Source organism: Lycorma delicatula, chromosome 2, assembly GCF_047948215.1.
Source record: "Lycorma delicatula isolate Av1 chromosome 2, ASM4794821v1, whole genome shotgun sequence".
NCBI lineage: Eukaryota > Metazoa > Arthropoda > Insecta > Hemiptera > Fulgoridae > Lycorma > Lycorma delicatula.
In genome coordinates this window covers 110,624,119-110,912,476 of record NC_134456.1, presented here as the reverse complement: position 1 = coordinate 110,912,476, position 288,358 = coordinate 110,624,119, and the positions used below count along the sequence as shown (strand labels likewise).

The 288,358-nt window shown below is 30.5% G+C and overlaps 4 protein-coding genes across 9 annotated transcripts; 1 reads left to right on the top strand and 3 right to left on the bottom strand.

Moving 5' to 3' along the window:
* Positions 1-62,138: 62,138 nt before the first annotated feature.
* On the bottom strand, positions 62,139-133,193 carry mal (molybdenum cofactor sulfurase). Of its 4 annotated transcripts, XM_075356054.1 has the most exons (15): positions 132,673-133,188; positions 118,884-119,040; positions 113,065-113,195; positions 109,969-110,278; positions 102,567-102,824; positions 101,145-101,421; positions 97,936-98,052; positions 93,835-93,990; positions 86,329-86,495; positions 80,515-80,789; positions 75,834-76,058; positions 73,692-73,843; positions 69,659-69,769; positions 64,944-65,639; positions 62,139-63,165 (listed from the first exon to the last, which is right to left on the bottom strand). In XM_075356054.1, exons 1-14 carry the CDS (start codon positions 132,749-132,751, stop codon positions 65,418-65,420), a joined length of 2,637 nt encoding a protein of 878 aa, XP_075212169.1. In that variant the 5' UTR covers positions 132,752-133,188; the 3' UTR covers positions 62,139-63,165; positions 64,944-65,417. The 4 variants fall into 4 exon arrangements, with proteins under 4 accessions (XP_075212169.1, XP_075212171.1, XP_075212173.1 ...); XM_075356056.1 differs by lacking the exons at positions 118,884-119,040; positions 132,673-133,188 and adding an exon at positions 116,135-116,188; XM_075356058.1 differs by lacking the exons at positions 62,139-63,165; positions 64,944-65,639; positions 69,659-69,769; positions 73,692-73,843 and adding an exon at positions 74,332-74,597 and having other exon boundaries at positions 132,673-133,192.
* A 1,322-nt stretch (positions 133,194-134,515) lies between these two features.
* Positions 134,516-176,973, top strand: shv (DnaJ heat shock protein family member shriveled). The gene is made up of 5 exons (XM_075356053.1): positions 134,516-134,684; positions 144,411-144,795; positions 152,678-152,820; positions 161,405-161,817; positions 166,396-176,973. Exons 1-5 carry the CDS (start codon positions 134,614-134,616, stop codon positions 166,458-166,460), a joined length of 1,077 nt encoding a protein of 358 aa, XP_075212168.1. The 5' UTR covers positions 134,516-134,613; the 3' UTR covers positions 166,461-176,973.
* Positions 176,974-194,414: 17,441 nt separating this feature from the next.
* Positions 194,415-249,515, bottom strand: Tfb1 (transcription factor B1). 2 transcript variants are annotated; one of them, XM_075356052.1, is made up of 14 exons: positions 249,402-249,498; positions 246,971-247,123; positions 241,801-241,961; positions 238,777-238,978; positions 235,662-235,818; positions 231,786-232,029; positions 228,597-228,744; positions 223,259-223,487; positions 217,635-217,736; positions 213,491-213,637; positions 211,406-211,499; positions 210,419-210,594; positions 201,930-202,256; positions 194,415-197,585 (listed from the first exon to the last, which is right to left on the bottom strand). In XM_075356052.1, the coding sequence occupies exons 3-13, from the start codon at positions 241,952-241,954 to the stop codon at positions 202,131-202,133; spliced, it is 1,779 nt and encodes a 592-aa protein (XP_075212167.1). In that variant the 5' UTR covers positions 241,955-241,961; positions 246,971-247,123; positions 249,402-249,498; the 3' UTR covers positions 194,415-197,585; positions 201,930-202,130. The 2 variants fall into 2 exon arrangements, with proteins under 2 accessions (XP_075212167.1, XP_075212166.1); XM_075356051.1 differs by lacking the exon at positions 246,971-247,123 and having other exon boundaries at positions 249,402-249,515.
* Positions 249,516-260,193: 10,678 nt separating this feature from the next.
* On the bottom strand, positions 260,194-288,148 carry DCTN6-p27 (dynactin subunit 6). 2 transcript variants are annotated; one of them, XM_075356049.1, is made up of 6 exons: positions 287,767-288,148; positions 282,751-282,844; positions 281,096-281,266; positions 272,182-272,306; positions 270,441-270,583; positions 260,194-266,450 (listed from the first exon to the last, which is right to left on the bottom strand). In XM_075356049.1, the coding sequence occupies exons 2-6, from the start codon at positions 282,765-282,767 to the stop codon at positions 266,349-266,351; spliced, it is 558 nt and encodes a 185-aa protein (XP_075212164.1). In that variant the 5' UTR covers positions 282,768-282,844; positions 287,767-288,148; the 3' UTR covers positions 260,194-266,348. The 2 variants fall into 2 exon arrangements, with proteins under 2 accessions (XP_075212164.1, XP_075212165.1); XM_075356050.1 differs by lacking the exon at positions 287,767-288,148 and adding an exon at positions 287,342-287,549.
* Between the last annotated feature and the right edge of the window lie 210 nt (positions 288,149-288,358).

Genomic DNA, 288,358 nt, shown 5'->3' with positions numbered 1-288,358 from the left:
ACATCATCTTACCATTTTCAGTTTGTCACTCAGCGGCTACGATTAAATATTTCAGTTTTTACGTTTTATTTTACTTTTAAAGCTCATAGTTTTGTTTCCCTTGAATAACTAATTTACAATCAATTTGAATAGTAAAAATAATAAAAATGGGTATACAGCGGAAATGCATCCTCAAAGTCATCAGTCAACATCCGATGTTCCTGGAGACATTTCTTACAATATTGTTAATGCAGTTAGGTTATTTTTAGCCCGAGCTAAATGTTCTATAATCAATTTCAGTACGATCAACTCGTTCTGCGGTAGCTCCGATGCTAAATAGACTTTTCTTATCACTGATCACTTTCCTCACCCTTGTTTCCTTCTTCCTTTATAAATGTAACATGAGACGCATCCCGATAGCTTGAATAACTTTTATATGATCTGTTGGAAGGGCTACCAGTGAATCTATTGATTTTTTTTTCGCCTAATTGCTCCATTATAAATATAATACTTGAATTATCTGTCTATCTGGTAAAATCGTGTCTGCTGATCCCTAAAATACAAAAAATATTTAGGTAGCTTCGTTCTGTAAATAGAGATTCTATAAATAAAAACAAGAATACAGAAAGGAAAACACCTAAAGATATAAAATAAATCAATGTTCACTTTTTATTTATTTTTTAGGAATTGAATTTTAATGGTTTTAAAATTTCTAAACTGTAGAATTAGAAAAATCCTAATATACTACTTAAAAATTACACATTTTACATATGCACTGGATGCCGTAACCTCACGATTTTAAACAACTAGATACAAGAAACAAATGATTCACAAGAATCGCAAGAATCGCATAATAATTCCCATGAAAATCAAGCATCCATTACGGTTTCCTTAGGAAATAAGAGATGAAGTGGTTTTCTTTGCATAATACATAATCGTGTATAATAATGCAAATGATATTCAACCATACAAGGGACACATCCTTCCCGTTTACCGAAGAGACTAAGCGAATAATTTGGCCGATTGTCTTTCATCTAACGTTCGGTTTTTTCTTAAAAATTATAATCTCATATTTTACTGCTGACCGATATTGCACACGTTTTAACTTTTAAAATAAAACGTTTTAATACGTTAAAAATAACTTATTTTTTGTTCCCGATAACCGTTTTAACTTATTTATTAATTTTGAAAGTTAGTTTCAAATTCTACCATCTTACTACTTAATAAGTATATTGTTTAAATTAAAGGATTGAAAATTTGTTTTAGGGTGAATGTTTACGATTGTATACTTGTTGGATAGGATAAGGGAGTGCGATTGCAGAGTTTCATGTAGAGGTTACTTTTTTTTATTTTAAATGTAATAAAGAAGAAGAGTGTTGCGAAGACGGCAGAAAATGCATTGATAATGTACAAGGGAAATTTGGCCTACATTCGCTCCCGGAGGGTGAGTCGATGGGTGGGCCTATCCACCTCCCATTGACGTCATAGCTATGAGGACACACGTGGATACAGTGATGCGATCTGAGGGAAAATCTGAAAATTTATTCAAAATGTACAAGGGAAAGTTTCGTTTACAAGGAAACAGTTCCATTCATATACATCCTAAAAAAGCTTGAATTAAAAATGTTCGTCCTCTTTAAATTTTTTATACTGGTATATACTTTTGAAACATCAAAAAAATTACTACGTACTTTCTATATGGAGTTACTTTTTAGTTTATTATTCACACATGCATCTTTCCATTTTACACATTCACTTTTGAAGCAATTATAAATCGGTAAAATATAACAAAAATTGTCAGTAAATTTATTTTTGTAAAATACAATAATAATATATTACAACCTTAATAACTGAAGGCGATGTAATATGGTTCACAAATCATTCCCCATGACAAGATCATTTTATAAAATAACAAGTATTCTAATGCCAGGCCTACTTGGGAAATAGGAATAAATTGGTTTCTGTTGACTTTTTCACTGACCCAAATATATATCGGCATGTAAAGTCCACCAAAATGCAGGTGAACTGATCCTACAAGTGAACTTTTATTTCGTTCACCACAGTAACGGGATATATATATATATATCCCGTTACAGGATATATATAGAATATCATTACTTTAAGAGAGAACAATTCTGACTGTGAGCTTTACAAGTGGTGATAGCCATAAGAACGGCTGGAAGAGGTATTATAAAGCAAAAAAAAAAAAACAATTTAATGTATCCTTTACTTTTTTAAAGTATTGTTTCAGTCAAGCGGAGAATAATAATAATAAATATCCAAAATTAATCAGTACTCTTCTTATGAAAAGTACTTCATAAATCGATAAAAATTTCGTAGTAATATTTATGCTTTATTAATCAGTTAGTATTTTAATAATTAATATTGGATTTCACTAGTTTTACTTATTATTTTCTTCTGGAAAAGCTGACCCTCAGTGACTGCGCTGTAACTCATTTTTTTTGCATTTTAAATTTTAGTAACTGAAAATAGACAAGCGAGCTGGAATTTTAACCTAAAACCTTCCGAATAAATGAAAGAAAAAGATCCTAACAATTTTTTATGGAGAAAGACATAGAATAAAATATTATATTTACCATTTCATTATCTTTATCGTTACAGACAGCATCAAAAAAACATGAAATTACAATAAAATCTATAAATAAAAAAGTCGTTATTTTAATCGATTTTATCGTTGGTATTCTTCAATCACATTTACTAATTATCTCTAATGTAAAATTAAAGTATACCAAAAACTAATAAGAAAATTAAATGACCAAATACGAGTATATAACTCGGTGAATAATGTTAACGTAAAATCGATTAGGCCCATTGAAAGGTTTGAATGAACAGCTTACAATTAAGATGCTTACTTACATGCCACATAATTCCATAGATGAAATAGGTGTTTATTGCAGATACATTCTGTAACAAACATAAGAGTCTGTGAGCAAGATGGCCATCGCTGCCTGAAGAAGAGCTTAAAGTTGTCCTCTAAGAGTGGTTATCTCTCCCGTTTTGTTTTTCCTTCGTGGGTAGATCACCATCTCTCATCACCCACCACCCCATTTTCCTTATTCTTAACTCTTTTTTCTCAATCTGGGTCCTATAGTTGCAGAAAAGATCCCGCTAAACACATATCGTAGAAATTTACGAAAGATTATCCGGAAATGATTACAAAAGGTTGCATCGAAAAGTCTCAATCATAAAAAATCTAACGTGGCCACCACATGACTTCCTTGTACGCCTATTAAATTACATACACAGGTTTTTTTTAAATTAAAAGTACATAAAATTTTATTTCATTAATAACTTCTGATATTTTTTCTTTTTTTTATTGTTATTATTGAATTATTATTTATTGTAATTTTTTTTTACAATGAGAGGTTAATAATTATTAATAAATCAATATGTTTAAAAAAAATAAAACTAAAAAAAGGAGATGAAGTCGAATTCGAACCGATGTGCCTTTCCCTTGTAAGATCCAAATATTTCATTAATTAAAATTTATTTGGCTATAAGTCTGGAACCAATGAAAATAAGTACCACTTATGATATATCGTTGAAAATCTCTCAATGAGGGCTTATTACTGCAGTTAAGAAAAACTCCAAAATCTAATTTTTTTGGAGTTTGGGCTTTTTTGGATACTTTTGGTCCAGTCGATTGCAATCAAAAGGGAAGGTGCACAACTAGATGTTACAATAGTCCTAAATCCAAGATTTCAACATTCTACAGCTTATCGTTTTTCAGTTGTGCGAAATACATACGTACAGACGTCACGCCGAAACTAGTCAAAATGGATTCAGGGATGGTCGAAATGGATTTTTCCGTTGAAATCTGAAAACCAAAATTTTTCGCGATCACAATACTTCCTTTACTTCGTACAAGGAAGTAAACATAATCTAATCTAATCCTTCAAAAAATATTCCATTTTTTTCTTGAGATTGATAAAAACACAAAATATTTACCTGTACATAAAAACCCTTGAATATAAATTATTCCATATAGAAGCAATCAAAGAACGTTATGGAAGAATTTTATTAAAATTAGTTCAATTTTATTCATATTATCATGAAACAAAAAACATGGAGTCAAATACGTAACTGTCAAAAATATTCTCATCTTTCAATGATTTAATTAATTTAATTATCAATAAATAGAAAAAGGTATTTTTAAATTAAGGATATTTTAATAAAATTAAAAAGTTGGCCGGTTTGTCAAAACAGTGATAAATTTCAATCAGGGTTATTTGAAAATAAAGACTAGAGTAAGGATATAATAATAATAAATTAATAATAATAATAAAGTAATTATAGTAATAATAAATAATTTAATAAATGTCCTGGATCTATCGTTAATTAAAAATAATGAAAATATCAAACACAAAATTTACAAAAAAAAAATCCAACAAAAACAGACATCACAGTTTTAAATATTCAGATATTATACACACAAAATAAGTGGTTTCATAAAGAGATCTTATTAACAGAAGGTTTAAACTAATATTGGAAATAGTAAATATCATATAATATCATTTACCAGATATCTCAAGCAAATGGTTACAGTATAAAAATTAAAAACAAATAAATAAGGAGCCATATACTTAAATAGTAAAAAACAAAATAACAATAAACACTGCATTTTTATTTAATACCATAAATAAAATAAAATAACAAAACATTTTTGTTATTTTAATATAAAAGACTCCCTCTATGATTCATGAGACCTTGCTGTTGGTGAGGGGGATTGAGTTCTCAGTGGTACAGAATAGCTGGACCAAAGGTGCAACAATATCGGAGAGGTATCTGTTGAGAGCCAGACTAAGGAATGATTCCTGAAAGAGGGCAGCAGCTCTTTCAGTAGTTGTTAAAGGCATAGGTCAGGATGACTTAAATGGCCATATCAACATCACTCAATCCCCTGAATACTGAGCAGCTGAAAGCAATGGAAAACTACAGCTGCTTTTTTTCAAAGAAAATGTAGCTCATTGCATATTCATATAACAATGATGGAGGCTTCTTCCTTGATAAAATATTCCAGAGGTAAACTAGTCCCCCGTTCAGAGCTCCGGGTGGGGACTACTAAGGAAGGAATAACCAGAAAATTATAAAATAACATTCTACAAGTTGGAGCGTGGAATGTTAGAAGTCTAAAAAAAGGTTGGTAGGTTAGAAAATTTAAAAAGGGAAATGGATAGGATAAATTTAGATGTCGTAGGAATTAGCAAGGTTCAGTGGGAAGAGGAAAACGACTTTTGGTCCGATGATTTTAGAATATTAACTCAGCTTCAAATAATGAGCAGGCAGGAATAGGTTTCGTAATGAACAAGAAGATAGGGAAGAGAGTACAGTATTTCAAAGTGCATAGCGATAGAATCATTGTAATAAGTATAAAATCAAAACCTAAACCGACAACGATTGTTTATATGTCTACAAGTGCCCATGATGATGATAAGGTAGAGTGTGTATACGAAAAAATTGATGAAGCAACACATAAAAGGAGATGAAAATTTAATTATAGTTGGAGATTGGAATGCAAGCATTGGAAAAGGCAAGGAAGGAAATACAGAGGATGAATACAGGCTAGACAAAAGTAATGAAAGAGGGAACCAAATTATAGAGTTTTGCATGAAGTATAATTTAGTAATTGCCAACATCCAGTTTCAAAATCATAATAGAAGAATATACACTTGGAAAAAGCCAGGAATACTGCAAGGTATCAGATAGATTACATCATGGTTAAGCAAACATTTAGAAATCAACTCGTCTACTGCAAAACTTACCCTGGAGCAGACATTGATAATGACCATAATTTAGTGATAATGAAATGTAGATTGGAGTTTAAAAACCTGAAGAAAAGGTATCGCATGAATCAGTGGAATTTAGAGAAGCTTGAGGAAGAGGAGGTAAAGAAGATTTTTGAGGAGTACATTGCAAGAGGTCTGAGTAAAAAAGGTAAGGTAGAAAATGTAGAAGAAGAATGGAAGAATGTTAAAAAGGAAATTCTTAAATCAGCAGAAGCGAACTTAGGCAGAACAAAGAGAACTGGTAGAAAACCTTGGATTTCAGACCATATATTGCAGCTGATGGATGAACGTAGAAAATATAAGAATGCTAGTAATAAAGAAAGTAAAAGGAACTATCGACAATTAAGAAATACTATAAACAGGAAGTGCAAACTAGCGAAAGAAGAGTGGATTAAAGAAAAGTGTTTAGAAGTGGAAAGAGAAATGAACATTGGTAAAATAGATGGAGCATACAGGAAAGTTTAGGAACATTTTGGGGTACGTAAATTAAAATCTAATAATGTGTTAAACAAAGATGGTACACCGATTTATAATATAAAAGGCAAAGTCGATAGGTGGGTGGAATATATTGAAGAGTTATATGGAGGAAATGAATTAGAAAATGGTGTTATAGAAGAAGAAGAGGAAGTCAAAGAGGAGGAAAGGGGAGAAACAATACAGAGATCTGAATTTAAGAGAGCATTAAAAGATTTGAGTGGGAGAAAGGCTCCTGGAATAGACGAAATACCTGTAGAATTACTGCGCAGTGCAGGTCAGGAAGCGATTGATAGATTATACAAACCGGTGTGTAATATTTATTAAAAAAGGGGAAGTTCCGTCAGACTTCAAAAAGAGTGTTATAGTCATGATACCAAAGAAAGCAGGAGCAGATAAATGTGAAGAATATAGAACAATTAGCTTAACTAGCCATGCATCAAAAATCTTAACTAGAATTCTGTACAGAAGATTTGAGGGAGAATGGAAGAAGTGTTAGGAGAAGACAATTTGGTTTCAGAACCAAGTATAGGGACAAGGGAAGCAATTTTAGGCCTCAGATTAATAGTAGAAGGAAGATTAAAGAAAAACAAACCAACATACTCGGCATTTATAGACCTAGAAAAGACATTCGATAACGTAGACTGGAATAAAATGTTCAGCATTTAAAAAAAATTGGGGTTCAAATACAGAAATAGAAAAACGATTGCTAACATTTACAAGAACCAAACAGCAACAGTAATAATTGAAGAACATAAGAAAGAAGCCGTAATAAGAAAGGGAGTCCGACAAGGAAGTTCCATATCCCGGTTACTTTTTAATCATTACATAGAACTAGCAATTAATGACGTTAAAGAACAATTTAGATCCGCAGTAACAGCGCATGGTGAAAAGATAAAGATGCTACGATTTGCTGATGATATAGTAATTCTAGCTGAGAGTAAAAAGGATTTAGACGAAACAATGAACGGCATGGATGAAGTTCTACGCAAGAACTACCGCACGAAAATAAACAAGAATAAAACCAAAATAATGAAATGTAGTAAAAATAACGAAGATCGACCACTGAATGTGAATGTAGGAAGAGAAAAGATTATAGAGGTAGAAGGATTTTGTTATTTGGGAAGTAAAATAACTAAAGATTGACGAAGTAGGAGCGATATAAAATGCCGAATAGCACAGGCGAAATGAATCAGAAATATAATTTGTTTACATCAAAAATTAATTTAAATGTCAGGAAAAGATTTTTGAAAGTATATGTTTGGAGCGTCGCTTTATATGGAAGTGAAACTTGGACGATCGGAGTACCTGAGAAGAAAAGATTAGAAGCTTCTGAAATGTGGTGCTATAGGACAATGTTAAAAATCAGATGGGTTGATAAAGCGACAAATGAAGAGGCATTACGGCAAATCGATGAAGAAAGAAGCATTTGGAAAAATATAGTTAAAAGAAGAGACAGACTTATAGCCCACATATTAAGGCAATAGTCGTTTTAATATTGGAGGGACAGGTAGATGGAAAAATTGTGCAGGCAGGCAACGTTTGAAATATGTAAAACAAATTGTTAGGGAAGTAGGATGTAGGGGGTATACCGAAATGAAACGACTAGCACTAGATAGCGATTCTTGGAGAGCTGCATCGAATCAGTCAAATGACTGAAGACAAAAAAAAATATAAAAGAAGTTGATAAATAGTGATTTTCTTAAAATAATAATAATAATAATAACATCCACCTCTAATAATATCAGACCAGACAATAGAACAGTTTTCGAGTAACTCATTAGAATATTCGGCATAGAAAAAACAGCAATATTACCATTTTTAATAAATTTCCAACTCATTTAAAAGATATATCATCACTTTATTATATATATATATATAATGTTCATTGATGTCTTCTAAATTTTATTTATTTTGTAATAGTTTTATGAATTTAGTATCTTCACGTATTAATTTACTACTATTTAATTTTCACGTATCTATATTTAAAATTATTAATATGGACTTAAAACAATTTTATTTTCTATTTTATAATTAATTATATATATATTTTATGATACATACATCTCAGACGAAGATTTTACTATAGTTTCGTTTGATCCATTCACATAAATTCTTAGATGAATCCATTTCTTTATCCTTGGAATAACAAATCTACTCCATAATAGCAACTTATTATGTAGCGACTAGGAAAAAATATTAATTTATTTTCTTACAAAATAAAAAATAATCTAATTCTCAAAATAAAGAAAAAAGTAAACAACGTGAACTAAACCGTACATTATACTCTTATAATATCAATACAACAAAATCACATTCGTGGAAAAGAATAGGAACACAAGAATCAACAAAAAATATACAAATAAAGTTAATGAACATGTTAAAGATAATAAATCCGAAAAAATTCTACACCAAAAAAATAAATAATATTTAAAATAAATTATCTTTTAAGTAATTTAAATATACTGAGTAATATAATACAAGATAGTAATAATAAGGAGTTTTTCCTCAATCACCATTACTGATTAGGAGGAAAGGGGTGAAAAGTGGACTAAATGAACCTTTCAAAAACACCAAATTCACAATCTTTATTATACAATCTTCATTCACAAATCAGTCATTACACAGATTTTTTTTACTGTGCAAATTTTTTTATAAAATTTCGAAATTTATCAAAAATATTTACTAAAAACAATACTTGAAGTAATATTTAATCTAAGTTTATGAATTTCTCTTAAAACTACTATTTAAGAGGATTAAGCGGGATAAACACCTTATCTTTCACGTAACGCCAGAGAAAGAAATCACATGGCGTGAGGTCTGGTGATCTTGGTGGCCACAGCATAATGTGTTGATCTTCTTCAGACGTACGTCCTATCCAGCGCCGAGGTAATGTTGTGTTAAGGTACTGTCGAACCTCGTTGTGAAAATGGGCAGGACAACCATCTTGCTGGAAAATGAAGTCGTTGAGTAGCTGAGGCATAAGCCATAATTGTAACATATCCAGGTATATCATGCCGGTTACTGTCGTTTTCATAAAAAAGAACGGCTCATACAGTGCCTCACGAGAGATCGCACAAAGAACGTTTACTTTCGGAAAATCCCGAATGTTTTCCACATAAGCGTGTGGGTTTTCAGTTCCCCAAATTCGCACGTTATGACGGTTTATTTTGCCGTTAATATGGAAAGTAGCCTCATCGCTGAAAATTATCTTGTTTAGAAAACCTTCATCTAACAACATCTTTTCCTGTAACTGTAAACAAAAATCGAGCCTATGTGTTTTATCTATATTTATATTGTTATATTTATATTTTTTTTAATTTTATTTTCTTAAGACTATTTTCAAATGTTTTTCAATGTATATCCATATCAACATTAGTATTATAATTTCTATAATCGCAATTTTCTATAATCGAAAATAGCGAGAACATTTTCTTAAAACAACCGTGATTCCAAAATGCATAGTGCATTAAATAATCAGGATCACAAGACAATTAGTTTAATTTCACATTTAACGAAGATTCTTCACTAAATCCTGATCGGAGGACTGAATAAAAAACAATGGGGCAAATATTTAGAGAAGAACAAGTGAAGTCATTAAAGAAGAGAAAAGGCAAAGAGATACAATTTGGTTGATAATGATTACTAGTAAAAGATATATAAAAGGAAGAAAGTGTACGCTGTACAGATTTTGAAAAATCTGTACTTACTTTACGGATTTGAATACTTCCTTTTATACAGATTTGAATACTAAATCGTGGGTACCGGTGTTCTTTGGTGGTTGGGTTTCAATTAACCACACAACTCAGGTATGGTCGACCTGAGACTGTACAGGACTACACTTCATTACATTCATATCTATCATCCTCATTCATCCTCTGAAGTAATACCTTACGGTGGTTCCGGAGCTAAACAGTAAAGAGATTTTGAGATTTTGATAAATCATTTGACCATAACATGAAAGAAACTAACAGCAATATTAATAAGTAAAAATAAATAAGAAGTAAATTCTATGAAAATAAAGCATCCATAAATCAAGCTATTTGATCTATAAAGAGGAGCATGGTAAAAGTTTTATCTATTCCCAACCTTGTTCAATTTGCACGTTGAAGATATAAACAGAAATGCTCCAGAAGAAGATAAAGGAATCAGCAGTAGGAGTAAAGAAAATAAATTTGCATCTCGAGAAATATTATTTTCTGAGTGTAATTTTGTACGACAAGGAAGTGATCATTAAAATAAAAAACAAAAAAAATAGGAAAAAGAAAGGCATTTGAAGGGAGAGTATGAAGCAGATTGAAGAAGATTACGTGGAAAGAGGAGAGAAAAATTAATGATTAATGAGGAGAGAAACCGAAAATAATAGTTTAATTAGAACAATTCAGAATATGAAAGCTAACTGACTAAGAAATATTATAAGAGACAAAGGGTTGATTATAACATAAATAAAAAATCATTAGAAGGTGCCAAAAAAAGAGGATGAAAAAGTGTAAAAATTATAGATGATCTAAAATTAAATCGGAATTATCAGAGACCTGCCTCTCAAATGATCATGGTGATATTAGCGCCTTACCTGCAAAAAAATCCAAATATTCAATGTTCTCGTTTTGTTTTGTTGACGTAGTTAATCTGATGATCGCTTTCTTTCATTCATAAATTTAATGAAACTAATAATTGCGTAATGATATAAATGTTTTGAAAATACTTTTTCTTTGATGATAAACATTTATTTATTTATAAGAATTTTATACCTGTGTTTGATATACAGATTTCATTCAAAGTTTAGAGCAAAAATTCAAAAAAATTGTTTAGATCCTCTGCATTTTCTCTTGTTTTTATAAATACCAAGATAGCTCTTTCATACCGACATCGCTCATATGAAAAAAGGAGCCCATAGCCCATCTTAAATTTGTGTAGCCCGTTCATATTTTAAATTAAAATATGGAAAATAAAGTTGAAATTAAATATTTTTAAATAGTAATAAAATCGTCTTTATAAAATCGGTAAAAAACCCCTAATCTTTTTAATTTTTCAAATGACGGGTAACAAAGTTCTTGGTAGTTGTTTTTAATTTGGTAACGAAATTTGAAGAATTGAAAATTTAGTCTTTCTCCTTTTCCCGGTAGTAAGTTTTTTGGAAAGTGTTTTATTTATTTTTTGAGTTATCGATTATTTAATATGTTTATTTTAAATTTATTTTTATTTACTAACCTTTCTGTTTAGTTTCGTCGATTTTTTTTGATTTTTTTATAGTAATATTAGGAAGTATTGTATCTATCATTAGCCTGAGTCATTCATGTAAACGTAAAGAGAGAGAAAGAGAGTAAGAGAGCTCTTTGTAATGATGAATGCGGGGATATTTTATTTCCCTCAACGCATTGTTGGCAGCATCAACGATGGAGGTCAATGGTCGTGCTTCTCAATGAAACTAGGTCATACCTTGCCCCATTGATCAACAATGACAACAGAACAGTTCATATCAAAGAGACAGAAACAGAATGAGAAAGAAAGGAATAAACAGAGAGGAGTCGTATAAATAAATGGGTAAAATTATTTATTAATAATCGGTGAAATTAATGTACGAAATGTTTCTCTCATGAAATACAGTACTATAGCCTCATATAATTGCATTATGAATTTAGAATGAAACATGTTAATTTCTAACTACTTTCTTTTTGTCATACATTTATCTAACATGATAAATGACTGTAAAGCGTTATTTTGTACTTAACTTTTTAATTTTCCCGTTTAAATTTTATGAAGCATTTTCTGCCAGTTATTCATTACGTCACTCTGTTCTTCGGTAAAGTTAGGTAATATCAATGCGCTCGTTAGCAATAAGGTTATTTTCTTAAGATTTTGATAACAACCCGGTATCATTCATAACTGATTATATCGAGCATTACGAATATTAGAATTGTTAAATAAATATTTTAAATATACGCACACTGAAATTCATTTTCAAAATAAAATCGCTACGTTTCGTTGGTAAGAAAACAAATAGATATTTATGTTAACGTTAACTGGAAGAACCTAATATTCGTTCTAATTAACAAATTTCTTTTGGATAAAATATTACCTTTTTATAGAGAATTTTTTGGAATAAAGTAATATTAACCGAAGCCTATCTTCTCTTTAGGTTATAATTCACGCGACACTACCGGGGTGAAAACCTAAGTCAACATTTAAAAAAAACAGGAAAATATGTCAATAAATAATAAAATATATGTTTATTATATTTTATTTTAAAGCAGATATTTATTACATTTTATTTTAAATAATTTTTTTTTTTTTTAATTTTTAGAGGATAATTTTATAATTTATTGTTGAAAATGTTTACCACAAACCACTATATAAATTTTACTCTTTTAATCGAGATTGTACAAATTTGAAAGATATGATACTTAAATTTTAAAGATATGATACTTATGTTAGTTACATTATGTAACTCCCATAATTCTTCCAGTTTCAGTTTTTATGTATGTCTTAAGTTCTTATATGGTGTGAGAATTACTACTGTATACGTGTTTTGAAAAAGCCACCAAAGAAAAGATCAGAAAATCTGAGAACTCATGATAGTTCTGAAACTAGACTTGTAAAACAATTGATAATTACAATACGGTTTCACACCATCTTTTTATATGTAACATTACTTTCTTTTAGGTTTAAGAAGGCAATGAATATATTTACAACATTGTTTTAAACATGTTTATTATATTGTTTCCAACTTTCCCTAGTAAACTTGGCATGAGATGATTATTGTTCTTAAGGATGGCTATACAATTTTCAGGAATGATTTGTGACTCATGTCAGATGCCCAATCCAGTTGCATCAGTTGGTCATACATTGTACTTTTTAAATCGGTTAGTTTTTTCTAAAAAATAGCAAATCAAACAGCAACTTTTTTTCTCTTGTGTTTGTGGATAATTTTTTTCTTATTAAAAACGTTTGTGGATTTACATGAATATTCAAGTGTTTCATTAACTCTGATTTTATAAAGTGGGAATTTTGATTCCTGCAGTTGGTTTTAATGTCACCATCTTAGACCATTTTTTACTGAAAAATAAGTATTATCTTTTACCTAATATTTTTAAAGCCATTGAGCAAGCATTATATGCATGATTTATTCGACACAATAGTATCAGGAAACGTATTCTGATATAATTTATATGTCTGCTTACAACATTTTAAAATTATAACTTGTCACTCTGAAAAAAACTCATACTAACTTTTTGCAAAACAAATATTTCACAAAATAACTATGACTGACTGTATAAGGTAAGGAACCAATCCCATTTTAAGAAAAAATCTAGTGTTACCTAAGATGTATCAATAATTTCTCTACATATCCCTGGTAATACATTTTCTCATTCTAGGTTATGTGACTTTTTACCACTTGTTACATACAAATCAGTGCTAATATAAGTTTTCTTATGGAATTTAAGTAGTCTCCTTTACTATAAATAAATTAATGAATGACAATGGTGATAACTCATTCATAGTATAGCTATTGGCAATCTTTAGTAAATTTGGGTCAGGTATGGAAACAGCCGTAAAAAAAAAATCAATTTAGATCAAGAAAATATTACAAAGATTAAGGTAAATACAAAAAAATTTGTTAATAATGTTGATATCTGCCTCTGTATAAGCAAATGATGCATTATCTGGATTAGCTTTCTTTTCAGGTTGGGGTTAATTAACCCATATTTCTTACAATGATTAAGCTGGAAATTGTACTGTTAAAAAGCTATTTAGTTTCTATTTACTTATTTAATAAAAAATAATAGAAATTTTCCACAGTACTCTACTAAGAGAAAAACATTATGAAAATTTTTGAACAGGTAAATTCATTGCTGTGCTGTGGATACTTACTTATGATCATAAGTCAACTGCAATTTTACTTGTGATTCTATCCCAAAGGTTTTGGGATAGAATCAAAATTCATTCAAGTAGAAATCAATTTGTTCAACAGAACAAAATCCATTCATATATAGACTTGAATATGTTTATTGTCTTAGAACGGTCTCTTTTTCTTTCTAACACTACCTCTGTTAATTTATCAGGAAGTATTTACACAACCTAAAAATATGAATTTTCCTAACTTTTTACTGTTTTAACCTATTGTCTTGAAATGTAATTTTTCTAAGCAAGCCATTGTTGTAGTAGGAATATTTTGGAAACTTTATTACAGTACAGTAGGATATTGTATATTTTTCATCCCTAAATGTATAAACATTATTACATTTTCTGACCACATACAATTTTATATATAAAAAGTCAAAAATTGTTTTATTAAGTAAGGCATTATCAGAAAGTAACTAATTTTCAAATATTATCACAAAAAATGTGGTTAACATGTAATGAATTTCTGTTTTATGATACATAAAAATAGTGTAATCTTAGATTTGAAAAAAAAAATTGTGTTAAATTTATTTTATTTTGTTTTTGTTGATACTTTAAATTGAACTTGTGTAAACTTTTATAATTTTTTACTCACTTGGCAGTTTTAGCGAAGGCATTTTTTATTTATTTTTTTCTTACATAAAGAATATAAGAGTAAAATGTATTAGTAAAGGAAATTCCAGCTCTATTCTAATGCCACTTAAGTTCAGCAGTGCCATTGCTAGATAAGTAGTTTGATTTTATAGAAATAAAGTGAATTGCTTCTATAATTTTTATTGTAATAAATCTGCAAAGTAAAGAAGCACCTCAAAGTGGACCAAAAAATTTTTTTAATTTATTATTACAAAGTTTTGAGTTTCTTGTTTAATGTAATTTCAGTATAACATTATTAATGCAAATGTTGAAAGGTAAATGAATTCAGTGACTTTTGATAACAATTTAATATTCTGGAGGAAGAATACTTAAATGTTTAAAATCAGTTGGATGGAATGAGCAAGTGAAATTTCACTGTTTGAAAGTAAGTAAGAAGAAAGGTGAATTAATGGAGGTGGATAGGGATAAGGGTCTTAACTGATGTAACTTTGGAAGGTACAGTTTTGAAGAAAGTAGAAAATTTTTCTTACTTGCTGCTGATATTACAACAGATGAAAGAATGGGTCATGTGATCACAGTAGGTTGAGGAAGCAAAACAGATTTTTATAAAGCAAAAAGCATTTATTATGGAATACATCAATTCCATAGAAGATAAATAAAGTAATCTACTGTATGAATTACCTAAAGTTATTTATGAGGCAAAGAATGGGAAATGTTTTTAAGGGAGCGGAATAGAGTTCCAGCAGATGAGCTGAAGCTTTTGAAAGTAATTCAATTTCCCTTCAGGCATGCCTGAACACATTTCAAAATGTTTTAAAAATACACTCTGAAATTCAGTTGATTGAATTTATAGTTTTATTATTTTTCAGTTCAATTTAGATTAGTAAGAAGTTGGTCATTGATGAAGGAAATAGAAAAAAAACAATTCAAATGGTTTGGTCATGAAGCAGAATTAATGAAAGTAGAATAGCTAATGCAAAAAAAGATAAAAATAGTGTGAGGGGAAACTCCATGTAGAGTAGGATTTTAATTTCATAACTAGGGTAGAAAGAAATGTAAATCATGAAATGAAGTTGATTGAGAATAAGAAGAAATGAAAGAAAATAATTGACCATATTACCATATTATGTTGTGGTGTTAGATAACCCTAACACCACAACATAATATGGTAATAAGGCATAAGGTATTAAAGAAACAAAAATGTTTTAAAAACAGATATTACAATATTTTAGGGTATACATGAGATAAGGCTCAAACTAGTGGCAAATACCAATTTTGTAGAACAAGAGATAGAATACCTTTGCATGATAGCCTTAAAGCAATATCTAGTGATACAATCAACAGACAAAACGTTTCTATGTGTATAACCTCAGAAACTTCTAAAATCTATTCCTGCTTACAGTAATTTGGTATTCTTGATTTATATGTGACAAAGCCACTTTTACGTAATATCTGAAACAGTGACTGTTTAAATATCATAAAAACTACTGTGGGTACAAAATCTACTAAATGCTTTTGGATTCAACTATAAAGAGTCAGTTTCAAAAACAATGATACCTTTGGAAATCCAAATCCCTCTACCAAAGAAGTATATAAAAACAATTAACAGAAAATAAAAAATAATTTTTTGAAGTGAACATTTTAAGTAATTTTTCTTTCTTCCATTGACTGAGATAAGCAATGAATTACATAATATTAATGATAAAAATCACAAGTAATTGTATTGCAGGACAACTGCATGTTGTAACCAATATGATTTTTAGGCCTCAGTTTTCAAAAATGAAGAAACATATGTTATTATACTTTTAGTACATATTGTATATATTTTTAGTATCTTATTGTGTTCTTAAATTTCACTATGTTAAATAAAATAATTACAGATCTGAAGTTTTATCAGTACACTGCTTAGAGTATCACTTCATGCATGTTATCAATTCATATGAAAACGAAACAAATTAGCAAACTTTATCAAATTTCTCACAGTTTAACCATTTTTATGTTATTCACTAACTGATTTTAATGGTATATGTAGGATGGAGAAACATTTACCCTACTGAAAAGACAAATTAAAGCCTAATTTAAAACATTTTCAGCATGTTCTATGTCCCTCTTTATTAAAAATAGAATTATAATTTAACCAAAATAAAAAACAAATTAATAATAATAAAAATTGTAAAGTAAATAAAGTTTATAACTACACTCATAGGTAATACTTTTTTCTTCCTTCTACGAAGTAAATGAAGTATTGTGATCGCAAAAAATTTCAGACTTCAACGGAAATATCCATTTTGATCATCCCTGAATCCATTTTGACTAGTTTCAGCATGACATCTGTACATTCATTTGTACATATTACCTTGCTAACTCAAAAACGATTAGCTGTAGGATGTTGAAATTTTGGATTTAGGACTGTTGTAACATCTAGTTGTGCACCACCCTCTTTTGATTACAATCGACTGGACCAAAAGTGTCCAAAAAATAATGTAAAAAAAAATTACAATAAATAATAATTCAATAATAACAATAAAAAAAAATGAAAAAATATCAAAAGTTATTAATGAAATAGAATTTTATGTACTTTTCATTTTAAAAAAGTGTGCATATAATTTAATAGGCATACAAAGAATTTATGTGGTGTCCACATCATATTTTTTTAAACTTCACAAAATTAATAAATGAATACCCTAGAGAACGCATATGATTTATTATATATCACCCCAAAATCCAATTAATTTATTCACAACTGAAAGAATAACATTTTTTAACAACTTTTTAAGAAAAAAATTCTAAATTCCTGACAACAGTTTTAATCTTTTTTTGTATAAAAGTTATATTTTTTCCAATCTTAGAAAGTACTTTTAACTAGAAATGAAAAATAAAACATGAAAAAATAATTTTTTCTAATTTATGATGTATAAAATATGAGTTATTCAAACATATTTATTTAAAATTAAATTAAACAAATCTTGTTTTAAAAAATGTATATAAAATATATATCATTTAATATGTAATTTTTTTATTATTTATTCTATGCTCATAAAATAATGATTTTTTCCTATACTAATTTTACTTAAGACTTCTTACAAGGTGTAATGTATATATTGCATTGTTTGTTGAAGAAATGAGTACATTAGTTTGTTGCCTTACACTCTATTTTTCATCTCTCTCATAGCTATAATGCATGTAAAATATTTGAGGTAAACAGAACATAAATCAGAATTTCTTTCTTTAAAAATATAATTATTAACTGCACTGTCAATCCCTCCAATGAATACATTAAGGTCATTTATTGTGCTGAATATCACCTGCACTAAGTGACCATGACATTTGATGTTGAACAGATTTTTTGACTCACTGAAGAGGACTACAAGAACCAACTTTACTGCTCACTGAACCTATCAAATCTAGAATGGTGTGTTTAATCCTAAGAATATTTTTGCTGCTTTCAGGAGTTATCTCTTGTGAGATCACTAAGAAGTAGTTTAACTGTGGTTAAACTATTCAGATGCTGATTTAATTGTTGTCACCTAATTAATTGCATTGGAATTTTTTTATACTATTTACTTTTATAAATTAATATTACATAACAATTTCTCTCTTTTTTTATTCATTTTATAATTTGAGATGCTGCTCTACTCAAAATTTTCAAAAAATATTCTTTGATGTTTTTTATCAAATGTTATTGCAGTTTCTTTTTTTACTAATGAATACATTTTTTTTCTATTTCTCACCTAAAAAATGTTATGTATTAAGTTACTGATTTAAATAAAATATGTATCTGTTCATTTAGAAAAAAACTTCAAAACAAGTTTTTAAAAAATATTTTGTATTTGATCAAACAATTCTGTGATCAATAAAACTTCTGTATCCTTTGAAAACTGTTTACACATGAATATAAATAATCTGTAGTCTGGTTGAAGATGCAATAGATTTGAAAAAATATTTAAAAATAAATAAATAACAAATAAATCAAATAGACAGCTTTAAAGTAATTTTAAATCATTTATAGTTCTCTTACAGCAATTTTCTAAATACCTGACAAAAACTGTTTGAAATTTCATTTTGAATTTTTATCAAGAATTCTCCACAACATAAAAGAAAACCAGAAATTACCAGGGCAATACTTAATAATTGAATTAGTTTTTATAATAAAAAAAATAAACTTGAATATTCAGAAAACCAAAAAAAAAGTTATATAGTGCAGTAACCAAATAAAAATCGGAACATTTTGAAATAATTTAACATAAATGAACTGCTATCCCAATCTTTGGTAATATTACAAGTACTTATAAAATTTAATTCATTTTTTAAGTTTTTATATAAAAAGTTGGGAAAATACAACTACAGCTAAATTGTACACCATTTCTACGTGAATTTAATTAATATGTATAAAGCAAGAATGCAATTACATAATTTTAGTTCACTTAAAAGTTAAGAACTTGATTTATATATATATATGAAAATATTTTTTTGAAAATCAAAATGCCCGCTAACTTCACATGAGCGTAATTCTCATAGTATGTCGTACACTTGGCTATAGAGCGCAGTACAAGTAATACTGTGCTGCGCTCTGCAGATAAGTATACGATTTAAAGGATAACGGGTACGTATAACTAACACCAGAATGCACACAGAGGTACAGTGTAAAACGCAAAATACAGAATTTATATTTTATTTATTTATATTATCACTAGAATGTATAAACGAAAATACCACACTATAATGTTTTATTATTAAAAATACTCTTTAGTATTAATTAAACTAATATCAAGGGTATTTAATAATAACTTTACCTTTCAATTTATTTTATTTTAATTAATTTTTATTTTTTAAATCAAACATTTTAATAAAAATTTAGACAAACTGATAGATAGTAAACGGATGTTACTATTTTCCGATTTAAAATTAATTCACAAACATAATAAAACCGGTTTTGTCATACAACAAAAAAGGAAGGCATATTAATAGCTAAATCACCAACGCGATTCTTTTCATTCTAGAAACGAAAGATGGCAGTTTTTAATGCAATGATTTATATAGCAAATCGGATACCGCTTGATATGGAGGCTCATTGCAAAGAAATGAATTTTATTAAAAGGTACAGCTGACTTCAATAGTTTTACTAGAAAAAACTACTTTACTTCAGAAAAAATAGAGGCATGATTTGAAAAAAAAATTGCTCGAACAAAAATTGTTTATTTCTCTCTGTTTTGCTACACAGTAATTTTTTTTTAAATCGCAACCTTACCTTTAGTGTAAATACGTTTCAGAAATCAAAACTAAAACGCTAAAAATAAAAATAAAGTGGTTGAATGAGTGAGCATTTATAAATTTAGTGTAACACACTAAAAGAAAGACTGAAACTGTAGTAAAGGAGTATTTCGCTTATTTTAAATGAAGATGATCAGAGAAATGGGATGTAGCCCAACAACGCCTAGAAATCGGTTACAAAATTAATTTATTAGAAACGATAACTTTAAAAAATTTATATGAAGAGGAATTAGATAGTTTGAAAAGTTACTTTATCAGTAGTGAGGCAGAAACTTCATTTTTGGACGAAAGGAGTTCGCTATTTAATAGCTTTTTTAAATCTAAATTTATTAAAGCCTTTTTGTAGAAATTTTAAATTATTAAACATTAAATGGTTATTCCTTCTTTTAAATTTATTTTGGGGCAGAGATATCTCTTTGACTGGTTTAAATAATAAGTTTATGCTATGTGTATCTTTTTTTAAATATATTGTATCTATTCATAAATAACAGTCGTGCATTAAATCGTGGTGAGCTGCCTGAATTAGAGATTTCAGTAGTTTAGATGTTTGTAATAGATAACTAACTATTTTCGCTTGGAAATTTCTAAAAGAATTGTTTTTTTTTATTTTTTTACTCTTATTGCAAAAACAAGGCTAAATTTTTTTCACTGTTACGTAAGTATTGTTTGTCAATCAATATTTTTTTGTTTTTTTTCTTATTTCACGGAGTTTGTTAGAACTTCGTTAGTAAGAGGCGACGAAGTCAACCAGCTACGTTTATAGTTCTAAACATGACATAACCTAATAGTGAAATGGAAATGGGGAAAAAAATAAGCGTGAAAACATTATATTTCAGTTCAGTTAGATTAGTAATAAAGAATACTTTCAAAAAATACCTCGAATTTTGTTAGACAACTTTTCTTTCCATTTGATGAACCGCGGGATTAGAATATGTCATTTTATTCATTTTTTTACGGTGACTTTACGAATCGCGCTGCTAGATAGCAGTACTTGATAGTAGTAGGTAGCATACAAAAACTTGATAATGTACTTGAAATAATAAAATTTAAAATAAAATATACTACAGCTTGTTTTAATAATAAATGTCGTTATGTAAATGAAAGTACTGAAGATAAAACAGTTTTTTTAATTCCCATCACTTCTTTAAAAAAAAATAATAAAAGTATTAGTTCACAAGAGATTATAGCTGCTAATAAAATACAAAAAACACGAATAGTAATCGTTGCAAATGTGGCAATGATATCATTTATACCTAAAATTAAAAACATCTCTGCACTTATTAATAGAAGAATATTTAACAGAAATATAAAATGAAAACAAAAATTTTTAAAAACTTCTGTACGAGCTATTTTTCTGATTTTGAATGAGGAAAAAATCGGTTGCTTTTTTCCTGAGAAAAAACCGATTTTTTTTTTTATCTTGCTTAGGATAGATTTTAGCAAAACATAAAAAGGGACAAAAATTACAGCGCGTAAGACTTGGGTCTCCGGGTTAATACTTTACTTACCTAAGCGTTTCCTTTAGCAGGTGAAACAGTTTTTACACAAACCGTTTTATTCTAAAGAAAAATCTGATGTGGACACCACATAATTTCCTTGTACGCCTATTAATTACATATACACATTTTTGCTGCACTTCATTTAAACTTATTTCATTTGAAAATTAAATACGATCCTCCAATTCTTTAATAAAGTGGACAGTTACACAATTGCCGAAATATTAGTTTTTATTCACATCAAATATTTATACAATTATTAATTCAACAATCTTATAGAAATATTAGGATAGACTAAAGGTCCCTTTATTACTCGTATTACTAGATCAGTATTATTCGTATCTTCGTGAGTTACTGATTAACAAAATTCCCAGATTTCTGGTGTGTCGTATAAACAAAAGTTAATAATAATTAAATTATTCCGTTTATGAACTCCTGTGCACTGGTTACAAATGTTAATTTCGATCTTAGGGTATAAAATAATCAGTTTTTATTATTGGATTATTTGGTGAATAATCAAAAATGAAAAAGAAACAATAATACAGGAAAAAGAAAGATAACATGAAGAAATATATCTCAAAAAACGACAAGAAGATGAATGTGAAGAGGAAGAAAATGTTAAGAACAAGGGAAGAATAAAAAATTAAGAAAAGATGATAAATATAAAGAGGAAGAAAATTTGAAAACCAAAGAAAGAATAAAAAGACTATAAGAGAAGATGATAAATATAAAGAGAAAGAAAATTTGAAAACTAGAGAACGTGTTGTACACAAATTAAGATCAGAAGAATTACATCAAACCAAAGAGCGATCAAATGATTACAAGAAACAAATAAACGAAACTATGATCAACTCCGACTTGGGGAGAATATTGTCCGACAATATCAGAGGAGTAATGAACTAAACGATTAGAATTTTAGAATTTTTTATAAGAAGTATAAGAAGATTTTATAAGAAGTGTGTGTTGTGTTAAAAATATATAAATAGCTAATATTTAATAATATCTAATCTATTTATAGTTTGGTAATCTACATATATTTTTACGTTGGTTGAACTATATTGATTTGTACTTAATAAAATAGTCTTAGAATGTATTGATGTTTGGAATGTTTAGTCTATGTGATGTTATCTGGCTTCAACTAGTGCAAACGTTTGTCATATTTTATTCTATAACTTACTTTATATTTCGGTATATTATATATATCAGACTAAACAATTTGTAGTTAATTGATGAAAAAGAATAAAATATTATTATAAATGAGTATAGTAATATTATAATAAGCTTTATTTATTTATTTAAATGACAATAAATATTATAAGCAAACCAAAGAACGTTATTTTATCAATTATATCCATTTTACGAAATTGTAATCTCCCTGATAAATAGAAAATATTACAGATCGAATGATTCATAAGGTTCTACCAGTAAGACCTTAGAAGAAATTCATATGAAATCTTACATATCAAAACCTCATTAGTTTCCTCCCAGTATTTGTTAGGTTTTGTAAATTTACTATTTAGAAACAGAAATCGTTTCTTTCATAATTAACATTTTCTCATATATTTGACTTCGTGGAAGAACATTCAGCAGTGAGTGAAGTGTTCATAGATTTAACAAAAGATTAATACGCCTATTTAATCGAAAGAATACTCTCCTATTATTTTCTAAATCTGAATGAAGGTTTTAACAAGTTTTGGCACGTTTATTTTAAATACAAATCTTAGAAAAACTTAATGCACATTTTCTGCATTTTTCTAATACCAAACGTAGAGGAATATGCTTCAAGTTAAATTTCAAGATGTTTTACATATATGTGTGTACACAAGGAAGTATTTTTGGTTCAATATTGTTATTCTATTTAGCAGACTTTTCTCAAAATTCTCTCACAATATTGCCTACGTTGATATGAAATAGCTATTCTCACTACTAATAAAAAGTTGACAACACAGATGCTGTAGTGAAAACCCACTGTTGTAGGACTTTCCCGTCACCCGGCTAAAGCCGTGTTCCGGGAAAATCCTACAACTGTGGGTTTTTTCTGATGCACAGCTTACACACACATAACTTGATTTAAAATATTTATCATTTTATTTAAATATAATACTTTTTAAAGTAATTAATACAATCATTAATTCAATGATTTGTTACCGATTATTCAATGATTTTGTTACCTACTAAAGCGCACAGCGTATTTAATTATCGTGGGTGTGGCGGTACTAGCGGCGACGGTCAGCACTAACTAAACTAATGTAATTTCACAACTTGCATAGAAAAAATTTCGCTTGTACCGTCGGAGACTAGTGTAGCCACGAGGCTTAACGTACCAGGTACCGAGTCAACCGGACGATCGAGTTCGCGAGACCCAACCAGACCAAGTTACTTTTTTAACTTTAAATTTTATTCATTTATTTAATTCTACCGCCCACCTATGACGTCACAACATAACAGTAGTTTAGAGCATTTTTTGGGATGGGGTGCGATTTTGAAAAAAAAAACAGTTTTTTCAAATATTATTAGTATTTTTTAATTGTTAACAAATGCCTAAGAAAAATATGACCTTAATTAGGCGAAATCTCGAGATAATGAGGGCAGCCTTGGTCCTCAGCCTCACCCACTTGACTTTTTAAGTTGAAAATGTAATGGCATCAATGCCCTATATGTAGAAGTAATCTCATCAAATTAGTTTGATCAAAATTGTTCCAGTAGTTCTGGAGATATAAGGTGATTTAGAAGCCAACACCAAACGAACACATACACATATGAACATTAACATCCGCAAAATTTCTATCCGGTTTTTTGAGTTCCTTAGGAGTCAAAATGTCAAGATCCGGTGAAAACCGCATATGACCAAACTGGACTGATTGTAATAATACTTTCCCTTCTAGAGCTATAGCGAATTCTAGACAGTAAAGTAAAATCCACTAACTGCAACGGGTATAGTAAGACTTTCATATAAAAAAATCCTTCAATAGTGGTTTGACAAGTGGAAAATAAACATCAACGAGGAAAAGTTCATATATTTCACGTTTGAGCTACTTATGTTTATGTGATAGGAAAATTTGAAGTATTTATGGCTAGATCTTGGCCGTCATCTAACTTTGAGAAAAATTACGCTATTAATAAAATACAGAAATATGTTTCAGAAAAATCTAATGGGGGACTCAAATATAAATTTAAACAATAATTCTCCATTAAAAAGAAAAGTAATTAAGTTATTACATATCTTAGTTCTTACGGAATCCAATCGTGAAAAACATCAGCATTCAATTCATCATCATACTCGATCGCTTCCAATCAAAACAATTTAGGATCATTTCTGATATCCCATTATACATCAAGATCTTAAATTAATTCCAGTAAAAAATAGATAGTCAAATTCAATGATCGAACACTTTTTTATCGCTTAATCTTTTAGGTAAAGTTATTAAGGTAAACTTTTCTTGATTTAATATACCGACTTGGATAAATTTACTGTAACTTTGTATATATGGATTTATTTTAAATTTTTTTAAACGGTTAAGTTTTAAATTAATCATAATCACATGTTTATTCATTCTATCATTCATCAAATACATTATCATATTCTTCGTCTTTATCTGATCTTGTGTTTTCATCATAGTGTGTATACATCTTTTACTGGTAAAATTTATGATAATTTTTTCTTGTTTTTTTTTTCAGTGCGAAGAAAGAAAGTCACTCGAAAATAAAAAAAAATAATAAAAAATGATGACTGTTGTTTTAACAGTTAAGTTAGCAATTAAACGGTTGTTCAGTAAATTTAACGACTTTTAAACGTTAGAATACTGTCTTCTAGAGCTCAGTAAATACAACATTAGACCTGCTTTCATTATAATTTCAACTAAAATTATCCACGTCTCCTACCGCTCTACGAGTTATATTTTATAAGGAAGAAAGAACTCTGGTATGAAGTCTTAACAGATTTATGCGTGGATCTTTTTTCTTTGTTCCTGTAAAAGTGCTTGTAGGCTTAAACAAAAAGAAATATATTGGCGCTGTAAGACGCACGTAAAACCTACCAGTCAATGTTTTCAATGGTTTTAAGTATTGGTTGGTGAACGCATTACGAGGTGCGACAAAAAAGTAATGAGACTGATGTGAAAAAAAATGTTGCTTACCGTTTTAGTCATGTTTAGTGTTGTCTCCTTCAAAGTAGTTCTCCTCTGATTGCACACACTTATTCCAGCGCTTCTGCCATTGATGGTAACATTTCTGGAACTCATCTTCTGTAATATCCTCCAAGACCCTCGTCACAGCTTTTTGGACATCTTGTGTTGTTTGAAAATGGTGTCCCTTGACCGCCATTTTGACTCTTGGAAATAGAAAAAAGTCGCACGGAGCGATATCTGGTGAATAAGGTGGCTGTGGTAGTACTGAAATTCGTTTTGAGGTTAAAAATTGCTGTACTGACAGAGCACTATGGGATGGCGCATTATCGTGATGCAGAATCCAATTATCAGCAATGTTGGCACGGACACGAAGGACTCGTTCACGAAGTCTTTCTAAAATTTCTTTGTAGAAATATTGGTTAACTGTTTGTCCAGGAGGCACCCACTCTTTATGAACAATTCCCTTGGAATCGAAGAAGCACACAAGCATGCATTTCACTTTTGTCTTTGACATGCGAGCTTTTTTTGATTTGGGTGATCCCTTTGAGCACCATTGCGAACATTGGCGTTTTGTCTCTGGATCGTATTGAAAAAACCAATCTTCATCACCAGTGATAACACGGCTCAACAAATCTGGATTGATTTCCGTTTGCTCTAACAGTTCGGCTGCCACATTTTTCCGTGTTTCTCGCTGTTGTTGTGTGAAATTTTTGGGGACCATTTTTGCACAAATCTTTCTCATACCAAGATCTTCAGTTAACATTAGACGAACCGTTTCTCGATTGATGTTGAGTTCTTCTGCAATCATTTTCACGGATAATCTTCGATCAGATCGTACGATTTCACGCACCCTGGTCAAGTTGACATCTGTCCGTGAGGTTGATGGTCGTCCACTGCGGTCTTCATCTTCAACATTCACTAAAAATTTTATGCCACCGAAAAACTTGAGCTCTTGACATAACCTCCTCTCCAAAAGCCTTCTGAAGCTTACCATACGTTGTCGTCGCGTTTTCACCCATTTTAACGCAAAAAGAAATGGCATACCGTTGCGCCATTTTGCGGCTTCATTTCTGTGACGAGAGACACAAACACGTGTTCACTTATTACAGCACAACTCACGACTGAGCAGTTGCATCAATGTGCCGCTTGGACTAGAAGTAGCTTATAGACCAAGGTCAAAGATGGTGTGCCTACGCAAGCTGCAGGGTTGCCACATCTTGCAAAGAAAAATCAGTCATTGTCGCACCTCGTATGTTACGCAAACACTTTTTTTCGGTAAACTACATCTTTTTGTTCAGTATTGTTAGACCATCAATATTTCCCGACCATCACTGAGGATGGTGGCAAAGATAATTGAAAATATTTTGAATTAAGCTTTTAAAAAAGTTTTATAAAATCCGATTCAGTGCTTAGAAAAATAAATTTTTTAATTCAAAATTAATATTATCGCCGATCTCAATAAACAGGAATATACCAAAATTGTTTTTTTTTTTAGATTTTACGTAATTTTTACTTTTTCCAGCCTTTTTCTACTGATCATTTTTTCAGCCCTTCTACTGATCATTCTAGCAGTGTTTATATCGATCCTTTTCCTTTGATAACATATCCCCGTGCCAATTACTAACGGTATATTGTTATGATCTAGCTTCTATGCTTGTTCACTATCCTCATTATCTCTTCATTTTTCACTTTATTGTTTATTTAATCTTCTCCAGTCTGCTTCATGTCCGCATTGCAATTGCCTTCAATCTCTCTTTTTCCGTTTTTCCTGTTGTTCGTGTTTCATACAAAATAGTACACTCCAAACTTAATACTTCACAAAACGTTTAAAGTCTATCTCCTTACTACACAATAACTGTTTCATTCTACTAAATGCTTCCTCTGTCATTATTGTTTTTTCTTTCTTTTTTATTTTTTTCCATCTTCTATTAACACCCTAATTTCTACTCTCACTCTTTTTTCTTTGTATAGGCATTTATTTACTTACTACCTCCTTTCTTCATTATTTTGTTTTCTGATGTAGCAACTTCTGATTTTGAAATTATCTGTCGAATATCCCGTGGTTAATCCGATATAAAAAACACTATGTCATTTGCAAACGTTATACAATTTATTTTATTTGTCTCCTAAACTGATCCCTAAATCCTCTTTTATAACATTTTCAATCATATTTCAACATGCATTTTAAACAAAGTTTGCGAATAGGCAACATTCTTGCTTTATTCTTCTTCCTGAGTTAAATCAATCAATCTGATCGTCGTTCATTTTCAAACTAGTTAGCAGTTTTGAATTTACAAATCATTTATATATTATTTATATTTCCAAATTTTTCGTATCCATCATTTTATCTCGATTGACGCGATCAAATACTTTTTCTTTATATATAAAGATAAGCTTACACCTTTAATTTTATCCGTATACTTCTCGCTAGTAATTCCTATTTCCCTAATCGCATCTCTTGTGCCTACACTAATTTTATCACAATGATGTTATAAAAAAAAAGAATAAATACAATAAAACGAATATTAAAAATAATATATTCTCGTTAGATATGAAATGCTTTTATCAACTTTAGTACTGGATACATTAAAGAAAATTTGAAAATATTATTTAATACACCGGTCACTATTTTATTGTAACCAGGTTAATTTTATTACTTTTTATCACTTGTAAAAGGTTCGACCGGATTTAAATAGTCGCGGATTTAAAAGCATACTGTTTATTGGAATCACCACTTCGGGTCTATCAATTTGCTGCCGAAAAAACTGAGAAGGGTTAGTTGTAGAAGAATGCTTTAAAGGAAATATATAGCCTTTAGATACGACAAAAGACTAGTACGAAGACTGGAAAGCGATAGGTGCACGTGTAATTTTAGCGGCCAAACTCACTGAGGAAGGCGTTTGAGAAATATCGCTTCTACATTGAAGCAACACAAGAAGAATCTGTGAAGGCAGTAGATATTTTTGAAAACATTTGATCGGTAAGAACAGATAAAGAAATACGGCAAGCTTTACAAACTTTTTGACATTATGTCAGACAGAAAACTAAAAGTTTTTTATAAAATTTAATGTAAAGGTTTTTATAAACATTATGAATACGAGATGTTATTAACGATATAATAAAAGACAGTAGTAGATGGTCGACTACAGATGAATTTTAAACAATTATTTTAGGTATGGTACATTATCTTTTTTACATATTCGATATTTATCGAACCAACGAAGGTACATTACTTTAATTTTTTAACGTTTTTGTTTATTAATTAGTGAAAAAATAGTAATTGTAATACTGTTCAACAAAATGTACTCTTTTATGTTTTCCCTCCGAAAGGTATTACTTCAGAGGATGATATGTATGAATGTAAATGAAGTGTAGTCTTGTACAGTCTCAGGTCAACCATTCCTGGGATGTGTAGTTAACTGACACCCAACCACCAAAGAATATCGATATCCACGATCTAGTATTCAAATCCGTATAAAAGTAACTGCCTTTACTAGGATTTGAACCTTAGAACTCTCGACGTATTTTTACGTTTTTATTTAATTCCCTCCGTTATGCTATAGTTGAGTAGTGAAGTGCTAAAATTACGACGCCAAAAGAAGATATTCGGAAATAAATCCGAATATCTTCTTACATGTCACATGATGACATGTACGAGTACATGCATACATTTTTGTTTATCTAGTTTATATTTACTTGTGATAAATATTTCGTATTTATACAACAGCAAAACAGATCTTCCTACTTCTAAAAATACACTTATGATACAAAATTAAAAGAAATACGGTCCTCGGTTATTATCATAAAGTCCCAAGGTGAATTTTTATATCGTAAATCAGAGATTTTATACCTCAACTTATTTCATAATAAATTTTTTCAGTAAATGGTAAACTTTTGAAGAATATTAATTTTAATTTTTTTTCGGATTTTTCCTATTCACTTTTATAAGTTTACGAAATTATTCAAATGCATTAGATAAAACTTGATTGTTGACAATTTATTCATATTGCCAAGAAAAAACGTTTGTTTTGTTTAAAATTGTAACGTTTTTCTGCCAATACTACAATCTTTTGTTTTGAATTAAGTAGATTTTTTAAACTTGTATTTTTTTCCTACCGACTATATTTTCATCAATTTTCTCAGAATCTAATTCTCAACAAATTTGTTAGTATTTTGTATACATTTATTGACAATTTAATAAAGTAAATTTATATAAAACAAAAAAAAAATTCTTCCACTCCATTTTTTCCAGTTTTGTAACAATTTTCTCAGAAATTACAAGTAATACTGTTCTGAAACCTGTTATTCAATTTTTTAGAATAGAAAACCGTAAAATCTTTTCCTTAAATTGGTTTTAAAGTATTCAGTATACCTTGATTTTAATTTTGGAACGCAAATCAGAGCGAAATATTATATCCGTAACTCGAAAAATTATTTCCGGTCATACGTTGAAAGAACATTTTGCTTATATTAATGTTCCAAATCAATCGCTAAGCTATATGTGTGTTTATATATATAAATTCGCTTTTCAAATACTTTTATTATATAACCAAATAGATTCAAAAATTTACGATTTCAAAGTTTGATTTTTCGGATTGAAGAAAATGACCTCTTTCGTCAGCTAGTTTTCTTTTTTTAGTCATGTTGTCAGTGTCATTGTTGTGATTGAGACAAATCGTTTGACAACCATGTCGTAAAAATCCGTTCTGCCCTTCTGAAATAACAAGGGCACAAACATAAACAAGCAGTCATTCCATCCAAACATATTCCCTGTCCTCTAGAGGAGGGAAAAGTAATAAAAAAAAACCTATTAATATATTTTCAAATAAAATAATTTTGCACATTTTTATTATGTATTTAGGTTTTGAGTTCCAATATACACATATTTTTTACTCAGAAAGAAATAAGTACAGCTACGGTAGTGTGATGATTGCATAATGTCACAGCGTGACATGTGTGTGTGTGTGTGTGTGTCAGAGGCAGCACAGATTATTAGCAGTATTAGTATAACTGGATAGGAGAAGCCCTTCCTTGGTTTTACCTAAGAACGGAGGGCCTCACTGCCCCCGGCCATCGACTCTTGTCATACGGCACTTGTCACGCTTCTCCTTTCTTTGGCTACATCTCACCACTATGTAATAATTATTTATATATTTAAAGATATAGTACAGAAAAAAAACCAATAACAAAAAAATTCCCAAATTGATGAGAATTTGTATTAATTTTGAAAAACCTTTACATTTGATGAAAATGAAACTCCCTATAAAAATATGTTATTTTTTCGTGCTAATATGGTAAAGAAGAGAAAAACAAGCGATTTTTATTTATTTTTTATTCTTTTAGATATCTAGAAATATACCTTCTTGAAGGAAAAAATTTCGTCCACTTTTAAATTTAATTTTAATTCTAAAATGATCTTTAATTTGTTTCTGTTTTTTTACTGTATATGAACAAATAATATGACCTGCCTGCGGTATGTAGAAAATTTATATTCCAAATAAATACATTGCTAAACAGTCTTGATAATAAGGGTTATTTTTTTTAAGTGTTAAAATTACACCCAATAAGACGCCATTTAAATAATGTGCTCTTTATGGAGAAAAAATTCAACTTTTTGAGTTAGAACAACTTTTGCAGATAATTTTAAATCTAATAATATGGAGATTATTACATTTCATGTTTAAAAAGGACGCAATCTTTAGAATGAGTGTGTATATCTCACGTACGGTAATTTTATTTTGTCTATTTACAGGTTGGCAAGATTGTATTATTAAGGTTACCTTTCTTTTTTCTGTTTAGCATCCAGTAATCATCTTTCAGATAATACTTCAGAGGATGATATGCATGAGTGTAAATGAAGTGTAGTCTTGTACAGTCTCAGTTCGACCATTCCTGAGATGTGTGGTTAATTGAAACCCAACGCCACAAAAGAGAACACCGGTAGCCACGATCTAGTATTCAAATCCGTGTAAAAATAACTGACTTTATTAGGATTTGAACGCTGAAACTCTCGACTTTCAAATCAGCTGATTTGGGAAGACGCGTTCACCACTAGACCAACTCGGTGGGTCTAAGTATTATTAAGGTTAGTAAAATTCATCTTACCCTTCATTAGTGTCATTTCAGTGCTTTGTGTCATGTCAGTTGTATCATTTCCAAAATATGAGCGCATATTTATTGTAAATAATTACGATTATTTTCCGTACGAACTTTCAAAAGTATGAAAAAGAAATTTGAATTAAAATTCCCCATCAACAGTTTCCAATAAGTCAACAATATCACATTTGATATATTAATTTTGTGATTGTGATTGTACAAACTCAACTAACCGCCGATGTTTCAGGGCTATAAAAAAAAATTAGAATTTTAACTGTATCATATTAGGATTGATCGTTAATTTAAAGAAGTACATAATGCTTCTTTAGCGATTGCAATACAGAAAAAGACCGTGTTTTGCAGCCAATATTGCAAACAATTACAATTCCTTTCCCTCCTTCGTCTATGAAGACGAAATCGAGGTGCTGGTTGGTATTTATTTTAGAAAGGAGGTTTGATTTCTCTCGGATGCCTATGTGAATAGTAAATAATAGATTATGCAGCGGTGATAATCCTCTCATGAACAGTCACTACTAGTTAGTCAATGGGGGAAAAAAGGTCGATTTTTGAAGAAAATTAATAGAGTTTAGGGAAGTAGATGGGATTGTAGATTAGGGTAAGTATAACTTGTTTATATGCGACTGGACAAAATTTTCGCTAACTGGACAAAATGGCGCCCGTTCAAAGGTAGTGAAAATCGGTTTTTCAATTTTTTAGGCCAAAGAAAACTTCCTAGGCGAAAACGTTCTGAATAAACTTTGTGGGCATTTGTAGTATCTATAAATTAAGCCCTTAAATGTTGAATTTCATTAATTAGTTACTGCAAAAAACCGCTAAAAATTGCCGTTTTTTGCAAAGTAAATATTTTTATTGTTTTAAAACTTATCTCTTGGAATTCCAAATTCAATGAGTGGTTATACAAGAAAATTGGTTTATTCGTTGCTGAAATATTGTTTATAAGAAGACTCTTCAGGCAGCTGTAATTACTTTGGCATTTAGGAACTTTTCGTGTCCATTTCAAGTACAATTTATTCTTCAAGACTTGTACTTTCAAATAGCTGAAAGTTTTAAACCAAAATTTAATGTAAAACTTGTTTAAACTTTTTCGAAAAAATGAGGGTGCTCGCGCGGTAGCCGTGGAGGGGGAAGCGGTTTGTGGCATCGCGCGCGAATAAAGCTAAATTCGAAACATCATATCGGCGGAGTCCGAAAAAATCTCTCTATCTCCACGAATTTTAGACGGATCGAGGCCATTTTTTTTTTAATTTTTAAAAATTTCCTTAAATTTAATGTACTTTTTTTTGAAGCAAAATTTATTATGAACGTATATAAAATTTATTTACGTATATAAATTTATGAACATATATAACAGTAATATTAATTCGACCTGATATTACATAAACAGAACAGTGTTCATAAATAGTATTCTGCCTGTGTTTACTCAGACGGATTTTACACAGACCAAATTATAACTGTAGTTTGCACTCATATTCATGAGTTACAACATATTACAATGATTATTATTTATATTTATCAATTTTTTTCATGTACAAAAACGAAGTGTGTGTGGTAAGTATATAAAAGCCAATATCTGAAACAATATGTAAAAACTGATAGCGCAAGAGTTATTATTCTTTCGAGCTGCTCCAGTTAAAAAAAAAAAAAAATGGCATACTTATAATTGTGCCAAAAGTCTTCTTTCTACCAAAATAGATTAGTAATTCTTTTTTTATTATTATTATTAATTTAAAAAAATATATATTTTTACAGATTAAATTGCCCCAAACAATATTAATTATGAATACGTCGCAAGAAAAAACAAAAATAGTCACATCTTACCTTGAAATTCGAAGGAGTGTTTCCCAATCATCATTGAAATTAAAAAGATTTTACAATAGTAGGAATTTACCCTCTGGTGCAACCAACCGCGCACTGGTGCAAACGTTTGTAAGTACTGGTATATTGACAATACCAGAAGATCAGGCAGACCTAAATCTTCAAGGAATAGTTAAAAAATTGAGCCTGTAATGGAGGAAGTAGTGAAGTAGTGAATTAACTTCAACTCGAAAACTTATTTGGGCGTCAGCCGGTCATCGTTTCCCAGAATTTTGACCTAGATCAAAATAAGTTAGTTTGACAAAATAAATTAGTAAAAACATTAAATCCAAGTACGCCTACAATACAGCCGTGCGTTAATCAACACAAATGATTGTGATGTTTCTTTTTTAGAGAATTTATGGATGGGTAATAGATTCTATTTTCACTTTAATGACTTCGTCAACGAATAAAAAAAAATTGGATTTTTGGAGTTCTGTCAATCTATAAACTATACACGAACACTATTTTTATTCAAAAAAGTTATTTTTAAAGTTGTAGTCGTACAACTTTAGGTTCATCGGAACCTTTTTTGTCCAAAAAAAAGTTGTTAATGAATGGTGAATGAAAGGTTACTGAATTTGAATCGATATCGATAGATGATTGAAATTTTTCATCCTGAATCTTTCAAGGGAAGTCGGGGAGGGCTTGTTTTAAACAGGATGAAGCCATAAATGGGCCATACCAATAGAAACAGAATGGAACTTCAAAGATCAACTTTCACCAATTGAATAATAATGAAACTTTGATGACCTGACCGATTTGACAGCTCCTGACTTTTTTCTTTGTGGATACCTACAAAAAACAATTTATATTAATGAGCCGCAAACTTTAGCAAAATTAAAGACAACATTCGACCAGAAATAACGACAGTACGAACAGCAACATCTCAGTCAATTATGGGAAATGTGTTACAGAACGAAAAAAAGCACAAATTTCCGAACGCTCTGGCAGTTAGCATTTGAAAGAAATAATTTTTTAAGACTAACCAAAAAATAATGATTGAACTTAATCTAATTTAGGATTAAGATTTCTTTTACTAACGTTAGAAAAGATTGTATCTTTAAAAAAAAAAAAATGAAAAGAAACGTTTGACTTACTCTTTATTAATAACCAAAATAATGCAATATTCACATCGAATTAAAAAAAAAAAACAAATAAAAGTAATACAAACATATTTAAACTGAAGAAAAATTTCGTCTGAGAAAAACGAAAATTCGCATTCAATATTTTTTCAGCTTCCACCATAACTGGGTTTTAAAGTGATTCATTTTTTATTAAAAAATGTAATACAATTTTGTTCTCCATAGAGCAAGAATTGCTTAACGTCATTCATCATATTGCTTCAGATTTGGAAGGAAAATATTACGTAATAGTGTATTCTTTATGTCAAGCCTTTAACCGGTCATGGCATTACAGCCTTCTTTACAAGAATATTATCTTGCTCCACCAGGTTTTTTGTACTTTATCGTAAAATAAACCAGGTATTCTGTTCTACATTTGCTACTGACGTAGAAGTTCCGACGGTTCGCTTTTATCACTCTTTTTGCTACAGAAGCGACACTGACAGCCAACTGGCGGCTACATCATTTACAGATTTTTAATTCTCTATTTTTACCGTATTAATTCTTTAGCCCAACTCAAACGAACTTTCCACATTTTAAACCTAAAAAATCAAGTAAACATTTTAAAATCAGCAAAAAATCTAATTATAACTCGTATTTTAAAATGTAACAGTAGGATATAAACAACATTAGACAAACGCTTAACCTGATCCACACATAAACAACTTAAAAATTGAACAAAATCTCTCAAAACTAGACACATTTTAACAATTCTGACTCTTTGAGTGCCATCCAATTCTAGTATTTTAACTTCAGTACAACTTAGTAGTTGTGAAGTGAAGCAGGCCTACGTTCTGCCGGTACAATTTGTTACGTTGTCTTGTGTTGTGATATGTTATACATTCCACATCTCATCAGTGTTTTTAAAGTGAAGTTGTTTAAATTATTTGATATTATTTTAACATAATATCTAGTGTAGTCTTAACATGGCTAAAAGGTAAAGACCTTACAGCTTTAACAGTGAATGGGAGAACCAATACTGTTTTATTGAATATAGGGGAAAATCTATGTGTTTATTGTGTAATGCTAGCGTGTCTGTTTCTAAAAAAAGTAAGGTAGAGCGACATTTTTTGACTAATCACAAACAGTTTAATAACGGATTTCCTGTGAATTCTGAACTGAGAAAACACAAACGGAAAGACCTTAGATCTAAATTACAGTTGCAACAATCCGCGTTTATGAAACCTGTTCAGGACACCAGTAATTTAACAGAAGCTTCTTACAAAATCTGTTACGTACTAGCTAAAAGGAAAAAACCCTTTAGCGATGGGAAAGTAGAAAAAGAAGCAATGATCAGTCCCGCTGAATCTCGGCTCGGTCACAAAGATAAATCTGCACTTATGTCTTCCTTTAAAAGTCTACAATTGTCCCACCAAACTATTGCTAGGCGGGTTGAACATATTTCTAATAATTTTAAATGCCAAATACATCAGGATTTGCAACCATATGAATATTTTTCAATCCAGTTCGATGAAAGTACTGACATGTCTGATATTGCCGAGTTGTGTGTATTTATTAGAATGGTTTTCTATGATTTCACAGTAAAGAAAGAGTTTGTCAAACTTTGCCACTTCGTGGACAAAGTAGGGGAGTAAACATATTTAATGCGTTCCTTAAACTTGTCAAAGACAGTAACTTTCCACTTCCAAAGCTTGTTGCTATAACAATAGATTGTTGCTATAACAATAGCCTTCTATGACCGGTAGAAATAATGAATTTTTATCTCTTTGTGCTAAAAATTAATCATTTCCAAAATGTATTTCTTATCATTGCATTATCCACCAGAAGTTTTATGCGCAAAGGTTTTAACGTTTGATCATGTCATGAAAGTTGTAACTAGTGTGGTGAACTATATCACATCGTCTTCTACACGTCATCGATTTTTTCGAAATATTTTGAGTATATCAGTTACTCAGTACGGCGACGTAATTCTTCATGCAGATATAAGGTGACTTAGTGGGGATAAAACACTGGAACGATTCTGCTGTCCGCTAGATGAAATAAGAGACTTTTTGAAATCATCTCCCGGACCATATTATCACGAACTTGATGATATATCATGCCTATTAGATTTACATTTTTTGGCAGATATCACCTCAGAATTAAAGGAGTTAAATCTCGAATTACAAGGGAAATAATATTTTACCTATGATAAGTGTTATAAACGCGTTTGTTTATAAAGAAAGTAAAGTTAAGGATTACACATTTAAACAGAAATTCCCTTTCACACTTTCCAAATCAATTCTAGAGACAGTAAATGACGGCGAGTCTGATCTTTCTTATGCCAAGCATCTTGAAATTCTTGTATTTGAATTTGAAAATAGATTTAGCCAGTTTCCAGTACTTGAACCAGTGATATTGTTTGTCAGTAATCCATTCGCTTTCGTTGACGTTAGTGAACTTGGAAACAGGGTGTGTGAAATATTCGGAAAGTATAAAATTGAAGAATTAGAAACGGAAATTTTAAATTTTCAAGAAGACCTTTCTTTAAAATCCTCATATGCAACGTGTAGCAATATATAGACTCTGGTGGACAGAGAAAAATTCCCCCATTCTTCTTAGTGTTGCACTGAAAATGTATTCATGCTTTGGTTTAATGTATTTTTGTGAAGTTGCATTTTCATCAACAAACATCATCAAAAACAAGTGCCGATCCTGCCTGATAGACTCCCGCCTTGATGACGCGTTAAGAGCAGCTTGTTCCAGCTACACACCAGATTTTCCTGAACTTGCAGAGAGCATGCAGTGTCAAATTTCACATTTATTATGCGGTGAGTAAATATAATTGATTTTTGTTTCAAATGTTTTCGACATTATTATAATTTATAATTATTGATATTGTAAGTAGCAGCAGTAGTGTGAAGATAGTTGGAATGAATCCTGGCGCCCGCGCAACCTTTGTAATCATTCAGATGCGCCCCTAGTTTTAAAAAAGGTTGGACAGCGCTGCTCTAGAGATTAAAGAGATGTACAACAAAAATATTTTTAACAGTACTAATTAAACTTACAATAAATTTATTCATTTAAGTCGACTTAAAATAATTATCATTGTCTCATCTAAGACCGTTAAGTTATAATTCATCCTTATTTATTATAACAATGAACAACATTATTAATTCATGTAATAAATTATTTGAGGGAATAAGTTAATATTCCCTCAAATAATGTCTGGTCTCCTTTATAATGCCATATTCCTGCCACTCATATCATTTAATTGTTTCTCTTATCGTGCACGTAATTTTTAAGAAAGTTTTCGTATTTTTTTGGCATGTTATCTATTTCTAGAAAAAAAATACTAATATGAAATGACACATATCAGAAATGCAGATTAAACTTCTTTTACTTTCTTGGCATCATAGCTCTACATTTATGCTGCAAGAAAGAAAGAATGTAATCTTTCAAAAACTGGGGTATAGGATTTTGCATTTCTCAACGTTTCATGACCCAGGAAACCCGAAAAGTAGAGGATAATGTTCGTACCTACGTGTGAGGCGTGTTTAAGGCTTCATTACTTTTGAATCGATAAAGGGATTTTGATGAAATTCGGCAGAGACTCGTGGACATGAGACAATTTGTTGGTAAAGGTTTTGGGTCAATACTTCCAGAGGAACAGTTTTTGGGGATAACGTTTCTTAAAATTTTGTAATCATAACCCCAGTTTATATTATGCTTAGCACATGCTTATCTTACAATTTTTTATTTAATTTTTCTCCAAAATTCCCCCTTCCTCAAAAAATTGAAAAAGCTATTTTTTTATTTATTTCGTTTATTTTTTTAACCGAATTTTTTTATGTCTTCCTAGGCATAATAGTAAAAAAAATTCTTTGGGGCAATATTGTAAGTGAGGGATCCGATAAAATTTAAAAATATCGATTTTTTAAATTTAAAAAAATATATTTTTATTTTCATTTACCATTATTTTTCCACTACATAATAATAAGTAACCAATGGTTTGGAAAGCATTACAAGTTTGTTGCCAGCTTTTTTTTAATACCTCAATCAATTTAACCATTAATAATAAGGGATAATAAAAAAAATATCAATAACGAATGATATCCAAAAACAGTTGTTATCTGTGTCTCATGATATTTTTAAACGAATGGAAAAGATGTGCTAAACGCATCGTTTACAACAGAAAGGGTTGTAATTAATTTGTCACTTTACACCAAAATTCCTAATTTTTCTTAGGATTGCAATGTAATTAAACCATCAGATAGAAGTAGCACTGATTAGAATAGCTTTCTCTGAAAATAATTAAGTTCATTGTATAGTCGATCTCTATGATGGACAAAGTGAAGGTATCACTTCTAGGACTGAATAACACTTGCATTCCAGTGAGCTCGGCATAATGATATATATTCAGCTCAGTTAAGAAAGCAACAGGAAACCACTTCATTCCTCAATCTCCTTAATTAGCCAGTTTTTATTTTTCATGAGAATGGATACCATTTTTTGGAATGGCATTTTCTCGGTATCAGATCGTGTACAAATATTACTGTTATGGCACCATGTAGTTATAAATTGTTGGTTGCGACAAACTGCATTCGTAAATTATATTAAAATTAGGGAGACTACACCTACTACCAATTACTATATCTTTTCTAATTAGAAAAATGGATGTTAGAATATCTTGACTTTCATTAATAATAAATGTGTAGAGTAACCAATAAGGTAGTTTTAAATTTGTAAAGTGTTCTTTACGCGTTTCGCAGTCAGATGACATCCAGATCAACATGTCTTGGATTTGATTCTTAGCAAGGATCTAGAATTTTTTCATTATTAAATCGTCAGTTTTTTCTTCCTCGTAAAAGTACGAGGTCTAACAACAAGAATCTCTCGTGGACAAGCAAATTTCGAGTTTTTATATGACCGTCAGTAAGACCTTTTGGATAACGAACAGATGCAATATAACGACTAACTTTTGATTGGTGATATTTACTTCGCAAGGAAATGAATCCACAAGGAAAACCCGATATTAAAGCCATATTAAAACTATGTGCACGAAAAACTCACCTGCACCAATAGGAAAGGATTTCAAAAATCACTAATAATTTTTAGTTACCTGAACCAAAGCAGACCCGCCTCAGATATCTGTCTTGCCACCGGTGGGGTATCAACGATTAATATCATTTACCAATGAAAAAAATCTGATGTGGACACCACACGACTTCCTTGTACGCCTAATTAATTACACATACATATTTTTAAAAGTGCATAAAATTTTATTTCACTAAATCTTCTGATTATTTTTTATTATTATAATTGAATTATTATTTATTGTAAAAGTTTTTTTACAATCACAGGTTAATAATATTAATAAATCAATATATTTATATTAAAAAAAAAAAGGAAATGAAGTCGAATTCGAACCGATGTGCTTGTAAGATCCTTGTAAGACCCTTGTAAGAAATTTTATTTTGCTATAACTCTGAACCAATGAAAATAAGTACCACTTACGATATATTGTTGAAAAGCTCTCAGCGAGGGCTTACTACTGCATTAACAAAAAGTCCAAACTATTTTTCACTTTTTTGAACATTTTTGGGCAACTCGATTGCAATCAAAGGGGAGATGCACAACTAGATGTTGTGCAGTCCTAAATCAAAAATTTCAACATCCTACGGCTAATCGTTTTTTTAGTTATGCAAGATACATACATACATACGTACGTACGTACGTACAGACGTCACGCCGAAACTAATCAAAATGGATTCAGGGATGGTCAAAATGGATATTTCCGTTGAAATCTGAAAACCGAAATTTTTGGCGATCACAATACTTCCTTTACTTTGTACAAGAAAGTAAAAAGGAATAAAGTAGAGCTTTTATAGTTTATTCCTGTAATTAAATTATTTTTTTACTTTTTACAAATTTATAATTAATGTACCGGTTAATTCAATCTCCAGATGCAAAAAATGGACTTTTTCAGGAAATCGATTGTTAAATAGGTTTCCATTTGAATAATGGAATATATTTTTCATTCCCTTGAAATACCATTGTGTACAGATTTTACAGCAAAAATATGACAAATTACTTTTATTACTGAGATTTAGCCTCAGGTATTTATGTTGCATGTAAAAAACAACCGCTATTTGTTCGTATCGACTTTTTTGTAACTAACTTTTACGCGCACACGCACATATGTACTTGTGTGTTTTCAAGCATTAGTAAGCATGAGTGAATAAATAAGTAAGTAAGTGAAGGTGGCGGCCGCTGATTCGTTTGGCCGTCTGTAAGTGTGTAAGGGATGAAAGGGGGTAAGCTGTTTAGCACAGCCGCGAAACCATAATAATGACTTGCTACCTCCTCTTTCGACTCTTATCCCGTTCGCGCAGTTCAAATCCGTCTCCGATAAAGTTACCGCTTTCTACGACCGTCTTCCGTAAGATCCGTTTGTACCAGTCGGTCATGGACTTCACAGCTGATACCGGTTCGCTCTTCGGTTCTCCTTCAGCTGATTGACGTCAACTGCCGTGCAATACTTCAATGTTAGATAACGATTGCTACAACCCGAAGCAGCTCATCTATGTTAGAAGTAGTACTGCGAAACATCGACCGTCATCGCAGGTAGGTTGCTTTAATGTCAGTATTTATTTATTATCTATCAGTTTAATTTTATTTATGTATTTTTTCTCACAAATCATTCAAAGGTTGAAGAAATGTTCGATTCCTCAAAATTAAATGCAAAAGCCTTCTTATCGGGTTTTATTATCTACGCCCTTTTCTTATACGATCAAATTCAATGACCCCGGTTGAGTTTTACACGATTTAGTAATTCCTCTTTTTACAAACAAATAAGTTTTAAAACAATCTGTGTGACTCCAACTGTCCATTTTTCGTGTCTATAAACACTACTCAGTCACTTATTGAGAGCAATATGTACTTAGTAAATTATTTATTGATAATAGAAGTACATTAATTTGTGGTTTAAATTATCCGTCTCAATCTTTCTTATAGATGGGATTTATGAAAAGTACCAGAGGTAAAAAAAAAAAAAAAAAAAAAACATTAGAAACACACAAGGAAGAGGACAATCGAGATGTCTTTTTTCTGAAATCAATGATGTTGTTGATTATACAGAACTGAATGAAGTTGTGTCATCTGTAAGAATGAATTCAATCGGCGATATTGCAAATTGTATAATGGCTTGGTGAAAAAGGCGGTGTTAGCGACTTCACTCTTTACTTTAAGCTGGATATTGAATGTTTGTTATTCTTAAGAATGGCTATGCAGATTTAAGAAGTGAATGGTAAATCATACCAACAAGTCGCTTGCAACTTTACATGATAATTAACATACACTTAATTAAAATATTTTTTGAGAATGTCTTTCTAATTTCTAAATTTGTTTTAAAGACTTATTAGAAGAAAGTTTTTGCATTAACTAACTCTAATTGTGGTAGTTTACTTTTAATATAAACTTCATTTCAACCGTAGATGTATGTCTGATTAAAAAAGCAACTCTGTTTTTTAAACCGTAATTTAGCGAATGTCTGGAAAAAAGAAATTTTTCTGTAGCGTATATTTAATTCGTACAATTAAATTTAGCATGAATCTATACTGTTAAATGTATGCTACAGAAAAATCTGCTTTTAAGAAAAGTAATTTACTATTCCAATGTCGAATAAAAATGCTGAGGAGAGATCTCCGAAAGAGATATCAGCAGATAGAGACCACTATCTGCGTTAAGAAATAAAGGTTCTTCCAAATGAAGGTTTTTATTACTTTTTACTTAAGAATCTGCACTTGCAGTTCACAATCTGACAATCTTTCATTATTAATTGAAACTTATTATTTATTACATTTGTTCCACGCATTATATGATTTTAGTATTTGGCTCTATCTGTGCGTTCTTACCGCAGCTAAAGATATCAAAATTTTTTTAATTTACAATTCGTCTTGATAGTATAAGTGGCACTGAATATATGACAATAAGAAAAGAAAATGGTGGAATTTGGAAGGCATTTTTTGAAACTTACTTACACAAGTGGGGTGTCAAACAAAAAAAGTTGATAACAGGATTTTAGAATATATTGTTGGATTCTGTAACAAGTACGCGTTAACAATTTAAAATATTTAATAATATTATGCGTAAAAATTAAAAATATTTTAATGTTATTTATTTTTAATGTAATAAAAAAATTAGCCCTAGTTTTAAATAAGGTAAAAATGAAGTCGTGTAATATATGCTAAAACAAAAACATTGTATTTGATCTGAAGTCATTTCCAAAATCGGCATAATAAATTTTAAAATTAACAAAAACCCCGCCAAGGTTAAATAAATTTTTCATTCTGATCGATATGTAATATGTAATAATATATTACATAGATCACATCACTACGAAGTGTGAAGAGTGAACTGGTTTCTTCTTCTTGGAACAAATATACTGCTTAATATGTCCGTGTTAAACCCACCACCAGAATGCGAGTTATTTTACTTTTACAAATGAACTACAAAGACTTGACAGTCCAGTGAACATGGATACTCCCAGTTCTTGGAGGACAGATGAAATTATCTTTTCTAGAAAGAATCTTTTTAAAGGATAACTTTTAAAAATTTCAGAAAGCACATTATTATTTAATCCGTCGAAAATATAAGGTTAAATGTACTCTGATTTAAAGCAAAAGCAATTAAAACTGAAATAAATATTATTTTGTAATAATTTAATAAGAATTGCTCTCACGTGCTAAAAAAAAAGAAATTTTTTGAAAGTAATAGTTTCTCACTTCACGCAAAAGAGGAAAACTCTTCTTAGCATGGTATTATTCTGCTATACTATAGATTTAAATATTTATTACAATTCATTTCGGTTAATAAATAAACAAGGTATATTGGAAAAAAAATATTCCTTCACAAGATGTAGGGAGCGCTGGTCGTGTGGTGGTGAGGTTGTCAGCCTAAGAACTCGGATGCCGAATTCCTACTGGTCGAAGGCGTGGCTTCTGCCGACGTCATGCGCATTGTTATAGAATGTGATCAGGTCTGATGGAGAGAATTTAACTGAAGCATCTATGCTAAAGAAGTTTCATGCTATGCAATAGTAAACATTTTTTAAATTGCTGATGAAAAATATTACAAAAAGATGTTTAGCTGCCGTTTATTTGAACTTTATCTGTTCATTCTTATTAAAAGCAAAGACAAAATTTAAGAACAAGAAACGATATTACTAATGTCCACTCAGGTGAAACGAACAAACACACCGTGTGAGGTAGGAAATATTATTTTGTAATAGGCACTGCTCCATTAGGAAATGCATTTACTGATCTACGTAAAAATTGAAATAAGCAAAATATTTACATTTAGGAATGTAAAATATAGAAAACATTTCAAAATAAGATAAGCCTAGAAAACATTTTTGTTTTCTAGTTTACCAAACACCTTTTGAAAATTTTTACTGTTATAATATCATACAGCAATTTTATGAACTACAATTTCGAGGAAAACATTATAGTTTTAAATGTACAATTAATTTAACATGAAAAGTCTTTAAGCTGTTTCAGATTTATATTGATTAATGTAAATAAAACACTGAATTACTATTGTCAACTGTAAGTGATTATCTCTGTTAAGTGTAAAAAAAAGGTAAAAAAAGTATAAAAAATGTTATTATCTTTTTGTTATTTTTTAAGATTATTAATTAATACAATGAAAATAAAAAACTGAAAACATTAATACAAGGCCAATTAATTTGAATGGCATCACACTATTTGAGTATTTCTTCAATTTTTTTGTACTGATTCCTTTTCTATTAAAATTACAATTTTTTAACATTATTTGTAATTTGATTCATACTTACCGTATATATATACTTTTTATTTTTTTTAAATTAAGTTCTATACAGATTTTTAGTTAAGATTATTATAATTTTATTGGCTTTTAAACAATTATTTTTCTTATTTCAAACATTATACATACTATATATATATATATATATATATATATATATATATATAGTAATTTAAAGAATGTTTTTTATTTAAATTCACTGAAAAGAAAAGAGGCTTTAGGCCATCAAAATAAAACATTGGGCATTTGTAATTACAAATAGTGAAAAGAGCTTTAACATTTTTTTTGAACCATTAAGTTTGCTTCTAACCACCGAGAGGTCATCACCTCTCTACGTTTTCTATATTTAGTCATCATCAATGTAATTTTAACAGGTTTTTGTTTTTTACTTTTTTAGTATATTTATATGTGATATTTAAGATACAGAGAATAAGCTAAGATCTTATGTTATTTATAGACAAAACACTTTTAAAACTTTTAAAATAAACTATATATATATATATATATATATATGATTTTTTTTATGTACAAAAATAAAAATTTATTTATTTTTAATAAATTTATTAATCAATTAATTTATATCGATCAGTAAACATAGGTTAATTATATTGTTAACCAAGAATAGATAAATATGCAAAATTTCTAATCAATTGTATATTGACTAGATATTGAGGGAAGATGGAAGAAAAAATGGAAGAAGATGGAAGATAGAAATTGAGGAAAGATGGATGTGAAAAACTGATTGTAAGATTTGACTCTGAAGTATAAACGTATAAATTAAAAAAAGAATGATTTTATTAAGATTAAAAAATATTGTCGGCTATAAATGCAGATTTGGCTTTGAGGGCAATTTTTTTTTTTAACTCTTCCAGACAAATTATACTTAGTCAAAGTTTGTCCTGTAACTGAAGTCCACGCAAATGCCGTATGAAATTAAGCTATATTTAAAATAAAAATTGGGAAAATCTTTCCACAACTATAACTGGAAAACAAACCTTTTTAGACAATGTTTATAAGGATTTTTTTTTTCTTTACTTTGATCTGTAAAATTCATTTCTGAAGTACATGAGTTTTCTTGTGAGACATTCTGAGCAGTGAATAAACTGCTAGAAAAACTTAGGTTTATTTTTTATTTTTTTGAAAGAATGGCTGTAACTTATAAAATTTGTTTCTCCCAATAATTTTTGCTGCCTGAAAAAATTCCATTTACATTAAATATTTACAAATTTTTACTGGACTAATCTGGGGTTGAAGAGATTTTTTGTTTGAGCCCATTGACTCTAGAACGGATGAATTGATTTTATGAAGTAGGCATTAAACGATTTATATTGATTGATCAAATGACTAATGATATATTACTAATTGAAGGAAAAAAATGGCGAACGGTTGATGTGATTTTTTTCAAACCAAAAACTACAATTATCTGAAAATCAAATGGATTACTGTCTTAATAATATAAATAAATCTAAGGCTTTAAAAAAAGTCACTTTATAAGTGTAAATCATAACATCCGTATGCGTTTTTGTTTGTACTATTCACTGATATTTTCCTAAAATTACATAACAGCGTTAAAGGTAACACTCAAATAATTGCAGTTCTAACCGGCAAGGTTCGGTTTTAAGTTGCTTAACCGATATAAACTGACTCTCCGTATTTCTTCGGAACTAGTTCCTCCTTATTAATTATAAGACAACTTTAAAAAATACAACAAAAAAATAACAAATTAGTACTAATTTTTTTTTCTTTAATTTTTGTACTTTGAAATCGTTTACTAAAATTTATCTACAAATTGTAAATCAAAAACTGTCCTCGCAAGTTAGAGAAAGTAAACACCTTTGTGAAATTTCAAAAAGGTTTCTGCAAACGTTTTTGTAAGGAGTCAAAACGCATTAGCTTCCACTGAAGCAATCCTTTTCTCAATCGATTAATCGATTTTAGAAAAACATAGCTTGTATAAAATTCTATTTGCTTTAATTTTCATCACTAAAATGTTTTATTAAAAATCATCCCGAGCACATAAATTAAAAAAAAAAATTTACTTTAATTTTCAATAATTTTAATTTTTTTCTAAAACAAACCCGTTAGCGAGTATATGTCAACAATTTATTTTTCGTCAATAGCAGACAACCCACCAGTGGCGGCTCGTATCTGACATTAGTAGGGGTGCTGCTCCAGAAGAGTTGAAAAAAAAACGGTTTTAAAAAAATGGTTAAAGTTTTCTGTAAAATAAAAGAATCGAAAAAAGAATGAATCAAATAGAATAGTTGGAAGCAGGATAATAATGTAATTCTACGCTTTATCACATTCAAGAATATGGTACACGGTTTTTAAACACATTGTGCTTAAAAACCGTATTCGGTTTAACCGAATAAATAATAAAATATCAATACAGATAATATTTTTTAGTATTATTAGATAATAACTTAATAAAATGTCCGCTTAAAAACGCTATAGTCCAATGGTGCTTAATTTAAATTTCTATGTACAAAGAAACAAATACATAATTACTTTTTACTGATTACCTTCTCGCCCTTCCAACGTGTTTTTGAACAGATTTGGCAATCAAAGAGCCCTTGCTTTCCGCCATCACTTCACTTCTGAAAAATCACTACTGAAAAAACAAACTAAACCACTTTCATATTCCTTCCACCGACTAAAGTAGAAAAGGGAACGAACAAGGAACGTTCCATACATACGCGGAGTAAAAAAAAACTACCTTCCACCAGCACGCCTGGGTCGGCACTGCGGGAGCGACAGTGCTCTCTCCCTTTGCAGCCTCGCGTGCAGCTTCATTTGTGCGCATGCGCACAACAGCCTAACTCCACGCCATTGGAACTGTGAAGCGCACAGTTCCATACAACGATTTTTGTATATTTTTCATAAAGTGGAGGATGGCTATTGACATTAAGCTTAAGGATTACATATTGCACAAGTATAAAGAAATAATTAAAGAAAAAGGACTCAGTATATTAAATGTTATTGATAATATCAAGTGGAAATAGGGGGTGCTGCAGTTCCAAAGTGGCTATACGCGAACCGCCACTGCAACCCATTGATAAATATTTCAATCTATAAAGTAGTAGACATCATATTCAGTCGTGTTAAGTTGCTTAGATCTTGTTCTTTCTTCAAGTTTCGTTAAAAGAAACTCTCTATTGAGAGTCTATCATGTGTAACAACATTAAAACAGACACAAATCCCGGTAAGGCTTGCCATTTTTCACGTTGTAGAAAATTTATGTTCTATCAACTTTATCAAAAGAAACATTATTTTTTCTTTTGTTGATTATAAATATATTTTTTCTTTGTAATAAAATTACGTAATTCCATGAATGCAGCCTTATTACGGGAAATGAAATTATTACGGGAATATGAAAGTAGATAATCTGAAATAATTGATTTTGTTGAAATAAAAGCAACGGAAATACTGAAGCAAAATCGTTTTTTCTTTACTCTCACATGAAACGCACAAAAAAATAAAATACCTCTTATGAAATATTAATCGTAACTTCATAAAGTTACGATTTACGATTATAAATAATTCATAGAATATATATATATTTATGTATATATACAATAATATCCACGTCGCGGCTTCGCCCGCGCTACATGATTACTTGCGCTTCATGCCGTGGTTAGGGAATGTTTAGTCGGTCAGGGCTCTTCCCCTGGACCCCCTTGTTCATTAAACTCTTGATTGTGAGAATAATGATAAATAAAAATTAAAACCTATTCAATATATAAAATTATCAGTGTATTGTAATTTCTTTAGAGCAACAGTTTGGCCAATACAAGACCCATTAATTGGTTTTTAAAATTCCCATACATAAGCAGAATTACAAACATAAATTACCAATGGTATCAAATCTCATACAGATCGATTCAATAGCGGTAGCATAAAACGGCAAAAATGTAAAAACAATTTGTTTTTTTACCCCTTAAAATAATAAAATTCAAATAACCCGAAAATGGTTTTTAAATATTTATCTGAAGAATATTTGCAAGCCCAGATTTAGTGAATATCTCGTTTAGTATAATCGAAAATAGGGAAAGATTTTCAATTATTTTTCAAAATTTGTTTACCTTTCTTTCACCTTTCAAGTCGAATTTCAAAAAAATCTAAAAGTTGGTTTTCAGATATTCATATGAAGATTGCATACATTAAAAATCAAGTTGATATCATAATTTGTTACTGAGAAAAAAAATTGTAAATTTCATTTGTTACTCCATTTTAACCCTTTAAAATTCGAAATTTCAAAAAATCCTTTCTTAGTGTGCTCTTACACTGTAAGAAGAACATGTATACAAATTTTCAACAATTTATCTTGGTAGTTTTGCTGGGCGTTGATTATCAATCACTCACGACATGTACTTTTATATACGTGTATATACAAAAAGTACTATTCTCGAAAAAAGCATCACCTAAGGTGGATTAACGAGAATATTCAGCACACTTTCTACTATGTCTTCTAAGAAGATTGTGGTACAAAAAAAACTTCTGCCAAATAGCTGTCATCTGAAAATTATTTCTCTTAGTGACTTGAAGCAGAATACACTTTTTCCCTATAGAAAGAGGCACATTAATTTCTCGCTTTACACTGTCTGTCTCAGTCTTTCTTATATTTGTGATGGATGTAAAACCACCCATCACTAAAGTTATAAGTAACCGATCTGAATTACTTTTAAAGAAAGTAAAGAAGTTTTACAGCCAGTCTCTGTGGTGGAAAAAGTTGTTTAAATGGTAGGACTGAATATCACTAACATTTTTGTGAACTTGGTATGTATGTTTATATACTGTACTGTTTACGTATTGCATGCAATGTGTTTTGTTAAGTGAAGAAAGCAATGGGAAATCACTTCACTCTTCATTTTCCTTTCAAAACCTGGCAGAGAATGCTTATTATTCTTCAAAATAGTTGTTTTCTTTAGGAAGAGTTTGTTATTCATGTCAAGTCATGTTCAACCATTACACTGTTATGACACTTTACATACAAACTCTACAACTTGAGTAAAATTTATCTGATTTGATAAATGAAATACTAAAATAAAAATTATTCTTTTTTTCTAAATTTAATTTGCGGGAACCTTATGGCTACTTCTTACAGAATCCTAAAACCATCCTTAAACTCCAGTAAAAAACATTAATAAAGTAATCATTTAGATTAGTTCAGCGGTTCTTAAGTATTTAACGAATTTCTTTACAGACATAAATGCAACTAATACTTTGCTAGTTTTGTATTACTGATACAATTATTCAAATAATTTTTGTACATTTATTAAGAATAATGACGTTTCGGTACGCAAAACAAAAATTAATTTTTATGCTTCAGTATTGATAGAAAGATAATTAGGATAAAACTGGCATCTATGAAAAATTCCATACGAGATTAAATTAATTCTCCACTACCGTCCGTATATTTTTCCGACCCAACATTTGCTTTGTAAGCTGAACATAAAATTTTTAAATACTGTAGGCATCGATAGTCAACATCAGATAGGCCTAGAACTAGTTGCACTTTAGAAGACAACTTACTGCAGAGAGATTACAAAGAAGCCTCAAACATTAACCAGAAAAATCGGAAAACTCAACTTTGGACTGGAAACAGCCAGAACAAGTTTACGAACGGTTCCAAAGGAATTCAATTTTCAGTGTTATCGGCAGAGATGATTTCATGCTTTGTGAAGAAGATGATTTTAACATAAGAATGGGCTTTGTAAGAACTTTATTATTTATTGTGAAATAAGGCCTCATTTCTCTGGTCCAGTGATACGAGCTAGAGAATTCTGATGAAGCTTCAAATTGAGTGGCCGAGTAAACCGCTATAATTGTGTTTATTGGTTTGATGAAATCCTCGTTTATTTACGGAGAGGGAACATAATAAAAGAACATATTTGATACGGGATCACAAAATAAAGGGGGCCTTATTTCTTTACTAGAAGTGTAGCAAACGATTCATATATTAAGATATTATTCCCAAACTATTTAACAACTCTGCGTTGACAACGGCCGTCCGTATGTTTGAGAGCAAGATGGGGCATCTCCACACTTTAAATTAAGAAATTATTTAATATGTATAATTCTTCCTCCATTTACAAAATTTTATGTAATTCGTTTCGAAAATTCCGTTTAAACTATCCTTAAGAGGTTAAAACTGAAAAAAAGAATTTCGTATTTTCAGTTTATATTCTTAAAGTGCTTGAAAATTTAAATCGACAGTGGTCACTCTTCAGGTACTTAATCTATGTACACTTTTACATAAATTACAAGGATAGGCTTCACTTATTACCAAACATCTCATACCCCAAAAAATTTGTAATTTTGTACAATTATTCCTAAAATCGTAATAGCCAATTTAATCTATCAGCAATCTATTAGAAAATTAATAAAAAGATATAAAAGCTTAAAAATTCAATTTGTACCGTGCGACGAACAGATATTTTAGAACATACGTATAAAAACGGTATATAAGATTGTATATATATATATATATATATACAGAGTCCGGCATATAACTCTGACGATTTTGTAGTAATTGTTATGTTGGCACCACTGTCAATGAGAAGGCGGGAATGTTGTACACCGACAGGTTTATTCATGCTATCCACCGGGTTGGTCTAGTGGTTAACGCGTCTTCCCAAATCAGCTGATTTGGAAGTCGAGAGTTACAGCGTTCAAGTCCTAGTAAAGCCAGTTATTTTTACACGGATTTGAATACTAGATCGTGGATACCGGCGTTCTTTGGTGGTTGGGTTTCAATTAACCACACATCTCAGGAATGGTCGAACTGAGAATGTACAAGACTACACTTCATTTACATTCATACATATCATCCTCATTCATCCTCTGAAGAATTATCTAAACGGTAGTTACCGGAGGCTAAACAGGAAAAAGAAAGAAAAGGTTTATTCATGCTATTTCAGTAGCCAGTATGTCGTGGTCGGGTGAACAACGAGCGTTTGTGATTGAAGCCTATTTTAAAAATAATGACTCGGTTATTGTAACTCAGCGTTTATTTCGCAGACATTTCAATTTAAATCGACACGCGTCTGCTCCTAGTAGTAATACGATATTGTTGTAGGTGAAGAATTTTAGGAACACATAGTCTGCTTTAAAAATGAAGCCGACAGGACGAAAACGGACTGTGAGAACGCCTGAAAACATTAACGCTGTAAGGTTAGCTGTTACGCAGTCTCCACGACGTTCAGCAGCGATACATGCTGCTGCGCTAGCCATTTCTGATCGAAGTGTACGACGAATTCTTCATGCCGACCTGAAATTCCATCCGTATAAGATTATGTTAGTGCAGCAACTTAATGCAAATGATTGGGCGTCTCGCAAAGCAGCTTGCGAGATCATCCTCGAAAATGTCCACCAGGATGCCATTATTCTTTTAAGTGACGAGGCACATTTTCATCTGTCAGGATTTGTAAATAAACAAAATTACCGTTATTGGGCTTCGCATAATTCACGGCAAATTCTTGAAAAACCACTTCACAGTCAATGTGTTACAGTGTGGTGTGCGGTTTCAAAGTTCGGCATAATTGGCCCATATTTTTTGGAGGAGTTAAATCGCAGAGTAACAGTAACATCTCATCGATACGTAAACATATTGAATGAATTTCTGCGACTGAAACTGAATGACTTTCAAGGACATGAAATTTGGTTTCAACAGGATGGTGCCACCGCCCATACGACGAGAATCGCAATGTTTGTTCTGCGAGAAACGTTTCCTGGATGTTTGATTTCCCGATTTGGCGACATTCCTTGGCCAGCGCGTTCACCTGATCTGGCTGTTTGTGATTTTTTTCTGTGGGGGTATCTCAAACATAAAGTCTTCAGTAGGCGACCACAGTCAATTGCAGAACTCAAGGAGGCCATTCAACGAGAAATTGAAGCAGTTCCACAAATGATGATTGAGCGAGCAGTGTCAAATTTTAGAATGAGGTTAAGTGAGTGTGTGAGGAGTAATGGAAAACATTTGGACGACATAATATTCAAATAAAAAAAAAAATCTATGTAAGTAATTCACTATAAATTGCAAAAATTGATCTTAATTTGATATATTAAATGTTTTAATATTATGAAACACAGTTTAATTATTATCCCTCAAAAATCATCAGGTTTATATGCCGGACCCTGTATGTATGTATATATGTATATATATATATATAAAACCTTATTTTGTCCACACTATATTCAATGAAAATTACTTTCACTGTTACAGAAAAGTTTAACCATTAGTTTTTTTTTGGTGATAAATTTTAATTTTAGTAGACTTACAATTTATCTTCTTTGAAATCTCAAACAGATAAAATGTTTTACAATGATGTAATTTTGCTTTAAATAGTAATTTTAGATTACGGTTTATTATTTATGATAGATTTCCAAATATAAAAGAGTGTTATGTTTACAGATATGAAGCGGTCAGGAAATACGGATCAGAAGAAGGCTCACTAAGAGAGGTTTATCACAGAAGCTGCTGGACACTGCACAAGATTAGATAATATAAGACTCTTGTGCGTGTGACAGCGGCTATTGTGGCGCCTCAAATTCAACGAATAGAAGATTTTACTACCTCAACCAGCCTATCTCTCTTTTGGTTTTTATCCATCAGCAAAAGAAGGAGTTTGTAATAACTATTATTTTAGTTTCAATTTTTGCATGCTAATATATGTAAAAAAAAATGATATTTGTGATGAAATTGATTTTGTAAATTATTATCCCGTTTCTACTCCTTTGCAATTAGACCGAACTTCAATACCTTTATTTCTTTTTCCTGTTTGGTGGAAAACTAGTGTATAAAAGTTCATGTTTTATTACTTAATTTCAACAGGGTTAGCAAACAAGGAATATAGTAAGTTGTATCCAAGCCCATAGAAGTATTAAAATTAATACTAATAAATGGTATAAGGGGTTAACTTGCAATATATTCAATAACTAAGCTTTGTATTTTTTTCTGTAATTCTTCTTTAATATTTTTTATGGTAAGTAATATTTTAAAACAAAATTAAATACCATAAAATTTGAATAAAATTATAATTCTTATATAAAATAGTAGTCTACAATTTAAAACTCAATATTACCCATAAATATGAAACTTTACAATATGTGAAATTTTTTTTAAAAAATGTAAATTTTAGATAATTAAATGTAAAAACAAAAATTAGTTTTTTTATGATTTAAACTTTTTTTATGTATCCTTTTTTATATATTTTGATCTAATTATGTAAATTACTATGACCAGTTAAAATAAATCCATTCTGCAAATCTTATTAAAAGTTTTGCCACTCGGCATTATCCCAAAATAAATTTAAAAAAACAAATACAATTCAAGACAATAAAAAAGTTAATAGTGGGCGATAAATGGAGCTTTTGCTAACATTTTGAATGAAACTCAAAAACAGAATAAAAATGAAATTTAATCTTATCAACTCAAAGAAAAAAATTTAATTATAGATGCAGTATATAAACAACATGCACTGCACAAAATTACATCATTTATCCATCCATGTACAAAAGTAATAACATTGTTGATTAAATTGCATTTCAAGTACAAATTATCAATTTTGATAAATAAAAAAATAAAATTCCATGCAACAGGTTCACTCAGACCATGAGTGGATGATCATTCGTGCTTGATTTTGCAGGAATAATACAGCAAAAAGTATCTCATAAGAATGCAATTCTGTCAATAACTCAAGTAAATATATGAAAAATGGTGTAAAATACAACTCTGTTTAAGATTTAGCACTCACTCAATCTAGATAAAATTTGAAACCTAAAACCCCTTAAATTTCAATCAAATTACTGGTAAAAGAATCATTCAGATTGGCTCTGAAGTTTTAAATGAGTTAGTACATACTTCACCATATACATATAAAAAAGCGTACCTTTTTATACAAGTTTAACCTAACTTTCTCTAACAAATAAATAATTACAGTCTAAAAAATTTCATAAGTTTCAAAATGGCAGCCACATCAATGTTTAATCTTTTACATTTCAGTTACCATAAGTTTTATCAAAATACATCTTAGCTAAAATGTTAAGCTTTTCACTTAAGATAAATTACGCCATATTTAGAAAATCAATTGACAACAGTTAAGTTTTTATCGGAAATTGATAAAATAATTTACAGCCATATTTCATCTCCACCAACAATAAAAAATTACTAGATAGTAATAATTAGAGGGTCGAGTTGGAGGTTTCATAGTGTTGGCACGTGTTGCTTACCACTATGCGATTTTTTAAGTTTTGGATTGTTTTTTGTGATGTTAATTTGATTTGTTGGAATAGTTTTGTTGATTGGATAATTATAGATATGTGTATCAAATTTGGTGAGTTTTGGACAACAGATTACTGAGTTTTTGCAATTTTTAGTTTTTTACTATAGTATTTAATAGAGAGTTGGATGGATTTAACCTAAATAATATAGGTAAATTATTCTAAGTTTGTAGGCTGGTTTGAACAGGAAGGTGACCATCGTCAAATAACGTAAATAAGGACTTGGAATATTTTTCATTGCTGCTTGGTAAGCGGAATTATTTTAATGCCTGATGAGCTATTATAAGGGGGATTTTCCTTTTTCATATATCTCCTAAACTCTTTCATTCCCAACCGGTTCCTTCCAGATCTATATCACTCCGAACCTTCTCAACTTTTGACCCCCTCACCACTCCCCTCAAAACCATCCCTAGATTTGGGTTCATACATTTTACCTACCCCCAGACCTCCACAAATATAGTGTGTGGGGTATCAAACAACAGAGTTTTGGGTGGAGAAGCTCAATCTGTTGTTCGAATTTTGAATAGAGGTGACTGACTAGCACAATGAACAAAGCAACCTTAGCCAGCAGCAGACACTACAGTTCTCACACAGCTCTCAGGAATTGGACACAAGCGAGTCGACAGATGGAGGGGTCATCTAGCAAGATGAGAAAAAACATCGGAAGAAGAACCGATCTGCTAGATCAGTTTTGGTGGAAGTCAGATTGAGAACAGAAGATGTACTAGAAAGTACCCTGTAAGGGGAACTGATAAAGTATGTTAGAGAACTAATCAGTGCAAGTGGTACCCTGTCTAAGCATGCTGAAAAAAGCCATATGGCGAGAGAACTGAAGGTGTTAATGGATGATATGGCTAAAGTTGTGACTGCCTTTTAAGCATTTGTTGAGACGAACCCATTTGAAAATAGAGCAAATTGGAAAGAGGTTGCATGCCAAACCATGACTGATTTGAAAGGAAATGAACTGCTGCGCCAGCTGGAAGAGGGAGTCAAGAATGAAGAAGATATTCATACTCTAGTAGCAGGCAAGTGGAAGAAAGAATGGTTTATCCGAACAGTTGAATTGGGGGATTCTATCTTTGAAGAGCGTGAGAAGGATGTTGCTTTCGTTTTGAACCTGAGCAAGACTAGTAGAAAATTCTTGGAATCGATTTTTAGAACTGTTCCGAGGGTTAAACATCTGACAGATGCAGGCCAGTTGTGGACGGGCCAGCTGTTAACGTGCAGAGAGACTGCAACTGTTCTTCAGGGAGTAGACCTGGAGGACTATGAAAGAAGAATAATCATATTGGTGATAGACCCCACAACTGGAGAAGAGAACATTATCCGTTAAGAAAGAACAAAGCAGAAATCTTTCTCCAGGCCAAAATGGATATTGTCTTTGGTGTGGAGGAAGGAATAACCAGGAAGATCTTGTAATACACTGGCAGCTGAACCAACCAAACTACTGGCATTTATGTGGAGAAAGTAGTGACTAAAAAAGCCAAAACCCTTGTGGTCAGAGCGGCAGAACACGGAAAGAATACCTTTGCAAAGCTACTGAAGAAGGTAAAGGGTGGTGTGCAAGAGGGAGATCCAGAGATCGTCTCAGTCAGGAAGGGGCCAGGAGAGGATTTATGGATCAGAGTTAATGACAAGGTCGAGGGCCCTGAGAAAATGATGAAAAAGTTATAGGAGGCAGTGCAAGGAGTCTGAGTTGCCCTGAGGTGTAATGTGAGGAAACAGAGAAACCTTATTAAAGATATCAATGCCCTCACAACAAAATAAGAGGTATTCAAGGCCGTAACAGAAAATGTGGATGTAGAGGAGGAGGTGGACCAGACTCTTAGGCTGAGATCTGCACACTCTGGTACACAGGTGGCCTTGCTACAAATTAATAGGGAGAAGTTGGTCCCTATTAATTTGGAGTAGCTGGAGTAGTAATACTACTCCAACGCCTGCATGTTGGAGTAGTATCATGTAGATTCCCACTTGATATGGAATTAGAGAGATGTTTCCAATGCTGGGACCTTGGTCTCTCTCAAGGCCTTGAAATTCCAGGTTCCCGACAGGACTATGAGCTGCTTCAATTGTGGAAAAAAGGGGCATTTTAAGGCAGGCTGTAGGGAGTCTGCGACTTGCTGTGTGGTGCAAAGGGTCATCGATATGGAAGTCCATAATGCAGATGTTAAAAATGATCAACTAAACACGAACAGGTCTAGGCAGACCCATGACCTGTTATGGGCAATCGCCAAGGAAGCTGATGCAAATGTGATGATGGTCTCGGAGCCCAATCAACAAGTAGCTGAAAATAATATATGACTGACAGATCTTGGTAGGACTGTCCAATTGCACTGGTTGATGGAAGGCGCTCTGTCACCAGTTGGGGAGGCGGTAGGGGATATGTCTGGGCAAAGGTGCAGAATGGTATCTTTTTAACTGCTTATTTCCCCTAATATAGCACTAATGAAGTTTTCAGAAATCCTGGAAGGGCTGGCATTAGAAGTTAGAAACAAGAGAAGCCCAATTATAATCAGCAAGGCCTTTAATGCTAAGAGCCACAAGTTGGGTGCGGAGGTGGCCAATGAGCAGGGCAGGCAGTGGATGAAATGATAGCCTCTCTAGGGATGGTATGCGTCAATGAGTTTGGCGTGTATATGTTCCACAGGGAGGTCATGGGGTCCATATTGGACTCGACATTCGTTAGCGAGTTCTATGATGGTGCGGCCCAGTAGTGCCTTCTAGAGAATGAGACGCTCAGCAATCACAGCTGTATAGAAGTGATCATTGAGCACTCTTGAAGGACACATATGGAGGCAAAACGATGTGGAAGAGTATATGTAGACCAAGGGGGGGCGGTGGCTGCCAAATATCGAGGCTCAAGGAGACATTTCTGACTAGGGTCTCAGATCAGAATAAGATGGACCTGAATTTGATACATGGGGCTATAATAGATATAATTCAGAGGTCTTACAGAACAGAGATAACAGAACAAGAAGTAGGAAGGTGTACTGGCGGAATACCGAAATTGAGGAGCTGAAGAAAGTATGTATAGGATGCAGAAGGAGATTGATACGCACCAGGAGACAAGGCACATAAGTGGAGAGTGAGAGAGTGGTATCTAGCTTGAGACAAGCTAGAAAATCTGTTAGGCAGACCATTGACAGATCTAAAAGAGAAAAGTGGTTAGATTGTTAACGCCTGAGCGTTATCATCGCCCGGAATTGGTTAGATTTATGTGATAAGCTAAACGAAAACCCCTTTAGAAATGCATATAAGATAGTCATAGGTAGGTTTGGGAGGGCTTTGTCCAGACTGCCCATGGCTCAACTGGTGGAGGTTCTACAAGAATCTGTTTCCAAAGGATGAAAATTGGAGGCAACATCAAACGATCGCGGAAGAGATCCCTTGTTTTACGGCGTAGGAGCTGGAAAGTCGTGTGTAAACTCAGGCCACAAAAGCCCGGGATCTGATGGGGTCACAGCCAAGATCATGCGAGTTATAGCAGATCACTTCCCACTGTCATTGTTGGAACCGTTCAATCAAGCCATATATCATGAGAAATTCCTGGGATGTGGAAGGAGCCAGACTGATCATGATTAGGAAGGTGGGAGGGGATTTTCGGCCGATTTCTCCAATTCATTGGGGAAGTTGTTTGAGGCTCTCCTGGACAGGAGGCTGGAGGCAGAACTGGATCGGAGAAGTGAGCTGTCCTGGAGACAGTATGGATTCAGGAAGGGTTGGTTCACTGTGGGCGATTGGAAAAGTTATGGAGATAATGAATACTGCAGTAGAGGTTACGAGATTCACTAGACGGATACCGATCGTGATTTTGGTCGACGTCTGAATTGCATTTAATTCTATAATGTGAGATACAATTTTGGACAGTCTGATTGACAAGGAAGTGCCTCCTGGTCAGAATGAAGTGGTACCTGGTCAAAATGATTCAGGAATACCTGACAGGTAGGGAGATGAGGATTATGGCAGAAGATGGAGAAGAAGTGATTGTGACCATGAAAAGGGGGATGCCCCAGGGATCAATACTGGGCCCCCTGCTGTGGAACGTGGCTTGTGATGGCCTCTTAGAGATTAAGATTCCTTCCAGAGTTGACCTAGTCGCTTATGTGGACAACCTCACCGTTGTGGTGACAGGGAGAAATGTTCACAAAATAAGAATCCTTGCCAATGATTTAGTTGCATCACTGGCAACAAAGATGCTATGAGACGTCCACTGGTCGTTGGACTCATAGATTGATCCCGGACATCAAGATGTGAATTGATAGTTAGTATGAAGAGAGATTTCTCGACGGTCCAACGGCTTTTGAGTCATGGACTGTTCAACAAATACCTCTGGACTAGAGGGAGAGGATCAATCCCAAGATGTCAATAATGTGATCTTCCGGATGATGTGGAGCACACATTTCTAACTTGCCCATGTTGGGAGGCTATAAGGCTGTTCAGGGAAGACATCACCCCAGAAAACATAATTAGATGTATGCCCTCTTCCAGGGAAGGCTGGAACCAGTGTTCTGAGTGGTTTTGAAAAGTCCTTTCTCAGAAGATGATTGAGGAAGAGAATCAATAGAGTAATGTTCTGCCAGAGAATGAAGCTGGAAGGCCAGCTGTCAGGGGTGGATGGCGGGGGTCCTACTGGATCGCCGCTGCTGGTTGCCCCTGGGGGATGCTGGAAGCTGTGGCACGAAGGCAACACAAGTGAGTTTGAGATGGTAATACATGATCTAACAGATGATGTGAGCAAGCATTTCTGGTTGCCCACGTTGGGAGGCTACAAGGCTGGTTGGGGAGGACATCACCCTAGAAGATGTGTGCTCTCTTTAAGGATGACTGGGATTGGTGTTCCAGGTGGTTTCAAGAAGTCCTTCCACAGAAGATGATCGAGGAAGAGAACCGATAGGGTAGTGTTCTGCCAGAGAGTAGGGATGGAAGGCCAGCCCTCAGGGGTGGGTAGCAGGGGTCCAACCAGGTTGTCGCTGCTGGGTACCCTCAGGGGGGATGTCTGAAGCTGTGGCTCAAAGGCTACATAGCAACATGATAGCGACAAATACCTGACTAGGTGGTTTCCGTCATCACATCATCATGGGGGAGGGTTTTAGTGGATCACCGCCTTCTGCGGGAAACCCCACACATCTAACAGTACAGGCTGCTGGGCATCTGGATGCAGATTTTCCCTCTGATGCAAAACAAAAAAAAATATAGCAATAATTAAATATTAATTATTAATGATAATAGTTAATTACTAATAAATTTAATTAGTAGCTGCTAACTATTTAATAAATAATAAAATAAATTAAATTAAATTTAGCAGTAACAGTATTACATTACACTTTGTATTGAGTACAGTATTAACAGTGGAAGTAATATTAACAGTAATCAGTTATTTTCATTCAATTAATCTGTTTTATTTTTATTTTCATTATCATATAGTTCTCTATTTTTGAAAATCAATTATTAAAATTGTTTTGATACAGTATTTCTTTACTTGTGCTTTACTTTTTATATACTGAAATGGCAGATATGTCTTATGACAACTGGCGTTGCAATCAAACTGAAGCAGAACATTTTACCAATCAACATTCACAAAATGAAGAGTTTTTTGTAACTTTGCATAAAAGATTAAATTGAACTGAAAACCTTTTTCCTAAGGCTCACAATCAAAGAAAACTGCAACGTACAAGAATGCTAGATTTAGAAGAAAAGTTTTTTAGAACAGAGGACAGTACAAGAAAGGCTGTGTTACATGAACAAATTGATCATAAGACTACTTAATCTTAATCAACTTTAGTTACAATGAAATGTTCAACTAATAAAATATATTTTGATAAAATTAACAATTACTGAAAACAAAAAGATTAAAAAATTGATGTGACATCATTTTAAAATTTGTGAATGAGTTGCACCCTAATTTTTTATTTATTAGAGAAAGTAACTTAAACATGTGAATCAAATATTATAATGCTACCTCAATCCAATAACAAGTTATAATTTGTGAGATACGATATCTATTTTTTTAAATGCACTAAATGACAGACAGAAAGTGAAAGGAAATCACCACTTTTTCAAAGAACATTTTTTGTTCATTTTATTACATAGAATGTGAAAATGAACAGCTAGATAAAACTTTCTTCCTAAACCCTATATATATATATATATATAGATATTACTTTTTACATTTTGAAATAATTATATGAATGTATTTTTCACATCAGAGGAGACTGCTGTAATATTTTCTCATAATTTTAATAAATTTTTAATTTATGCACAGTGTACTTACATACAGCACTGTGAAAATTCATATAAACAAGGTATAAAGTATATTTTCAATTTTCATTAACAATTTTTTATAAAAAAAACATTAGTAAAAAAAGTGACCACTTTATTGACAACTTGATTTACTCTGTTCAGTAAAAAAAATAAATCTTCTGAGAACAGTTTAGCTGATTAATCTATCTTCTAAATTTAATTTCCAAGAATCGAATATTATACAAATTATGGCTGTAAAATATTTTCACTAAGACTCCTCATGAAAAAATAACAGAACCTAGCAGTTCCTGAATTGTTAGTAAACACAGGAAAACATACATATATAAAAACAAGCATATGGTGGACATTTTGATTCATAAATGCTTCACACCAACCCTTAAGCGTGGACTACAATCACCTGCTGTTTTAGTCCCAGCAGATTTGAATCTGTTCATCCTTCCTTACCAACTCTTGCATCTTCTAATGTCTATATATATATATATATATATAATTAAAATATTTCTTATACTTTTTTCAAACACTTAACATGCACAAATATAAAAATTAATCAGTTACAGCCTGAAAAAAATGGAATTTACAAATAGACAGATGTGTTTGATTTGAGTGCTTATTTATCTACAATCCCATTATCTCCTATTTTTTTCTCAATTATAAAAAAAAATCATTTTATAATTTTTGGTGAATCTGTATATTTTACAATCTTTGTTTTCATATGTTAGTCATAAAGAAAAATTGTTTTGAAAAGTTACAATATTTAAAAAATGTGATTTAATTCAATGGTTAAGTTACTCCCAGAAACAAAACTAGGTAATATTGAACCACTTTTTTACTTAAAGTTACATAAAATGTTTCTATTTGATAAAAAATTAATAATAATAATGAATCATTTCTTAGAAAAATTACAAAAAGATCATATACATAATTATCAAAATGTAATGCCAATATGAAAATTTTGCTTTGTTTTCTACCTGCAATTTTAGCCTGATTTTACACCAAATTTTCCAGAAAAAATCGGAGACTTACTCATTTTACAGTAATTGAAATAGTCTGTTTTGCTTGGTGGGAATAAATTCAATAATTAATAACTTTAAAAAAATCTTTATTTGTGTAAATCTGTTCTCATAACATAATTTTTAAATACATGCTTATCTTAAGTTTAATATTTTTATTTATTTATTTACTTTTAATTTAACATTTTGTAATATAACTGCATTTTATTTTTTTATTACAGCAGTAATATATTTATCAGTATATCCACAAAAATTTTAAATACAATGGTGAACAATTTAAATTCTACTGAAAACAAACAGCAATGAAGAATAATTACAATACCTGTTATAAATGTTAATAAAATTTACAATTTACTTTTGTAACAAAATGTTTTACTTAAAATGGTTTGAAAATTATTTACATCCATTTTACATCTGATTTTTTATAAAGATAAAAGTGCATGTAAAAGCCAATATTTTGCAAATTAGAACTTTTAAACAATAAAATTCATTGACACTTTACAAAAAGGTTTGTGAATACGTACTTTTTATTTTTTACTTTTTTTGAAAACTGATGCCCAAATACAAATTGAACTAGTAATTTTGAAAAACCAAACTACGAAAAGGTCCTAAGACCCATAAGAACAGTATAAAAATTCTGAGTAACAGGATTTAAGAAAAGTAGAAAAAAATTACAAAACAGTACATCTTTAACTTAGAAATATTTTAAAAAATTAGTAAACTCCACAAACAGAAGGGAAGTAATTTAGTTTTTTTAAAAATCAGACTTTATAAAATGAACACCATAGCAAAAATATTTTGATATTAGGAAAAAAATAACTTCTGATGTATTATAAATTTGGTCCCGTTTGTTCTGAAAAGTAATCACTACATGGAGAAATTACTTTTCACACCTGGCAATTATAAGGAACTTAATGGCAAATAATTTTCTTTATATTTAAATATTTATCTTCAATTTTTTTAATAAATATACTTTGTAGACTGAGGTAATGTTTTTGAACACATACATTTTCTTCTGTTTTTTTTCTTCATTTTTATCATAGCATCTAAAATGAGACAAACTTCAAAAGTGACCCAGAATCCTGTAACAAACACAGAAATAGATTTAAAGCCATTTATTTACCCAATAAAAGTGAACTTATAGATAATACAATAACCACACCAGTTGTGGTTGCCACAAATCCATGCATAGAGAATTGCATCCCTTCTTTTTTTGGATTCAACTAATCTCAAAATATCAGGAAATTTTAATAATAACTATGTATACCTAATAAAATGTGTTCCCTTTCTACAGCATTCAATGGTATAATTTTTTTGTTTTTACAAAGTAAAAAAAAAAAAATAGCTTCTACTTTTAAGGCTACAAATTTTATTTATTATATTTTTTATCTAAGCCAGGGTGCAATTATCATCAGTGCAAAACAGCTGATCAGAAACAATGCTAACCACTCCAGTCAACCAATTTAACAATTGTAACAGTTTACTAATAGTTACAAATACTTAATTTTACCCAATATTTTCCTTTAAAGCTGTAAAGAGTCAATTAAATACATACATATTTAGAGAACAATACTGTACTTAACAAAGAGATAACAGTTTCATAAAGATATTGTACACAATTTAGAAAACAATAATACACATATCACTTTTTACATACCAAAACATAAGGAATAAAAATAAATTATGATGAATATATATTATATATATATTACTATTATATAGCCTTCAGTAAGAAATATAATTTGTTTACATCAAAAATTAATTTAAATGTCAGGAAAAGATTTTTGAAAGTGTATGTTTGGAGTGTCGCTTTATATGGAAGTGAAACTTGGATAATCGGAGTATCTGAGAAGAAAAGATTAGAAGCTTTTGAAATGTGGTGCTATAGGAGAATGTTAAAAATCAGATGGGTGGATAAAGTGACAAATGAAGAGGTATTGCGGCAAATAGATGAAGAAAGAAGCATTTGGAAAAATATAGTTAAAAGAAGAGACAGACTTATAGGCCACATACTAAGGCATCCTGGAATAGTCGCTTTAATATTGGAAGGACAGGTAGAAGGAAAAAATTGTGTAGGCAGGCCACGTTTGGAATATGTAAAACAAATTGTTAGGGATGTAGGATGTAGAGGGTATACTGAAATGAAACGACTAGCACTAGATAGGGAATCTTGGAGAGCTGCATCAAACCAGTCAAATGACTGAAGACAAAAAAAAAACAAACTATTATATAAATATTTTATTCTTACTGTAATTAATCTTTTTAAGATTCATATTATTCCTCTGTTCTGTTAAATTATATTTTTAATTTTATTAATATAAACCACCTAGTATGTAATATTGGGTGAGTTTAATACATACATATCTTACCCTAATTTTACCATGAAAGTACTTTTGCAGAATCCCATATCCTCAGTCATATTGAAATATTTAATTAAACTGAATATTAAAAATTTCAGTTAAAATTATTATTAATAACTGAATTATTTCAATCATGACTGAGGATGAGGGATCCTGCAAACTTTCATGAAAAGTTATGTCTTATCTCAATATTCTGTACTAGATGGTTTATGGTTTATTTAATTAAATACATATATCTCAAGGGTTTTTATATTAAGGTTTACTATTCTGATATACATATATACATCAGAATAGTAAAGAATCGCTCAATAAATATACCTTAGTAGTATTTTCATAGACTTCTGCTTCTTTAGAACACATTTAATTAAAATTATGGTAAATGTTTGCTATCTTCTTATACCACCTTTTCATTGAAATATGATTAATTTTAAAATGAATTAGAAGGATTTAATAAATAATACATCAATTAATATCTACTAAATGATAAATTCAATACTAACACAAATCTTTTTACTCCCAATGGTCAGCTGAATTAATCCATCTGTTGTGGCCATTAATATACAATTGTCAACACTGTCAATTATCAATTGTACTACTGCATTTTAAATGATTACAACATATTACGTGTGTTTTATTTACGTAAAACCAAAATATAGATGGTGACATGGTGCATCATTACTGTCAGAGATGGTGTAGCAATTACAGTGTATGTAAGGTTTAAAAACCTGTAAAAGTGTACATGTGATAAAGTGTGCTGATCAAAACCAGGTGTTCCTATTATAATTTCTAATCAATCCTTATGAATAAAATAAGGAAACATAGAGTACAGAAAAATAATACTGTAAAAAATTAAATCACAGACTTAAGCTTAAATTGTGTTAAGTAATCACAATCCACATGTAGATTGTTGAATTACAATCACCCATCACCGAATAGATATGAATAAATGTAAATTTTCCGACTAAAGTTTGATTTCAGGAACTGTAAACCTTCACTCTGTCACCAATAATTATTTCACAGTCACTGTACCCACTGACATTATTAAAATTACAATTATCAAAAATCTGTTGAAGATAGACACCAAACTGCAGTTTACCACGATGACACGCAGCTAACGTGGTAAGAGGTTCTTTGGTATGTTCACCAGTAAACTGATCGATACAAATCATTTGACACCTATTGCACGGTCCAGTTACCTAATAAAACAAAAAAATACAATAAACTGATACATTTCCTTTATTATATGTAGGCAAATAATATAAAATTACAAGGATACTACATCTCAACTATAATTTACACTAACAGGTCCTGATTACTCCATATCCTTTTAACCTGATAATTCCATACCACCTGGAATGTTTTAAGAATTAGAATCTTTGAAAATAAAGAATGTGAAGAAAGAATGAAATGTCAATGGCCAAAGTCATGTATAATACTCCAATTCCAATTATTACAAATCTACTACACAAACTGAATAAAAATATAAAACTTGTTTAAAAAAAAAGCAACACAATTAACTGGACGTTGTGAAATATACAATGGACCTTAGCAATCAAAACCTAAAAACTTTCCAGCTCGAAATAAAATCTACTAAGAGTAGATCAACATAAACAATACACAGCTTCCCATATAAGTTATCAACACAAAAATTCAGCAAAAAATACTTTTAGGTAATTTTGAACTTCTTTTTACTCCATCAATCTTTCTTACACTTTTAATATTAAATGCTGACATATCTTCTCTGAAGTGAATACAAAAATAATTGAAGTACAGTCAATGAGAAGAATTCAATAAGAGCTCTTAAAGAGACTGGACATCATTCAATGAATGAGACAAACTGCAACTGTAGCAGGGAATTCATGGACCGTAAGGAATTCATAAATTTCTTTACTTTAGTGCTCCTTGAAGAGAGCTCTCTCATCTTGCCGTTCTCTAAAAGAGAGTTAAAGATTCAGTATCTTTATCAGACAAACGTTAATGGGTTTTAATTTACAGATGTTTAATGTGAATGCTTTTTTTGATTTCAAAAGCATTTATTTTTAAATTAATAGAAATCTCAGTATAATAATATAAAACTTGAAATATTTATTTCAGTGAAAACGTGGTATAAATTAACCCATTCAGTAATTTTGGTGAGAGAACCCATGTCATTCAGTTCTTCCTGAATTTCATCAATCTATTCAATAAAAGTGAAATAAGACTTTCTTGTCTCAGCGCTATCTTTACTGCAAATCATTCCGTTTCTTGTAGTGAAGTTCTCATTTCATTCTCAATTTAACATACTTGCCTAAACGAGTTTTAATAAATCTGAATCTAGCCTCTGGTTTTTAGTACTTTACCTAATGAGTCACAAGAAACATTATCATATCCTTTTTAAAACCAATGAAAAAAAATAGTCTTGCCAGGACTTTTCTATTAACTGCTTCTACTATCTTCAAAAATATACATTCTAAAACTCATCCATTACCTTGACTATAGATCTGCACATTTAATGCAGTAAAAACAGTCAAATTAAGAAAGGATATACATTTTATTAAGAAATAAATATTCTCTTACATAATAACTAATAATTCCAAATTTAATAACAAACTTTAAAAAAAGAACATTCCTTCATATCGCCAAGAAAATAAGGTAATTTTTATATAAATCAGAAACACATTATGCTCAACATTTTGTAATAATCAGCTGAAATATTATGTTGCAACATGTTAATTTTCAACATACTAAACATACATACTAAACTTCAGTAATTTTGTTGAGAGAAACCATTTCATTCAGTTCTTTCTGAATTTCATCAATCTATTCAATAAAAGTGAAATTACACTTTCTTGTCCCAGGGCTATCTTTACTGCATGTTTACGCCGTTTAGCGTAAAGTCGTTTTATTCCAATGAATTCAAGGTTATGGTGTTAGCTCATTTCTATCACGCATTATTTCATTGCTATTTAATCTTAATGTATATATTAGGCTTAGTGTTTTTTTTATTCTCAACCAATTTCAATACTGTCATAGTTTCTAGAAGTCTATTTCTCTTTGTCGGCTCTGATGTCATTTCTTCAACTTGCGTATTCAGAATTATTTTTTTTATGTGTTCAGTCTTGAATTCCAACACGTTCTCTCTAATCGTTCTTATACTAACACTAAGACACTACTCTTGTTGCCAACACACACTCTCTCCTGTTCACTGCCTAGCTGTGGCTTTCCCCTCCTTTCACTCACGCCATCTTTTCGGCAGAGTTGACCAGACATTAACAATGTAAAGACGTCTTTACGTTTCGCTCTCAAGATTTGTGCTAATCTCATCATCACCTCCATACTCGCATGCACAATGCGGCATTCCTGTGTGAAAAATATTTTCTAGTTCTACTCGTCAGTTTTTCGTGATTTCACAGTTTTATATGTTCGTCCAGCCTCATTTCTTCGTTAAGTTATTCTTCAAATTCACTATATTACGTTTCTCCTGAAAGTGCTTCAATTACTACAAACTGCCATTTCTATCGACTTCAAATCTTCTCAAATCGCAGATTACAGTTTCCTCGATCCAGAATCTCCAACCTCGTTGCTACATATCTACTACGTATTAGTCTAACTCTACACCACATCTCACCCCTGCGTTCCTGATACACCACGGCGGACTACGCTCAGGAATTTACTCTATGTATTCGTTTTACCTTCATTCACGAGTTCGTCTCTTACAAATATTTGTGTGCTACAGGCAAGTTCAGTTTTTCATTATTTATTACGTTTAAACAGTTATTTTATCAGTAAAAATTTGTGGAACATTCAGTTCATCGTACCTTACGCATTTTCACTTTCAAGTGTAGTTCACAAAACCATTTACTCACTTAAGTACAGTCACGACAGGTTACTTACATAAGGTTGAGTCTTTGTTCAGCTGCAACCTATTTCACGTGCTTTATTAATTTCAATTCTGTAGTTATGATAATTAACTCTACAATTTAATCTTGTATCTTGTTAATCGCCGAGATTAATCCATTTCTATTCATGAACTGTGTTCATAATCCTGCTCTAAAATTAACCCAAAACAATTTGTTCCTGATGTGCAATTATGTTTTAGGACTTTGTAATTTATATTTTTCAAGAAAGCTTACTAGCAAAGGAACTCTATTTATATGTTCATTAATTTCAATTGGATTATTGTAATTAACTCCTTTTGTACTATAATAATATTGTGTCCTTTTTCTGCGTTAAACTAGAATTGCATTTTTATATTATTTAATGCTAAGTTTGTTGGTCATAAATCAGGAAAGGCCAGTGCCAATTAAGATTTACTGTAATTTATTTTTCTAAGTTAATGACATTTGTTCATTCCTAATTTTCAATATTACTGCATTTATAAGCAATGCAATAGTTTTTCAGACATACTATGTCTATTGATGTTATATTTTTCTAAATTTATAATTAAAATTAAGGTGTTTCATGTTCTCTTGTTTGCAGGCTTTGTTAAAAATGTATATTGTAAAAATGTGCATTTAAAAGAGTATATTCATGTATTTTTTCATTTAATATTATTGCTATGCTGATTTCATTTGATATTCTTATGTATCATCAAATTATGTTATTTTCATAATTTTCTTTTTAGTTTTAAGGTTATTATTTTTAACATAAGTTCATTTATTCTTTCTCATTAAAGTCCAATTTCTTTTGGCAAATACGAGCTGTGTTTTTAGTTAACTTTTACCAACACTGCATATCATTCTGTATCTTCCACCTAAGTTCTCAATTCATTCTAAATTTAATGTACTTGCTTAATTTTTAATAAATTTGCTCAAGTTTCTTAATGGAAACCCTCACTTTTTATTAAACACCTAATACAATTGCATCACACTAACACACTTGTTAGTTTCATAGAATCTCATATAATACGGAGAAGCCACTTGAAAATTCAAATATGTGAAGTGCAGAAAAACTCTAATCATCTACATATCCATACTATACATGAAATATTAAATAACTAAGCTCCCAGATCACATGAAAGTACAACTTTTACATCTGGAGGTAAAATATAGTAGGAAATATCTGTATACAGAAATAATCAGGACAATAGCAAGAAGTGGTGCATTAATTTAGCATACATAATTAAAAAATAACTAAAATTAAAAGCTATTTATATATAATAAATACAAATTATTGGAAAAAAATATTATTAAAAATGTAAATATTTCACATCTCTGTAATCTAGTCAGAAAATTACCTTAAAATATTTACTGCCTATTTGAACTTTAGTCCAATTTTGTTCTGCAAATGGTTTTAGTGACTGTCCATCAATAACAAAATTGCTACGAAATCTGAACAGCAAATTACCCTGAAAAAAGAAAAAACCCACACTCACTTGTAATTTCATGAAATAACAATTTCCCATTCTTTTCTTGACATATAAAAATTATTTTTTCAAATTTAAAAATTTTTTAAATTAAAAAAATATATATATACATATATCTTTTTGCAAATTCAAATAATTCATCAACATATTGACCTCTGTGCTAACTAAATTCAAAGAACAACAACTTAACCAACAAACACAATAACAAAAAATCCAGAAAACTAATACCAATAGTTGACTTTTATCAGATCCTGCCAAAAATGTAATAGATAAATTTACAAATTTTGCATTTGTCAGTGTGTTATATGTTTTCATAATTTTTAAGATTTTTTTTTCTCTTTTTGTTATTTGTTAATGTAATTATAGAACAATGTTATACATATATTATTATATATATTATATATACAAGGTCTGTTTAGAAAATAACCAAACTCTATTTTTTTAATCTTTATTATTAATTTTAGATTACTGGTCCTTGTGCCCTTCAGAGTACTCTCCCCCACTATTCACACACTTTTCCAGAGGCATTTCCACTTCACGAAGCAGTCCTGAATAGCTTCATTTTAATGGCCTTTAAATTTTGTGACAAAATTGCTTTAATGTCATCAATACTCTAAAAATGGCCTCCTTTATCACAGATTTTAATTTCAGAAATAAAAAAAATTACAAGGGGCCACATCTGGCAAGTAGGGAGGCTGAGGGAGGAAAGTCATCTGACCTTTGGCATAAAACTTATGAGTTGACTAAACTGAGTGTGCGGGCACATTGTCGCAAACCATGAGTTGTCTTGTCACAACTCTGGTTACTTTTTGCAGATTTTTTCAAGTAATCGTTGTAAAATGCCGTTATAGTACACACCGTTCATTGCTTCACATTGAGGCAAGAATTTTAAATGCACAATTCCATTAAAATCGTAAAAAACAGAGAGCATCACTTTGACATCAAATCAAGACTGACATGCTTTCTTGGGGCATGGAGATCCATTGTGATGATTGAAATTTTGTCTCAACGCTGTAGCCATAAACCCAGCTTTCGACTGCCGGTATGATCTATTGCATGAATGTGTTTCATTGTCATTGACTTGTTTAAGAAGTTGCCAACAAATGTCCAGTCAATGTTCTTTCTGCTGTTTCATCATCAAATGAGGAACAAACTTTGCTGCAACTTCATACAGGTTCAATTTTTCAGTCAAAATGTCATGGCATGATCCAACTGAGATGCTACGTGTTCTATGACAGTCAATCGGTGATTTGGATGCACCAGATCATTGATTTTCTGAATGCGGCTGTCACCAGTTGAAGTCAAAAGCCTTACTGGTTGAGGGTCATTTTCAATTGACTGACAACCACTTTTAAATCATGAAAACTATTCGTAACATTGCGTACAACCCAGAGGATCTCTCTAGCTTGTTTCAAAAGTTGAAACGTTTCTGTGAAAGTTTTCCCCAGTTTCACACAAAATTTTATGTTCTATTGTTGCTCCTGAAAATCACACATTACAAAAATCGCTACTAATACATAAACACATTGCACCTATATAACAATAACATGAAAACTAAATGAGATATCTCAACATTCCAAAAACATGAAGTTATAGAGGAAGTTATAAGGAGCACAATGCTGCAAACCACACATCACTAAATACCAAAACAGACCTTGCAATTCATGATACAGAGATATGCAATTCATGTGTTTGACTACATTTATTGAGTGACTTCATTAGCTATGTTATAAGTAAGAAAACCATTCCTGTATTGTCGTATCTTGTATCTTGTAATCGGTGAACATCATGAATAAGTTTTTATGGGTTCATCATACTGTCAATTAGAAATTGTATTACATTTAAAATTAAAATTGTTATAATATATAGATATAATTAAAAACGACAAATAATTTAAATAACTAATTCAAATTATTTTATATTTAGCAATTAATAAATAACCATATTTATAAAAATTATAAACATCGAAAATTGTACAACCTTCTATGGATGTCATGTATCTACTACAAATAACAGCAGGTCCCATTACTGTCGCAAAATGTATAAAATATGAACACGTATATTAAGGAAAGATTCAAAGCAAATAGATAATAAATATTTTTTTTATATTAAAAAAAAATATATATATATATAATAAATGTGTATCTAATGTGTTGCAATCAATTACTATGAAAAAAGCTGCACATAAACACATCTTAAGAAGCTTGGTTTGTTATGGATGGTTTTGGTTGATAGTTTTACTTAAATTACATATAAACTTATAACTGAAACTAGCTTCTCCACATCTAGTTTCTTCTCATGGAACATCTGTAAAACTACTGGTTTCTATTGAAGAACTTACAACGTTCTGCTATTATTTATGGTAATGGTGAGGTACTGCTATTTCTACACACATTTCACTTGATTTCAAGTGTGTCCTGGGTTGTGTGTGTGTGTTCATGTGTGTGTGTGTGTGTGTGTGTGTGTGTGTGTGTGTGTGTGTGTGTGTGTGTGTGTGTGTGTGTGTGTGTGTGTGTGTGTGTGTGTGTGTGTGTGTGTGTGTGTGTGTGTGTGTGTCCATACATGTATGTAAGTGTGTATGCTTAGTATAAAATTATAGTACTTATATTATTTACAATATCATTTTGAACATGTGAATCTGTTTTTGGTTCTTTAATTAGAATATAACTATTTTTGATTATGTATATACTTATATATGACAAATAAAATACAAATATAATACTTATATAATATACAAAATTTTTTCAAAATAATAATAATAATTAGACAAAGGATTTTTGATCAATTATATATTATTTTTAAAAATATCTCACAATGTCTGTTTATTTTATTGGCTTTAAAAATGTTTCATTAATTTTAATTACGTAACAACCAAAAAATTGTTGTTCATTATAGAATATATCTATTGCTATGTATGATTTGGAGCTGGGAATATGCTATTTTTTCTGTAGCTTTAATGCTCTTGTAATATTTAATTAATATTATGTAATATATGTAATGTCTTGGTTTCCAATTATTTTTTTTCAGCCATTTGCTTGAGCTACAAATGGTAAATATTATATTCTTCATTCTATCTCTCTATGTTCAATGGTATTTACTGATAAGACAGAATGTCAATAAATTGGAGATTATAAAATTCTTATTCTTTGTTAAAACAAGAATGTATTTGCTTAAAATTATTATTGATTCAATTACTTCACTATACAAAGGTTTACTTCATTTAAATGCAAAATGAATTAATTCACAATGAATTACTTATTCAGAGTTTATTGGAAGTCTGCTCTCTATTGAAAATTAATCAATTTAAAACTTACAGAAAAATTATTTCCTAAATAATTTTTTAACTTTCTGCATCTATTTATTTATTATAATTTAATAACTTTTTTTTAAGTAACTTATTTCTTTTAACATTTTTATTTTTGATATTGATTATTTAAACATTTATACTGGTTAACATTTACATATGTTTTTTACCTATTAATCCTGTCGATCACAAAGCACAGATGTGCCTACGTGTTGCTGTAAAGGTAATGCACAAGTGCATTGCCTAGTAACTATTTTTTAAAGTAATTATTTAGTTACTTGATAGAGTTTGAATTTTGCATTTTTAAAAAGTTTCTGCCAACATTATGAAGAATTATACTTTCAAAACTTAACTGTTAAATAGACAGCATAAGATCACAATTAACAAGGTAAACAAACTCTTTAAATGTTTCTTTTAATCACTTTCTAAAGTCCCTCTAAATTGTCATCACTCAAACTAACTTTTTGTAGTCACAATCTAATATTAATAGCTTAAAAGCACATAAGGAAAATTTTCACACTGTAACTACACAACTAAATACATATATTAATTCCAATAAAATTAAATTAGACAATGAATACAAAAAGGTGTAATGAATACCTTATCACAGTCAGCATCAGGAGGTAGCCGATCAGCCAACCAATTAATAGTGGCCATATTTATTAAAAGGAACTGTGCTTGATTTGATAGTGACAGTTTAGGTGATGGGAATAACAGTGCTTCATTAATGTTCTCGGACAATGATGTGACATCTTAAAAAAATATATATATACATATATTAGTTTATAAAAATGTATATTTTTAACATTAAACATGTAATAAACTTTGTAAATGTTAAAACGATTAACATATACCATGTAGTTAAGATTAATACAGTTTTGTATGTGTATATGACTATTAAACTATTTATTGTTAACTATTAAACTATTTATTGTTAATAAATAAAATATTTAAGTTGTGCAGAATGCTGCAGAGACTGTGTTCATTCCTTAGACTTTGTTCAGTTCATAAACTTTAACTATCAAATTAAAAAACAAAAATAGCTTTGTATTTTCTTAAATTATCATTATTATAAATGCAGCAATAATTTTTCATGATGTTTACAAATTAAATATTATATTAATAATAATAATAAAACAGTTATAGGCTAACTGTGTATAAGATGAAATCTCCAAACTACCTAAATTGCAAGCTGAGTATGCAAACTAACTAACTATTCCCAATGACTGTACCTGATAGAAATGGCTCTAGTTTTTGGTCCTCCAGTAAGGTAGAACTAGTATTTGGTTTAGCTCCTCACTCACTGTAAGTATCTTGCTCCAAATACACAAAGAGAGGTCTTGGTCACATCACAGAATGAAGTTGCAGTTGGTGCACTAAGTACGAGAGGTGGATAGAAAAATAAGTTACATCCTTGCCACGTTCTTGAACTGAAAGAGATATATTAATGTCTTGTGGTGGCAGCACTGGTCGCGTTGTTGCCTTTACGCTCCCCCAGCAGGAATTCTGTACAACATTCAATACATGTATAATGTCATCAATATGGCGTGTCCTCTAGAGGTTTCATCCAGCATAGAAGTGCGTTCAGTAGTCAGATTTTTGTGAGCAAAACATTACAATTGTTGTGAAATTCATCTCAAAATTGTTCAGGTATACGGTGAGAATGCAATGTCACGCCCCATGATCACAAAATTGTGCCAAATGTTCAGAAACGGAAGAACAAATGTGAGTGATGAACTGCATGCTGGGCGTCCTTCAACTGCAAACATGATGGTCAACACGGAATGTGTGAATTAAATGATTTTGAGTAACCAGCGCATTAAAATTTGAGAGATTGCATGTGAACTTAACATCAGTTATGATAGTGTGTTTGTGATTATTCACGATCAGCTTGGTTACCGTAAGATGTGTGAACGATGGGTGGTCTCAGAAGTTAAAAAAAAATAAAAATCTAATACATATAAAAAATGAATACTGAAGTAATAAATATTTTACAATGTCAACAAGCATCATAATAATCTATTCTTGGATACCTATCTCTTTCATTTTGATTCTCTAATTTCCATCCAACAATTAACATATAGAAACAAAATCTCGTGAAAAGGTGAAACTTGAGAGGTTTATTGAAAATTATGTTAACAGTAAGAAATAAATCAAGTAAGAGGCACAAACTGAAATAAATAAAACCACTGCAATAAATGTTTTGTTATTTTAGGGATACGAAAATAATAGAGATAAAATTTTTAAGATTATTTACAGTTAAAACTTATAAACAAATAGTGCTACTATAAAAAATCACACATCCTCTATCGATAAAAATGAAAATCTTGAAACAACAAATGCTTCTATTAAATGGCTGATATCTCAAAAACAATTTATTCAATTTTAATACACAAAATATCAAAATAAACAGTATATTTTTCTAAACTTCAATTGAACAAGTCTAGCAAAAAAATGTTTAATGATACTGCAAACATGATATGCTATCTCTTTAAGCTGAACTGCTCATCTACCGATAAAATTACTTGAATAAATTTATACTTTAACTATCCTCACAGTTCAACAAATACATTGGTAAAAGAATCATAAAATCAGCCTAGCACTTTTCACATTTTAAGTGAACATAATTAAAAACAATACACTTATATACATACAAAACAAAACACACATCTGATTTATACCTGGTTTGTTAATTTTACTTTAATATTTTGGGAGCTTTAGCATAATTTAATAACAGCTTACCTTTCCGACGACTTTTGAGAGTTACTCTGCCATCATCAGAACTCTGTTTAACAAGCCTAACACCAGGTCTTCCTAACACATCAGCCAACCATGATGCTACCTCTTCACCACAATCAATAGCTAATACCCTATCACCACATACTTTACTCTGACACAGGTCAACATCACTAGTAGTCGAATTAGTAGTAAGAGTGAGATGTATTGGTACATAACAATCTTCCATACCTAAAAATAAAAATTAAAAGCAATTACATTGTTTTTTTTTATTATTATTACAATATTTTTATCAAGTATTGATAACTGCTATTAGAATCATTCTAAGATTTTTTCAAAATAAATACATTTTTTTACATGAAGAATTAGTATTTTTTTTTATTAGAGGAAATACCATATTTACCCTTTTAATTAGAAGAATTGGGGCTGGACCCATGACTATAATGTTGGAAAGATTTTTTTTTTTTAATTAATTATCTATCTTTCACTGTTTTTTTTTTTAATATCAGCTCCTGAATCAAACTTTAGAAAGGATGTCAACTGAAACTTATGAAACTGCCCATTCTACAGATAAAAGAAAATGCCTTTAATTAAGTTAATTTATAATGCTAATTTTAAACTCTTGCCAGGTTCTTCTACTTACTGAACTTGGAGTACTCTTTTCTATTTACTTTTTACAATATAAAAGTCAAACCTCATTAACATAAAATTCTTCTCTACTTTTAAACTTTTAAAAGACTAATTTCTTTTACTTTAATAGTGACATTCTACTTGGAGTTACTTTCTAGTTCTTCTGTACACACTTAAATAAAGTGCATCTTAATAATCTTATTTGCTAACATTTAAAGTGTCAATTTTGAGTAGATAACATCCTTTTTGGACAATATTTTCTTGGACTCAATTGGAGTGTAAAAATCCTGTTAATTCTTTATTTTGTCAACAATCATTTACACATTTTTACATACACCTAATTTGCTATAAGTGCATTTCACCAATTTACCTTTATTTAAATGTTTTAATTATTTCTGTTTCTGTTCATAGTATAACAACTTTATTCATTAATAATTTAATTTATCCTTTTGTAATGATTAACTGCCTTTTCCTTTTAATTAATCAAAATTGTTCCGTTCAAATAACAAATGATGTTTCTTTTTCTTCATAATGAATTACTGTGTCTTTAACACCTAGAAACCAACATCATGCAATCTAATTTCCACACAAATCATTTTTTTTAAATAATTAGTAATGTTGCAAAACTTTCGTTACTTTTCAAAAGGCAATTTTCAGTAAAAAAAAAGTATGTGTACATACATACGCGCGTGTGCGCACATACACACACACACACCCACACTTTATTACTTTATACACATTTTATATATATACTAATAAAAAAAATAATACTATATTTCTAGCTTTCAATTAACAACTATTTTACAGCCTAAATAATTGTTCAAATCCATGACATTACTGCTGGAATTTTGTTTTCATTGGATGGATAGATTACAGTAGCATACCTAAAAAATAAGGTGACAACCGAGACCTCTTCTATTTATTTATTATTAAGAAATTCGATTTATTTTTGTATACAATTATAAATGTGAAGTCACCTTTGTGTTATGTGTTATGTAATACAAAGATATTTCAGTTAGGAAAAAAATAAATGTGCAGAGCATTTAAATTTAATCTGATTTCAAGATAGTTTTTTATGCATTATATCATGGCAACTCATTAATAAAATATATTATCAAATTAACACATTATCTGGACTTGATTAGTACAGTACTATGATCAATACCAATCTACCATGTAACCATCTTAACTTCAAATGCAAAAATATATGGAAAATACCACTTGTCATTAAAGCAATTATTTTTTTAAGATTGCTAATAATATTTCTACCTTCACTGTGAATATACTCGGTTTTCTCAGATAGTAAACAGTACCAGTACCCCTTTATGGTACATATCTTTGGTCTGTAAGTGAGTATCCCATATCCCCTTATAGGATACATCATATTCAGACAGTAGAATACCAAAGAGTTGTTAATTTTTTTATACAGAACTAACACCTATTTCTTTGTACAGAATGAATAAATACAATATATTTATACAAACTATACATAACATAATTTTAATACAATTTATTCACTACTGTTCACTGTAATACAGTAAGTAATTGGTCCTAATAATGTATAATGGTAAACTATACACTACCAAATGGTTTTGACAATACTTCTAATATCTTGGTGAGTAGCATTATAAAATTGAAGGGAGTGAAATGAGGTAAAATGCCAGAGGGTAAAGCTACATTCATAATAAATCAATCCCTGGAGATCACTGAAGTAAAGAATGTTTGCTTTTAAGAACAAACAATAAAAAATTGAGTTATTTAAAGATCCATTAGGAATCAGTAAGTATTCATCAACTAAGAGTCAAGAAAGAAACAGTGCACATTTCAATTAAAAAAAAAATTTAATTATCTTAAGAAAAATAAATGAGATGCAAGTTACCATTTGACTCTACAAATAATCCACAAAAATAGATAAAAATTTGGGACATAGATACAAAATACTAGTATTTATATTTCAAAAATGTATACAGTGTACAAAAAATAATATCAGGGTTTTTAGTCTTTAACTTATAGAAGATAATCACAAACAAAATGAGTAACTCTTACAGTTTTTCCCTAAAAGTAAGCAATATCAGCATGTATCATCATCACATGGCACATATCCAATCAAAACGACAGTCTGTCCCATACTTTTACCAGCAAGTCTGAAGTAATGGAAATGACAATTGCTTCAATCCTGTGCCTAAAATTGGTAGATCACTAGGTAGCTGAGGCATATACACAAGATACTTTATAAAAAAAATCATATGGGTCAGATTCGGTGATAATGGAGGCCACCATAAACAAACTCTGTCACTAGATACATGCCAACCAATCCAGTGGTTAGGGAAAACATCACTCCACCAATCCGGTACAGAATTATGCCAGTGAGGAGGCGCACCATCTCATTGCCAAAATATTCTCTGGTGCATCTTGCAGTTTAGGAAAGAATATGCAGTATAAATTTTAAATAAATAAATGTTGTTTAAATTTCAAATAAGCAACTTCTGTTACACTTGGTTCAGAAAAAAAAAAACCTATAAACTTGCCATCAGGATATTGCACTGAAAAAATTTAATTTTGGAGAGTCCCTTTCCCATTGTAAGAGTTCATGGGGATTTTCTGACCCCCAAATACAGACATTATACATGTTAACTTTCCAATATGATGAAATGGTCTCTCATCACTAAAATCAAAAAAGTTGTCATCTTCATGCTGTAAAATTTCAATAGCAAAGTAAGCAAGCGTCGGTATGTTGGTAGTGTAGTCGGTATGCTTCAAATCCTTTTAACAACTGGTATGGATACATACATAAGCATTTCCTTAAAACATTCCACACTGTCATCACTGGCATTGCTAGTTCACAGCTGGCCTTCTGAACAGATTTTTTAGGACGATGCAGGATGAACTCCCTAACACATTCAACATTTTCTTAAAATATACTGGGTCATCTCATATTCTTCCATTAACTCAGACATCCAATTGTTTCCAGCTGATTATGCAGTCAACGAATGTTATTGTCATTTGAAGATCAGAAGAATCAACAAACCTAGATTCACCTCCCTTCCTTTCTTCAACTTACAATTATTAGCCTAGATAGCACATGCAGCATGCATAGTTCAATTACACACTGATTACATTTTAAAGTGGTCAACAACCAATACAGAATGCCATTTATGTTTCATATAAATGTTCATACATACTCCAAATTCAACTTTATTTTTAAAATTAAATTTCTGAGAAAAATGTTCTACTGCAATAGAATAGGACTCAGTTGAAATTTATCATTTACATTGATCATGTTGCCATTATCATGTGAAGAGCATACATTTTTTTTTTTTACAAAAATAAGAAATAAAGCGATTACCAGGTTCATGTTATTATTTTCTTATTTATTTTTTAGACTAGAATGAGGGGAATTCAAAAGTATCTTTATTTTTACATGAATAAAAGAGTACGAGTGAAGCATAACTTAAATGGATTCGCTTACATGATCTGATGAGTTACAAATAATTCCTGAAGATTGCATGATTATTCCCAAGAACAACAACATCCCACACCAAACTTACTATGAAAAATGCAGGAAGAAGTGCATTCTTACTATATCTTCACTAAGCCAAGTACACTGCTGTAAATCAGCATGCCAAGCACACCAAAATGCAATCATTACTCAGCCATACAATGTGACACCTTTATTTGTTCACTCCAAGGAATAGCAGCATAATGAGCATTATTATTACCAGAGAACACATTAGCGACCTCTTATATCTAAAATTGCTTTTAAAAACATTATAACCATAATAAATGCTAGGACAGATATGAAAAGCAATAACTAGTTGAGAAACTAAGCATTATTTAAAATAAAAAAAATAAAATATATATAATGTATATAATATTTAAATAGTATTACAATCATTATTTTATTATCAAAACTATAATAAAATACAGACTCCCATACTCAGTGAACAAAATATTTTTGAAACACAAGCAAGTAAACACCACAATCAGAAACATGCGTGCACAAACATAGACACAAATAATATTAAAATATTTTTAAAATACTAGGTCAAGAAGTTACCAGGTGCAGAAAGTATAAGATATTCAGAATTTTCAGTTAAATGTGGATTAATTAAACACAGCCGTGGTTCAGTTTTCTGAGTTAAAGCAACACCCACTGAAGTAATCACCATCCACTGTCTGTCATATTTAAATCCTCGACAATCAATTGGCCAACCATGATCTCCAACGGCCATAGCAGCACACGACTTCACAGGATATATAAAAATTTTCTCAAGCTCACAAACATTATCTTCAACATCATTCCTTTCTATTTCACAAATACTTTTTGTGGATCTGAAAAATTTTTAAATTTAGTTTTAACAAAACAAAATTATGTCAATTATAAAATCATAAAAATTTGTCATTTTAATCCTAAAGCATATTTCAGTATAATTCATTGAATAATACAGCATAAAACGAATATTATTCTTTAAACATAAGATCAATTATGAAAACTTCAAACTGTAACAACTTCGATTATTTGACTTTTTTGAAAGTTGAATCTCAACTTTCATCTTAGGGCTGAAATGATGCCACTGAAAAAACTGACTTCTGGTGTACTCTAAAGAGATTAGATAAAAACCATAAACAATTTTCTAAACTTCAATTTTGTTTGAATGTAGTAAAAAAAAAAATCAGGTGATTAAAACTATATATTCAATTACAATCCAATACTGACACACTGATAATTTAAACGGATTTGAGAATTATTATACTTTTTAAAGATAATTATGCAGCTTTTCAATTTTAATTCAATTTAATTAGGTAAAAAATTCAGAAATCCAATGGTCATAACTTTAAAAAAAATTACCGTAAACAAGGGGAAAAACACTGTTATGATAGGTAGTGATACCAGACAGTAGTAGTCATCACAATCACATTACAAAAGAAAATCTTAGAAGTTATATCTTACAAATCATGACTGAAAAAATTGAGCTTTATACAAAATTAAACTTTCTTCATTTTTTGCATTATTTTAAGAATCTCAGTTTATTTGAAGAAAACCTGTAGGTATTACAACATATTAGACAAAAAAGTACCTGGTTTTTGTCCATTTTCTCAGTAATTACAATGTTCCATAACTTTATTAAGAAATTATCTATTGTTTAAAAACCATTTTTAATGTTTTATTTTAAAGATTTTTAATCTTAAAAATACTGCTTCTGCCATCAATAGCACCTTATTCTCAATTAACAAAATGATAGTAAAAAGCTTGTGAAGGAAAGAATCTCCTCCATCTTTTATATTTATATTAACAGACTGCACTCTTTTCTAATAGATAGTCAAAATTCCTACTAGTTTTATAAAACTGCAACTTTACTTCATAAACCTTTTTCCATTCTTTTAACTAAAATTAAATACACGTTCTAACAGTGTTGTTCAAATAAATGGTTCAGTAAAATATAAGCTTATAATTACTAAAAATCAAAGCAGTAATTTTTTTTAAAAATGGCAGTAATACAGAAATCAATCAACAAAAAAACTATCTTTTAGTACTTAAAATGACAAGTATTCCATTCTTAATTGTACTTAAACACTAATATTTATATTATCTTTTATAAAAAAAAAAAAGTTATGGAATATTAAAATTGCATTAAGAAAACAACAGTCAATAAACTTGGTAATTTGCAGTCATTATATACGATTGCTATAGGTATTCTTCAAATAAATATTGAAAGTTATAATAGTAACACATATAAGAACAACTCCTATTATGATATAAAAATTTTCCATCAATGATTCATAAAAATAATTTTTAAAGTCAAGCTTTTTCTTTCATGATAGATACTACTGTGTAGTTTTTAGATACAATGATTGATCATAACCTACCTTGGAATGCACTGTTAGTCTGGATCTAAATTGTTCTTTAACATCATTAACTGCTAGTTCTATGTAAAGATTAACAGCGATAGAGAACAACATTTTTGGAATCCCTTTTTTATTACAGCTTCTTTCTTATGTTCTTTAATTATTACTGTTGCTGTTTGGTTCCTGTACATGTTAGCAATTGTTCTTCTATCTCTGTATTTGAACCCCAATTTTTTTAAAATGCTGAAAATTTTATTCCAGTCTACGTTATCGAATACCTTTTCTAGGTCTATAAATGCCAAGTATGTTGGTTTGTTTTTCTTTAATCTTCCTTCTACTATTAATCTGAGACCTAAAATTGCTTCCCTTGTCCCTATACTTTTCCTGAAACCAAATTGGTCTTCTAACACTTCTTCCACTCACCTCTCAATTCTTCTACATAGAATTCTAGTTAAGATTTTTGATGCATGACTAGTTAAACTAATTGTTCTGTATTCTTCACATTTATCTGCCTCTGCTTTCTTTGATATCATTAAAACACTTTTTTTGAAGTCTGACGGAACTTCCCCTTTTCATAAATATTACACACCAGTTTGTATAATCTATCGCTTCTTCACCTGCATTGCGCAGTAATTTTGCAGGTATCCTGTCTATCCCAGGAGCCTTTCTCCCATTCAAATTCTTTAATGCTATATTAAATTCAGACTTCCTATTCTTCAACTTCCTATTTTTCGTATTATAAGTCTGTGTACCATCTTTATTTAACACATTATTAGATTTTAACTTATGTACCACAAAGTTTTCCTTAACTTTCCTGTATACTCTGTCTATTTTATCAATGATCATTTCTCTTTCTACTTCTGAACACTTTTCTTTAATCCACTTTTCTATCACTAATTTGCACTTCCTGTTTAGAGTATTTCTTAACTGTTGATAGTTCCTTTTACCTTCTTCATCATTAGCTTTCTTATACTTTCTGCATTCATACATCAGCTGAAATATATCACCTGATATCCAAGGTTTTCTACCAATTCTCTTTGTTCCACCAAAGTTTGCTTCTGTTGATTTAAGAGTTTCCGTTTTAACAATCTCCCATTCTTCTTCTATATTTTCTTCCTTATCTTTTTTACTCAGACCTCTTGTGATATCCTCGTCAAAAATCTTTTTACCTCCTTTTCCTCAAGCTTCTCTAAATTCCACAGATTCATCTAATACCTTTTCTTTAGGCTTTCAAACCCCAATCTACATTTCATTATCACTAAATTATGGTTGCTATAAATGTCTACTCCAAGATATACTTTGCAGTTAACGAGTTGATTTCTAAATGTTTGCTTAACCATGATATAATCTACCTGATACCTTGCAGTATCGCCTGGCTTTTTCCATGTAAATATTCTTCTATTATGATTTTTAAACTGGGTGTTCGAAATTACTAAATTATACTTTGAGCAAAACAATAGAGTCCCCTCTTTCATTCCTTTTGCTCAGCTCATATTCACCCATAATATTTCCTTCCTTGCCTTTTCCAGTCTCCATTCCAATCTCCAACTACTATAAATTTTCATCCTCTTTTATGTGTTTAATTGCTTAGTCAATTTCTTCATACACACACTCTACCTCATCATCATCATGGGCACTTGTAGGTATATAGACATTAACAAACATTGTCAGCTTAGGATTTGATTTTATCTTTATTACAATGATTCTATCGCTAAGCTTTTTGAAATACTCTACTCTCTTTCTCTCTTCTTGTTCATTACAAAACTTTACTCCTGCCTGCCGTTTATCTAAGTTAATTATTCTAAAATCACATGAACAAAGGTTGTTTTTCTCTTCCCACTGAACCTTGCTAATTCCTACTAGATCTACATTTAACCTACCCATTTCCCTCTTTAAATTTTCTAACCTACCTACCTATTTTAGACTTCTAACAAACCACACTCCAACTCATAGAATGTTTTTTTAATTTTCTGGTGAACCGTTTCTTAGTAGTCCCTACCCGGAGATCCAAACACGGAAGCTAGTTTACCTCTGGAATATTTTACCACAGAAATCGTCTCCCATCTTTGTTACATGAAAATGCAGAGAGGTAGATTTACTTGGAAAAAAAAACAGCTGTAGTTTTCCATTGTTTTCTTTCAGCTCCGCAGTACTCATAATATTGAATATTGTTGATATGGCCATTTAAGTCCTCCTGATCTCTGCCCTTAACAATTATTAATTTAGTTTCGCAAAGGTAGTATGCTGAAATTGGTAATAGTATATGAAATGCTCTAGTTTTCCATGCTGAAAATTCATCATCCACCCCTGCCCAAAATCCAAAGAGTGATTTATTACCAAATTGTCTTTTGATTTCACCACTTGCCGTAAAGTCTATGAAGATTTCTTCTACAGCAGTTGAGAGCTCTTCAGGAGTATTTTGAAATGGATCCCTAACCCAATCATAATTTGCTACCCAGTTGTCATCAGCAGGAAAATACTTTTTAAAATTCTTTACCAGCATGGCTAAATGATTTTCAATGGTTACAAAAACAACTTTCACATATTGTTTTTTAATATATTTTTTAACACAAGTTTTTAACACACTGTAACATATTCATCCACATTTGCAAATATTTCTAGATTTTTTGCTCCACAATTCCAATTTTCTAAAAAAAACAAATATTAATTTTATCACTCAAGTGCCTAAATCAAAATGGTAGTATTAAGCAACAGTAGAATGCATCAACCTAAATGCAGTTGAAAGACTGATACTTCTATTTAAGGAAAAAGAAAGACGGAACTTTTACATAGCTTTAAAGAGACAAATGATAAATTTGCAGAGATTAGATTACATTCACTCAGAATGAGGATCATCACTGTATGAGGTGATAACAGCTGACAATAACACCACTAAATCTTCATGCTGTTAAAGAGATAGGTCAGATAAAGATTACACTTCAAAATTTGCAAACCGACAGAGAAATCAAAGCATGGTCAACTTGACCATTTGTAGACAAGAGCCAAGTCAAAACGTTGGTTTGTTAATGGGGATTTCTTCCCTGAGCCTGAAGGATTCATTTAGCCAGTTTAATAATATTCATATACATCAAGGATGAAAATTTATTTTATAAATGCCTTACATGTATCTAAAATACAGGAGATATTCATACCATACATAACAGCCGACTATAAAGTCTTATGACAAATATAGTACATAGCAAAACATGACAAAATGACTAATCCATTAATAATCCATTTCCATAATACAGAGTATGTTAAATTTTCAGAAAACAACAATTATGTTCCACATTGGAACTGAACCACCCTCACAATAAAACTATACCTACTAACTGCCCAGATATTACTTCAATAGATAAGAAGTAAAATATTACATATTTTACAAGTATAGCATTCAAACCGAAATAATACTGAAGCCACCTGGAATGAGAAGAATGCAAAATATTGGAAATTGGCTGAGGGCCAGGAAGAGGTGGCTCAGAGGGGCATATCAGCTAACCGAAAGAGAAAGTCGGTGTGTCTCAATGACGCTGAGGAGACTCCAAAAGGAAAGCCCCAGAAGGGGGTGAGTTAGGGTGGGCAGAGACTGCTGCCATGACACCCAGATGTGACTGTGTTTTGCTTAACAGCGAGGATCAGTTTAAAATAAAGGAATCTGGCTGAAGAAATAAACGAAATACAGAAATAACAGCAAACATTAAGAGACTCCAAAATAATTTCAGCAAGTGGAATCATCTAAAAAAAAAACCAAAGTCTTCATTAAAATCAAATACACACATGCACCTCCAGAAATCAATCATTCAAAATACCTGCCCAATAGCACAAATTTTTAAAAAGAAATTGATAATATAAAGACAATGATTTGTGTAAGTGGTAAATGATTATAACCTTTCTAAAACACTTAAGGAAAGACAATGAAAATAATAATACCAAAAATAATGATAATGGTGAAAAAAAAAATCATCTAAAAGATAAAGGTACCTTAATATTTACATAAACAATAGCAAGGAAAATAATGACTTACATTAACTCAGGTTCAGAAACAGTTTCATTATTACTCCTGCTGACATCTTTGACTGATCCCTCTTTAACTTTATGCAATACTTCTGGTCTAATAAATGAACCACTTTCTTCAGCAGGTTTGAATTTTGACATTAATTTTTTTGAAGTTTGTGACCATGAATCAGGAACCTAATACAATAATAAAAATCAAGCATTAGAGGTAAAAAATTATAATCATATTAAATTAGTATCTAGTCAATAAGTGCACATCACTTTAAAATAACACAATGGTAAGTATTTGGCATAAATATAGAGCTTTGTTAAGAGTTATACTTACAAATACAGCAATGAAAAATATTGAGTTTTATAAAAAATCAAATTTCTTTTGTGAATTCTTGAGAGTTTCAGTTTATTTCAAGAAAAGTTGTAGGAATTATAATAAGATATTCACAAAAGATATATTCTGCCTCTTTTTCTGTAGTGCAATTCAATATTCCATAAGTTCATTTAAAATTATATAAAGAATTAATATTTTGGTAATTAAGAAGAGAATTCTATCTTGTCATTTAATGCTGTCCCCCCCAAAAAAAATTCAATTACAATACAAACTCTCAGCAAGTGACGAAAAATTTCTTCAAATTATGAGCTGAACTAATGCTACTTAGAATTGAAAATATTTTCATAATTTCATTAACAGGGTGGAAAAAGGATTGTGAAGGAAAGAATTTATATAATATATTACTACTGCTGACAATCTCATCAGTATTCTAGACGGTCCTTTACAGAACTCCATAATGAAACAGCTGTAGTCTTTTCTAGCATACAGCTGAGATTTCCACTACTTTTAATTTTTTTTTCCTAATGTGTATACTGCAATCGTTTAACCAGTGAACAATAAGCAGCAATCTCTCACACAGCCCAGTGTGATGAGTATGAAACATATGACATGTAAATGAGGTGTAATCTTGTACAGACTCGGCCGACCATTCCTGTGACATGTGGTTAAGACTTCATTTATGCTGTAAAATTCCACTTGCAAAATCTACTAATTAAAATTTAGCCTAAATTAATTAATCAAGCTTTTCTAATTTCTTTATTTTTTTTTTTTTTTTTGTCTTCAGTCACTTGACTGGTTTGATGCAGCTCTCCAAGATTCCCTATCTAGTGCTAGTCGTTTCATTTCAGTATACCCTCTACATCCTACATCCCTAACAATTTGTTTTACATATTCCAAACGTGGCCTGCCTACACAATTTTTCCCTTCTACCTGTCCTTCCAAAATTAAAGCGACTATTCCAGGATGCCTTAGTATGTGGCCTATAAGTCTGTCTCTTCTTTTAACTATATTTTTCCAAATGCTTCTTTCTTCATCTATTTGCCGCAATACCTCCTCATTTGTCACTTTATCCACCCACCTGATTTTTAACATTCTCCTATAGCACCACATTTCAAAAGCTTCTAACCTTTTCTTCTCAGATACTCCGATTGTCCAAGTTTCACTTCCATATAAAGCGACACTCCAAACATACACTTTCAAAAATCTTTTCCTGACATTTAAATTAATTTTTGATGTAAACAACTTATATTTCTTACTGAAGGCTCGTTTAGCTTGTGCTATTCGGCATTTTATATCGCTCCTGCTTCGTCCATCTTTAGTAATTCTACTTCCCAAATAACAAAATTCTTCTACCTCCATAATCTTTTCTCCTCCTATTTTCACATTCAGTGGTCCATCTTTGTTATTTCTACTACATTTCATTACTTTTGTTTTGTTCTTGTTTATTTTCATGCGATAGTTCTTGCGTAGGACTTCATCTATGCCGTTCATTGTTTCTTCTAAATCCTTTTTATTCTCGGCTAGAATTACTATATCATCAGCAAATCGTAGCATCTTTATCTTTTCACCTTGTACTGTTACTCCGAATCTAAATTGTTCTTTAACATCATTAACTGCTAGTTCCATGTAAAGATTAAAAAGTAACGGAGATAGAGAACATCCTTGTCGGACTCCCTTTCTTATTATGGCTTCTTTCTTATGTTCTTCAATTGCTACTGTTGCTGTTTGGTTCCTGTACATGTTAGCAATTGTTCTTCTATCTCTGTATTTGAACCCTAATTTTTTTAAAATGCTGAACATTTTATTCCAGTCTACGTTATCGAATGCCTTTTCTAGGTCTATAAACGCCAAGTATGTTGGTTTGTTTTTCTGTAATCTTCCTTCTACTATTAATCTGAGGCCTAAAATTGCTTCCCGTGTCCCTATACTTTTCCTGAAACCAAATTGGTCTTCTCCTAACACTTCCTCCACTCTCCTCTCAATTCTTCTGTATAGAATTCTAGTTAAGATTTTTGATGCATGACTAGTTAAACTAATTGTTCTGTATTCTTCACATTTATCTGCCCCTGATTTCTTTGGTATCATTACTATAACACTTTTTTTGAAGTCTGACGGAAATTCCCCTTTTTCATAAATATTACACACCAGTTTGTATAATCTATCAATCGCCTCCTCCCCTGCACTGCGCAGTAATTCTACAGGTATTCCGTCTATTCCAGGAGCCTTCCTGCCATTTAAATCTTTTAATGCTCTCTTAAATTCAGATCTCAGTATTGTTTCTCCCATTTCATCCTCCTCAACTTCCTCTTCTTCCTCTATAAAACCATTTTCTAATTCATTTCCTCCGTATAACTCTTCAATATATTCCACCCATCTATCGACTTTACCTTTCGTATTATATATAGGTGTACCCTCTTTGTTTAACACATTATTAGATTTTAATTTATGTACCCCAAAATTTTCCTTAACTTTCCTGTATGCTCCGTCTATTTTACCAATGTTCATTTCTCTTTCCACTTCTGAACACTTTTCTTTAATCCACTCTTCTTTCGCCAGTTTGCACTTCCTGTTTATAGCATTTCTTAATTGCCGATAGTTCCTTTTACTTTCTTCATCACTAGCATTCTTATATTTTCTACGTTCATCCATCAGCTGCAATATATCGTCTGAAACCCAAGGTTTTCTACCAGTTCTCTTTATTCCGCCTAAGTTCGCTTCTGCTGATTTAAGAATTTCTTTTTTAACATTCTCCCATTCTTCTTCTACATTTTCTATCTTATCTTTTTTACTCAGACCTCTAGCGATGTCCTCCTCAAAAATCTTCTTTACCTCCTCTTCCTCAAGCTTCTCTAAATTCCACCGATTCATCTGACACCTTTTCTTCAGGTTTTTAAACCCCAATCTACATTTCATTATCACCAAATTATGGTCGCTATCAATGTCTGCTCCAGGGTAAGTTTTGCAGTCCAAGAGTTGATTTCTAAATCTTTGCTTAACCATGATATAATCTATCTGATACCTTCCAGTATCGCCTGGCTTTTTCCAAGTGTATATTCTTCTATTATGATTTTTAAATTGGGTGTTGGCAATTACTAAATTATACTTCGTGCAAAACTCTATAAGTCGGTCCCCTCTTTCATTCCTTTTGCCCAGCCCGTATTCACCCACTATATTTCCTTCCTTGCCTTTTCCAATGCTTGCATTCCAATCTCCAACTATTATTAAGTTTTCATCTCCTTTTACGTGTTTAATTGCTTCATCAATCTCTTCGTATACACATTCTACCTCATCATCATCATGGGCGCTTGTAGGCATATAGACGTTAACAATCGTTGTCGGTTTAGGTTTTGAATTTATCCTTATTACAATGACTCTATCGCTATGCGTCTTGAAATACTCTACTCTCCTCCCTATTTTCTTGTTCATCACGAAACCTACTCCTGCCTGCCCATTATTTGACGCTGAGTTAATTACTCTAAAGTCACCCGACCAAAAGTCGCCTTCCTCTTCCCACCGAACCTCACTAATTCCTACTATATCCACGTTTACCCTATCCATTTCCCTTTTTAAATTCTCTAGCCTACCAACCTTTTTTAAGCTTCTAACATTCCACGCTCCGACTCGTAGAATGTTATTTTTTAATTTTCTGGTGACCCCTTCCTTAGTAGTCCCCACCCGGAGATCCGAACGGGGGACTATTTTACCTCCGGAATATTTTACCAAGGAAGGCGCCTCCATTATTGTATATGTGAAAATGCAGAGCCACATTTTCTTGGAAAAAAAAGCAGCTGTAGTTTTCCATTGCTTTCAGCTGCGCAGTACTCAGAGGACTGAGTGATGTTGATACGGCCGTTTAAGTCGTCCTGACTCACGCCCCTAACAACTACTGAAAGAGCTGCTGCCCTCTTTCAGGAATCATTCCTTAGTCTGGCTCTCAAACAGATACCTCTCCGATATGGTTGCACCTTCGGTCCAGCTACTCTGTATCCCTGAGCACTCAAGCCCCCTCACCAACGGCAAGGTCTCATGATTCATAGAGGAGGAATTTCTTTATATCTTTAAACTATTAATGTTTTTTTTTTTTTTTTTTACTTATGATAATTGGGTGCTGAGTCAAAGGTTTTGCTTTAATCGCTATCAAAGAGGTAACAAATTTTAGACCCAATATCATGATTGTGCAAATCAGATCCAGTCTACCATAAAAATATTATTAAATAGAACTGAATTAATTTCTAATATAGAACAAAATTCAGTTGTTCCTTAAAAACACTTTTCTACACATACCCTCTTGGTAATCTAATTGATGGTATTCATTCAACCACATCTGCATTGAAAAAACTTTTCCCACATTACTATATGATTCCAAAGGAAAGCATCATAATGTAATAAGGATCCAAAATACGTGTGGTAACCCAAAATTAAAGCATCTAATGACAGAAACCTTCTTAACTGATAAAACAAAAGGAGTTTTTGTATTAAATTTATTACATAAAGAAATAAGAAGTTCCAGTTCAAATCTGAATCAACATGGTTGCTAAAGAAGCTGGTTTTATGACATTTTTTAAATAGGAATAAAAATTATCTTACTAAGTACTTTTATACTTTTTTTTTTTAATTTAATGTTTAAAGAACAGTTTTTATTGACATTAACAAATAGATTTTTGAATGAAAAAACCAATATTCTAAATCACTCAGGGACAGCTTACGTTGAAGGCAGAAGAAGACAAAAAGATGTATCAACAGATTAGATGCTTAAGAAATTATTCTCAATAAGAAATAACAATTTATAAAAAACAAAGGCAAAAATGGTCCTAAAATTGGCTGAAGAACACCTACTCAAAGCGCTTAATAGCATAAGTGAATACAACAGTACAATACCAATCAGAAAAACCATACTTCAAAAAGTTAAAACGTATCACTTATATTCAAAACAGACCTTATTATACCACAGAATTCCACCTTCTTGGATGCAAGGATTGACTGATTCAATCAAACACTTCATTTTACTACATAATTTATGAAAAGCATATCAGTAAATAGATTAGTAGCATTCATTGTTGATTTCTTCTTGTGATTCTTCTTGTGATTTCTTCTTTGTGATCTTTTGATTTCTTCTTGTGAAATTTCATTTCAGGGAAATGAAATTTTGTTTTCTAAACTCATCAATCTTTACTTATTGTACAATTCTCTTTAAAACTGACAGTGGCAGCAACAAAGCAATGAACCTGTAACTGCTACTAGATTTCTAGACCTCTTTTTAATAAAAGAATCATTTTTTCCATGTTAAAAATGCAGGGAAAACTCTGGAAAAAGTAACAATTACATTATTTTTTTTATTATAAACTTAAAAAATATCTTTAAGAATGATACATGAACAAAATCAATCACGCTGAAGTTTATTCTTTAAGGAAGAAACAGCATTCAGTACATCAACATCAGAGTAGAGATCAAATTCAGCAAGTACATATCTCTCATGATTAGCAACAAAAGGGAAAGTCAAACACAACATGAAACATCAATAACCACACCCGTTAATGAATTCATAAAAAAAAAGAATAAAATTACACACCCAGCTAGGGACTTAATGTATAAACCTTTCTTGACTATAAGATAAGAATTATAATGAGGGGTTTTCACTTCCCTTTTTAATAATCTTCCAATATTTTTAATACTGTTGCTAGATAATCTTATTTCCTTTGTACAATCAGTACTTTCTAGATTTTGAATCAATTACAAATTTTGGTTTTTATTTCCTTAACATTTTACCTTATATTTGCATATCATAAAAAACCATTTTCAAAAAATATTTGGATCTCTCTTATTCATTTTGTAACTTCATTTTTCTTTGAACAACGGTAGCTAAACTTCCCAATCTGAATACAGCTCTGAACATATATTCAGAAGCTATGAAAAGTTTTGAAATACTCATGACAGAAACTATTTACAAAATTCAGATTAAACACCTCTATCACCATTTCAAATCTCTTCAGGAACTTATTTCACTCAGTAAAAATATTCATTCAGCTTAGTGTCAGGTGGGAAATATAGAAAACTCAAAAACAAATTCTGATCCTGATTTAATGTACAGTAACAGCTTCAAAATCTCTTGTGACAGAATTAGGAACAGAATGTATGAGTCAGTTCTCTTTTTGAAAATATAGAAATTCCTCGACCTCTCCTGTCATACTAACAAACTCTGAAACCACATCATATTCATCCAAACAAATATGAATATAGAATGTATAATATTGATATCAACATGTCAGTAAAGCCTGTGGCAGACTAAAGATTCCAACCCATTCATACAACTCTTGTCAAAGGTAGGTACTTTTGACAAGTAATGAGTGTAGATGCAATTCATCCAATTTAGATTTTAAAAAAACTCCTAATATTATAATGAAATATGCAAAGAAAATCAGGAAACAAATTGTAATTGGTCTTCCCAAAAAAATGAAGGTAAATGATTGGAGATTTTAAAACTTTGTCAGAAAGATTGAGTTAGATGATGTTTCAACTTGTATGAGTAAAAGTTACCCATTTGTGAGAAATGGTAATGAAAAATTTTGTTTGTGAGAAATGTTCACTGCTTGCAATATAATCAAAACCATCTTCAACTGGGCAATGATAACACGAAAGCATTTTTTCCTTAAGAAAAAAACATCCTCAAAAGCCTCTTGGTAAAACTAACAGACTATCATTTGCATAGCAACCAGTTAAGTTCAAGAGAGTATGAGGAAGACAACACTATTGCAAGTATCTCTAGAAGCAAGACCAAGAAATGACAAATTAAAAATTAGTAAATGGTAAAAATGAATTTACTTCATGAATCATTACAAGCATTACAAACATGTCATCTTCAATCAAACACCAATTCTGATTATCCACTAAATCCAATCCACAATCCACTCTTCTACCATCTGTAGTGTAAACTAGTGGAAAAGATTCATTATCAATTAAAAAACCACTTTCTAGTTTTATTACAGTTGATGCCATGACCAGTGTGGCATGTTCTACAAACATGTATAATTTCAATATATTAATATTTGGATTAAGTGCAACCATCACCATTACATTCACATTTTTCATTGATTAATTATCAAAAATTTAGGTTGTGAAATTTTTTATGTAACAATACTACATTAATGTTAAAACAAAAAATAAAGAAAGTTATAATAAAGTTTGAAATTTTACCTTATACAAAACTGGTTTTAATACAAAGCAATCTTCCATTAAAGCAATAAATTTATCTGCATCAGATAATCGTGAATATGGACCAAAAGAAATTCTGATTGAACCAGTTGGCTGTCCATCAACTAGATCAACATTATCACCACAGACATGACCCTCCTAAAAAAATCACACTAAATTAAACCTACTTTTTTCTTCTCTAATTACACACCATAGTTTTCAAAATTAAGATCTAAAAATCACCCAACAACAACAGATAATCAAACATTAACTAGTTTTAATTAAAAACTACATTATAATTATTTTATAAATAATTAATAAAGAATAATAAATTTATATATTTTTAAAATATAAGTAATATATAATAAAAAAAAATATATAATTAATATTAATAGCAAGGACTATTCCAAAAATGACTTCAGACTGACTGTCAAAAGTAAACTGGTTTCCACATTGCAGTGGAAATTTATACTATTATTCTGTAACATACAGAATAATAAATAATATAATATAATAATAATATACTATTATTCTGTACAACTTATACTATTTATTCTGTAACATATGCCAATCATTCTTGCAGCACATATAAACCAGACGTCAAATGAACATGGAACCTGTCATTATCATTTCCAAAAACCTTGAAGTATATGGCATGAGCTGATTCATATAAAATGAAACACACTTTGCCATAAATTCTATTGACAATCATGTTCTATTTATAAATTAATAAATATTTTATTCTGATTGGTATGTATTATTAAATTACATACATCTTTCGTTCAAATCCACAAAAAAGAAGCCCTTCCCCAGAATTTGCATCGATGGATCAGGCGAAACCATGGTAAAACCTTATTCAGAGCAACTTCACAATTACATAAAAAATAAATACAAAAATACATAACATTACTGAACAAGACAAAAGTATATTAACCCCTCAATAGCTTTAAAACCGTTCCAGATAGAACAGTGTAACTTTCAGGAGAAGATATTGGTCAACTACTTTTCCTTTTGACGAGAAATAGAACTTCAACCTCTTCTTGGGGGTGGCCCAGGAGTTGTAACTCAAAATATTTTAAATGGTAACACCCTTTGTATGACAAATTTTAAAAGTCTTTAAGACAAGAAAAATGGTATAAATAAAACATTGGTGCAATGTCTGTACCCAAAATAGCGACAGATTTTGAAAAAATTACATTAATAATTTATGGAACTGTTATCGCAAATAAATAAATTTATAAGAATCTGATTAAATGGATATTATAGAATAAATTTATTTAAAAAAAAATTTATTAAGCATAATTTTTGCTTATTTACTTACAATTTATTTTAATAAATATTTTAAATGTCCTCCTTCTGTTTGACAGTGTGCCAGTAAGTTGTAAAAGGATTATACTGCAATATTCAATGATTCCCTAGTGATATTTTGTGCTGATTCTCAAATCCTATTTTGTAAATCATCAATACCTTGGGGCCTAGTATGATAAACAATACTTTTCAAGTGGCCCCATGGAAAATAATCCAATGGTGACAAGTAGAGGTGATCTTGCTGACCATTCTATTTAACCCCTTCAGTCCATCCATCTTCCAGGAAAAAAGCATTTAAAATTTCACGTAACTGAAGACTGAAATGAGATGGGCACCATCTTGTTGAAACTTCTTAAGAAGTTTCAACTGAAACTTCTTAAGAAGAATCGGAAGCTGAGGATAACAACATTTTGAATGTTTTTGGAATACTATTAGACACAAAGCAAAGCCTCATATTTCACTGTGTTTAAATTTCCATCAATAAATATAGGCCCTATCAATCGTCCACAAATCTAGTGTCCAAAAATTTACTTTGACTGGATACTGTGTGTACCTCACGATACCACTGCGGATTAATATCAGTCCAGTATCAACAATTATGGCGATTTACATTGCCATTTAAAAAAACTGTGACCTCATCACTAAAAACTGATGTTTAATATATTAGGATATGCACAAATATTGTTCATTATAATTTTGCAGAACTCAAGTCTTCCATCATAGTCATCTTCATTAAGTTCTTGCACCAGACAGATTTTGAAGGATTTGATACTTTCACTTTTCAATGTTCAAATCACTGAACTTTGGCAAATGTTACCTTCTCGTGCTGCTATTAGAGTTGAGAAAAGAGGATTCTCAATAAATTCTTGCATAATCTCTAACAATTTATTATTTGTAGCAGATTTAGGCCTCCTGATTTTCCTCTATTCTTAATGCACCCTGTTTCTTCAAGTCATTTGATGGTTTTTGGCACTGTACTTTTTGAAATAGGATTACAATTATTAAATGTTGCATTGAACAATTCACAAACTTCATTATACGACCTAACTCTATCAACAAAGCCCCTCATCATTAAAAGTGTGACTCTCCTGTTCACTAAGTGATATGTGACCAGAATGAATGATATGGTGAATGTTACCAGATAGCAAGAAAAAACTAACTTAGTAATAAATAATTACAAAAAAGTAAAAAGGTAAATAACTAATGTGGCTTAAAGATGCAGTAAAGGCAGGCAAAATTAATTAGCCAACCAATCAATATAAATTCTTATGAGAAACTGACAGTGTAGTAATAAAACACTCTAAATGGAATAGTACACAACAATGAAATAGGCTTTATTTTTGCAACAATGGTAAGAAACCATCAATGATTAGCTGATCAGCATGATTAAGTGACAACAGTTTTATTTATTTACTCATTAAATTAGAACAAAAACAACAATTTTTTGTGTTAAAAAATAAAAATTGTTTAGTTTTTTAAATTTAAATTCATCTTTTAAACTAAATTTTAATTAGATTAGATTAAATTGTAATTTAATTCAGCTTAATTTCTTTTTATTTATTTAATTAATTCTGTTACTCAAACTTTTCAAATTTAATCATTTTCAAAATCCAAACTTATCCCACCGCCATTTTGGGTACAGCAATCATACCAATGTTTTATTTACACTGTTTTTCTTGTCTTTAAGAAACCTTTAAAGTGATGTACCAAACAAAGGGTGTTACCATATAAAATATTTGAGTTTCAATCCCTGGGCCATCTCCAGGAAGGGGTTGAAATTTTATTTCTCATCAAAAGGAAAAGTAGTTGACCAATAACTTATCCTGAAAGTTACAGTATTCTATTTGGAATGGTTTTAAAGTTGGGGGGTGGGGTTCCATTCTTTTGACTTACTCTGTTTAGTTAAAAGCGATTATCATGTAATAATGTGAAGTATAATCCTTAATCAATCACATCTTTTACACATATATATGTAAGTGATTAAGGTTTGTGTTACTAGTTAAAAATATTAAATGTATGAAATAATAGTAAATATGTGAAACGAACAATAAATAAAATGAGTACAAAATAAAGTAGATGTTAATGGATATTATTAGAGTAAATATAACTTCAACATATTAGAAAAAGATGCAACTAATTCAGAAGGATTTTATTTATTTTTTTTATTTTACTTAGCTTATTAATAAACTAATTATAATTAATTAAATACAAACTAATTATAATTATTAATAAACTACTCATTAACAGAATAATATTGATTCTGTAAAAAAAATTCTTTTAATTTAATTTTAAATATGAGATCTTTAAATGGATTAGCAATTTATTAAATATGGTCAAAAAAGCAACCAACCATAAAAACAAAGCATAAATATGTCCCATTTGTGTTTGCCAAAATGTTGCTTAAGCAAAAATATTAATAGGTTAAGAAAGATTAATAGGATTCATGATTTATAATAGTGGATACCTCAAATCATGATCTAACCATAATGTTTTTATGTCTTAATTCTGACTTTTTAAGCAGCTGCAAAATATATATCTCAACAGGAACTATTAACAGACAACAACTTGCAACACAAAAAATACCAAAGAAACACTCACTCTTATTGAACAGGATCTCAAGTGAAAAATAATTACAAAAAATAAGGATTCTTAAGAAGAAAGTAAAAGTTGCCCACTATTTGAAGATTTTTACAAGAATTTTCTTGTTAGCAAATAGGTTCTAAGAAAAAGGTTTATCATCAATATTTATAAAATATAAAAATATCAGTATTTAATACATTACACAAGTTCAACGACCTGAAAATTGTGCATCAGTTGATCATCAGTAAGTTTCAGGTGACGTTGACATGCACCTGGGTTACAAAAGCATCCTGTTCTTATGTGAATCTTATATAGATTTGTCAAGGCTTGTACCTAATAACACAATACCACATCAATCAATACAAATAATAAACTAAGTTTAATTAACTAAATATTATAACTTATATTAATTCAATTAATATTTTAATTAAATACAGAATTAATGGTTTTTTTTTACTCAAAAATATAAATAGCTTACACAGTAGATCAAAAAATATAATGAAAAAATGTCTTACATGATATAAGAATAATTTTTACATTTTAAACAAGCTATTTTTTTCCTCTATTTTAGAATAAGAAAATAGGACCTTTCTACTTTCCAAAATCATGTTTACAAAACTAATTTCACAATTTTATTAAGTTTTTAAATTTCACCATTTTTAAATTTTACATTACAATTTACATAATGATGTGATAACCTTAAAAATTCAAACTTACATGTCTCCATTCTGTATTGCGTATTTGACTCATAGCATCTTTTGATGTAAGCTTTCCACCAATTCTTACACAAAGATAAAGAGTAAATTTTATGGTTTAACATTTTTATTTTTCATCTTAGTCTTTCTAAAGCCTATTACAATGTTTTATGAGATTTTACAGGGAATTCCTAGACTTTTTCAATAGCACATCAGTTAGTGCTACTAACAGAATGAATATCATCCTGTAACCTAGATGAAACATGTGAAATCGCCTTAGCAAAAATTTCAATGCAACATTTTGCTTAATTATCATACTATGCTTTTTTATATCAAAAAGTATTACTTGTACCTGGAAATTTTTATTTAAAATGAGTGATTTTCACAAAAAAACAATCTAATTGAGCAGTATCCTAAATCGAGCAGTAATCCTTTGAAAGCATTCCAGAAATGTTTTAAAGGATGGTAGAATTGTTAGAGCAGTGCATTCAAACTGGAGATAACGTTTAAAGTAACAAGGCTGAGTAAGCAGAAAAGTTTCTGTTTAAAAGGTTTGGTAATTATACGAAAAACCTCATATATAGTTATACTTAATTTGTAAAAACAAATTTTATTTTACTATTCCTAATGTAGCAAGCAATATATTACTGTAATATATTTAAAATATTTTTATCTTAAAAATCTTTACTCAACCTGTCATGTCTTCATCCAGAGTAGTCCATAAAGAATTATCAGTTAGAGTGGGATTCAAACCTTGGTTAGTACTACTCTGGTCCATAAGCCAACATCATGGTGATTATAAACATATAATTTTTTTTTTTTTTAATTTTAATTTAAATACCATTACTCTCAATACAGATATAAAAATGAAATGAACAACAAATGAATATTAAATGTATCAGAATAAATCTGCATGTAGAGGAACTGACTTTTAGCCTAAAATGTATGCTTTACCTTTAATACTTCAAATATGTTTATTTGAAGTATATTAAGTATACAGTATATTAATCATATACTATCAGCAGTATATGATTAATATACTGCTGATGAAGTGATGTATATTGCTGAAGTGAATCAAAAAAAGAAAAATTCAGCATATAAAGGTATACTTTTGAATTATTTATCAAATTATTTTGCTGTTAGTGTGCATTTTAATAAATTATACATATTTTTTTAACACAGATATTTTAATTAACTATAAATGTGAATACACATATGTGTTGTTATCAATTTTGTTATGATGTTTATTTTGTTTTTCCTCATATGAACAGGTTTAATCTACAATCAAAAATTCTAGTAAAAAGACAGATACATTTTTCAAAATATTAGAATTTGAGGTACTTTGGAAACAGAGGTGGATCAAAGTGTGTTTACATGATGGAAGAATCATGTAAAGCAAATATTGCTAAAATAGCGGGTTTTTGTTGGTATATATTAGGTTGAAAAAGAATCAAGACTTTGAAGACCAAAATTGAGAACACATTTATTGTTATTGAAGAATAATATTATGAGACCACATATGCACTATGTTTTTCTAAGATCTCTGCCATTTTTCTCGCAACCTGATAATCCCTTTGCTATAAAACTTCTGTGATTTCTGGTAAAAAATTGTGACACATGGCTTTCACAGGCCTCTTGAAACTGACTTAACATCACTCAGGGAGTTTTGCAAAGCTCGAAACAAATAACAGTCTGCTAGTGTCAGGTCTGGGCTACATGGTTGTTGCATTAAAACCTCCCAGTCACATTCTCTTAAATTCTGATGGGTCGTTAAAGATGTATCTGGTTTGGCGTTGTCAGCATGGTATACAACACCCTTTCAGTTCACCAGTTCAGGCCATTTATTTTGAACTGCTAGGTGCAATCACACTAATTTTTGACAGTACAGGTCTGAGTTTATCGTTCTGCCTGTAGCAGCAGCTCATGATGCACAATGCCCTTCCAATCACACCAAACACACAGCATTATCTTCCTGAGTGCAGTGTGGGCTTTGCCAAAGACTGTGAAGCTTCTCTTTAGTTTGACTAAGATCTTTTTTGCACATTGTTGTCATAGATATGTATTGCACCAGACTCAGATATATTGGTCAAGAAAAACCGTATCAAGGTACCTCTGTGGGTAACATGATTTCAGAACTGGATGTTGGGTGTTCAGTGGTTACTGAGCTCATCTCCAGGACTGGTAGTGGTGCACAATAACAACAATAAGAGTAGTGCCTATTTTTCAGTAACTTTGTTACATCATTTCACATTGTAAATGCTTCATGACAATACAGCCATCACTGAACAGGAAAGGTGCATTCAGATTGAATAAAAAAGACACCACTCCAAAAAGCAGATTTATGCAAAAAATAAAATCGAGGCAGTTACCATCAGGTTACTGATGAAGTTAAGGAAGTAACTCTGATAAGATACCTTAACAATAACACAGTTATTGTTGCCTTACTAATGGGCAGTGTTTCACCACTTGGACGAGCAACACAGAACAGTACCCTGAAACTATTGTGCACGCATACACATACACACACACACACACACACACACACACACACACACACAATCACTCCAGATTTTAACTTCAGGTAACCAAGACCAGATCTTCAAAGGTAGCTGTTTCATTCTGAGAAAATACGTCTTCAGCTTATTTGTCAGTTGCAGACTAAGTAAAAGATTTAAAATAACATTAAATATACAAAAACATAACACAAGTAGCATAGTTGTATAGTTGTACCTCTGCATATCCAACAAATTCACCACCTGATCTGATAATATTAAAATTAACAATGTTCCCCTGAGTAGAAGGATCAGTAAAATCTGTATCACAATACAGCATAACAGCTGGCTTATTGTTCGCATGATGCAAACTCAATAGTTTATTATGTAAATAACGCGCCACAGTAAAACAGTGCAATGATAAACTTTGCATATCTGTACTGAGTTGCTGTAATGCTTTCAGACCATGTAACAATGATATGATAGAAAGAAAGTCTAACGTACCATCCTCAAACCTGAAACAGAATAAAAGTTCCCATGTAGCAAAATAGTATGCCATTAAAATGTTATTTAATTTTTTTATAAATTTTGTACTTAGAAACAATCACTTTTTCTTAACCCTTTAATGGCCCTTTTTTGCAGAAAATCATATTATTAAGTCCTTTTTTTACCAAATCTTTATTTTCCACATTTTTTTTATCAATACAATGAAATATGACAAAAAACTAATTTAAGGATCTATTTATGTACTTTTTTATCATGCAATGCAAAAATAATATTTAAAAGTTCAATTATATCACTATCATTTACATGTGATGTACAGGACTTTTGTAATAATAAATATCACTTCCAATACCCAATTGTCATATCAATATTATTTTAAAACACTAGTAAGTAATTCAAATAATAACACGAAGATAGTTTACTCACATAAAAAATTACTAGTCAGATTACAGTAAAAAACTCTGATATTTCTTATTTATGTAGTCACATCTACAGACACAATCAGATGAAAATAATGAAAATTACACAAAGATAAAAGTAAAATTATGAAGTTGCAAGTTATAGCAGCACGCACGCACGCGCGCGCACACTCCCGCGCGCACACACACACACACACACACACACACACACACACACACACACACACACATCACCCCTGAGGGAGATCCTTGCTAGTCTTAGCTATAAATCTGCACACACTTAATGTAACATTCTACAGTACACTTAAAATTAAAAAAAGTTGCATAATAAAAAAACTAATGTAATGTAATGAGTTACATATATAATGCTTAGATAATTTTTATCAGAAACTAAACCATTATTTACTTATGATTTCTTTTATGTTATAAACAGAAGAATCACCAGTCCTTTAAAACTAAAACATAGAGCACTTCTAAATGCTTCTGTATTTATTTAAGGTAAATATGAATGAGCAACTTTCTATTCAAAGACAAAAGATTTTAATACCTGAAAAAAAAATTGTCAGATGATGGCAAATATGGAAAAATAACATATTTTTCTCTGATAACAGTCCACAAAATTCTGATAAGTAGCCCATTTTTTGAAAATTTTCTGCAAAAGTCAGAATGACAACACAGTGATCGAGAAAAAACAATTATTATACCTCTTTTAATATTAAAGTAATCTATCTACACACCTTTCATGTATTGAAGGCCGTTTAACATGATAGGGTTGTGAACTCAAGGCAATGAGAACCGTTCCGCCACCATAATAAGATTTTATGAGAAGACTGCTTGCCCTTTTGTTATTAACAAGCAAAGCTCCAAGCCCAGTTGGGAAGCCAAACAACTTATAAAATGACAAACAAACAAAATCTGGTTTATAAGTCGAGAGATCCAACTGACTAGTAGATACAAGAGCTGCAGCATCAAGCATACAATACCATTTTTCATTGCTGAAATCAAAACAAATTTCCTTTATTATACATTTTTTTTAATATAAAAAGTACAAATAAACATTTTACTGTAATAATTAACTAACTTTATGTAATACACATCATGTCTATAATGCTCCACTAGATAACAAAAGTAACAGCTGTAGTATTTACTAGTATGATCAAGGGGATCATAGTGAAATATTGATCAGGAGCATCACAAAATACATTTTTAGCCTTTAAAAAAAATACTCATGAAAAAAGAACTCATTTTCGAAAGAAAGTGAAACATGAATCTGAAGGACATCAGTATGGGTTTAAGGGGAAAATCCACAATCAATTTTATCTTTCCATGTAACAGATGACTGGAAAGAGTTCAGAATATGGGAAGGAGTGAATTATAAACTTTATGGATATTAAAAACACCTATGATAGGCTCTACCAAAAGGAACATACAATTAGTACTAAAATGAAAGTAAATGCCTCAGAAATTAAAATTAATGTACAGAAATTGTGAAATCACAGTAAGGATGTTTATGGAAGAAACTGGAGCAATACAAGGTTGTCTACTCATGCTTTCATTATTTAATACCAATATGGATAAAATCCATAATGTGTTGAAGTAGAAGAAGAGGAGATATAGTTCACTTACTGTTTACTGTTTAGGTATAAAAAACTTGAAAATAGAGAATACAAATAAGGACAGAGAATATTAAAACATTATTAATAACACAAAGTGATTGAAATGAAAGAGGTACTAGCAAAGGAAAAGTACTAGAAATTGATAAATTTTCTAAGTGCACAGAGTTAAAATAACTGAAGATGGAAAGATCGGTCAGGAAATCAGTTGTAGAGTGCAAATCCCAGGAGGATTTCACCAAAATATTAGAGAAGTACCAATGAAATGTAAAAATAGCCAACAATCATAAGTTATTAAAACCCTATTCTAATAAGTTTTGAGTCTTAGGCAACTACAAGAAGAAGAGATGAAAGTAGAAGCATCTAATTAACATTTAATTCCTAAAAAAAAACATTTAAGAAGCATGGTAGGAAAGACGAGAAGTGAAAATACAACAATATTATAATAAAAGAAGACCAAAAATGTAGAGCACCACAGGAAATAAATCAATCCCTACAGATTAGGTTGATAAATGCATTTACAGAGAATCCCAAGTAAAAAAATCAAGAAACCAAGTAAAAGAATTGAAATTAAACATTAAGTGTTTAATTTCAATTCTATTGGCAGAAGACAGCTTTCATAATCCCACGATGTAAGCACAGGAAGAATAAAATAAAAATAGTGATTGGAACTCTGAAGTAAACTCTATACATTATTTTAACTAAATTCAATATTTGACTAGAGGTAGGGATCTCACACAGGTTCTAACTTGTTGTATAATGATATAGAGATATCACAAAAGGTTCTGACTTGTCATACTCCATCATTAACAGTGATGCACTGCAATGCATACCAGCATCATAAGCACGCAGGTTGGGCGCTAGCTGCGATGCATTCTTGCTTCCTTTTGCTCAAAATATTTTTCACTTATATCTAGAAAACGGATGAATTATTCGAAAAAAAACAATCAAAAGAGGAAAAAAGTATTTCTTTTTTATTGTTTTATGGAATACCACCATTAAAATCTCAAATAACGTATGTCATGCTAGCCATGATGCATTCCTGCTTCCTTTTGCTGAGCATATTTTTCTCCTATACTCAAGAACGATAAAATTCTTGAAAACATCATGAGGCAAAAAGTGTTTCTTTTTTTATTGTTTTATGAATACAATCATCAAAATCTGAAAAGAGCATAATTTTTAAATTGTCCTCTAGTGTATACCCCCCCTTCTACAGGATGGGCGGGAAGTCCCTTTACGGTAGTTATGAATTATTAGGATAGATGCACCTTACCCTTCTATGGATCTAAAACGTCTGCGTGGGTTCCCCCATGTTTATAGCACAGCTGTATGCGCCTCCACGTCCGGTTGTTCATCTGTAACAGTATATCAAGGATGATCATTTCAGATGTTCACCGAACAGCATCTTGGAATTGCTTGTTGTTGATGTATCTGTGTTTTCGGATCACTTCTTTTACAAAACCACACAATGCATTATCTGATGTGATGAGATCAGGGCTTCTTACTGGCCAAGGCAAGTGACCCATGTCCACCAATCTTCTTCTGAACCATATCCGATCCAGCAATTCAGAAAAAATCAATGTGTCTGTGAACATTTAAAGTAAAATGTGCTCCTTTTGCTGAGCATATTTTTCTCTTATACTCAAGATGGATAAAATTTTAGAAAAAAATCAGAAGAGGCAAAAAGTGTTTTATTTTATCTTGCTGAAATATAAGCAATTCCTTTTGCCTTTAATTCTGGAAGCAACCATTCATTGATCAATCTCAGATAACTGTGTTAATTAACTACACTATTGCAAAATAAGGTCCAAGATGTTCAGCGTAATCCCAACCCAAATCATAACATGAGGCAGATGGTGTTTGATTCCTCAAAAAAGAGAGGATAATCTTTCACCCAGAAAATAAACCATTTCAGTTACGAAAGCTTCAATAAATCACACATTCATCTGAGAATATACATTTTTTTACCATTTTGCTCTCAGAAAGCATTCAAACAATAACTGACATGCATAAACACATTGATCAAGGTCATTGTCACTCATCTCATTTACTGTGGCTAGACGAAAACATTTAATTTTCAAGTCTTTCCACATTTGATCTCACATTGTCGATATTGCAATGCCTAACTCTGCAGAAAATTTGTGTGTTGATTTCATCAGCGACTGTTGAATAAATGCATTAAGAACAATTCCTGTTGCAAAAGACTTCTTCTACTATGTCAGTAACATTTCATGTAATGGTGAGATGATTTCCCAAAATGCACAAAGAATTCATTCATAATGTTCTCCAATGTTTCACCAGTATGTGGATATCCGTTCATGGACGCACACACAAGCTAAAAAATGCTTTTTGACAGCGAACACACTCATACCTGCCACTGTTCCACCCTTGACTATAACTAAGGTCATCCCACCACGAACTAAAATAACCAGTTTTTTAAATAACCTATCCCTTAAAAAACTGGTTATTTCAAAATGCATTTGGTAGAGAAAAGGTAGTACACACCAAAATGGAGAGTACACTATTCCACAGGTCACAGAATAGTTTCAGCAGAAATGAAGCACCATGTGTTAATTATCAAAGCCTTCTTCAAAAATGGCAATTTCATGGTTACAACCCACCATACCTTTGGCTCACATTTTAGCATTTTCTTCTGGATCTGTGACCACGTGAAACAATCATCAGATCTGAAACAAACTTACATCAGCATGCTGATGAATTAAGAAAAAAACTTTCTGCAAAGAATCATTCAGTCAGAACATGTTGAAGAAAACCTTGAAACAATCAGGGCAACATTTACCTCTCTTGGAATCTCAAAAACAACCATTCAATCACACAAGTATTACATCAGGATCTATGCCTTAATTAAAACAAAATGGTGGATAGAAGGGTTTAAGTCAAGTGTTTAGAGTGAAAAGACCTTATCTCCAATACTGTCATTTTACAGGAGACTGAAGTAACCATAATAACACTAACAGTTACTTCTACTAACAATTTAATTGTAACTTAAGAAATTGTTAGTTTTCAGACTCCTGTTAAGCCACAGTTTTGGAGATACAGTCTTCTCACTCCTAACCCACCGGATTGGTCAAGTGGCATCTTCCCAAATCAGCTGATTTGAAAGTCAAGAGTTCCAACATTCAAGCCCTAGTAAAGGCAGTTAATTACTTTTAGTTGTTTGGTGGTTGGATTTCAATTAACCACACATCTCAGGAATGGTCAAACTGAGACTATACAAAACTACACTTCATTTACACTCATTCATCCTCTGAAGTAATACCTGAATGGTAATTCCCAGAGACAAAACAGGAAAAAGAAAAAGCCTTCTCACTCCAAAATCCTCAAAGTGTTCTGAACTGTACTATTAGGGAGAATTTTCACGAACAATTTCTTTTAATGTTTAATCATGAAAATTTAATGGAAGTTATACTCATGACAGATTAAATATTTTGAATTATTAGATACCATCAACAAATATTTCATGATGACTGATAAGAAAATAGTAAAACAATTCATGAAGTGTTGCTACAAAAAAGAGAATGACAGTTTGAAATGGTAATTCATTTCAAGGCATCACAGGCCTATACTTCTTCCAAGACCATGACCTTGTTGTAGTTACAATTATATAGTATAATATCGAAATGCTGCATGCTATTCTAGAACTACTTCATTTACTATCATATTAGCAGGATGAAGTTAATACTCATATATACCACAAACAATAATGGTTGTGTTCAATGGAAAAATCTAAATGAAAACATTTCCTTAGATTTCCAGTTATGTTTATTTATATTAAAATTTAAACGGCATCAACTTTTATGGCCACTAGTTATTAATAGAAATAAAAAATATGCAGTAAAGCTGCATTTAGAATCTTTTAATTTCAGTGACTTAACCAAGAGGTTATAGGTTGGCCACAGGTATTTACTTTTCTTTACTTCCTGCAATTTTCAAAATACTACACCTCAGACTGTTGTATAAAAATCTGGTTAATGTGTTGTTTAACAATCAATCATCTAAGCGTTGAACAAAAATCGCATTACAAAAATATTGCAGTCTACTGTCTTAGCCAGGACCAACAACTAGTCTGATTTTCTTATTTTTATAAACATTTACATCCAATAAACTTATTTTTTTATTATGTTGGATTTATTTTTATATATTTATGACATTTTTATACAAGCTCTGTAGTTCACTAAATGTTATTTCATGTTTCTCAAGTAATTTGTTTATTACAAATTACAAAAGTGTCTTCTACATTCTTAAACAAAATTTTATTTAGGAGGTATTTATAATATTAAAAACAATTATTTCCAGTAAATCTTACAAAACATTTCCAGCATTGAACTACTTAGTGGGTTAATTTTACAATAATTTAATAAAATACTTAGCAATAAGTAACTTTTAAAGCTTTTGAGATAAAAATAAAAAAATTAATTTGAATACGAAAACAACAGTAAGTTATAGCATAAAATTAACAGTAAGTTTTTAATAAATAAAAATAATAAAATGAACACTACAAAAAAAAATATAAAATGCGTACGAGGGATATTCAATAATTAATGACATCAAACTGATGTAAAAAAACAGTTCATTCAATGACAATGAAACTTTTTGAGGGTCAAGTTGGCAACCTTGGGAGCATATTTTATTAGCTGTTTGATCATAATTAATCTAAATATAACCTCTTTTGTTGATTTCAGAATGTCATTTCCACTTGAAATTTGTACGCCAAAAAAGCAACGTTCAGTGAAAATATTTCTGCTTGAAACTTGTAGCCAGAAGAACAATGTTCAGAAATAAGATTTTTGCTATCAGAAAGTGTGAAATCGGCAGAAATTTATTCAAGAATGTTGAAACAGTATGTTGAAATGTGTTTAAACTGCAGTAACGTGTATAAGTGTGTGGAATAGTTTAATTTGGGCAGAACAAGTGTAACTGATCTCCATCACTTTGGAAGATCAAATGAAGTTTCAATTACTGCGATGCAAAATCGCATAAATGATCTTATTCACAAAGACAGGCGAGTCAAAATTTCCCAAATTGCTAGTTTGTGTAATATTAGTGTTGGAACCACACATTCAATCATTCATGATGTGCTGAATTATTGCAAAACGTGTTCAAGATGGGTTCCAAGACAGATGACTCAAGCCCATAAAGACACCTGGATTTGCATTTGTTCTGAGCTCAAAGAATCAAACCCAAATCCAAACATTGAAGTCTTGAGTAGAAACTGGATTTGCCCACTAAAAAAAATTCAAAACTCAGGCGTCAGCTGGTAAAGAAGTTGATGGTCTTTTGGAACTTCCACGGCCCAATTTTTAGTGACTATTTAGAACACCGTCCTGTGAAAATGTGTATTATTCTAACATGCTCCAACAGAAAGCGAGACCCGCGATAAGGTGAAAACATCAGGCAGCTCTCTAAAAAGGTGTGATTCTCTTGCATGACAACATGTGCACCCACATCGCTCAGAGAATGGGAGAAACACTTGACATGTTGGGTTGGGAAGTATTGCCATATTCTCCTTACAGTCCAGACCTCACCCCATCCTATTTTGATTAGATCAACCAGCTCATTTTTATGCAGCAAAAAGTTCAACAACAACAAAGTGATCAAAAAAGCTGTACATGAATGGTTTAAACAGCAAGGTAAAAACTTCTACACTGCAGGAATCAGAAAGCTTACAGAATGATGCGACAAGTGTCTAAATGTTACTAAAGACTATGTTGAAAAGTAGTGTAAAAGTTTCATTGTCACTAAATTAACCATTCATTTCTCTCTACATCAATTTCTCATTAATTATTAAACATCTCTTGCATTACAACTGCAGAATAAATATTACTGGTTTCATTCATTATCCTCATTAAATAAAAGATTTCTACTTCATCACTCAACCTACGAGGGCTGTAAATATAATAATGAGACCAGTTTTTTTGGCAGCCAAAGTGGTAACACTGTAAAGTTACTGGTAAACATATAGTTATATGAACAGCTGGTTTATATTAGGTATTGATATTTTCAGTCTATTGTTGCCATATAAGACATAAACAAACTTTTCATGAAAAGAGTTTCTGAGTGCGATAGACACAAGCACGCGCTTGTGTGTCCATGATTAATATACACATTCATTTCATGCAGAAATGTGCATGAAACTACTTACCTAGACTACTTTTGTAAATTGTTTTTATATTTAGAAATTAACTTCAGTATTCAATACTTGAATGATATGTAACAAATAAGGTTCTACGAATTAAATTTTTTTAACTTTAATCCCTGAAGACTGAACCTCAGGGATCAACTTGTCAGATCTTAGTATCTGACAAGTTTAAATCAATAATTAATGTTTTGATTCTTAATAATATTTGATCTGATATAATTCAGTGTACAAATATTTTATCTACACAAGACCACTGATAAAATCTTTTACCATGACAAATTATTGAATCATATGCAAAAATAACAATAATTAAATAACAATCAAGTTAGTTTTTTAGAAATAAAATGATATATAACAAATAATTACCTAGTTGCTCTGCCTTTATGCTTTTTGTTTAAAACTCCTTGATGGCATTTTTCAATCCACGTCAATGGATATTTTAAGCCTGAAAAATTACACTGTGCAGGGAAAACAAACAATGAATTCACTGCCGAAAAGTGCTTATTATTACTGTTATCAATCTCACTGATGTCACCATGACTTATTCCATTCATCAGTTCAAATGCTTCATCATGAGGTATACACCACAGTTGTGCGCCCCTCTGCGATACAACCTCTCGCATTCCTAACACACTAGTGTGGTTATCTTGGATGTACGCAAATGACCCGATATGACCTGAAATAAATTCATTTCTTAGAGATCAAATATTCACAAGAAAATACAGCTTGATTTATAATTTTGCCAAGTGTATATCAACTATTATTCCACTACATACACCAACATAAACAATTTGTGTTTATAAATTCAAATATATATATATAAGAACAACTCCCTCTGGTAACAAAAACAATCTTTCTGACAATTCAGAAAGATGCTTTCACTAAACTAAAATTTCATAAAATTTAAAACTATAGTTTGAAAGGTTATTTGAATTCCTAGGAAGGGACTTCTCCCTGATGTAAAATAATTTTTAGCCATTATTTTCTATTATTTAAAAACGTTTTGCATTACTTGTATTATTTTTCAACCAATTATTTTGCAGTCAATCAACACATTTTTAGCAATACAATTTAAAACAACATTTACCTGAATAAATTATTTTAAATAACTCAACACCCATCTGGATTAAGAGTAATAGTCCTGCCAAATTAAAATGTTCCATAACACCAATAGATGTTCTTTTTGGTATAGACAAAAGGAATTGTTAATCATAAGATAATTATGAGGGGGAATTTAGTAGGAGGGGAGTCCAGAAAATAACTTATGTTTTGGCATAAAAAAAAAGCAGCTGTTAGAAAAAAAGTTTACGACATAAAATTTGAAACTACATTTATCCTTAAATTACTTTTCTATGTAATTCCAGAATAACTTGGGACACTTGTCATATTTGTAGATGAGCTTTTGTATCTCTTCATCAAATAATTCTGCCACCTGGTTTTTCAACCATTCAGTGACATTTTCCTGGAGCCTCTCTCATCATCAAATTACCTAGATGCCAGCAGAGTTTTTCACTTTTTCACGTGAAGGAACAAATGATAATCACTTAGGAATTAGATCTGGGCTGTATGCAAGATGTCAAAAATTTCCAATCAAACTTCCCCAAAGTATTTTAATACAATGAGCCATATGCAGTCATGCATTGTAATGGATGAAGAAAATCCTAGAAGTCAATATGCCGCATCGCTTGTTTTGGATTGCTTTCTACAGCATTTTTAAGATCTGTATTTATTGTAGCGCCACCTTCCATGAATTCAACAAAAATTACTCCTTTTCTGTCTCAGAAAACTGCAGCCATCACTTTTCTTGCTGACAGTGTTTTTCATTATTTTCAGTTTTTCAGGAATCTTTATGATCAACTCCACAGACTGTTCTTTTTTTGATTCAAGATTGAAAACCAAATTTTGTCACCTATCTTGATATCTAATCAAGAAATGTCTCACCTTCCATGTCATAGGCCTAAAGAAAAGTCAAAGCAAATGCAATATGCTGCAATTTGTGTTGTTCTGAAAAACATTTTGAAACTCATGAAGTGCAAAACCTATGGTAAATCAACTTTTTCTTCATAACTTCATGCAAAAGGCTACATGAAAACTTTGACAAAGTTTTTTGCCAAAAGAAATCTAATAACCAATCTCACTTCACAACTGGTCGGGATTTTCTATAGTGGCATACACTTTAAACATTTGTAAACATCAACAAGGCACACACAGTCCTTCACATAGCTCAGCTTGATGCATACTGAATCAGGCTAGGAATGACCACAAATGGTATCCCCATTCATTTGTAAACAATAGCAAAATGAAAATCGAAAGTTCCAACGTTTAAATCCCACTAAAGGCAGTTACTTTTAAACGGATTTGAATACTAGATCGTGGATACTGGTGTTCTTTGGTGGTTGGGTTTCAATTAACCACAGATCTCAGAAATGGTCGACCTTTTCCTATACAAGACTACACTTCACTTACACTCACATTGCCTTATCATGACAATAATTTCAGATGGTGAAACTCCTGACTATGAAGTGAAAGGTAAGTCAGACAACCAGCTCAAAGAATTTTATGAAGCAGGTTTTGGGGGACTGAAAAAGCTTAGAAATAAATGTATCCCGAAATCCATAACAGTGATAATCATGTTGAAAGATAAAAGTGGTTTTCAAATAAGTAGAATAAATGTTTAATAACATTGATCTGTTTACTTTCAGTAAAAATTTAAAGAAAAATTACATAGTAAGTGAAAAGTCATGAAAATGACTTTCAATCAATCAATCAAACTCAAATAATTAATATTTCTAGTATAAGAAATGCTGGAACAAAACTCTAAACCATTTAAAAAAGTGAATGAGAAAAATATCACTACAAAACCGGTTTTGAGTAAAAGAATATCTTTTATCTAAAAAGAAAGATATGTGCATATAGTAATAAATTACTATAAAATAGGCTGTTAATTAATACCAGAAAGGCATAAATTGTAATTAAACTAAAGCAATGTTGAAGTGATGAATAAATTAAAAAACATTAAACCAGCTAAAGTGAATGTAACTTATTAACAAAACATGAGTTACAACGATATGATTTAATACTTCAACTGAAAATTACAAACTTATACAATTATTAAATTAGCACACTTAAAAACAAAGGATTAAGAATTACATCGAAAAAAGGAAGAATATGTAATTAAATCCAATAATTAACTCTAAATGAAAATTTTGAAAATTCCATTACACCAAATATAACATGTAATTTAGATTTGGAAATTATTTACATCACAAAGTTAAAAAAATAGATAGCCTATTCAGAAATAAATCCAAAACATAAAAAATATAATATAAATAAATGTAGTTAGTTTGCATGTGCTTTTAATTCTGGGTCTAATTACCAGCACAAGTCAAGACATTTCTTTAATCTTCCTACCCTAAAATACAACAAACCAGATACAGCTGATATATACATATACAAACAAACCTGTTTCTGATAAATGATTATTACTCCCTTTAAAATTAAAAGTCTCTGCAACCATTTTTAATGATGATGTTGCACCAGATGTAAATATTATGCTGTACTCACTTGCATCGGTGTTAAAGTGATTAAGAATCCTGTTAACAACAAAAAAATATTAACTTAGGAAACACAGGAACAAAGAATTATCTACACATATGAACAATTTTCTTACTCATGTAAGAGAATAGAAAAGTTCAAATAGATTTAAAAATGGATAATTAAGACTGTTTAACATCTACATGAAGTGATTTCAAATTATTAGCTAAAACAATTCATAAAAGAATGGAATCAAAGGTAGAAGATAAATAATATGTACAGACAAATTCAACTTCACAAATATAGATATATGGGATAAAATTTAAACCCCAGATTAAGCTTAGAAAATAGGCTGAAGGAAAACAAAAAGTACTTAAGCATTAATAGGAATGGTACTTAACTCAATTTTTACTTTAATTACTGTATTAATGCTCCTGTAAGTTTGATGTATAACTAAATTGTTTCCTTACACTTACTTATATCAATTCACAATGTTCAGAAGTTTTTAGTAGCATAAGGGATCACTGTGAAATAATCATTCATGTTATGCTGCCGCTACAGGAACTCCAAACATGAACCCACAGGTGCAAATTCACTGGAAAAACTCTTAGATTTGTTCCCAAATTCTAATGAATATCCACTATTATGAAATCATCCATCTAGCATGATATCCCTACTTCATACCATCCTTTAATCAATTTTTCCTATGAAACCATTTCTGCCAACCTTTTTGAGAGGGCATTGTAATAACAATGATAAATAACTAACTCTCTCTCTTATAATACAACAAAGTTTTATAATGCATGCAGAAAAAAATGTGAAATAAAGACTTCTAAACTGCCAGTTCACTCAACGATCATAAGGTTACCAGTACAGATGGGTTGCAAGCATTTATTAATGCTGATCGTGTACTGTATATTAATCATTATTTTCTTTCAAACAAATTTTTATTATTATAATCTGCATTCAGTGTGGCCAGTAATACTTAATTTTGCATTGTTTATTTCTGGAATCTTCAGTCATTGTTAAATTTTAGTATACTAGGTCTATTATTTTATCAACTACATAAAAAATTTTTTAATATTTATTTCTTAATGGCTAAGACCATCAACAAAGAGAAGTCTTAAAATATGAGAAAACCACACAATCATAACAATGGTAGAAATATTATTATTATTAGTAATGTTAAATACTTTGATGAACAGAAAAAAACAGGTAGATTATTTCATCTACTTCATCCATAAGCTGTTAACTACATTTTTCACACAAGTTATGTTGCTGCACTGTAGATTGGTGGCGATCAAGTAGAGGTGCAGTGTTAGAATGGCCATGCAGAATGCGATTCCAGTCAATAACAGTATGCATACTTATTTCTGGTCATTGTTCATCCTGTTTGGTAATTAAATGGTCAATTATTGACATCATCTCTTTGCTCCAGCCAAAAATGAAATAAAATGAACCTGTCATTAAAAATGGAATGTGTGAATTCCAACACTAATTACCTACTTACATGTTTACTTTTGTACAGCAAGACTGAGAAGGTCACTGTGTTCCTACAGCAACATGTAATTCTTCTTGTACTCTTTTCTGGAGTGCAGCTTCATTTTGTATTAATTTTGAGGCTAACATTCAAAAAGAATAATTTCATGTTCTTATAGGAAGACAATGACTTTTTCAGCAGATGGTATTTTTAGATTTTCATTTAAAAGTTCACTCAAGAACATGTAATAGTACTAGATTAAAAACGAACTGCTACCATGGTAGTATATTACACATTGAAGATAGCATCTGTATTAACTGGAGAATTAACATAGCACCTCTTATAGGCCCTCCCCCACAGGTTCTCATCCAAGTCCACCCACACTCAGCCTTTGCCTGCTTTATAGCTTCACACAAAGAATTTCTGACCGACCGGTATCATGCAACCAACTCATCCGTATTGCCGAATCCCACTGTCTGGCCCTCTGAAGATTTCTTCTGGCCACTATAGTTTCACCCCTCAGTTTGGCTATAACTTGGGACCACCAGTATATCAAGTCATGATAAAAAATAAATATTAATATCAAAAAATCATGAAAGGAAACTGATTTAATGAAGTGCCTTTTATAGAGCATTTTACAGACTATACTTCAAGCCCTATTGGAATTTATTCAATATGGATGTTAATACAGAACAAGCCGTAAAATCATAATAGGCTATTAGTAAGATAATTGTCACTAGATTTAGAAGTTTTGAGTTCAAAACCAGAAACTTCCTAAGACATTTGTGTCAAAACTAAGTGGTTAATAGAACCCCTCTTGTAATTCCATGTAATACACACCGCCTTTTTAAAAGCACCACTTTGATAAATATTTCTACTCTTCTTTTATAAGAATGCATTTAGCAGCATGGGAAAAATGTCAAACCTAACCAGGATGCAAACTGAGAAACTTCCAAATGAAAGACAGAGATGCCATCACATCAGCATGAATAATGGCAGAGTAGCACTGAACTCTGTAGCAGAGGTTATTATTATTTGATAACAAGAACATAAATAACTGCAATAATTATTCATCTTAGTTTTCATATCTAAGCTATTATTTTAAATTTAAGATAATTTAAGATTATTTGCGTTATTATTATCTTCATCTTCAAGTGAGCTGAATCTCTTGAAAGATTTTAAGATTTTGAGTACATGAAGTAATCCCAAGACAGCTATTAATTTGTACATCTAAAAATGGTCCTTCTTGTTCACTATTTACATTAAATCTATTGATATGTAATCAAAAGTTTTAAAATTTTAAATATGTAATGTATTTCTGTCCATGATAATTAGTAATGAGAATTATTTAAAAATACCAACTTTATTATAGATAAAAGCTTTTGATTTGGATTATGATTAAAAGTTTATATTTTTAAATAATTAAAAGATTTATTTTTTCTTTACTTAATTTAAGGACATTTATCATAAGCAAATCATATATTTTATAAAAGCACATGCTTACTGCTCTCCACTAACCTGATAATAAATCATCCACTTTCACCAAACCAGTTGTATCATCTGCAAATTACTATTTATCACATGAAATATTATTAGTTAAGTAATTTAAGTACACTAAGAATATGGTTGGAACTAGAACTGTTCATAGATACTGTCAATAATTCTGATCTGGAAAACTTAACCAATCTTAAACTACTTTTTGTTTTTGAAACTTCAAATATGAACTAAACAATCTCTTCTCCCATTTCCAAAACTGCCAATATCAGAATCAATACATCATGCTATATGCAATCAAAAGTATAAGGTTACATCAGAGAAAACATCAGCAACCAAAGTAATTCATTTCGAATTTCACACATCATTAACAAGACTCACCAAAGTAGAATCCACACCACACCCTGATGCTTAAATACAAACTGGGTAATTATTTGTTTCCAAAAATTTATAATCTGACTTATTGCAACCTTTCAAATGCCTTTCTGATGTTATACAGTAGAAATGCAAGGCAGTTTCCCTTATATTAGATCAAAACTTTTTTACTGAATGATATATTAATATGCAATCTTGAATTTCTTCCCAACCCAAAGATTTTTTATTCTTCAATTTTACACCTAAAATATCACTTTCTGTTACATACAAATGTAAACTTAACTTTTATTTATTTATTATCCCTGCCCATAATCATTTTTTATATCCTGAACAGAATATGAATGACTACCATTCATGTAATGGCTATTAAATCTCTGTGTCAATTCAAAAGGATATTTTAATACTTTTTTATTATTATTATAAGGTATTTCATCTTCAAAAATACCCTGCCTATCATGTTTTTTTTTACACCTAATTCACATTAAATTATTTTTAAAGTCTTTGTTTTTTATGTTCAGGAATTTATATGCAATGGCTGTTAGCCAGTCTTTTTGCATTATTAACTACCTTTTAACAATATTTTTATAATTGTACTAACTAATAAATTTGGGATTTTTATTCCACTTTGGGCAATAAGAAGCTCATATTTTCAGATTTGAAACTCTTAACCCCTTAAAACCCAATGAAGTTTATCTCCCTTTTCAATCTTTTCAACTGTTTGTTTTGGGAAAAGATTGTTACAGACACAAAATAAACAAATATCATTCAGACCGTATGAACTTTTAATGTGCTTTCTAGAACTGTATCAAAAGTTTCATCTTATAATTAAGTATAGATATCTTTAATAATAAATTTTCTTAACAAAATGTATCAATTCTAAATAGAATTACCTTTTTTCTTGAACTATCTGTTCAGTTACTTAATCCCACGGCACTCAGTACTCTAGACTTTTCATTACTCTCAGGACCCACAGTCCCATGTAGGCCAAACTAATGAGATTGCACTATATGGAGGTCGCCTTTTAAGTTTTTACAAATGACTACTAGATGGCACTATTGAGATGTGACATTACTATTGTTGTAAAACTTGACTTTTTATAATGTTACTACAGTGGAAGCTCAGAAATGGGCTGAATAGTTTGTTTAGTGAGCATTTAAAAAAAACAGTTTGTGAAAAATTGGAAATTTCACATAAAGATTTTCATTTGATGATTTTAATAAGTGCCTAACTCAACAATAATGCCTCAAATCATTTTGTTCAACTTTTGTTAATAAATCACCATCAGAAAAGACTATTTACAATTGGTTTGCAGAATTTTGGCATGGTCGTTCTTTCATCAACTATGAATTTTGTGATGGTTGACCAAAATTGGTTGTTGTTCTAAAACACATTATTACTGTATGCAACATGATTGAAAAGGATCAACATGTGAATTACCATGAGATATGGCATCCTTAGGCATATCGATGACTATAGTACATTCAATTTTACTTGAACATTTAGCTATGAAAAAGATCTGCTCTTAATGGATTCCACAAAATTTAACCAAAGCTCAAAAACAGGTTCATGTCAATTGGTGTAAGGAAATGTTCAAAAAAAAATTCAACAAGGAAATGCAAAATCTGTACACATCATAACAGGAGACGAAACTTGAATATATTCGTACAAGCCAGAAACTAAGCAACAATCAACTGTTTGGGTGTTCCAAGATGAACCAAATCCACCAAAAGTGGTTCAATCACGAAGCACTTCGAAGAAAAAGATCGCTTGTTTCTTCGGTTATACTGGATATGTAGCTACCATTGCTTTAGAGGATCAAAGAACATCAAATTCTGAATGGTATACAATAATTTGTTTGCCAGAATTCATTAATGAAATCAGGAAAAACAACCAAAAGCTGACATGACAATGCCAGCTCTCACACAGAATGTCAAACAATTGATCTGACTAAGAAAAACATTGAATTAGTGTTTCATTGACCATACTCAACTGATTTCTCACCTAACAACTTCTTTCTGTTCCCTAATGTCAAATAAAAAATGCATGGACAGTGATTTTCATCACCTCAAGAAGCTACTGAATTCTTCCAAAATCATGTTTCTGAGGTATCATCTTCAGAGTGGAAAAAATGTTTTGAAAACTGGTTTGAATGTATGCAAAAGTGTATTAATCTTAAAGGTGTTTCTCAATATTCTGAGAAACAGCAAAATGATTTGTACCAAAAATTTGTTTTTTTGTTGTTTTCATTGTTTTTGTAAAAACTTAAAGACAGCCCTCATATAACATTTTAGAAGAATTTATGATTCAGGAAAACAAATATGAATAATTTTCATATTAAATAAAAAAAGGATTTTATAAAATCAAGTAAAATAATAAAAGTCAATAACAACAAAGTTACCTGTATCTAACCAAATCTATAGTGTCCAAACAATTTTTACTACTGATACTGTTTGAATGTGGATTGGTATACAAATTGTTTGTAAGCTCTCTAGTCACACCTTCCATCTGGCTTCGGGAATACAGAGCAGCTCCTGCATGGTCCATATAACATTCATCTAAACAAAAATAAACAAATAAGTATGTAATATTAAATAGAGTACCAAAAAAATTTCGGCAGCACTAAAAAAAAAAAATAGAATTTGGAAGGCATATTGTAGAAAATAATATAAGTAACTAATACTTAAATTATAATACAAGTTATTAGGATATAATTTAAAAAGTAGAAATGCCAGAAATTCTGAAAATTAAACAATTATAATTTTACACAGTAATAAAAAACAAAAAAAATATAATAAAATCTATATAATCATATCGAAGACTGATGTTCGACTACCAGTATATTATAAAATCATTTAAAATGATTGTAGTAACCTTGAAGCTTGTAATATAATGACTGAAAGTTATTAATGCAACTGAATTTAAAATTTTAACAGTTCGGGTGTCAAACAAAATTGAAAAATTTGATTGCCAAATAAAATTATATGTTGTAAAACAATGTATAATTTTTAAACCACCTATAATAATTAATTTTTATGTGATATTTTGATTTAAATGTTTTTATTTCAACAAACAAGAATCTTTTTATTTTTTATATTTGGAAGAGTTCCTGCAGTACTCCAATTTACCTTTTAGTTTCATACTGTCAGACACCCTGGAATCTGATGGCCCGACTTTGTCTTCCAGGTTATTAATTTTTTATGAAGTCGTAAAAATAACAATATTAATGTTTTGTTGGTTGGACTGGACATAGTCCAATGTAGTACAACTAATGTTGTTAACCCTCAAGGATTTCATTTTAATTAACTTATTCCTACCCTTCGTCAGATTAAGATACCCAGCCCACATCATGCAGATGCACAACTTTAAGGTATTATTTTAGAAACTAAAATATGATAGAAAAGAAAGGGCAATCTTAAAAGATTTGAAACAAAGGCAAAAAGGAAACTTGGGTTCCCCAAATCCAATTCTTGGTGAATTTCAATTTGATCATGTAGCCATCTCTCGAAGTTGCCACAAAGAGATTCAAAATGTCAAGGCAGAAAAGCCATAAATGTAACCTCAGATTACTATACCTTCTAAATCAAATTGAAATTCATTAAAAATAACACTAATGTCAAAATCCCCAAAATTAATATAAAAACCCTTTTAAATGAAAAGAAGATAGAATTTTAAAATATACACACCTAAAAATTGGAAAGATGCACTCAAAATTTAATTAAACTTGCCCAAAATATTTCACCATTAAACTTTCACAAAAAACATGCCTGGTGGAACAAAGAACGTGAAAATGCAATTAAAAAAGGGATTCTAGCCTTTTTTCTTAGCCTAAGGAAAAAATAAATAAAAACAAAACTTGAGAAAATGTAAAAAAAATGCCAAAAATTAAGAAAAACAGCACGAAAACTGTAAGGAATATAAGGAAAATTAGGAAAAAATAGAAAAAAGAACAAATAACAGAAATGGTAGAAAACTCCTAGAAAAAAGACTAATTTTCAGGGCATTTAAAGATAAAATCAATGGTTCAAGTTTTAACTTTAAAAGAGAAAATTAGCCTTGAATAACAAGGAAAATTGTGAGATCCTGGCTAAATATTTTAAAAAGTTAAAAAACTGAGAAAACCCCAACGAAAAACTGAACTTAAGCTCACAACACATAATCCTGACTAATCCACCAAACAAGGAAAATGTGCAGCTTGCTTAAAAACGACAAAGCATCAAGTGAAGATGGAATAATCACAGAATTATGGAAGCTTGCAGATGAGAAATTTATAACAAAAACAAATAAACTCTTCCAGAAAATTTGGACAAAAGAAAAAATTCCAGATAACTAGCTTGCTGCATTAATTCATCTATTGCGTGAAAAAAACTAAAAACTGATGTCAATAACTATAGAGAAATCCCACATTACCTGTCATGTATAAAATACTTTCCAAACTACTTCTTAACAGAACTGAACCAGTTTGACCCAAAGCTTGGCGAATATCAAAGTGGATTCAGAAGAAATAGATCTTGTATAGAACATCTCCTCAGCCTAAAATTGATACTAAAATATAACAACAAAAGGCCAATTTTCAAAAGGCTTATGATTCAGTAGATACAGAAACCATAATTGATACATTAAAAAAATACAAAATAGACCAAAAAACCATAAATTTAATTAAAATCATTTTAACCAACACTGTATCTAAAGTGAAGCTTCTAGGTGAAGTCAGCAGCAAGTTGCGTTGTGAATTTTGCTTTGTATGGACATGGTTTTTGTTTCTGTGTTTATTGACTGTTTGGACTGGTTTTTTTTATAAATCCAATAAAAGCAGCAACAGTCTTGAGGGAGCGCAGCACTGAGCGTGGTGATGTTATGGAGGTTGTTCCCTCTCAGTCTGCAGTGAGCACTTTGGTGCAGATACAGGTTGGAGCCCCATCTGAGCAAACACTGATTCAGAGATGTCCTCCGACGGCCCAAATCTGGATGAATAAGGATGAGGGAGTATTACAGATCCTCTACTGAGGACGAGAAGCTGCCCTGTGGTTTAGAGAAGTATGTCAGGAAGCTAGAGTGGTTATGGAATGGTGGCCGGGAACGTCCTTACAACTACCTTAGAAGCCAGATTACTTGGTGACAAAGCAGGAGTAGTGGTACCAGTGAAAACCAAATTTCACATTACGTTCACGGATTCTGGTGGTGCTGGTGACTTGGCACAGACACTCGTTGAAGTGGTTAACAAAATGAGAAAAAACAGTGGCAGACACCTTGGGATGCTGCAGGATGAGATATACAGAGTAAACACTGCCACTTATGTGAGGAAAATCTTTGAGTGGGAGAGAAGGTCAGGTGAAATGTATCATTTACTAATACCTGCTGGTAGATTCTCCAATGCATCTAGGTGCCTGACATGTTAGAGTGAAGGGTACCGTACTGGCGCCGTTGCGGTTCTAAGGGTCTTGCAACTACAAGTACGGCGAACTGGAGGTGGACCGGACGTTCTTCTACCCGGAAATGAAGCTTTTTCAAATAAATTTGAATCACTCGGCACTTGCCCAAGATATTTTGACAAGTAGTGTATCGGAGATGAGTGCTGATATAGCAATCATCTCCGAACCATATATGGCCCGACGAGGTGCGGACTGGTTGGAGTCGGTGAACGGTGGATCGGCCATATGGGTGTGCTCTCCTCTGCTGATTCTTGAGCGATTATGCGAGTATGATTTTGTTCGGGCCAAGATTGCTGGAATCTATGTATTTAGCTGCTATGTGTCGCCTAATGTGAGCACTGAACGGTTCAAGAATGTATTGTCTGCGCTTGCTGGAGACATAGCTACGAGACGACTTACACTGATTGCGGGCGATTTCAATGTGCGGTCGACATGGGGCTCTGCCAGACGGACGCACGGAGAAGATTGTTGACCGAGATGGCTGCATCTCTGGACTTAGTATGTATTAATGAGAGGAACAATTTTACCTACCTTTGGATCGACTTTTACCTTTTATTTTACCTTTAGGCACCTTTTATTTTACCTTTTATTTTATTTTACCTTTTAGGCACCTTTGGATCGACTACTGATGTTACCTTTGCCACCCCCACCATCGCGGCGAGGGCTGGTGACTGGCGGATATCGGAGGATTTTACTGGAAGTTACCACCAGGCGATATGTATGACCGAGGAGGAACGATAAACAGAGTGCACCTGGACGGTCCCTGGTACATAGCTGGAGCATAAGAATTGACCCTCATGCATCTACTGAGGGACTTAACTTTCAAAAAGTTACCGAGGTTACCGCCGCGGAAGAGAAAGTCAGCAATTTAGTAGATTTTGATGGAGGCCTGCGATGATCTCCTCCTCCGAAGCTATATTAGGAGGGGACGCCCCTCGGTTTACAGTTGGACTGAGGAGATCGCGGAAACAATGCCTGACGGCAAGACGGGAGGCTCAGAGAGCGTACTACAACTCTACCAGAGAGTACTGCACGAATAGGTACGAGTTTCGGAGGGAGCTCCGAAAACTTATAAAGAACTCTAAAAGAGCTTAGCGAAAATTAATCCAGGAGGTACAGAATGACCCGTGGGGTAGCCCTTATAAAATCCTAGTTAAAAGTGTCCTTAAACCGAGAGCTCATACTGCCCCAAGGGTCGAGGAGGTACAGGGTATACATAATTAATGGTTTATTCCCCCATAGAGAAGGGGTATTTTTGATGTATATGAGGTAGAAAGTCCTCTGCCGTTTACTAAACAGGAACTTGTTCAGGCAGTAGAACGCCTATAGCGTTATAAGTAAATTTGGCCAGGCCTGGATGCCTTGCCAAATTTATTGTCAAGCTGGCAATTATGGTACATGTAAATGTTTTCCTAGAGACATAATTCCTCTTAGAAAGAGGGGCTCTTCCCTGAACTTTAGAAGAGACAACTTCTTGTCCAAGTACTGAACCCTAGTCGCGATCCAGCTCTCCCGTCTTCCTTTCGCCCCCTAGCGATGATTGATGCGATGGAATAGGTCATGAAGCGAATGATACAGCAGCGATTGTCCGAATAATTGAGGACTCTTGTGGTTTTTCGATGAGATAATTTGGCTTCCGAGCTGGAAAGTCTGCATTGGACCCGGTGGCCGAGGTGAGGGATGTGGCCCATACTATCGTTGCTGAAGGAAAGATGTGCGCGATGGTGGCGTTAGGTGTGAGGAACGCGTATAACTGCGTTTCTCACACCGCCATCGCCTCAGCGTTGGTGAAGCTTCAGGTCCCTGGTTATTTAATGAGGATGATAGTCATCTCTCTTAGGGATAGGAGGCTTATATACGTTACTGAAAACAACACTTTAGTGAAAAAAGTCAATCAAAGTGTTCCGCAGGAATCTGTCCTTGGACCGACCCTGTGGAATGCTGCGTATGATGGGGGTACTGCGGATCCTCTTTCCTGAGGATGTCTCCATTGTTGGATATGCTGATGATGTAGCACTAGTGGTTAGTGCAGCCACTAAGAAGAATATTGCCGACAAATTTCGGACTTCATATCGAGCAGTTAGTTCGTGGATGGCTGGTGTAGGATTGGAACTAGCGCCAGAAAAGACAGAGATAGTTTTAATTACTACTAGGAAACGACGCCCAACCCTGATCGTGGAATTGGAAGGAAGGAGGATTGTGTCAAAGCCTGCCATCAGATATTTGGGGATATGGGTTGACGCGCAGCTTAGATTTGGGACCCATATCTTAGAGGCTAGAGAGAAAGCAGAAAGAGTAATGCGTGCGGTTGCGGCTCTCCTTCCCAACACAAGAGGACCTAGTGAGCAGAGGAGGAGGCTTCTGTGGAGTGACGTACTATTATATGGTGCGGAGATTTGGGCTAGTACGTTAAGATACGGCAGATACAAGGAAGTGTTAGACTCGCTGTATCGGAAGTGTTGCCTGCGGATAACGTCCGTCTATCGGACGATATCTCGCGAGGCAGTGGAGGTACTGGCGGGGGCAATGCCGGTTGATCTAGGAGCGGTGGGACTCAGGCCAGAAGGGTCGGTGGACCCGCCGTCTGATTGAGAACATTCGAGCTTGGTGTGAGAGGAAACATGGCCAAATTGATTTCTTTGTCCTGGACCACTCTGACCGTTGTCCGGTCTGTGATGACGAGGAGGAAACTGCGCACCATGTTTTCTTTTCTTGTGTGCGACCTGAGGTTGCTCAACGGCGTATGTTGGATGTACTGAACCGTGAGGATATGTTCACACGGGAGGAAATCCAGCGCATCAACCTAATGGGAGAACAGCTGTGGACGGCAATAGCAAATTTCAATAAGTACATAATGGAAGAGCTAAGAGCTGCAGAAGAACCCCGAAGAAGACGTCGGATGGTGCCGGGGCGGACAGGCCCGCGGCCGAGCGTCTCGGGGGCTTCCTGAGAGTCTGGGGGTCACCTTGATGCGGCGAAGCCGTGGGCACTCTGTTCCTGGTATTCGATGGCGTTCTCGTTACAACGGAAGATAGCTGCCACTTGGTAAGTACTGGGCTGGTTAAGTTCTGTGTCGTGAGTCTGTGTGATTTTTTACTCTTGTTATTGGTTACTGTGGTTGCGTGAGTGTGTTACCATGAGTGTCACAGTATGGAAAAAAGTTTCCTATTACGTGTGTTTTTTTCCACTTGCGATGTGTGAGTGATTTGTTACTCCTTGTGTTGGTGTTATCTTAGGCGTTGCATGCGTGAGTGTGTGTTTGGATGTTTCAGTTAAGATTGCGGTGACCGATTGTGTGCGGACACTTCCCCCTTCCTGAAGTAATGCTGCAAAGTGATTTCCAGGTGGGGCGAAAACCCAGGAGAGGAGGTTTAATCGGTACTGCACAGAAATACATACACAATAACATCTTGCAAAACCTGTTAGCGAGTCTGACACTGCTTCGGCGTCTGTAAATGGGGTTCCTCTACCTCTTTAAGTCAGCAAACCACTCCAAATAGAAATAGGACTAAGACAAGGAGATGGTCTTTCACCAATACTTTTTAATTTGGTTTTAGATAAAGTCATGAAAACCTCCTAGGAAAACAATGATAAGTGCAAATATAGGAACAAAAAATCAGAACGTCAAGATTAAATGTCTAGCATTTTCCAACGACTTAGCACTCTTTGGAGAATCAGAACAAGAAGCAATCAACCAAATTAACCAATTAAAGGAAGTAACCAATTAAAAACATCCTTGCAGATCTCCTTTCCAAAGACAGAAATCAAGACAAGGACCAGTAAATATCCAAAAAAGATAATAGAAACAAAGTAAGGGAAAATTAAGATTACAGACCATTTTAAATATCTTGGGGAAATAATCAGTAGAAACGAAACAGATAAACTAGTGACCAAAACCAAAAAAACACAAAATAGAACTAAAATTTTACACAAAAAATATTTACAATAAAAAGAACCTTTCTATAAATGCAAAATTAAGGCATTATAACACAGGTGTAATACCAGTAATCTAGTACGGCATGGAAACTGCAAATATAAATGTAATAGAAAGAAGAATCAAGACAGAAAGAAGAATTTTAAGAAGGATGTATGGTCCAAGAAGAACACAAGAAGGCTACAGACTGAGATCAAATAGAGGTATACAATAAAATTGAAAACCTGGAAGTAAAACTAAGAAAACGTTAATTAAAATTCTACAGATATATGGTCTGAATGAACAAGGTTAAACAAACAGATTTTAAAAAAACTCTGGAATTATAAAAATCAAGGTTTAAATCATTAAACAGATGAAAGAAGAGCTCAAAAAGTTCAACATTACAGAAAATAACAGTCTAAATCGAAAAGAATACAGAAAAAAAATTTTAAGTTAAAAGGTTCCTTTACGTGAAAAGAAAAAATTCGAGGAGAATGGACTAAAAAAAAATGAGCTTAACAGGCTGAAAGAATGAAGAACTTCTGGAAGAAAGAGAAAGTATTTGGAATATAGTGATGGTGTATTTCACACTCCTCAACCGCCAGGCATCACTCTCGTAAATTACGTAGACGACTTGGCCCCCATGGTGAAGTCAAGTACCCTGATAGATTCCCTCGCTCAGATACAAGGCTCATATACTACAATCAAAACCTGGATGGCCAGAGTCGGGTTAACTATGGCTCCAGATAAGATGGAGACTGTTGTGATTACAATAACCAAGCGAAGGCCAACATTGAAGATGATGCTTGAGGGCCAAAGGATAGTTTCAAGGACTGCGATAAAATATCTAGGAATATGAGTGGACGCCAGGATGCAATTTCAGCACCCACATCTTGGAGGCCTGCTTAAAGGCTGAATAGGTCATGTGTCTGGTTACCAGAATACTACCAAACTGTGGGGAACCAAGGCAGCAGAGGAGGAGGCTGTCTAGAGTGATATCCTCCACATTCCTTTATGGTACCAAGATATGGGGAGAGGTCATTAGATACAGTGTATACAGGGGTGCTCTCAAATCAATACACAGGAGCTGCCTCCGTATTACAGCTGTACATTGCATGGTTTCTCGAGAGGCAGTCGAAGTGATGGCAGGAATATTACCTGTCGATCTGGAGATCACCTGCAGGAATAAGATTAAAGAACAATGGGCATCAACATCTGCGGAAAAAAGGATAGTGGCTAGCTCCATTATGGAAAAAATGAGGAGAGAATGGCAGATATGGTGAGACAGTAGTAGTGATAGAGATGTGGTGATAGAGGCTGATGGACACACCACATAATTGGGGACCTGAGAAGTTGGTGCAAGAGGGCTCATGGCTTGCTGGATTACTGTCTCACACAGTTTCTAGCGGGCCAAGGAGGATTCAGAGAATACCTTTTTAGGTTTAAGCTAGATCACTCTACCAGTTGTCCAGTGTGAGTAGACGAGGAAGAGAGAGCATATTACGTCTTCTTTTGCTGCCCCCAATTTGAGGATGCAAGGACGGAAATATTGGACACCATAGATAAAAGGGAAATGTTCCTCCCCGAGAAACTGCAGCAGATCATGTTGTAAAGCGCGGAAACCTGGACGGCTGTAGCAAGGTTTGCTAGGAAGATCATGGAACAGAACCCACCGGGTTGGTCTAGTGATGAACGCGTCTTCCCAAATCAGCTGATTTGAAAGACAAGTTCCAGCGTTCAAGTCCTAGTAAAGTCAGTTATTTTTACATGGATTTGAATACTAGATCGTGGATACCGGTGTTCTTTGGTGGTTGGGTTTCAATTAACCACACATCTCAGGAATGGTCGAACTGAGAATGTACAAGACTACATTTCATTTACACTCATATATATCATCCTCATTCATCCTCTGAAGAATTATCTAAATGGTAGTTACTGGAGGTTAAACAGGGAAAAGAAAGAAAGGAAGATCATGGAAGAGCTGTATGTCTGGAAGGAGTCTCGCAGGGGTAGAAGGGGGTCATCGGAGGGTATGGGGGCGGACAGGCACATGGCTGAAAGCCTAAGGGATTCCCGTATGTGTGGGGATTGCCTGGGTGTGACAAGGTTGTGGGCACTCTGCTTCCGCATTCAATGGTGACCCATGAGGTAAGTATACTTTAGTATTTGATTGCCTAGCCCATCGGGTTGGTCTAGTGGTGAACGCGTCTTACCAAATCAGCTGATTTGGAAGTCGAGAGTTCCAGCATTCAAGTCCTAGTAAAGTCAGTTATTTCTACACAGATTTCAACACTAGATCATGGATACCAGTGTTCTTTGGTGGTTGGGTATCAATTAACCACATCTCAGGAATGGTCGAACTGAGACTGTACAAGACTACACGTCATTTACACTCATACATATCATTCTCACTCAGCCTCTGAAGTATTATCTGAACGGTAATTACCGGAGACTAAACAGAAAAAGAAAAAGAGGAAAATGTTTGATTGTCTGTGAAGTGTTTGTTTATGTGATTGGATGTAACTGGCTTTGATGTGATGTGTGGAGTGTGCAGCGTGAGGTATGTTTTCTGAGTGATGATTGAATGTCATGGAGTATGTGGTGAGGTTTGTCTGATGTTTGGTATCTTATGGGTGTGTGGTCCATGTCTGTTGACTGTGGTGTCTGAATTTGTGTGAGGGCATATTCCCCCTTCGTGAAGTAATGCACCCAGCTGTACCAGGAAGGGTGGGTAGCCAGAGGTGGAGATTTAGTCAGTAGTGCAGAGGAACACATATGCATCTAATAACATTTTGCAGAACCTGTTAGCGAGCCCGGCACTGCCCAGGCGCCCATAAATGGGGTTCCTCCACCTCTTAAAAAAAAAATCTGAAGCAAAAACATTATAAAATAAAAAAAAATGTTAAAGTATATTTTTGGAGTTAAACAGTGAACGTCATTTACAGTTGTGAGATAAGGACTGATTACATAACTATTAATGTAAATGTTTATTAATTGTAAACAAATTTCTGTTTATATAATGTACGATTATTACTTAACTCATTTATTAGGCAATCATACTCAGTTTATTACTGAATTAACACAAACACAGATTAACAGATTTATTGCTAAACTAAAAATTTTAAATGATATGAAGAAAGTTTGAGCCCTGATTCAATAAATCCCAAAGTAAATTAATTCTAGTACAATAATTCTATGTCTGCTTTAACAGAAGTCTAAATATTTAATAAAGCACATATTATAATTATTAATACACTAATTTAAAGCATGAATTATAAAAAAAACCAAATCCAAATAAAACCAAAAAATGACTTACAGGACTCTTTTTAAATATAAACTACACAACAGCTTGACAGAACTATAACATCATACTTGACAATTAAAGACTCCTCAAGCAAAAGTTATTAATTTAATATTCTCTCTATGTGATTTTCATCATGTAATAAATTACTACATTCAAAATGCTGTAAAACTATTTCCAACCAGAAGACTGAAAATAAATAAACAATTTGTGGACCTGGTTGAGTTCAGTAAGGATTTGTTACTGTATGTGACAATTTCATTTTGTTATGGTTTGGGTAAATCTCTTACTTCATTTACATCTCCAATTGGCATTGGTGAATTAATTTTTGGTGAACCATACAAACATTATAAAAAACAAAATTGAGATAAAACCTGGTTCTACAACTTTTCAAATAAACAAAAAATGAAAACACAAATCATGTGATTAACAATATAAATAAACATTTTGTCAATAAACAAATACATCCCCTATCACTCACCTACATCAAAAGCACAATTCAAAGTACACTAAGTCAGAGAGATAATAATTATATTTATCAACTACTGCAGAATATATAAAACTACACAAACATATGAACAGAACCATTAGGTTATAAATCATTAACAGTTAATAAGTAAAGAAAACCTATTAACAAAAAAAAAATTAAGGATGCAGACATTTCTTATATCTCCATACTCACATCTTGCATCCTAGTGCAGAGACACTACCAAAAAATAGAAGAAACAATATACATATTAGAGGTGACACTAAATCCAACTAAACACTACTGGAATACATAACTGAAAAGCACAGTCCAAAGGAAAACAAATTACTTCACATATGATAAAATACTACATTCACCGCAGATAGGCGGTAAATGTAATATATAGACGGTAACCTAGCACCTGTAGGCTTACTTATTTCTAGTCTCCTGGCTAAAATGTTTCTAAAATACTCACTAATCAAATCATTGAAAACATAGACTTTAATTTTCATTACACTACAAAATATAATATAATAAATAAATTGATTATCTTGACCTCACTGCATGCAAAATAAGTAGCACACATTTTAAATGCTTACAATCCCTACATAACTAGTGTTAGTTACACTAAATAGTAACTAAAAACTAGTGTTACTTGTCTTATGGATATGTATACATATCCATAAGACAACTAATAAATATAATCTAAATCATGGGGTAATGACATTTGACAGACTGGGAGGAGGATAACAGAGACTGACCGAACATGATTTTGTAACTTTTAAAATACACAAGATCATATAAAAAACTCAACAAATTATCAATACACACACTGACAAACACAACAATCCAAAAGTACACAAATTAAAACTGCTATGACTGCACTAAGTACTAAGACAGGGTGCACATTCACCCATAGATATATAAGGAATGATGATACTAAACACAAGAAAATAATTTTTTTGTAGATTCTTCATAAAAATATAACATAAAAATGTTATAAATATATAAATATATATATATATATATATATATATATATATATATAGTACATACCAAACCATGATACCCAGTCACCTGGATAGAATGGAAATTACAAATCATACAATTTGTCCATTTGGGTAAAAAAAACATATTAAATGAACTAATAGGCTATAATATTTGATTACCTATTAAAAACCTTTCCTAGCCTTTTTATTAAACAGTATTAATAACAGTGCTATCAGAAACTCCACTAAAGGTACTGACAGTTAGCTACAAACGGTTTCTTTTGAAAATTAAGATCCATAAATTTAAGAGTGAGTAATTTATATTTTTCATTAGTCTTAAAAACCATATTTGTAATCATGCAATTCAACTAATTTTTTTATACAGATCTTATCAAATTTGATCACTGTGCTGATCAATAAACTACATTAATATAATGTATTATATAATACCAATTATCATATTATACAATAATTATACACAAAAATTTTAATGTTAGTTTATACAGAAAAATAGTTTTTTTTACAAACCATGAATTTGATTGCTGTGACAATTCTGAAGGATGATTGTCTCACATTTGATTATGTTAATACTAGCTATTTAACAACACAGTTTGTAATTACGGAAGTAACTTTTTTTTTTGGCCAAATATTCAAATGTATCACCAATATCCAAAAGCAGATTTTTAATTTAAATATCTAAAATATGAATGACTTAAAGATTATATAATATTACGGCAACAAAGTAATATGTTATTATTGGATGAAGATTATATCAACAAGACTCAGCTATAAAGCAGGAAACTCTCAAACCAGCTGAAAATTAATATCATAAAAATTAGTAACTTTGTCAATATCTCATTATAACCAGATTTTTAGCTCCATAGAAAATATAATTTCCTTCTTTTTAAGGTGACATCTTGAATTACTGTTTATACGAAATGAAATGTTATCAATCACCGAGGTTAGCATAAAATTTAATTCACAAGATTCAGAAGTAACAGTAAGTTTTTAAGAGCAGTAAGAGGGATGCATTCTAGTAACAGTAATATATATCAGTAAAAGAGTACAAACAATAGTAAACAATCTGTAAAACAGTTACAACTACTTATTAAAACTCCAAAAGTAATTTTTTCTCTTTAAGTAAGTGGTAAAAATTAGTACAATTTTTTCTAAGAAGGCCAAACCTTATGGTTTTTGTGGAAGCAGGATCAATATACTGATTAAAAATTTGAAAAAATGTCTAATTTTCTTTCAGTTACAGCAAATTTTTCAAAATTTAATAATTTTCTTAGTGCACCTCTCCGTCCTTTCTTCCCAGTATATTTTTTAAATCTCTCATGGAACCTTTTCCTGAATTCTTCAATTATTACTATTTTCTGTTTTGGATCTTCATCATGGAAACCCCTTCTTTTGGAGATTTCCACTAATTTCTTCTTAATAACTGATTTTTAAGTCAGGAATTTCTGATATTTCCTCAAATTTCAGGAAAAGGTACATAAATTTCTTTATGGGACCATATATTTTCCTAAAAATCTCCTTTCTTTCCTTTGGATTTTGTTTAAATGACCTACATTGAACAGTATCAAACATTTTGGGCATTTACAGCTTCTGGACAAATCACTGCAAACAAATGCCTTAATTTTTCAATATGGACAGATTTTTTTGTTGCATATGTTTTGTGTTAGACAATAGGCCAATTCCGATTTCTTAGATCTATTTCCTGCTCATTCCATATTACACCTTCTTCAAGGTGTTTTTCTTTTTTTCATATCTGGTTCCGATAAAAGTTGGAGCATTCTTCATGTTTGTCATATATTACAATTTTTTTAAGTTATCTATAAACCTAGTCGTTTTCTGCAATATGTTTAATTGTTCCGTTTTATTTTTGGATCATTTCAAAGCAATTTTTTACTTTGTACAAAAGTATTTTTTTTTTTACACAGCACCACATAAGTAACAAAACATTTCCTGAAATTTTACGTTATTTGTGATATAACTGTTGTAATAGGTTCTTACATGTTTTATAGAAAAAGCACTTTACAACTGAAGCAATGTACAGGAAAATAAATGTATAATTAATATAACTCACCCTTAAGTACACTAAATTCGTATTCCAATACATCTTTTGGCAATTCTTTAAGACCGGGATCACAGCAAATATTTTCCATGTCAATGAAATGTTTGCAAATGATTTTGATAAATGAATACGATTCTACTGTGAGAAAAGTTATTTTTTAGATTGTTAATTTTAACATTTGATATAAGAAAGATAGCGTCAGCATGTGTAAAATATTTACGTCAGCATATTACAACTGAATGAGTACTGGAATCTCCAAACGGTAATGTTACGCAAAAATTTTCAATAAATACAGTCGAATTACGTAAGTATGATAATAATAACGTACTTAACCTTTTACGACCTAGATAAGAACTAGCAAATAAACTGAAGGCCATAGTAGAAATATAATCCAGTGTTATTAATTACTACTTTAATAGTAAAATAATGGCAGATATATATTTATATACGAAACCTTAATTATATTTAATCAAGATCGCTAAGCCGCATTCTGAATAACACAACAGACAACAAATATAAGTGTATAAAGGCTGTTATGACTCGATTTCAATAGAACGAGATTCTTTCATTCTTTTAATTGACCGCGAAACGGTCAACTGAGAATTTTTCTTCAGTTGCCATTCGTACTGCTGCGAGGATGTCCTCTTATTTGTCTGATATTGTAAATATCACCATTCATTAAGAACATACTCCGCACAATTAAGGTACACAATATCGCTTTTTAATGTTTACTCTCCTCGGTGGCTGAGCAATGTAGACACCTGCAGACAACAGAAGTATCATATATGAACTTCTTCATTTATCATTTGTTTGTTCTTATATTCTTTATTCAGTCAGTAACCAGTTATAAAACTACGATCTTTTTAAACCAGAGATTGATGTATTTATCCATTCTATCTGGCAAATTCTTTTCCTTGTGCACAATTTAATAAGTTCTATTGAGTTTTCTTAGTCAATCTTAAGTCTGTGTTAAATTTAAGTCTAGAATTAGTTGACTTTAAAACTGCTTGACATTCAATAAAAAGAGTAACCTTTCGTAGAAATTACCAAATACTCATTTAGCAACATGCTTAATAGTCCCTTGTTCAGGATTTTTATCAGAATATTTTCTTCGTTGAGTGGTTGTAGTCGCTTATCCCAGAGAAGTGAAAATCACAACTGTTTGCAATTTTTTGTAGATTCCGGTCACACATATATATATATATATATTTTTCGCATGAAAAACTATACTTTTTTAGCTATTGGGACAAAGAAATAACAGAGAAACTGAGAAAATGTTCAGCACTATAAAATAATAACAGATGCATTTTACGTGATTGAGTAAAAGATAATATTCTGGGAAATTTTAGCATACGTAGAAAGATTGCAAATACGATACTTCGTAATATCACTCACTCAGTAAATAAGCAAAAAAGATTTTATTAGTTTATATTTTTTTCTGACCTCGTCACTAAAATCGACTCAATCAAACGACAAAGATCATTGCATGGTTAAACAGAAAATAAACAAGCAGAATAGTCATTTTAATGAAAGACGCTCTAGGTAATAAATACGTTTTTTTTACTAACGATGATAAGCGTAATCATATTTAGGAAAACACGCTATTAGGGATGATATAAACTTTAGAACAAAATGATCGCTGAAGTTTTCGTCAATGACAGAAAATTTAGCACCGATATTTCCGAGAAAAATTCTACTACATCTAATTACATTTGAATTAATTACGGTAAATTTAAATAATAAAAAAATTAACTTAAAGAAACTATGAATTTCAATATCTTTTTACTTTTTTAACTCTTAATAAATGATGAAATTAACTCGGCCGAGCGTTTCAGTCAACCAATGACACTGCACCACATTGGTCATCGGTGATATAATTATGGTGCGCGTATATGTAGTCTGCTAAGTTCTTAGTTCATTAAGACGTTCGCTATTAATGTGTTCAGTTAAACCATGGTTTATTCATACTCTTGGATAATCTGTTTTTTCACATGTACTTTCTACTTACATTTAGGCACAAGTCAGTAAGTACCAAGGAAAATCTATTGTTATACTTATTGACCGGTTTGGTTATTTTTGTGGTTAGGATAAATAGTATTTATTATTGAACTTTTAGATTATCGAAATTGTGTTTCGCTGCTAAATTTATTATTTTATATTATAATCAGAATCGTTTAAACTTGTCTTTTTAAGTGTTTTTTTTTTTTTTAAATTATAAATGTTTTTTTTTTTTTCATTTATCGATGCATTATTTAAAATCTTTCGCCAGAAAACAGTTTCTTCTGTTAATTGCTATATAATTTTTTATTTCACTAAACTATATTGTGTTAAATCTGTTAGTTTTCTCATTTTTGTAACTGCATTGATATATAAATACATATATGTTTATGTCACATCTCTGTATACATTAGTGAGGGTAAGGTAATTATGATAGCCCTAATCAAAGAAAAAGAATCTGTTTTTCTCATATGATAGGTTTAGATAATGAGGCTGTTTGCACATTAAACCAAGAAAATTACTACAGTATAATTATCAAAATTCTGTTTTGATTTCTAGAAAAAAATAATATAATATAAAATATGGTGGTTTAGATAGAAGTTAAGAGTTTACAGTCAGTGTTGATTAAACTAAAATATTTAATTTTTAAATAGTTTAAACTGGCTACAGAAACTAGTAATTAAGTTTGTTATCTACATTTTCAAATGTAGATAACTATATTAAGTAAGTTAGTGTAACTAACTTAAGATTCTGTAGAATTCTGCAAAATATGGAGGTTGGATGGAAACACAATTGATTAGAAATAATGTTTGTATATCAGTTGTTATGGGGTCAATCCATTTGAAGTAAAAAAATATAAGCTGGTTGCTTGACCAATTTACTATATTTAAAAAAAAATTTATTTATGCAGTTTATCTGTGGCCACTATTTTTGTTAGAGTGCATACACCTATTTTTGTAATTGTAAGGGCTTATGGAAAAAGTCATAACTAAAAGACTGCTGGTCCTGGAATGATGAAACAAAAAGCAATTTATTCATATTTTCTCAATGTAAAAAATTGGTTCAGTGGTTTATTTACCTATCTCTCTTCTCTCTATGAGAAAATTACCAATAAAGTTGAACATGAAAAACTGAAATTTCACCATAATTCGCTCAACAAGCACATTATAACAAGTTGTTATATCGTGGCAAGTGTAACCCAACTCCAAACATAAGAAAATTTTCTTTAAACAAATTGTTGTAATGTGCTCCTTATCTGAATTATGGTGCTATCATTTTGGACATTTTGCAGTAGGACAATTTGCTTTACAGACTTGAAGGAGTGTAGCATTTCTTTGATGATATTATACAAAGAATAATCTTTGAAATTGAGACCAAGGCTAGTACTTAATTGGATAGGGAGTAAAAACAAAAAATCGAGAAAATACAAATTTAAAAAAAATTTTTTAATTAATTTTAAATTAATTTTTTTTTTTGTGGGACATGATTGATCAAAATAGAACAACCAAAACAAAAATCTAGATGACATTGTTAGAGATGTAATTGAAAATTCATATATGTTGCGCATTGTTAGTTGCAATTATATGTTTTCAAGGTTAAATTTTTTTGTGTTCACATTAAAAGAACCAACATGCAAATTACTTTGCTCTGAGTTTATTTATTGCGATTACCCTCTCGTCAGAAATCAGTTCTAAATTCTAAATAACCAGAAAATTTCTCTCCTAAAATCCATTAAATACATTCCTTGATTTAATGAATTATTAAAATAAATGGTACTTGCATATTAACTCCACCGCAGCGACAGCTTTATTTAAAAACAAAGTAGTCAATTGGATTTCGGTGGAAAATGAACAATCTCTTTATTAATTTTAATAAATGGTTATTTATCTTTATTTATTTTATAATTATAATTTAACCAAACTTAACCTATGCTCGCTTCGCTCGCTAACCTTGACTAATTAACACCGTAATTTTTTGAGTATTTATTTAATAAATTCAGTAATTATTGCAATTATTTATTATTTAAATAAAAACACTCCTGTTAATTAGTCAAGGTTACCGAGCGTAGGTTAAGTTTGGTTATATATTTATAAAATAAATAAATATAACCATTTATTAAAATTAATAAAGAGACTGTTTTGAATCTATGTTAAACTCTATATCGGCCTATTTTCCACCGAAATTTGATTGACTACTTTGTTTTTAAATAAAGCTGTAGCTGCGGTGGCATTAATACGTAGGTACCAAATAAATTTATACCAATTTTTGTTACGTTATGTAATTCATTATAAAAACTAAAAAAATATGTGTTTTCTCAAACAGGGTATAAGAGTGTAGAACATTTTAATAAAATTAAAGAAGAAATTGCTAGCAATCAAACCTGAAGCAGAAGATGCTTCACTAATTGGACCTAGAACAGTATTATCCATAAATATGCAGATGGCTTGAAGAGACCAATAGCACTCACCTCACATTCATTAACAGTGAGCGAGCAGAGACATCTAGATTGATCCTCAAATTAATGCTAGGTCCTCATATAGTTTGCAAACCAATAACAGTTATGTGTATTTTTAATTACATTCACATTTCTTATCTGAATTTGACTGTGAGATGTTATACAGACAAACACAAGATGATTGATTAATAATGGTTGTCTCATACAGTGTCCTATTGAATAAAGTTTCTGGTTACATGGATGAACACGAGAAATTCCAGTTAAATCAAGAAATATATTATTAGTAAAACAGCTTACAATATGAAAGGAGACAATCAAAGATATTTAGTTAAAGTTTTAGTAGATGCTTTATGATGTAATATTTTCCAATCATTGCAAAAGGTTTAGGTGCAAAAGGTTTTTGTTAAAAGATGGGTGTTTATTCAAAGGAACAAGACTAAAACATTAAAGTTTACAGGGGGTGGTTTTCAAAGAGCTCTACCTTGGTCATATTGGAACAAGAAAATGAAAACTAGCTCACTTCCATTGCTGTTGTAAGAACATCAAGATATAAGATCTTGCTGATTAAAAAAAGCAATAAACTTCATGAGCTCCTCTTGAAGATGAGTGATTTTCATGTGTAAAACCTAACATTCCATGGGAATTAATACTACTGGCCTGAAAAATATAATGGGCTTAATTATTTTATAATTACAGATCCTTTTAGCAAGTGGGTCAAAGTGATTCCAGTGACGTCAGTAATAGATTCATCATGGTATGTAGAGCAGTTTGGAATGCTATTTTCATCTTTTGGTTTTCCAATTATCGTAATATCTGACAGTGGCCCCCACAGTTCATCTCAGGTATTTTTACTGAGTTTCTAATGAACAGTGACACCATACCAGCCAGTATCCTGCAGTAAGCAAAATGTTTTGTCTGAGTGAAGTGTTATAGCGTAATGGAAATTGAACAGGAGAATCTTAAAACAAAATTAAATGTATTCTTTTTGCGAATTACAAAAACCAGGTCTGATGGGCTTTCAACATATAAATTAAATTTGGAAGGATTAAGCAAACACTATTTGATCTATTAAATAACAGAACGTGGAAAAAAAGATGTTGGTAGCAGAAAAGCTGACAAAAAATCAAGATGTAAGGTGCTGGCAGGGAATTATGAAGAGAAACAAATAACAAGAAGGGAAGTTATTTATAACATTTTAATTGACAATGGGAAAATTTGGAACAGTATATTGAACAGATTTTGAAGTCAGAGTTTCAGTGGAGAAAATTAATGTGTTGTTATTCTTTTTCTGTTTTAGATTATGAATATTTTGTAATACATAAATCTTAAGCAAAACTCGTAGTCTACCATTCATTATTATAATGCATTGTGTTTATGCACTGTACTGAATTAATTTGAAAGAAAACCAGTAGATTACAGACATTAAAATCATACTGCATGTGTCATACAACTTTATGTACATTCATCATACTAAAGATGAATGTAAATACGTCTTTGTAAATGTGTGAGCATTCAAATTCTAAATGATCTATTAATATGTTATCTTTATATAGAGAGACTATGTGTATTTGTGTATATGTACTGATCTGTTAAAACTATAAAACCATTGATCAATATTAATAATTCTTTTACCATTGTTTTTATTTAACTTTGATGATGTTTTCAAGCATAAATTTAAGTAATTCTGTTATGAGGTGAGGAGTAAAACTTGAACAGAATATGTTATATTTGATGTTATATTTATTCCATCCTGTAAGTAATACATAGAGCAGCTGATTTAATTACTATGTAAGAGATTGCTATGGAAATCCATCTGTAAAATTTAGAGATTACTGAATTTTATTTTGATAAGTCATTTGTCAAAATCAAGTTAATGTTCTACAGATATCAATGATTAATTGAAAGTTCTATTGCTTGGTAATTTTTATAGGTAGATAAAGATGTAATTAAATCAACATTATATGAAATTAAAGTTTTTACATCTTGAAGTGTTTTTTTTATTGAATGTTGCCTAAGAATTGTTTTGAGAAAAATTTAAATATGTGTTGGAAAAGATCTATAAGATATTACAATTTTATGATGGAAATTTTCATAGTAACCTCTGTCTATACCCTCTTTTTTCCCTCCCGTATTCCTCGTACATCTGGTAAAGGGGAGTGTCACACCGTCAGGCACCGAAATGCAGAGTGCCTACTGGCTCATTGCACAGAGGCGAGTGCCTGTGATTGAGAATCAGTCTCTTCTTAGCCGCAGAGATTGCTTCCACCTTCATCTTATCTGGTGATAGTGTAAGTCCCACCCCTGTCATCCAATCTTTTATTATCGTGTATGTTTCTCTTATTTTGTCAATGACCTTTCTCTTTGTATTCGCCTTGAGGACCAAAGCGAGTTGTCGGCGTAACCAACCATCATTACGCCCTGCGGAAGGGCAACTCGAACCATCGTAATTCAGGTTCCAGAGAATCGTTCCAAGTACTGACCCCGGAGGCACTCCTTTATGAAGGTTCCACAGAACTGTTTCTCCTGATACCCGACACTCAAGCCTGCACCCCTATAAGTGGAAACAAACCATTTGTCACAAATACAAAGTCACTTCATGGTCTCCAGGGTCACTGCACTGTGGTGATGTGAAAAATGCAGTTAAATGCATTTCTCACATCTAGAGTGGCAATGGTAGAGATTCCTCACTGCTCCCCTCTTGCAACTTTACCATCCACCTCACACCATTGAGGGTGGACCTTCCCCTGCGAAAGCCATACTGACTAGCAGAGAGTCTGCCCCCCTCCTTGACTGCCTGAGATATTCTGTGCTGGAGCATGCACTCCTGTATCTTCCCCAGAGCATCTATCATCACCAGTGGCCAGTAAGAAGAAGGGAACGCCAAATCTCCCAGGTTTCACAACAAGCATCAGCTGCTGGCGTTTCCATATCTCAGAGAATTCGCCTTCCATGAGGCAACTGTTGTTAACCTCAAGAAAAACTTCCACCTCAGCCTGAACCACCACCAAATTCGGCAGCTAGTCTGGACCTGATGCTTAGCCAGAGGTAATTGTGTTGCTTCCTTCAAATGTTCAGTTAAAGTGAATGGAGGAGAGGTCTCCTGTTCACTCCTGTCATCAGTTTTAAGCTCCTCTCCTTCAGGAAAGAGCCCGTCTATTATATTGTGAATCTCACGGAATCCTGAGTAATAGGGGTTCTAGGCCTTAAGGCCCTCCTTACCAGTATGTTGTAAGGCATCTGCCATGGATCCATTTCTACTTCCGAAATTAGTTTCTTCCAAGACCTCTTCATAGCTTCTCGGATGCATCTAACAAGATCCTTGTTGCATTCACAATATCTGTCCGTAAGCATATGTAAGGGCATCCCAACCCCATAGGAGGAAGACCTTGTGACATTACCGGTCGCCACACCACCCCCTCTGTTCCAAGCCATGATGGACTTTACCGGAGGTCGTCTTTAGACCCTCTAACTGATCACATCTCACATTCATCATCCAAACCTCAGTCGGGATGCCACCAATGTAAATTCCTCGTGTCTAAGAGCAGGGAGGTATGCCCTCATGTGTTTCCTAGCCCAGTGGCAGGCCTTCCTCTTTTCTGTTATTTCAGGGATCCACCACTATACTGGCGGGTGCCTCTTTCTGGAATACTTCGCAGTAGACTGGCACACACCGCCTCAATTGAATCCACTAAACAAGATGCCTTCTCCTCTGCTGTGCACCCTTCGCTTACTCTTTTGAGGTCAAGCACCAGATCCAGATTTTTTGGTGCTCCAAAAAATGTTGGAGGAGCACCACTAGATTCTAACTCCATTATTGTCTTTTTGACCGGCTGATGGTCACTACCTGAGAAGCCCTGCCACACCTGCCAGTTACCAATATGCATGGCCAGCTCTGAAGTCATAAACGTTATATCAACAGTAAATCCTGTTGCACCCTGCCTGAGTGTAAAAACATCTCCAGTATTCAGACAGATAAGGTCCAATGCCACAGACAGTCCTAACAGATCCCCAATGCATGGACCACACATTGAAATCTCCCACAATTAGTGCAGGGCGATGCATGAGGAGATCCCTTGCCATATCAGCCAGCTCCTCCTCAAACCTCTCGATTGGAATATTTGGCAATATATAGCAAGAGTAAAGATAGATCTTTCAGACTCTTGCCCTAACGTAAGTTTTTCCTAGGCAAACTTCTCTGATGGGTAAAGACTTGCATGTCCAGATGGCAGCACCTTCACCTCCTGTCAGATGCCACCCTGGTTGGGAGTGAATTACATACGGCTCGGAGACGAGCACAATATCCGTGCCCATCTCTGAGGCATATCTGGCCAATAAGTAATGTGCCAGTGCTGCGTGATTCAAGATAACAAGTATAATCTTCATTTTTGTTCTTTACTGTGGGCGGTCTTCAGCGGTAATTTCCTTTCCAGCTCCTCTAGACATGCTGTAGAGTCTGTACAGTGCCCCTCAACGCCACAGGACAGACATCTGGATGCCGCCCTGTGGCCCTTGCCTCCACAATTAAAACATGCTCCAGACCTGTCGTCACCATGGCAACCTCTTGCCGTTGGCCAGCCTCAAAACATCTTAAGCACTCCAGGAACTGCACTGTTGTATTGACGCAACACAAGACCATGTTGATGCATACGCAGCTCTTCTTTGCAATGCTACAGGAAGTCTGCTTATGTCTACCTTAGTGTTACTGTAGCCTGTTCTGATAGTGTATCACACGTTTTCCAGCAAGTCCATACCAGCCATAGACATAGATAAAAGTTTTTTATCTATGTCTTCCATTCTTATGTCGCATTCAAGATCCCGAATACGGAGTGCTGCTGTTTTAGTCCTCATATATACCAATACTTGTTAAAGGCCAGTAGTAGTAAGTAACTGCCTGTTAGTAGTGGTAGTAACTACCAGTTTTAATGCTCTAGCATTATTTTTATCTTTTACTTTGATCTCCATTCGTTCCCCTGATTTTCAAATGGACATTATTTCTGCTTTATCAGGAATCGTAACCCCGGTCCTGACGGTTTTAAGGAGATCAGCATATGAAGCTGTGTCTCAGTTCGATGAGTAAGCTGATCTTGAGACTCACTCCGCCAGACTGAGGAGATCTAGTGCCCAGTATTGTGATATAATAATTCTGCCCGGTCATCCTCCCTTCACACTGATATTTTATAAGCACAGGTAGCATACCTCTCACCGTAAATTTCCACCCGTATTGGTCTTATTTTTCCATGATTATTTTTTCTTATTTTACTGAAGACGTCAAGCAACGCCTGGGTAAGCTCGCTGCCATTGCAAGAATTCACATAAGCTATGTGGAATGCATTTCTTATCGACACCTGCTCTTCAGTCCTCACCCCGACAAGTTTGGCCTCCATAGCGGCTGTAAATACATTGCTCATCTGGATCCCTGAGGTGTTCAATAACCAAGCCACCTGCAAGTGTCTCATTGCAAGTGCTTCAAGAAGCTTATCTTCATTTATTTTACTAATATCAATGACTGCAATAATGTTCGCTACACAGTCCTTCCTCTGTGGCTGCCTGCTGTATGCATTTTGGTACACCTTCACCAGCCACTTTTTCGTAATGAATTCTGCCATGTCCTCAGCCAGGACTCCATTCTCCAAGCTATCCAGAATGGGACACCCAGTAGCAACAACAGGCTGGGTTGCCATTTCAATAGTCTTGTTCTTCTGCAGTGGGATGGAAAAGGAACTGACCACTCGTCATAAGTCCTTGACAGCATCCCATTTGACATTCTTATCCATGTTCTTTTTAAGTTCCCTGGCCAGCTCCTCCAGCCAGCTGAACACATCCCTTAAGTCGAGAGGGATACCCTCCTCCTCAGTGGACGATTGCCTCGTCTTGATCCTCTTTGCACCTTTCCTAGTCTCCATTGTCGGTCTGGGGAGTAAGCCCTCTGCCAATACGTCACCAGATAGTGTAACAGTAACAGCCTGGCAGGCATGTCCTCCCATGTGGAAATCGTAGGCTCAAGAGGAACTACAGTTGCCTTCTCCAGCTCTACCTCCATAACAGCGGGAAAAAATCCCCTTTATCTACTCTGTAGAATTTGTACTTCAATAGCAATAATTATCGAATGCCTGTATATAAATACACAGTACGAATCAAAACATTCTTTATCTTGCTAGTAAATAAAATTAATTATTTATTCCACAATGTTATCACTACCAGTAACGATAACCTGATACCTTACCGATACTAATAATAACCACCCCGGTTTGTAATCGACTTAATACAATGGATTCACTAACACGTAACAGTGGCAGTAAGAGAATTGCATACCCTATTGCCAATGGCAATACAGTCGCTAAACAAAAAAAAACTTAATAAAAAGTAATCCATCTTCCAAAAATCAATCTTCTTTAGAAAATACTCCAGATAAATTCCACCAACCAATTCATAATGTTCAAATCAGATAATTAAACCACGAAACCAATAAACACAAGAAAAAGCCCAGATCACACCAAAAACACATCTGTACTCACCTGATACTCTAACTGGACTCTCTCTTTCTATACCTATATAATGATATATAATTAAAATTATGTTATAAATTTCTGTGCTGCTTTTTATTTTCATGTTATTTGCATTATTCACAATTGAAGCAAATGCTCATTATTTCAATTTTTTTCAATTATCATGAATTGTTTAAATTCAGCTTATTTCTATTATATTGTTAGTACAGAATTACACATGAAAAGTTAAGTGTGGTGTAGCAATACTTATAGATGAATTAATTTTAATCAGACTTAGCAATTTGTGTGATTAAAATCTGAGTTCACTTAAAAAACATTTGGAAGTTTCTACTTTAATTTTGAATGTGAAACACACTTTTGATGTATAAACTGTGGATGGATGCTTACTATTTGGAATTACATGTGAGGAACTTAACTGTTTAATTAAAACATTTCTTGAAATTGTTCAAATAAAGTTTCACTCCCTATGTTGTGGGGAGGACAAGTTTTGTAAAAAAAAATTTAGTGAAACATTTCAAGGGACAAGAATTTAAATAAAATATTAATCATTGACCTTTTTATTCTTAACTGAAGGTATCCTTGTGGGTAAAAAGGTAAGATCTAGAAAGTTTACTGCAGTTTATAGGATTCAAAGAAAAAATACCTAATTGTGTTTATGCCAGGCTGGAGGTCTAATGCAGAGAATTATTGCACCCTTCTGGTCAAGATATTACCAATATTCAATCGTTCTATTTTGTGTTTCTCTTCTGTTATTCAATTAAAATTTATTGCTAATTTATTTTTGTTTTCAGGAGCCCAGTGGAAACTAAATTTTATGATATTTTAAATGTATCTCCATATTCATCTGTAGATGAAATAAAGCAGGCTTATCGTAAATTGGCTAGGAAAGTGCATCCAGATAAAAATAAAGATCCTAAAGCTTCAGAAGAATTTGCTGAATTGAACAGAGTTTATGAAGTGCTGAGTGACTCTGAAAAAAGAAAACGTTATGATCGGTGTGGTGAGAGTTGCATTAAAGATGAAAAAGGAAGTGGTAGTGTTGATCCCTTCTCTAGCTTCTTTGGATTTCACTTTGGTGATGAAAGCGAACAGCAGCGTGAAACTCCTAAGGGCGCAACAATTGTTATGGATGTATATGTTACATTAGAGGAATTATATTCTGGCAATTTTATAGAAGTAAGTTTTTCATCTTCATTTTTTGTATCAACTTTATAAAAAGTTGTCTCTGAATTAAAGCTCTTCTTCTCAGATTTAGAGACAGTAGCATGGCTGGTAGAACTATCAAACCTTTATAAAATAATAAATTACATGAGAATATGATGGGGCTAATACCTTGAATCTTGCAGGTGTAAAAGTAAATAGATTCCTCAAAGGTATAGAAGTTATAATTGCCCAATAGAATATAGCAGTGTTGTATTTCCTTTCCTGGGCATTCACTCTGTAATTATAAAAATAAAAAGTTGCAATAAAAAATGAATTCATCATGATGAGTTCAATAATAATATTTTGTATTAATGTTTATTTATAACAATGAATTTTTAATTAAGTCAGCAAAAATGATCATTCTGTATGAGTTATTGTTATGGAGATATCAGATCTTTATAAAAGGCATTAACATTAAAAAGTGAAAATGTATAAGTGTAACTAGAGATTTAGCAAATTCATTAAAATATTCATTTTTAATAGTTCACCATATTTCAAAATCTGAGTCTGTTTATGGATTTGGCTAGTAATAGTTGGTTATAGGAAGACTTTCAATATCAATGCTCTCTATAAATGAGATCATTCTTTGAGTTTATCTATAAAAAAATTTCTTTAAAAAAAATACCTCTTAAATAAAGTTCCTGGCATTTATTAAACCAGTCTGTATACATAAAACTGAACAGGATAAATTTTTTTCTTTATTTGACTGTCCATTATTTAAATATTTATCATTATACTTGATCACAATTAACATTTAATTTATTAATAGTATCAGTTAAGTAATATTAACCACCAGATTTGGTAAAAAATAGTTTTTTTGTAGAAGCATTTTTTTGTAAACTTGCCACATCTTTAACTTTAAAATTGTATATATTATTTTGAAGATTAATTTTTAATAATACTTGGTTGCTTTTATGTAACTTTCTCTTCTGATTGTGACTGTTATATAGTCAGGAATATGTAAATTTAGGTATTGAACTAAGATGAAGATGTGACACTGACACATTCATGGAAGTCCTTCTTTAAAAATGTTCTGTATTCTTAATTAATTAAATTAAGCAATAATAATAATATTTGCATTAACTTTATGTAATTTCCTTTTCCAATCATGACCATTGGTCATCAATCATGGTCAGAAATGTGTAATTTTTAAATATTTACTAAGCTGAAGATGTGACCTTAATTCACAGAAGTCCTCGTTTAAAAATGTTGTGTTCTTAAATTTTTACCAAATCTCTAGATCTGGTGAAATACTAATTAAAGTAACCCAATAATTAATTATATGAATAGATTAAAAGGTTATAAAAACTATACATATGTAAAAAAAATTACCCACACTTTTTGTTTTTCAATTTATTTACTCAAAGGTAGGTAGAAGTTCAACATGCACACCATTTTTCTAGGACATAGTCATCTCCTTTATCACTGCACTTGACCAGTGGTCCACGAGCTTATGTATTCCTTCCAAGAAGCAGGTTTTCAGTTGGTCATGAAGCCACTTTTGCAACATTTCTGCACGTCTTAAGTCTGTAAAAATTTGGCGACCTCACAAAGCATCCTTGAGCAGCTTAAACAGGTGAAAGTCAGAGGGAGCAAGATCTGGGTGGGCTGTAGGGAGGGTGTTCCAGTACCTCAAAATTAAACTTGTTGATGGTTTGAATGGTGTAGTGAACATAGCTCCCTCTAAGCTGCATGGGTTTGGTGTGGGCTCTGGTATGATGTATGGCATCCAGTAGTTGAGGAGTTCAGAGAGTTGGTGGCTGAAAGTGTGATCACCAAGATGCTTGAGTCAGAGGCTGCGTGGAATGCCGTAGCTGTCATGGTGGAGGCCATTGTTTGCGATAGGGAGGCAGAAGAGAGTGAGTAGAGGTTCTCTGATCCCTGTTTGTCCCCTGCATATGTTTGGTTGTGAACCTTAAGAACTTTTCTTTATAAATTGAAGGAATCGTCTTAAGCGTGTTATCATTTGATTATATATATTTAAAAAATGGGATGTATTCTTTGGGTGCCACTGTAATTTGTGTTGCAGTGGTGCTAAGTGTCGGGCAGCTAGTTATAGTTTTTTGTGTTTAAGTACAAATGGTGTAGTGGTGGTGTAATCATCCCAGATTGCAATGTCTTTTTTTTGGTGTTGGTTGTATTATGTAATTTAATGCTTCTGCGTGTTCTTTTTATCTTGCTATATTAAAAAATAAAAAATGTGTTGTATAATTTGGGTGCTACAGTAATTCATATTTCAGTGGTGCTAGCGTGCATGTTCTTATCATATCGTGCAATGTGTGTTTATATTGTGTATCATATCGTGCATGTTCATTTTATCATAAGACGATAAAAAAAAAATATGTGTTGTATACTTCTGATGCTACAGTAATTTGTATTATTGTGGTACTATTGTGTTAAGATTGTAATGGTTGTATAATATATGTGTTGGGTTCATCAGGTATAATGTTTCTGCTTCTCGTTCTTCATTATTCCGTGTAAGGGGGACAAAAGTGTGGAGCATAACATTGTTCAGTATATGAAAATTGTACTGAACAATTATTTGCCATTTGTGGCTGAAAATTATTCAGGGTGGCCGTGTGTTGCAGAGCTGGTGACACCCTGCAAGAGGTCCCCACCTCTTGCAGGGTGGGGACTGAGTTATGCTTAGAAAGTGGATCCGGTCTTCTCCTGGTACAATTGTAAAAAAAAAAGCTGCATGGGTGTGTGGCTGTGCAATAATTTTAAAGGTATCGCAAAAAATGCACAGAGAAGTTTATTTACCTTGCATCTACAATCAGCAATTGTAAATATGCTAGGGGTATAATCAACAATACATTTAGTTGAGACTACGTAGTAGCATATACTATGACTTTCTTACAGAAGTTTATATCTGCTATTATTAACAATAAAAATATCTGTTGAGGTTTAAATGTAAAGGAAAAGATTTCTGAATGAATCAGAATATAATAGTCTGTCATTAATCACGATTAACTGTCAAAATCTGTCAACTGATTTATACGTACTTATTAAAAAACGTAATACATACATATTGGAATGATGTAATATGTGTTAATGATAAAAATAAATACGCTTGGAAGTGTTAAAGAATATTTGATATTGAATATAAACATTTCATTTCCTTTTCCCATGGCTGACCATGAATTCTAATTTTTTTAAAAAGGATAATACCTCAAGTCATTCCATTTAAACAACTAAACGTGCTGTTTAGTATAAGTAAACATTACAAGGTATGCTCACACTACAAAGTGCATGTGTTATACACACATGACGTCACAACATAGAATATTTGAATATAGAACAGTTGATTCATATTGGTAACCAAAGAATACTTTGTTACACGCATAGATTATGAAAAGAGACTACGCATGCCACTGCTTGACCAAACAACACTGTGCATGCAATACAAGCACATGACATTATAAAATGTATTCACATATAAGTATGCGTGAGCATATCTTGTAATGTTTACTTGCCTTGTATGTATGAGTTGTTTACAAATTAATCAACACGTACGAGTGTTGGTTTTTTATGACTCACTGCATAAGTATGGTACTTAGGCTAGGTACCATATGTAAGTTATATTGGTTTTATGTCTGGTGGAAATATAGTATTTATTTTTATTATTTGTTTTAAAGTAATATAGCATTATATTGTAATAGTAATTATATTGATAATTTGTTCTTAAACATTCAATAAAAATGTCTAAACAAGGAATGTATAGTAAAAAAGCTTGCATATCATTTAAAAAGGAATGACTTTTCAATATTAAAAGAAACTGATGCACCATCTTCAGATAAAAAGGAAGCTGTAAAATTAAATTAAATTTTTCAATATGATGAAGTAACTGGGAATGTTCTATATATTTTTCATACAGAAGCAAAATCTCTGGGAGAATTTAGTCTGGAAAAAGGATGGGATTCATGGAAATTAGATTGTTTGAAACATCATTTAATTAAAAAATCACATACAAAAGCAGTAAATAAATTGAAACATTTGAAAAAAGGTCAAATTTTAAAAATGTTAATGGAAACTTCTGAAGAACGTCGATTTAAAAAGGAAAAACAAGAATGTAAATATCCAGATTATGATTTGATAAAGATTGAACACATGATACTGGCGATAAAAATCAATGCATCAGTTAATTTCGTTATTGACATACATCAACACAAGGAAAAATTTATTAAACTACCTCAAAACTGAAGAAGCAAAAATTGTGTTTAAATTTGTTGAATGCATAAGCTCTACTCATAAAAAATTTATTTAATGAAGTAAGAAAATCTAGTCATACTCATATTGTAGATGAAATTGCTGTTATTTCTATACAGAAGGTGCTAATTTTGTATTTTAAATATTGTGTTGACAATTAAATAGTTAAACAATTTTATTACAATACTTCTTTTAATATTCAAAAAATTGTAATGTTTACAAGTGATTGAGCCATTGTTATGCTCGGGTAGAAAAATGGGATAACAGTAATTTTCAAAAGAGAAATATCACATTTATCTGAACCACTGTGTAGCACATAGAGAAGATTTAGGATTAGATGATGCATGGAAAAATATATCTATTATAGGATATAGAAAATTTGATTAGAACTGTGTAATGTTTCACTGATCTAGCATCAAAAAAAAATTCTGAAAAATTAGCTCAAATATCAGAGCATGATGTTATATCATTTAAACCTTAAATGAAGTTAGATTATTAAACAGGTATTTCACAATTGGTGCGTTAGTAAAAATTATGATACATTAATTGAGTATTGTAAAAGTCAGATAGCAGAATACAATGACCAATTTATAAATATAGTAAAAAATTCTGATAATTCACAATATAAGGTAGTGATATTTACTCTGAAAGATGTGTTAGACGAGCTTACATCCGTGTTTAAATATCTCCAAAAAAGTGATTTAACAATATTGATGCTCATCAGTATGTAAAAATTAACTAACTAAAAACACAATATTTGGGACACCTAATCTTTTGAAGTGACACTGTAAGAAAAATATTATCGGAATGTCAAAATGATATTGATACATCAGCTATAATTCATTTTATTGAACGTTAATGTTTACACTTAGAGAACAGATTTCCAGATGAAGAATTAAAAATTGGCAAACGTTTGATAATGAACTTATAAATTCAGGAAACAATTTTGATTTTGGAAGACAGAATATAATAAACAACTTTCCAAAAGAATTTATGGCAAAAAACCATTGATGTGGATAAAATATGAAACAAATATTCAGAATTGAAATTTACAATTCTAGAAAAAGCAAACTAGAATTGTTACCTAATTGTTTTTTCGTTTAAATATGTATACATATATGAATATATTGTATAATTGATACATATGTATATAATGACAATAAAAAATTTTTTACATATTGATTTTTTAATAATATTTTTTTGATCGCAATTGATTTCTGTGTGCGCAGCTCTAAAAAAAGGTAAAAAGGAACTTTGCAGACCAAAGCCATGTGCAGACAGGCTACCTTGGATCCATTGTACACATACGTTATGGAAGCCTAACTTATAGTTGATTTGATGGGCTGAACCTGACTGATGTTCAAAGAAGATGCTACCTCATCAATGGTAACTCACCTATATGTCAGAACCATCTCTCGTACTTGCTGAATCTTGACCATAGTGGAAGTTGATGAGCATCCTACTCCCTCTACATGCGTCATACTCATCCTGCCATTTTTTAACTTCTCAATCCATGAAAAAACACTTTTAACAATAAAGCATTGTTTCCATATTACGATAAAAGAGTGTATTGAATTTCAGCTCCTTTCACACCCTTCTACCAGAGAGATCGGATCACTGTTCATTGTTCCTCTTGGTGCAAACTGCTAGCGGATCAGATTTGTTTACATTGATATAGCTGGAAGGGAAATGACACAATCAGGATCAAATTTTGCACACGTGATTGCAGTAATACAAACTCTGAGCACACATGTACAGAAGGCAGTATGACAACCTCAAATGTGTATTGTGACAAAAGTGTAGATAATAGGACTCACCCTTTTACATAAATGGTTATGTAAGTATGTAGTACTGAATATATATTCATTAGGCAAAGATTTTGTAACCATATTACAAACTGCAAATTGTACTTATAAGCAGACATTTATTTAGACCACTTTTTACTAATGATGAAATATGGGCAGAAGTTTAAAAGGTTAATGAAAAGATTGGTAAGATAAAATCTAAGCAGAAAAATGAAAGTTAGAATTTTAACTACTCATAGTTTTAGGCCTAGAAGTTACCTCAATAGAAGATTCAGTTAAAATGGAATAAGTAATTTAAAAAAGGACATGATTAAGAAACAGAAATGTTCAATAAAAAGGTAACACCTGGTAGAAAACCTTGAACATTGAGAATTATACACAAAAAAAAGATGGATGAACATAAAAAAGTGTAAAGTCAAAAGATGATGAGAATGGTAAAAATTTAATTAATGGGAAGATTAATAGAATATTAAAGACTGCTTGAAGGAGAGATGTTTTGAGACAGAGATGCACATGTTTAGAAAGATAAGAAGAAGCTTAGAGAACTGCTAGTATTCAATAACTAATATTACAAAGAGAAGAAAGAACTAATTGATGATAACAGTAGGGCTGTGCAGAGATGAGAAATCATCTATAAAGGAATAGGAAGAATTGATGATTTCAGAGGAGTATCCACACAATGATTTGAATTTGATAAACCACGTAAAGGTTAGAATAAAAAGGAGGAATTGATATATTGTTTGAATTATTGTGCTGTCTTTGAGAAGTATGATTGAATAAGCTTTAGACATTAGTATGCAATATTTATGAAATCTGATAGATATTCTAGAATTAAAAAAAAATGTAATATAATTGTTATAGCAGCAAGCAAGAGTGAATAAATGTGAAAATTATCTATCACACCATCAGTTAATGTCAACATTCATAAAAATTGCTAGGATAATTTTTAGGTAAATTAGAACATGTAGTCGAAGGTACATTAAATGCAAAAAAAAGTTCAGTTTCAGATAAAGGCATGGGTATAAGATAAGTCATTCTCTCGTTTAGATTAATTTTAGGAGATTGAAGTAAATAAACTGATCTACTTGGTATCCATTAATCTGGAGAAGAGACTTTATAATGCAGAATAGAGTGAAGTGTTTAAGTTATTTTTTAAGAAATTTGGACTGAAATATAGGGAAGAAGATCTGTATAAAAATAACTTAGCTGTGATAAGAGTTGATGAAGAAAAGGCAAATTTTCATCCAAAAAGAGTATGGTAAATACAGAAAGAAATGTAAAGTAAAAGCAGTGAAAATTAGAATACAACAAAAACAGATGATAATTGTGGGTGAGGCTATATCTAAACATTAAGAGATAAGAGATGGTACAAAATAGTAAGTTATGGAGAATTGTTATTCAAATTGCTAACAATAAAAACTTTTTTAATGAAATTTTGTTTAATTTAAAAATATTATTTTTTTTTTATGAGAATGTAGGCTAACACTTTCTTGTTAGCCTAGCACCTTGTTTGAATCTAATAAATAAAACAAAAAAAGTATCAAAATTCTTTTGCTTGTTTTTTTTTTCGTTTTGGCTTACAGAACCAATTAAATTGTATATTGTACTGCTGCAATATTTGTAGTGTATTGTGGTTAATGTAGCTAGTAAAGTAAAGTTTGAATAAAATTATTTTTACTAAGAGAGAGACGCGAGTATATAACCCAGAGTTTAATTTTTGCTTAAATAAAAGAATCACAAATTTTAATGCAAATCATTTTTGCCTGTTTAGAACATTTAAAAACAAGTTGAGTTCTAGTGAAACAAATAACTTTTTTAATTTGATGTTTGTTTTATATTAGATAACTCGTAATAAACCAGTCATGAAACCGGCAAAAGGTACAAGGAAATGTAATTGCAGGCAAGAAATGACAACCAGGCAGTTGGGACCAGGCAGGTTTCAAATGTTACAGCAGACTGTGTGTGATGAATGCCCCAATATCAGGTAGGTGTACGTATAAGTTCATGTTCACTTTCTTGTTACCAGTAGATGTTGTTCATTTGTACTGATTGGTTGTAATAACAAATATTAATTTATAGTATAAATTATAAATGATTTTATATTCTCATAAATCTTTGTTTAGGATGCAACACTTATAAAATATTACCAGTTGTTACCTGACATTCAGATTTTGGTATTTAGTTAATGTTGAATTACAGGGCTATATATGAATAAACAGTTAAGGAAAAAAATATTCATTCCTATTGAGTCATCTAAACTTGAGTTCACTGCCCAATTAAAAAAAGAAATGATAACCAGTAAAGTTAAAGTTTTATTAAATTTTATTCATCTGATTTCTTACAGAACAAATTAAACATACTGTATGTAAGCTGCTGTACTGTTGCAAACAATATTTATACTATTGTTAATATAGTTTAGTGAAGTAAAGTTTATGTTTTACATTTTCTTTTCTGTTTAATGTTTTAATAATCTGTAAAAATCGACATTTTATCATTGACATCATGGAATTTAAAAATACATAGAAAGAGATAGATCATCAAAGTTCAAGCTACTCCAAGTGTATGTTTCTCAATATCAAGCCTGAAAGTTAAGTGTTACATAGGTTTTCATAATGACTTTTAAGTTTTCTTTTTTTTTAGTATAATATTTTATATATGAATCAGTTTATACAATATGAAATTATCATTCAGTACAAATAGTTGTATCATTTTTAAAAAGAAAAAGAAAACTAAGTTATTTTCATAGTGATATATTTCAACATATTTGTCTTAATCTATGCAAATTATTGCTCTATTATTGGCTGTAAAATTTGAGATAATGAATAAATTTTTCTTTTTTTTTACCTCCATAAAATATTACAAAACATTCATGAGAAAATAATTAGAAAGATTTTTTTAAACTCTTACTGTGAAAAATAATAATAGGTAAATTACCAATTAATAAAAGTGAACCAGTTTTGTAGTATGGCTTTGTTTAATTTTTATAAAAAATATTGATTTGCAATTTTACTAATTTTTATTATAAAATAATTAGAAGAATGAATGGAACTGTACAATTCATTTTTTTAAATATTACATATAAAATTCTTTGTTGTCATCATTCCAGTCACGTGTCAGATTTGACATTCTGCTGTGGAAACCTAAATTTAAATTATTTTTTTCAAATTTAAATTATAAATATTAATACAGCAACAACTAAACAATTTATGCTAGGTACTGTATGAGTGTTTTATACATAACTTTTTTTTAAATTTGAATTTCTTTGATGTATTGAAAGTGATAATTAGATGTAATAATTTACTTCATTAAAGTATTAATTATTTATACTATTTCCTGTCTTGGAATTCTATTGACTTTCTAGTGGACTGCCTTCTCTTGATGAAAGATAGGTTTTGCATTTGCTTGCGCAGGATTCAGTTCACAGAAAAAAATTAAATCTACAACTCTATTATTATAAATATTTGTTTAATTTACTGCATATGTAACAAACAATTTCAAGCAATGAAAATTAGAGATAGAGTTGTGTACAATTTCCATAAAAACTTCTTTTTTTTTAATTTTGAACAGTGATTCTTCTTCAATCTTGTAGACGGTTTTTTTTTTTTTATTTATATGTATTGTATGAATGAATTTTATAAAATATTCAGAAGACAAGAATTAAACCAAATAAAATTTGTAATGTTTACGTTAAAATATTTTTTTAGGAAATTTTGCCTCAAGATTCTATTCCACCTAATAAATAAATCTGATTTCTGGAAGAGCACCACATAGTTCAGCTTATCTAAATTTAATTAAGGTGCACATTTTCAATTACTGGAACTGTAATTTAATTTTTTTCTTTTCTGGGTATAGTGATGTATGCTGCTTTAGATTTAAAAGTTAAGTATATAGATCGATTTTAAAAAAATCCAAATAAGATTGTATTTTTTGTTTTTTGCCTTAAGGAGACATTAAAAAAAATTGTTTACAGAAAAAATAATAATTTAATAAATTGTAAATCTGTGGAAAAAAAATTATTTCATGTTCCCAAATCCAAAAAATATCTTTTGTCAGATGGACATTTGTACGTATGTATGTTGGACCTGTATTTGGTCTTATAACTCTGGACCTCATTGACTGATTTTCTTCAAAATTGGTATACAGGTACTACCTTCAGGGATGGGGGGAATAATTTATTAAAATTTTACAAAAATGTAAAAAGGTTGGGAAAATTTTGACCGAAATAAAATTTAAAATCTTTACCGGAGGTTTTTAACAAAATATCTATCATTCTTAGCAAAGTTAACGATTTTTTATCAAGATCATAAATTACCAAAAATTTTACCTTCTCCCAAAAAAGTGGTTTATATATTTTCTTTTTTAGAAAAGGAGTAATTAAACTTTTTTGTATTTATATTGTACATTAATAGGCCTTCATACCAGTATAAAGGTATTTGCCCATCCCACTCCAAGTCTGTGGTAACAAAAAATATATTTTTCATTTTTATAAAAAAAAAATTATTTTAAATTGAATTCATCTTGCAGGTTACCCATTGAATTTAAAATGTAAAATTTTAATTTTTGAAAGCTTTACGCTTTAATATTTTTGTGAAAAAAATTATTCAAAATGTTTTACTTCATTCCTAAAAAATTACAACTTTGTTTATTTAGAATTATTTTTGTATTTTCTTAAAAATCAATTTTACCAGAATGCTTCCTCTTGATTATGGGAGCCCCCAAATGAATATATATATTTTTTGCAATTTCAACTATTAATGCTCAAAATATATTTTGTTAAACAATAGTCACTAAAATAACATAATACCCCTCCACTGTTAGAACTCCTACATTTTTAACAAAAAGGGAAAATTTTTTTTTAATTTAGATTTTAATTTATTTAAAATCACTTTAAATGAACATTTTAATAATTAAAAAACTCCTCCTGATGCTTGAGCCAGTAATTTTTTAAAAAAGTAAAAATTTTTTTAAATTGTGATGCTAATATACTAATATTAAAAGTTTTGGTGTTTTTAATAATAATTTATTCATTAATTTGTCAACATAATGTTAAAATAGAATTTGTCAGTCATAAAATAGATAACAAATAAAACACAATGTATGTAAGTTAAAGTATACCTAGAGTCATTAAAAACATACATAAAATAAACAAATGTGACAATATCAAAATTCAGTAATTTTTTCGCACTCAGGAATTCATTCATTGAGTAGAATGGGTTCTCAACTAACTGTTTATGCAGCTTATTTTTAAAAGCCTTAAAAGGTAGCATCTGCACTATCAAAGGAAATACATGCAACAAATACATATACCTTTTGCAGCCCAACTATTCTTCACAATCTTCAGCCTAACCAATGGTGGGTACAGAGTTTGTTTATACTTGTATCATACCCATGAAAGTTGGATCTCTTATTGCAATTATTTTAATTGTTTTTTATGGAAGCATTGTGTAATATATGTACTGATTAATCGCAGTCATGATTTTTAATTTAATAGGTTTGCAGTGTTGTTCCCATTACCCTTATTCAACATTATTCTTACAGCCCTCTTTTGATAAGATAAAATATCTTTAATATGAACTAACTGCTCAGATATAAATACCATAATTAAGATGACACTGAAATAGGCTAAAATAAATCATGAGCAAACTGTTAATTGTCAAGCTGTATTTTAATTTTCTAATCACAGAAACTATCCTTAACAATCTGCAACACAAATGTTAAATGTAATCCTTCTGTGTGAGAGTGGAATCTAACTAAAATCCCAAATATTTCACCTTATATACAACATTGGTCTAGTCTCTCAAACTAAAGGTCATAACCTGGATCTTTTCAAAATCAGATCATTCAGAATCAAACCATTAAAAAAAATCATCTCTTTACGCCAAGAAATTTAGCTACCTGCTTTTCTTCTAATTTTCATAGATTTGAATTAACCTAAAAAAAGAGTTATTTCATCAGCACAGAGCACCAGAGATAGCGAGAGGTAAAATGATAGACATTTATCGTAATAAAAAAAGCAAAGGCCCAGTGTAGAACCTTCTCAGACCCCAAATTTATTTTCCCTAGGCTCAAAGAGTAGACCATTAACATTCACCACCTACCTTTTGACCATAAATATGACTGGAGTAGCATCAAAGAATGCTGCTTAATTTCATACAGTAACCATTTCTTTATCACAAGATTATATGAAACTATATATCAAAGGTTTCTGACAAGTCAAATGTTATTTTTGAAGACATCTACAGTCTGATCAACTACATACTCTTGAGCATTGACTGTCGACCTTCCTGCAGAAAAACCAAATTTTGTGAAAGAAGTCAGATTATAATGAGAAAATGATGAACAACCTGTCTGTACATTACATCTTCAATAATTTTTTATATGATTGGAATTGCTTACTGGCCTGTAATTGTCAGGCTGCTGTGATTATTTTTTTTTTAAATTGGTACAACTCTAGTAATCTTAAGTTTATCAGGAAACACTCCAGAGGAAAATACATAATTTATTTAGTAAGTCAATGGATTCAGAATCATAGCAATATTCTTTTTCTAAGATGGTTGGAGAACCCATAAAAATTGTCTTTTTGAATGACAGAAATCCATTTTTACTTCAATAATATCTTCTTCAGCAACTAAACTCCAATCAAGTTCATTATTTACTTGCCTATTAAATAACCTAAATATAACTATCTAATTTATCATTGTATTCATTGAGAGTAGCATTTGCCATATTAATAGCATTACTAATAACACTCATTTAATTTATTAGGGGTCAGAAGTATATAAAATTGCTTACCTATATATATATGCTTACCTAATAATTACCTTCAGTTTTAATTAACTCCCATTCAGTTTTACACATTTTAACAATTTCATAATGTAATTTGTTTAAGTCTCCTTCACCATTTCTAGCTGTTTCCCATTAATACTACTTATTCAGATTCCTGTATCTCTTCTTGAAGAGCTCTAGACTAGATATCTTAGCCAGATCACACAACATCAAAACCCGATCTTTAACTGTCTTCAAATGATTATTATACCATTTAACTCTGAATGATTTAGGTCTGTTATTTATTCTTATGGGAAAAGAGACTTTTAATGCCTCACATAAAAATTTAGAGAAACATTCAAATCCGCCAGCTGGCTCACATGAATCAACCAGTCTTAACAGGTCAAACTTAGGAAAAACTGTGAAAATTTGATAAATCTCTCATCTTTAAATGTTGGAAAACAGTGGCTTTTATTGGTTATGTTTTTCATCTTTAATTTCAACGTTTCAATAAAAATTAAAATAATAACCACATTGGTCAGAAACAACAAGATCAACCACTTGCATTTTGTAACTACTTAACAGCAAATCTATTTTGTAGCATATGAAAATCTCATACCTGACCAGGATTCCAACCTGGGACCTCCAAATGAAAGGCAGAGTGCCATGGAAAACTTTGGAGGAACTAGAAGTAATGTAATCAGGTCTCCTAGAGTTGGCTATAAACGAGAGACATATAAATTATAGGATTTCAAGAAATCCCCATTCCTGTCACTCTTTAGTTATTCTTATTAAAATCTTTATTTAAATCATTGCTAAGGACAGTATTACACTTTTCCCTTTCCAATTCACTTAAACTTTCATCAAGATCTTGTAAGATCCAAATTCCCATGTGGTAAGTGATACAGTGATAACACTACCAAATTTAAATCTCGATGGTGTAAACAAAGTACCTCAAAATCCTTTTCAGTGCCAACATTACCTAAACTTATCTGAAACTTATGATTATTCCTAAGCAGTATACATGAACCCCCATTTTTAAAAAGTGAATAAGAAAATGAGATTAAAATGTAACCAGAGGGTATTTACAGCTCAATCTCACAAGAATCCAACCAGTGTTGACTGAAACACAAGACATCTGCTTATAGACATAGCAAAACTGCTCAAGAACCATATGTTTATTACTTAAAGACTGAATACTTGTACCATTTAAAAAATTACCACTCTTATGGTTCATTTCATTAATTCCTTCCTGGTGTGATAACACATTTTTTATAAACAATTTTCTATACAAATTTTTTTTTGGTGAAAGTAATTCTACCAGTTTGCAGCCACCTATCCAAATCTATGTCAATTTATTTTCATTTATTTCTTTTTGTAGACTAGATAATTTTACCCTTCTTTGTTACAACTTTCTAAAATCACTGGTTTCTTGCCACTTCTCAAGGGAAGTCATTTTAACATTGTTATTACTAGATGTAATCAAATCCTTTTTTAATTCAGTTTTATGTAAATTTAAAATACCAGGTTTGCTCGTTTTCTTAATCTTACATTATTAAAATTAAAAATTTTATATCGTGCTTCAAAATGAATATCAGGGCTTTAAAGTTATATAATGTTTCTTAAGTTTTACTTAAATTGATAAATTATACATGAAACAAAAGAGCAACAACTCAACAGTTTTTGCTACAAGTGTTCAGTGTGAGCACCATTTGACACACGGAGGAATTCCTAATTCGTGGCTAAAAAAAATATTTTAACAAAAAAATAAAATAAAGGATTTATTATCACACCACAAATCCTTCTCTGAAAGACCGGATATTAAAAAACTCGACAAAACATACAAAAACCATCAAATTTCACTTTTCTATTAGGGCTCATAAATACATATACTGTTCTCATTATCTCTTGCTTTATTTTGCTTGAACATCTTGGCTTCAAAAATGAATTGCCTAACTTGATCGGTGAAGCTGGCAGTAATTTTCTTTTCTTTTTTTTTACTAGTAATCTTACTTTAGTGAAAAGTTATTTGTTTATTTAAGTAAGAAATTAGTTTAAAATAGAAATCTACAATTAGATTTAATAACGCTTTTGAGTATAATGTTCGTCATCAGGCCCACTTCATTGATCTTGTGATCTACACTTTTTTATTTATATCCTATGTTTTGATGACAACGATTATAGTAAATCCCATTTTATCGAGATGTTAATATTTAGTTAACATTGAATATGTATAGTAGTAATAATGGTATATTAAATATCTAAATGACAAACTACTATAAACGCAGTTCAGCCATTTAATTTGACTGCTGGTCAGTTATTGGACTGCATATTAGTCTATAATAAATCATATTTGACCTTGATTACCAAACATTGTTCATTCAAGAAAACGTAATTTCACTAAACTGAGTAGGCTCTCAATTTGTTTTTTATTTATACATTAAAGCCTTAATTTAATGTTTACAAAATGGACCTTCTTTATTTTGTTGACAAAGTTTCTTTGAAAATCCTGTTGTAATTTTTTCCAGATAAGTTAAACATAAGATTTTGAAATGAGAATTATGTTGCATATGTAGACAACTTGGTAATATTTTCCATTTTTTATTATCAAACTGCTTAGTACAATTTTACATTATTGTAGTACAATAATGTTCACAGCTTGATATTCTATATTCAAAATAATTCAATATTGAAATTCAAGAAAATTAATTGTGAAACTTAAAATCTAATGTAAAGTCTTGCTCAGTAGTAGTAGTAGTTGCTGTTTGTTGTTACCCTGCATTTATTTTATTTCCTTTATCAAGGTGCAGAAAACTTAAATACATAGTCCTGATTCCTCTCATTATTTATATTAGGATGTAATTTTCTTGTCTTTATGTTTCTTGAGAGTGGTTTATACAGGCAGCTTTTGGGCTTTCCAAAATTTTAAACAAAAATAGAAAATATAATTAACTGTAAAGAAATAAATTGATAATTGTGCAGTTAATGGTTTTTTCAGTTGTTTCAATTTTTACTTTTGAAAGTCAAATTTTTAATAAACTAGAAAACATATTTTCTATATTTCAGTGCATATTTAAGCTCTTTTTGAATTATAATTTTTTATTTTTTAGATTATTATTATATTATTTTGCACTTTTAAATTAAAGTTCATTCTGTTATTTTATATCATTTACAAAAATTTGGAATCATATAAAATTGTTTTTATGGTTTATTCTATCCCCTTTCAGCCAGGATCTTTCTAAGTTTTCAATTGTATTACCTTTTTAGTGGACACAGGTTTTTTTTCAGTTAGATAAATTGTTTGTTGTTTTTTCTGATAATTGATTATTGAAGAAGTCTTTTGAAGTTAAGAGTTTTCTTGTTGTTACTGTGTTTGTAATTTATTTTAAAATGTAATAAACCATCTCTACTCTACTCAGCATCTTTTCTTTACTTCTTTTTTATTTGCATCATAGTAGACATAGTGGCACAAGTAATGCTACAATGAAGTTGCATTTTTTTTTTAACCAGAAAATTGACATCAGGCAAATGACAGTTTTCAATTTTTTAACATTGTGCAGTATATTATTATTAATATACTAGTATCTTAATGTTTGTTTTCTGGGCTAGCTAGAACAAATGGTTCAAAAATTGTAATTCTTACCTTCTAAATAAAAACAACATTCTCAGTATCTACCAAACAATTTCGTAGACTATAATGCAGTGAATGATATATTAAGAATCAATGGTGTCTCAATACTTAATATTAAATAGATCTCAAGTGATTTTTTCTTCTATATTTTTTTTAAAATAAACTTTTACAGGCTCATGAATGAAGAACGAATAATAGAACTAGAAGTTGAGCAAGGTATGGTGGATGGCCAAGAAACTAGATTTGTTGCTGAGGGTGAACCTCATATTGATGGTGAACCAGGTGATCTGATCATCCGTATCAAAACATTACCCCATAAAGTGTTCGAAAGGAAAGGTGATGATCTTTATACCAATGTAACAGTATCCCTTCAAGATGCTTTGGTCGGGTTTGAGATGGAAATTACACATCTAGATGGGAGGAAAGTATTAATTAGTAGGGATAAAATAACATGGCCTGGGGCAAGAATCAGGAAAAAAGGAGAAGGGATGCCTTTATATGATGATAATAATAAACGTGGTACAATGTATATAACATTTGATATTGAATTTCCAAAAGGAGATCTATCACAGGAGGAAAAAGAAGGTAATTATTTATTTATTTACGTAATAAGCTGACATAAATTGTTTTATTCCCAACTCTGATCATATAAAAACAGGAAAAAACCAGTTGTGAAAAAAAATGACTTATGTTATTTTTATGCATCTGAAACAACTTAATCTATAACCATGAAATTAGGTATTTATTAGGAATTTTGATTTAATTTTTTTTAAAATATATATCCATTATTTCTTAATCACTAACTTTCACTTTCATTTAACCCATTATCATTAACTGTGTGCAAGTTACTGATAAACATTCTTTAGACAAATTTGAGTAATTAAATCTGTTCATTTTTCAGTAGTGATATAAAATATATGAGTTTTTTTTTTAATATCTAAAATTTTATCTCGTGTACATGTAAAATAGTTGAAATGTTCACGAATAGACTAAATGTTTAATATGTTTAGGTTTTCTATCAATTGATTATTTTCTATGTTGTAAAAAGTGAAATTGTTAACTATATGAGCATACTGGCATTCATAGAAATTTGAAATAGTAGATTGTGTTTGTCATTCCCTTTAATGTCATATTCATTCATGATTCAATATTAATATTATGATTTCATCCTTAAAATGATGATTTGACATTAAACTGGCTTTTTCTTATTTAAAATTTTTTCCCAGTAGGTTTTGAAGTACATTGTAGAATTGTGTAAAGTGAATGCCATTCTGTTAAATATTGTCTATTTAACAGGTGCGTTTCAGTTTTCCAAACAATTTTTTTTCAATATTCTTAAAAGTGTATTCAGACAAAAAATTAAACTTTTATTTCATTAGGTTTCTTCCCCTTCAACTGTTTCAGCACATCAACTTTGACTTTGTTTTCTTACTAGGTTGTAAAGTTACTTGTCCTCTTTTTACTTCCTCAGAAATGAATCATTAGCAGCTTCAGTGTCTTAAAAGTCTTTCTCTCTTAATTAATGTAAGTCATTATTTTCATCAGAGTCGGACATCTTGTAATATTCTCCTAAGTTTTGCTTATTTTAATTTCTCATTGTTAATTCTGACAAAATTGTAAATATTCCATATATAAAACTCACATAATACAGTACAATCAATTAAAAAGATGGAAACACTAACAATGTACAGTTACTTATAGCTATTAATACTTATATATAACTACTTATAGATATTAATTACTAACAGATATTAATCATTACATCTAAGTTCACCACATTTGAATGACTGATGCTTGGAAGCATAGCCTGGACCATCACATGGTTTCTGTAACCATTGATAATGAATAATTGGAAAAAAATATTTTAAGTTGTGTAAAAGTTATGTAGGTTATTGAGAAAGGGTTAAAAAAGTATTTGCCCATATCTCTTTTTTTAATTTTAGTGCATACATTTTGTAGACCTTTATTTCATTAGAAGAATTAAATATTTTTTGTCTGTTTAATGTACTAATTTTACAATTAAATATAAACATAAAAATATTTTTTGTAAATGCTAAGTCACAATTCTCATTGAATTCTGTCAGTAATGTTATTAAAATTATACTAATTTTACAGTAACAAGGTTCAATAACATAAAAACACAATTATTTCATATTTTTCCTCACTTAAACAGTGTAACATGTTGCATATTAGGTCATTTAAAAAAAAATCAAAATTTCTTCTGAATCACAGCAGTTGATAAACTTCTCCCAATCACTTATTATTTTTAAAAAAACTTGCAATAGAAAACAAAAAACAAAAAAAGCTAATTTTATAGTACACACAATGTATAAATGCTTGGGACCAAATGTTACAATGCATTTCATACATATAAACAGAATGTGTAAACACATTACGGTAATGTGATAGGAAATGGTCAGTTGCTTGCATCAGACAATGTCAACAAGATTTCATCTTCAAAATATTTTTGAAAACGTAAATTATTTGTTTCTGACGCTGCTATTCAAGATGCACGAACAAAAGTCAGAAATTGACTTGCCGTTTAATTAAAGTTTTTACTCACTCATTCAGACATAATAGTAGGCTTATAGTTAAACATAAAACTACAAATAAAAACATTAGTCTTGACAACAAAATTAATAAATTGTTTAATTTAAGTAATTTTTAAGTTATTATTTAAATGCATGTAAAAACTGAGGGTAGTATAAACATTTATATACATATTTATATAGGTAATCAGTTGTAAGTTCCTGTTAAAATCTGTCTAGTAAAAAAATTTTATTTTGTTTTGTTATGTAGAGATAGTACCACATGTCACATATTAGGTTATTTAATAAAATAACCTAATTTGATTATAACCTAATAATCAAATTAAACAGTTACTTTTTATAAAAAAAAAAAATTATTTTAATTGATGCCTTAAGTCTAGAAAAAGATAAGTCATTGTCTTCATGGTAATAAATTGTGAGATTTTGTATACAAGTTGAATCCTAGGTACTTTGATTTGAAGCTTGAGATTTTAAAGTGACCAATAACAAATACTCACTGTTATTAGTTGTACTTCTCAGAATGTAGGGTTTACTATATAAAAATAATCTTATTATTTATAGCAATAACTTTTTATTTGGAGTGGCTGTAGAGAGAAAATGTTTGAGTTAATTCAACCAAAATGCGGAAGTAAAGGAGCAAATGTTGTGTTGTTGAAAATAAAGAAAGATTTGATTAGTCTAGAACATCATACCATTTGTTACATAGAGTAGGGTGGTTCAATTGTAACAAATGACTATTCAAATTAAAATCGTATTTTATATTGCATTATATTTCATTTTTCAGACAATTTCATATACCGTTTGTTGTAGTCTGTTACGTACATTATATTATTTATTTTATATCTATTAAGTTGAATAATCTCCTTTTTACTTCCTTGTACAAAGTAAAGGACGTATTGTAATGGCGAAAAATCTTGATTTTCTGATTTTAACGTAAATATCCATTTTGACCATCCCTGAATCCGTTGTGACTAGTTTCGGCATGATGTCTGTATGTATGTATCTCACATAACCCAAAAACAATTAGCCGTTGGATGTTGAAATTTTGGATTTAGGACTGCTGTAACATCTAGTTGTGCACCTCCCTTTTTGATTGCAATAGACTGAACCAAAAGTGTCCAAAAAGCCCATATATATGAAAAATATTTTATTAATGAAATAAAATTTTATGTACTTTTCATTTTAAAAAAATCTCAGTTTATAATTTAATAGGTGTGACAAGGAAGTCATGTGGTGCCCAAATAAGATTTTTTATATTTAAACCATAAAAGTAGAAATAGAATTTTTTATGTCAAAACTCTTACCATTGAATAGCACTGTCTCAGTCTTCAACTAATCATCAGCTAAACAATTAAAATAATTATTCATTTGTCCAAAATCTAGATGGGTTCTACTGCTGACATGATAGCAAGAAAAATTTTTATTATTTATTTATATAGAATTTTGTGATTTTCATGGTGGAATGGTAGCATCTTGGCCTTTCATCTGGGGGTCCTGGGTTCTAATTCTAGTTAGGCCCAGCATATTCATACGCTACAAAATTCCATTTCCATATTCCTGCGTGCAAGCTTTTCAAAGTTTCTGTGGTGAATTAATTCATCAAGCAAAGAAAAAAAGTTTGTGACAACCACAAAATAGCTTCCTTAACACAAATAACATAACAGAAAAAATTATTCTCAGAATATATAGATCTTAAAGAACAACATATAAAAATTTTCTGGTGAATGATGAAATAAATCTGAAAAAACTGGTTAAATAGTGTTAACATTATGTGAGAAAATTGCTTAAATCATATTTTATTATTGTCAGCATCTGTGTATTGGTGACTGACAGTTTTATCTCCAAAACATAAAATTAGAAAAACAACTTGCATCAAACCTTACAAGGAATCTTAATCCTAAACAGTAGGAAACTGAAATTAGTTTACTAACAATTGAGCTTACTAATATCACAAATTGAATGCAGAAATCTTACATTTCACTGGTACTTCCAAAGATTCAATTCTAAAAAGTTCTTTCAGTTGTTTAACACTAGAACACCCAAACTGTAAGCATGTTCTGAGTATAAATATTTCTACCCAGTGAAGATTTAGTATACCACACCTAAATCCTTAAACTTGGACACTAGTTAATTTTACAATCATGGAGACTTGTGATTCTCTGTTGTGTAATTTCACAGCCAACTACATCACTTATCAGTTAACAGTTAGGTAATTATCAAACATCTCTCTTAGTTAAGTTTATACCAGTGAAAAATCCAGTCAGGTCTGGCTATAGATTTATTTCACTGCTATTCTTAATTCAAACACTTCACTTATAAATAGTTTAGTCTTTTATGATCAAGTACTTGCTGAGGAATAGTTTCAGGAGTTTATAATTGTATTAGAAATTATAGAATTGATAAACTGGACACGCAAGATATAAGCCATAAATTAAAGTTAAGACAAAAATTGTGTTATAGCTATCTTTTTTTTTCAGTGTAGAGAGCTCAGTCTTTATATTTGTTAGTGAATGGGTTAAGTTTTCTACTCAAGTGAGAATGCATTTGTAATTATAAATATTTACTATCAATCATTCTTTCTACTGAATTACCACAGTGTATGTTTTTGTTGCAGGTATCAAGAGAATACTGAATCAGAAATCAAATAATCATGTTTATAATGGACTTAGAGGATTTTAACATATTTATTTATTTATTGCAATTGAGAAGTGTAATTTTGTAAGCATGATCATAAACACATGAGTGTGAGTATGTAAATGTGTATTTGTATATTCACTTATGCTCATAATTGAGTATGAGTACTGATGCGATTGATGTCTTTTGGTTTTGTAATTTTAAGGAGTAAATCTATAAATGTGAGTGTGTGTACAGTATTTGTATGATTAATTTATTGTACTTTTTGTGATTGTTTATATTATTACATTAATGTTAGTAATATTATTTTTGTAAAGTCAGTTAGAGCATTAGTAGGCTTGTTATTGCAAAAAAAAACTCTTAAAAAGGAATGTAGCTGCAGGAGATATTTAACATTGCATGTATTTGTATATATATACATATGTATGTATATATGTAAGAAATTTTACTACTGATATTAAATATATTTCCTATTGTAATAGGAAGAGTGTCAAATTATGTTTATTATTGTGATCTCTAAAAGTGATTTTTTTTTGTCATTAAATCAGTTATTAAATAAATTTCATTGTTAAAAAAAGTGTATAACATATTCTTGTAAAATATAAACTTATTCTAACTGTAGAACTGATAATAGAATATAGAATCACTTCTATATTATAATAGTACTGATTTCTAAGACCAGGAATTGATCAGACTATTAAAGCCAAATCAATTGAAAAGTTAAGGATATAATGAATCAAACTTTAATGTAGTGGAAACCGTAAATGTAGCTTTTAATGTACCTTTTAATGTAGCTTTGTCAACATTAAAAATTAAACAATTATCTTGCATTGAAATAACCTGTTGATTAATTATAATTTAGAACAGTTCTGCCAATATGTTTTTACTGTTAGATATATAAGTTAAGATACTTTTCTGTTGCTGAACTGTTATTAGAAAATTTCATTACAGCATACACCATAGTAAGATAAAATTTAATATTCTTTCAATACAGGTTTCAACTTCTTTTTTCAATACATGTCGTGCCTGGTTGATTTCATTGCTCAAATTAGTTTTAATTGCTAGTATTGTAGTTTATTTTATAATTTGTAATTGACAAAACTAGAAAATTTTAAATTTTTCTTATATATAAAATGTTATTAATATCAATTTAAGTTAGAATGTGATTTAAAATATTCATAATAGTATCATCCTATTCAAGATGTAACAGATTGATTTTTTAATGTTGTAAAAACAATCTTTATGCGACTACCTGCTCACTCTTTTCTTAAACTCTAAGCTTTCTTCTTACCTTAAATATACAGATAATTTTTTAACTGTATATAATGCTGACTTCTCAAAGTTGTTTTATGCTAATCAAGCAGGGTCTTCTTGTTTGGTGTTATGCGCAGTTCTATATCTAATTCCTATTCATTCTAGATTTATAAGCAGAAAATTCCCAGAGATGCAACATAAATTTTGATGGACAGGCAAAGTATTATTACTTTGTCTGTGGCTTAAATATCTATAGGAATTTATAACTTTTTTTTTTTAAAATACTTTCAGAAAAATAAGAGAGATGGTCCTCAGAGAATGATACCGCATAAATATTGACTCATTATATGTGATCCAGATAGGGAAAAGAAACTTCTTGCTTCAAACTGAACAATTTTTGATGTCATGCTTATTTGTAAGAGCATAAAATTCTGAATAATGCAATTCTAAAGTTTTATAACAGTTTTCTTACTTATTACTTTAAATGAGTGTTAAAGAAGATTCTATAATGATAACTGTTTTGGAATATTTTATTGCTTTTCTTGCTATACACACAAATAAAAAAAAAGGTAAAAAATGACTTATAAACTAGATTAAAATTCTTATGATAATTGTGTATCACAGACATAAGTTCATTAATCACTTATCAGGGCAGTTCAAACATAATCAGTTTTTTATATTAATTTTATATTTAAGATAAATTTTATAATATTTTTTAATAAACCAAAATCAAGAAACTACTTTTTCTGCGTCACAGGTTACTTTTTCCATTTCTGAGTCACAGGTTGCTCTTGCAGATTTTCATTTTTCTCCTCTTCTTCTACTTGTCCACACAGTTGGCCTTAAAATTGGTCTTCACAGTATGATATGATATTTTTGTACAAGTGCTTTTTATGTTCTTTATTCAAGCCAATAGGAGTCATTTCTTGTAGATTAGTATCTGTGATTTTATTTTTGTCAGTAATGACATGCAAGGTGACCTTTCCTATCCATTCTTCACTAAATTCAAATTGAAGGTATTTAGTAAGATTTGGAACTCTTTTCCATCCTTGATTTTGGAAATAATCTTCCCAATCATACACCTTAATATTCACCTCTCCCTTTTTCATTGCCAACAAATACAACAGAATTTATTTTAGATGTCACAGTAGATTCTTCAACAACTGTAGCTAACTCTGAATTGATGATACAAATGTATTTTTGAACTTTTTTTGTAATTAACCAAAGGCCTAGACACACAAAAACTTAGTATGACTCATAGCAAAAATAATAAAATTATTTTCTTATTTTATTGCAGATATGCCATAAGTATATTATTCTTTTTTTTCTGAGCCATGCAATTATCTGTATGGATGTACATTACTTTTTAACCATGACTGTAATTTTTTAAGTAATTATCAAACAAACTTACTATCAACATTAAATTAAATTTGCCCCTTTACAAACCCTTGTGCTCTCAGGAATGAAGTAATTGTTTCACACATAATACCAAAAATTTCTACTTTAAACACAGTTAAAAAGTACAGTTGGCCAGGTTATAACGGGTTGGAAGGTATGTGCACCTGCTGGGCCATGTTAAAACTATAATGAAGTGAAGAATTTAGGGAACATGAATTTGGTGTATTACTGCAATGAAATTGGAACCCATCTTTTGAATCTGTAATAACAGTGCGATAATTATCTCTTTCCTTAGCTACAAATTCTAAATGACTTCTTATAGCCAATACATTTTCCAGTTTTTCTTGTTCAGATGCAAATAATAGTTTATTTAGGCTTGTATAATTTGGCTGACAAATTTTATACGAATCATATTTAGGATTCATGTACAATATCACTGCAAGTCTGTTTCCCAGTGGAATTAAACACACCAATTGATTCAGGTTTTTCATGAAGCACTAACAATGAATCACTGTATTTATTATACACAGTTGTTTTTTATCACTTGTTAAAATTTAATTTGTATCATTTTGTAAAATTCTGGCATTACATTTTTAAGGGCTGGGATCCTACCAGGTAAAAACTGCATGTTATTCAGCATAACTTTTAATGAACTTAACAAGTTCAATAGATTTAAAAGGTGTTTTGTTTGATGGACATCTACCAGAGCTTCCATGGTTTTTTGCTATTCTGCCAGAGTCATTGTAATGTTTTGTCATTCTTTTAAATTTTTTTATTTGTTATGTGATGAGCAAACAAGTACATTTCTGTGCAAACATTTAGCCCTTTTAATAAAAATTTTGTCCCGGAAAATTTACGAACATTTTGAATGTTGTGTGTACAAGCAATCATTTCTCTGTCATTTGTAAGGTGTCTAAGTTGTCCTGATGACTAACTGATCTAACCTATTGATATTATTTTCATAGTAATCTAATTGACTGTATTCATCCCTCATCTCAGTTACATCTTGGATAGCAGTTGTTTACTACAAAAATTATTAAAAGTTTTATATCCACAACCTTTTTGTAAAAAAACTGGCTACAATTAACTGGGGATCTTGTTCTGATGAAAACTGACCTGTTTCCAGCAAATTATAATTAAAATCTCCTCCCATTAAATTATCTCCTCCATCATTTTCATCAATTACAGAAACTGGTTCTTTAGCTGCCAGTTGAATAATTTTCTTCAATATTTTCAATTGATTGGTCAGTATTTTCAATAGAAATGCTTATTTCACTAACACCTAATAATTTAGGGGTCAATTCGTCTGAACTAGTGTTATGATCACTTTCACAACCGCACTCTCTCAAAAAATACTCATTAATGATGTTATAATCATCATCAGGTATATCATAATATACAACAGTTATACAAAACTTTTAAAATTCTATTTTTACCCATTTTGATAACCATACATTAACCTGAAACACATTCATAACAAAACTACAAGTGACAAGATTTGTCCATACAACAGGTCAGCCAACTAAAATTTTGCATTTGAAAATTCTTCATTACAAAACTATTTAAAAAATCAAAAGTACTGTAATTAAATAAATTGAATCAAAATTGAATTAACATTTAACACCTTTCAATGACGTTAAAAATAAAATAAAAAAGTATTTGTATTACACTTCAAAAAGGGTCCTGCTGTCGTTATGGTAATTTGTGGTATTGCCGGCAACAGGTCCCTTTTCAAAAACATGGCATTAGTTAAATAATTAGACACTTAGCCTATCTAGCGAAGTAATTTTTAACTACAACCTAGTTTAAATGAAACAGAAAGAATCACAGTATCTGATACAGCTAAAAACAGAAAATCTATATTTTTGACCTTATACTAGTTTATTCTCTGTACTTGTAAATAACAGTTCCTGACAAGAGGTCCCTTTTCGCAGTTCAGGTCACATATGTTCTACTTCTGTGATGATTCCTACTTCTGTAGTCGTAAAAGAACAGTTTGTTCAGAAAACTGTACACTGAATTATGAAAGTGTAATGAACTTTCTTAATTATACTTACAGTTTATAAAAGGTGTTGCAAATGACCTCCTCCAACATCAATACAACACTGCACACAATCAATTTGTTTTCAAACACTTAAACCAGCTGATGTACTGGAACGTCTCATACATATGCCATTATTGCAGTTTTTAGTTCGTCAATTTAGCTGAACTCAACTCTCTGTTGTGATACACTGCTTGTTTCACTGCCTGCCATATAAAATAATCTAAGGGAGTGAGATCGGGCAGTCATACAGGCCACAAACCCCTCAAAATGATTCATTCATTAAAGATATTTAGTAAAAGAGTCATTGACCTGTTAGCTGTAAGCATTGTGGCGCCATCTTGTTGAAACCAACTGCGGTTGATTTCTACTTCTATTAATTGATTAATGAAGTTTGTTAAAGCAGTACAGTAACGATCACTATTAACTGTATTTTCAAAAAATATCAGATCCACAGTACACATTCTGCTCACACCGACCCAGACCCCAACTTTCAATTCATGTAATTTATGGGGGTTAGTTGTCGAGGATACCTATGGAATTTTTGTCAATAAAACATTTAAATCATTTATAATTTAGTCTTTTGGCATGATCTGTAGGTTTCAGTTCATGAACATACATTATGCTTAGGAAAAGTTTCAGTTCTATTCTTACAGCTTTATATGCAGTAGCAAATCTGATGTCTTACTGCTGTGCTAACTTACATATTGACTTTGATGGACTTTCAGCCGTAGTGTTATCAAGCAGATTCTGTTTAGGTGGTCTTCCACTTTGATTAGCATCAACAGAGTCTGTTGCCTGAAATTTTTCGAAGAGTTCAAACTGCATTGCGGTGAGGAACAGGAGTGTTCAGAAACTTTTAACAAAACTTGTGCTTCACTAAATCAGTATACTTATCACCTTCATGAAAGAGATATTCAACGAGAAAAATGCATTCCTCTACTAAAAGAACCACATTTTTCGCAACTATTGATTCCAATAAACGAAACGAAGCACGTTCAGTCACAACTCAGCAACTGAAATTTTGGTTTATTACTGAGCAACACCCAATGAATCCACAAGGCAACCATCCTAACGCCAAAAGAACAGAATGCACCACATAATTCTAAAGCATACTGCCGAGTGACTTTATGAATGCACTGTAGAATTTTCTTTAATTGAAATATGGAACAATAAACCTTGCTACTTGCTTTATTTGGGACTGTCATAGTATGCCTTTATCCACAACAAAACCTTAGACACAAACTTTAGTAGTACCCCCATTATTAATGGTTTATTATCTATGAAACATTAATTTTTTTGTTTATTCTACATTGTTTAATTTTCAAATTTAAATAAAATTTAAATTTAAATTTTATTTTAAATTTATTTAAATTTAAATATAATTTAGATTTTCATGAAGTTATATTTAATGTTAAATGATTTCTTGTATACTGTTCAGTAGTGATTTTTCATGAGATCACATAGCATCTTATTAAACTGATAAGAAGTTTGCAGACAGCTGTAAATAGTACTGGAAAAACTTCTCTCTTTATCAATGGGTGATTTATAAAATCATAATATTCTTAGTAAGGTTCCTTTAAGAAGTTCTGCTGTTTATCATTAGTTAGCATTATTTAGTTGGCGAGCAAAAAGTCTATAATTGATTTTATTATTGTTTGAACAGACAACTAGATGATGATGATGATGATGATGGCAATCAGTAGATGGCTTTAGATGTAAGTTATGTAGCGGTTGAGTTTTTCTGATAACAATTAATTGTCCAGGATGTACAGCATTTAAGGCTTGATAATAATTTATTTTAATTAAATTTATTTTTTTTAAAATAAATATAATACAATTAATGTTTTTGTTGATTGTACAATAAGAAGATTTTATTTATAGTATATAAACATATATTTGAAAACATACAAAATAATCTGTTTAGTTGTTTCTTTTATTTTACTAGTAGAACAACAACTTTTGGCATCATATACTTACATTATGATATTTATATGTACACATATATTACATTTTAAACATCAAACAATAAAATTTTCGTCAAACATTGAAAGTAATTTAAAAATAATATACAGTTAAATTTATGATCTTGGTCCATTTCAGATTTCATCCTGGTTAAAATATGAATTATATGTTAAAACATAAAATTTCAGTATACAATATACAGCGCATTCACAACATAAACTTATACTATTTACAATGTCATATAGTTCCAGTACATAGGTTTGTGAAATAACTTGGCAAATCCATCACAGTATCATAAACAAGCATATATAAAAATTAGCACATAAAATAAACACATGTTCATGCATGAGCTTCTAAAATATCGTAACAATTCTAGCTTAAAAAATAACAGCCTAGTTTAAAAAATCAACATCTTTCATTTTATTTGCAAGTAGTTAGATATTGGTGAATCTCTGATACCATCAGCATGCATAAACAGCCTGTAATTCCTTATTGACGCAATAGATCTCTAAATTCCAGAATCAAGACATCTCCATCCCATAATGATGCAGAAGCCTGTAGATATGTAGTCCATTTGCTTCCTTTTTCTTGTATTAATTTTCATAAGTTGTACTGTTTCTCTTAAGTATCGGGCATTATAAAACTTCTCTTAACTAGATACCTACCTTCTTTGGACATTCTTAATCTGGTCAATAGCTTATAAAAAGCCACTACTCCAAATGGCAGCAAAAATCATATAATTTTTTTATACCTGTAATTTATTTTTGTCAGGCTGATGGAATTTCCTGCTGATCTGTTTAATGAAAGTAAGTTTTCTTGTAACCTTTGGTGTTATTTTGTTAAGTATGTGTGAAGAAAAACTCTGAATCAATCCCTACTATATAAGAGCATTAACACAAAAGAGGACTACCGCAAACACAATTAGTGTACTGTGTTTAATAACAGTTTTTTCTGGAAAATTGATCAAAAAAACTATTTTTCAAAGGCATTAAGTTATCAGACCACACAACAACCTGGCTATATCTTCCTGCTGACATAACTTGTGTTCTATAGTATCAACAACTCTACAAATCTTCAAGATATCTTTGTATAAAATGTGTATAATTGATATGCTTATAGATAATGAACAGTAGAGGTGTACAGTTTGAACCCTATAGTTGCAACCAATTTGTAACTGAACTCCAGAACTGAAATTAAAAACAAACTAAGTATCGGTGCAATGAGCTCACTCTAGAACCTTGATTGAAATGTGAGATCATACATTCACTTCAGCAGCAGCTCTAGTGTTTAATTTTCAAACAGCTTTAATAACTTCATTAGCCTTGCCATTGGAATATACAAAGGCTTGCCTATAATGTCAATTTCATCTTGACATTATATTATCTGTATATCAATCCAGTCTTCTACTAGATTGATATACAGATTTACTGATCAGATATAATTTCTAAAGTTGTTGCCAGGAGCCCAGATTTTGTCATCAACTTATTATTTATTGATCCTATGCATGAATTATTTAAAATATCTTTGAAAAAATGTTGATTTGAAGCAAAGATTATTTTCTGCATCATGAGTTCTTTTAATTGGGTCCCTTGTTAACTGCTTAACCAATCAATTGGAATTAGAGAATTCATGAAAGTGCTCCTTCCTGGCTATTACTTATTTTTCTGACTACTTATTTTTTAAACAAACAATCAGTTTCCTAGAAAATCATCCATTAAACCTGCTTTTACACAAACAGAAAATTGAATTTTCTGATTAGTAATCACAACAAATGTACCAGTAAGCTTTACCATTGCATTAGACGCTTCAGTAGCTTTGTACAAGAATCCCGATTAGACCATACACCAAATAGCATGCATGTCATATGCATTGAAAAAGACAAGTACTGTCACAATCAGAGGATCATATGGTACATCCAGAATAACAAGATGATCTGTGTGTAAGATAATAGTGGTGTTGCAGTTCACCATGACCAAGTCCATTACAGATTTGCCTTTAACAGAAATGACATGATTGATCTAAATCAGATTTATGTTGTCTAAAAAATCAAAAAGAAACTACCGTTTCTTTTGCATAGTAATGAACTTTACATACAAGTTTCTCATCTTCTGATATACAATTGTAATATATTTACTCATCCATAGTGGTGGAAAATCTGCTCTAAAATAAGGATTTTCCACAGTAAACTATCTTGTGATCCAAACATATTCATGTGAGTTCAACCACAACACAGTCCTCTACTTATCTGAGATCAGTCCTAATAAAGAGATATTATTGCTAACTGCAATTAACAAGCTACCTTCACTGGATTTGCAAGATTGATGGAGATGTCTGTCCAAACTAAAAACCGTGTAACTACCAAGGAAATCTGTATAATCAGGGAGTCAAATTATTCTTTAAAAAAAAATTAGATTCTGTGGCTGCTAAGTAGGTTGTACATTATTAGCTACAGTCACAAAAAAATGAACTTTTGTTGATAGCTGTATCATGTTCTGATATAAAACAATGAACTCAGTTTGAGACAATAATAGTATGGATCTCATGCAAACAAACACATCACCATGAGACCATATCATTTTCATTTCTTTTATCTTACAACTGTAAGATAAAGATTGGAAGCCTGTAGCTTTCCATGAAATAAAAGAGCAAAAACCCCTTCTGTCTGTTATCAGTTTTCTTCAACATTTCAAACTCATTTACTTCAACAGACACATGGAACATGCTACATTTATCAGGAAACTTATTAGTCATCTTCATATACTGCAAATATTCTATTGAAACTTTCTCCTTGATGAAATCAGACAGTTGTATGCTAGTAAGAACAGAATAGTACTCTATTTTTTTTTTTTAACAGTAACATTCTCAGTGGAATGCATTCCAAAAATTCTTAGCACTCCTACTTACTGGCTTCATATTTGATACACCACTTTGTTGGACATTACTCTTCTTAAAAAGTATTTCCATTGCCTTCCTTCTTTATTATTTTGAGACTTGACTCTTTTCCTCTTGTTTTAATGTTATTGCTTTTACTGTATTCATACAATTAAGTCACATCTTAGTCATTATTACGATGCACATATTACATAATTATTACAGTAAATAAAATTTTTATCAGTTTATATGGTATACTATTATATCACTTCGTAGTAGATGAATTCATAATTAATAAATTGTAATTGCTATTATTTTATATCAATAATTGTATGCAACTGTATGTATTAAAACAATATGATATTAAGGTTAATATCATATTATTAAGAAAAGAATAAATCAGGTAATATAATTAATACACAGTATTTCCAAAAATATTTATAAATATTACATCATAATTAATTGCATTAAAAAACAAACAAAGATTTCAGTTATGGTTAGATCATGAAGTGTTATTTGAAAACTCATAAGATTCTTAAAAGTATCTTTACTTCATCTAACATTGCCAGTAGTACTATGGGGACCCACTTTACAAATTTTACATTGATGGCCCTACATGTTCCTCGTATAAATTCAATAGTAGGTGAAAGTTCCTTTTTATCGTGATGCTGTATTTTAATCTTGGGACAAAAGTTTTGTCACAAATATATAATAGGCTATTTATTTAAAATCTTTATTTTGTTTTCTGAATTATAAAAGCACTGTTACTGCCTTGATCTATTGTGTAAATGGTGAACAGTTTATAGTTTAGTTTTAAGTCAACTTGGAATGTGATTCATTATACTAAAGAGCTTGGGTTTTTATTCTATATACAGTTTATTATTTTTATTTAAATTAATATCATTTTGTTAATTTATTGTTGGACTCAATTTTGGCCGACTTATATAATGAGAATTTTTTATAAAGTATTTGTAAACATTGTAATAATATTGTAAATACTAATAGATAAGATGAATTGTTTATTTATGACATATATATTTAATTTCACATACCTTTACCTTTGTATGAAAAACTTTCTTTAAGATAAATACTGATAGCTAAGGAAAGCTAATTATTGCCTAATACTTGTAACCTAATGAAGTTATGTTACTTTAAGCTTTGATTCACATGGATATTTAGTAAAAATGCATCAACAATAAATACTATACAGATATATAAAATTCTTACTAAAGAGTTCCTGATTCCACTTAAAATGTAAAAAAAAAACTGATGAACTTCTTGCAAATTGTACCAACATTAATATTTTTATAATGTTTTTGTAATATTTCATCCAGATTTTATTTACCACATTCCAGACATTTTCATTCACTATTATGAATTTACACAGTGATATCTAACAGGTGGATAATTAATTATTTATTTATAAATATATTTATTTCTACCTGTATTTGTAGAACTGTACTTAAAAGGTTGGAGCATTTTGTTAAAGAATTCCAAACTTGGATTTGAAAATTTTTAACTTTATTTTTTGTATTGAATCATATATTAGATTTGTTAATGTAGAACTTCATCCTGTGATTTTATGCACAGCTTGGTAGATGAATAATTCTCCTAAAATTCACTTTGTTGTAAGGTGCAGATTTATATTGATTTATTTTTTAGTCCATTCAAATGAAAGATCTTGTTATTAAACAGTAGTGTAAACTTTATAAATTTACCCTCCATAATTACATCAAGAACTGTAAGACAATGTTTTAATATTATTTTTTACTGAAAATGTTACATTCAGTGAAGTTCATACTATTTTTCTGACCTTGACCCAGTGATAATTAAGATCAGTTTTAATTATGTGCAAATGCTGAAGATGAGTTTTAAGATAGATTAATAATAAATAGCAGGTTTTTAGAAAACATAATGCAATATTGATTGATTGGACTGAGGTTTATAAATGGTAGTATATTATAAAATATTAAGGCATATTTATGATTAGTTTGGATTTTGTTTTTTCTATTGTAAAATTAAATTTAGATTTAAAAGATGGTTTCATGAAAGCACCAAAAACTAGAAATTACTTGTGACTTCATTATAAAGAAAAAAGGGTTTTCTTAATAATGATGAAGATTTTTAATAAATGTAAGAAAAACATAGAAACTTCTAAAATTATTGACCATATGGAATATAATCAGTTTCCTTGTTTATAAACATAAAAATAGAGTTGAATTATTATGAATAAAGTCAGGTAATTACCTTTGCTGAAAAAGTTGTCTAAGGATTATGTGACCAATTTATTGATAATGTAAATAATAAATATTATTTACTAATAATTTTGAAAATTTTAGTAATGTTACTGGTAAAAGTTCTGCTGTTTTCAATTCAGTAACTGACCTCTTGTCAGTTATGATACCTGCTTACTTCTAACACAGTAGAGAGAAGAAATCATTGCCATTAATCAAGATTATCATATCAGTTCCCTTACATCCCATCCCACCTACAAATATCTAATATGTTTAATATTACATTAAATGTACGTTTAATACTAAATTAAATGTATTATATCTGCTTAATACTGCATTTCCAATACTATACTACTTCCGAAAGAGGTCATTTCACAACTACTCCTTTGCAATCTGAGACTTTCCAACAGTCTTCAGATGAGTGATCAACCTCCTAGCATGGAATTTATATTAGTGTAATAAAGAGGTGACTGATATTTTTGATGTCATTCATCTTTCCTTCAAGTAGTTTAGTCAGCATTAATGCAACTCCAATGACCATAATAAAAGTAAGGCTATCCATAACTATGTAATTTGTACAACAAATCTGTAGAAATTGGCCATAATTTGTAGGAGTTGGGATCTCTGATGGAATGATAATACAAGTGTGATATCTTGCTCCTCTTTGCAAAGTTATTTCTTTCTAAAAAGATGAATAGAAAAACATACTAATATACTTGCTTATAGTAAGTAAGATTTGTACTTTTACTTATACTTTTCCAAATCTCACATCTGCAATTAGTGTCAAACAATTGACAAAATTATGTCGGCCGACTACGATTCATATTTTAATAACTGCCCATTTACGACCTGGCAGGTACACTACCAGCTAAAGACTGCTGCTGTTTGGTATTAAACTGAATAAAAAACAGTTTTGCGGTACAACCAATCAATTACTGCTGGAAGGATTTTCAACTGCAGAGCCAAAAATGAGGTGAGTTCTAATGTCTGAAAATATATGTTTCAGCTACAGTTTTTAGTACAATTACTTCTTTTTTTAAGTACAAAATTTCTTGTTACAATATCATAATGGCAAATTTTTTAGCTTTATATGAGGAACCAGTATTTCTCAGAATTGTGTAAATCTTCCAAAGAACTGCAATGGCTTTTTTTGTGCTTTTAAAGACAACATAGTGTATTCACTTGTGAATAGTCACTGAATGAGATGGGAAGATATGAGATCGATACTTCAAAGCTATCATCACATGGATAGACTGCCATTTTTGTTCTTAGTTTTAGCAAAATAGTTAAAAATAAATATCCTATCACATAAAACCTCTGTGCTAACTCACTCTACCTTAGGATTTACACAAAATAATTCTGGATCTTTCACAGCAAACTGATTAGATGTCATATCCATTGAGGAAGTATAACAGACCCTAAGTCGAAAATGCATTTTTTTTTTATACCAAAAGATAAAACTTTCACAATAATGCATATACCAATTAAATATGATGGTATCCAAATGAGGAATTATTAGAGACCAAAATTTAAATTTAGACTCCAAAATTTGGATGGATGATTGATTCTGTGATCAGCAGTACAAGTGGCAGTTATATCAACATTCAAATGCATTGCAGTGACACTTGCTTCTTTTAAAACAGCAGTTGTGATGTTCTCCACATCTTCTCAATGAACTCATAGCATGTCAAGAATAGTTTGAATGTGTTGGTTGGCTTTGATTATTGTCAATTGTCTTCAATGGAAATGCATTTGCTGTGGGTTCCAGTATAGCGCAATACTTAGCAATTAATACTACTGACACAATGAATGATCTGCATGCATTTAATAAGCATTTTTTCTTGCTGCATTTGCCTCTTCAGTTAAGGTCTCTAATGCATTAAAAATATCAATGAAGTGATCCTTAAAGCCCAATAGCTCTAGTATTTCTTACTACCTAGTCTCACACAATTTAGGAATGCTAGCAATAAGCTAGCGTCATAAAATGGACTTGCAAAAAAAGTTATTATCTCCTTAATAATTCCAATGCAGTTTCAAATTTCTGGGATAACATTTAAATCATTCACGACAAGATTAAGCTTGTGACAAAAGCAATGGAAATAGAAGGCTTTTTTTCTTAAAACACCTGCATACCTCCTTTCCTCAGACTTTGTGGAACATCTGTTGAACCCTAACCCCACACACTTATCAAGGTCTAGGTTTAAGTCTGTCACAAAATCCTCAATGACTCTGGCAATATTTATGTCATTAAGAAGCTTTACGAAGCCTAAAAATTTTTTTTTATTTTGTTGGCTGTTTCATTGAAGGAATGTAACAGACATCAGAAATATCTGTGAGGTAATCATGTCGGCCAAAAAAAAATGACACAGGAAACAATTACAGGCATGAAAATTGGAGTTAGATGTCCACTGGAACGATTTTGCAGATTCCATTGTAGTCTGATGTTCCTGGGATTGTATATGTGCTTTGCAATAATCATGCATGTCCTTGTACTTAGCGAAAGATCTGATGGAAAAAGAAACCCAACTACTTCTAATCATTCTGGCTGACGGCGGAAACAACACACAATATTTACAGAAAGTACCTTTGAGTCACTTGAGGAAGTTAGCCATGGGGAATATGGATCTAGCCACTGGTGATTGTATTTCCTCTTGAGGCATTTGGCATTTGCTGCAAAATCGTTCTTTGAAGATACCCAGACATTTTCCAAGAGAGTTTTCGTATCAACCAGCATAGTACTCACCAGACCGGCAAATTTTCCAATATCATCTTCATGACAACCATTGTCTTCACTTTCACTGTGTTGCACATTGACTGGAACCGTAGAAGAAGATTCCGCAGTCATAGTGTTTGGACCAGAGGATGGTTATACTTACTTGTCTTCATCATCATTGCTGCTGATTGCATTTTTTTTCGTTTTAAATTCACTGCGAAAAAACAAATTTAATTTGACCAAATGTTGATGTGGACGTGGATAAAAACCATCTCACTGCATTGGTTTGACAAGGAAGGCTATCTGACATTTTGTCGAAATTGAGTTTTATATGGTATATGACTATCCAAGTTGAACTTAATTCAAAGATGGAAGAATTATCAACAGAAAGTTTATCAGACATACAAACTTTTTTTAAAAACAACTCTGTGACTTAGGGACCCCCCCCAAAATGGATATTTCCATACATCCATATCAAATCATAAATTTGTCACAAGGTTTTTTCCTCGTCTGACGACGAATTCAAGCTAAACTAAGATAACGAGCCAATTTTACCAATATAAAATCCGAGCAATTGCCAAAAGCAATATTGGTAATTAGGCTATGTTTTGAATTAGTTTTAATTGTTCATCAAAAATATTGATTATTTAGAAGAACGTAACAAAAATGATAAAGTTAAATAAGAAACTCTATTGTATGTTGAAAGAATAGCTAGTGGCATAACTCTTGCAAGCATAGAAAGGTAATCAAAAATAATTAAATGATAATTTGAAGAATAACAAATTTTAAGTTGCATGCTCTTAAAGTAAGTGCTGCGCTTATTTTGTAGTTTCTCCAAAAATGTTTAATTAAAAATTTTTCAAAAATTTGTTTTTTTTCCATATTGGAAGGGGGCAGCTGCCCCCCTCTGGATACGCCCATTTTAACAATATTAGGCTTAACACCTTCGTGATGCTTGTGGAGCCACAGCCGATCCAGGAGTTTGGAAATTTTTAGGAAATCATGCACTAGTACTAAATGAGGTAAAGCCCTGACTTGTGGAGCTCCACAAAATATTATCCAACCTTTCATAAGTGTTGAAAGATGTACTCCATCTAACTACAATATCGATATAAATTTGAAGCAGTCTATAATCATTGAAATAATTGACTGGTCTACAAATTTCAATGCCATTGAAAAACAATAAATAGTTAAAAAAGGCTTTTGTTCATACTGTCAAAATCATGATTCGCATCAGAATGACATTAACATGAAAGAAAAATAATCAGCAAATGCTTTGGATTACCGCTAGGAATCTCTTACACATTCATTACAAACGCAAAGATCAGACAAAGATTGGTTTTACAGGTCTCTTTGCTGTCAACGGAAGTTCAAAACTTTTTTACATTACAGAGAATATTCTCCTACACATCATCCGTATGTTAAGTATATATGCGAATGTAATATCACGCTTAAGAGCGCATCTCAAATCCAACATTTGTTTCAATAATATCAAAAGTACTGTTTCTTTCGAGAAACCTTATTTTTCAGTTTAATTGTTAATATAATTGTTCGATTAAACCAAAGAAGGTATTTAACTGCACTATTGAATTCTGATGTACAACCGTAAATTGCTTAATACAATACGTAGTATCATCAATACCCATATAATTGCACAAACTATTCAAATCAGTATTCCTTGAATTACAGTAAGCAAATAAAAATTAGCCTTCTTAAAATTAATATAAAATTAACGGGTGAAAATTTATTTATAGAGAATTCAAAATCAAGGCTCCCCGTTTGGGAATCGAGTGAATCTGCCAAAAATGCAAGAAAACAACAAATGGGAATTATTTTTTTTAAAAGTTATATGGTCATTAACCCTCGCCTATTCTTGAAAAAAAGATAGTAAAATCACTAATAGGATCGTAAGATATAAGGTTCTAAGGGCCTTTATATTTTAAATACAACACAAAACTAAAACATTAAACCAACAGTAAAATAGAATAAAGTACACAAAAGTCATGACAATAGCATATAATTCTGAAAACTCTATGGTTTGGTGAATTTGCTTTCACATAGAGGATTCTCAGTCAAACATAACTCATATTGATTTCATCGAAGGCTTACTAATAAACTTGTTAGTAGTTCGCTAGCATTTTGATAAGCAACTACTTTTCTTCTTTGCCATTTTCTAAATTGCAGCAATATTTTTTCACAATTTGAACCTCTTTCTGAGTTTTCATATTAAGTTCACTCTTCCAGAAGATGCTTAACAGTAAATGGTTTATCACACATTGGTCTTTCTTCGCCGGTTAACAAATATAAAGTTGTTATTCGTGTGTAAACGATTGTGAGTCTGGTCATTACCACTTGTTCTCTTTGAGTCACTTTCGCGTCGCTCTTCCCCTTATATGGAATAGTTTTAATTGCATTTACTTTCGTATTTAGTCTTCTATATTCATTACTCCACGTGTTTCTGAGTGTTAGCCAATTTTTAACGTCTGCCACACCAATAGGATTATATCCATCCATATTCTCACAAATTGTTCCTGTTCTGGTAGCTTTGTCTGCACTTTCATTTCCTAAGATTTCAGCATGCCCTGGAGTCCGCACAAATACGCATCACTGTCCCGGTCGATTTCATACATACAGAATGAACAGGATGTTTGGAAGGACATTTCTCAATGTTATTGTTCCGAATAACAATTAGTCCGCTTATAGAGTCGGAACATAAAAGTACTCTCTCTTTGCAGAAATATTCTGTGTAGCAAACTGCTTGCTGTAGAGCAATAAGCTCTGCCATGTAAATAGTGGTCATATCTGGAAGTTTCATGAATGAGCATTTCCTCTTACGTATGTAGAGCATCCAACACCATATCAGTTTTAGAACCATCAGTATAAATTTTTATTTATCATGACGCGAAGATAAGAAGAGGGTACTTTTCTAAAATTCAAACGTGTCAATTATTTATCATTTATTCAGATTTTTACAGTAGCGCACGTCATGGAAAAGGGAGTAGTTACCGGTAACTACTGGGGTCGATCAATTTTTTTTTTTTTTGAAGTGGAACAATATTGCTTTCTTCCACTACTGTGGATATATTCCATCCTGCCATATCCGATTAAGTTTTGCAGCAGTGCTTAGCTTTCAGATCATGACGTAATGCATTTCACCTACACCATATGGTATATTGTCGGTTTTCTCCAACACTTTCACAATTTCAAAAGATATAAAGCAAGAAAAATTCATTTTGGTTCCAAAATTTAGGTGACCCTCAAGTTTTTTTTTATTTTGGAAGAATTTATCATAATTAGCAATTTTGCTGGCTTCTTCGAATTGATTAGCTAATAATTCAGCAATTTCATCTGGCATATTTATAAGTTCAGCTTCATATTGAAGGCAATTTATGGGAGCAACATTTGGAATTTAGCCCACAGATAGCGTTCACTTTCTTCCAAACGTCCAATGCAGTCATGTTTCTGCTAATAGAAAACACGTATTGTCAAGATCGTTTTTTTGAATATTTAATCGGCTGTTCGATCATAATTAAACTAAACATATCTTCTTTTGTTGATTTCAGCACGGTAGCTCCGCTTGAAATGTGTATGCCAGAACTGCAACGTTCAGTGATAAGATATTTGTTATCAGATGTGAAATCGGCGGAAATTTACTCAAGAATGTTGAAATAGTACAGAGAAAAGTATGCAGTAACGAGTACAGTTGGGTGGAACACTTTAATTCGGGTGGAAGTGCGACTGATCTCCATCGCTCTTGAAAACTAGTTGAAGTTTCGACTACCACGCTCCAAAATCTCATAAATAATCTTATTCGTGAAGACAGGCGAGTAAAAATTACGGATCTTTTTTTACTTCCCCACAATAGTTTTTTTTATTTTTTTATGTTACGTTATATATTGGTCTCTGATAGCCACTTTTTTAAATTTTTCTTCCAAATCATTGGGTATTTGAAGAGAAATTATAAATATAATCTAACCTACACTTGCTAACCTTGAATAATGAGTGTAGGTTAGTTTTGTTAGATTATGTTTACAATTTCTCTGGAAATACCCACTGATTTGGAAGAAAAAATATAATATGCAACATAAAAAAAAAAAAAAACCATTGTGGGGAAACAGAAAAGACCCAAAATTTCTCGCTTTGCTAGTTTGTGTATTATTAAAAGTTGGAACTGCACATTCAATCACTCATGACGTGCCGAATTTTCGCAAAACGTATTCAAGATGGGTTCCAAGACAGTTGACTCAAACCCATCACTCAGAATGGGACACGATCAAGTTGGGATGGGAGGTGTTGTCACATATTTCTTACAGCCCAGACCTCACCCCATCCGATTTTCATTTGTTCGGTTCGCTCAAAGACTTTTTACACAGCAAGAAGTTTGACAATGAAGCGGTCAAAAAGCAGTACACGGACGTTTCAAACAGAAAGGTTAAGACACTGTGTGAATCAGGAAGCTCACAGAACGGAACTAGTGTCTAAATGTTGCTGGTGACTGTCGAAAAATAGTGCAAGCTTCATTGTCATTGAATAAATCGTTTTTCTCTACATTCATTTTTCATCGTAGTAATGATAATTATAAACAAAAATAATAATAATAAAGGTAATTATATTTTTTCTGTTATGATGAAGGATAACAAAAAAAAATTACAGCTGTAATCAGCTAGTCTATAATAGGCGATTTCCAATCAAATGGATGTAATAAATTTAGGTTGCATCAAAATAATTTTTGTTTCAATTAACTATATAAAAGTAGGCAAATTAAGCAAAATAGAGTAGCCTTTAAAATTAAAAGATTTATATTTTTTGTGTATTATTTTCTATTTATATCCACTTTATTAATATAAAAATTATATCATAAGAATTATGTAACATTGCACAAACATTGTTAACAATTCAAGTAATTGTAGCATTTCATAATTAGCAGGGTATGCAGAATATGTTAAAGGATAAAACATATTTGATTTGGATAGACAATTTAAGCATTCATAAAGGAAGATGGCCAAGAAATTCAAGACATGCCTTTATATTTTTCTAATAGAGAAAAATCAGCTGACACTTAACATATAAGAGAAATCATATATCATTAACACATAACAGAAACAACTGATATCACAACCACCAAAAAAAAACACATTCAGTACAAAGCATTGTAAATTTTCTCTGGAGAAAGATTTCTGAAGAATGAAATTCTTTAAATTATATTTCAATTTACTGACTGCTTCTATATCTACTTAACTGTTCCCAAGTATGCTGATTTCCCTTATGTTATGGTGCTGTTCAAGTTATTCATCAATTTACTGTCTTTAGCAGTTGACCTGGTTGATGAAGATTGGCCCAGACCCTGTAATAGCTTCTGTCCTTAGTTTCATAAATCAGACAAAGAGTTTGATTAAGTTCATTATATGTTATTTTTCTATTTTGGATCATGTTACACTGCTCACAGTGGCTTAAGTTCTGTAAAGATGTTTACATTCAAAAGATTTAGGTCGCAAAAGATGATGAAATCTTGATTAAAGTTCAGATATTTATTTACGTGGCTCGATACCTTATTTAAGCACAGGGATTTATCTTACTTAAGTTTTGTTATTGGCATTGGTTCCTGATCTAAACTTCAAAACTATTAAAACTGGAACTGGATATTTTTTTATCAGTCTAGGACTACATAATAACCAATGTGAGGTTACAATCAGTTCAAATCATAGGTTCAGGACTAAAATTATTAAAAAAATAAATGTATTAATTTTAAAAAGAGGGAATATTAAAGTAAGGTAACTAGGGAGAAAAGTAACTTGGGAAATTATATTAGAAAAGTTCTAATATAACTAATGAATAAAAATGATGAAAACTGGAAACAATATATGTTCTTTGAGATAAAATAGGTGTAAAACTGTTTACAAGGAAATCTTTTGTATAGTGAAGCAAAGAACACGATTTCTGTAAAGGTAGAATTATACACATTTATATAGTGTGTGCAAATCTATGTATGTAAATTGTATGAAATAGAATGACCAATGTAGTAAATAAACACATTGGAATAAATGTAATTCACGCATATATAGCATATAAGTTATCGCTGCATTTACTATGGGACCACCATCGGAGGATGTGATAAATGACAATTTTTGTAGCGTGTGAAAATATCATACCTGACTGGGATTTGAACCTGCGACCTCTGGATGAAAGGCTGAGACACTACCACTCATGCCACAGAGGCCAGCTATTATGGTTGATCTTAAAGGACTGTCATTAACTGTTCGCAGTAATAACAAATCAACTTAAATTAATCAGCACAATAATTACACCATTTAGAAACAATTGTGTAATGATAAAATACTAAGTTGGACAAACAATTCAAATCATGATATGTAAACAGAAAATATGATAAAATTCTCTTTTCTTCATAGCGATTTGATAACATTAAATACTTATAAAAAGTAATATTTACAGACGAACAAACACATTCATAAGTATGAACAGCTGTTGTCTTACTTTTAATTTAACATGTAATTTAATGAAGTTAAATATTAATCAAAAGTAACCATTTAGGAATGAGCACACACACAATATTTGTAGCATGAACAAACAGTTAATTGTATTTATAACTATACAGCTTTTTTAAACAGATTCAGGAACTTTATTATTTTTTAAAACATAGTAATTTGATATTAAATTACAAATAACTATTTCTATTTAAGAACAAACACACATTGCAGTATAAATAAGCAGTTAATTTTTATGTAACTACTGTAAAATTTCGCATAACATTTTACTTTCTCAGTGATTTGAAAGATATCCCCTGTAAACCATAGTCTACAATTCAAATTTATTAGCTCCCCTAAACTAAGTACTCACTATACTTTTAACAATTTAAGCCCCTCCATCATTGTTAAAATACCAGTTTAATTTCATATACAATAGCAGTATCTACCCAGCATCAAGATGTTTAAATTTTTCCTTTCCTTCTTTTCTTAAATAATTTTTGTAATTCATTTATCCAATTATTAACACTGCTGTATTCAATACTAGTTTCTGTTCAGTCCTATCAGCCATTATATCCCATTCCTTTTACAAATATAAATGTCTGTAGTAGTTGATATGGCTAAATATGTTCTGTGTGAGCTGGAGTAGTAATTATACTATGCTGAATCCAGTCAATCATCAGCACTTGCAGTTAATGTTTAATGCTAATAAACAGATTCTTAAAGGAAAAAATAGAATGTGATTTAATGTTAAACTTATTTTCATTTGTTATATCTAAATGCATCATCAAACTGAATTCAATATGACTCCTGAAATGTAGTAATATAATTTAATGCTGTGATAAGTATGTTGGTGAATAAAATATGGGCGACTCATCAACACTTACTAGGTCAGGGTTTAAAGATAATAGTAGTGATATTTGACTTATAATAGAATCTTTAATGGGTAACTTAAAACAAATTCATGGCAAAAGCAGATCAAAATTTGTATGTTGCTAAATTTACATCATGAGAAATTAGATTAAAATTACTCAATTGTAAAAAGAGAAAATCATTGCTGAAGAAAATTAAATTATTCAATCTTAATGCATTTTAAACCTCATCCTGAATAGAAAAGTTAATGATCTTATGACCAGCCTTCACGACTATGAGCAGTTTACTGGTTCCTGGATCTCCTTGTTCAGAAGATGGAGGAGATGTATTGAGGATCAATTAAGGCAGATGCATTGCTTATCTGCAGTTAGCAGGAGATGTGATCAGTCAACCAAGGGGTAGATGGACTTATAGACTGATGTCTGTTTATAGAGGTCTGACTTCTAGCAAGGGCTTAGAACAAAAGTGAATTATTTCTTCTTTTTAGGAATGTTCTATTTTAATAGAGACGTAATTAGAAGAAGATAGTTACAGTAATGGGATAATCTAAGATGGCTAAACTCTAAGCATAGGAAACTGGGGGTATGAGTTGAACCAGTACTGAACAAGGTTGTTTTAAAGGATATGTTGATACCCTCTGTGGAATATGAATATTGCACAGAACACATAGTACTTGTATGCGATTGGTTCCTGCAATATAGTGCTGGAGAGAATTCGGCATTCTTATGCCAGATAACATCACAAAGATTGTGTTGTTGTGGACTTAACAGATGTGGCACAGGCTGTGTTGATCTAGACACCTATACAAAGTGCAAAAGTGAATAATTCTTCTGAATCCCTATACGGGTTTTGTTCATAAGGTGTTAGTGAATCTCTTTATAAAACCCCAAAAACAATTATATGTCCTGAATATCAACAAAAGCAGAATGGTATAAAAAATGGTGAATGCAAACCTCTCCTTGCAAAACACAAGCAAAGAATTGTTTGTTTTTTTTTAGAGAAATTTGAGAATAGTAAATAGCATTCAATTTCTTTACATATCAATTTTTTTCAGATTCGTGACAATTGCTTTTTGAGGGGACACCTTCACATTTTAAGCGTTTGTTGGGGGTTTGTATTTTCACTTTTTTATCATTAAAATATGATGACAATGACATTAAGGGAAATCAGCATACTTTGAAACAATTATATAGATCCAGAAGCAGCCAGTGAATTAAATAAAATTTCAAGAATTTCATTCTTCAGAAATCTATCTCCAGAGTAAATTTACAATTCTGATGAGATTGCAGTTTTTTATTTCCAACATGAAATCCAAACATAGTAGTAAATCAAATAAAGAAAGACAAACTATGATGTTAGTCCAATGCCAGTAAGAACAAAACTGAAATTATTATCTATAGGTAAAGCTAAAAAAGCAGATTCTTCAAAGACTACTGGTGTGCCACTTTTACTACCATTAATTATGCATTTTTGTCAGTTACTACAGCATACAAAATGAACAGTTAATACTTTGGCTGCGGTACTGGTTATATGTCCTGATGAACATTTTCAGCGAGGCATCCTATTCTCTCATTGATAACCTTCTCAGCAAGTGTCTATTTTCATATATTTTTTTGTCATACTAAGTAATTCTAAAAATTAAATTCTGTTAAAAGGATTAAATTTGTACTGGACCTGGGTGACAGGTACTGCACCATTTGAATATAAAATTCAGTAACAGTTCTACAGACAGCATTAGAAATTAGAAGAGGTGAAAGGGTGTCCTGTAATGCACCAGTGTAAATGCAAATACCAGACAATTGGTACTTTTCTTTCTTTTTCCCGTTTAGCTTCCAGTAATTACCATTCAAATACTTCAGTGGATGAATGAGGATGATATGTTTTGAGTGTAAATGAAGTGGTCTTGTACAGTCTCAGTTCGACCATTTCTGAAATGTGTGGTTAATTGAAACCCAACCAAAAGAACACGGTATCCACGACGATCTAGTATTCAAATCCATGTAAAAATAACTGACTTTACTAGGACTTGAATGCTGGAACTCTCAACTTTCAAATCGGCTAATTTGGGAAGACCCGTTCACCACTAGACCAACACAGTGTGGGTTAGACAATTGATAACTGTAATGCATGAAAATTACATAAATTAAAAAAATATTGCAGCCAATATGTTAAGGAATGGTTTGGAAAAAAAATGTATCTCAAGTAGTGTGATCATCTCAGACATCTTAGTAATAACAATTTTAAAATTGAAGTCAGCAGTATTTATATGAAATTTTTACAACTGAAGATAAGATCAGATGTTCAGCTGATGGGCAAGGGAGTCAGCCACTTCTATTACAAAGAAACATCATTCAAATCTGTTGCAGAAACAATCTGTAATCTTTCTGTCAATTTCACTGTCCAATGCATCGACAACTTCCTCTTGAAATGAAATTAGAATCTGAACCATACTTTTATTTGTATTAGAAAATAATTTCAATTGCTTGTAAAAATTATGATGTTACTAAAAGATATAACAACAGCTGAGCTGCCTGGAATAGAAGTTCCTGAAGGGAACAATAAAAATTATGATTATTTGTAATGTGATAAGATTAACAAAGGTTCAATAGAGTGCATAAGAAAACTGAAAAAATAAAAGAAAGTGATGTAACAAAAATTTATTAATGGATGGGACAGTCATACAACATAGAAAAAATTATACATGACAGACATTCAAGGGCTCTAACAACTACTAAGAAGGAGAAAAAGACAGTTTACTAACAACTGAATGATATAACAATATCAATATAGAATAGAATGATATAACAATATCACTTGGAAAGAAAGAAAAATGTCTCTAAATGGAATAAAATTAAATAATTTTGAAACTGCCAATTCTGAGTATGCTAACAATAAGTTAGTAAATTAGATAAACAATCTCAATTATGTTGCTGTTTGCCTCCAGTTACAATGTGATCAAACAATCACCTTCATTTTTATAAAATGCTGATTTACTGTAACAAGACATATTTTTTTGTGTGTTGGCTAACAACTTTGCACACAACTTTTATAGCCCTAATTTTTTAATCAAAACTTTTTCATCAAATCAACATTTTCACAAACAGCCAACCACTACATTTTTCATCGTGAAAGTCCATTTGCCCTTCTCAAAATAGGACAGCACCAATGTCTTACTTTATCGTCCCTCATAATAATCAACCCATAAAACATCACAAATTTGCCTAGGAATTTCAGCCACAGAATTGCTTTTCACCATCAAAAATCAAGATTACTCCTCATACTTCATATGTGGTAGGATCACAAATTGTAACACTCATTACAAATGGATGACTATAAAGAATGACTAAACTACTGTTTGTAACAGTTGACTATCGAGTGAAATAACTTAGCTATGAAACTGCAATCTGTTTATATTACATACTTAGACAGGAAATTAATAACAGACCTTGCTTTAAAAATATCATCTTTTATGAAGATTACTCCCACCTTAACTAGAAGTAACTGTCAGGAAGGTGATAAGCCTTGGCTACAGGTATGATCTCTTTGAAACCATACGATATAGAAATTATCTGGCACTGTAACTCAAAATCTTATAATTAAGATATCTAATTATAATAAAATTATAGATATAATAAGAAAAAATGCCCCAATTTAGTTTTTACATGAGAAAAGGTGCTAAAAAAAATTACATGATATGAATTCATTTTCCTTTCCCTTAATCTCAAAATATATATTTCTACTTCAAATTTTTTATAGGATGGGTCAGCTTCATTTTCTGTTTGATAGCAGCATACTTTAGTTTTAAATAATATTTTTTACACAAATGCAGATCAATTTCTTTAATTTTTTCTTACAAGACTTACACTGCTTCAAAGTAACTAATTCTAGTGCCAGTGAAAAAATGTCTACAGCATCATGAAGTTTTTTTGAAGCACTACTATAACTTTATAATCGATAATTAAGATATCCCAATAATGTTCAATAGTCGCACTTGTTTTGACATAAATGTCTAAATTCTTCAGCAATATACCACTCAAAATTGTTTTCACAAAGAAAAGTCATTTCAATTTTGCCTTGGCAAACTTTGATTAGGCAGAATATATAGCGTGCATCCAAAAACTAGAGCTTGTTGCAAACCACAATAAGTTTGAACGGGAAGCGACTGATGTAAAAGTAAGAAAGAACTAAGGAGGAGAAGTGGCCCAGAAAGTACTTACAAACAATGAACTGGATTGCTACTTACCAAATGAAATCATGTTTCAACTCATGATAACTCTTTAACTATCACAGCTAATACTAAGATAATAATCACCGTCACTGCCATTTACATTAATGACATTTTCAATGGCATTATCAATTAAAGGTTCCTGTGACAAATAAGATGTTTTTATTTTCTTGAGATGATCACACCTTAATTTCCATTCAGCATTTTTAACTGAATTTGTACTTTCTTCAAATAATGCAATAGCATCACCTAAATTAAATTTTTTTTGTAGCATACTCTTTTAAAACCACCCAAATTATTTCAATCTGATCTAATTCCAGAGAATTAATCTCAAAACACTGACTAAAACTGAATTTATTTTAAATAATGTAATAAATTGCCTATTATTTAACTTTACAATTCTGAACTGAACATTGTACTCTTAAATCACATGTTATTTTGTATAAGCCAGTTGATATGATTGCTTTTTGCATGTTCAAATTGGAATGTGGTTCAGATGCACATTATGGTTCAAAGCTTTATATGAGACGATGACCAAGTTAAGAGAGAAGATTAGGCATTTTACTCAGTTTGTAATTAACAGAATTCACATCATCATGGTAATCTGTTTTAGCACCAGATTTAAATATAAAAAGTATGTTTTTGACAAAACCATTACTGGAACTGGCATGAACAATGCAAGCACGTGTGCCTTTATAAAATTGGAGCAACAAGGTTGCAGTCAGAATTGTCATATTGGTTTGGTATGACTGACATGTACATAGGATTCATTTATAGCTACATTTTGGTTACAATACTCTAATAGTTGTAAAGTAACGTAGCCTTGGTTCCAGATTTTTAATTTTTCTATCGCCCCCCCCCCCCCCATTTCAACCCTACATCTTTGATAATGTACCATAAAGTATGGTTCCTCAAAAATTGAGGAACCCTTTCTCTTTCTCTTTTATGACTGGAAGTAGCAATTTAAGAGTAATGCGTTCACCTTTACCAATATAAAAATTATAAATAATTTCACGAATGTCACTTTTATTAAGTTACACACAGGCGTTTTATTTTTTTAATGTTAAATTTTTTTTAGGAATGTTTAAGCCTTTATCAGGATTAGGTTTTGCCTAGTTTAAATTTTTTTCACAAAAACAGAGTGAAATTCTGTGGCTTGGATGTTCTAACTTGTTTAAGAAGGATCAGCCTTGTCATAAAGTTAAACATTAAACTTCTCTCGTCTGGCTATGGATAAATTTACACACTCAGATTTTTTTCTTGTGTATCCCCACTACTTTCACCTCCCTTCATAATGAAGTGGAGTTGTAATACTATTCTACATTATACTTATTGTAAAAAAAGCAGAATCTGTTAACACAAAAAATATAAAAATTAAAAAAATTGTAACAACCCTGATAATTTTCATAAACAAAACAATATAATGTTTTCAAGACTAATATAATACTCTATAACTCACACAAACACTCACTCTCATACAAACACATTATGACAGTTAATCAGCAACTAAATGAATGCATATACCTCCACTGCTGAAAAAGTGCTGTCTCTACAACACTTCAAGGAAGTAATTATTGTGGTTTTCAACAAGTTCTATTAGTTTTGTGGCAGGAAAGGAATTTCAACATAAAAATTTATCAGAATCTACTCTCACCTTAATGCTGAACAGAGTTAACAGTTAATAGTTGAAAAATGATAACATTTTTCTAACTAATACCTTAATCCAAAAGTAATAAATGGTTACAGCTAACTTTATTCAAAAAGAAACCTGCCAAGCATATTCATTTGTTGTTACAAGAACTGATAAATAATTCCATTTTTAAACTACACTTATCTTACAAAGTAAAACATGTAGATAAAAAATTAACCTATTTTAGAATAAAACCTAACAAAATATAAAATATGATTTAATAGTACAGTGAACAAGAAATAATAAAAATTGCTTGGATAACTGAAATATTTATTTATTTACAACTGCAAGTTATCAGTCTGGTATAAAATAACAGTTCATATCACAAAACAACAATATTACATTAGAAACAAGGAATATAAAACAAATGATTTAATGTTTTTTTTTTTGTTTTATTTCAATTACACAACTATTTCTATTATTTGTGTACTACAGTAAAGCTGAATGGATTGCAACTTCAGTTTAAATTATACGATCATAGATGATGACAAAACCTTTTATTACTGTATGCAGTGAAGTGCAGACTAAAATTTACTCGATTACGGCTAAAAAGAATAATGAATATTTATACAACAATTAATACATTTACACTAGCGTTTCTGAAATTTGACTAGCACCAGTGGTCAGCCACTGCATATTTAAGCAAATGTTTCACAGACAGCCCGAACTCTAGCAGGAGGAAGTGAAGCCGCCATAGTAAAACCTAATTATGCAATTGCCAAACCCAACTATGATTATTTTGTCACATGACTAAATCAACAATGCTGATCAACCACTTATTTTTATTTCATTTATCCTATATATTATCACTTTTTATCAGATTGCACTTCTCAATTTGAATATTTTTGAAGCAATAAAATTACAAAACATTGCATATAGACCAACAATGTTACAACCTCAATAATGGCAGTCCAGTCCTGATATGGATTAATCACAGCTGTACTTTCATCACCATCCCTCCCATCCTCCTACTACATGGGTATTGGGTTCAACCAGTGGTGGTGGCTTCACCTGAGGTATTGTACCAGTACCATCCGATAACCTTATAATCAATCAGTTATTCTGTTTTGTGTTTGAGGGTTTGAATAAAGTTCAAGAGTGTTTGAGGATGCCTGTAGCATAAATCTAGACTTACTAGACAACAAAATATTTAAACACACAGCAGCAGTTAACCGACTGAAGTTTTCTGAAATTTTAAATAAACTTAAATGTTTAATGAGCATAAGACAAAAAAAAAAAATTATATAGAAATAATTTTCTGGTTATAGAAACAGCATGAGAAACTGATATCAAATGCAGATCTGACATGAATGATGTCAGCATGTTATCCATTCATACAAATGAAAATACCTCAAATCATTTAAGGCACAAAGGAACATTATCTGGCTATGCCACAAGTATTAACTTAATTCATAACTGTGAAAAGTATACAAATAACAGTGAACCGTTGAGAGCCAACAGTTTAAGAAAACAGTAAATTTAATTTACTTTTGATATTCACAAAATTTTAACATATATGCATACACATAAAAAATTATTACATTAAAACACTGAACATATGGTTTATGAGTACAGATTTATATGCATATACCAATACAAACTGAAACAATATAATGATTTCTTTACTAAAATAAAATAACATACCTTAAACACCACATTACCATGCCTATTTTTAAAAAAAAATTAGCAATAACAAAGAAATAACACAATAAATTACATTAATATAGTTTATATCACAATAAAATACAAGGTAAAGTAACAACAATAATAGTGACAATGAATTCTTTGGAAAATTTGCTGCTCATTATTTACACATTACAATTGGCTATATCCTGAGCTACATTAATACAATAATAATAAATTTTATTATAAAAAAATTTTGATGTGAGAATATAAAAGTTTTGTCTGACAGTTATCTTTATTTTTGGCTTCCTTGTAAAAACTTCAACAGATTTTTAAACTCAAAATGAAATGTCTCCTTTCTTTACTGAATTAAGAATGCAAGTCATAGAACAGCTATTTCTACATATCCCAATTATATATATATATATATATAATTGGGAAAACTATATCCCAATATATCTTAACAGCAGCAATACCTAAGTACGAAAATTACTGTAACAATTAACCACAACACTTTTCTATTTAAGCCATGTAGATAGGGGTTTATTTAAAAATATATATCTTAAAACTTTTGCCAATTTAAATATGTTTTAATATATAAAAGACAAGAATAGACACCATACATGTCTATGTTTAATTAATTTTTCTCAATATGTTACTGGTACTGCAATAAGTATAAATTTACTTTTTTCTATCAAACAGCTAATTATATAATAAACTTTCCTGATTTGAACATACTCCACAAATTATTTTTATTTTTTAGAGGGAATGATCAGCAGCACTGTTCAAAAATGTTGAATACTAGCAGAGTTTATGATTATATTAGTTTTAATAAAAAGAATTCTACTCCATAATAAATTCTGCTTCTTTACTACAATTTACTATTTAGATAATGAAGATTTAGCAAGTTAAATGGGTAATTACTTCTGATTAGAAATGCCAACTGTTTATTTCTTAAATTGAAAAAAAGGAAAAAATATCGAGTGGGTGAATTTGTCTTTACGTTTACTGCCGAATGCATTAAGTGGCCAAACTTTTGAATAACAGTATAGTTAACCATTGTATTTCAATAATTCTACATTACTCACAAAAAATTGTTTAATTATTTCATATTCTGGAAAAGTATAAGAAAATAATTTGCTTTCTGAATTAGAGCAAATGCTATACAGTAAAAAAAAAATATACCTGATGTAATAAATTCTGGTTTCCACATAATTTTAATTCTTTTCAATGTTAATTGTTCAGCTATTTAAAAATATATATATATCATAATAAAAACTATGCAACTTTTTTTTTAATTGTAAAGCTTACATAATTTCACTCATTACTTTATAAATTAGCAATAATTATTAAATTCTCCATTTTGATGTATACCTTGAAAAAAAATACATAGACTAAAAAGAAATCTACAATGGAATTATATACTAGTTTTACTACCATCATTCCCATGAAATTACACTTTATATAATCAATTTATATAAGGCATATCACTTAAAACAATTGTAAATTGGAGATAGAAATGCTTTTATTATTCTCACACCACAGAATATAATTTTTGGCTACATGCTGTACATAATAGATATATATAAATATTACTTATCACATTGTAAACTGCTCACCCACATTTATATATATATATATATATATATATATATATATATATAAAACACCAACATCAGTACAGTATATTAAAAATAGTTGTCACCCATCAACCAATTACAGTTAAAGCAACTTCTGATGTAAAACTTCACTGAGAGACTGATAGCTCAATATCAATGAACAAACACTACATGGTGGTGATCTGCAAATAAACAAAACAATTAATTTTAATTAAAAATCAGGAAATACTGCTTTATACATTTAACCCTGTTTAAATTTTGTACTCCATTTTTTCAATGGAAAATCTGAAAAACAAAATATAAATAATCTGGTAAACCAATACTATTAAATTTGAAACAGAAAAAATTATGTGGAGCATTAGTATAGAATATTCCTCAAATAAAATAAAATAATTTTTTTCCTTTATTAAAAAAATAAATAAATAAATACTCTGTATTTGGGGATACTCTGTTTTCAGCCTTTGATATGACTAAGGACATTTTTTAAACACAAATCAATACCTCAAACACAGATTAACACATAACAAAATTCGATGTACATGTTTAAACTATGTAATCCAGAATGTAGTAGTAGTAACCTTTGAGCCATAATACTCTTAAAAGAAATCACAAGAGTGAGCAAACTCAATTATTATCTCAAGATATAATATGGTTGTTTGAATTTTCACACCAAGGAATAAAGAATAATATTTTTTCATCAGAAATCAAAACATCATAATTTTAAATTTATTTCTGAACAATTAACCTTACGTCTTTGTTCACAGATATTTTCATGTAGTTTAACACAGCAAAAAAAATGTTACAGGCATATGTTGACTTCTGGTTTTAGAACTGTGTTATAATGTCTTATTTTTGTATAGATAGACTTTTTTTTTACTATAGGGGTACCAGGTTAATTTTTGTGTTTTAGCAAGTATGTCTGTTCTTGTTTGGATTGAGGTTAATTGTTATAATTTCTCAGAGGTATCAAATTGGGGGTAGTATTTTGACTTTAATACAGTTTATATTTAATTATTTTAGTTGTGTTGGTTTTTGGAGCATAATTTCTGTCTTTTTGAATGATATTTTGAGGGGAATATTATTTGCAATGTTTTGAAGTTCAAATATCTGTGTTTTGGCTATGTCTATGTTGTTTAATAGCATAGCCAAGTCATCAATGAAACCAAGGCAGTTTGTTTTGATTTTTTGGCCTATTTTTATTTTTGGGGGTTTTTGAGCCATTCCCTCATTACAATTTCCAGAGTGCAATTGAATAGAAGCGATTGAGAGTCCATGCTGGATATTTATTATACAGAAATAAAATCATGAAAAAGAATTTAAGTTTAAAGACAAGATTCATTTTGATAGTTATATTCCTGAACATAAAAATATATGACATGTTATAATTGAAAATATTCAAGAAAGAGAAAAACTTGTTTGATTTTGGAAGTCTCTATGATAAAAGTTCCAAAATTTATCATACTGGAAACCAAATACTGTATTTACTCCAGAAAGTGGATTGTATGCCATTATAAATCATTCAAACAAACTAGATGCATTTAAACTTTAAATCGGATAGTTTGTGAAATATTACCAACATTACACGATGATATTTGTCATATCAAATACTACGGACAAGCAAAAAGAAATACAAATTATTACGATAACCAAGCAATATTAATATTCTGAATTGAGAGAAAAATAAAAAAGTATTACTATCAGATATTACAGCCAGTGGATAACATGAATGAAAGACTATAGAGATGGAAAAACAACGGCCTGTGAAGACAGATGATGAGAGACATACATCCAAGAGAAAGCATGAACCCAGATGAAGACAAATATCACATGTTGCAGTATCACGAGAAATTAGAAAGAAAAATATATGCAAGACTTCAAATTTTAGTCTTAAAAAATAAATTTCTTACTCTACAGTAATATTTATGATTTTTAGATCTTTACTGTGGTAAAGATACTGTAGTAACACTTTTTTAGTCTTTGTAATCGCCCAATTCAGACACAACGTTAGTTTTAGTAAACTTTTCAGACAATGTATATAATACATTATTAGAGTCATACACACTTATAAAAAAAAAGTAAATTTCACATAATTTAAAAAACTAACCTTTAATTTCATATTTTAAAATTCTAAAAATGTAATGTACCTGTATAATAAATTGGGCACTCAATTTATAATATAACAATAGTTATACAATAAGAAAATATTTAAATTTAAAAAAATTAATTCTTAAAATAATAAAATTTAAAGAACTTTAGAAACGTACAGTAGACCTGAGTACTATTTAGTCTTACAGTATAGCAGAGCGGTTTTTTTTTTTATTTTACATATTGCAGTAAACATTTTTAATAATAAAATATCCTTACTTTTTAATGATCAAAATGAGATTTCATAACAAACCACTTTATAATAAAAGTTAAGCAATTAAAAAACCAGCAGCAACTTCACATCAAATGAGTGATTTTAAAAGTCTGTCATCAATTCCTACAATTAACATAGCACAGCGATCAGGGATGACATTAACAAGAAGTTAGTGCAATAATGAAATAATGAGTGCCTATACACAAGACCATTACAAACAATACTAACCAATACAAATACTAATAATAGAAAATAATACTAATAAATAATATAAATAATACTAATATTAGACCAATACAAACATTTCCAACCTGCCAAACTAACAACAAAAATATATTAAAGTAAATAAGACAAATATTGTCAGTGGATCAAACACCCAGGAATGTCCAATTTGAAGCAAATAGTGACGTTCCATACAGAATGTGTTGATTCATATTGATTTATTTAACAATGTGATATCTGTTTTGAGATTAATGAACAAATTTCCCATAATAGAAATTTCTTAAGCTTTATTAACTCCTAATATCAGAAGAAACTTTTTTTTATGAAGATTTTATTTCTAGTAATTACCTCTTCTAGAATTACATGTCTTGTGTGCATTATCTGCCCATTTATAACAACTATACAATGCATTTAAGACATTTAATCATGTAACATATTAAGGCTAATATCATACAGTAACAATAAGAGCTGTAACATATAGAAGAGAATATTTGAATTCATTAACTAAAAATAAATACAAAAGCCTGTTGGGAAAGCTCTAACTTTGGTGATTAATTTAATTAATTCAAAACTTGTTGAACTGTAAGTAACAAATTACTAATAAACTGCATTTTAGGCAAATATCATCTTATTTATATCAAAAGGAATAAATTTTTGTTATAGTTCAAAACTTTGTTTAGCATTTTTTTAAATTTTTCTCCTTGATCACAAATAATTCATAAAAATAAGGGTTTATAAAACAATTTCTAAAAAATTTTCAAACTTGCCGATCTAAAAAAGTTCCTTTTCAGAAGCACTGCATAGCGTTTTAAAAGCATTAAAAATGAAAATAATAAAATTTCATGAGGAAAAGCATTCCAAAGTACTTGCTCTCAGAAAAAGCTTTCATTGTGAGTTAATGCAAATATTGAACACTGAACCTCTGGTGGTATTGTATGCATTGTTCTAGATACAAATAAAATTCAGTTGTTACATACAGAGCATAAAATTTATCTTATATAAAATACTGAAGGAACAGTAAAACTTTTTTTAACAAAGGAATCTCTGCAGAATTACTTAAAAAATCCATAACGAATAAAGATACTTCTTTATTACAGAGGTGGGCCATTTTTTGTATCAAAGAAAGATGAACACAATAATCCTGGAAAAGAGCAGTTTGAATACTCTAATCCAATTATACATTATCTGATCACAAAAGAATTAAGTAATGGTACTGTTAACTTTCTGCAAGCGTGAAAATTACTGTAGTAAGTTTTAAAACTTTTTAAATTGGCTAATCAATTTTATAAAAATATTTTTACTAAAGTACCTACTTCAAATTTTAAGCTAGTTTAAAATTTAACACTTTTCTGTCTCTCTAAAAACTGAAGTAATCAACATAAACTAATTGATACTATAAATGTAGATTAGAAATAATAAGGGTCAACAAGGACTGATCTAAGGCACATTTTCTTTCATAGTTTATAATTTCAATTAGTACTGGCTTAAACATTTCGGTCAAATCTTTACATATTGGTTATCTTGAGAACATTTCCTCCTATTTGTCTATTGCTAAGTTATAGAAGTATAATGATTCCCTCTGCACCTTAATCAAACTGAGGCAACATCCCCATAACTTTCTGGCTGAATTCACATCTACTATTCTTTCTATGAACTGTGAAAAAACCAACTGGTAAGATCTACATGGGGACAATCAAATAGCAAGTCTACCAATTTATTAATAATCTCAAGGGAATTCATAGACTTTTTTTGGGAATGAATAGTTGTATAGAAGATCTTGTAAAATTCTCTCAAAGTAATTGCCACATAATTTCTTTTATCATAAATCAAAACAGATTTTGAGAGACTGCTAAAAATTATACAATTTTATTTATCTAATGAGCAAGAAGACAATTTGAAACAAAATAAAATTAAAAAAATCAATAATCTCTTTATTGTTACTTACCTCAGAAGGTACTATTAATTTGTAGCAGAGTATGTGAATGACAGCTCACACAGCATATGAGCAGTAGTGATTGACTAGTAATATTAGATGGTAATTCGACAAAAGTTTTGGTCGTGTGGTGATAATGGTATATTTTTATTGTTATCAGTAACAATTATCATTATAATGTGCTTGATGACTTGTGTATAATGACGCTGTATGTTATCTTAGAGCTGGTTTACGCCTTGACTGCCATAATTCAAATTTAGCATATGCTGTGTTCAATAATTGATTTAAATGGTTTGACAACTGTTGGCTGAGAGGGGAATATTCTCTCAAGACACGATCCTAGAAAAAGTAAATAAAGAATAGATCACAATGAATTAACTGTGCATATCAAGATACACATATAATGACAATGTTTTTTACCCAGCTTGCCAGAGATTCTGGAAAATCTGCTGTTTAAACAATCATCAACATATAGTGAGGAATTGGCAAAAAAAAACTATATAAACAAAAGGAAATGGCTATATTAAAATATTTTTAATAAACAATACTTGATTAAATATAATTAATCATTAAACAATCCCAGATAAAAGCGGAATATCAGTTAAAAATGATGTAAACAACTATAATCAAACATATATGGGCTATTATAAGCCCATTACATAAAGTTGGATAAGATAAAAGTTTATCTAAGAAAGACTGAAATAGCACAAACTTTTTAATCACTCAAAGAGATATTCTCACTTCTTAACCAAAATTTAAGGGAAAGGGTTCTTATAGAAAACTTCAAAAAGAGATTTTTAATGAATTTAATAGTCTAAAAGACTAGTTATCTAATACTTTTATCAAGGATTGCATAAAATAGTCATTACAAAAATTTTATAAGTATTGTTTACTAATCATTTTATCATATGTTTTTTTATTTATTTATTTTTTAACACAAACTCCTGGCTGTATTGACAATGATTGTTTAACAACTGAATGGCTGTTTCAATTTAAATGTGAATCGAAATTGGTTTATGTAGATAAAGGTTTTGAGCATTTTATAATTCTATTTCAATAGCCATTTAACATAGCTTGGTAATGAATTTTCTAAAGGATCAATTTATTAATATAATTGCAGTAATAGAAGTCAGAATCTTTAAATGAAATTACATGGATTTATAAAAAACGTTTTGTGGTATATTTCATCTTTTTCCTGTTTTTTTCACAACTTTTTGACTGGATTAATATCAGATAAGTTGTCTATTTCAATGGAACAATTATTACTACTTTATTTCCTGTAGAAACAGTTTTTGAGGTTACGACAACCTTAATCGTTAACAATCTAATGTGTTTTTGTTCCATCTACTGGGGTACTACTAAACCGGATCCTTCAAATTTTAAACTTCCAAAACACCTTTTTCTGAGTAATTAATTGTTCAATCCGGCCTGTGATGTTTTTCATTTAAAACCTTTTTAGAGCAAACATAATTCCTTATCCCTTTTTAACATTAAAGTTAGTTTTATTTGAAAAAACAAAATTTTTTTCAATCTTCTTTCATCTGTTTTGCTTGTCCCACTTCTGTTTTTCTTTTTTGTTCTTCTCTAGACAGCAAGCGTTCTGTCTCCATCTGGTCCATGTCAAATGTACTTTTGTTTCAATTGTTGCTATCTAATAATTTATATAAGTAACAGTCAGTTTTAATTTAGTTCATTAACAACCAACACTTTCCCTTTCTTTGAACAATTTAAAAATAGTATTTACAGGCAAACACAGTACAAAAAAATTGTGTTCAATTATACTGGTCCACTCTTAAAGGGAAACTATTTTGGAATATTCTTTTGAAATTAAATCTATCACTTTATATAAACAAACTGATAGATACACAAAGAACATAATCTGACATTACTGCAGTATAACCACAAAGCATGAACAAACAGAATATTCTACGATGGGATAATTTTAGATATGCTGTGCTATTGCATAATTTATCTCATTTTATAACATAACAATGTGAACTATTAAAATGTTAATAGTTTAAGTATCACATGACAAGAAATTTTTTTACATATTGTATTTGGTTTTACATACTATTAATTCAGAGACAGGAATTTATACGAGTCATTCAATGGCTTAACGTGAAGACACAACATGTCTAAATGGAACCTAAGTTTTTGATTTTTTAATAAAAATAATAACTCATCCTCCTACCTTTAGTATTTTATACCTCCAAAATATTAATATCTTTCTAAAAATACCTCCTAATATCAATACAATAGAAACCTATGAATATTGAAGTCACAAATCTGCAACAATGACTTAGCAGCAGAGCACTCTATACCATGTTTCTAGATTATTTTTAGCTAATGTTTAGATCTGAAATAAATCCGAGCAAGATATCTAAAATATGAAGATTTCAGCTTGATGAGGTTGAAATAAGTACAAATTAAATGTCAAAATTTTAGAACTTTTCTCTGGTACACAGACAAATTATCATCATATTCTTGCAACTTACAACAAATGTGCTATTAATTTAAAGAAACAAATTAATTAATATATAAGGCAGTTCAACTTTGTGAAATTTATATTCAGTTTATGTCTTAAGAGTTGGGCTTTATCATTTTTTGCTATACCTACATATCTGTGCAGGATGGGTAGAGTTAACCTTGCATAGTTACTGCACAGCAGGTGGTGGGGGTATCCCCCACCCCTACCAAGCCGTTAAAGCAGCTTTGGGTTGAAAAAGTCCGGTTAATACTGAGTAGCCATGAATGAACATATTTGCAGTACAAATAGCAATCACCGATGAATGACAACTTGTTTAAAATTCTGTATATTTTAAATAGTTTATATATTTTTTGGGGGGATATGTCATTAGTTTATATTAATTTTTATAATTTACATTATTTACTGTTAAATTATTATACTTATAAAACATTTATTTACAATTGTAAGAATTAAAATATTATAACTATTTTAACAGCTCAATTCCATCCATGTTATCGTCTGCATCTCATCGTAGTTGTCACTATTATCATCAGTTATTATTTTCTCCACCTGCATATACACTACTCTGTCAGCATTGAAGTAATTGTTTTCAAACTGCAGTGGGTAATCACATCATTTCTTCAAATATACTGCCGACAGCTGTTAAATTTCTGTTGAACAATTTCTTTGACAATATTGATTTTATTACAGATATTAACGGCAACTATATCATTCTTTACTTTTGCCCAAATTAATTCGATCGGGTTGAACTCTGGATAATAAGGTGGCAATCTGAACACATAATGTCTGTATTTTCCAGGTATATTATCCAGAGAAATCTCTTCGTATTGTGGTTTGTTCAATTTTACAAGCCAGTATAATTCAGAATTAAACATAGTCGCATTATCAGGAATGTTTCATTTTTATAACCAATTTAACAGAACTGCCTTTTTACTATTAGAATTTGGTACAACTTTTTATTATTATTATAAGACACATTATCAATTGCTAAAACTGAACTGGAAGAAAAATTAAAACTGATTCTGGAAGATATGGTATCTATTGATTTATCACTCACTTTTTTGGATTTTGGTGTTCATTTCAGCTTTATAATTCCCTGACTAGGTACCCGATGTAAACATTAAAAGCGCATTAGGAAAACCACCAGTCCACTACCTGCGTGAATGATTACAGTCTCTTCCCATTATTAATATTTTTTTTAGCTGTTGTAGGAGCAATCAGTTCAGGCTTTGCTTGAACAGTGGTGAATGAATATATGATTCATCAGAAAAAAAAACAAGCTGCCTTCCTTACTCTCTGTGCTTGAATTCTTTTTTAAATATATGGTACTTTTAGAGTGTATATCATGATTTTTTATTAAAAGTTTGTTTTCATCTGTATTTTTCCACATGAAACCCATATTCAACAAAATTTTTTAACCACTGAAAAATATTTATAAGTGATTGTCTCTCTCCACTACAAAGTACACTAACGTGTGTGTATCCAGTTACTACGCGAGGTTAACTTTGTTGGATTATACAACCCAATCTGTACTATGACTCCCAATTTTACAGCATAGGTGTTTTGTTTCTATAAATCTTAATGTCAGACAGTAAATTCTGAATGCTTTTATAACATATCTCCTATAGATTTGTCCTTATCTTTTTATTTAATAGATTAGTCATTTATAGAACTTTTTTCTGACATTTTTTGTATTTTATTAGGGCACTGCATTTTCATTTCATATGCGATTTAGTATATGTACATTCATCCACTTCAAAAATATGTTACCTAATTTGAATAAATAACGAAAAGGTTTGCTAAACACTTAATAAAAATAACAAACTGGCATAATTTTTACAAAATGACATGTTTTTTTTGTGTATCAATTTACATTAAAAAATAATAGTCTATATAGACAGGTAGAGAGCAATTTTCAAAATGGCCACAATTTATCTGGGGGATAACAATCTGATATATAAATATTAAAAACAAAAAATGGAATTCAACCATTTAAAAAAGACAGTAAAGAGTTTTCAGTGACAAAAGATTTTTTGTTATGATAATAATAAATCTGTATTAGCTATACAAAGATTATTTTTATAAAATGTTTGTAGTTTATACTGAATTCATAAATACCATAAATATTAAAAACAGGATGAGCAGATTTAAAAGTGTTTTCTCTGTCAACACTATACTAAATAAAAATTCTAAGTTAGCCAGACATCAAGAATATAAAATCTGCATAACATTAAACTTTTTAAAATTCTACAGAAAATGTTTCTAAAAACTGAATTATGCTAAATTAAAATTACATTCATTTTGATACTCACTTTCAATACAATCTTAACACATCACATCATAAAAACTAAAAACCCACACAATATAAGTCCCCTTTTTTTAAACAAACCAACAGAAATTGACCAAATCTTGTTTTATCTAAGGTAAAATATTATATTGAAACAAAAATTCTTTGTTTACTTTTAATTTTGTTCAAACCAAACTTTTCCCAGACAAGGAATCAAAGCCAAAAATGGCTAGTTGGAAGGACTTAAAAAAGGTATGGAATACACTGTCTATCGATTACAGGTGAAAACTTTCTTCCGATCCTGGAGTTATTAAGTCATTTCAATTTCAAAATAACCTTCTCAAAAAACTGAAGAACTACAATTGAAGGAAGAACAAATTTATAACACAGATGAAAATAGTTTGCTGTGGTGAGTCCTGTCTTATAAAGCATTTGCTCATCATTCTGAAGCTTCTGCTAGAGGTTGAAAAATATCTAAAGAGCATATTATACATTTATGCCTTCTGCTAAAATTTCTGGTAATAATAAATTACAGCTTTTAGTAATAGGTAAAGTTAAAAATCCAAGACCATTTAAACATTTTTTATTGCCAGTCAAATACAGAAATCAAGTAAATGCATGAATGAATGTGGACATATTTTACAAATGGTTTCATGGTGTTTCTGTGCTATCTGTGAAAAATTACTTGAAATCCATAAATTTTGAAAAGAAAGCTCTTTGTTAATTAATAATTATCCAAGCAATCTGGACATAAAACAGTTGACTAGTGAAGATGGAAAAATAACCATGTTCTTGCCACCAAATTGCACAGCTATTTTACAACCAATGGACCAAAACGTGATCTAGTCAATTAAAATTAGATACAGAAAAGACCTTCTTTTCCAATTCATTTCTCAAAATGATGACATAGTAGTGAGCTTAAAAAAAATTTATCTGAATTTAATCTGAATCAATGTTGAATTAAAAGCCTTGTCAATGGAATCCCATTGACAAGGCTTTTAATTCAAGCATCACGGAAAAAAGATAATGAAAATGTAGGCACTAGTCTAAATAAACAGAATAGTATTCAGTGGGCAACAGAGAACAACATTCCACCATACGAACTACTTTTATTATCTCAAATAGTTAAAGACGCAGTAGTAATATCACTAACTTCAATGAAACAGACAAAAATCACAGACTTTTAAAGAAACAATAGTAAAATCCATTTTTAGAATGTAAATATCAATATAGTAATAAAAGCGTTGTTTTTATACTAAAACAGTTTCAGTACTTATTTCGACTTACAAAACTCGCCTTCATACCCTACCCTGTATCTTCAAGTTGAACCCTTGATGTACTGAATTTTTTTTGTAATCTGAACAGTCAGACTTTTATTAGCTCGGATTATCCAGGGGCTTCTGCATTAAAAAAAATGCATGTTCAAATAAAAACATGATTTGCAAAAAACCAAAAACCTAGTAAAGTTATTACATTTTGTTGAGCAATCAATAAGCAATGAATTAGAAATAAAATAAAAAATTATATTCATATTACGATACAAATATTCGATTTCAATACAAAAAATATATTACTGCAAATGGGGAAAAAATACATTCATGACCCCCTAGTTGATTAAGAAAATATTTTTCTACTTCTTCCTACCAAATAGTGATTGATAAAAATATTTATAAAATATAAAAAAATCATAGCCCTAACATCCTTTTTATAAGTCACTAATTACCACATGTGACAATAAAAGAATGTATTTTCTAGTTCTTAAACCACTGAAAGTAAGAGTTATTTGGAAAAATCAAATCCAAAAGAGGAATTATTTTTCTTTGCCTACTTGAACTCTTTTGAGGGCAAATGTAATAATTTCATTTCATTTCATATTTTTAAACAGCGTTAAACAAATAACAAGTTCACATTTTACATTTTTATTTTTTGCTATTATAAAAATTAATTATTTTATATAAGAATTAATGACTTTTTTATTCTTTTTTATAATTTTCTTAAATTAAAAGCAAACTATCAACACATTAGCATAAAGCTAATAATACTTATTTTAATTCAGATTTTTAGTTTTTTGGATTGTTTTCAAATATACATCATGTATCTAAGACTACAAATCTTGGAAACTTCAGTCTTTGAAGTTTTGTGTATGCTGGATTATATAAATTACACAAAAATTCCATTGCAGTTCTATCACTGCTCGTTTATGTGTATAAAATGTAATGGTGCAGAATGAATTTTCATCACAAAATATTTAAAAAATTTAACAAAGGAGATATATTTACTAATGAATGCATAAGCACTAAGATATCACTAATGTAACAAGTTATATGAACTTTAAATGACTTGATTACAGCAAGTTAAAGGCAGTTTGTCAAGAAAAATTCAATTATACTCTAATGTAAACCTGTAAATAAATTACTAGTGCCAGACTAAAATGGTATTAATACACTAATGTGGCTAAATATAGTGTCCATAAAATAATGGTGGGGTTTTAAATTGTTTATAGCTTTGGAACAAAGCATTGTAGATAGAACTGTGTGTTAAATGAAAGAGAAACACTTCAAGTCAGTGTATGTGAAAGCTAGTGCAAGCACGTTAGTCATCATGTTTGTGGTGCAGAGGAATGTTCAATGTGGTTGCGGCTTGCCATGTTTGAGCTAGTTACACAAGTTAGGCATGAAATTAGTCATGTGTACAATGAAGACCCCTGCATGAAAATAGCATTCAGCGATGGGACAAACAACTCAAAGAAACAGACAGCCTACTGAAGCAAACATGACCATGATGGCCATCAAGTGTTTGATGAAACGATTAAAGCAGTGTGAACAAGTTTCTTGCTAGCCTGAAGAAATCTGTGCAGAAGTGTTCTAGACAGTTGGACATTCCTAAAACAACTATTCACAATGTGTTTAAAAAGACTGTTACGTTTTACAATGTACAAAATTCAGGTATTACAACAACTTTATCCAAAATGAAATGATTTGATTTTGCTGTAGACATTCAGGATAGGTTAGAGCAGAAACATCATTTTTTTAACAAGTTCATTGTCAGTAATGAAGCAACCTTTCATGCTTCTGAATGAGTGCATCGACATAATGTTTGTATATGGTATAGTGAACATCAGCTTGAGTGAAAAAGTGAATGTGTGGTCCACTATTGGACAAGATCTTCCTAGATATGTATGCAGTGCCACAAATACCGGAGAATTCCATTCTCCAATTACGACAGAGCTCATCACATTTTGCCACCCAGGCGATAACATGAAAACATTTTTCCCCCCAGAAAAAAAACATTTTGCCACAATCATGCAGATTTTCTTAATGAAACATTTCCTCAGCAACAGGCTGGACGAGAAAGGTGGATTGCCTGGCCCTCACAGTTCCAGACCTTACTTCCATGGATTTTTATTTTTGGGATTATATAAAAACATTAAAGTTCAAAATCTGGACAATTTAAAAGAAATGATTACTGAAGTTGTTACATCACACTGGATGTTTTCTGATATGTATAGCAAAAGACTGTGCAATATATCATCTTGACGTCTGCAGGGAAACTAAGAAAGCATACACCAAAATCTACTGAACAGCTAAGAAACTTGGGAGTGTTTCTCTTTCATTTAATATTAGTTTATCTCTCTACAATGCTTTGTTCAAAAGCTGTACCAATTAAAAACCCCACTATTATTTTACAAACACCCTGTATATTATATTAATACTATTATGCTCATACCTCAAATGGTTTTAACCGTGCAGAATGAAAACGGTGTAAGGCATCATGCATTCGACAAACTTTCTCCTGAAGTTCAGTAGTTGTCGGAGGAAAACATGCCCAGAAATGTCTTAATAATTCACAGCCACTGGTATACAAATGACTGAGATCCTTTTCCATAGCAGGAGGAACAAGCTCTATTAAAAAAATATCAAATAATAGTAAATATTTAATAAAGCACAACAAGATTCAATAATAACAAAGCACCATGAACAGACATGCAATCGATAAAAAATAAACATTAGATTCACTAGCTGTGAAATACAAACAACAAATCCTATGCCAGGCTCATTATGGCATATTATTTACTAATAATTTTAATAGTATTTTAAATACATCCATACTATTATAAGGGGATTTAGTAATTTTCCAGACTAGCAATGAAAACACTTTTTTCCAAGTCCCCTTTTTTTCACTACTTCTATTTCAGCAATATTTAACTATTTTTTGCAACATAAGAAATATAATTTGTCAAAACCTCCATAATATGCATTTGTTTCATAATTCATTCATTCAATACTTCATTGTTCAATTTAAATAATTTCTAGAAAGCAGTTTTTCACATCTGGAAATATGAAAAAGTGTAATGAAATTACACTTGTGTAATTTTTACTCTAAGCTGGTGCATAGTCATGAAAAAGAAGTTTTTTTTTCTTTACAAAATGCGGTTAGTATTTTAATAATATAACCCATATTATTATAATAAATATAACCATATTATCTTTAATATAAAACAAATATAAAAATTGGTTTTTATATTTTAAAAAACAAATCTGATGCCTTTTTTGTGAAAAAATCACCAACAGATGGAGAAAAATTGAGGTCATATTTGGATTCAGCACAAAATTGAAAACAATTTTTCATCAATCATTAACAGAGCAGGCTTGTGTTATAATTTAATAATATTTACATAAAATTAATACAATATATTAATGTAAAATTACTTACGAGCTAAAGATTCCTCGTGGAATCCTTTCATCAGAGCTCCACCAGGGGTAAGTTCACCAAGAACTGAGACGGCAACTGGAGGGCTGACTAGAACCTAATCACACAAAAGATTTCAGATTACAAATTTACAAATAAACCATTTACCTTTCAACAAAAACAATATGGAGTCATCAATAAAGTTGCAGCAATAAACGAAAAAAAATCATATCTCCCTATGTAGTAGAGATAAATTGAAGATATCATTTTTTTTGGACGTGACCGGCCATGATCTTGAACCACGTGCACAATAGCCTCTGTGCCACTGTCAGTCAGTGCAATGGAAACAGTTCAGCAAAAAGCAGTGTGTTTATAGTTAATGGAGTATAAATCAGTCATAACTGTTCACGGACGTTCCGGTTTGTTTATGGCAATGATCGCCCTCATGGACAAAGTCCCCTGGATGGCCCAAAACAAGTAATGAAGCAGTTGAGAGTATATGCCAAAGTTATTTAAGAAGCTCTAAAAAAATCATTTTCTCGGCAAAGTTTACAGTTAGGAATTCCAAAGACAACTATTTAAAATGTGTTGCACAAGCATTAACACCTCTACGCTTACAAAATTCAGCTTAAACATCAAATTAAACTTATGGATCGTCCTAAACATGTTGAATTCACCAGTAAAATGCTTAATAACATTAACGATGATGAAATGTTTTTAAAATGAGTTATGTTTAGCAGTGGATAGTGTAGCAATAGCCAATAGCAGCAGCTCGAGTTAGACTGCGATGATCCAGTGGACCTGGGCAGAAGTCTATTATTGGCTGGATGTTTGCAGTGACCAACAGAGCTCATATTGAAACATTCTAAGGTATGTAACAAACTTTTTGAGTTGGTGAATTTAAAAAAAAATCTGTAGAAGTTTTCCAATACAATTTTTTTAAATTGCTGCAATCTTTTTCGATGACCCTGTATATCTGAAGAACATTTACAAAACCTAACAAAAAAGGATTAACTTAAATAATATGGTAAAATTCAAAACAGTTATGTGTTCATCAAACTATGCCACAAAACTTTTTAACTTTCACTTATTGTTCTAAAGAGATATTATATTAATACTAATTAAATTCCAATAAAATTGGTTGGCTGAAATTATAATCCATACTTCTATTTTACCCAAATAATTTCAAGTATTAACTTGTTTAGATAAATAGCAATTTACTTTCTTTTTTTCTTTAATCTACAATTATTACAAAATTGAATCTGTTAAGGCACCATCTGCTTATCTGTTATTAGTGGTGGTGATTCATGATTTTTCCTCAGCCCTGATTCTAATCTAGATCATGGTGCTATAAAATACACCCACATACCAAATGAAATTTTGAAGAATGCAATTTTAATAACAAATTACAATTTAATATTTTATTGTTAACGGATGACCAGTCACATAAAATTGCAAAATGAGTGTTTCTCTGCACTTTCTGGATAGTTGTGAAATGCAGGTGTTGTCTACTCACTGCCACTGAATTAACAATGGAGCATTCTGCAAACAACCGAGTTAACTTTTGAAGCGCAGTACAGCTTTTTATTTGCTATTTCTATTTATAAATTTCTGTTTACTAGAAATTAAAAATACAGTATACATCCACATGAAACTACCACAATACTCATAAGCAAGTGCATAAGTGCATCAATCTGCTCTTCAGCCTTATCAATATTTGAACAGCAAAACCAATTTAAGTAAAACTTAAGATTACTTTGATCAAAATTTACGATTTAACTATATTGACAAAAAGAAATCTAGATGAAGCCAGGAATATGTCTAGTTTACTTTAGACATTTTATCACACAAACTACTTCCTCCAGCAATGTTATTACAACTGCTGCATACAAGAATAAAATTGCTTGAATTGTATTACAAGTGTAATAAATATCATGTTAACTAGTCACAAAAAGAATGCAAGGTGATTTAGCAAACCACAAACAGTATTAATTTATTTAAATAGAATCATAATGATTTTATGACTGACTATAGCTGTGTCATTAATCATTAGCAGAGTACAACTTGGCACGATGTACACATACACCAGAAATGACAAAATGTACTTACATGATTTCTGTTTAATTGGTTAGTATTATGGTTCCATGAAGAGGCTAAATGTTTTAATCTATCACAGCTTTTATTAATTACATCTTGGTTGAAAATCTGCTCACTTCCAGCTCCACTAGATACAGGACCTTGTAAATAGCGTTCAACCTGTAATAAATAAAAAAATATGATTGTACTACAGGCACATAAATATTTAGAAAAATATTTTCTGAATTAAGACTTCAGAAAAGTCATTGAAAACTTCTGAACTTCAGCCACTGACATTTTATTCTTTTACTCCCTTCAAATTTCAGAAATCTACTTACCAATAGATTTCAGAGATCTTGGAATCATAACAGATGAATATACAATCTTAACCAGAACCCAGTGGAACTGATTTTATCAAATCTCTCTCTTTTTTTTTTGACACCATTTCATTCTTCCACTTTTTTCTTTGTTAATGCATGCACTGTTACACCAACCTGGGTCCAAGCTGGCTGCTGCTCAATAAGTCTGCAATACTGCCATCTTGTTTCCATTGAATCTGTCAAGGGACAGCTAGTTTTGGAATGCCTTGTTATACCACTCAGAACTATTTCTATTACAGTGCTTTGCAATGCAGTACACTTCTAGGTTTTTTTCTGAAAGTTTATTTCATAATTAATAATTAATTAATAGAGATATTTCTCTACCTACTGAATTTTGATTTTATTTTTAAGTAAATTTAAAAAATGAAAAAGGAAAAGAAAAATAGTAATGAATGAAGTATTACTTTCAGAACACCTAATTTAAAAGAAAATTCCAAGCTTAATAAATATTAAGCTTAGGATAGATAATTTGCTAAAAATTTTGTAAAATATTGCTTAACAACCAGTTACAACACTAAAAATTAAACCTATAATTTTTCCCTTCACCTTATCATTACTTATGTTTATTTTAAGACCATATAAGCCTCATTTTTTTTAGATTTGAGACATCTGTGTGCATTTTATCATCTATTTTCTGCTTCCATTAATTAGATATTTGAATCGGAGGACATAATTTTAATAATTCACAGGAAAACTTTTCAGATGTTTACATACAGCAAAAAGTAAAGATTCTTGACTTCAGGCCTTTCCCTTTCTGATAAAACAGAATTTCTTGGCAACCCCTCATACAAGCTAATAATTACTCTTTTTGTTACGTGCACTTCCTGTTACTTGTGAACTATGCAATAGATTCAAAATAACAAACCCTCCAGTGTCAACAGACACTGTATATAGACAGTGTATATATTATTATTATTATGCTTTTACGGCCAACATAGGACCACTTAAGTCAATTTTAGTTGGGTCTTTTCTGAGAAAAGCATATTTTACTCTTCTGAGCTGCCCAGTATTTCTTCATCCGTAAACACCCTCTTCGTTGTATTTTGTCGTTTGTCTGTCTTTTTTTAAATCTAATGCTTTTGTCTTTTAGCTTTGTAATTTTTCCAGTTTTATTCTGTAGGTCAGCCAGGGAAATTCCCAATTCTTTCATATCTTCTCTAATTTCTTTGACCCATCCTACTCTAGCTTTTGGAACCAGAGCTTTTCAATGATATTTCTTGATAGTCTTGTTTCCGGTGTCCTTATGAGATGACCAAAGAAAGAGATTCTTTTTTTCCGCATAGTATCAGTAACAGGCTCTATTTCTCGATACACCACCTCATTTGGCACAATCCACCATTGGCCTTCTTTTTGGTGTTTTATATTGATACACGTTCTGACAATTCTCCTCTCTATTTTCAGAATTTTTTCAATTCGGTTTTTCAGAGTGATTTTGAAAAGGGTCTCGCTTCCGTAGGTGACTTCTGGCTGAACTACAGTTTTATAATGTTAAAGTTTTGTTTTAGCAGAAATGCATTTTTTGTTATATGTTGACCAAGTTAATTTTTGGGATTTAATCATTTTATTTGTCCTGTTTTGCCATGTCACTTTTTCATTTAAATTATAAGTTATTATTTCCCCATGATATTTAAATTGTTTTACTATTTTAATTTTATGATTGTTTACCGTAATGTGCTCTATTACCAGAGGATCTATGGCCATTAGTTCAGTTTTTTCGAAAGAGATATGAAGCCCTATCTTTTGTGCTAGGTTTTGAAGGAACATGATTGTGTTTTGGCTTCTTGAATATTATTTGCTAAAAGAGCGAGATCATCTGCAAATCCTAGGCAATTTAGTGTTATGGAGTTTTTCTTAGTACCCATTTTTATATTTTTGGGATTTATTTCATACCATTTTCTCATGACAAATTCGAGGGCGCAGTTACAAAGGATTGGTGAGAGGCCATCTCCTTGCCTCAATCCAGTTTTTATGTAGAAGGGTTGAGAGAGTTCACCTCTGAATTTCACTCTGGACTGGGTATTGGTTAAAGTTAATTTTATCATGTTTACGAGTTTAGGGTGAAGGCCCAGGTTTCTCAGAATATTCAGCATGGATGGTCGATGTATACAATCATAGGCCCTTTTAAAGTCGACGAAGGTGATTATTAGTTGTTTTTCCTGTCTTTTATATAAGTCCATCATAAGTTTTAGGGATATTATTTGCTCTGGGCAACCTCTCCATGGCCTAAATCCCCCTTGGTATTCCCCAAGTTCCAGTTCAAGTTGGTCTTTGCATCGGTTGAATATGATTCTCAACAGAATTTTGTATGTGCAATCCAGGAGAGATATGCCTCTGTATTTTTCCGGATTAGTTTTATCCCCTTTTTTATGTAATGGATGAATGAGGGCTGTAGTCCAGTGTTCTGGAAGTTTTTATTCGTTCCATATTTTCACGAGGCATAGATGTAGGGAAGTTTTGACTGAATAAACTGATGAGTGTTTCCAGAGTTCTGCGAAAAGCTTGTCTTCTCCGCTTGCTTTGTAGTTTTTTATATCATTTAAGGCTGCGAGAACTTCTTGAATTGTTGGCGGGCTGATATTTACCGGTGAAGTTTTAACTGGAGTTTCAGTGTCAATCTCAAAAAGCTCTGGGGAGTCGTCACAGTTGAGGAATCTATTGAAGGTTTCTGCAAAAATTTCAGCATTTTCTTTATTGGTGTGGGCTATATGGGTGGGTAGTTCATATCTTTGAAGAGCCTGACCAAAAATTTTATAATAGTCTCGGGAGTTAGTTTTCTTGGAACTTTCTTCTATTTGCTGAATCGAGTTTTTTTGGGCTTGTCGTTTGGTTCCTCTTATAATTTTCTGAGTTATTTTCCTTTGTTTGGTGAATTCATGGTTAGATTCTTCAGTTTTCTGGGTTTGGTGATTGATCCAAGCCCGGTGTCGGTCTTTGAATGCTTTGTCACATTCTTCATTCCACCATTGGTGTTTTTTTCTTGGGTTTACAGGGGCTAGTTCTTCAGCTATTTCTTTCAGTTGGGATGTCAGTTCTTTTAAATTATTAGTTAATTTGATTATTTTTGTTGTTTCTTCAAAGATGGTATTGTTTATTAATTTATGTGGACCATAAGCTCTTTTGTTTTTAGGTTGGGATTTCTTTTTATGCGGGGTGAATTTTATTTTAACTTTAATTAAGTAATGGTCCGATCCAGTATCTGTTCCTCTCAAGACTTTTACATTATAAATCTCCTTGTGATAATTCCGGTCCATGCAAACATGATTGAGTTGCCATTCCCCTTTTTTCCAATCTGGGTGTTTCCAATCTATGCAATAGATTCAAAATAACAAACCCTCCAGTGTCAACAGACAATGGTTGTCGTGTACACGCACACACACACAAAAAAAAAATAATAATACAAAACATTCAGATCCAAATATATTAGAAATAAATATAAACACAGATAAAATATTTAGATCACAGATATTCCGTATCATAATTCTTCAGGTAAAAAACAACCAATTAACAGAATTATATTATTTAAAACAAAAGAATAACAACGTTTTGCCTTTAATGTGATGCTTTATAAAGTGCAATTCTTTATATTTTATTTTAAATAATATCATAACATTGTAAGCTGATTGTTTTGTTTTTACCTGAAAAAATCTATAATATGAAATATTTGTTTTATATACAATACATCATATATTTCATGAAAAACTTTTTTTTTTAGTTATGTTAATAGGAGGAGGAACAAATTACTAGAAGCAAAGGGATGATCTAAATTAAGATATATATGCTAACATATTTACACATACATTACTAAGATTCAGCTGAGTTGAACCAGAATTAACAGAATCATTATCACCCTTATCACCTCCATCAAGATCAACATAGAGTATCTTCTGCTGGATCTTTAACTGTAACAAATGAAACAATATTAAGTAAAATTTTTAACTTTTTCACAACAAAAATATAATCTCTTACACAGAAAAATTTTAATAAAAAAAATCTGATTTGGACACCACATGACTTCCTTGTACACCTATTAAATAAATTACATAAATTTTACATTTTGTTTCGTTTTTTTTTTTATTGAAAAAAAAAAACTTTTACAATCAGAGGTTAATAAATCAATATATTTAAACTAAAAAAATAAAAAATAAATGAAGTTGCATTCAAACCGATGTGCCTTCCCCTTATAAGAATCAGAAATTTCATTAATTAAAATTTTATTGGACTACATCTCTCGAACCAATGAAAATAAATACCACTTATCATTGAAAAGCTCTCAATGAGGGCTTATTATTCCAGATAAGAAAAAGTCCAAAATCCAAATATTTTAGATTTTGGGCTTAGGAAAATTTAAATCATTACTAAGAAACTAACACTGATTTATTTATTACTCACTATTAACAATGAGTAATAAATAAATCAGTGTTAGTTTTACATAAAATTCCTTGACATTCTTCAATTTGAAAAGAGCTACTGATTATTACATTAAAGGAAAGTAAGGTTTAAAGAAATCTGTTAATATTGCAAAGCATGGGTATTATTTTAGAGCAACAGTTTAAAAAGTAATCAAATGAAAATTGCCTACAAAATTGTAAAGTCAAGACCTCAGTTAAAAATAAATCAGGATCTCTCTTATTCATTAAACAAAATAATAAAAATATTAATATTTTAAATAGTAATCTGATCAAAAATAAGTTTCATTAAAATATTTAATTTTATTTTAAAACTTGACATGCAAACCAAAATCTCTGATAAACATAAGAAAATTTTGAACAATATCTGAATTGAAATTAATTTTTAAGATAAAATTTCCTTTGACAATAATGCCTTATATGATCACCTATTGAGTTAAAAAAAAAACAGAAAGCATAGTAGAAGCGACTTGCCAGCTTATGAAGGAAATTTTGAAGGCCACTGTTTAACTAGTCTCCACAACCACCATCTTCCTGACAATGCTAACCATGATGTCCTTTCATTGAAACTAAATCCAGCATATTTTTAGATATTATGCACATGATTTGTATCCTTATTTTTCTAATAGAAAGAGTGTATGATTAATATAATTCAAAGTAAATTAGTCAAAACCATAAAAAATAGAAAAAATGTACTACCATAGTGCTCAATGTTGGGAAGCGTTTTTTTGCCTAATTATATTAAAAATCAAAGATAATTACATATGCTAATCTCACTGTTGTTTTTCCTGATAATAATATTAGCAAACAATGTGCGATACAATTGATGTTTTAATTTAATGACTTTTTGCTCAATAAACCATTAAAGCATCAGCCATAAACACACAACCCTAATTACAAATATAAAACAGGTAGCAAACTCCATTTCAAATATTGTAAATCAGACATCCTGTTCATGAATTTTCTAATTTCTGGATTATCCAAATCATTCTTAGAATCATTAATCTTATGATTAAAAAAGAAATATCAATGCAAAAGAAGCTAGAGTGAAGAGACAGACTGTTACAGACAAGTCTAATAAAAGCATTTAGGTATAGAGTAAGGTGCCTTAGAGTAAGGCACATTCATGTAATTAGGAAAAGAATAAGAATAAAATGGGAGAATTTTTGCGTTAATATGATTTTGAATAATTAGGAGAAAAAAGTATCACTAAGAAATCAAAAAATGAAAACTCATGACACATTTTTCATGTGGTTATACAAAAAAACAAAAAGCATAATGTTAAACATAATACGGATGGTGACTATTATTTTAGCCAATACTGGTTGACTTGGCATCCATAGCATGCTTTCCAGTACGTATAATTTTTTCAAGACAAAATCTTTTATCAAGAGACTCAATTTTGCTTTTGGCAAAGCAAATAACTTATCTCAATCAGTACAAACTGTACTCTAAAAATTATTAATTACTTATTTAAATGGGGTTTCCATTTAAATTCAACAAATGATCAGTGCGTCACTATTTTTGATTTTGATGATATTAGGTATATGATAACTACATTACTTTTAGGTTAAAATGGGCTTTTTGGAAAGAATAAAGATGAAACTTCATCTTAGTGAACTCAAAATTCATTTAGTTACATAACTAAATCTTGTAATGTTTACTAAAGTTACGCTTACAAATTGTTGTTTTCAAATTTTGGGCCCAAAATAAATAATGAAGGGCTTAGGATAATAGACCTGTTTTTTACCTTGTGACTCTTATGTACTAGTAGTACTTATAAAAAAAAAATTAGGACTGTTACAGTGTCCTTCATTAAAAAAAAATGGCCGCCAAATTGTAAGATTTTTAAAATGTTGTTTTTGGGGCCCAAAAACCACATGTGGGACATGTGGCAAAGTCTGAAACGTTTACAGCAGTAAGTACTTTTTATGTACTTTAAAACCATATAAAATTTATTTTGTTACTCAAAGGGGTTGACAGACAAGTAATGAAGCTAACAAACAAAACCTCTAAAAACACAGTTTCATCTCACATAACATTTCCAAAAATACTGATGTTATGTATTTTTTTTCAGATTATAAAAATTACGACTCAACTCATTAGAATGAATAAATTGATAATTAATGAATAGTCAATTACAAAATGATAAACAATTCAAATACATTTAAAAAGTTGTTCCATTCACTTTTACTTTATTTTACTCCTGCTAATGGAAGTTATGAATAAATTTGCACTTTTTGACAACAAACTTAACTAATATAACTTAGTACTCCTGTCATTTTTTTTAACTAAGTCTTCATTCATCTTTAGTAATGTTGTATTCTCTTCCAGTAGCTGATAGAAAATGCTCTGAAGGTGTGAGAATCTTTAAAATATTTTCCAGTTGAATCCATGTTTGATTATCCTTCAATGGTTTCTTGAATTAAGTACCAGGAACCTCCAGATGGAAAATGTGTATTCGATATTTCTCTTCATTTTCATGTATTTTGATTTCAATGACTTAGCCTAACCATCACTTGCAATCGTATACGCAGCAAACATAATTTTTACATTTTGGCTTTGGTAAACCTATAAAGCAATCAGAAACACTAATGTCCTTGTATATCGATACTGACGGAAATGCTTCTGATTCAGAAGTCGCCCGGACTTTCAGAATAAATTTCTGACTTGTTGGAACATAACTGTGAAAGGTTCTTGTTTCTGGGACTGTTGTGATTACCTGAAAACAAGAACTGAGGTATTCTTCAGTCTTCTCATCTTTAATACAGCAGAAAATAAATGTTATATTTTTAATATTGTCTGCAATAATTTTACATTTCAGAAGGTGTAATAACAATTTCATTGTTGACTGTCCTTTGAATGTTTGCTATAGTCACAGTCCATTTTACCGTTCTAAAAATACCATCATCTGGTCCTTTTCTGTGGTACGAGGCAAAAAATGTCATTCAGCTACAATTTAAAAATCTTCTTGATGATAGCATAAAATTATAATTTTTTTTTTGTTTTTATACTGGGCTAAGGAGCAATAAAAAAAAATTAAAAAATTGTTTAACTTGTGGTAACAGTATTTTCAATTTATTGTAGCTTGCTTTTGAAAGCAGAAGAATGATGTATTATTGGCTTAGTCATTTTCCTTCTTTTTTTAAATATATGAGAAATGGATGTACTGTAACATAAGTTTTTGACCAATGATATGACTGGACTTCATCCTGCATCACAAAAGGAAAATTTTGAGAAAAGTCTCCCATTAAATTACATTCACCCTCCAAGTTTTACTTTTTAATATTGAGAAAATTAGCTTGTTTCTTTGCAACAAAATGCCTTTTTAAATTATTTAAATTTTCAGTAAGTTTATCTAAGTACTTTTAAATGGAAGAATTTGAGTAGTTAGTTCAGAATGGTCAAAAGAAACCCAATGTTTGAAGATAATTTCAGAATCAAAATCCCAGCTCTCTTGCAGTAATCTGAGCACTTCATTAGTGCCTGGACATTTTTCACACTGACAGCATGCACACGTTTCATTTTCTATATCGCATACCATGGTTGAAAGGAGTTTTATAATAATAAAATTTCATTTTTAAAGCAGATAACATGAGTTTTACACATACACACACCCAAAACAAGTTTTATGTACTTTAAAACCATATAAAATTTATTTTCATTATTCAAAGGAGTTGACAAGTAATGAAGTTGTCAAAACCGTTGAAAACACTGTTCCTTCCAATCGTGAACAATGTATCCAAAGAATTCACAGCATGTATTTTTTTCAGATTATAATATAGGCCTATTATACAAAATATTTTGATATGTCTATAATGAGATAGCTTATATTCTAGATAGTTTGTTACTTAAAATACAACTCATACACACAAACTCATGTTTAAACACGAATGTGAACAGACATGTATGGACACGAATGTTTGTGTAATCCTGAATATAAACATCGTAGAAGGCTCATTTACTGTTTTGATTTTAATATATGTTGTATTGTTGCTAGTGTTAATGTTATGGTTAGATAATGTACACTTGTTTATGAAGTAATTTTATTAGTAGTGAACTTCTCTTTTATGTGATATCTTTTATTTTTAATTTTATTAATTAGAGAAATTTTTGTTTTAGCTGTACAGAAACTGGAATAAGATAAAGTGAGATGCAATTAGTATTGGCATTACAATTCTAAGGGTTATCACCATAACCCATTTCTTTAAGTTTTGATTATAAAGCTTTCACATTTAAACCAATGAAAAATAATAACACTAAATTCGTTAGCAATGAGGAAATGATATTAGTACAATGGTCATTATAGTACAAAGTTGCTACTTACGTAACCTTAATACAAAAAAAAAAATCTTGAAAGAAGTGCCAACAGTAAGGATATAAAAATTAATCATATGACAACTTTGTGAAAATCCTTGAGCATGCTACTTTAAATCGATAAAACTTGTAAATAAATTTTACAAACAGTACAAATAACAATGTTTATTAATGGAAATGCCAAAGAAAACATGATCCCACTTTTTCTCAATTTAGTAGAACATGATGCACATCATGTTGACTTTCCCCCCCTTATCAAATTAAGAAATTATGCAATTTATTTATGCTTTTGCAACATACTATTACTGGTTAATTAATTAACCAACTATGTGCTGTGCCTTCCTTCAGACTGGTTTAGTTGCGCTACTAAGATAAATTAAAAAAAAAAAGCACCTTTAGTCATTATAAATTAACACCAGTAAACATGAATTGTATATTTACTGGTTTTAAAAAAGGTAAGAACTAATGCTTTGTTAAGCAAGCTTGTAGAGAGATGTAAAATTTATCCTTTACTAGAAACTGTAACAAACCGTATATGTTTGAAGAAGAGTTATTTAATATCTCTAGCCAAAAAGTATACAATTTAGAATTCACACTTACTGTGTATATAGTTCATTCTTATCATTTTATATAAAATTTACTTTGTTATTAATTTTTTTTTTATAAAAAATAAAGTAAGTTTTTATCAAGGAAATTACCTTTTTCACCTTGGTGTAGTTGTCATCAGATGCTGAACTGGTACCAGCTGATGCACCTGATTCACCACCACCATTGACCATTTTTGTAACTAAAGGATTGTTGTTATTATTATTTACTTTATTGTTATTGTTTGCAAGATCTACTGCTTTGTTAGCAGATGCCGCATTATTATCAGGTTGACTGTAGTAAGATGATGCCTTCATAACCATTATTGAGTGCTGATTAAACCTGAAAATATATAACTTAACAATAAACTTGCAGAGTACCTTCACTGTTATCTTTTTCTTTACATGCCCTCTTTATTCACTTCTGTCCAACTTATTGATTAAATAATACTATACCATTTTACATCTGGCTTTTAGTATATGGAAACTTAATTTTGAGTCTATAGTTGAAAAATGTAACATAATGTTAATAACAAAAACTAAAACATAAAAATAAAAAACTAATTTTAATAAATCATGTTATTTGAATACTAAGTACTTTTTTAATACAACTCCATTGAATTTCCAACACATAAGAAACTTGGTGAAATTACTTCTATTTCATATAAATAAAAATAATAATACAACTTAGTCCAGAAAGGTCATTGCACTGATGATTTAAAGACAAGACCTTACATCAACCCAGTCGTCCAACCAACAAAAAACAGACTAGTTCTGTAAATATGTTTTAATCAAATGACCCAAAAAAATGCAAACAGCCTCATGATAATAATAGTAATACAATTAATAATTAATTGGTGATAATAATAATATGGTTGGATACCAGCCATACGCCAGATGTTTCTTAAATCAAGGAGCAACACATCTCTCAGATTTCTTAGACTGCTCCCATAGAAGCAGATTCAAGTAAATATAACCCTGTTGCCCACTACCATATAGGAGGTAGCAGAAAATTAGTGAAGATGTTTTTTTTCAAAAATTTTATTTTTATACATCAATGTTATCACCTTGAACAGTTATACATCGGCAGAGAGATGTTTCCATTATTCGTAATATATGCTTGAAGGCTTCAACTGGAATTACCATCAACACCTTGGTTACGCTCCTTCGGGTGTTTTCAACAGTCACAAAATTATGTCCTTTCAAGTGGGTCTTGATCCTCTCTTTTTTTCTGTTTAACCTCCGAACCACCGTAAGATATTACTTCAGAGGATGAATGAGGATATGCATGAATGTAAATGAAGTGTGTAGTCTTGCAGTCTCAGGTCGATCGTTCCTGAGAAGTGTGATTACTTGAAACCCAGCCACCAAAGAACACCATTATCCACGAACTAGTATTTTAATCCATATAAAAGTAACTATCTTTACTAGGATTTGAACCTTAGTTGATTTCAAAGTCGAGAGTTCTGATTTGCAATGACGAGTTAACCACTAGATCAAACCCAGTGAGCTGGGTTTTGATCCTGGAAAGCAGTCACACTAAGATTAGGTGAACAGGGTGCTGAGAAAATACTGGAATCTCTTTTTTGTCTACAACTGGTTGATGGAGATGGCTGTGTAACAGGAGAAGTTGTCATGGTAGAGCATCCAAGTGTTTGAAATGTCCAGTCTGACATAAAACAACATTTTTTTCTGAGCCTTTCAAGGCTTCTTTATACAAAAAAAACTTGGTTGACAGTTTGCTCTAGGGGCATAAATTCTGTGTGAACAATCCCCCTTCTATCAATAAAAAAATCAGAATGGACTTGATTTACTCATTTGAGCTTTATTTGGTTGTTTGATATTTTGTTTCTGGAACGTACTTGAAAATCCATGAGCCATCACCAGTGATCACATGTCATTCTCCATTCTTCTGATTATCTTTCTGTTCAACAGAAAGGTTTTTTGGCACCAACTTTACACACAACTTTCTCATGCAAAAATCAGACAAACAGTAAAACAATTCAAATTTAACACATTACTCATCAGTCTCATCCTCACTCTTTCCATATTTTCCTCAGTTTTCAGTGTTGAAGACCTCCCTAAGTGGGTTTGTCTTCCACTACTTCCTGGTCCTCCAAAAATGCTTTGTGCCAGCGAAAAAGTTGTGAACTGATAAGGAATGTTCCCCAAAGGCTCATTGCAACTTTTTATAGGTCAAACTTGCAGATTCACAAAGTTTTAACACAAAACTTGATGGCACACCATTGCTCCAAATTTCACTGTACCATTTTCCTAACACTACAAAAACACAACTTCACCTAGAAAGCATGATAACGTTTTCTAGGGTAACAAAAGGCTTTCAGACCTACCACAAGAGATTGAAACTTTCACCGAGTGACTGGGGGTGGCTGAAGCATTAGCTACATAAAGGGAAAGCCTGCATCATTGCCACATCACTCCCAGTGTTGCCAGTCTCATGATTTTTATATCATGTCACATCATATATCCTTTAAACCATATATATCCTAACATCTACCCTTTATAACAAAATGAATGAACATCTAGTGAAGCACTAACTGATGGTAGAGATCAGAGTAATAGCGACTGCAAAAAACAGTTTGTAGTGGATAGCATTGTAGCAGGGAGATAATGAAAAAGGAGATCTTCTATATTGCTTAAGTGGAATATAAGACTGTGCTGCATTCTTGCCTCATAAAAGAACTTTGCTTACATCAGCTTGATATGGTCATCATAGAGTTTGATTTATATCATGCAAGAGTGGCATATTCACTTAATGATTGATTAGTGCAGTCACCAGTTGATGTTTGTGAGATAAGGATCTGATATTAAGATAAGGAAATTTTTCTGGGTAATGCTTTAAATTCACCAGTTTAGTCTATGGCAGTGCACAATTTAGCATTATTTATCAGCCAGTAAAAGATTTACTCCAGGCCAGTACAGATTCAGCCATCTCAATTAGCTGGATATCAAATTGATTTATTGCACAGCAACAGGCATTATATAGCTTGTCCAGCTGATAGCAGAATTGCTTAGAGCAATATTAACTAATTTTCTAATCTGCAGCTTTGAATTTTCTTTAAATTTAATTCTTTTGCATAGATCTATGCTTCATCAGAATATTTGTTGTATAATTAAATTAAAAATATTAATTTAAAATTATAAATATGTTTCACATCTCCACCACTAACATAATAAAATGAACTAGCCCACTGCTACCAAAATTTGTTTTGGATAATGAAAACTGTTGTTTTCAGTGTCATAATTTGAATATATATTTAAATAACAGTTGAATAATTTACAATAAATATTTCTGTAATCAAATTATAGTGCTTGAATTTTACTGTCAATTATATATTTGATCCCGTTTTTACAGGTTATTTTCTCAAAAGAGTATGAAGAAATTTGTGAAATGCGTTGAAATCAGTTTACTGGTTTGTTTTCAGTAACAATTAAAATGGAGTCAAGTACAGATAATATGTCAACAAGGTTAAAACAGCGCGTGGTGATAAAATTTTTAACAGCAGAAAATGTGAATCTTACGAATATTTTTTATAATTTAGAAGTGGATCACGGTAGTGAAACTTTTGACAGGAGTACTGTGAATAGGAGGGCGTTGAAATTTCACAAATGTGAAGCTGGTAAAGTGGCAATTGAAGACACACCACACAGCGGACAACCAGCTTCTGTGACTGATGAAAAATATTGAAAGGAGGTGGACGATTTTCTTCAAAGTGACTGGCAAATCACCCAGCAACACATCACTATTCAGTTACATATACCTAAAGAACAGGTAGGCCACATTATTGAGCAACTGGGTTACCATAAAATCTGTACATGATGGATACCATGCAAAACTTTCTGATAGCTCTCCACAAGCTGAAGTTTGAACCTATTCTCCATCAATTGTACTCACCGAATTTGGCTCCTGACCCCCGTCAGGGTAACTCCCTCTGCCATCCCCTCTGTTCTGAGCCCTTATGGGCTTTACTGAAGGTCATTTTAGAAACCTCAGCTTTTGACAAATTTTGGCCAGGATGCTATAATATATTTCTAGTTTTGATATTGCTATAGTAAAATGTTGAAAATTGCAATGAAATGTATGCAGCTACAAAGCTGAATGACATACACTTTTTTTTTTAAATCAATTCTTTTAAGAATCATCTGCACTATATGCAAATATATTTATATTATTAGATCACTCTTAAGTACACAGAATAAACTAATAAAGTAGGATGACTTATACTTATTCCATCATATATGCAGGAGCCCTTTTGTGATTTACTTGCATCCAGCTGCATTACTTATTCATATATTCATCTCAAATTACATAACACACTTCACAAAATATAATAATATATCATTCATTTATTTATTTCATTTAAAATCTTTAATCTTTTTGTTTCTTTATTTTAAGAATTTAAATTTTTATTCAGTTACAATTAAAACAAAATTGTAAAAAACCTTTACATATGCAAAAATATGACATCAAAGCATAAAATCAAATTATAAGTAAAAATTTATATCAAATTGAAAAAAAAATTTTAAGTTTTTACTATACCTATATATTATTATTATAAGTCAATATTAATTATCATCTAAATATTTTTTTTTTTATTATCAATTTCAATCCACTATAGTAGGAGTTTAATTTGTTCAAAATTATTAAATGCTCATTAAATATAATTGGATTAGAATACAAAAATATCAACATATCTAGTCCATAACAAAATATCATGCATATGAGATCCCATAAACAACTTTATTCTCAAACTCCTGTAAATAAGTTTCGGATAAAACAGATGATAAAGGTAAGCCCCCATCAGTAGAGTGCTTTCCTGGGTGTAATATCTGTCATTAAATTTAAAATAACTCTGTTTGCACAGGGATAGTATAGTAAGTTCAATTTAATAGACAAAATGCATACTTGCTTTACTTATTATTTTTATTTGAATTTTTAATTTTAATTTGATTTTATGCTTTGACATTATATTTTTACATATATAAAATTTGCTAACAATTTAACTTTTAACATTAATTTTCCATATTTTTAAATTTTGTTAATTTAAGTTTTAATTTAACCGAGTAAAAGTTTAAATTCTTAAAATAAAGAAATAAAAAAAATAAAAAGATTAAAGATTTTTAATTTTAAATAAAATAAGTAAATGAATATGTAATGCAACTGATGAAAGTAAATCACAAACGTGCTCCTGCATATATGGTGGAATAAGATAAGTCATCCTACTTTATTCGCTTATTCGGTACTTTGGTTGATCTAATAAAATATATATATACACACACACTCCACACGTGTCGTTTTTTCAAGTGTCTGTTACTTAGATATACAAAAAAAATTATACAACTGAATTAAGAGGTTTTACAAAACAGGTATAACACTCCTAATAATCACACCATTAACAATTCAGACTATTGCAAAAATACATAACAATACCTTTTGATCATGCTTTGGTGTACTATATTCTGTGAAGAAGCTGGCTTGTCAGAACCGATACCATATCCTTCATCTAATGTTTTATCTTCAAAGTATGAAATGTTGACAAGTGGATCATCAATACTTGCTGACATTTCTTTCTTCATTTCTTGAATAAAAAAATAAATAATTTATCAGATATATTTCACATACATCCATTATAGTTTTAGAAAAAGGTTAAAACATGTTCTGATCAAGCAAAAAAAAAACAACAAATTATCACTAATTCAAGTAGTTGTTGTGGCTACTAATTTTAAAAAAGTATTCAATGTGAATGAATTCTACTGCTTTACAGTAATATACTCTAATGTCTGCTTCCCAACAATGTTTTTGTGTTTTATGCAAACCTACATTTTCTATTACTGCAATCTGTTTAAAGATAATAAAACTTTTATTTTGATTCCTTATTCTGAATGGATTTTTAATGAAAGTTATGCATTTTTAAATTACTTTAATCGAATATATTTATTGCGTAAGATATCCCAATGTGTTTTGATTTTATTTGCTCATTAATCATATTTTTTATTATATGTATTTTTTTAGTGTAAGGAATTTATTTAAATTTATTGCAGCTAACTTTTAATATGAACACGTTTGTTTCATAATGAAAATATATTCACTTTTCCTAATGTGAAGAATGTAATTAAATTTTTATTAGTGTATATATGTGCTTGTAAATGACCTTGAAAATGTTATTAGGTTTTAATCATTCATATATATATATATATATATATATATATATATATATTTCTTTTACAATTTTGTTCTAGAAGTAAACAATTTGTTTCTTTTTTATAAACACATGCTTTATTGTTAAATATTAAGACCTATTAGTTAAATTTTTATTAGTTTTAAAAAGGATTTTGTTACATTTATTCAACTGTTTAATAAAATGATAAAACCAAATACTACAGTTTTTATAACTATTGCTAAAACAAAATTACTGTTTTTAGAACTAAAACAAAATTGATAACAAATCTAATTCCAATTCTAGAAATAGTCAGATTGTACTTTTTTAATACACATAATAAAAAGTGTTGAAAAAAAATTTGAACACGATGACCAATTTAGGAAAATGCATTTTTAAATTATTCAAGCATTAACTTAATTGTAAATATATTCAAATGTGATTTAAAACAAGTTTTATTAATCTAACAGATTTAAAAAAAAAACAGAACAGATTTTTCTGTAAAAGTTAACAATCATAGAGCAAGCATAATAAAAAAAATCTTCATTAAATATACATTTATAGAATTAGTTCGAATTTCAGTAGAAAATAAAAAGTAATACTAAACTACATAATTTAAAAAATCATTGAATTAATAATGCATAAATATCACCACTAAATTAAAAACTAACCTTTTTTAATCTTAATTTTTAATCAATCCAAAATTTTAAATTAACAACTATCACAAGAGGCAGCACACAGTACAAGCAAAAATTCTAATTCGCCTATTGTGACCTTTCATGGTAAGGATGGAGTGTATAAAATGAAATTTGAATGAATCCTGTATTTGAGGCCACATTTCCCATTGAAAAGAATTACAAAAACTGGATTCAGAGCACAACTTAAAATAACAATAAAAATGATCGAGTCACTTTCCAGTTGTTTATTTAAAGGAAAACAGCTCAAATTTTTATTAAACGTTTTAATCGGCTTTTAGAATTTGTAGCGTGAATAATAAATGACAATTTTTTTTTAAAATATTCTAGCATATTCTTTTAGTATGTTGGCAAAATTCAGCCCCATTATACAAGGGTATCAGGGGTCTAAGATGTTTAAAAAAGTGTTCTTTTTGTTCAGATACTTAATGATGACGTTTTTTCTAATATTATCATCTTCACATTTATAAGAAACTAAAGAAAAGCTGGATAACATTTTAGCACAACCAGAGATTTTTCTCTAAATAAGCGAAAAAAATCAAACATAGAAAATAGATTTTATGCCATAAAGTCATGGCTGAGCAGAAGAGCTAAACCCACAGATTATTCAGGTTGAAAGGGACATTACAGGATACTACTGTATGCTTTATTAAACATTATCAATTTCTGTCAACTTCTTTCTTATATTTAAAAAAGAGATGACTGCAATTTATAAGGTTGTAAGTAAAATAATATGTGAAAATATTGAACACTTAACACAAGTACTTATAAATATATCAATCATAATTAATTTACAGCTAAAACATCAAAATGGTAGCAATTAATATTACTGCACTTTTACAGACAACTTCAATTATTTCCAGATATGAACTGAATAACGATGAGTTTAAAAAATATTGCTAATACACCCAATATTCAAGAGAAAAAAAAAAATCACATATCCCATGGATAAGTAAGAAAACTTGCTACTGGTACTTTCTAGAGCTCTACAAGGCATTTGATCACAAGGGTACCAATTTACTGAAAAATAAGGAATAAGTTTATCTATACAGTATTTTTTCTTATATTATCAATTTGAACATCCTATTCTTCTATGTTAAGTGTATTGGAAAAATAAATAAGAGTACAATGGTAGCACACCCCAGTGATATAAAGAGAACTGAGATTTTAAATGAATGGGTAGCTATTAAAAAAAAACATCCATATAATTTCATAACTACATACATGCATGCACTAAGTCTGATAATTATTGTGGATGTTAACGGCTTGACATGAATTAAGTCACTCTGAAAAAGATGTAGTATTCTACCAGAGTAACAAGATCTCATGTCCGATTTACTAGGAAAAAGTAAAGAACGGTTTCCTGCTGGCAACATCAGTGACAAAAATGTGCAGCTGCATATGACTACATCAAGCCAACAAAAATACATTTCATGTAAAATTTTACATGCTGTACTTCACTGTCTTCATCACAGAGGAGTTGATTGTATAGTAAATAACGTTAGTCTTAGAGAAAACAAATCAGACTGGTGTTATTGTTATCTGAAGATACTTTACACATTCATTATAGCCATGAAACTTACTGGGACTGCAGTGTAAAGCATATGCGCCAATTTTTAAAAATTAATATTAAAAATGTTTAATTAAAGCCAAGTTATTAAAATCATGATAAAACAAATATAAAAATAAAAAAATATATATAAATCATAACAAATATAATCATATTTCTTTAATACAAAGTAGTCTCAAGTGAACAAGTCAACAAACCTTGATCATCAAGCTTAGCACACTCTGTAAAAATGTCCTTAGTCCCTGTATGTATTCTGTCTCTATGAAAATAATGAGACTGAAAAAATTTAGTCCAGAATTCAGATTCACTGAGTTTAGCTGGCACATATTCCATGTGTTTCTTTCTGACTGCAGGGTAGGTTTTAAATATACAATCAATAATGTCAGCGGTTAAATTGTATCTTAGACCGTTACAACCATCAGTTTGAGGTTTGATATCTGCCTGTAAATAAAAAAAATTTTTTTTTTTATTAAATTCAACATTTGTTTTAATATTTTTTTAATAAACACAGGTTTTTAGATATGCTTTATGTTCCTATGATAACCAAATGTATATCTAATTGGAAATCCAAAGTAACAATTATTAAAAAGAAAATTTTGAGTTTTAAATAAGACTATCCAGAAAACAAATTAATAAAAAACTATCAACAAAAGCAAGATGCTGGTAAAATAAAATTAATAACATACGAGTATTGAATATAGATAGTAACCATACATATTTTTAAATTATTCAAAGCATGTTTATATGAACATGATTTTTTTTAAATCAGTTGCATAAAATCAACTAAAAACTATATAATTATAAATATTAATTAGAACATAATAAAAAAGGTGGTTTCTGAATCAAACAGTTCTAGGACAAGTTAATTTGGAATACTAATGAAATAGTTAATAATTTAAAAACTTCTTTGCAGGCCAAACAATTATGAAGAACCTATAATAAGAAGAACTGTTACAGTTTTAAAAAGCAAAACTCCTGTTTATTAAAAAAATAATAATAAACAAGGATTTGAGAAAAATTGATTAAAACGTTATTAACTTAAAAAGAATATTTTGAAAGAATAGTTTCACATGATAAAAATTAATTTCTCTTCATTGTTACACAAAATTAATTAGTAACTATGTAGATCTAACATGGTGTTTGTAATTTATAGACTGATAAATATTTATTACTATAAAGGCCATGGTATACTTTTAAATACAGTATTAAAAGTGTACCATCCATTCAGTTCAGTAATTTAAAGAAAACACGAGGATAAATAATACAAATGCATGGTGCCTGAAAAGTGTTGAGTGAGAGAACATATTAGTGCAGTAGGGGTGTAAGTAACAAGGCCAACACCAGTGACAACAGTCAAGACTGTGACCACATACAATAAGATTTACTATATTGTGGTTAGCAAGATTTTAATCTCTGCCTCTGGTGCACAGAAAATATTTTCATGTTTGTCTATAAAAACTGCCAATAAATAATCAATGGAATAATTCAGTATAGGCCTGTCCCCGTAATGAAAATAGTTTTAAGCCAACCTTGGCAACTTATGTGTAAACAATATTACAATATAGTGTCATACAAATTTGTTAATAATAATACATTATTCAAAATAAATTTGGTACATAAAATTATTCAGAATGGCCAACAGAATGAAATTTTTAAATAAAAAATTCTAACTTAAAAAAAACAGTCTTATTCATAAAAAAAAAGTGTTTTTCTTACAAAATTAATTTTCCATCTACAAATCTCTTACATACAAACATTCTATAGCATAAAACACTCACTTCCCTACTAGTTACAATATTTAGAAATCTATATTTCAATCTACAACATTAATTATTTTTTATTATATATAAGGTTCTATGTATTGTCTGTTCTAAAATATGAACAGACAAAAATGATTTGAAAGAATACTGACAAAATACAAAGTTACATTCAATTAAAAATATAATTCTAAAATACAATATAAAATTAAGTGATCCAATCCATTCATTTTACTGTATTATAAATGGGTAAGCACCTTAAAACAAAACCAAGCCCGCTCAAACTGCAGTTATTTGAGCATCGCCTCTCCATCACTGCTGCTTCTACTAACACAACTATTATTTAGGAATGTTACTTACTCCCATCTACTGTTGTTAATTATAAACCGTTCATGCTTCAGTGGAATATAGTTCTGTTCTTTACAGTTATTCAACAGAGGAAAGGGTTGCTAATATGGAAGCTTATGTGCATTCTAGATACTTTCAATGTGTGTCAAATATGTGCATTCTGGATACTTTCAAGATACACATCAAATAATTATGGAACCAAATGCCAATATCCAAGCAAAGCATAGCATCACACATGATTTGGTTAAAAATGGCATACAACAGGGTCAGTTCAAAACAAAATAAGGATCTTTTGCTAGGACTCCCAATGTGAATCCTCCCTCGTGAGGACATAACCAATATTCAAACAAGAATTTCTACCAGTCCAAAAAATCTAAGTAAGTTATCATAAAATGATGGAGAATATTCAACAAGAAACTGATGATATTGATCACAACGTAACAACGATTTGCATCAGGCAATTTTCAATATGGTCATTCAAGCATAAAACTGCACTGCTGAACAGCGCATTTACTTCTTCAAACATCTACTGTTCAAAGAGAAAAAAAATTCTAAATATGTAAACTTTTAGTATAGAAATACAATTTTTTTATTTTTCTGTCATCATAGTCTAGAGCTTTACTGCAAGAAGGAAAGTATGGTAACCAGTCAAAAACTGGGATATGGGTTTTGCATTTTTCAACACTTCATGACCAAAAAAAAAAAAAAAAAATGGGTAATGTGTCTGTATTTTGGCATGTTTGAAGCTTAATAACTTTTGACTGGATAAAGAGATTTTGTTAAAATTTAGTACACTTCCTTATATGGGGCAATTTGTTGATAGAAATTTGGAGGTCAATATCTCCAAGGGATGAGGAAGATGGTTTCTTTCGGCTCAATTTCCTCAAAAGTTTGCAAACATAACCCCACTTTATATTAGGTTCAGTGTACATACATACATGCTTAGCTTAACATTAAAAAAAATAATAAAATCTGACCCCCAAATTCTTCCCCTTCCCTAAAATTGAAAAACTCTCTTTTCACTTACCATTTTTTATCCAATTTTTTCTTTGTCTTCCAGGGCATGATAGTAGTGCAATTGACCCCAAAAAAAAAACTTTGGGGGCAATATTGGGAGTAGGGGAGCCAAACAAAGTTAACTCTCTTTTTATCACATATTTTCTATCCAATTTTTTCTTTGTCTTCCTGGGCTTTATAGTAGTGCAAATGACCCCCAACAAAAAAATACTTTGGGGGCAACATTGGGAGTAGGAAAGCTGATCAAAGTTAAGATCAATTAATCAGTTTCTGGAATTTTTTAAAACTTTTTTTTGTTTATTCAAACTTTAATAACATTACAATAAAATTCCATCCTAACACACCTCCACCAATAAAAAAAATCTTTGGTTGTACATTTTTCAGTGGAATTTTTTTAATTTCTTCCTTTTAAAATAGTAAACAGAAAAATCTAAAAAAATTCTGGGGAAGTGATTTTGGGGATGGGGGAGTAGAAAAAAGTAATTTTTTTTTCATGTATCATTTTTTCACTATATAAGAATAAATAACCAATCCAGGAAAGTACAACAACTTTGATGTTAGCTTTCATTTTTTTATTTCATTAACAAAATGTTATTTATTTCATTAATAAATTAATGTTTTTTATTTCATTAATAAAATGTAGACTCCCTAACAGCAACATCAATGAATTAAGAGTAGAACTCAATAATGAAAAAACTGAAAGGTTAATTCATAAATGATTTAATGATTAATGTCTTTCAACGATTTATTTCAATATCAACCATATGCCTTTTTTCCAAGAGCCTAAATTCATTTATTATAATAAAACAACAAAACATTTTACTCAATTTTTTTTCTTTTCTTTATTTTTCCAGGACACACAACAAAGTGTTGTCATCAGTGCCCAGACATGATATTAATATAGTAAACAATTAAAAAATTACCATATGACATAAAAAAGCTTTTACTCACAAGAAATGCTGAAGAAACACCAACATCTTGCTTCTGATTCTGTTGTTTCTGCATAAAGTTTGATGCATGCTGTGACCAAAATTCTTCTGAAGATATGACCTGAGTTATAACCAAATCTCGGTATAATTGTAATAAAGCAGGGTTTTCTGTCAGCAACCTGGAAAAATAATATTATCCATAAATCATGTAAAACTTTACTAAGTGGCTGAATAAAAACATCAATTAACACAATATTCAACTTCTCAGTATATTTAAAAAGCTGAATAAACCTGATTGTTTGACACAGAATGTCTCATGGAACATGATGGAAATTGAAGGATATTAAATATTAAAAGCCATTGTTTGATTTTAGGTACTACTGATCACCCAAGTTAAACAACAATTTCATTACACACAGACATATTTTTACGACCAATCAAGCAATCCATTATAGCAATTGAACAGTCATACATGGTTTGGCCAATTACAACTAAATAATATGACAGTAAATACTGTTAATTCTACCCACACTGCCTGATTGATCTTTATCTGAGATGAAAAAGCATCCGGAAAATTAAAAGCTGTTAAGTACAAAATTCTAAATGACCAAATGAACTGCAATTGTTTAATGAACCTGTTTCCTATAGATCCCCAAAGTAAATGATATAAGATGAAGTTATCATCTTATATCATCAAGAAGTTAGTAAATCCACTTTGCTATCTGTGGCTTTTTTTCCTTCGTATGTCCACAGCAATTAAATTAGAATAATGTGATGTAAACGAATTACTTTTGATTTTATATCTTTCCCTTAAGTTTGTGCTTTATATATGAATGCATTGTAAAAATAAACCTCCTTTGAACCAGAGCAGCTCAAGATTAGGTCAGCTTTGGTCATATTCTACATGATTTCTATAAGCTACATATTACGTATGAATGTAGTGTACGACTGGTGTATATTATAAGGGTGACTGTATAGTATAATCACATACATACATTGTAGCCCCCTTATCTGGTGGAGTAATAAATATAATTATCACTATTTAATATGTTTTTAAAAAAACTTGCATTATATTATTGTAAATTGTAAATATGTATTCATTGCGGTCACCCTTTCAGGGTTTCAACCATTGTTAAATTGTATTATGATTTATTATTGTTTTATTACATTGTATTAGTTTTACTGTACCGATATGTATTTTGTATATTGTAAAAGGTTTTAATATGTATTTTCATTACTGCATATTATGCATGAATGTAGTATAAGATTGGGGTACTAAGTGGATGATTGTATTATATAATTGCATACATAGTAGCATGTATATAATGCATTATGATATTGTGTAGGGATGATTGTATATATTGCAGTATCCCTTTTGGGGAAGTAACAGCCATTGTTTAATAGTTATAATAATAACTACAACTGTATTATTTTTATTGCATTGCATTATTACTTTACTGTACCAATATGTATTTTGTATATTGTTTGAGGTTATGTAATCCACTTTTATTACTGAATAATATGTATGAATGCGGAGTACGAATGTGTGTATGGGTGATCTCCCCCTACCTGAAGGAATGCTTATTAGATATGCCAGGAGAGTGGATAACCAAGGGTGGAGGTTTAGTCAGTAGTGCACAGGTATACATACATTCTTCTTAAAACCTAGCGACCCCAACACTGCTTTGGCGTCTGTAAAATGAATTCCCAACCTCAATTACATAAATATGTAATTTTACACAAAAATAATTTTCTTTTTTATATAATCTTTCTATCTTATACTTTTCAAAAAAACATTTTCTAAATGAATATGTTTACCTATTTATTAATAAACATAACTAACTGTATTAACTATAGAATGTTCCTTTTGACATGAGAAAACCTTTTATGCATGTTTAGTAATCAGGATACTGCTGTAGGTCTTCATCTCACGCTTTTGTAAATATCAAATAATTCATTAACTTTTTTTTATATTTCAATAAAGGAATTTCAAATTTGGTCTATAAATCTCTTTTACTGTTAAGCTTATTCACTTAATAATTAAGACTGATTTCAATGATTCATTTTCATTTGTTGAGAAATCTCCTTTGACGGTCCTGTTATAATTTCTCCACATAGAGTTTTTAAACAAAAAAAAATATATTGTCTACGTAGAATATTCAAGTTGTGTCAATTTTTACCATCATCACTGCTTAATAATGAATTATAATCGATTAATTACAGTCTTTATTCATTCTGATTATCAAAATACTTTCATGCAATAATTCAAAATTTAGTTGGAAAACTTGGGTTAAAAAATAATAGTCCTGCATTTTAGAATGCCTTATCACATTAAGCAGCAATCTCTTCAGACTGAATGCAAACACTTTGTCTGCATTTTTTTTCTTACTTTCCCCAAGATTCAGGGTTCTCCCTAAATTCTCAATTTGTTGCTGTACTTCACTTTTAAAAATTTTTGAAGCTACTGTAAAATTAAGGGTCACAAAATTATTACAATTAATCGTTACATTACATGTGAGTACATCTCTATCAATTAACTGCATAAATGTTACATATAGAGGGAATATTATTACTTAATTATTTATCTTCTACAAAATAAATGTTTTCATACACAACTTATTCTCTCAATCAAGTTACATTCTAATTCAAGTTTTATTCTACAATTTCAAAAGATATTTTAATTTAAAATATCATGAAACATTAACTATATTCTGATAATTAACTATCACTTTTAGTTTATATTGATATATTATGAATTTTGAAGGAAAAAGGGGAAAACAGGTATAAGAGAATTACTACGAACATCTGTATAGACAAAACAATCATATGGATCCTCTATAGAAAAAAAAAGCTGAATGATGCGATCACCCAAAATAATTTAAACTGGCCATTTTTCCCAAAATTTTTATATAAAGAAAAAAGGCACCAATCCTCTTATATTAGATCAAGGTTAAGCATAACAATTGTCAATTATAATTAAAGAAATAAAATAAATTAATACATTATTGGTATTAGGAAATCCTCCAAAATTAATCAGAAAAAGTAAAGATTTTTACAAAAACTATTTTTTTTTAAACAAAAATAAAATACTTAAAAATTAGCACTTACAATTTTCTTACTATAACTTATGTTCATACCTATTTTTCTCTTCTAATTCTTTATTAACTTTACGCTTGAATTTTGGCAAAAGCTGTACTAGCAAATCTTTAACTCTGTCACGTTCTCTGGTAGCAGCCGCTGATCCTTGCCTATTTACAAACTGAAAGGTCGATGTTGTATTATCATGTAACACAACTTGCAATTGTATTTTTGCCTTCCCTTCTGGAGATATCTTCTGAACTAAAAAATCAAATTAAAAAAGAGGTTTAATAATAAAACAAGAAAAATGATTTTCCATAATAAAAAATTACTTTTCAAGATAAAAAGCAAGGAAATGGAAAGTTGAATGGGCACATTCAACTAGCAAATTTGAGTCTGTAGCCATGTTTGTTCCAAACTAGAATAAATAAGATTCCAACAAAAACAAATTACTTAAACACAGTTCAAGGTAAAAGGTACCGGAATCAACATTGAGAAATTTTTACACATTTCCATCATTCCCTTTGTTTATATATTTGGCTTTACAAAAAAGCCTTAAAAATATGCTAAATTATTTTTTGAATAAATTTTGTTAAATATGAAGAAGGGTTTTATGAGTTGTAACATTTTTTTCATTGTCTACTTACATGCTCTTTATTTTGTGTATAATCTTTCATGAATAGAAATTCTATTTCTTTGTTAAATAAAACAATATTAAAAAAGTTAATATTTTTCTTTTGAGATACTTAACTGACTTTATCCAGGCCATATCTAAAAAATGGTTCATTCAAATATTTTACTTAGACTCCATAGTTTACTGACAACATTTATTCTTCATCGATTATATCTTGTAAATGTATATTCAAAAACACTATTACTAAACCCTTTTAAGCCCAAAATTACAACAAAGCATAAATCTAAAACAAATTGTCAAATGATGTATTGTGCTTCTAGTCTTAAACATGTCTCAAGATTAGCAAAATCTGCTAAAGCATACATAGCTTTTGCACAAGTGTGCAGCTGGTACTGAACCAACTGCTAACTTAATTTTTTTATTTTTCTATATTAAATGCTGTTACACAATTAGCATTATTATGCACATACAGATGTATAACATTAGTGTATAAAAAAATTAATCAAATCTGACAATATCCTGAAGATTAATCATTTCCCCACTGTAACAATTGCTTTTCTCTTTCCTACTCAGTCCTACTGAAACAACTGGACTTGCCTGAGTAAAAGTAATTTTAAAACATCTACAATCCCAGATCTATTGTTTTTTTCTGTATTAGAGTTGAGCAAATTATTCCTTGAAACTCAAACATTGTTCTTAAAGTTTATTCTATTTAATTTTTACATTTAGTCAATGTCAATAAAAAACACAAAAAGATTTAAAACTAATGTGTTGTCTGCCCATTCTCAAATGTTTAATAATTTTCTTGATGACACAGATTGCTCAATCATTTTTTTCTCTCTTCAAACAGGATCTGTCAATGAACCAAACGTGTTTCCAGTTTTGTGTTGTGTTTTTTTTAAATAAAACTATTTTTTTACTTATATACAAGATCACCACAAACTTGACCAAAGTACCTAAAACTAAATTTGTTACATTCATGTAATTGTTTTTCAGTTTTTATTTTGTTGCTTAAATAACACAAGAAATAAATGAATATCTGCCTTCATTCAAACTATAACAAACTGCCCACTCTATAATTAAGAACTGAGCATAAGCCTCTCCTCTACCAGCATATTTAACCGTATCATTTTTGAGCTGGTTGCATTGCACACAATCTAGTAGCATTTGATCAAACTACTGAGAGACAGCTGCAGGGATTAATCATCTAAACAAACTACATCCTTTCATGCTAACATTTAAAAATTCATTACCAATAATTAAATTATGCAAATATAATGTTTCGGTATATCTACAATAGATTTCAAGTATGGACGCCAAATTGCAGCTTTCAATTCAGAAGTCCTTTAAAAAAAATTAATCCACAAAATGTATGACAAAGGCATTAGTAAGGACCCACTTTCCTCATCAATTACAGAAGATAGTGTTATAATTCTGTAATGCTTACATAATAAATGTTGATTGACCACGCTCAACCGAACTGTACTGAACAATCATATAATACTAAATCTATTAAGTGTAAGTCCTAGATGAAATTTGAGAATAAAAGTTAAAATCTGTCTACAAAAAAACTTACTTAAGATCTATAATTTAATAGCTATTTTGATCATTACATAATTAACAACAGAAGGTAGTGAGAAAAATTAGTATACATTAAAAAAAATAATAATTACATTAGTAATTAAAAAATTTAATAATTAATTAACAAAAACTAAGAATTTCTGCATTTAAAAAAAAATTAATCACAGCAACCCAAAAGAGAAAGATGAATCATTTAAGGTAATGAGAGCTGAAAATGTAGCTTTAAAAATCATTGTGGTTAGACTGTTTTAAAGTTTTATAAAAATGTAACATTTTTAATATTTAGAATATTCTAATTTTGTTTTAATATTTAAAATAGCTACCTAGTTTTAGAATTTGAGTAAAAATTTTTGTCAACAATTACTGAGGATTTTCATGTTTTTCAATTTATTTCAATATCATTTAGAATATCTCTTTCTTTTATATCATTTGCAGTGTCTTAGATTTTTAGTTACAAGCATTAATTAAATATTTACTCAAGTTATTGTGACAATTAAAAAAGAGTCAATGCCCAGATAAATACCCTAGTTACACCACACACTTAAATCCTCCTACTTCAAGTAATTTTTTTCAACAACTTCCAATAACTATCCTTTTACTTAAGATGTAATTCCAGAAATTAAATGACAAGTAATAATTTATCAAAATTGTATGCATTATTATTAAAACCTGGCAGGTTGAGCAATTACATATGTAAATGTATGTATTAGAAAACTTGCCTTTACCTGATAAGCATTTCACCCCAAAATGCATTTTTGTACAGTTAAGTCCCCCCACATTCTTCCAGTTTAAAAATACACATGACAAACTGTGAAATTTTAACATTATCAAGAAAATAAGCAAGGGTCTTGTAACAGTAATAACTTACGTTTAATATCTGTATAACGGTGACTAACAGATACTGTATCCCTGTGATCCAACATCCATGCCAAACGCTCACTCATCACGTACAAAGTCCCATCACCCTTTTTATAACGTACCTGGCCAACCTGCAACAGGACATCTTCTGATGACGTTGTCATCTTTTACCTGTAAAAAAAAAATTGTATGCATTCATAGAATACTGAACACACTTGAAATAAACAATTTTATACTTAACACAATACAACACACTAGTAATAAAATTCTATAATCAAAAGAGTATTCAATGTCTATTTCATAGTTAAATAATGAATATTACTTTAAAAAATAGAGTAATAATGCAAACTTTGTTAGCTTAGAGTAATCTGTGAGAATTTTGGTCTGGACAATCAATATCTGTTATTAAAGACAAACTGCTAGGGTCATTAAACCACAAACTATGTTAAAGAAGTATTAACTGTGTTAAAAAGGTATTAACACTTCAAACAGTTTTCCCACTCTTCATAGTAGTGTTGGAACTCAGAAACCGGAATAATCCTTCAGATGGTCAGTTACATTTTTTGAAGTGTGCCACTCCTTGCGTTTTGTTTCTGGGTCATATTCAGATATCAAAGATTCATCACCAGTAATACAATTTTTTTGAGAATCTGAATCAGTTTCATTCACCCTAGAAGATCGCTACAAACTTCCACCCTGTTTACTTGTTCAACAGTAAGGTTTTTGGGGACCAATTTTGCACAAACATTTTTCATATCCAATTCGTTTTGTCAAAATTTGATGGACTATGTTATGGTTCAAATTAAATTGTTCTACAATCATTCTGACAGTTAATCACCAGTTGTACCGTATCAAGTCTCTGATTCGCTCAACATTGTCCTCACTTTTTGATGTTAATAGTCTTCCAGAGCATGGATCGTACAAAACTGATTCCCAGCCATCTGAAAATGCTTTAAATCACCTACTTGGGCTCATGACAGAGCATAATCACCATATGCCCTTTTCAATTCTGAAAAAGTTTCAGTAGCATCCTCATGGATATTAACACAAAACGTGATTGCACAACATTGCTCATAATTAGTATTTCTCATTTTTGTAACGCACAACAAAAACTAGTTTCAAGAAAAGTTCTTTTACATCTCACATGACAATAGACTAAAAATATTAATACCTAATATAAATCAGCTGTTCATATAACCACAAGTTTACTAGTAACTTTACAGTGTTGTCACTTTGGCTGCCAAAATAAAACTAGTCTCATTAGTTTATTTACAGACTTTGTATAAGATTCTATTCTATTACTCCATTCAAATTACTTCTATGACGTTAAATGACTGATAATATTTTCTTGAACCTTTCCATGCAATACTTTGAAAAAAAATATATCATATCAGAGAAGAACATTACACAATAAAAATTTAATACTAAGTAATGATGATGAAAAATATATTCAAGTTGTTTATATAAATTGTGAAATTTTTTTAAAAGAATTTTTCCACTTTTAAATTGAATGGAAAAATTGGTACTTACGTATTAATGCCACCGCAGCTACAGCTTTATTTAAAAACAAAGTAGTCAATCGGATTTCGGTGGAAAATGAACAGTGTCTTTATTAATTTTAATAAACGGTTATTTATATTTATTTATTTTATAAATATAATTTAACCAAACTTAGCCTACGCTCGCTTCACTCGCTAACCTTGACTAATTAACACCGTAATTTTTTGAATATTTATTTAATAAATTCAGTAATTATTGCAATTATTTATTATTTAAATAATCAAAACATTTTCCTGTTAATTGGTCAAGGTTAGCAAGTGAAGCGAGCGTACGTTTGGTTAAATTATATTTATAAAATAAATAAATATAACCATTTATTTAAATTAAAAAAGAGACTGTTTTGAATCTATGTTAAACTCTTTATCGGCCCATTTTCCACCGAAATCCGATTGACTACTTTGTTTTTAAATAAAGCAGTGGCGTTAATACGTAAGTACTGAAAAATTTACAAGGTCGGTCACTCGGTTTATTGGACGATGAGTGGGGCTTCGAACACATACATAAGTAAAAAAATATAAAAGTATATACTGGTCAACACGTGCATACTTTCAATTTTAAAATCTGTTAAAAATTAAGATAAGAGAACAGACTTTATTTACAAAGAAAGCTGATCAACAGAAAACTCTAATCAAACTAGATAGCTTCCAATTGTTGCTCGACAAAAGTACAGTATGTTGTTTATAATTTGTATGTCATGCAAGACTACATTAGATGTTATGCAAAAAAAAATAATACAAGTAACATATATAAGTATATTATAAAAAACTTTTTTTTTATTACTTTTCCATGTTCTGAGCAGTTCTTATATAAAATAATTATACTATGTTTCTTAAATATCTTAATACATCACACAACTATAGTCCATCTCAGGAAATAGTGCATCAGATGTAAATAAGAATTCGGCATGTATGAGTAATGTCTCAGTAGTTTAGGCTGAATCATTCTGTCACTCCTATGATCAAGTACAGTTATTTTTTTTATGCATATAATGTACTGTAAGCTATCACTTGTCTGGTATGGTGATGCCGATCATAAGTAATTAAAAATTTTATTGTGTCTTTGTTTGATGTTCAATAACGATAGTATTATTTGTAATGCTTTACAAAATTATTCAGTTCAGTGAAAGAAAGCATCTCAATTTACATTACTGTGTTACTCTATATAGTAAAGTAGTTTTATACTTCATTTTTATAACAGTTTTATTTTAATTTATCCTGTGTTTTTGTACAAATCAGATTTTAACGATCAGTGGTACAATATATATATATAAAACCTTAAATCAAAATAACTCTGAAACTGCAGTCAGACACATTGCTTGGAAAGAAAGTACTCTAATAGTAATCAGCAAAAGAACAATTTTTTATCTAAGAAACACAAAATTGATTGTGATCATGTTAGCCCTATAAAAACAATTTTGTGTTTCTGAAAAATAATTGAAAAGTTGGACGATTTTACTATCAGTAAAAAGGTCATTTGTCTTTTACTTCAATAACAAGCTTTCTAATTGAAACAAAATATTAAATGCCATGAACACAGATTCTGAACTGCCAAATGTTTCTAGAAGTATGTTACATCATGTTTTAAAATGAATGAATATTCATTTCATGTTCAAAAAATAATAATTCTTTATAAACTGAACACGAACAAATTATTTCATGGCGTAGGGAATACTTAAGAGAAATTAAGCGATTTCATAAAGAGGGTAAGATAAATTTATTACCTAGATGAAACTTGAATTAATGAAAGACGTACAGGAAAAGGTATGGATGGATAAAAAAAATAAAACGCATAAGAGATGTTTTTATTACAGGTTTGTCTACTGCGGTGAAAAAATGTAAACAATAGTAACGTACTTAGAAGTAAAAATTGGTTTTAGATCTTCCCAAGAGCACCATAATGAAATGAATGATGACAATTTTATGCAGTGATGTACAAAAATTGTAGAAATTGTGGCTGAAGGACCCATCATAAAAACTTCACTATACCACTGCCTGAAAACTGAAAAAATTTCAAACACTTTGACCTGAAAACTGGAAATTGCTGAATGATTAAAATTGCATACAGCAAAGACACGTTAAAAGAATTTTTAAAAATTATAAAATCAGTTAAAACAAAAATATTTTCAATATAAAGTAGATGAAATCAGAAAATCAAAATATTGTGTCGTGTAGAGTCTTCCTCCATGCCAGTTGCAATAATATGGGCAAAAGTCAAAGGGTGCATTGGGAGTAATAACACATTAAGTTAAGTAGTGTAAAAAATTGATTGATACAAGGTGCTAATAAGAGCATATGCAAATGCTTAGAAAAATTTAATTACATTCAACATGTAATTAAAGAAGAAAAAAGCACAGGAAGGGAGCAGGAGTTTGCATGAGAATATACTCAAGATATAGTGATAAATTTGGGAAACTATGACAATAATTCAATAGACAGTAACTTATTGGGTATTGAAGAAATACAGAGGTAACAAATATTTTTTCCTTGATGAAATTTTAATACAATGTAAAGTACTTTCTTAAATTGTTTATTTTTAAGGTAAATATATAATTTTTTCAATCTTTTAATTTCTTTTATTACAAGTTCAGATAAAAGTAAACAAGAAGCGTTTTTTTATGTCAGATGGATTGTCTAAATTAAATTAAAATCATCTTACTGTTATTTTGGTTTGCTGCTGCAAGCTTTCATGAAACAAATTATACATGCATTATTTTTTTAAAAATCACATCACAGAATTCTAGAAAAAACCTCAGTTACCTCAACTCCTAACAAATGTAAAAAAGATCACCCTTCAAAAAAACCGTGTGAAACACTCAGCATAGTGCAGTATTATCTGCAGGAAAAAGATAAGAAAAATAATTTCTATTCTAATCAAAAACAATGAATACTGTACAGACACATTTACCTTTAATGATCTGACTACAGCAATTAAGGGAATATCATACCTGCTGGAATAAATAGACTGTAATGGGTTAGTAAATGAAAACAAAATTACATCAAGAAAATCTGGCAGAGAAAGTGATAATGGTTATTTTTATTTTATTTTCATGTAGATTGTAGAAAATGTTGTAGTAGGCCACCACATTCAAGAAAAAAATTAAATGGGTACCTCCAATGACAAAATAAATTAACTTGAAGTCCTGTACATTTTTTATTTTATTTTTTAAACCATTAAATTTATCTTTTCAGTTAATGTCAGCAACTACTTAATTTTGAGGAATAAATAAAATATTAGGTTTTCACTTACTGCTTACTTTAGAACAGGAAAATTTGAATTGCCATTTTGCCATAAAAAAGAATTTCTTACTAACTTTTGAGTTCATAACTTATGGAAGAATTATATAGACCTAATAAATACCTCAATTATATAAAAAAGAGTTAGAATAAACCCCTTCACATTAAATTAAAAAAAAACAATACTTTAAAATTTATTTTACAGATTTCTAATATACTGTTTGACAAGCCTTATCAAAAAGGGAAGTAAGCAAGAAACTGAGAAAATTCACAAAATAATTACGTCATCAACCTTACTTCACTACCATAGTTAAGGTATGTGCATTATTAATAAATCTACACAGACTTAATTTACAAATACTGTGTAATAAGTTTTACAAAACTTACATAATCAGGCTGTATTCTACTTTGGTGATATAAAGTTGTTTTAAATTTCCAATAAAATGACTCAGTACTTTGTGACTTCTACTTATTTTTGTAACTACATTTAGTGTTTAGATAATAAAAATGGATTGTGGAAATAGCAGCATTGTTACACAACTGAAATGCAAGAGTATACATCACCAGTCACTGAAAAATTCATACATGTTAACTTTTTTCAAAAATTAAAGTTATACTTCATTTTAAACCTCAAACATACTTAGCTGTGTGGTAATTATCTGAAAACTAGATCTAAAATAGTTAGGAAAATATAGGAAACAAAAATAACAATTTTGCTTTCAGAGGAAGGTCATTTTTGATATTTTTCTTAATATGGTGAACTACTTAAAAGTGAAAAGTAAATAGATAATTTTGCAATCTTCATATACAGTTACTCTATTCATTTAGTAACTGTGTGTAATCTTCATACACATAAAAGTGTATCAATCACAGTATGTAAAGAAAAAAATTGTAAAATATTAACAATAAATGTTACCCGATGATTTTTCATTATGAATGGTCATATACATACTTTTAAATAATAGTTTAATAATCACTTGAAAATGTTTAATTTATAACAGCTCTATTGTACAGTAATAATAATGTCAGAAAAATAAAACAAAACAGATTGATATTACATATACCTACACTCATTTTTCATGCAGGTTTGGGTACAATAATTTGGTACCTAATAATTTTAAAGCCACTTGGTGTAATTCTAAAGCTACTTGGTGTAGGCTATTGTACACAATGTGTACAATTTTGGATTATATTTCTTCTAACAAACACTGAAGTCTGTGGGTTCCTAAGAATTATTTGCTAAATTGACAACTTATACATATATATGTATAAAGAATATACAATGAAATATCAGGTCAAAATTTATTGCATATATGAGAATTACATGCTTTTACATAATATTATCAAACAGTAATTTCATTTTTTTGTTATATATATGAAATTACTGTTTGATATGAATTTAGCAATATTATGAATTCATCATTATTAATACTGCTAACTGAAATAAAATTGTTGCAGTTTCTCTAAGTATATTACTAACATTTGCATACACTTCTGAACATCACCCAGTATAAAATCAGCATAATTTATTAAAATAGTATCAATTTATTAAGTTTAATGTCATAATTATAATTTCTTAGCTGAAACACTCCTGTTGTATGAAATCTAAAAATCAATATAAATTTAAATCTCAGGGTAATTAATTCACTACTGTATTAGCAAATGATTTGCTTTTATTAAGGGTTTCAATCACAAAAAATATCTTAACAGGATATTTAATCGGTTTCAAACTTGATAAACTGATTTAATGAGGCTCAGCATCTCCTACATGATACAAAACAGCTTATCACATGAACTAACAAAACAAAGAAAAATAAATCAAACTCATTAATGAAAAGTTACACAGCACTAAAACAAAAACCATTGTTTTGACAAATTTACAATTAAACTTACCTTTAAAATATATCTACCTCTTTGAAGGCAAAAGATTTGAATTTTGAATTAATTTAATGGACTGATCTATTACCAATATTAATTTAACACAACTGTTAACCACATAATAAAGAAATCAAACAAATCTAAACACAAATACCACTAAAAAATGTTATTTAACTAAAGGGAATAAAACTATTCAAAACCAGTAAACAGATTTACTGGTTAACAATTAATGTTAAATAAAATTGTAATTTAATGTATCCGAAAGTAGAAAACTAAATAAACGCTGAATCTAGATTCAATACCCGACTAATTCCGTAATTTCCATTGGAATAGCCGTATTTTTAAGCATGGAATCGATTTCACAAATTTGTATATAGTTACACATTTAAATGCTCAAAAATAATTATGAATCGATACCAAAAACAACCGTCAGTTTTAAGCATGGAATCGATTTCACAAATTTGTATATAATTACACATTTAAATGCTCAAAAATAATTATGAATAGATACCAAAAACAAGATTACATTTGAAATACCCAAGATTAGGCAGGACTTTTGGAGTAAACACGTATTTAATACATGAATAGTGGTTTTCATTTAACAGCGATTTAGTTTATTATCTAAACACAAAAACATTGCTTATTTAATTTTTTTCTCCATTATTAACATTTAGATTTATACAATTTCATATAGGCTATACAAATTATAGAATAACATTTTATCAAAATTTGTCTGTATTTACATCACAAGATATTGCAAAAAATAAAACAATCGGCCATTGCGGACTTGCGATGGAGTACGTGATCGAAATAAGTTCGAACATTACTCCACAATATTTCTGAATATGCGGTAATTTTTACTGAAAAACTAAGAAATAATGAAAACTCAGTAATAAAATTTTAAACTGAGAAAGTATTTAAGTATAAATTCTAGTTTTACCTGAAATACACCTCAGAAAAAGGACAGGCGAGATACAGTGCGACCGCAGGTAGCCAGAGCCATAAGTGACACACAAAACGAGCAGCAACATCTCTGCAGAAGAGAAGCTCTCACTGAAATACGAAGCAGGATGGACGCAAAGCCTGCTATCATGTTTAACTCCATTTCTCTCTGTGCAACATTGCCAGATTGAACCAAATCAAAGATTGGTAAATTCTGGAACTTCTAAATGATTCTACTGAACGAACTTAAAATGTTAAAGAGACAACTAAATCTTTGTATAGTAAGAGTTATTTTCCGAAAATTACAAATACAGTGGGTTAAATAAAAATAAAAAATACTGAACAATCTTAGTTGCTTTATGCAAAATTTGGCAATGTTGACACTGCCTTTAATATTTCTTTTACTTAACTACTTACGGTACATTACAAACATAATAATGAGTTTACTCAAAATGATATCTAGGCTATTACTTTAATTTTTCTTTAAAACTTAATAAAAATAAATAAATTTAAAACTAAAATAGAGACATCTTAAGCACTTCTACATGCAATTTTAAAATAATTAAGTCTTGTAAAATGGTTGCATGTTACTGACAAGCTAACATAACCAGAAAATTGAATCTGTTTTTGAATAAACAAGAATGTTTAGTTAAACGAAAGAAATGTTATCTTGTAACATACAGATACTTTTTCGTTTGTTATAAACGATATTTATTTTGTTATATAATAAAAAATTGTATAGATTGAAAATCAAAATTTTGATTATAATTGCAATTATAATTCTAAAACCTAAAATTTTAAAAAAATTATCCTTGGCCTGAAATTAATACATGGTAAGGAAAACAGAAATTTGTAGGTTCCTGATAATATTTAATTAAAAATACTAGATTCCCAGAAGTAATTCCTTAAAGCGGGTTTTCTTTGAAGCGTAAAAAGTGAACGACCTTCAACTTTTCTTGTATCTACACTAAGATAAAATTTTAAAGACTCAACTAACAACAAATTGATAAATGAAATAAAATTATGCAACAGTTTTTATATGAAACTTTATTATCACATACAAATAATGCATTTTTAGAAAAGCTGGTAAGTTTAGTCTTGTAAGAACTATATCCAAATCTACAAATGTTTCTTCGCTTGCTATCAGCCAATTCATCGTACCGGTACCGTATTTCAGTTTGTTCTTAACACAGAGCATATTGGATAATTAAACATTTTATTTACATACACCAATGAATACATCATGTCAGGTGCTAATGCGTATTTACGACCGATAACAGAGAACCCAGAACGATTCACGTTAATAGAATCGCTACAAAAGACGCAGTTAACAGTTGAACATCTTTCTCAAACAAATGATTGAAAACCGAATGAAAATTTAAACATGTCATTGTAAACAGTAATATTTTTTCACAAATTATTTCATCATCCTTCTTTTAATCATTGTTGGTATAGGGTATGAAAGACGACTAACTAGCAAGTTTTTAGAAACGCAATTATGAAACAGGTACACAGTACAAGAACCAGTGTATAAACAAATTTTAATTTTTTGTTACTTTATGATCTCGAAGTTTCAGGCTCATTATGCGCTAAGCAACCAGTTAACTAGTCCATAACTATGCTCACTTGGACAGCAACCTGCTAAACTCAAAAGTTTATATATGTGTATGCGCACTTGATCAAGGTATCAAACATAAAACTGAGCAACACATAGATAGTGACTAGCTGGTTGGGTCGTTCATTATTCTTCAGGTGACATGTAAGACCTAAAATTCATATCCCTACCTTTTATTGATGATCTCAATGTATTTAACAAAATCATCAAATCTTTATAGACATTCTAACAAATTTAGAAAAATTTTATTTTCACATTGTTTTGATTGTAAAAAATATTGTAAACATTTCTTTTTCTGAAGTTTTCCAATTATGGATGCATCCATTATTTTCTTTACTTTTGTTTTTTATTTATTAAATATTTGTTAATGGTTGCAGCTACTACTATGTCCATTCTGCTGACTGGTTTGTACAATATTGACAAAATTCTAAGTGGCCAATTTGCTCTCCTAGTCTGATCTCTTCACTTCTGTCTCCTGTCAAGTTGGTCACCAAGCCTAATTCACTCAAAGTATTTTTAAAGCATCCAGAAATATATAAAATACACACACACTTCGCATTGAATATTTTCCAAAAAGTGAGACACTTTTGATCTTTGGAATAAGAATTTGATTTTGGTATTTTAAAAAATATATAAAATACTACAAGCTTATATTGTAGAGATTTAACAAATATGATTATATTTAAAAATACTGTGTTCACCGCTAAATGGAGGGAGGAGAACTTAGGACCTTCCTGTTGAAAGAAACAGATATTCACTATTTCTGCTTGAAAGTTGACACAGTTTTTAATACAATTTCCCCTAATTCTTGTTGTAACTTTATATCACTAGATATTACAAAAGAAAATGACAACCTTAAGTAAAAATACAGTTAATAACAAGTACATTTGTTAGTCACAAATAAAAAAATATTATCATAGCTGTTGAGGCTGTGATTATATTATCAACAGCCATTGAGGTTTTTTTATGAATTATTGTCAATGTAATTGGGTGGCTGATTTTTTTATTAACGTTTTTGGCAATTTGAAAATAATATAATTCAATACAACTGGAAAAAAAAACAGTAGACCAACTAGGATGCTTGAGCTGTGGGGGTAATCAACACAAGAAGACATTTAGCCCAGAAGGGGACAAAGACCACAATGATGCTCCTCAAAGGCCGTTTGGCAGTGAGTCGGTGTTTTGATGGCAGGCCAGCGTATAAAGTATGTTCAGGTTCAAAAGTACCTCGGGGTGTTTCTTGATGAGAAATTGTAATTTAAGAAGCATCTTCAACACGTCGCAGAGAGGGCCTGCAACACCTTGTTCGGTATTCGATGTGTCATCAATCCTGATTAGGGTCTTAACTTTAAGACCATGAACATTCTGTATAAAGGTGTGAGTGAGGCTATTATGCTGTACACAGCGCCTGTTTGGACGGATAGGCTAAAATATAAAAGTTATCGGGACATATTATTAAGGGCTCAATGCATAATATTATTAATGGTAAAGGACGTTTAACCATGCTATTCCACAGGAGACAGTCTTGGTAATAGGAGTCATGAAATCAATAGACTTGATTGCATCTGAGAAGCAGTAGCAGTATGTTGCTAAGAAGTCCAGTGAGCTGACTTCGGATAAAGTTGAGAAATTAAACAACATGGTAATGCTTATGGCAGGCCAAATGGGATGAGGGTGGGCCTTATATGCATTATCTCTCTCTAAATGTTGTTGGTTTGCAGGAAGTCTCTTGGGTGCACCCTAATAAATATGTGACGTAATTTCTTTCCGGCCATGGTGCTTTTGGGAACAGAATGGAGAAATTCGGCCTGATAGATTCTGGGATGTTTCCTCAGTGTGGACAATTGGATGACACTATTATATTCTTTATGAGTACTCAAAGTACGAGTTAATGCGCACGAAGACCATCTGTCGGCTTGATCTTATCAGGTTGGCATTGGTTCTCTGTGTAAACTGGAGGAGCCACAGGATTGTGTTTATTACATTTTTTAAAAGATTAATTTTCAGTTATCAAACATTACACTGTAGCTAATATTTAAAAATATACATTTTTGTAATGATAAAATGTCCATTAATCATTCTAAAACAGTTCATTTTCAGTAGTCTTTGTGACCATCTCCATTGACTTGTGCTGCAGTCCTTATCTGGTTCAGCTGATTCTTTATTTTATTAAGGACACACATATCTAAATGGTAGTTTCTTATTTGAAGAAAACAGTGAGTTGGTTGCCTGTATTTCTACCAATATGAATTAATTGATTTCAAACGCAGGGTTCCACAACAGCTTAGGAATAACAAGTCATAAATTCTCTATTATACTAAACACTGCCTGTAAAATGAAACAAAGATTTGTTTCATATCAAATTCTTTATAAAATTCTATCTTTCTGTCAAAAAATCATCTTTACAAAGTGTTTAAAGCAATTTTAAATTTTAATAATTCTAAGTCTCAATTCATTTAGAATTTTTTATACATGTGTTGTAGATTTTTCCAGTCCATAAGTTATTCTGGTCAACATTTGAGTGCTCTTTACTAGTCCTGCAACAGGTTCCTTTTTTTCTAAAAAGAAACTTGTTCCAGTCCTATCTGATTATGTAGCATCTCCAATGACAATGGTATCTTCAAATTTAGTCCACCTTATGCAAATAATTTACTGGATAACTAGAAGATCATGCATAGAGTTCTTCATGGATGGCACCCATCCATGATCTTATCTTTAATAATTTTTTTGTCATCATTTAAGTAAAAAACCTTATCTTATTTTGTATATTTAAACACCATTACTTTCAATACAGATAATAACTGAACGATTGAATAATTATAAATCTACAAAACCAAAATTCACAACCATTACACAGAATTTAAATCTGCATGCAGGGAATACTGCTTTTTAGACCATATGTACATAGAACATATTATCGTATTTGCATGTTAATCTTTGAGAAGATTAGCAACAGTAAAACTGATCAATGCAACTATCTGTAAATAATTCTTAAAAGCAAAACTAATAACCTAACAATAATTTTAAAGTATTAACCTGTTTCAACCAATCATTCTAAATTTCTGCATTTACTAATGATATCAAATATTTAAAAACACATTATAAATTTTTTAAATGTACATTTAAAACACACAGTTAACCACCAAATTCATTAAGTTAATGAAAAACTTCTGGAAGTGCACCTGGATATATCTGGAAGAAGAAATTTTTCTGGTGAACTGAATCTAAAAAAACTTCACAGCTTCATTTATCATCAAATCGGACTTCACTTGATCACATCTAGAGTTGTAACTCGGGACCTAGTCCCACCATAGGTGACCCCCTTGACTGTCAACCATGAAAGGTGTTTTAAGGAATACTCCACCAGCTGAACCAAGCAACACCATAGTTCAGAGAAAGCATCATTCGGATACAGTGGGCTGCCACTTAGAAGATGACATGCGATCAGAAGCACTGGAATGTCCCAACACTACACAAACGAACAAGAAAAACCAAAAGTCCAAAATCAAACCAAATCACCTACATTTCCACAATCTATGTAAATGCGCTCATGCAGACTGGTAACTAAAAATAATAACTGGCCTAATGGACCAATACAAAATTCATCATGGGTCTGCAGGAAATAAGAAACACTGACCAGGATGCCGTAGAATCTCAAGGATGTAGGCTTCACAAAGGTATACCTGTTAAGAGTGATAAAAATGTCCTAGGACATTTGTTCAACTAGGACAAAATGTCCTAGTTTGAACAGGTTTTTAAGCCAGCCTCAAAATAATATTCCACATAAGAATTCAAGTCACAATCCCCAAGAATCTCAACACACCTTAAAAGCATCTAATAAAATCTACACTTTAATAAACACTCATGCACCCACTAATAATAAAAATAACTCTCCAAAACATTAAAGAAATAGAAAAGTTCTGGGATCTACTCGATCTGACTATAAATAACATCCCCAAAAACCATGTTAAGTAATTAATCAGAGACTTCAATATTCAATTAGGCAGAGAAAGAAGATACCGCAAAATCATTGAAAAATGGCCTGCCCAAAAGAAAAGAAACAAAATGGACAGAGACTAGTCAATCTCCGCAGAAATCACAACCTAATCTTGAAATCTATATATTTCAAAAGGAAACCTAAAAACTCAAAACCTGGAAACACACCTACTACACTAAAGTAGAACGGCAACTAGACCATGCCATGGACAAACACCACCACAAGAAGATCTACAATGTAGAAGTCCTCCAAGGAGTAGATACAGGGTCAGATCACTATGTAGTTAAAATTAAATTTACTCCCCAAAGAAAGCAAAAAAACTAAGCCAACAGCTAGCATTGGCTAGAGTTCCAAGCCAAGAGAATCTGGCACTGCTAGCAAACAACACTGATGAAGCTAAATCACATATAATACTTCAAACATTGATAGTAAATTGACCTCAAAATTTCATTTAAAAAGACAAAAATTATGCCCCAAAAATCAACACAATTAAAAAAAAAAACTAAACAGGAATAAAGTCAAAATAGTGACCATTTAAATATCTCTGAGAAATAATAACAAACAACCTAAATGAAAAAACCTTGATGCAAATAAAAAGAAACAAACTAGCTAAAGCTCAAAAATTAACCTAGTACACTTACAATAAAAAATACCTATCAATAAATGGAAAAAATAAGATACTATAACATAGTAATAAAACACCTGAATGAACAGTCAAAAACAGACAAGACTCCAGAATAATTGGAAGAACCTGCATCAATAAAAAGTACCAGAAAGACGGGCACTGGTGGATTGTGCCCAACAAAATTGTATACAGAGTTAGAACCCATTACAGATACCACATGTAAAAGAAGACTAGGATTCTTTGGACATATCATGAGTATGCACATGGATCAGAGAAAAAAGAGTTCTTAAGTAAATTGTCCTTACACCAGAAGACACCACATTTAAGACAAAATTAAACAAGAAAATCAAGAACAAAAACACTCACTTCACAAACATTTTGAACACTAGAAAGGGCACAAAGATTGTAACGTATGAAAAATTACTGGAAGAACCGCAAGACCCAAAAAGTCCCATCGAAGGGATTTGGATAAAGTACTGACTAAAATGATCCTATATGGTCATAAAAGATAATAATAAAATAAATAAATAAAAAATAAATGATATAATAAATAAATCTGACTTGTGGGTGGCATCCACCCACAAGTCAAATCTTATACTTGAAATAGATTGTTTTGAAGTAGCAGCATATATGCTAAATTTCATGATTTTAGTTTTGCACCATTGAATAATTATTTAAACAATACTGTAGACCTTTGGTTAGGGCTGTTGTAGCCTGTAGAATTTCATTTTTCTATTGTGCAGTATTTAAGGGTTTCCATACTTTGTTAACTATATATATTTATATTATTTCAATGATAAAACTGATTTGAACCATTGACTCTTGAAGAATGTTATTTCATTAGGAAGATCTTATTTTCTTGGTAAGTTGAAATTTTAATATTAATTTCGCAGACAGTTGTTTAAAAAGAATTAATATTTGTAATCACCATGTACCAAAAATAAATATTTATAATGTGACTTAAAATTAAATTCACAAAAGAATTTGAAATCATAATTTTTTCAGAAAGTACTCAAGGCAGCTTCTTACTCCCTCAGTAAGACAGAAATCTCCTCTTTTATTTCTTCTGCTTTTTTTAGTAATCTTTTGGAAAGCCTCTTTCCCATCTACTTTCTTCTCTCACCACATATTATTATTTTATCCTTTTCAGTACACTAATCTTAGTTAACTTGCAAAATAATCAGGTTCTAGGTTTTCTTTTGGTTTTTTATTTTTCCTGTTTAGCCTCCGTTAATTACTGTTCAGATAATACTTCAGAGGATGATATGTATGGGTGTAAATGAAATGTAGTCTTGTACAGTCTCAGTTTGACCATTCCTGAGATTTGTGGTTAATTGAAACCCAACCACCAAAGAACACCGATATCAACGATCTAGTATTAAAATAATTGACTTTACAAGGAAGCTGGAACGAACTCTTGACTTCCAAATCAGCTGATTTGGGAAGTCACGTTCACCACTAGACCAACCCGGTGGGTTAAAAGGTTTTCTTTTGTTAATTATCAATTTCCTCACTTATGCCAAACACATCCTATTCACTTTTTCTTATTACCTCCCTCCTTATTCAATGTCTCCATTATCTACTTCCTGTGGTGTGCAGAGATTAAAAATTTTTTTTGCTTCTTGTAAATTACTCAGTCCATCAGTATTCAACTTATTAAATCTGACTAGAATTAAGTTTTAAGAGAGTTGAATGGCTCTCTTGTCAATGTTAAACATCCCTCTGAAACTACAAAAATGGCACTTTGCAGGGTAATTAATCTACTTCTATATTTTGATGCCACTAAACCTCATTATCACAATAAAATGAAAAATACATCTTTTATAACATTTTTTTTTCATATAGCATATTTTTTTTTAAAAAAAAGGTTTCACAAAATTAAACTATAAAATATTTATTTCAGCAGCATCCTAAAAATGAGATTCAAGCTTGGTAAAAATTCAAACTGTAACATTTCATCATATGGTTTGGTTTTAAGAAACTCCTGGTTGCCTTGAATAAAAGTTCACTGAGTGTTCTTTGTTTCCCATAAAACTGTGTAGTAAAAATTTTTTCTTTAATTAAAGAGCTAATTTATCCTCATAATAACAACAGAATGTTCAGCAAAATAAAAAATTCTTTACAGCATAAAAGTTAGAAATCACAAGATTATGACTTCCATGGATTGCCCAATTTCCTTCCTAAAATGAATAGTTGTCTTGGTATATTCTATTTAATCTCATCACTTAAACAGTGGAAGAATTTTTAATAACCATTTTTTTCTATTATTTACTTCATCATGCATTTTAGCAATGAAATTAATTCTGCTTCCAGAGTATTTTAAATCCTTTATTTCTTTAAACATATTTCCCATGTACTTTTATGCAATACCTCTATCCCCAACATTTCATTAAAATGCTGTTCTTTGAGTTAAATTTCATCTCTAATTAAAATTGCATGCATACTGGATTGGTGTTTATTAAGTGAAAGATTCAGACCACACAAAAAATGTTCACAGTGTTATGGTTTTGTTTTAATAATTTGTTGATGAAAATAAGATTTAAATCCACAATTATTTTATCTTAATAAGAATGGTTAGTTTAACCTAGATGGCTATATAAACAATCTATGCGGCTAAATATGAAGCGATGTAAATTTCACATTTTCTACGAAAGAACATCACAAAAATATATAAAATTAGTGTGCAATCTCTAGCATACCAATTACAAAGAGATGATTAACTCAGTGGTTCCTAACTGGTCATGAAATTTTAGAATTTAAAAATAAACTTTATGCTGTTCAGTACGACTCAATATCACCAAAATTTATACTTACCATGACACCTCACGTTTAATACAGTAAAATTTATTTTGAGACAGACTGTATCAGTCAACACCTGCAACAAGGCCGAGTTTAATTTTTCTACCCTGATAATTTTGAGTGATTGTGAATACTTGGAACAATGCTTGGTTTACTCTTTCCGCTTAGGAATAAATTGAGTGTTTATTGGTGCCATGTTGAAGGATTTATTTATCAACACAGGGATTTTTCAAGACTGAGGGAAAGTTTTGAAAATCAGCTTGCTCAAAATTAGAATGTCTGAAGAAATTAATAAAAGAATACCTAAATGCATTAAACTTCAGTAACAAAGTTAGAATAGTCATTTATCCTTTTGGTATATCTGATGAGATCACCATAAAAAATGCATCTAACTTAATTGTCAATGGAAAAAATGAATTGTTAAACTTGCCATGTGATTCTACCATAAAAACAAAATTTCTAAACTTCCAATAGTCCATTTGGATTTATGCGCAATGTCAGTATCCTACAACTGCAAAGAGGGGTCATAAACATTTTGCTACTGTTTTCAACATTATACTTGTACAAATCAGCATTTTCTACAATGAAAATTGTGAAATCTAAACAGAGGAATAAACTGTAATCTAGAAGATGATTTGTGTGTTAGCCTGTCAACCATAAGGCCATGTATGTACTCTATGAAACCACAGGGCGCCACTTCACATTAATTTTAGTGGAGAGTTTTTAAAAAAACAATATTAAATTTTGTTAATCAAACTTCCTATATAGATAGGTCAGTATTCCAGGCACTGGAATACTGACCTATTGTCTTTTTTACTTACCTTTGTCTTTTTCAGATGCTGCTTGTATTTAGAAGAATGGGCCCGCTTGCGTGTTAATATCAATCTATCTACACTGGATATCTGGTAGAATTAGAAACTATATATTATTATTAATTAAAAACAAATAAGCATGTTATGATATCGTGGGTGTTCAGCGAGTGTTGTCAGTCAAAAAAATTTGATGGAACCACTGTACTAACTGTTATAACTATACATGAAGTTGTTATAATGCCATCCAGCAATTTATTTATACAATATTTGAAAAAAAAATTACACTTGCTTCAGTCAGATGGTGCTACCAGTCATACTGAAAATGAAACAAAAATCATGCATAAAGAATTTTACAGTCATCACTTGATCTCAAAATAATTGTAGCGCCAAGATACCACAGCTTATTCTAATAAAGGAATGTTTAAAAAGTGTAATTATTCAGAATAATTCTCATATACAAAACACAATTTTTTTTATTCATCATACTTAATGAAAGTGTGAATTACTAAACAAGCCCTATGAAAATGACTATAAATGTCAAGAAACTGCGCCCAAGTTAAAGGTGAATTTACCTTCAAAATCTGATATGAAATTAAAATATGGAAGATGCAAATATTTCTTTTTTAATTTCTCTTGTGCTTTGAGAAAAAAGTTCAAATACACATCAAAATTCTTATTTTTGTTCTCATTTTTCCTACCTATGTTGTAAATGTATAAAATTATAATAAAATAGCAAAAGTTGATTAATTTGCATAGATATAAGCACTTTATTGACTTTTAATTAATAACCCTGCACATCTGTAATCTTTTATCAATGTAGATAAAGATACCGGATTAACATAATGAAGTACTTATAGCTATAACAAACTTTCTTTGTGAAACCAAAAATCTCATTTTACAACACATTTCTTTTAAAGAAGGTTCTATAATAAATAATCTCTGTACTGATACAATAACAATTTCTTTAATCAATATTTGTCATTACAAAGGAGATCTATAAATGCTATCATTGTAATACCCATATATCTAGAACTGATTAAGAACCTCTTTAAAGTATGTGATCACATTTATATGATTTGTACTGTGCTTCTTCATTTAATATACTGCTTTTATAAAGTGTTTTTAATAAGGAATTTAGTGTACTACCTTAAACAAATTTCATACGTTTAAATATTAAGATCATGGTTTTCATATGAAAAGTGTGAGGATTGTATGTTGTGGTTAATATCTTTGCATGTGTGTCCTATTTCTTTAACTTGACTCGCTAAGATTGTTTTTGTTGTATAAGTTCTCTGCGCAGCCAATGAAGTATTTACTTCAATCATTATATGATTATATGTCTGAAATGCTCTATAAATCAATCATTTTTTTTGTTTTTTTTTTAAAACAATAGCAACCTTCTTTTCTGAAAATCTGAAGTATTAGTGTTAACCCCAATCCACTCCAAGGTTGATCAACCCTGACAGAAGTAGGGATAATCTGTATGCGTTGATCATTCCTTTTTCCTCAAGCAAATGCCATGGGAGTTGGATCAGCTGCCCTTATTCTATTTATTTATTTTTTATTCTGGCACTTTGTAATAGCTACTTCAGCATTAGAGCTTAGCTGAGTAGTGACCCTGAGTCCTCATACAGGTTATTTCCTCTCTAAGGATAACACAAAATGCTTAACTATATCAAAGTGCCTAGTGGGAAAAACCAGGCATCCAATTCCTACTTTATCTACCTAGGTGTTCTTATTTATTGCTTTTTTATTCCCTGTATTATAAAGGGAGAATGTATAACCATTTATTAGAACAATCCAAAGTAATATTTAATGTTGTCATTTCAGTTAAATTTTTATATTACCACTGATGGTTGGGTTCATTAATGTATGCTTTAACAGCTTACCTTATCTCAAATTTCACAAATTAATTTGATAAAAACAATATATTAAATGAACAAACAACCCAAATTAAATATTTAACAGCAATGATATCCTCTATTATGTAGGAACTACGTAATAGCTCATCAAAGATCTTTTAGAAGCATTATTTCATATATTTAAAAAGCAAATAAATTTATTAAAAAATTATATTTCATCATGCTGATTAATGGAATAATGACAGAATCTAATTATGTTAAATCTGTCACTTGTTATTTACACAACTATTTCAATAAAGCCTGACAAATTACCATTAGCCTGACAAATTACCTTACCATTAGAACAATGAACTTCATAATTGTTTCGTTTATCAGTCACAAACAATTTATATTTTTTATAAAACTTTCATTCAGATTTACAGTTTACGATATCACTAGATCCAATTTAAAGTCAACTAATCTATACTTTTATTAAAAGTTTTTTTTTCATTAAATAAAGGAAATGAAAATATTTAAGTTTATTGGGTCAGTGACATTCTTAATCCCTAAAAAAAATATTAATAACTTAATTAAAACTGATAATCTATCTATAATAAAAATAGAGTCCTGGAAATGAAACTAAACTTCCAATTGATAAAATTAACAACAATAAACTTAATAAGGACAAAGCCATTGTTAAAAGACAAATTAAAAACTTAGCTTGAAAAAAGGGGATTACACAAGCAATTACAAACTGCAATCTTAACTCCAGAATTTCTGTACAAGGAATCTAAAGCTAATCTGTAAGGTGCTGAATTAAAAAAGAATATAGAGCATTTTCTAATTCATTCATTAATATAAAATGTCTTTACAGTGATTTCCTATACATTCAAATTCAAATCTTTTATGGCAGAGGGTGGATAAAAATACAAAAATATTATAAGACATCATAACTTAGATATCTTTTAATGTAAAGTAACCAAAAAGCAAATTCAAGCAATTTTAAGAATATATTATAAAACATTTTCCTAAAAAAAAAAAAAATCATAATATTTGACATAGCTGCTTACACCTGCTTACTTCACCTGTTTACACCTCCCAAACTTACTGTATAAACCACCCTACTTGCTTGAGCTACGCATTAGTAAGTTGTAAAACTAAACATGTCAAACAAAACAGTAATAGATCTAAATTATTTAACTACCAAGTCTACTGTTTATTGTATTTTGTTTTAGGTAGTAGTTGCAAGATTTTTAGTTTTTTTTCCAATATAACTCATAATATATTATTACTATTGTATACTTAGGTAAATACAATTGAAAAATTTAAAAAGAAATACATCACTATTTTGTTAATAATAAAAAATATTAAGTTTTATTATAAAGAGCCACAAGCACATACCTCTCATTAGGATATACAAAATAAGCTATAATTCATTCTTTAGGTAGTATTTCTGTCAACACTGAAGAATAATAACCATGAGAAGAAAAAGAAGAAGGATAAATACCACAAAAAGTATAATTCTCATATATTTATTTCTCAGGGTCTACTGAAACAATAGTAATAATATTGTTTTCATTTTACTTACTTTTGAGATGGATCTATGGTTATACAAATACAAAATATTGAATATTTAACTTAGTTACTGTTTGTAAAAACAATGTTTACTTAATATTAGTGCATACTATTCAATAGTATGGCTTAAGAAAATTCTGCTCTATTGCATTCTTAATATTTCTTAGAGAATTATTAAAAGAGGTACATAATTTACTGATGCATAGTATTACTATGTAACATGTGCCAAAATAATTTTTCTCATTTTAATCTGTATTGAGTACATTATGTTTTTGATCAGAAAAATATACATCAGTAAACAACAACATATTAAAAAAAAATATTAATTGCCCTTTATGACTGCTGAAGCAATAAAGCTATATTGTTCAGTGACAAGATCACATCCATCCATCAAATGGTCCTGGTGTTGGAAGAATGTTTGCTTAAAATGTTTTCACAATTCTTACCAACCAAAATGTTGGATTCCTAACTATCAAAGCAACAAAAGAATGGACGATTGATTCTGATTACATAGTATTAGAATTGCATTATTAATCAATTTTATTATAATAATAAATTACTGTTTGTCTAGTCGCAATGGTTATTTTCTTACAATTTGATCTTATTCTATTTCAATATTAACCTCAAAATGCGACTAATTAAATTGAAATTCTTCAATTTTTATGTGTTATTAATTATTAAAAAAATAATGAAGAAGGTTACTCCTGAAAAAGTCATAAAGTTTATAAACAATTCAGTTTCTTTAAAAACATTCTATTTTTAATCATATATTTTCATGATAAAGAACATAAATGTAAAAACATTTCCAAGAAGAGATTCTAATAATAAACTTGCGGCACTCTAGTTGCTGATTTAATCACTTGAGTTACTCCTGCTTCAACTGCTTGATTCATTCACCAACTGATATATAAATGTTGCACGTTATTCTCAAATTTTCAAAATTAAATTTATCAATACTTGATAGGTGCATCACAATATAACCATGTTTACTACTAAATTGTATCAACCAAATTTTACTCAAATCTGTGAAGAAAACTGTATTCCTCTCATTTTGTATAAAATTATTGTATTTATTGTGTTTATATTTTGGATCTATATTATCCAATAATTTATAGTTGATGAATATTAGATTAATGAGCTGACAGAAAGAAAAGAAGAAACAATAGAATTCAAGTGTGTAAGATATGAATGAAACTATGTTGACATGAATTTTACAATTAACTGGTTAAATGAAGTTTTGTGTTAATGAGGTGGTTGTCTAATAAAAGTAAGATCAAACCATGAAATGAGTTTTAAAATGCAGAAGAGAGCTCAAACTGGTAATAACCCTATAAAATAAATTTGAAGAAATTGGAAATGCTAAGAAACAAGCAAAAACTATCAAGCAGTAGAAAAACTTAATTACCATCTCTTTAGGCTATCTTTGTTCAAATATTAAGTACATCTATAATAAAAAGATTTAAAATTGCTGTACTTCCTTTTGATTATTATACTCATCCTCATGTCTGTCTTTAGAATATTATATGGATATCTAGGTAGCAGAAGTAGAATACTCAAGATTAAGATCATATAAATAATTTAAAAAAGATTAACTATGAATTTCTTTGAAATAATATGGATCTGACCTGATAATAGAATCTGGTATTCATAACCAAAATAATTTTAGCTCAAAATTGAAAATGGGTATCTGGATAGTAATATAAGGGATAAAAAATAGCAATTTACAGATGAAGAAAAATCCAGTATCATTTCTTAATTATTTGTATTTCAGAACTGAAAAATGTCAAAACAAAGAAGAGATAATTTAAAAATTTATGGAACAATACCATTTTTTCAACAGTGCGATGAAATGTGATAAATTAAAATAAACTGTAAATGATTCGCTTTCAAATCAATGGAACTAACCAATGGACAAAGTACAAACAAACAATTTTCTTATACATGATAATTGCCAACAGGCAACTTGTCAGCCAACAAATACACTTTTTAACTGAACACAATAAAACATCTAGTATAGGTTAACGACCTAACCTCTAAATGGCTTATTTGTAAATATTGTAATATAGAACAAAATGAAAAATACACCCAACGATACAAAAATGTACAATACTACAAACATCAATAAACAGTAAATTTTGTTAACAGTTGTTACCAGTTGTCATCAATCTCAGAGTATATAATTACAGTGATTGCCCAAAATAAACTGGACAGATTGAATGTACATTCACTTTAGACAAAAATAACTTATAAGCACCATTAAATATAACAGAAATAACTTTTGAAAATTATCTCACAGAAAAAGACGGATGTATTAACAGTAATACTACCAGATACTCCAGTGAATAAGAAACCAATAATTATCTTTGAAAGGCTTTTGGAAGAAAATGTTTTGTTAATTTGAAGGTGCGTCATTTAATTAAACCTTCTTTTTGTAAATAATTTTCTACTAAATTTGGGTTTCAGGTTTTAAATTAAGTTTCAGATTTTTTTCTATAAAAGATGGCAGAGAGGAGTGTATATGTAAAGGGGTGTGAAGTAATTAATAATACAAACTACCAAGTGACAGACTCAGTATGCTCTAGTGTGAAAGAGAAGGATTTTTTTGCACAACTTATTGCTTGTGATACAACAGAAAAATTATGTTCAAGATGTTTTGTAATCTTTTAGTAATTTATTACTAATTATCCTTTTTTAATAATTGTATTTTATTTCATGTAGTTAATATATTAATACTTATATTTTATTTTTTTATTCTTTTTTTAACTAATTATTATTATTATTATTATGAAAAAATGTTACAAATTTCATGAAATACAATAATAAATATTAAATTCAATTGACAGCTCTGTTTTTGTTGCATGAGCTTATTTCCTAAATATTTTTAAATAGATAGAAAACATAACACAATTCACCATGAAAGGTGATCATAAATACATTAAGCTCTGTAACAGAGAATAATATCCAGCTAAATATTTACAGCATCCACATGAAATACAATATTAAATAATAACAACATGAGAACTTGTACTTTTTACACCAATCAATTTTATATAATCAAATTTTTTTAATTGTTAAGTAATTTATATTATTTAATGATCATTAAGATCAGTGTTATAACCAATATATGTAAATATAATCTCTAGCATGATGTTCATCGCAATCATACAGTACATGTACTGAACACTTCAAGTCTGATGTATGAACAAGAAATGTAAATAACTAAGTAATTTTCACATCTTATTAAATTAATAATCAGCCATATTTTCAAGGCTGTACTGAAAGTAATGCCTGTTTAATATTTGCTCTTCCACTTTTAACTAAATATAATGATTTAAAGTAGTAAATAGAATAATAATGCAGCATGATAGACATTTCCACATGTTGCATAACGACAGATATAGACAGAATATAGACAGATATAGAGCTGAAACAAACAGCAATCACTGAATTATTGTCCACAAAAATTTGTACTGATAGTAAAAATTACTATCAGGTACTGGACCAGAAAGTCCCCTAAATATTTTCTAAAGTAGATTTAAAAAAGTGGGTTCTGGATAGCCAAATGTACTTTCTTAGCAGAAACTATTTTGAGTATTTGCAGTACATAAAGCGTTGTGCTCTAACAGACATTATTTCAGTACAATATTTTTATTTAAATAAAGATGTAGGTCTAGCCAAATGTCAGGCAACCTGATGTTGAGATTCATGCTTTTTTGTTGTTTTTTTCAAATGATGATAATTTGGAAGAACTTTACTGAGAAACTCCAACTGTAAAGTCTGAGCCTGAAACACAAAAAAAAAAAATAAATAAAATTAAATAAAATAAAAGAGTGATAGTAGTTAATTCTGACAAAACTAACAATCATTCTATAAACTTGTTGCAGAAACAGATAAAAATAAAATTCTTCAAATTAATACATTATTATACATCAATATGAATGATTCCAGAGTTATTAGGAAACCTCCTTATTAGGAATACTGGGGCAACTGATTATGAATCATGTGTATTGTTATCTAAGACTTTGATATGTCAATACATTCTTGATTTAATCTGGAAGAAGGCTGTCCATGGACCAAATTTTGGACTCTGTTTCTTGTATGATGATAGGCATCGTAAGTGGTAATTGTATAAATCCAATGATGAGATAAAAGCTATTCAGATGGGATATGATAAAGGATTTTCTCTAAAAAGTAAAAAGGGCACAAATACACAACAGATTCTTTCTAGTACTATAGTAAAATATAATGGTGAATTAAATGAAAAAGAAAAGCATACAACATATGTTAACTGTAAGTCATCTTCCATCACGAATAGTATATTCATGATATATTGTGTATTTTATTCTTTATTCTATACCATAGAAATCTGAATAGTTAAGTAATCCAAATGCATTTCACAAGATCTGATATATATATATAAAAAAGGGATGAGGGACTGAACAAATCCAGAAAGTTTTCAATATTTTGGGTATTTCTCATAAAAACAGATAGAAAAAATCCGGAAAGAACAAAAATTATAGGTTATTTATAATAAAACTATTTTGTTTTTTTGTTTATTGTAAATCTTATTTTTAGTTTGCTTCAGAATCAAATAGCTGTATTTGTTTATAGTTTAATTTTTTTTTGTAAAATGTTGCAAAACTATGCTAAAATTTTTCTTTTAAATCAATTAGTTATTTTAAATATCCATTAAATATAATGTAATAAATAAATGAGATTGCACCACAGGATCAAAATGATAAAAGCACATGCTATTTTGTATCTAAGACTATAAGCCATAAACTCAACTTAAATTTTTTTTATATTAGTTAAAATGGAGTTCACAGAATAAATATATTAGAAAGTGAAAAGCCCTTTCAAACAGTTCACTGTACCCTAATAATTCAGGTTTCTGATGAGATCACTTTTGAGTTTTTAATATAAATTATTTTCAAAGTATGCTGTCTATAATCTTAAAACTATAGTACAGTATGGTGTAATTTCCTGATTAAGTATAATCATGAAAAATATTCAAAATGTAATGTTAGATACTGAGGCTACTATCATATTAGATTCCTAGGAAAATATCATTCTCCTATATCAAATAACATTGGAATGTCCCCAATACAATTTTCAAATTCAGAGTAACAACACATTGAGATGATTGTGTCCTTATTAGTCCAAGAAGAAAAGTATTCAAAATACATTACAAAACTGTAATTAGATTTAATGGGTTAAAAAAAAAATAAATAATCATAAGTACACGAAACATTAATACAAAAAAAACAGGCCGAATGTAATGGACATCTTGAATGTGCATCGATATGAAATGTTCAGTAACAATCATCAATATCTAATAAACTATGCATTGGAAGTCCAATCTCATCAACAGTCAGTAACAATGTTCTGTAGGGGATGTCGACTTTTTTAAATGATAAACAATCATCAATGCCAATCATTAGAAGGAAAATTTTAGAAATTATTACAGGCAATCAAAAATAACTATCTCAGCAGATCCTTTCTCCAACATGTCAACATGCACTCATATGTTGCAGAAACCACTCACTATCTTTCTTTTGAAATTGTATCGGTGAAAACACTTGATTCATCTACCATAAACCTGTTGAGTGCTTGGACAAATGCTCATTCAGTTTTGGTGATCACACGTGATGTGAAAAGAGTACTTTTGTTAAGTGTTGCATGCTTCTAAGGAAAAGTCTGTGTTCCACTATTTTCGGTTAAAAAAGGGTAATTACACCAAATTATGAGTGGTAATATGTTTTTTTAAATAGAGATGAGTTCAAAAATTTTAATAATTTAAAAAATTTTGAAATTAAAAATATATGACAAATTTAGAGTAGTAATCAGATAGCTTCCGTGGCGCGAGTGGTAGTATCTCGGCCTTTCATCCAGAGGAACCGGGTTCGAATCCCAGTCAAGCATAGCATTTTCACACATGCTACAAATCATTCATCTCATCCTCTGTAGCAATACCTACGGTGGTTAAACAACAGAAAAAAAAGAAAAAGAAAGTAAATTAGCTATTACTTTACAACAATACAAGTTATTAAATTGTCATTTTGGATTCTTAGTTCAACACACAAGTAAAGAATTTGATTGACTATAAATTAATTACATACTGGAGAATTAAGTTGTCATTGTTCAAATATTTCTTCACTAGTGCAAATTGTAATATTATTATTTTTGTTTAATCATTTAGTTTTATCAAATAATAATGCATCATTTAAGTAAAACTGAAAGAATAACTTTCAGCTGATGATGTACAGGTATGGTGATACATAGTATGTAACTACAGGTTTGCATCACTGACCAATAGAATAATAATATTTTAATCATGTGATATCAGCCATTTTGGATGTCCCCTCTCCAATGCCTTTGGCCAATGGGATCGCAGTGTTTTGGCCCCACCCCTCTTATACTTCCCCTAAGAAGTAACTTTACACTAAGAAGTGTACTTTCCCCTAGAAGGGAAAAGGGTGTTCCCTTTTCCCTTCTAGTGTTCATTTCAAAGGTTGGTAATACTGGAATTTTACCTGTTGGAATATTACAAGGTGGAATTCTGAGAAACTGTCTACTTCAGGTAATTCAATTTCAGCTAATTTTTATTCAAAATCACTTGAAGTTTTGAAGCTTGTAACAGCTCAGATAGATAGTTTAAGCTTTCAACTGTTATAAATGAGAGTGTCCAAAAAGTAATACCTCATCTTAGAAATACAATTGTCTTCAAACAGTTTAACAACCACTAGTTCATGAAAACAATGATTAGGAATATAATCAATCATAAGTTTCATATTACAAAATACCAGGACCTAAACACTGCCTGCCGCAAATTTAAAAATATGCCAATCTTAATTTATTTTTTTTAATGTCAAGCTTCATATGAATGTACAATAGATAAACTGTTATGCACAAGATTTTATAAATGTAAAAAAAAAAACTTTTCATGGACAGTGGGGAAAATTTTGGAAGTGAGTCACAATGAAAGAAATAGGCCTTTTACTTCTGTTCCACATAAAAACATGGGAGTGATCAGGAAGCATACAATAAAAAAGCAAAATCTGTATAATGAATATTTGCTAAGTTTTGATTTTTTTCTGAAAACATGTAATTTTATACAAAATACCCCAGGAAATATTAAGAATATTTTCAGTAAGAACTAAAAAGACAGCTACGTTTTAAAAGTAGTAATAGGAGGAGAGTAAACATAATTGCAGATTGGCCTGCAATAGCCAGATTGAATAAATAAATAAGTCAAGTTCAAATGTTTGGATTGACTTATCAAAATGCATACTTGTTACTGATTTCAGAGATGTAACGGTATTAACATAAAGTTCAGCTTATTATTACAAACACAGCCTATACAGCATAAATTTTAACTTTATCTATTAGTTTCATTTCAGATTTTTTTTACAGTTATGCATCTATTTAATATTTTTAATGATAATAATAAAACATGTCTCATATCTTTCACCTAGAAGGTTCTGGGCTTGAATCCTGGGTATGCACAGACAGCTTTTACCATACACTATAAAATTATTTTCTTATCATAAAAAAAGAGCAAGGTAGCTAGCTGGAATTTGGAAGTGTGTAGTTACCAGAGAAAATAAATAAATACAGTTCTTTACTCAAGTTACATGTAGTAATTTTGCATTAAAAAAGAGTATTGTTCAAAATGTTCAAGAGTTATATATTTTGGCAGAGCATATTATATAACTTTCTTTTCAACACATATCTATATTAATAAAAAAATATGTATTAGTCTCATTTACTTACAGGTGGTTTGTCTGTTGCTATTGTGAGTGCACAACTGCTGCCTGAAATTACACTATTATCCTGCAATCTTTCAGGAACAGTTAATTCACAACCAGCTCCGATTATACAGCCATTAGTTATTTCAATATCAATACCAACATAACCTAAAAAAAAAACTTTTTATCAGTATAGCCAAGATAACTTAAGTATTACAAAAACAACCAAAAGAACATCTCCATTGACTTATTTCTGTTTCACTCTCACTTTTAATTACTAATAAAATATTTAAGAAAAACCAATAACTTTTTTAAATTAAACCGGATATCTTCAATCTGTTTTAGACAATGACTATTAGTGAATAGCAACACCACTACTATCTGATTAAATATTACGTGTATTTAAGTTAGAAAATAAATAAATAGATAATGCAATTGAAAAATGAACTACTGAACTTTCATAAACTAGACATAAAAATTTAGCTAGTTTTATGCAGATCACCTAAAAAAAATACTCATCACATAATTTTGTGTCGTTTAGATTTTTTACATTTTGTGGATGAAAAAATATAAATGACACAATATACTGCTTGTTCTAGTCCACTGCACTAGCAACACTACGCAACCTGCCAAATGGGAGACTGCTAGATTTTGGCATGTGTGTATCACATCTAATCCAGAAATATTTAAAAGGGATAAGTATATGGTAAGTGTAAACAATCTGTATTAAGAAAATACAATCTTTCATTTAAAAAAATTAAGTAAAATTTAAAAGAAGTAAAAGCTTTCTGCATATAAAATTACAACAGTGCAGGTATACACAGGATTTTCAGAGGTCTTTTTTCTTTTGAAACTTCCTCTATCAGCCAGCCAATCAGTACAACCTTAACCTAACAATAAATCACAAGTTTTGCTGACCCAAACTTAAATGGCCAACATCTTTTTTCAATCTTATAACTAAAAGAGGAATGAACCCAGTGTAGAGGTAATACATGAAGACATTTAAATAAACAATACAAATGCAATTTCAATAAAATATTCAGACAAGTAGTAAAGACACTACATATAAATAAATGCTAAAAAAATTAATCACTGTACAGTGTTCTGGAAGAATTAAATATATTCCAAGGATATTAAAAAAATAAACCACTTTTGATTTATAAATTTAATTGATATCACATGCAAAAATCAATAAAAAATTAAATCTCCATACTTTTCTTCACTTTTTATAATTTCTCGAAAATTAACATTTGAACACTATGCCCTGACTTAATACAATGATGGATGAACATTTAACACTGAAACAGTGTGGTTTTATTTGATCTAAAAGGAATTATATTTTCCCCTACTACTCAGCCAATAATTATGGAGGCAAATTTAAAGGGGATATTACTTTTTAGACATTCCTTATATTATTAAGCGTACTTAACCTGTTAAGATATTTATTATTATTACCTTTATTTTCAGAACATTTTAAATAAAATATAATTTTTTTTTATCTTAATAAATTGAGATAATGAATAAAAAACAGCTGGCAAGAATAAAAGGAGATTTTTCAAAGTAAGTGATCCATTCTGATGTAAATTTACTCTAAATCTATGTAAATTTACATTAAAACAATGCATTCAGGAGATGATAGGTGCTTATAAAAAAGTAGTACGTTAATTTTGTTCTCTTAAGCTATTTTTGTAATTCCCAAAATTAATTCATCTCAACTGACACATAAACTGCAAGAAATAAAGAAAAGCAAAGAAAAATGTTCTTACATTTAGCTTCAAAAACATTATGATCACCAATAACTCTGGCATAAATGGAACATCCAACTTCAAAAACATTATTTGCTCCTATTAAAAGAACTCTGTTTTCATCCCATTCCTCACCTTCTCTCAATCTGTGAATAAAATACAGTTTTTAGTCTAATATGAATGGAATCGATGGGTTGTGTAAACAGTAACGATTACCAACCTCAGAATATGACATCTATGATAAGTTTAAAGCCAAACCTTATACTTCTATAACTGAGTTGCAATTGATTATGCCTGAAGTGACTGTAGTGGTCTTTATGATTCTACTGGATGACAGACTGGAGCTTAGTCTATACCTCCTTGAATATTGAAGAGGCAGCTTGTTACTTACTCAGATTTCAGAATCTAAAATTATTTTTGTATCTGTAAAGAAAATAAGGCCAAAGGGTTTCCCCAATTGGTATTTGCAGGAAGTCGTAGATGTCACAAAATGAAGATTATAATGATTTTACCAAGCATAGAAGAGAATTCAAATTCCTGCTTACATGGGATACTTTGGCTAGGTTGCTGAATGAATTGCAGATAAAACTGCTAACTTGTTTAAATACATCAAGTTATTTATTAAGGAATCTGGCAGGATTTATCCTTTTAAGATTGCAAATAATGTTGTAATGGATGCTAAGAATAAAAAGTGAAGTTTTTAAGGTTTTAGAGGGATTAGTCTACAAGCATTTATGCCAATGTAGCACAAAATGCGTAGATTTTTGGCAGAATGGCTTTATAGTGAGAAGATCCACAGCCACCAATTTAAATGACATGCTATCCTATGTGGTGCCTGAAGTAGAGAATCAGGGACAGGTTACACAACATACTTTGATTTTTGTAAGCCCTTTGACTCTGTTCCCTTTCACTTACTTAAGTTAAAATTGGTTTTCAAGGAGAAATGCTGCAATGGATGAAGTCTTACTTGACAAATAGGATTTTTTAAGTCAAAGTATCAGGTAAAGTCTCAAAAGTGATTATATTGCAACATCTGGTATTCCACATGGATCTGTTCTTGATACACTATTATTTATATTGTATATTAATATTGGAAAAGGCATTAAGTCAAATATTTTAATTTTTTGCTAACAATATCAGCATATATTCTAAAAGTAATGGTTATGAGGACTTTTTAGCTATTCAAAAGGATATTGATAAAATTTCCATATGGTACAATGTAATGAAATAACAATTTAGGCAAGACAGTCATAACAACTTACTCTAGAAAGGCTTTAATGGTAAAGTACCACTATTTAGTTAATGGTAATTCATTGTGTGGATAAAGTTTGTGGCCTGGGCAAAAACCATACTAATCAACCATCATATAGTTTCTAGAGTTCAACCTATTACTAATATCATAATACAAAACCTTCTCAAAAAAAGTCTAATAACTGGCAAGAAAATGCCTAGCTTAAGGCCTTTTTTTCTGTATAGCCTCCGGAATCACCATAAGATACTACTTCAGAGGATGATATGTATGAATGTAAATGAAATCTAGTCTTGTACAGTCTCAGATCGACAATTGCTGAGATGTGTGGTTAATTGAAAACCACCAAAGAACTGAAACCAAATAAAAGTAACTGCCTTTACTAGGATTAGAACCTTAGAACTCATGAATTCAAAATTAGCTGATTTGCAATGACGAGTTCATCACTAGATGAACTCAATGGGTTTAGGTTAAACCCATACTATAAGAGAACCCTTCTCTATAAGAGAAGCTCACAGTGGGTTCCTTATCACCATTTTTAAACAACAATTTAATAACATCTTTTTTCCAACAAACAAGGATATAAGCCATTTAGCGAGTCTGAATATGTCTTAGGTATCTTTTTGGACATATCAGGAGCTTTTAATAATCTGTGGTGGCCCTCTGCCCTGTTTCAGCTGCAGAAGTGTGATTATATGCTGCATGTGTTCGAGACAGTGTTTCAGTAGTAGGAAAGACGCTATCTACAGGATGTCCACAGGGTATTGTTTTAGAACCCCTGCTCTGGGTTGTTGAATTTGATTCTTTAATATGGTTGAGGTTACCCAGTGGATGCTACATCGTTGCTTATGTGGATGATGGACTTTTGCTGGTTCAAGGGGATTCAAGGAATGAGATCGAATTCAGGGCAGCCCAGGCTTGCAAGAGCAACTACTCCAATTGTGCAGTTTGCAACATAAGATGGTGTTTAGTCCAAAGAAAACAACAATGATGTTGTTCAAGGACAGACTGACTGTTATACAGTGCCCTTGCTGCAATTAGGTATGTCCCACTGCAGAAGTATCTAGGGGTTATCCTTGATGAGAATCGTCGATTCAAGGAGCACTTTTAATGTGCTGCCAAATAAGCTTGTAATACTTTCTCTGGTGTTTGGAGAGCAGTTCATTCCGATTGGGGGCTTAATTTCAGAACCACACATGTTCTACGAGGGTTATTTTTTTAACGTCCAATCGGTCGCAAAATAAAAACCCACGCAAAAATTGGATGAACCTTTGCACATATGTGTTGCGCAGCGACTCTAGTATGGCCTTCAATCACGCCACATCACTTAGTTTAGTTCTGAACATGCAGCTAGCACGTAAACATGTCTACAACAATAGTATCTCCCACCAAGTGTGAAGTGCGTGCGGTAATTCGATTTCTTCAGGCTGAGGGGTGTAATGCAGCTGAAATTCATCGACAAATAATTAATGTGTACAGTGAAACTTCAATGAGTGACAGCAAAGTGCGACAATGATGCAGGAACTTTAAGGCAGGACGTACAGATGTTCATGATACGGGCGGTCAGGGAAGGAAGCGAGTGTCAACCAATGATCTCGTTGAGCGAGTGGATGAGGCAATTTGAGAAAATCGTCGGTTCACAAGTTCTGTATTGAGTGATTCGTTTCCTGAAATTTCAAGATCAGTTCTCTACACCATTGTGAGTGAGAGACTTCAGTATCGCAAACTGTGTGCGAGACGGGTTCCCAAGATGCTGTCCGACCATCACAAAACAATGAGAATGGATGCCTCCCTAACGTTTCTCCAGCGCTACCATAATGAAGGAGAAGATTTTTTGAACAAAACTGTCACAGGGGATGAAACATGAGTCCATTTCGAAACTGAAGAAACAAAAGAACAATCCAAACAGTGGATGCATTCCCATTCTCCCAGTAAACCAAAGAAGTTCAAGCGAACCTTCTCCAACAGAAAGTGTATGGCTACTGTGTTGTGGGACCGGAATGGAGTTCTCTTGGTGGAATTCATGGAACGTGGCACAACCATCACTGCACCCTCATACTGTGTGACTCTTCAACGTCTACGAAGGGCAATTCAGAATAAGCGGAGAGGAATGCTGTCATCAGGCATTGTCTTTCTCCATGACAATGCTCGGCTGCACACTGCAGCTGTAACAAAGAAGCTTCTGCAGCGTTTTCGTTGGAAAGTGTTTGATAACCCACCATACAGCCTGGGACTTGGCTCCATCCGATTTTCACCTCTTTGCTCACATGAAACACTGGCTAGGAGGACAACATTTTGGCATAGACATCAAGCTGCAAACCAGCGTAGAAACATGGCTGAAAACACAGGTGGCTTCGTTCTATAACAAAGATTGGAAAGTTGGTACCATGCTACGACAAATGTCTAAATTGGAGTGACGACTATGTAGAGAAATAGCGTAAGTATTTGTTACAAATAAAAAATTTTTTATTTTCACTGTGGTTTTAATTTTGTGACCAATCGGACCTTGAAAAAAAATAACCCTCGTATATAAGGGTGTATAGGACGCTATAATGCTGCATGCTGCACCTGTCTAGGTTCATTGAATGAGGTATAAATGTTACAGGAATGTTTTGTTGAGAGCCCAGTGTCTCCTATTGTTTTATCTGTGATCAGTGCCTATAGGACTCTCTCATGAGAGGTGGTCTTTGTTATTTCTGATATTAAGCCCATTATTCTTGCGACTAAGTGCCAATTATGTTATGACACCAAGAAGGTAGCCAACTTACCTTTGGGCGCATAAAAGAAGTAAACAACCAAGGATTACATTTATGGCAGGTCAGGTGGACTGAATCATCATCCAATAGCCACTACACACACAGTGTTTTTCCTGATGTGAGAAGTATGCAATAGGTGAGGATTGTAAGTTACGGTAGATAGTTGTGGTTGGAAGAAGCCATACAAAGGTGAGTAAGTTTTGTAAATACACTAATAAAAATATATGACAAGGGTGTTTGTATCAGTGGTATCATGGCAGAGGTCAAACTGATGACTGATCTGTCATCAGGTTTAGAGGGTCTAAAAAATGACCTCCAGTAAAGCCCATCAGGGCTAGGAACAGAGGGAGAGGTGTGGCAACCGAGATCAACACAAGGCGGGTGTCTTCCTCCACAGGAGTCAGGATGATAACAGATATAAAAAAAGAAAAAAAAAGATGGGCCAGTATGAGTGTATAAAATAAATTAAAAAAAAAATTAAATTCTTTGCAAGCATTAATACTAGCCTTATATCTAACATTTCAATAATAATAAAAATAATTGTTGAGTTTCACTATTTTGTTTCCTTATTTTTTTTTTTTAAATCCAACCCCTAATTAAGAAACTTTCATGAACTGTTATTTATATATTGTGAGTTTTCAGAAGCAATACCTTTCATTAGATAATTGCAATTGTTAAAACTACATTAAATTAATGCAATCAAATATAATAGGAGATGAAAGTAATAATTTTTTTAATACCTGAAATTTTGACTATGCAAGGTTTGCAATAATGTTAAGCAATACACACACTATTGTTCAGTAGTCCTACTCTAAAACATGAGATTTAACAGTAAAAACTTTTTCTACATTAATACATTACTATAGTATTATTTCTATATTTAGTTCTTGGAGAGTTAATACTCATGAACTGAACTGTATAAAAAACAGAATATATAAAAAGAATAAAAGGTAAAAAAATTTAAAAAAACTAGTGTATGTTATGTAATGTATAAAAATAAATACTGAAGTCTACAGAAATAAATAAATAAACTCCGCCAGACAAAGAAATTAGGCATTTAATATATAGGATGTAAGTTATAAACATGGAAACGAGAAGAAAAAAAAATTATGTATATTAAACAAAAACTCAGATTCTAAGGAACACAAGTTGCCAACTTTAGTAGATCAGGAAATGAGTCAAACAAACACAGTTTTAACTATAACTTTATAGTAATTATTTATAAATAAATTTTACTAACAATTTTATAATTTAATTGCGATAGAATATTAAAAATTGTAAATGTTACAGATATAACTGGAATTTTTTTTTTTTAATATAGAAATAATCTGGATTTATTAGTATACTATACTATGTTATATAATCATTGTACTTCCAATAAATTGGGATAAAAACCGTGTTTTTTATGTTTGATGTACAATAACCTTGTTAAATAGGTAATAAACAAACAAAACTTGTAGAGAATTTAATTCTACACAAAGCAGTGTATATACGTTGAATAAAACAAAGAAAAGCTACAAAAATAAAATTTTATATAGAAACTGTAATTACTACATTTGTTAGAAAAGTACTTATTTAACATAAAAACGATTAAAACTATAATTCTACGTTGGTGTCGTGAAAAATTTGTAAAAATAAGATTTTCTATTAAAAATTGCAGTTAAAAAATTAAAAAAAAACTAGAAATTACAGAACAATTGTAAAATAAAAATTACTTAGATAATAATCTTTTTATCGATGAAGAAACACATAAATTATTTGAATAATTATTATTTCCAATTTGGCAATAAAATAACAACAGCTGATCTACTATGCACAATATATTGTATTAACGTTTAAATCATGCTGTAAGGTACATTAAGAATATTGGGTACTGTGAACTGTGCTGTTATTAGCAAAGGTTTTCTGTGAATTTTAGTTAGAATGTGATCGGTTTGCCATTGAAGTAACGCTGTACTTATTTACAACAGAGGAATACACTGATATAGTATTCATTATGGGTGTGTGTAATGGCAATTCTGCAGCTGCTGCAGTGGAATATGAAATGGTAGGTCATTTTATATTCATATGGGCCCAGTGGTGAACGTGTCTTCCCAAATAAGCTGATTTGGAAGTCGAGAGTTATAGCATTCAAGTCAGTTATTTTTACATGGATTTGAATACTAGATCTTGGATACCAGTGTTCTTTGGTGGTTGGGTTTCAATTAACCATATATCTCAGGAATGGTTAAATTGAGACTGTACAAAACTGCACTTCATTTACACTCATACATATCATCCTCATTCATCCTCTGAAGTATTAGCTGAAAAGAAATTACCGGAGGCTAAACAGGAGAAAAAAAAGAAAGTGGAATATGAAATACACTTTCCAGATCTCAAAATAATTAGCTCGACTTCACAATCTTCTGGTAACAGGTTGTACCAGCTATAAACGATCTGTCAGACACAAGGCTGTTATTGATGAAATTATTATTGTTGCAGTTCAGCGCAGACCAGGTGTCAGTACACGACGTCTTTCTAAGCAGATTGGAGTTTCACGTTCGATGATTTGGAGGATACTTAAACATAACAAGTTTTATCCTTATCATAAATAGTCAGTTCAAATCTACACCCAGGAGATGGTCCGCTTCGTGTGGAGTTCTGCAACTGGTGGAATACAAATCGACAGCTTACAAGTAAGTTTTGTTTACTGATGAGGCAAATTTCACTCAAAAAGGCATCAACAACTTTTGCAATGAGCATACACGGGGAGAAGTACATCCTCATGAAACTGTAGAAGACAATTTTCAACACCAATTTAGTGTCAATGTATGATGCGGCCTTCTTCACAATCAGCTGTTTGACTGTTCATATTACCTGGCCACTTAAAATATGAGGTCTACTTACACTTTCTTCAAGAAGAATTGCTGTAGGTGCTTGAAGGTATTCCTCTAGTGCTGAGATGGAATGTATACTTCCAGCAAGATGGCATGACTCCCCACTTCTCTTCTACTGTTTCCTCTCACTTAAATCATAATTTCCCTGAGAAATAGACCAGTCATGGAGGCACACATTCCTGGCTACCAAGATCACCTGATCAAACACCTTTAGATTTTTGCATCTGGGATGAATGAAAAATATTGTACATAAAACAAAAACACATTCTTGTGAGAAATTAATTGTCCACATTGTGGATACAGGTGAGCAACTAAAGGACAGCCATGAAGAACTAAAAAGGGCAAAAAAGTAGTACAGAGGCATGTCAAGAGATGAGGTGAAAATGGTGGGCTCATTTTTAACATTTATTATAAACTGTTGCATATAATGCACTTTGTTCCGGTGTACTATTTCTAAATAAAAATCTAATTTTTCTAACTTTTCTCTTTTTTATTCAAATTATCTTACACTAATTTGTTCAGAATTAAATTCTCTACAAAGTTTTTTAAAAGTTTTGTATGTTTATTACCCATTTAACAAAGTTTTTGTATGTTGAACTTAAACAGGGGTTTTTACCCCAATTTATTGGTTTTCACCCAAGATTTCTCAAAAACTACTGTGGATATGGTTCTGGTTTCAATTTATTTCAATTTTTCAGTTCAAAAACCATAATAAATCACTAATTGTGCCACTTAATTAATTCCTAAAAATTTCAGTACAGACCTAATTTCACTAGGGTAGCGAAATCTTCTACTAGCTGTAACCTGCAAACAAAGCATTTTAGAACATATGTTTATATGAACTTTTTCCATTATTTTCACAAGCAGAATAAGTTATGAAAGTCTAGGGAGAACTTCATGATACTGTATATAAAATAGTATTGAAATCGTGAATACATTATAATAAATAACATTATTGTAGAAAAATAGTTTGAATTAAAACAGCTTTAAAAACTAAATAAAAACTAATACCTAGTTTGTCTTTTGCTACTGACCAAGTGAATACATTAATAATTGCTGTATGAGTTAATTAATTATTTATTCCTTTTCCACTATCTTATTCACCATGGCACGTAATGTGAGTCATATCTATACTAACTTAGAAATGGCTGATCTACATATAATGTATAGTTTTGCATGTTGCAACACCATTGATGCAAGATGACACTATCAGGAACAGTTTTCAATCAAGTGTTACCATCTTGCGCAATGTTTTCATCCATTCATTCACAGAGAATTTTATGTGAATACATAATTTCATCTTCTACTACTATAAAAAACAATAATTTTTCAAACATGTATATGTACAGTCACAAAGAAATTAAACAAATAATGTACATAAAAATATATAGATAAAAAAATATTAGTAAAAAATTCTTTAAATAAAAATAATATATCTAGTAGTCTTTAAACCTAATAACAAAAAAAAAAAAAAAAAAAAAAAAAAAAAAAAAAAAAATAGAAACATTACAAATAAAACAAATCATAAATATAGATAATTATGATAAACTGGTATCTATAACATCACCAATGACAGCCAATATTCCAACTTGTAAGCATTTAAAATTGTTAATTATAAAATATAGTGGTAGTACAATTAATAAAAAAGAAACATATCAAAATATATCACCAGTATCAAATATAATTTAAAATGTTTGGATATTAATAGTAATAATTTGAATGAATCTGAACACCTCAAAAAATCTTATATATAAATGAACAATTTTTGAACCACCAAATTAAGGTATTAAGAATAATCGTGTTCTTTGCTGAGTATAAAAGATAAATAACTAATATTGTAAATTGTATGTTTGTCTAGCTGTTCTCAAAGCTATAATTAGAACATTTTTATTAATGAAAATTGTTTAAAAAAAACATGGTTTATATCATAAAATTATGTAATATATAAAGAAATGTTTTTATTGATACTTGATAAGTAAACCCTACACATTTTACTATTCTGATGGTTTATTATTCTTAATTTTTATAAAACTGGTAATAAAATAAAAGTTTACCTATGAAAAATACATGCTTGTTCTTCTATAATATTATTTTCTCCAATGAAAACAGGTCCAGCTTCAGCAATAATAGTTGCTCTGGGATGTATCACAGTCATGCTGCCAATAGTGATAACACCACGCAATTTACTCTCCACACAGACAACAGCACTGTGTGAAATTTTAAGTCTATAAAAAAAGAAATCCAAATTAGTTTGATTATACATTTAACCAATCGCAATATACATATATTTATATATGCACAGGCATTTCAAAAATGATGCGACTCTTAGAAGATAGCTGTTCTCAGATTTATAGTAGATGAAATAATATTAAATGTGTAGCTGTCACATCAGCACTTGGTCATTTTCCATTTTCTAAGGATGAGTGTGTTTACTTGGTGACTTATTCCCCACATAACTCTTTCAAACAATGTCAAAACCAATTTCTTCCATCCTAATAATATGTTAAAATTAACCATCAACTTGATAAGATGAACAAGTGAAATGTTAGAAAAATTTATAAACTCGTATATTTAAGGATGAGGGCTGTGATATCCCTAATCCTAGATTAAAATTTGATGACTGTTCCCAACCTGATGATGTCATATTTAAACAAAATAATAAGAATAAATTTTAATTTACTGAAATAGGCAACTTAGAAAATTAAAAAAAAATCAAATATTGTCATGGAAGGAGGATTCCTTCCCATTATACCATATTTTTTCAGCACTTTATACCATATCATTTCAGCTGAAATGGTAACTCATCATCTACAAAAACACGTCTCAGTTTTTTATCATCCCTAAAAGAATCAGAATTAAGGATTATTTCATAGATTCCATATTCTTTGCAATCCAACCACAATATAGAAGCAACAATTCAACAATATTGAAAAAAAAACAACTCCAAAAATATATGAAAAAACTACAGCTTTTGTCTTAATTACCAAAAAGGATGACATAGAATTAGCATTATCTAATTACACAGGTATTTCTAATGTGTTGAGTGTCATAACTGTTATAATGTTCGTAGGCAACCTGATATGGGACAATGTAATTCCAAAAAATGGGACACCCATCCCCAAGAACAACAAACATCTCAGGTCATGCATATTAAGGAGAACAAGGAATTAAGTAGTTTCACATTGCCTTTTTCACAGTCCTGTTGCATATCAGCAATACAAATCCAATTAAATGCATATATTAAGCCCTATTTGTTGAATAGAAATTCAAAATTTGACAGATATTAAAATACTTTATGAAAATAAGATTTAACAATTTCCTTCAAAACTTTTTAAAAGTTTATAACTAGATGTACGGTTTTTGTATTATAATCTACATTCCAAAAATGCTAGAAACATTTACAGTGGAGCAATATACTCTTGAGTTTCTAAATCTAAATAGTTACTGGGAAACTCACTGACTCACTTTTGATAGATAATAAAGACAGATAGTTGAAACTTTATATTTAAGGTTATTTTTAATGAGGTCTTTAGTTAAAATAAACAATAATTACTTTGAATAACAATACCTAAGGGGTTAAAAAGGAAATTCCTAAACTTAAACATTCAACATTTGTCCAACCAACAATCAGATTTTTAAGCTAGTACATCCAGATAGATTCAGGAAAGTAAAAAGTTACATAGAAATAATATTTTTCTATTATACTCACTCTTTACTAGAAGACATGTCTACTCACATACGCCACAATTTAGACATAACTAAATATCTTTTTCTGAACAAAACATTTCTTCAAAAATGTAATTCTGAAACAAACGACAAATTTATAATTATTAAATTCAATTCTGACAAAATATAATGAATTTGCCTGAACATTACCAATATAATTTAACCAAACTTAACCTACGCTCGCTAACCTTGACTAGCAAGGGTTTTACACACCATATGTGCGTGCATTATCAAGTGTATCAATATTCAAACATCTACTTTTCCGACACTTCAATTCCATCATAAAATACATTTCAAAAAATGTTACAATGATTTGAGATGTTTTTTTGTGGTTTCGGGGTGAGGCAACCCAACAAAATAATTACCCTTATTTTTTCTTATCATAGAGGCTTACCACATTTAATGGTTGAAAAAGGAGGATATCTTACTTTTAGCTTTCATATATTTTTATACTGCTCTTTATATAGGCACTTTGGCCAATTTTCTACATTTTGAGGTTTGATAAACTTAAATAAATTCTTTGTTATTAAAGATATAGATCAAGTTCGAACAAAAACCAAATGAATCTCTATAAAACATACAATGCTTTATGTCAAGAGCATACTTTGCCCTGTACTGAAGGAAATAGCTCAAAAAAAAAAATCAATTTTTAAAAACACCAAATCTCAACTTTGGAACTAAATATTTTTGGGAGAAATCAACATAATTTTCTTTTTTGGTATAGGCTTGGTACAAGATTATTTCCAGAAAAGGTCTAAGACCTACGAGACATATTCTTACCTTTTTAAAAGTCTCAAAATAACATATTTTGCATAAAATTGGCTTCATGAAATAACTGAAAAAGTCACTAAAAAATTTTAAATTTTTACAAAATTAGCTTTATATGTGTAGGAAGTAATAAGTTATTAAAATTTGATCTCTGAGACTTAGTTAATACATGAACAACATACGCTCAAAAAATGATGTAATTATATTTATACTGTAAATAATTGAATTTTATTCAAAATGAAAGCTATATTATGAGAATATTTTTTTTGTGGCCATTTAAAATATAACTGAAGTAAATAACTAAAATCTATTTCTGAATACAATTTGTCGCTGATATCAAAGTTACAGCAGATAGCAGTAATGGATTTTAGTGGCATTAATTTTCTTAATACCCAACTAATTGACACCCACAATCCATTATCTCCATAGTTCTTGAATAATGTTCTTGGATCATATGGATGAAAGAAATGTTGTCAGCAAGAGCTTGTTTTCTTCACTTTTAACTCTATTTTCCCAATCCTCTTTATTACATAATACTCATGATCATGGAATGTCAGAATTTGAATGTTACGTTGAAAATACTATATCAACTCACAATTCAGTCAACTGGTGATAATTTCAGTAGTGACATCTTCTTGCCTACTGAAAATAGAACAACTATGTCCACCTTTAATTTGGATAATACTTGCAACTGATACATGTTTATGGCTGATAATTTAATGTTTATGGCATTAACGGTTTCTACTATATGCAGTCTGTTATGTAAATGAGAAAAAGTAAAACCATTGTTACCAACAAGTTTCAGCAAAATATTGCTTTTAGAAAAAAAAATCTGGGCAAATTCAACTACTTTTAACTGTCCCTCACACAACTTAAATGATATGTGAACAATTTCAGTAGCATTACTAGAACTACATTTTTTTTCAATAAATCATTATTAAAATCACAAAAAAACAATAAAATGGTTCCAATATTACCACAAATAAATTAGGATGGTCAGTAAATACAAAAATTACAATATGTGGCTGTATTCTCTAGAGCAAAACATTCAAAAAATGTAATATCAATTAATTAGTTACATCTATCCCAGCTGTTGACACTTCTCACTTTTAATTAAGTGTATAGTCCCAGTCTACACTCCAAATTCTACTTATCCAAGAGAATTAGTAGCAACAGTGGAATCTTCAGCTGCATTTAATGAAAATAAATTCTTCACAAAGGCCAATATTTAGATAAATTTATAGATTATATTAAGGATAAGCAGATAAGACCTTTTTACTGCAATGTAAAAGGCTCGAATTCAACAGGGTGTAATTTCTGGTTAATTTGAATGTATGATTTGAGTTTTGAATTATTTTTTTTTAACATTCTTTGATATTATTATGAGTTGGATTTATTGAACCATTTATGATGCAAGTTCTAAAAAAAGGTATTAAATTATTTAGTGACTTTTAAGACAGGCTGCTATAATTGAAATTAAGTCTATAATGCTAAGTGTGAGCAATAATCAGAAAGTAATATTATGTTTCTTTTCCTTCTTCAAACAGTTTTAACACATAATAACAGTTTTTACACAGTATACAATAAAGAAAGATAAAATGTACTTAAAATTTACATCTATATTTTAAAATATTTAATAGCAAAAAACTATTCAAATGATAAATACAATCAGCAAAATATTTATATGATAAAAAGTAAGTTGAAAAAAAAGGTATTTATGCAGTTTGTTCCACTCAAAACAAAACTTGAACTAACCTAACCAAAAAATTTTAATTCTTCGCAAATGTTTTTATAAAAAATAATGTTTTCTGTCATTGTAAATATTCATAGACAAAAAGAAAAACAAAAATGACCAAAAGAAAATAAGTAATGTGTATACAATGGATGAAAAAAGACCATCAATTAGATGTACAACACACAGTAATGACTTATGCAATAGAAAAAACATTGGGGTGGAACAAGCTGCTTAAGTGCCACAAATAAATATGAATACATAGAGAAAATAAATCATTTAAAGCCATTTATGAGAACTTATTATAATAAACATATATTATAAATAACATAAGGAAAAAATCATTAAATATATCATTAAAATATTTTAATGTTTCTGTACATTTAATAAAGGTAAAATCACAGTTACCAATACAGAAAACAAAATGGAAATAAATGATATATCTGAAATATGCAGTGCAAGAAAATAATTCACTCACTGGTGCATAAAACAAAACAAATAGATAATTATAAATTTGTAACAAAATAAACAAAACTTTTTTTAATATTTTACTAAAGTTTACATTTTATATATGATGTATCATTAAATATAAAACAAGGAGCTGATGGAAACTATGTGAAAATGCATTACTCCTTTTATACAAATAAAAAATGTTGTAAGTTTACTACTTTTAAATGTCAGTTTTTGGTCTGTTCATTCACTACTTGTGAACAAACAGGTGAAAGTATAAATAAAATGTTTGAAAAAGTAAATTAAAAAAATATTGCATAAGCATGAGTAATGACAAAAATAAACTGAATGAGGATGTAACAAAAATATTTGTGTAATCTGCAGAACCTGAATAACACTTGACATAAAAATTCAAAATTTCTTTGGAATAATTATAGCTTATATTATATGAATAACATTAAATGGGCAGTTTCGATATCATAAAAAATAAAAACTACAAAATTGTTTTTTCCTGCAAGGTTACCTCATTTTGTTTCGGTTACCAAATCTACTATATTAGATATGAAAATTTCCCCTGTATAAGCTGAAAGTAATACTGAAAAACAAGCTACCTTGCTAGAATACCCACTATATTTATAAACATAAACTTACTATAACAAATATAATATATATTACAGAGATACATAAATATAATTTTCATCTTTAAAAGACAATATGTGCAGAAGAAAAGAAGGTATGATAAGAAATTTGCTATGGATTTTTTCAATAAGGTTTTTAATCTAATTATTTTAAGATTAGTTTTTAATAATTTTTTTTAATATGGCAGGTGTTCTTATTTTTTTAAACTCCAGGACCATTAGGTATTGCTTCTGAGGATGAGATGAATGTTTTGTAGTGTGTGAAAAATGCCATCCCTGACCAGGATTCGAACCTGAGACCTCCAGATGAAAGGCCGAGATGCTACCACTCACACCATGAGGGCCGGCAATATGGGAGGTATTAATTTCATATAACTGACAGAGGAAAAAAATTTTTCTAAATGGTTGAAATTTAGATTCTGTTAACCGGCTAGGGGCTATTCAACTAGGAAAGCAATTTCTTACAAATTACAGACTTCATCATCTCTATGGAAAATCTTGTACGTTAAGTATGTACAGTTTTCATAAAGGGATGTAAATGAACTTTTGAAATAAAAATTCTATTATTTAAATAATTCTGAAAGGAGAATTTGTCACATGGAGCATCACTATAATATCTGTAAATAAAACTATCACCAAGACAAATGCTATGTGTATTTTTTAATTTAGGGAATGAAGCAGTACCCTCTTTGGTAATGGTTACCTAAATATGCCAAAATGTATCTTAAAAATTATACTTGTTAAATCTCATCCAAGTTTACTTAAGATACTGATGTGTTCCGGATAGCCAGATATGCTGTTTGTCTGTTTGAAAAAATTCTAAATTTTTCTCAAAAAAAAGGAAAGGACTTTCAGAGTAACTAATTTGTTTTTTTATTAGTCATCCATCATTACTGGATAATTACTGTCAAGATTCTGTTAAATGTAAAGATAATAATAATATACGAAAATAATAACAATAATGAGGTAAATAAACTATTACATACTGTTCATTATTTTTTTATCGTTTCTTCAAGTTAAGTGCTTCTGTATTAATCCTTGCTTCTCGTCAGACTGTATGAATGATAAAAATATACGTTAAAAAAATGTCCAAAAAGGTTTCATATGCCCCCCCGGTTACAGTACTGACGAAGGAAGTAAATAAATGGTTCCAAAAAATCTTCTACAAATGTGATTTTCATCTAATTTGAAATGGTTAATTATTTTTGATGGTTACCACGTTTCATCATGTCCATGAACATAATTAAGACATCAAACTTCCCAACTGGTAAGTTATGGCATACGTACTATAAAAATTAAATACAATATTTTTCTCATTAAATAGACATTACTCAAACCTGAAGTTGCTTCAAATGAATTAATTAAAAAATAGTAAACAATAAATAACCTCTTTTTAAGTAGTATTTCTTACCTTACGATAATTGAACAATATTCTGATGTTACAACAAACAGCACAGGTATTTACCTACATACTCAAAAAACAAATAAACACTATAATTTTGTTTATCTAACGGAGTAAGCAATTAACTGTAAAAAAATTGTCAAGTTACGAACACATTACAATAACACATACAGCGACCATTTTTACGTACTGTATTATATAGTACATTACTGTATTTTAAGGCGCTGTACTGTATAATTTTGTAAAAAGAAAACGTAGTTTTTTTTTCTTTACTGTATTTTAGATGTAATGAAAACCGGGCTTAAAATAAATTATATTGATAAGTTAGAAATGTAAATGAACCTTTCCACTTAGTGCATAAAAATGCAATCTATTTTCCCGGCAGACTGCGCTGTCAAATAAAACAATTTCAATGTAGAAAATATACTTGTTTATTTTCTCGAAAGTTTTGATTTCTTTTGTTTATCACATCTTAGGCATTTAGTATTTGTAAAAAGAAAGTATTTAGAAAAGTATTAATTTCCGGTACTTGGATAAAAATGATCTTATTTTGTGTTAGTAGTTGCGGTTTGCGGTCATAGGTAAAAGGAGTAAATGCACA

Coding starts and splice junctions, on each gene's coding strand:
- mal (XM_075356054.1), bottom strand. CDS start 132,751: ATGGAAAATATTTGCTGTGATCCCGGTCTTAAAGAATTGCCAAAAGAT. Junction 110,279..113,064: donor TAATCATTTATCAGAAACAG/GTTTGTTTGTAT, acceptor AATTTATTTCAG/GTCATATCGGGTCATTTGCG. Junction 86,496..93,834: donor TAAAACCAGTTTTGTATAAG/GTAAAATTTCAA, acceptor TTATTGTATTAG/GTTCCTGATTCATGGTCACA.
- shv (XM_075356053.1), top strand. CDS start 134,614: ATGGTTTATTCATACTCTTGGATAATCTGTTTTTTCACATGTACTTTC. Junction 152,821..161,404: donor GATGAATGCCCCAATATCAG/GTAGGTGTACGT, acceptor AAACTTTTACAG/GCTCATGAATGAAGAACGAA. Junction 161,818..166,395: donor ATCACAGGAGGAAAAAGAAG/GTAATTATTTAT, acceptor TTTTTGTTGCAG/GTATCAAGAGAATACTGAAT.
- Tfb1 (XM_075356051.1), bottom strand. CDS start 241,954: ATGACAACGTCATCAGAAGATGTCCTGTTGCAGGTTGGCCAGGTACGT. Junction 238,979..241,800: donor CCGTTATACAGATATTAAAC/GTAAGTTATTAC, acceptor TTGATTTTTTAG/TTCAGAAGATATCTCCAGAA. Junction 223,488..228,596: donor CACCAAAGCATGATCAAAAG/GTATTGTTATGT, acceptor ATATATTTTCAG/GTTTAATCAGCACTCAATAA.
- DCTN6-p27 (XM_075356049.1), bottom strand. Junction 272,307..281,095: donor CAAGCATGTATTTTTCATAG/GTAAACTTTTAT, acceptor TTTTATTCACAG/ATTGAGAGAAGGTGAGGAAT. Junction 270,584..272,181: donor TAATGTTTTTGAAGCTAAAT/GTAAGAACATTT, acceptor TTTTTTTTTTAG/GTTATGTTGGTATTGATATT.